Source organism: Schistocerca piceifrons, chromosome 1 (genome assembly GCF_021461385.2).
Source record: "Schistocerca piceifrons isolate TAMUIC-IGC-003096 chromosome 1, iqSchPice1.1, whole genome shotgun sequence".
NCBI classification, from domain to species: domain Eukaryota; kingdom Metazoa; phylum Arthropoda; class Insecta; order Orthoptera; family Acrididae; genus Schistocerca; species Schistocerca piceifrons.
The window spans coordinates 781,628,527-781,916,884 of NC_060138.1; the positions used below are offsets into that span (position 1 = coordinate 781,628,527).

General features: G+C 39.5%; 1 protein-coding gene and 1 non-coding gene across 2 annotated transcripts; one reads left to right on the forward strand and one right to left on the reverse strand.

Moving 5' to 3' along the window:
- Window positions 1–3,220: 3,220 nt before the first annotated feature.
- LOC124712866 (kinesin-like protein KIF11-A) lies at window positions 3,221–230,170 on the forward strand. Its single transcript, XM_047242904.1, has 18 exons — window positions 3,221–3,381; window positions 18,933–19,080; window positions 19,177–19,326; window positions 50,440–50,597; window positions 74,550–74,699; window positions 93,971–94,400; window positions 150,941–151,123; window positions 151,222–151,430; window positions 164,984–165,123; window positions 176,111–176,226; window positions 179,142–179,327; window positions 188,281–188,448; window positions 198,499–198,756; window positions 217,312–217,491; window positions 222,844–223,066; window positions 223,148–223,272; window positions 223,419–223,529; window positions 229,624–230,170. Exons 1-18 carry the CDS (start codon window positions 3,326–3,328, stop codon window positions 229,738–229,740), a joined length of 3,108 nt encoding a protein of 1,035 aa, XP_047098860.1. The 5' UTR covers window positions 3,221–3,325; the 3' UTR covers window positions 229,741–230,170.
- Trnat-ugu lies at window positions 87,703–87,777 on the reverse strand. The gene has a single exon. It is a non-coding gene; the product is annotated as a tRNA-Thr (tRNA).
- Window positions 230,171–288,358: the final 58,188 nt, after the last annotated feature.

Sequence of the window (288,358 nt, forward strand, 5' to 3'; positions counted from 1 at the left end):
ATCCTCACTGTGAATGACGTTATCTTCATTATCTTCCTCTTCCATTACATCACTGCCTTCCTCCTATTCACGACCTGAAGGCAAGTGTTCATCATCATTCAAGTCAGAAATACGTTCGTTATCGACATCAGCATCATCCCACATTTGAAGAAGAATCTAATCAACTTCTTCAGCCCAAACAATTTTGCTAAACAAAAAATTAATCCTATATTTAAATTCTAACATAAGTATAAGAAAATAGTTTTTCCTTCAGTTCCCACAGTTTTTTTATTTGACTTATTTACGTTATAATGAACAGTTATTTCTTCCTTTTTGTGAATAATATCATACATGTACGCAAAACTGTAAGATTTGAAAAAAATACTGTGCTTACCTAATAAAGCCAGCCATCATCCAATTCCCTCACATGACCAATGCCGTCTGAAGCTTAACAACTGAGTAACTTTCATTGTTAATAAGTCCTGCCAACTTCAGCCATTTTCTGGCAACACTGAGTCGGTTAAAGCAGCTGGGATCTTTGAAGATCCCAAGTGCCCATTTTCATTAATTCCTAAACTAAGTAATCATAAACTAAATATTTAATTAATGGTATTTCTGCAAAGTAGTAATTTAGATCATAACTATGAGAGAGATGTTAGGGACCACGAGTGCTGCAGATCCATCAAATAATGAAGTGTACGTCGTGTAAGTGGTATGGGGTCTCAAAAGATCCCACGTCCCCAGCGGAGGGTTAAATTACTAACAGTGAAACGAGCAGCAACAACATTCATATTCTTCCTTGTCACAAGTATTTCGCTGTTTATTTACTTATATGTGGCAATTTCCTAGTGTGTGGTTAACCAGGTACCTAAGAGGACAGCTTAAATTGTTGTGAGTAAATCCAGGAGCAGTAATTTTCATATGTTTCTTTGTCACAAAGTAGATAGCTGATCATGCGGCTGACGATATTGCACATGACGTCAAAATGACGTAACGTTTGCTTCTATTGTTGTCAAACGAGCACTCCCCGCAGTTCGAATTTACAGAGTAACAGTGGGGCCCATAGAATAAAAGGATATGGATGCCAAAACCATCACCACATACCCACCATGTTTCACCCTTGGGGCATAAACTCTCACAGTAGTTGAAAAAACACTTGAGATGAGTCAACAAGAGTTATTCAACAAAACGACGTTCTTCAGTTGTTCCACAGTCCATGTTTTGTGGCTACGACACCACGTTTTCCTGATCCAGCCGTTTACGTCCCTGATGCGTGGTTCAAAAAAATGGTTCAAATGGCTCTGAGCACTATGGGACTTAACTTCTGAGGTCATCAGTCCCCTAGAACTTAGAACTACTTAAACCTAACTAACCTAAGGACATCACACACATCCATGCCCGAGGCAGGATTCGAACCTGCAACCGTAGCGGTAGCTCGGTTACAGACTGTAGCGCCTAGAACCGCTCAGCCACTTCGGTCGGCATTGGGAGTAGTTTTGGAATTCCAGCTCGGCCTGCTATTCCCTGCTTCCGGATGTCCCTTCGTGTTGTCTTGATGCTCACAGTGTTCGAGAGTGTGACATTCAGCTCTGTAGTGACTTCTGAACTTGTCGTCGTCTTATTGTTGTTCACCATCGTATTCGGTCACAGTCAGTCATGATCATTCAAAACACATTTTCGACCGCGTTGTGACTTAGCGGAAGAACATTTTTCTGTTTCCCTGTAAGCTGTATAAATCTTCGATACGATGCCTCTTGAAACATCAAACACTTCACCTACAGTAACTTGATGGTGGAATTACACATCATACGAGTATCAACAAATTGCCCACATTCTAATTCACCTAGCTCCAATATAATGCAAAACTAAACGGAACACTGTTCCGCCTATGAGGGGCAGTTGCATCGTATTGGGAACATTGCATAGATGCTGCTTGTGGTCAGATACAACAACGCAGCCTGCAGGCTCTCCTAGCATGTACATTTTATGTTCAAGTATGAATTTCTCGCTACGTTTCCATATTTTCGTCCAACGCCACAAGGTTAACTTACAACAGCAGAATATGACAGCGTCGCTCCACTAGTGTCAAGGAGAAAGCTATCTTCTCATAAAAACTTTAACTGTTACGGGCTTTTCCTTGTCGTTTGCCATTGACTGCCTACGTGAATGTTGTTATTGGGTATATATTGTAGAATTTTTTCGTGTGTCCTTACACTCCGTTTCCTGATATGTGAATCGCAGTTAAACATTGTGAGCTGAGAGACGATGCACTGTCGAAATTGTAGACTGTATGCAGGAAATAACGCCAGGGTGTGATGTGGCAGATGTGGAGGTAAAAAATAGAATTATTTGAAATTAGATTAACGAATATTGTATAATTTTAAAATTCCCCGAGAGCGGTGTCTCTGCAAATGATTAGATTAGATCGTATTAGATTCAGTTTTCGTTCCATCGACCCAAAAAATGAAATGATAACCATGGTATGGAACGTCTCAGTAAGCATAACATAAAACAATAAAATATTGGAATATAATACTTACTACAATGATCATTTGTCAGGAGATTGTCAAAACACGCGAATACGCAACAGTAAACAGGAGCTGCTAATATTTACAGATTTAAGAATTAATACACTGTCAGAATGAAACATTGTTATGCACTTTTAATAATTTTATCATACACAAAATCTATTCTTGACTGTTGTGATGAAGTGCTGTCAAAACTGAAATCTAACCACATTTTTGCTTGAGCTGGTCTAACAGTCCCTGTTAAGATATTCATCTACAGACTGGAAGGAGTTGCATATCGAAAAGTCTGAAACTCTGTTTAAACCGTGCTTCATCTGAAACCAAGTTTTTAATGGTTGCTGGAAATTTATTGAAAATTGTTGTTCCTGTGTATTGGACCCCTTTTTGGACCAAGGTAAGTGATTTTAGATCTTTATGTAGATTGTTCTTATTTCTAGTATTTATACAATATATTTACGTGCATTTATTTGCTATAGCAGACAGTATTTTCGTCTTCATGTATTATATCTTTTATAAATATGTTTGTCACCTCTAATTGATTGCTGTATGAAATTTGTTCGTGGTTCCAACGTTTGGGTTTCGGTTTCGTTTGCATTTAACTCTTGTTATGGATCTGGTTACATATGTGATTCGATATCTATCGATTTGAGAATCGAATATTTACATCACCCGCCACAGTTTGTGTGATGGTCGTTGTTTGTTGCAGCCAATCGGAGCGCTTGCTGCAGATCGTACACAGTTTGAAAATACGTGCTGAACTGATAGTTGTTTCCGTTGACGGTTGGCCACCTATTGATTGTTTTTGGTTTGTGTACATCATGAATTCCAAGAAGAAAGAAAAAAACCAGAACATTAAAGTTTTTGTTAGAGTTAGGTATGTACTGATTTCGGCGGATAGCTTGATTTGCCGGGTAAATGTCATGTCTACCAATGTGGACCATGGGGGTTTAAAGTTTAGTTTTCTTCCCCTTTGCTATGCTAATCGCTGTTTGCAAGCCAATTTATGCAATTTGCAGTGCGCCGAGTAAATTGGTTGCCAACATTTTGTGCAACTAAAGACTTCGAATTGCAAATCTGAATTTAAACTTTTTGTTTCTCTCTTCCAAAATGTTTGAATTGTTTGTAATGAAATAGTAATGCTGTGGTGCTTTAACAAGCAATGTTTTGTTTAACTGAAACTGGTACAGGGACATGATGCATCATTAGTTATTGTGTAACAGAACTGCCTTTTTATATTTGTTTCGAACTAATTTTATTTATTGTTGTACATCTTTGTGTAATATTGGTAAGTGAAAGTCTATGGAGCTAAGATGTTAGCGGGTGAAATGTTATGTTAGGCCTTGGCATGATGAACCGGTGGTGAGACTTTTGGTTCTCTCTCTTTGTTCATGTTGCAGTTACGCTGTCTGTTTACGTCTTTACTAATGAACACAACTATTATTGCAATTGTATGACGCTGGAAATGTCGGCCTGTACTGAGTTAGTTGAATCCTTTGATGCATCCCCCCCCCCCCCTCTCTCTCTCTCTCTCTCTCTCTCTCTCTCTCTCTCTCTCGTGGGACTGAATATAAAAATTTGATTTCTGTACATCTTATACACCTGTATGGTAGCAAAGCACTGTAAAAATTTGAACACTGATATTGTGACTGTGAACAAGTGCGTGAATTTTTGGAAGTGAGGAAATGATTAAACTAAAATTGATCTTACGAGTGTTGCCAAATTCACATCATATGGGCTAGATGTAATTAACTTTTAGTGAAGTTAAGGCACGGAATTATGTGAATAAACTCGAAAATTTACTTAACCAAACATTTGTATAATCTTGACATTTAAAATAATCGTTTTCTATTAGGCCTAACATCCTTCTCAGATGTGCTTTCTAATCCTAATGGTAATTGTTAAGAACACTTATTTCTTCAGATAGCTTTTGTGACCCAGAATAAGACCTCCCAGGTGCTGTGGTAAGTGCAACACTGAAAACATTCTTAATAAGTTTTATTGGTATCCGAACTTTGCTAGTAGATTTCTTGAATGACATTCTTGAGCCAGCAGGGTGGTAAAAATGCACAAAAATATCATTGTTTTCCATGTCTATTACTTCAAGCTGTGCAAGTCACCATTGTCCATCGTACACACATGCCACTATAATCATTCAGTGTTGAAGACAGAGATGTGATTTGACTGGCACAATGAGCCTTATAAATTGTAGTTTCTGTTGTTACATAACATGAAGTAAGTTTTCTTCAATGCCATGCACACAATGTGGAATTGCCTTGTCCCTTCTATTGCTATACAGTTTTCAAATCTTGTTTGGAGTGTTTTTATGTGAATTACCTCTTCTTTCTTGATGACGAAATAGGTGATGCCTTTAATATTATCTTAGCAAAAGACATACATGTCCCCTAATGTAATAATTAGGTCTTTGTAGACTGGCTTTACTCACCTCATGTTTTATTGTGCCCCTACTACATTGCAAGCATTTTTTCCGTGACAAGAGACAAAAAAGCGCCATTTGGCCTCCAATCCAAGATCTACTTTGTGGTTGCAAAGATTTTTTTTTGTGTTATCTACAACTTCCACCTGAAAAGTATATGAGCTTGTCAACTTCGAGCAACTTTTCTTTTACGTAATTTGTTACATACTTTTGAAACACATGACCAACTGCAGTGTTTTGCTCCACATAGTCTCTTAGAATGCAAATTGAAGAACTGCAAGCTATGTGTCTCATTTTTGAAGTACAGAACAAATAGATGCACTGTTGCCTGGTCATTGACCCAACGGTACCCTTGTATTTCATCCTGTGCCCCTTCTAACTCCTCTTGAAGCTGTGGCTGTCACGATATGGACAACGAAGGAAATAACTGTCTGCAATGTATATCTCCCTCCAGATGGTGCGGTACCCCTGAACGTATTGGCTGCACTGATTGATCAACTCCCCAAACCTTTCCTACTTTTGGGAGATTATAACACCCATAAACCCTGGTGGGGTAGCACCACGCTTACTGGCCGTGGCAGAGATGTCGAAAATTTACTGTCCCAACTCGACCTCTGCCTCTTAAATTCTGGGGCTGCCACACATTTCAGTGTGGCTCATGGTAGTTATTCGGCCATTGATTTATCAGTTCGCATCTCAGGACTTCTCCCATCTATCCACTGGAGAGCACATGACGACCTGTGTGGTAGTGACCACTTCCCCATCTTCCTGCCACTCACCCAGCCTCGTGCCCATGGACTGCCTACCTATATGGGCTTTAAACAAGGCAAACTGGGTAGCCTTCACCTCTGCTGTAACAGTTGAATCTCACCCACGTGGTGCCATCGACATTGTGATAGAGCAGGTCACTATAACGATAATTTCTGCGGCGGAAAATGTGATCCCTCGTTCTGTGTGGTGTCCCTGGCGGAAGACAGTCTCTTGGTGGTCACTGGAAGTTGTTGAGGCAATTAAGAGTGTTGGCGAGCTCTACAGCGACATAAGCGGCACTCTTCCCTAGAACACCTAATAGCCTTTAAGTGGCTCTGTGCCCGTGTTCGTCTGCTTCTAAATCGACGGAAACAGGAGCGTTGGGAGAGGTGCATGTCGATCATTGGGTGCCATATGTCACCTTCCCAAGTCTGGATGAAGATTGGACGTCTTTTTGGGTACCAGACCCCAACAGGTGTCCGTGGCGTTAACATGAATGGCGTGCTCTCTACCGATGCAAACGAGATTGCAGAGCACTTTGCTGAGCACTATGCTTGAGCCTGTGTCGGAGAACTGTCCCCCAGCCTTTCGCACCCTCAAACGGTGGATGGAAAGGAAAGTCCTCTTGTTTGCTACATGCCACAGTGAACCCTATAACACCCCATTTACAGAGGGGGAGCTCCTCAGCACCCTTGCACATTGCCCCGACACAGCTCCTGGGCCGGATTAGATCCACAGTCAGATGATTCTTGTCTGACTGCAAGCAAAATCTTCTCGTCATCTTTAACCGGATGTGGTGTGATGGGGTCTTTCCACCGCTATGGCGGGAGAGCACCATCGTTCTGGTGCTAAAACCTAGTAAAAATCTGCTGTATGTGGATAGCTATCAACCCATCAGCCTTACCAACGTTCTCTGTAAGCTGCTGGAACGTATCGTGTGTTGGCAGTTGGGTTGGGTCCTGGAGTTATGTGGTCTACTGGCTCCATGTCCGGGCGGCTTCCGCCAGGATCGCTCTACCACTGACAATCTTGTGTCCCTAGAGTCTACCATCCGAACAGCCTTTTCCAGATGCCAATGTCTGCTTGCCGTCTTTTTTTACTTATGTAAAGCGTACGACATGACCTGGCGACATATCCTTACCATATTGAATGAGTGGAGCCTCCGGGGCACGCTCCCGACTTTTATTCAAAACTTGCTGTTGCTCCATACTTCGCATGTCCAAGTTGGTGTGTCCCATAGCCCCCCACCCCACTTTATTCAGGAGAATGGCATTCTGCAGGGCTCTGTATTGAGTGTATCTCTATTTTTAGTGTCCACTAACGGCCTAGCAGCAGCTGTAGGACCGTCAGTCTCCTCTTCTCTGTATGCAGGTGACTTCTGCATTTCGTATTGCTCCTCCAGTACTGGTGTTGCTGAGCAGTGCCTACAAGGAGCAATTCACAAGGCGCAGTCACGGGCTCCAGGCCACGGCTTCCAGTTTTCAGCTGCGAAGTCGTGTCTCATGCACTTCTGTCTGCATCGTACCGTTCATCCGGAACCTGAACTTTATCTTAATGATGATCCACTCAGTGTAGTGGAGATGTATTGATTTTTAGGACTGGTTTTCGACGCCCGATAGACTTGGCTACCTCACCTTTGTCAGCTTATAAGCACCTAAATGCTCTCCACTGCCTGAGCAACATTAACTGGGGTTCAGATCGCTCTACACTGCTGCAGCTCTACAGATCCCTTGTTCAATCCTGCCTTGACTGAGAGTCTGGTTTATGGTTCGGCAGCACCCTCAATGTTGCATTTACTCGACCCAGTGCACCACTGTGGCATACACCTAGCGACGGGAGCTTTTAAAAACAGTCCGGTGACCAGTGTCCTGGTGGAGGGAGGAGTCCCCCCTGACGTGCTCAACTGGTTGCCAGTTATGTTGCACACTTTCGTAGTTCTTCTGAGAATCCAAAATACTGTCTCCTTTTCCCTCCTGTGGCAGTTCATCTCTTGCATCAGCGGCCCAGTTCAGGGCTCACGATTGCAATTCACGTGTGATCCCTTCTCTCCGAATTGGAGTCCTTCCTTTTACCACCTCTACTTGAGGTCCATCCATGTTCACCCCATGGAGTAATCCCCGGCCGAGGCTTCGTCTGAACCTTTTGCATTGCCCTAAGGACTCTGTTAACCCCGCCACTCTCCGCTGTCACTTCCTCTCGATTCTTGACGTGTTCTGAGGCTCTGAAGTTGTTTACACCGACGGCTCGTTGGCTGATGGTAATGTTGGCTTTGCCTATGTCCACAGAGGCCACACTGAACAGCATTCCTTGCCCGTTGGCTGCAGTATGTTCACTGCAGAGATGGCCATATCTCGTGCACTTCAGTACATCCGTTCCTGTTCTGGTGAGTCATTTCTTCTCTGTTCTGACTCCCTGAGCGGCTCACAAGCTATCGACCAGTGCTACCCTCGCCATCCTTTGGTAGCGAACATCCAGGAGTCCATCTCTGCCCTGGAATGATCCAGTCATTCAGTGGTGTTTGTGTGGACCCCAGGCAATGAACTTGCTGACAGGCTGGCCAAACAGGATACACGGAAACCTCTCCTGGAAATGGGCATCTCTGTCTTACACCGCAAGGTTTTTAGGCTTTGGGAGACGGAGTGGCATAACAGTATGCACAACAAACTGCATGTCATTTAGGAGACTGCAAATGTGTGGAAGTCTTCCCTGCGGGCTTCTCGCAGGGAATCTGTTATTCTTTGTCACATTGGCAATACATGGCTCACACATTGTTACCTCCTTCATCATGAGGACATGTCTCAGTGTTGCTATGGCTCCCAAATGACCTCTTGCTGGACTGCTCCCTTTTATCTGCTCTGTGGTGGACATTTAACTTTCCCAGCACCATACCTTCAGTGTTGGGTGACAATGCCTCAACAGAAGCTTCAGTTTTACGTTTTATTCGTGAGGGTGGGTTTTATCATTTGATGTAAGTTTTAGTGCATGTCGTTTGTCCCTCTTTGTTGCCCACCCTCGAGCATTTAGGGTGTAAGTTTTAATGTGTTGCAGAGTGGCTGGCTTCTCCTTTCTGTCGTTCTTCTGGTTGTTCCTTGCTCCACTTATTGTGCCGTACATTTTCATTTTCTTCTTTCCCTAGGGTAATTGTTCTACTGGGAACAAGGGACAGATGAGCTCGCAGTTTGGTGCAGCCCCCCCCCCCCCCCCTTCTAAACCAGAAAACCAACCATCCTGAACCGTAAATGTTAAGTTTTCTGTAAAATCGGCTAGGGCTATGCATTCAGTGCCATAAAGTTGCTCTGTTTTGCTCTTCAAAAACTTGCTTTGTGTTTTAGAAAGTTAATGTTAAAGATTCGGAGTAATCTTCCTGAGATTTAACCACTGTTGTTTTGGACCTGTTGTTGTGACCCACCATTTGAAGGTAACATTGTTGGGCATTTCTTCCTCAGATCCGCTAAACAATTCAGGAGCGACTTCTTTACCAGGGCATTTATCAGAGAAACTCATCATTCAATCATAAATTGTTAGTAACAAAGAACATAAAATTTAGTAGGCCCTAACTCTTTGTGGTTGTTAACATCGAGTTTTGCATCTGCAGTCATCAGTTTGACATTTTGATGATACAAACAAACACATACAGCGTGTGATCTTGAGAAGTCGGCCAAAATACACCACTTCGGGCAAAAGTCACAAAATTTTGACCTTCACTTTTGCTTTCAGGATTAGCATTTTTGGAAGCTACTTGAAGTTCATCTCAGTTTTATAGCACTAGTCTTTCTGCTTTGTTAGTTTAACTCCATTTGTAACAACTCTTTTTTTTCTATTTTTGCTACCAGCACACATTCTATTGTTTCCATTGTCATAAAAAAACTGTTGGATCTTTTCAATTACTTTGTCACTAATACCTTCTTGTTTATTCTTTCCTAAAACTGGTGGAATGCTGTGCTCTTTCACTAATTTTCAGGTTAGTCTAAACAAATAATCAGAAATGGTGAACTTGTGAGCTATTTTTACTCTAGACCATGAGTCAGGGAGCAAACTTAAAATTTTAACTTTCTCCTCTTTAGGTGTCTCTGAACACTTATTTGATTCCTCAATTAAGCTCAAGTATTCAGTGATGAATGATTCTGGGGGTAGATTTCTTATTTCTTAGAAATACTGTTGGATCTGCATTATTAAAGCATGATCCTGTGTTTTCTGATTTTGTCTGAAACTCTTATCTTGCTTTCTCTTATTCTGCTACCATAGTGATTTTTTTTATTTTTAAAGAAGGGGGTACCTCTAAATTAGAACAAGCAAAATCCAGTATGCTTGTAGCTTCCTCATTAGGAATATAAATGGTTTCATGACACACATTTTCAAATAACAATTTGGGCACAGGGAATATTTCCAGGAATTACATAAGTTTCATTCTGGAAGCTGTTTTACTAGTGCTAAAGGGCAAATGTTCAAATTTTGTTTCCCTCAATCCCAAGTTTCATATCCTTCAAATCTTTTTAACAACTGGCTTTTTTTATGAACGTTCAGTGGATCAGAGCATTTTTTCTAAAAATGTGATTGTACCTCAGTATATATTTTTTCTCGTGGTACAAACTGATGACATAGAATGACTTACTCATAATGTAAACAAAGTTTGTGTATCTTCTTCAGACTCATTAACATTTTTTAAGTTTTTGGAACTGAACCAGTAACTTTTTTGTGACACTTCACTTACTATCTGTCCCATAGACATTTATTATTGAATTTTGAAATTATTTTAATTAAAAATTGCACTCATGGCAGAAGTGCACAAAATATTCTACACTCTCAATGAAATAGTTACATCCACTCTGACAGAGGTTTCTGAATAGACTGACAACAATGCCACACCCAGCAAATGTAATGGGGTACACAGTTGATGTACATATTTGTCACTGACTTCTGGGCTCCTGTGAAGACTTGTTATTCTACATTCTACCCATTGGGCTCTTGTACACACTTGTCTTGAGGTCTAATCTCGTACACAGAACTGTAGCCTTCTCAACAATAGAGAAATTTCGTGCGTATACTATTTTAGTTTTTTTCATTTTGAACTTGCGAGAATAATGCAATTTTTTTAAATTATTATTTTTTTAACAGAACTAAAGCAAAAACTCCTGTTTAATATTTTGTTATTTAGATTATTAATACCAACTAAATATAGGGTGATGGTGTTAACTAAATATTGTACAACTACACATTATTATAATGAAACAATAAACCATTTAAATAGGCAACAACTGTAAGATAAGTTGTAGTGTAATGTGAATTATTTCCTCAGTTTCAAAAGTTCATATCTTTGTTCAGTCAAATATCAATGTTGAAATTTTTGCAATACTTTATCATATAGATGTAAAAAATGTACTAAAATCAAATTTTTATGGTCAATCCCACCAGAGATAACTAGCTCCAAACTTAACAATAAATAAAGATTTTCAAATTTCAAAAATTAGGGAAACATTTGTCAGTGTTCTTTCTCTATGTAAGGCCAGTAGTTTGTCATCTAACTAGAGAAAAAAAATACTATGGTAAATAATTCCTTGGTTGTTAGTTTTGGGTCTAAAAGGTGAATTTTCTAAATTTCCAATACCCAACTTTGGAGGTAATTTTTGAACTAAGCATATTTTGGGTAATAAACAATGTTGTAGAGGAGACTTTCCTCAAAACAATTTGCTGTGCTGTAACTTAACCCAGTGCAGATATATTCAAACTAACAGTAGTGTCTCCAAATTCGAAAAAAATCATGAGCTTACAAATAAAGTTGGTCACCATATAGTGATGGGGCAACATAATTTTTCTTAAAAACTGTTTCGAATTTCTCAGTTTCATGGTAATCACATATACAAATAAACAAATATTTAAAATGGTCACGCAACTCTCATTATATCACTTTCTTGCACCTATCAGTGTGCATTTCAACTCTGGTTTCTGAGCTGTTTCTTCCGACATGCGCTTGGTCAACTGTTTGCTAAAGTACGCGTATCGCGACGGAAGAACATGTGCTGCATCCTGCTGTAAAAGATCAGGGTTTCTTTAATCATATTTATCCTAACTCTTGAGAAAATTTTTCGTGTATACAGTAATTAGGTTCAAAGTTGTAGTATTTCAGCAAACTGAACTTCATTGTTGGTGATAAACTATTACTGATTAAACTGTGCTTTGGTTGTTTTACTGCTGTCATCACACTATGGGAAAGCTAATTAAATAGGACCTACATTTGCTGTGCATAGAATAATTATTGCATATTGCTTTGTCAGTACTGGATGCAATAGGAAGCAAAACTAATTTTGTTCTGTCAGATACAGCCACAAGAAAATGGAAATAAAAAACATACATACATTCCCACTTGATAAACAAGAACAAAAACAAAACCTTACTAAAGACTCCACTTCAGACACTACAGTTTCTTTTCATTTTAATCTCTCATACCACATTGTTTATGGGCCAATTGCCCCCCCCCCCCTCCCATAACTGGAAAAGTTTCAAATACGGTTAGGAATACTCCTTACCAAATTGTTCAGATAAGCCTGTGGGATATTTCTCAATTCCTCCACAGCAGCCTCTATGTGGTCTCTAGTGGGACAGAAAGATTGCCAACTGCTCATTTTGGCAATGGGAGTATGCTCTGTTGTCAATCAGTGTGAACCTGACTCCAATATGTTCACCAGATGGAGCCACAATGTGTACAGTGATGTCATGATGCTTCACACCAGTCATCTTCCCATGTATTGGCACAAGAGGTGCCCCCAGGCTATACATAATTTCACCCCAAAACATGACAGAATTGCCTTGATAAGGGTGGCGGTCTATGATACAGTTGGAGTATAAATGTTGTCCTCGTTGCCTCCACACATGAATATCAATGTTGTCAGGATGGAGACGGTGGGTATCATCAGAAAAGGGCATGATGTCCCACAGCTGCCTAGTCCATAAAATGTGGTTTTGTGCCTGTGCGACACAAACCCCTCTCCAAAATAATCCCTGCTCATGGAGCCTATTTTGTATCGTTTATGTTGACACTTGCCCTCCTGTAGTTGTTTAGAACTGTGGCCATAGATATGTCACATTGTGTTAGGAGTTCTACTCGCTGTTATATACAGCTATCAGTCCTGCAAACCTGTTGTGCTACTGTGATGATCCTCAACTCGTCCTGTCACTAGAAACCTGTTCCAGATTCTAGAGACATTACTTTGACTCAGGCCAACATTCACTGCGACATCTGCCTGTCTCATTTGTAACCCCCATTGGAGTGAGTATGCAGAGCCTTTGATCGTACATAATCATCCTGACGCAATACATCTCGTGATGATACAAAGCACAAGTAGCGCAATGTTTACAGATGTCGCGATTGCCATGGACTGCACGTACTGCCCCATCACAGTAGAAACGTGGACAGTTTCTGCTAGAATTACATTACAGACAAATCATTGTGTGGAAATTGTAGCTTGTTTCTGGATCACAGTGTGCAGTTTTACAGTTTTGTCAACGTGCAACATTTATTTTGGCCACTGTAGATAAATATTTTTAAGAGCTAGTTCAGTGGTGCGATTCGGATGCAACTTTGAAGGCAAATAAGTGTTTAATTACTTTTATCATACATAATTTTTTCGTACCTCTACATATCCTCTGTGTGTAGTGAAAAGTACTTCGTGTTGCACTCTTGTGTTAGACCTGTCACCTCCAATTTATTTTGCAAATGATGTGTGGAAAGAACTAGTGTCAAAAAGCTGAACTCAAAATTTGAACCCAACAAATTTTTACTTGCCGTGGAAAGTCTCTTGTCTGATGCACCCAAACACTTTCAGCATCTGATCCTGGGGTGTGAGGATCTCCTTCAGGGTCATTCCATGTAAATGGAGATATTTTGGTAGTTACTGAGGTGTCCATTTCAGAATTTAGTCATATTTGGCACATGGCTTAATTGTAAAACTGTGAATCATTTTTTTTTTAATGAATTCAGGTTTTAAGGCTCAAGGGTGTGTACCTCATCATTAGTCTTGTATAAATTCCCTTCCTATTTTCAGAGATTTACTACTTAGTAACGAGTTGACCAACAGACCTCAACTTTTTATTCATCCAGTATGCAGTCCATATAATGTGTAAAAGTAGGGTACATCATTCAGATTGTGTATGAAAAATGTAGTAGAAGAAGAAGAAGAAGAAGAAGAAGAAACGGAAAAAAACACTTCCTCCATGCTGTACTTTAAATTCATCTTGATTTTAAAATAGCATAGCTTTGAACAGGTAAATTGTACAGAACTCAGATTGTGCACTGTAACCATGTAGCCTTGGTATTAAGTATAAATAATAATGAAAAGCATCTGGCATTGAAATTGATAGTTCTTACTTTTGCTTGTAGATGACTCCCTCAGAAAAATATCAAATTTGATAAACATCGTTATGGGAGGGGAAGAGGGGTTATGTAGACAATTTAATCTCCATTTGATTTTTTGCTGAAATGTTTACATGTTGTTGTGGTCTTCAGACCAAAGACTGGTTTGGTGCAGCTCTCCATGCTACACTATCCTGTGCAAGCCTCATCATCTCAGAGTAATTACTGCAACCTACATCCTCTTGAATCTGCTTAGTGTGTTCTTCTCCCGGTCTCACTTTACGACTTTTACCCTCCAAGCTTCCCACCAGTACTGAATTGGTGATCCCTTGATGCCTCAGAATTTGTCCAACATTATAGTCAAGTTTTGCCACAGATTCCTTTTCGTCTCAATTTCATTCAGTACCTCCTCATTTGGTACGCGATCTACCCATCTAATCTTCAGCATTCTTCTGTGGCACCACATTTCAAAAGCTTCTGTTCTCTTCTTGTCTGCACTGTTTATCGTCCATGTTTCACTTCCATACATGACTACACACCATACAAATACCTTCAGAAATCAGAAGAGACTTACTGACACTTAAATCTATACTTGATGTTTACAAGTTTCTCTTCAGAAATGTTTTTCTTGTCATCGTCAGTCTTCTACATTTTATATTGTCTCTACTTCAAGCAACATCAGTTATTTTGCTGCCCAAATAACAAAACTCATCTGCCATGTTAAGTATGTCATATCTTCTAATCTAATTCCCTCAGCATCACCTGATTTAATTCGACTACATTCCATTATCCTTGTTTCGCTTTTGTTGATGTTCATCTTATATACTCCTCTTTTTTCCATTCTTTCAACTGCTCTTCAAAGTCTTTTGCTGTCTCTGATAGAAGTACATCGTCGGCAAGCCTCAATGTTTTTATTTCTTCTCATTGAATAACATAGGGGATATGCTGCAACCTTGTCTCACTCCCTTCTCAAACAATGCTCCCTTTTTGTCCCATCTGGTTTCTGTACAAATTGTAAATAGCCTTTCGTTCCCTGTCTTTTACTGCCACCTTCAGAATTTGAAAGAGAGTATTCCAGTCAACATTGTCAAGAGTTTTCTCTCTTGTGTGCAGAGAAAAATATCATAACTCATTTTATTAATTGGTGGAGAATAAGATGAAAATGCCACTCTCACACAGTGCCTATATGCAGCACTTCAGGATATTGGTAAAAAAAAGTGAGTTCCTTGAAAAAAATTGTAACTAAAATATTTGTGTTTGACCTGTTGTTCAGAACTGTAAACCGATGAGAGCTGAAAACAATTATCAATACATTTTTTTAAATGTATATGTTGTATTTCACTATTAAATGTCTTTTCAGTGTAAAGTTAAGAGACAGCTTGATGCGTAAATATGGTGATGCACCCTTATCCTGTCATCATAAAATGGAGAGAGAACTTCCGTGAAACACACACACACACACACACACACACACACATTCACATGTTAATATTGCAGTAGAGTAATGCTCCAGTGTCATATCATTTTCATCACATCTTCCATTGTAGTGTGGTTTTGCCCCCTAATGACAATGGCTTTGTCTTAGTCTGCTTATATGATAGAAAAACTTTTATGCTCAAAATACCTTATTCTTATGTTTTTAGGTAGGAAAATCCAAATAAGATACTTAAAAAAACTGTATCACCCTACATTTCTTCACATTTTACATTTAAATTTATTAAATTAAACAATCTTTAAAGAATTTAACAGCTTTTATATAGTTAAAATAAGTTTAAAAGGAGGTGTAATAAATGTAGATGACATTGGTAGCACTGCTGAAAAACATTTGCTGGCAAAAAAGGTCAATTCTGTCTTTGTATTAACAGATAGTGTTTTGTTTACTGTCAACTTTAACTTCACTTTCTCGTTTCCTAGTACAATGTCTAATTGTGGTTGTAAAAACTCTGCTGACAGTTTTTGGTGTATTTGTGGTGAATTTGTGATTAAAAAACACCAAAGAAATGTTACAGACTTTGTGAAAAAGGTTTATCTATCATAGTTAGGATCTAAACTCACTGATCAAGATGAATTTTGGGCTCTGCATAAGGTATGTTATGTGTATGTTAAAGATAGGAGAAAATGGCCCAAAAAGGAGAAAAAGCCTTTAGATTTGTTGTTCCTGTGATATGGAGGGACCCAAGAAATTATTCCAGTGATTGATACTTTTGCAGTGTTCATATTACTGGTCATAATCCGAAAAAACAAGGAGGTAATAAGCTACCCTTGTAGTGCCTTGAGAATTTCGGTGTAAATTCTAGACACATACGTATTTCCAGCGTCTCGAACGCACGCCCTTGTAAAGATGGGTGTGTGAAAGTGGAACTGTGTCTACTGCACCACGATTATGTGTGTGCACAGCACAAGGTGTGCAGCATGCCCAGCACAAAGAGCAAATGCGACATACTCCGTGACAGTGCTACTTCAGTCATTATTGAGAACAGTTGAATGTTGTAAAAGAAAAGACACTTATTCACTTATTAGCCTATTGTATTTGTTATAAAGTATGTAAGAGTATCTGTTGGACCAGTAATTGTTGGACTTACAAAAATGAATCATTTATATGGTGTCTTGTTTGTGGGAGTGAACATACAGTGAGATTGGTTTAAAAGTATCCTGAGTGTACGGAGTTCAAAAAGTTCCTCCAAAACAGCATCTTATCTTCAGAGAAGAAGCTGGGCAGACAATCGCAGCCGGCTATCCTGAAAAGAAGATCGGCGAAACAACTCCACGTAAGCTCAATAATAAAGTGGGAGTGTGAGTCAGGCACACCAGCACCACACTGCTCCCTCTAGTCACTGAAAATCGCCAAACCCTAACCTTCTGTCCGCCATCTGACTGGTAGGGTGTGGTTTAGATTTGCTGGTTCCTGAACCACCGGATGATTTAAATTCTGTTCTAACAGAAATATTTTCTGATGTACAATCTGATTGAGATGAACCAGATGATGATGAATTCCATTGTAATACAGAAAGTCTAGAACCCAAATTGTTTACTAAGACTGAGCTTAACAATTTGGTCAGTGATCTGGGCTTAACAAAGGAAAAAGGTGAATTGTTTGGCTCTAGATTAAAAGAAAAGAACTTATTGCAGTTGGAACCAGCATATATGTGTATAGAAAGAGAGAGCAGCAATTTTCCAAGTTTTTCAACAAGACGGTGATTTAGTGTACTGCTCAGACATTTCCAGTCTGATGGGAGTTTGGTATTGAATACAAAAAAGGAAGACTGGAGGCTGCTTATTGATTCATCCAAAACTAGTTTAAAGGGTGTTTTATTACACAATGGTAACATGTTTGCATCTATACCTGATGGGAATTCTATACATATGAAAGAAAGCTATGAAAACCTAGAAATAGTGCTAAATAAAATAGGCTGTTCTGCTCATGGTTGGGTGATATGTGGCGATCTAAAAGTAACATGCATGCTCCTTGGTCAGCAAGGTGGCATTACCAAATTTCCATGTTTCTTGAGTGAATGGGACAGTAGGGCTAGGGATCAACACTGATACAGAAAGGACTTGCCAGTGAGGGAGCCTTTAAAAACTGGTGAGAACAACATTCTACTCAAAAACCTTGTCGAGCCAAAAAACATATTCCTACCAACTCTACATATAAAGTTAGGCCTAATGAAACAGTTTGTAAAGGCTTTGCCTAGAGATGGACTGTGTTTTAAGTATCTCTGCCAAAAGTTTACACACCTTTCACAAGCTAAACTAAAAGGAGGTGTCTTTTTCAGACCTGACATTAGAAAATTGATGTTTGATGTTAACTTTGAATCCACAATTACCTTAAATGAGAGAGAATGATGGGTATCATTCAAGCAAGTCGTTACAAAGTTCTTAGGAGATGAAAAAGACCCAGAATATGTTTCTATTGTAGCTGCAGTGTTAAAGAAGTTTATAACTTTACGATGTTTAATGAGCCTGAAAGTTCACTTTTTGAACAGTCACCTTGATTACTTCCTGGACCATATTGGAGATGTTAGTGAGGAGCAAGGAGAGCGTTTTCACCAGGACTTAAAGTGATGGAAAAAAGCTGCCAAGGCTGCTGGAACACCAACATGATGGGGGCCAGCTGTTGGTCACTTCACCAAGAAGTGCAGCAAGCAACTCATCGTAGAAAAAGTTACACTGAAGCTTCAAAGAAATTAGAAAAAGATAATTCAAACCAATTCCAGCTGAAAAGTGAAACCCCTATTAACATGTATCATTGTTTTAAGTAGCTTACTGTAAATACAAACTATGCTTATGTTGTAACAAAGCGTTTCATTAATTTCCTCATTTACCGTATGGCATAGGATTTGTATACTATATAATAAAAAGCATATTGCTTGAAAACTACGGGTGATACAAAAAACTAAGGGTAGATTTGGATTCGGCTCAAAAATCATTAAAGATAAGCTATCAAATCAAAGTTTTTTTTTTCATTTGCCTGTGATTAATGTAGCACTAATTCATCCTCTCTGTCAGACTTTGTGTTGTACTAAAGGGCGTACCGAACATGAAATTTTGTCACTAGTGTGGAGCAGGACACAAACAACAAACATGGTTGGAAACTTCTTGCACACTTCATAGAAAACAATGTTGCAAATAGATGTTTCTACTCATCATAAATATCACTTTAATTACTTTAGTAGTAGTATTTCTTCTTTAAATTCTCCCGTGTCATAGGAGTTTAACCATACTTATTTGAATGTAATTTTAAACTTTAACAGTTAATATTGTCTGATCACAGGCAGTGCTAAATGATGTCCAGCTTTCTTTGCTTTCTGTCTTTGATTAATACAATCATTTTCAGTAGGCATTTTTGATACAAAATATAACGTGCAGTTGATGAAAAAAAATTGACCCTCTACAGGCCAATGAACAACTTGGAAAAACATCAGAGAACTACTAATGTCGTTGAAATTTCTGGTTCAAAAGAAGTGAAAATCAGCGAAAGGACTTCGGATAAAGTAACAAAAACTTTTACCTTTGACAGTGTTTTTGGACCCAGTTCTAAACAGGTAATAGCTTTTGTTTCTTTGATATTACAGAATGGAGTTATGTTCTATTTCATTGCCTTTCTATCAGTAATTTGTAACTTTTTCTGTTGCTTGTAGATTGATGTTTATAACTGTGTTGTTAGTCCATTGATTGATGAGGTGTTGTCTGGCTACAACTGTACAGTATTTGCTTATGGCCAGACTGGCACAGGAAAGACATTCACTATGTTAGGCGAAAAGGGGAACGCTTTAAGTTCGTGGCAAACTGTAAGTAAAATTAATTTTTGTTATTAACTCTATTTAATGTTAGTTCAAATATTAGATAAGAATTTTTGTAGCAAGTGAAACATCTGGCTTACACCTTCTTAATTGAAGGTACTGGTACTAGATGTTTAAGGCTGATTCCATGTTAAGTGGTCTAGAGACTCCCACATGACGATAATGGATTTTGATGGAATTTTGTGTGAACATTTGTACATGTTCTCAGTAGACACTTGTAATGTTTCATGAACATTATTTTGATACTTAAGGTGATAATCATTTATTTGACCCTATAATACAGCTGGCAGCTAGTACCCATGAGTTTTCAGCAACTTTGAGACATAATATCTGTATGAGTATTTTCTTGAAAGAAAGAAAAAGGCTAGGCCCTATTGTACAACTTTTTTGACTCTTAATGAAATAATTAACAAAAATTTTAATGTTTTTCATGTAGATAGCTTTAAGCAAAATTGACCAAAAAATAGCAGCTTGGAAAAATGTGAGGTGTAGCTTTTTATAACTCTGGCCAAGTAAGTGTGTAATAAACTGAAACTTTGTATGTTACAACTTGCCAACAAAAGGTCTTAGAATATAAAATTTAATTCTCTTACTACTTTCCACTAGTTTACAAGTTGATGGCAAAGTTGACAACTTTAGTAAAAATGACAAAAATTCATATTTTATCCCACTTGTACAAAAAATTATATTCTGCATACTCTTTTTCAACCATACTCATTAGTAAGGCCATGTTCCAAACCACCTAATGCTTGATTTGCTTTTTTAATGCAAACATAAGAGGCCAGAAGTAGATGTTGTCTCTTTTAGGTCTGAAGTTTATGTCCACTCTAAGCTACTTAGTTTAGAAGTCTCATTTGCTGGGCAGATTGTCACCGACTGAGCTATAATAACTGCAATAAAGACAGATCTGGAACACCACACTTGTCACTCCATGATGACCAATAAAACAAATTTGCTGGGCTATGTGGGTGCATATATGCACAGACACAACCGGGAAAAATATCGGAATTTTTTTAGAATTCTAGAAATTTTTCATTTTAGTTTACAGTTAAAATTTGTGGTTTTGACAGCTAGGAACTGATACTGTAACAGAGAATTTTGCTATATCCAACTACTGTGAGTATGCCGCAGCAATGAAACATAAATGACAGGAAAAAAGTAAAAAATAATACTTAAGTTACAAAGGAAATGAGCAGTTGGCAGCAGGTTCATGCTTGTGCGCTTGTACAGCTGAGACACTTATGAGCAGTACTTTCTCCTGTTTCTGGCTGTGTAGCTGAATCAGCAGTAGCAACAAACAGTCAGATGCTACCAGGAGAAGTTTTTCTGGCACCCCCTAGCTGCTGGATTCATGCATGCGCAGACCAGTCTTCAGTTATAGTGGTGAAGGGGGTAGTCTCCATGTGACCTGTGTTTACATGTAGTGATTTTGTTGTTTTCTCTTGGTTTACAGCTCTCACGTCAAATGAAAACTAAATGAATTTCTGTGGCCGGGAGCTGTCAAGTGAATTAAAATACATTCACATAATCACGGAAGGCTAAAATTGTTGTTAGTTTCAGTTTTCTGATCTCGTTCACGTTTTTGGCAGTCATGCATTAATGGTCTTGCAGAACAATGAAGTCATTTTTGTTGATTTTTGAAAGAAATTTGGCTGTTATTAATATTTTCAACAGAAGTAGTCAATTTATTTGAAATGAATTTTTTAATTTCACAATGTAGGCTAGTTTCAACTGTTTACTGAATTTAATGTGCATGTTTTCATCTTCTGGTACATATAAAAGAGCCAAACACTAGACAATACTGTATTGGTACTCCAAGAAAATTTGCCCCAAAAACCGCAATGGGTCATCATTCCATGTCAAATCAACACACCTATTTTACCTCACCCTCTTAGATTTTGCTGAAAGTTTGTGTACTTATAGTGGGCACTGAGACTAAGAAAAATACCAAATTTCAATTTTTTTTATCTCAAACAATTCCTGAAATATGGCTATGTAAACTTTTCAAAAACCAGCCAAAAATGTGTGAATGGACTTTTTTAAATTGTCCTAGGAGCTGCCCTAATTGAGCTAGATAACTGGGAAAGGTGTCTTTTGGCATGCTCTTTCCAGGGATATACAACAAAACTTAGCTTCTAATTAATAACCCTTTTCAAAATGGTAATTAATAAATCACATGGCAAAATATAAATCTGGGATGATGATGGGTTCATTGTTAAAAAAAATTATTCCGGACTCTTGTTTTTCACTAACGGCCCTAGTTTGACCAAATTGACCTTTAACAAACAGGAATTTCTTTAGAATATGCTGAAAGGTAAGTAAAAAAAGTATTATAAATATCAAAACATCACCTTTTTAAACCAAAACAGATCAGCATATTTTATAATTAAGTTGATTGCTTATTTTAATTTCATACAACTTCACTAACAGTATATTAACCGATATAACAAAAACAAGAAAGTGAGCATTTAACTACAAACTGAAATAAAGTATGAATAAGTACAAGTATTTACATAATAGTTCTGGTCCATGATATTTGAAATGGAACTATTAAACAAATTAAATACGTAATGCTTGTTTTTGAGTAACAGGTATCGGTACATAGCTAAATTTAATGCAATAGGTACTAACAATAATTTTGAAACAACTTTCTATAAAATATACATAACACTAACCTGAGACAAAAATTAAGTTTTGAGTTGAAAGTAGTTTCCCAATAAATTGTCTTGGAACTTCACATATTACATTTTAATAAAGCTGACTGGGTTTGGTTTACATTACTTTCATTAAGAATGTATGTTCTCCCTGTCGGAGTAAATGGATTCACTTTTGTGAGAACATCCACAACTGACGCCCACAGGGCATCTGCATGTGCAGGATAAGAGAATGACTTAGCTGGTCCACATGGATGAAGAAAAGTTATTTTCACTTCATCAAGTTCTTTGTTTTTTTTTCTAAAATGTACCCAAACCACCAGTTTCTGCCATATAATGTGGTGACATACTCGATACATCTTGTAACTTCAGTTTGTCTGGTGATGTTACTTCCCTCTCCTAACTCTGCATATCACCTGAGAAGTATTTGACTATTAATTTTGATGTAGTGTTGGGAATGAAAGCGTGAAATTGCTGTGTTCCTTTGATTGACAATGCCTCTTCAAGTCGGCTTTTTAAGAATATTTCTGAAGCAGTGTAGTCTTCTTGAGTGGAATATGCAAAATCACCATTTGTGATATTATCTACTGCCCACTCAAATAGACCTCGTGCGGTTTGGATCTGATTTTGGTATGGCCTTTGCAAACTCGCACGAGCTGCCAGTCTTTACTGAACCCCCTACTCCATCACAAGGCCCTTTCCCTTGTGCTGTGGCTGAAAAATGCCATTCAGCTTTTATGTTGAAGTCTTCCTCGTGAAGGCAAAGGTTCAGGAAGTTTTTCTTATTTTTATACTGAGTGGTATCTTTTGAAATTTATTTGTTAGATATGAAATTAGCTTCTTTTGGAAGGTGTAAACTGCAGTTGTATTGTGCTCCAGGCAATCAGAAACAATGACAAAGCTCATATGCTCAATTTTGTCTTCCTGTTTGTAATATATAACAAAAGGATGAATGGTAATCTGTTGTCTCGTCCAGTGGAAACTCTGAGCTTCATCCTGTAGAACTATACTATAATTTTCTGAAAAATCACATATGACAAGAAATTCAGATTCCATAAGGTTTTCTCTTGTGGAATTAGGAATGTTCGTTGTTGCTTGGCAATGAAGTCATGCTGAATCAAAGTCGACATCTGACTACAAAATAAATCTATGAATTCTTCAGAAGTTTTCTGAACAATTTACGGATTACATCGGTCAACTGACATCCACTGTCGGAACTGAACTTGTTCAATTAAGTTTTCATGAAAAGTCTTTTAAAATTTTACGTATGACAGTTTCTCCTGGGCAGTATTCCCAGTTTCCCATGTTACAATCAACTGATGATGGATTGCAAAGCATTTTTGCAATGCACTGCTTATAATTGTTTAAGCTGCTGTTTGTTACTGTATTTAGTTTGGCATTTTCTATCATTAATTTTATGTTTTGGTGAGTTGTGCACACGCAGACAGTGTGTGTGTGCCACTCTGGCCAGCTAATACACAATGTTTTGGTCTCAACTCAGCAAATTTAGAGAAACCTATTTTTATGTTAGGAAACTTGTCTTTAAAATGCTTGTAAGCTGCTTTAAGGTTACGCAGAATAAATCTTTTTGATATTTTTGTTTTATTTCCTCTTGTTTCTGTAATTGTCACACAATCTTTAATACCTGGCATTGCCCTGCTAACTTCATCATTTTCATAAAATGAATGTATAGTTTTGACAGTTTCTGTTGGTAAACTGGTTTTGGGTTTGGACCTTCCATGAATCCTTTCTCTTTCAAAATTTTTTTGGACTGCCCAACAATGCAATTAGGAGCATTAAATTCCCTCATTATTTTCCTGACACTCCACTTTTCAGGTAAACTTGTAAGAATCATTAGTGTTTTTGCTCTACTTATAGAATTTTTAAAGTTTCTTTTAAGATTTTGAAGAACGGATTCATTAGTATCAGTATCTGACGAAGAAGTTTCAGGAGCAACAAAAAGTTCACGTGTCATTGATGAGATTTTCTTCACTTTTGATTGACCGTAATGCCTAGATGTTAGTTTTCTCTTGTCAATTGGGGACTCACCTAGTTCTTGAAGTGTTGTGTTCAATGTTTTAACTGCTACTGAAGTTGGAGTGAACTCAGGGTCTTGGTCTCGGATGATTATCTCTGATCCAGAAGATTCTTCAACACTTTCATCACTGATGAGCTCTGGTGTATTTTTCAATTTGGTTACATCTCTCCTACATTTATCACAAGTCTTGGCACCACTTGGTATTTGAGGAAATAATTTGGACATCCATGTTGTGACATTTCTCAGTTTTTTTTTCTGTCTCTAATAAAATGATTTGACTTCTTCAGTGGATTACAACACTGCACTCTTACAGCACTGCACTTTTTACTTGGTTCCATATTTATACAAAAACCACTTATAAACTGCCCTTCAGTGTATAGATGTACTTGAAAATGAACTATTAAATATAATAGATACAGACTGGTCAACACAGAGGTAACAATTGATTTGCACTAAAACCACAGTGCACAATAATGCTGTAGGCACACAAAGCCTTAGAAGGTAACAATGCAGATTACATCATCTCAACAATGGCTACAGTCTCTGAATTATTGTACAGACATCAAGCCCTATGTATACGGTCCTCTACTGGCGTACTACCTTACAAGGTCAGTTTGGTCAAACTAGGGCCATTAGTGAAAAACAAGAGTCCAGAATAATTTTTTTTAACAATGAACCCTTCATCATCATCCCACATTTATATTTTGCCATGTGACTTACAACAGTATGAAGTAGCGTGGAAATATTTTGAAAATTTTCAATTATGTGCTTCTTGTAAAAAAATTAAATCGGAATAATAATTACCATTTTGAAAAAGGTTATAAATTAGGAGCTACGTTTTTTTGTCTATCACTGGAAAGAGCATGAAAAATTATGCAAAATGACACCTTTCCCAGTTCTCTAGCTCAATTAGGGCAGCTGCTAGGGCAATTTAAATAAAGTCCGTTCACACATTTTTGGCCAGTTTTTGAAAAGTTTACATGACCATATTTCATGAATGGTTTGAGGTAAAAAATTGAAATTTGGTATTTTTCTTAGTTTCAGCACCCACTATAAGTATACCAACTTTCAGCAAAATCTAAGAAGGTGAGGTAAAATTTTTATTCAAAGTGTGTTGATTTGACATGGAATGACTCCACTGAAAAGCTTAATATCGGGTATGGGCACACTTCATTACGAATCTTGACATATGAATGCGCACTTTAAGCCGAATTACGAATTTAGTACGGTTTACAAAATTCTGATGCTGTTGGAGTATCCTGTGATGTCCTGTTTCTTTTATGACATAATGTAAGAAGATGAATGCTATATACATATGAACATAAGGCCTTCCTGTGTCAAGTGGTAATGACTGTTTTCTGGTGCTCTCTGGCAACAGTGAAACAGGGTGTATACGACCCGGGACAACCGGGAGATCCGGGAAAAACCCGGGAATTTTTTCATCCGGGAGAAAACAGGGAAAAACCCGGGATATTCTTAGAATTCCGGGAATTTTTGTTTTAGTTTACAGTTAAATTTTTGTAATTTTGACTGGTAAGAACCGAATCTCTAACAAAGGATATTACTGTATCCCGCTACTGCAGAATAATACTTCAACAATAAAACATAAACGAGAGAAAAAAACGAAAATAACTTAAATTGCATAGGAAATGAACCATATACAACAACGACACACAGTGCTCATGCAAGCGTCTGCCAATTGAAAATGTGTCAAAGGCTTTAGGGAGACTATGCAGTGCTTCATAACAACAAATTGTCTCCAATGAGCATGAAGTCACAACTGTTTACATTGGATTCGTTTTAGAGTTAAGAGCGGGCTCGCGCGCATGCGCAGTTGAATCACGTTTCAGTAGCAGATTCTCCCGCTTCTGGCTACAGGAATTTGGCTGTTGGCTATGCAAGCTGTCGCAGCAAGCTAGATGCTACCAGGAAAAGGGGGCGCCAAATTCATATTCTTGAGGAAAAAAACTTGTTTCACAAAGCGCCTAGCATCCAGCGCACGTTTGCCTATCGATTATTCATATGATTTTGAAACACTTCCCTGTTGGTTTTTGAACATTTTTGAACCCATTTTAAATTGATTTCTGAATGAATCATAAGTAGACTTTTGAATGCATGCATTGTGTACGTGATGTCCCTGTCAGAAGAATCCTCGTCGTATCTAGAAATAAACTTTCGCAGACAAAAGGGGGCGGCACTATACGAGCTGAGGGAGTAAAGCCGAACGGATGAATGCCAATCACTGTCTGATTATGTGGTTGATTGGGTTTGCGAATGATCAGCATTGTTATAATTACTAGCGAAATCCATAGATTCAGTCTACCAGAATGGAAATAAACGACTGACAGGAATTACAGATGAGAAAGATTACGTATTATCTTCTTGGTGTATCCAAAAAAATGAAATTTTGACAGAAAATTTTTGGCCAGATCGCTACACTAGTAAGGACCAGTAGTACAGTCCCCGGCTAGCAGCCGATAAGTTCTATTCTGGAAGTAACGCGGAAAACATTGTTGGAACACGTAATAACGCCTAACCGGAAAATAATCGCGGGATAACTAAACCTGCGATTCTGGCGGGGTTAGTGAAGTTGATCGGCGAACAAATTTTGACAATGGCACCAATAGCTACAGAATAGGTGATGACAGGATTGTTTGTTAGAACGAGAAAGGAGAACAAACGGGGACATCACACAAATTATGGAAGAATAAGACGATTCCAAATTTATATAAAAATTTCGTAATACCGGTACTACTTTCCGATCTCATGCTCGAGAAGCTGGTGCGTATGAATGAAATGTGAAACTATTTCCTAACATAAACCTTTTTGCTTGTGGTAGGCCTAATAGGCATTTGATATTGGTACTATGTGAACTATATTCTGTCGTTATAAAAATGGCCATTTGTGCCAAAACAGTCTCGTTTATTTGGTGTGTTACAAAATTGCTGCCATATTAGAAAGGCCTATTTTGTTTTATCTAGCAGACAGTGACAAAATAGACATAATCAGATCGAGAAACCACACCAGTCTTAGGTATTATTTGTATTAACAGCTTTTTCAGTATTAGATAACGACATTTTGATTTTTCATGTAGCAAATCGTTTGACAAACTTTGATGAGGTAATAGATTCTTTCGCAGAAAGGAAGGCATGCCATGTGAAGCTGTAGCAAGATTAGAGAGAAAAAAATGCTAGGCACAAAGGTTTGAAGAAATGTGTAATTTCTTGCTTATCTCTTGTCAGTATTAGTTTTATATATCCTATATGTAATTTTTTATTGCACAAAACAGCAAGTTATTAACTAATAGGCAATAAAGAGTTCAGATTTTCTGAAGAGTTGTTGTTCTCTCGATTACAAGTAATCCCATCCGTTATTAATTGCGAGATTTTTTTTAAGAGGAGCAGGCTGTCAAACTGACCGACTGGGAACAGGAGAGGCACCACAGGACATTTAAATTTGCACTGTCCTGAATATAGTTTGGACGTGTTGTAGAAAAATGCTTTATGAACAGGCGTGGCACTGCACTTTGGCATACTGAAGACCAAATAATATGTCTTACTTTTCCTCGAATACATATATTTTATATTTCAGACTTTTCAGAAAGATGTGCGCTACAAGATGAACATATTTTGAAAATTCGATTTTTTTTTAGTGTTGACCCGCTACGCAAATGTCGTAGATCTGGGGCTGATGCGCAGAGCAGTCTGAGTAATAGTGGGTAGTCCCCACGTGACCCGTGTTTACATTTAGTGATTTTGCTGTTTCCCCTTCGCTTACTCTCACGTCAAATGAAAAGAAAACGGATATCTGTGGCCGGGAGCTATCAATTGAATTAAAACACATTCACATAATTACGGAAGGCTGAAATATGTCATTAGTTTCAGATTTTATTTTATTTCCACCTTTCCACCTTTATGCCATAATAAAGAAGCAAACATGATATAATTCAGTACTGGTGCTCCAAGAAAATTTACATCCCGAAAACCACACTGAAAAGCTTAATATCAGATCGAGGTCTACTTCATTGGGAATATGGACATACGAATGTGCCCTTTAGGTATGCACTTTAAATGTGCACATTTTAATATGGTTCACAAAGTTCCGATGCTCTTGCAGTATCCTCTGTATTTTACACGTACGTACATACGGGCTTCCTACATCATGATAGGTACCAAAGTGTGGTGTCTCCTGTTATCTGCGCTCTCTGGCGCCTGCTGAAACGAACCTATTTCTAACATGTCACGAGAAAATATTGCGGCCGGCCGCGGTGGCCGTGCGGTTCTGGCACTGCAGTCCGGAACCGCGGCACTGCTACGGTCGCAGGTTCGAATTCTGCCTTGGGCATGGGTGTGTGTGATATCCTTAGGTTAGTTAGGTTTAAGTAGTTCTCAGTTCTAGGGGACTTATGACCTAAGATGTTGAGTCCCATAGTGCTCAGAGCAAAAATATTGCGAATAGTGGTTTGAAAAGCGTTACTTTCAAAGTAAATATCCTTTTACCAAAGTTGAACTATGTGCAAGAATGTACCATGAATTTATTAAACCACAGAGCGTTTGACTCTCATTTGAAAATCAACTCTTTGATGACGAGCCATTTAGAAGAATTTCAAACCCTGAAGATCAGACATTTATGTCGTAATTGAAAATTTTACCGGAAAATCTGTGCGATATGTCTTAAAGTGTAACACGCGCAAAAAACATCAACAGTATATGAGAAAGATTAGCTTCTCTTGCAGCTTGAGGCCAGTATTATATGTGAAAGCTTTGCTTTTCTTGTAGCAACACTATGTATATTAATTTAAACTATTTACTTTCCCTGTTTGTGTGTTCGTGCTACTTAACAATGATGTTGCTGCTGGCTGACTACATCACGTGTCCTACGGTCTGAATATCCGCTGTCATCGGCTGGCGGGATCCCGTGACATGAGCTAGAACGGCTTACAAAAGCGCATCGCAATCTCGATTTCAATGATTCAGAAAATAACATGCGGTGTTTGGTGGAATTTTCGTAATACGAAAATACGCAGCGTACATGTTGCTGCACATCAAAGATATTTCCAAAACATATCTTTTTCCCTGAGTTTCGTTTTTTAAAGTGCCGGGAAATTGTACACCCATATATAAAACCATAACCATTCAAAGGATTGATAAGGAAAAATATACTGTCACCCGGGAGAACGTGTATTTTTAACCTGGAAATCCGGGAAAAATCCGGGAATGTTTTTTTCCTTGTCCACATATACACCCTGTTTATTGGCACATACACTGTTAATCCAATTGCTCTCCACCAAAATCTGTAGAAAGGAATGAAATCGTTTGGGACCAGCCTCCCTGCATGCTATTGTGGGATCAAAGCAGCTTACAGCTTTTGTCAACCTGAAGTGTAAAGGAGATTTCTCCATCAACTTTGACACAAGCTTGATCATTCTTCTTCTGCATTCGCTCCGGAACTTAGCGATTTCAAGGGCTGTGAGAGACCTGCACATTCTGAATTCATTCTTGACGGTGAACCCAATCTTGACGTGGTTCACACCCAAAAGATTGGATTCTTTGTCCAAATTAACTGACGGCGAGATCTTCGTCCGCTGGACAAATCGTGTCATCGTTGTCTCCATTATCTCTGTCAAAGCAGAGTGGAGGAACGGTGCTAGCGGCCAATCGGATTGGAAATCCCTTAGGAAAGGTGTCAAGTCTCCAGCAAGAGTCTTGAAAAAGGCAATTTTCGGACCAAGTAGCTTGTCCTTGAGGTTATCCTCCACTACTCCGTAGCTAGCACATTTTCGTTTGTTTTTTTCTTCCAGTTTTCCAACAAATATTCGTAGAAGCAGAAGAATTACTAGAGCTCGCTCAGCAACGTCCACATTCTCCAGCCATCGGATCGTGCAAAACTTTAAGGAAAACAGTTCCGATTCCGCTGTCGAAATATGCAGAGCTCTTCTAGCAGGGACATCCTTAAAAAGATTGTACAAGGCACGTAAAAACTGAATTATCATCCACTGTGTTTCTTGAATTGCGGACTTGAAGGCGCCGTGAACAACGTGAAGCCCACACGTTCCAATTTCCAGTAAAACGTTGTCTACTCCTTCAATTTCTTTCAAAAAATTTTTAAGTTCCCTTAAGAACGCGAAGTTGACGTTAGGGCCGTCCATCGATACTTGTAAAAGTTTTTTTATTGCTTTGCCGGGAATTTTTTTTTCTTGAAGGACTCGAGTAGCTTAGCTGCCGTCGAACTGCCTAGAAAAGCCGATGCGTAGTAACGGGTGCACACTAGATTTATTTTTAATGTCCCAATAACGCACTAAAATGTCCATCTGGATTCTTTTGTACACCTTGTTCAAGGATTCGTCAAAACAAACAACAATCCTTGATGCGTTTACGAGGTCAGATTTAATTTCAGACTCAAAGAAGGGAGCTAATCCATATTGCATGATATAACCGATTTTGTCCTTTTGTAAACGCATGCTCTTGGCCACTTCACTGTCGGGGAACATTGCGGGGAAAAGCAACATGTCGTTCGCAGAACCACGCAGTGACTTGTGTGAAACGATGCACTCCAAACACCACGGTATTTCCGCCTTTGTTACTTTGTCCTTTATTGCCATCCGATCAATTCCTCTCAATTTATCCATGGGTTTCGACATTGCAGTGTCATCCTTCTGCGGAGGCGCAACAATTCCAGCGGCCAATGCCACTGTTGTTGACCCAGCTTAATCCGCAAATGTGATAGTGGAAGTAGAATCTGTCTGCTGGGTTGAAGTGGTCGCCGCCAGTCGGGTGTAGAAATACAAACTTGCTGGAAACTGCTTTCGTGACGTGCTTCTTGGGTTTTATCATGTCACTTGTAAGAGCCGATCTTCCCATTGTACGGATGTTAATGAGGGTCCCTGGACATAATCCACATTTAGCACTATAAAGGTCTGTAGGTACTTTCACCAACCAGTCCTTGAATGCTGTATCTGAAAGCCAGCTATCTTGAAAACCAATCGACATGGCGCTCTCGCAGTGGTTGTTGGTGGGCAACCTTTATTGGAGAAAGAAGAACGATGGATGTAAATAAGGCTGCGCCTCGTTATTATGCATAATGAAATATGACACAATGAGTGTTACCTACCTTGTCAGTTTATAAAATTTTGCCCCGAACGTGCGCAGAACTGAATTCAACAGGTGAGCCGAGCACACTGACTACTGACAGACTGTGTGATTTGAAAATCGAGCGAGGCACATTTGACAACACTGTCTCTGCCAAGCAACAATCGGCGTTAATTACGATATTATTAGTAGCGCTGCGTTTGTTGACCCTTTAAGAAAATATGAATGACAGGACGTATCAACTAGTCTTACTCCAGTAACCTGTTGCAAGTTTCTAGCTAATTTTACATGTACAGCACAGCACCTCAATTATAAAGACGAAAGATATTAAGGCCACCTCGCTCATCGACCAAAGTTCTGAAGGGTTCGCCACCTTTTCGTTCTAGCTTATTCTCTCTCTCTCTCTCTCTCTCTCTCTCTCTCTCTCTCTCTCTCTCTATCGACAGCTATTGGTTGCTTGCTCTCGTCTGCCATCCACGATTACTAAGTTATGAAGTCCGCCGGTTACGAACGACTTGGCCTCCCAGTTAGTTTACGTGCTAGCTACACGGCAGTCTATGATCATCTGAAGAACATGCTACTCGGCTCAATAAACTCGTATTTCAAGACTCTTGCTCCAGACTTTTCTTCTTTAATTATTGACCAACTTACGTAATGTTTTCTTTACCACTTATTTGTCAGCTAGTATTTTCCTGTAATACTGTCTCGATGGGTTTTTTTTCTGTTTACATATACCAAGTTATATTTTTAGCCATTGACTGTATAAACGGCAATTGTTTTATTTGTATTTAATCACGGTAACAGTGGCTGTATTATTACGGCGTTTCACGGTATTGGGATTTTGAACAGGCATGTAACGATGTTAGCTGCTGAAAGCGATGGCTCGTCTTTCGTGTGATCGATTGCTGCCTTGGTCATCTCACCTCACCTCCTCAGCTCGCAGCGATGTCTCTTCCCACTTCATCCAGTCACTGGATCGCTTTGCATTGACCAGCTGACGCCATGGTGACTCCTATTCTGTCCCATCCTTCATTGCCACTCCAGTCCCAGTCAGGCAGAATGCTCTCAAAGATCCCTAGACCTTGTTGTGAGTGCTCGCAGCCTTACGTCAGTAGGTGTTTAAATGTTGTACAGTATATGCAGAGTTTCGAATAGAAACAATGTAAAAGTTAATGCATCACTCGTTGAGAAAACATGACACCGACTACAGCTAAGTATAAACTTCACTTTGTAATGGTTCTCCTAAATCGCTGCAGCTATGATCATGAAATAAAAACTAAATAGTGTTATTGGAAAATGGCTTATGGAAAGTTTAGGGGTTTTATACTTCTGAGCACTTAGGAAACTAAATCCAGCAAAAACAACGCGTTTTGGAAAGACCTTTGATTCGCATCGGCATTTGGACTGCATGTTTGCGTAATAGGAAAGTATATATATGAAATACATCAAATACAGCAGTTTAGTTTCCGAAGCATTCTTAGGTTCCTGCCTAACCACGCCCTTCGAGAAAAAGCAGCAAAACATTGTTAATGCCCAGTATTATATGTGAAAGTTCAGCTTTTTGTGAAGATATAGTGTACTTACATTCCTTTAACCCATTAACCTTTCGTCTTTGTATGGTCGTGCTACTTAACAATGATGCTGCTAGTGGTTGAGTACATAACATGTATTATGCACTGATCGAGGCCCATGAGAAAGACAGGCCGCGGCGCGTACGTCACGAAGAACGGCCTGAGCTCGCTCGTTCCCGTAACTGAGCGGGCAAAATGCGTATTTAAATCTGTTAACTCGCAACCGGGTGCGTGCATACTAACGAGAATTTCATCTTGTACTGGAATCCGTTATTATGAAGTCTTACTGATTACTGTTTGTACAACAAAATTTAAAATCAATTCTCGATAGAAATGGTATAACCGCTCGTTTACAGCATTTAGTCTCTTCTTCGTAACAGTTCTCCTTTCATAGATGATGTGGTGCCTTACGCAACTGATAATCATTTTGGTATGATTTTAATTGCCATCAAAAGAGCTTGCAAAAACCCATTCTTTGCTGGGTTTTGTTTTCTAAATGCTGGGAATCTCTACGTATAAAACCTTACCATTCAAAGGATTGATAAGTTTTACAGTTTTGAGGTAAAGTATACTGTCACTTAACACAAAAAGTGTGTTTTTAACTGGGAAATACTGGAATTTTTTCCCTTGTGTATGTGTACACCCTGATGAAGCTTATTAAAGCATATTCCTGCCTGCCGGAAGTCTTAAGTAGGTTTCCAATCCACCTCTCTTTCGTAACCCCCAGGGGGTCCACAACTCTTTTGTGGATATGTGTGTAGTGAGCACGGGACCCCGAGCTAGTGTGGCCCTCTTTCCTTTCCGGGATGCATATATTCCTTTTTCACATCCTTCCCCACCTCCGCCTCTTCCCTTCCCTTTCTCCCCCTCTTGGAGTATGTTTAGTGCCTACGTCTGGAGATGGACGCTTGAAACTGTCACAGTCTCTCCTCTTTGCTTTCTCTGCTGGAAAGTCTCTGTCCTTCCTTTGTCCTTCTCTTTTCCTTACCTCTTCTCTTTACCCTCTTCTCCGCTGCGGCGTTTGAGACCTCTCTTATTTCCTTTCCTTTTCTTTGTTCCTCCCTATCTCTTCCCCCCCCCCCCCCCCCCTTTCTGTGCGTGTCTGAAGGCCTACCCACGCATTCCCACGCGTAGCCGGTAACAAGGTAACACGTAATTCCCCGCCTCGGGTAGACAGGTAGAACACACATGTATTCCCTGGTAACGACCAGGCCCAGGGAGGGGTGATTATCCGAGCTGTTACCTTCCGAAAGTGCTGATTGGTCCCTCCGTCCGTTTCTCGGGAGGTGTGTTCTGAGGTGTGAACAATCACCTAAGGCGGGAATGCCCTCAGAGAGGGTCCCCACAAGGAAGGAGTGCGCCATTGGAGATGCCGGTAATCGTGGGGGGATACTTCCGCAATGGTTTAATCATCATCTACTATGTCTGCTCACAAGCGAAAGTTAAGAGTCTCAGCCACAGACAATTCTTCCATCAGTGCCACAGTTCCTTGTTGTTTCTTGGTCTGGCGAAGGTAAAGACTTCTCCACAGTCAACCCTTTCATTATTCAGAAAGGTGTTGACACAATAGCAGGTCCTGTAAAGTCTTGTTCCCGATTACGAAATGGCATCTTGCGGTTAGAAACAGTCAGTGCCCTCCAGGCACAAAAATTGCTGTGTGCTTCACTGCTACACACCTTCCCTGTCTGGGTGGAAGCGCACCGCACTTTAAATTCATGACATGGGGTGGTTTATGCACACTCCCTCGACGGATTGTCCGACGAGGAAATTCAAAACTACCTCTCTGACCAGGGTGTAACAGCTATTCATCGAGTCATGAAAAGGGTTGACAAAGACTTTGTTCCTACCTGTACTGTCTTCTTGACATTTGACCGACTTCAACTTCCATCGAACATAAAAGTGGGCTATGACATAATTTCCGTTCGCCCTTACATCCCAAACCCTACGTGTTGCTATCGGTGTCAGCGGTTCAATCATACCAGCCAGTCATGTTCCAATCCGGCCAAATGCATTACGTGTGGCAAGGATGCCCATGAGGGTGCTTGTCCACCTCCATCCCCTCCATGGCTCACTCTTCATCGGGGTCTGCTAAATTACGAGCCCCAAAATCAGACACCCGGATTTCCAAAAAAGAGCCTACTCATGAAGATTTTTTACATACCCTGACTTCACAACCATCGATTCCTCCCTCATCTCAACGTCCTGTTTCCAGGAAGGATAATAAGAGACCCAGTTCCTCTCCTCCTCCGCCACGGCGTGTCTCATCTACAGCACCACCTGGCAGTAACCGCCCTTGGCCGTCTTCTGTGTCGCCGAGGCGCACTGCTGGCGGCTGATCGCTGGTGGCAGGAGCTGCTCCCGAACAACCTATGGATAAGGATCTTCTGCCTTTGGCTGAAAGCTGTTCCACGCTGTCGGCCACCGTCTCCGAGCAGCCATTGAGTTGAGGGCACCCTTGGTCACATTCTTCCCTTTTCTGTCCACCCTGTGTCCATTATCCATTGGAATATCTGCGGCATTTGAGCCAATCGGGATGAATTGTCGTCCTCTTACGATCCTACTCGCTGGTCATCTTCTGTCTTCAGGAAACAAAGCTGCGTCCCCACGATCGCTTTGTTTTCCCTCATTTTCAGTCAGTCCAATTTGATCTCCCCTCTGTTGGTGGCACTCCGGCACATGGAGGGCTCATGCTTCTTCTTCATGATACTGTCCATTATCACCCAATTCCCATAAACAGTTCCTTCCAAGCTGTCACTATTCGTCTTTCCCTTTCTGGATACTCCTTCTCTATTTGTAATGCATACATTCCATCGTCCACACCAATGGCAAGAGCTGATCTCCATCTTCTTGGTCAGCTTCTGCCCCCCTATTTGCTGGTCGGGGCTTTGGGGATCTCCGCGTCCTTGTCCGTGCGGCTCACTATTGATAGACGTCTTCCACCAAGTGGATCTTGTTTGCCCCAACACTGGGGACCCTACATTTTTGTCTGCCTCCACTACAAATTTCTCTCATTTGGACTTTCGGTCGGTACTGATCCGCTAGCTCGGTGCTTTGAATGGTTCGCTCTTGCTGATACACATTTGTGTCCTTACATTGCAGCCATATATGCGACCGAGATGCTGGGAGTTTGCCCAAGCCGATTGGACACTTGTTTCTCATTCGATGACCGTCGCTTTCCTAGCGTTGACGATGAGGTCACTCATATTTCAGAAGTTATTCTTACAGCTGCGGAACTTTCTATACCTCCCACCTCCGCTTTTCTCTCAGTAAGACGGTTTTTGTCAATTTTTGGTGTCGTACTGAGTTTCTTCCGCCTTTCTTACATCTAGTCCCTGTTAACCTTCTGTTCGCGGACGTCGCTAAATTCTTGGGTCTTATGTTTCACAAAAAACTGTGCTGGTCCTCCCACGTTTCCTATCTTTCGGCTCGCTGTCTGCGATCCCTCAACACCCTCCGTGTCCTAAATGGTACCTCCTGGGGAGTGGAGTGAGTGGTCCTTCTCCTCCTCTATCGTGCCTAAGTTCCCTCAAAATTGGACTAGGGAAGCATAGTTTACTCCTCTGCTCGGCTGTCTATTCTTCGGTGTCTCGACTCTGTCCACCACTGTGGATTACATTTAGCGACTGGAGCTTTTTACTCCAGCCCCGTGGAAAGACTTTATGCTGAGACTGCTGAACCTCTGCTGTCCAATCGGCGAGCTGTCCTTCTGAGACGTTATGCTAGCCATCTGTCTTCCATGCCTGCTAATCCGGCCCTTGACATTTTTTCAACGTCTCCTTGGATTTAGGGTAAGCTGGCCGCCCTTCCTCTCTACTACCACTGGGAGTCTGCTTCCGTCAACTGCTATGTTCTCTTTTCTTCCACTTTCCTAAAACGTTCTTGACAACTTGGGGTACAGCACCACCTTGGCTCCGGCCCCGCACCTGCCTGCTCTGTGACCTTTGTCAGTTTCCCAAGGATGGTACCCCTGCTCTTGTTAATCGCCGGGCATTTGCTGCTCTATGCGCACAAATGAAGGATGCCACATTTACACTGATGGCTCAAAAACATCATTTGGTGTTGGGAGTGCCTATATTGTTGATGACACCCCAAATCTATTTCGGCTTCCCGACCAGTGTTTGGTTTTTACTGCTGAGCTTTACGCTGTTCTCCAGGCTGTCCAATACATCCATCGCCATCAATGGATAGAGTATATTATATGCTCAGATTCGCTCAGCTCTTTCCTCACTCTCCAAGCTCTCTACCCTGTCCACCCTCTGGTCCACCGGATTCAGGACTGCCTCCACTTGCTCCACTTGGGGGACGTTTGTGGCGTTCCTCTGGATCTCAAGACATGTTGGTATCCGTGGAAACGAGGCGGCCGATGTAGCGGCCAAGGCTGCAGTTTCTCCTCTTCTCTGCTGTTCGCATGGTTCCCTTTGCCCATTTACAGTGTTTTATGTCGTTGTGTTACTCTTCTACTCTTTTATGGCAAGCACATTGGTCTACACTTCCCAATAATAAAGTGCAGGACGTGAAAGCCCTTTCCTGTGCTAGGACCTCTTCCTCCCGAACTCGTTGTCGGGAGGAGGTAATTTTAACTAGACTCTGGATAGGGCACTGTCTTTTTAGCCATCGACATCTTTAAAGTGGCGATCCTTTCCCGCCTTGTCCCCACTGCTCTCAACTGTGGACGGTGAGAAACCTTTTACTTGAGTGCCCCTATTTTACTCCGTTACATGCCCGTCTACAGTTGTCACCTGATATATCTTCCCTTCTAACAGATGGTACGCGCTCAGGTGATTGCATTCTCGAGTTTATTAGTGTCGGTGAGATGATGTCAGTCATTTGAAGCTCTTTTTGGGGACAAACAACTCCCCTTCTATAGTGGTTTTTTATGCTTTCCTTCTGTTTTTAGTTTCTCACTTTTTTGAGTTTCGCTCCCATTGCTGCTGGTTTCCAGTTTGGTTTTTTTACCTTTTCCTAAGTCACAGACCGAGCGCTAATGACCGTAGCAGTTTTGCGCCCTAAAACCATAACAAAGAAAGAAAATAAATAAATAAATCTTTCATAAATAGATACGTGCAGTGTTCAGTTGTCCTGGCTGTAGATCTGATGTTAATATACCTCCTTCAGTGTAACTAATATTTGCCAGAAAAGATGACTTGTTATTTCAAACTCTGCTAACTTGAAGTGTTGTTTCATCAGTTGGAAAAAAATTATTTTTCTCAAGCTGGTACAAGAGTCCTCATGAAGATCTATTTTGTTCACCTTCTTTGCTGGTGAATGCAAATTTAATTACATTAATGCTCTGTGTAGAAGTGACACATCAATAGGTGTAATAATCTGCCCATCAACTGGCCATTGCAAGCTTGCTCTTGACGCTAATAAATTTGTTGTATCTTCTATCTCATTGCAAGGTGACTTTACATGAATTGCAGCATAGAAAATCCTTTCTGTTGTCATTCTAAAGTCTTTTATGACAGCACAAATTGAGGTAGTTTTATCTAGGTCTCGGAGCTATCAGTGGAAATAATGGATGTGGGGGAAATCCGAGCAAGTTTTTTTTTACATAATTTGTCAGTATCAAAAGTAATTGTATTGTTGCAGACAGTCATGGACAGGTTAAAGAACTCTGATTCCACTTCCTTATTTTGGAAAAATAGAAGATGAATGAATGGGTGAATTTTTGCTCAACTGTTTTCACAGTGAAAAACTTGCATTGCTTCCTGAATGGTAAATGAGTAATTTTTGGCAAAATCCGTTAGGATAATAATCTTACCTGTTATTAGATCAAATGTAGTGGTTCAAAGATGCGAACTTTGATGTTTAATGGCGTAATGATGACATGAAAATTGTAAATTTTTGTTCCTACTTGCTAAATAAATTAATCCACTGGCATTTGTTTCGTGCCCTGAGTGTCCGGACTGGCATTGATCCATTGCTTATACACAGTAATGGGTCATCTTGTATGAATCGGCTAGCAATTGCTATAACATCTGGTCCATAGCTCGGTACTTTTCACAGTGGTGTGAGCATTCTTCAAATTGCTGACTTTAAACTGCCATACTGGAAATCTCAGTTGATTAGCTTAAATTATTAGATACACAGAAAAGAGCACTGTGCTTATTGCTGGATTCTTTACACCCTTTCATTTTTAGAAAAAGAATTTTATAGTGCTGAGTGCTTAAGATATGTTTAAAAATCACAACTCTTTTACACTTTATATTTGTTTTTCGGTTGAAATCTCACGTCTCTTCATTGGGACTTCTGATTCTACCTAAATACTACTAAACAATTGAAAAACATAATAAAATGTCAGATTTAGTTTATCAGTGAAGGGACATAGCTTCACACCACCTTCGCTGTTTCATTGTTTTTTTTTTTTTAGCGCCTTATATGCTCGTATTGAAAGACCAAATCTAGCTTTTTTAGATGGCTCAGAATGTAGTCTAATGAAAATAGTTTAACTGTGTTTGCAGGAAATACTTTTCCAAAAATGATGTGCTGAAAATTTCCATTTTTGGGATTTTTACAAAAATTGTTAACTTGACCACTGCTTGTAAACCATTGGAAAGCAAGAGGCAAATGAAATTATATATTCTGAGACCTTGGTTTGGTAATTTATTGCAATCAATGTCAGGTTTATCTCACAATTAGATCTGGAGATTTGATAAGCTAAATTTCACTTTGGCCTAGTTTTCTTTAATTTATGAAAATATTGTTCGAGATACTATCACAAAGTTGCTGATAACTCATCGGTACACTGTTGAAAGGTATGCTATTGGGTCAAGCAAATGACTGTATCTCTGCAACTATTAAACGGTAAAAGTAAAACTTTACCAATGTTAAAATAAATTTTCACACTTTTTCGAAATTAGCCCACTTGGCATGGAACACGTGAAGAAGTGTGAATATACACTAATGAACATTTTGTTTCCTTTCTTGTGAAGAGTGATTGTAACATTGGATCGCTGTAGCTCCAGAAATGAGGTGGTCGTCAGGAAGTTGTCACAACACTACTATTGTGGTAGTCGATGCAGTGTTGCAGTAACTCGAAACAAAAATCTTGGAGATTGATGAATAGTACCTGATACTGACTTACAAGAAAATGAAAATTGTATGGAGTGTTAATATCACAACTAGGACTAAAGAAGCTGCAAAACAATATGCGAAAGTGACACATTGAAAATATTTTTAAATTGAATCTTTCTTGTAAACAATATAGTCATTCCAGATATTTTTAATTGTATGACTGGTTGTTCAAATGAACATAAAGCTGTACTGCCCAGTTCAAATCTCTCTCTGTTGCAAAAAATGTAATATATATGTTACTTACATTGGTGTTCAGAGACAGATCAAATTGTTAAAATTGAAGAAGGCTCCAGAACATAGCAGAATCCCTTTCATGTGCACTTCACAAAATTCAGAATAGCTTTATCCTCACAATTGGGTCTGGTATCTATTAAAAGTACCTGGGTATAACAATCCCTGCAGATGGTTACATCCAGGTATTTGGATTAGTTTATCAAAGTGGAATTAACATGTAGGCTTAATTGTAAATACAATGGGTGAGACTTCAGTTACGTGGTGAGATAATGATAAAGGGCAGTCAGCCTACAGAGAGGATTGCTTAAGAAATCATTTCTCCTGTGCTAAATATGTGAATGGAGCAATAAGAAAATTTGATGTGTGGTACAGTGCACTTCTCAGTATCGTGTGAAGTACGGATGTAGATACAGAATAGGCAGTCTTTGGATCTAAAATTTAGAGATTGTTAGCAGTCAGAAGCGTTGTCTGGTGGGCTTAATGAAAGCTACAAAAAAATAAATCTTTTTGATGCTATTTGTCTATGAAATTACTAAATAGATCATGGTTTCTTCCGGTGACAAAATGCTGCCTATTTTTTAAGTTTCATCCTGCCTGCCTAAAAATTATGCCCATAAAATAGATCATGCAGGATTGGTAGTTCCTGCACTAAGTGCCAATTTAGTAGTAGCCTTACATATGTTCGTGGTGTGTTAAGTATTTTGTACACTGTGAATACATAGCAATTTATGCTCACTGTTACACTGCTAAAAAACGATTTCTAACATAACAAATGCCTGGTCCCACATTTAAATTTTCTAAAATTATTTGAGGATTATTACCAGTACTCACAAGGAGACGTGCCCAGTGATGTGATAGACTTTCTGAAACTATCTATATGGTGATGTAGGTTATGATCCCAAGTATCACACACTGCAGCCATTCATCCTGGTGGGTCCACATTTGCGAGTAATTGACAAAGAAAAATTCGGAATTTTGTGTGACATTTAAGAGCATTAAAAAAGTTGCCTTATATAGTCCGGTTGTCTGATATAATGGATAGGGTAACAGCTTCACATATAGGAGGTTGTGGGTTCGAATCTCGTTAAATATGCAAATTTTTTATTTTATTTTTTAAATATTTATCAAAATTAATTTGCTCGTTATTTTTATTCATTTAATTGGTTTAAATGTAATTTTTTATTTCTATTCTTTTGACACTTTATTTTAATCACTGTATGAACTTCTTCATTTGTTTAATATTCAGTTATTGTGCAATTTTTGTTTGCGTGGTAGTCGTCATACAAACATTCAGAACGTAATAAACCTGAATACCTGTTGCACTATGGACAAAATAACGCAGGTGAAAATTTACATGAAAGACAGTTTTGTAAGTACAACAAAACTTGAGCAAAATGAGAAATATAGTGATTGCAGTAATGCAGACAAAAAAAAAGGCAGGGTGACAAAATAAAAGAAATTAAATCAAAATTAATGCATAAAATTAATTAGAAACATATGATGAATATTCAGAGTGGGGAAAAATGATAGGAAGAAGAATGAGAGCAAATGAAGAAGTTATTATGATTAAAATTATATGGCAAAGGAATGGATTTAAAACATTATATTTAAATCAATTAATTGAATAAAAATGATGATTGAAATTATATTGATGAATATTTAAAAATAAAAATAAAAATGTTACTTCATTTGACAAGATTTGATTCACAACCTCCTGTATGTGAAGCTGTTATCCTGTTCATTGTATCAACAATTAGACTAATTAATTATAATTTTTTAACGCTACTAAGTGTCGCCCAAAATTCAGATTTTTTTCAATTACCCTCAAATGAAGGCCCACCAGGGTGAATGGCTGCAGTGAATGATAGGAGATCTTAACCTGCATCACCGTATAGATAGTTTAAAAAAATCAGTTGCACCTCTGATGTCCCTCTCCTTGTCAGTTACTCAATAAAAAAATACCCGAGTTACATTTCAGATTTCTTAGCTGTTTGTAAGACATTAAAACTACTTTTGTTATTATTTTTGGCTATTGTTAACAGATTTGTGGTGGTGGATTGGTCAGAACTTTAAAGCAATCAGTTTGTATGTCACAATAAAGATGTCATCTGTAAGAATTGTATTACATAGGGTTTGAGTACAATACTTGGCACATCTGTTACATTGGTCAGGGTACAATTGTTCACTGGTTGATACAAAATGGTGAGCATCTTGGATGGTTTGGCCAGCTATAGCTGGTTCCAAACCTGGTACATTTGGTGAGCCAAGATAGTGGGCATGGCAACACACAGTAATTTGAGTTAGCTGCGTGAGAACAACATTGTTGACAAGAAATGAATTCATGAGTTATTCTCATCCTTACTGATACGCTTTTTTTTTTAATTAAAAAAAATAAGTCACAGAATTTAATCTTGTGTTCACATAATAGTAATGGTTAAGGAGTTGGCTGTTTTATGTGCAGAAAGCATGTAGACAAATACATCAACAGTGAAACAGTTAAAAGGACTGGAATAATATGTCCTCGTAGAAACAGGAATATCTGAAAGCCCTGCAGCTTCTTGAGTAAGATAACTTGTTAAAATGCAGACACACTAAAAGGCTGATATACATTTTAGCTTTCTACCAAAAAGCCTTCTAAAGTAGAAAACGCACACATTCCCACAAGCACAACTTGCACATGTGTTTACCACTGTCTTTCGGCACTGCCGGACTGTGCACAGTAGATGCGGTTGATGAGAGAAACAATCTATGGGTAGTGGGGAAGGGAGGATGGTAAGGAAGAGTTTGGGGGAGGGAAGGGAAGGGATGCGAGGGTTAGGTTGGTGGAAGATACAGTGCTGTGTGTAGGAGCATGCAGAGATGTGATGGAGAGAGGGTAGGGCTGCTAGGTGCTGTTTGGAGGTTTGAGGAGTGTGGATGGGGGTGGAAAAGGAGAAAGTAGAGAAAGGGGAAAAGACTCAGGCATGTATTGGTAGAAGGCAGTGTAGTGCTGGAGTGGGAGCAGAGAAGGGGATAGATAAATGTAACACAAGGACTAGCAAAGTTAGAGGCCCGGGCCGGGAGTGGGTTATCAGAATGTAGGGTATACTACACGGGGAATTCCCACATGCACAGTTCAGAAAAGCTTATGTTGATAGGACGTGTTTACCATCTACTCCCACACTGGACTACCACTATTCACTGCCTCTGCAACAACCCCCATATCTCTCCTCTATCCCCTCATAACTGACAAACTCTGCCTCACAGACCTGCTAGACTTATCATGTCCTCAGGAACTCCCTCCCACAACCATACGGAATCCAGAACCTAGACAGACCTTGAAACACAACCATCAACCTCTCCTTCACAAACCTTAATCCCATTGAAGTATCAGTTCTTTCCAAAAGAAATACATAACCCGAACCATCAAAGATGCCCTATTGTGGCTGTTTACTGTGTCCCCAGTAAGAGAATCTCTGCTCTCATAGAACACCTATAGTCTATTACCCATAACCTGCACTCCTATGAAAAAGATACTAACAATTTCCTGCACTAACTCTCCACAGTTACTGATCCTTTACCACACAGCACCCTGCTTGTCATTGTTGATACCACTTCCCTTTGCACTGACGTCCCTAATGCCCATGGCCTTGCTGCTATTGAAGTGCTGACTCAAGACTAAAAACAGGTTCCTGGCCATGATAAGTTACACACTCACCTACAGTTACTTCGCCATTTGAAGGAATCACCTGTCACACATTTGTGTTCCAGCACCGAGCGTCCACATGGCACCATCCTGTGCCAACTTATTCATGAGCCACCTAGAGGAACCCTTGCTAACCACCCAGAAGCTGAAACCCTTTACCTGGTTCAGATTCATTGATGAAATCATCATCTGGACCGAGTGTGAGGACACCGTATCCACATTCCTCCAGAACCTCAACCACTTGTACCCAATTCACTTCACCTGATCATTGTCAACCCTACAAGCCACCTTCCTTGATGTTGACATCCATCTCAAAAATGACCACACTACCATTGTCCATATCATAGCCACCAACACCTCCACTTAGACAGCTGTAACTCATACAATACAAAGAAATACCTTCCATGCAGACTAGCCACCTGTGGCTATTGCCTCAGTAGTGACGAATAGCCTTTCTACAAATATACCAAGGGTAATACTGAACTTGTCACAGACTGAAGGTGCCTCGTCTCCCCAGTGTCTGCCTACATACCACCGTCCTGGCTGTCATTCAGTACCACCGAGGCCTGGAGCAACAGAATCACATTTTCTGCCAAGGTTTTGACTACCTCTCATTGAGCCCTGAAATGAGGAATGCCCTACCCACTATCCTTCCTACCACTCTCACATCAGTATTTTGCTGCCCATTGAACCCTTGCTCCCAACCCCTTGCCTTATGGCTCAAATCCCTGCAGTAGACCTAGATGCTAGACCTGTTCCATACATCCTCCCACCACCACCTACTCCCATTCAGTCACATGCATCACCTATCCCATCGGACAGGTCTACCTGTGAAACCAGTCATGTTATCTACAAGTAAACTGCCACCATTGTGCTGCATTCTATGCTGGCATGGCAACAAACTAACTGTATGTCTGTGTGAATGGCCACTAAAGAATTATGGCCAAGAGGCAGCTGCACCAACCAGTTGCTGAACATGCTGCCCAATACAGTGTGCTTCACTTCAATGACTGCTTCCCAGCGCGTGACCTCTGCCTACTTTCTACCAACACCAGCTTTTCTGCACGGTGCAGGTGGGAACTCTCCTTACAATATGTCCTACGTCCTGGTAACCCCCAATCATCAACTGGTCCTTCACCCACCTACTCCTTTCCCTGCTCTCATTGCGGCACTATGCAGCCTTGTACAGGGTATATGGGCACACAGGGAATTCAAAAAGAAAAAAATAATAATAATAATAATAATAATAAATCCCGTGGAGGCCCGGGAAAAGAATAGGCCTCCGGTATGTTCTGCCAGTCGTAAAAGGCGACGAAAAGAACAAACCACTAATAGGGCTAACCCCCCTTCTAGTGTGATTGTTGGTTCAGGACAGAAATAATGAAGCCTCGGACAAGCGCCGTCATGGTCGGGGACGACGCTTGAACCCTATGCCCGCCCACAATGGTAACGACACTGCTAGCCAACTGGAAAATGATTTAAATCCAAATAGAGGTGTTTTGCAGGATATGCTTCCTGCAACCACCCTAGAAGGAAAACAAAGACAGAGGATGAGATGGTCAGATGAAGTTAATCGACACCTCATGTTCTGTTATTACCAAGCAACAAACCTAGGAACCAACACAACTGGATACAGATCACAAGTATACACAACATTTATTACCAGATACCCAGAATTAAAATTTTTAACAGAACGACGACTAGCTGATCAGATCCGTGGAATAATAAAAAATAACAGGATACCCCAGTCACAATTAGATAACATCAAACAACAAGTACAACAAATACTGGAACAAAATAATGTGCAATCAGAAGAAGAAGAAAATACAGTAATGGACTCAAACATCCAAGAGCAAACAAACAAAGAACAACACACACCAATTAAACAATCAGAGGAAAACAAAATCTTAAGGCAGCCACCAGAACAAGCACAAATAGAACACAAAGTGACACAGATATTAGATACAGAAGAAAAATTTCAGCTAACATATATAGAATACAAAGACACAAATACAGACATTAGACCATTCTTGCGTAGACCACCAAATAACCCACAAGTCGAAACAACAATAAAAACTATCAACACAATCATACACAACAAAATAAATGAAAACACAACTATGGAAGAGTTACAACTACTGGTATATATAGGAGCACTCACTACACTAAATATACACACTAGGCAGAGATCTGAACCAACCAACACACAGAAGAAACCCACAAAACCAGCATGGCAACACAGGCTACAGATCAAAATAGAAAAACTGAGAAAAGACATCGGACAGCTAACACAATTTATAAGAAATGAAATCTCAGAAAAAAAACGAAAAAGGTTAGGTAAAATCTCACAACAAGAAGCGACAGAGCAATTAGACGAAAAGAAGCAGAAATTACAAGCATTCGCCAAACGACTCAGAAGATACAAAAAAAGTGAAAACAAAACCAAACATTCAACACAAACCAAAAGAAATTTTACCAGACAATAGATAACACACACATTGAAATAAACAATCCACCAAACATAACAGACATGGAACACTTCTGGAGCAACATATGGTCAAACCCGGTGCAACATAACAGGCATGCACGGTGGATACAAGCAGAAACAGACACATACAAGATGATACCACAAATGCCTGAAGTGACAATTTTGCAACATGAAGTCACCCAAGCAATTAATTCTACTCACAATTGGAAAGCCCCTGGAAATGATAAAATAGCAAATTTCTGGTTAAAGAAGTTCACCTCAACACATTCACATCTAACTAAATTATTTAACAGTTACATTGCAGACCCATACACATTCCCTGATACACTTACACATGGAATAACTTATCTGAAACCTAAAGATCAAGCAGACGCAGCGAACCCAGCTAAATATCGCCCCATAACATGCCTACCAACAATATACAAAATATTAACTTCAGTCATTAAACAGAAACTAGTGACACATACAACACAGAACAAAATTATAAATGAAGAACAAAAAGGCTGTTGCAAAGGAGCACGAGGATGTAAAGAGCAACTGATAATAGATGCAGAGGTGACATATCAAGCTAAAACTAAACAAAGGTCGCTACACTACGCATACATCGATTACCAAAAAGCTTTTGATAGTGTACCCCACTCATGGTTACTGCAAATATTGGAAATATATAAAGTAGATCCTAAATTGATACAGTTCCTAAACATAGTAATGAAAAACTGGAAAACCACACTTAATATCCAAACAAATTCAAATAATATCACATCACAGCCAATACAGATTAAGCGTGGAATATACCAAGGAGATTCATTAAGTCCTTTCTGGTTCTGCCTTGCTCTGAACCCACTATCCAACATGCTAAATAATACAAATTATGGTTACAATATTACTGGAACATACCCACACAAAATCACACATTTGCTATACATGGATGATCTAAAACTACTGGCAGCAACAAATCAACAACTCAACCAATTACTAAAGATAACAGAAGTATTTAGCAATGATATAAATATGGCTTTTGGAACAGACAAATGTAAGAAAAATAGCATAGTCAAGGGAAAACACACTAAACAAGATGATTACATATTGTATAACAACAGCGACTGCATAGAAGCGATGGAAAAAACAGATGCCTATAAATATCTAGGATACAGACAAAAAATAGGAATAGATGATAGAAATATTAAGGAAGAGCTAAAAGAAAAATATAGACAAAGACTAACAAAAATACTGAAAACAGAATTGACAGCAAGAAACAAGACAAAAGCTATAAATACCTATGCTATACCAATATTGACCTACTCATTTGGAGTAGTGAAATGGAGTAACACAGACCTAGAAGCACTCAATACACTTACACGGTCACAATGCCACAAATATAGAATACATCACATACATTCAGCAACAGAAAGATTCACATTAAGCAGAAAGGAAGGAGGAAGGGGATTTATTGACATAAAAAACCTACATTATGGACAGGTAGACAATTTAAGAAAATTCTTTCTAGAACGAGCAGAAACTAGCAAAATACACAAAGCAATCACCCACATAAATACATTGGCTACACCACTACAATTTCATAACCACCTCTACAACCCTTTAGATCACATAACATCAACAGATACAAAGAAAGTAAATTGGAAAAAGAAAACACTACATGGCAAGCACCCGTATCATCTAACACAGCCACACATCGATCAAGACGCATCCAACACATGGCTAAGAAGAGGCAATATATACAGTGAGACAGAAGGATTCATGATTGCAATACAGGATCAAACAATAAACACCAGATATTACAGCAAGCATATTATTAGAGATCGCAATACCACAACGGATAAATGCAGACTTTGTAAACAACAAATAGAAACAGTAGATCACATCACAAGCGGATGTACAATACTAGCGAATACAGAATACCCCAGAAGACATGACAACGTCGCAAAAATAATACATCAACAGCTTGCCTTACAACATAAACTTTTAAAACAACACGTTCCTACATACAAGTATACACCACAAAATGTACTGGAGAATGATGAATACAAATTATACTGGAACGGAACCATTATAACAGATAAAACAACGCCACATTACAAACCTGACATCATACTCGCCAATAAAAAGAAGAAATTAACACAACTAATTGAAATATCCATACCCAATACAGCAAATATACAGAAGAAAACAGGAGAAAAAATTGAAAAATACATCCAACTGGCTGAGGAAGTCAAGGACATGTGGCATCAGGATAAAGTTGACATTATACCAATTATACTTTCAACTACAGGAGTCATACCACGCAATATCCACCAGTACATCAATGCAATACAGCTACGTCCAAACTTATATATACAACTAGAGAAATCTTTAGTTATTGATAGATGTTCAATTACCTGAAAGTTCCTAAACGCAATGTAACATATACCGTACAGTTAAAAGGAAGTGACGCTTGATCAAGGTCCGCGTCACTTTCATTCCGAACCAGACCTAGGGTCTGAGAAAGGAAAGATGATGATAATAATAATAATAATAATAATAAAGCATGTTTTAGTCACTTTAACATTAATGAATGTTATTTTCAACATGATCTCCATGCTTTTCAATGTGTAATTTGACGAGATTTGCGTGATTTAGGTGAACTCAATGAAATAGGTTTGAATTGCCATCAATTTTAGCACACTGAACGGTAGTTTGTTCTGTCAGGTGGTTTAAATTTGTTATCTTCATAGAGAAAACATTCTCTTTCAGCATACCCCAGAAAAAGAAATAAAGGGGAGAAAGGTCTGGCGAATGAGGCGAACACTCCATATGACCTCCTCTCCCAATCCAATGAGGAAAATTGTCATTCAATCAATCTCTAACAGCTGCAGAAAAATGGGCAGGGCCCTTATCCTGCTGAAACCAGTCTGGAAGTCTGTCACCCTACACCGACACTCAGTTTGAGACGTAAATTTATCTCTCAGCATGTTCCGATAAATGTCATCTGTTACATCTTCTTCAAAGAAGAGCTTTCCACAAAGCACACATCATCTTCTGGCAGTCCTGCTGTTTGTATGTACTCGTCCAGTGTGGATTGCTTTGGGACCAGTATCAAAGATTTTCTATTCACTTCACCATTGACATAAAACACAGCTTCATCACTTCACTACACACAGTCTTCAGTAAAATTGAAATTTTCATCCAATTTATCTGGAAACCATTCACACATCTGTGTCTGTTGGAGCCATCTTCATTTAAGTGATGCAATAGCTGTATCTTTTACAGATGAAACCTCTCCTCTACCAGGATTTTGTAGATGGTTGACCTTGGAACACCCAACTCCATGAATGTCAGATGAAGTGATTTCTTTGGGCTAGCATAAAGTTGGCAAAGACAGCCTCTTTAATTTCGTCTAAAAGTCGTAGGTCATCCAAAATGCAGTTTGTCCATCATACTGCCTATTACTTTAAACGTGGTGATTAATTTCCTGATGGCAGTAAAACAAATAGATTGCTGATGAGGGTGTCAAAGGTTAAATTCTTCTGCAGTTTTGTGGTAGTGCGATCCTTCTCGTCCACTTCGAATACTAACTTTTACTCCTTTTGACAGAGCCATCATTCAATCTGGAAAAAACAAAATGTATTAGAATTTATTTTATTATTATTCATTAATATTTATAGAATGTTTATTAGAATTCTGTATGTACCCAGATTTTTTGGATACCCTGTATTCGACTGACACACCTCCTCTGCTCCTCTCCATTTCTGCTCCCCGTCCTTAAAATCTCCCAAGTGCAGGCCTACCCTGCCTCCATCATGTCCCCACACACTCCTACTGTCTCCATTGTGTCCCTGCATGCTCCTACAATCCAATTTATCAGCAAACCATTCACACGTCTGTGTCTGTTGGGGCCATCTTCTTGCTCCTTTGGCCAATAGTTCAAATGTGTAACAGTCTTTTTGTGCCTGTTTGAAACTTCTCTCTATATGGTAATTATCAATCTAATATTTTTCACTATAATATTCTTGTTATTCCTTTCTGGGTTTTCCATTGTTTAAATTGTTTATTATCCTACTTAATTTTTTATGCCTTACACATCTTAATATCAGTGAGGATAATAACACTTGACTGGACCAAATTGCAGTTGACCTGAACAGGCTGAGACATCAAACATGTATCATATGTAATAAATGCATTTGTCTTGAAATTGAGACATTTACATGGTTAAAGTCTAATAAACCCAAAGAACTGGAAGCTTTGTGTTAAAACAGTGTCATTTTAATTTAGGATCCTCTTGCTGGTGTTATTCCGAGAGCTGTAGGACATCTAATTGATGAACTGCGAATACAAGATGTTGAGTACACCATTAGAGTGTCTTTTCTGGAGTTGTACAACGAAGAGCTGTTTGATTTGCTGTCTCCAATTGATGACAACAGTAAAATACGGTAAGAAAAATACAATGAAAATCATTTAATTGGTTGTGGTAAATTATTAGATGTGCTGTATTATTTAAACTACTCAGATATTACATGTATGAAATTGATACTACTCAAACTGTCAGTTCATAGGCTGCTACCGGAGACAGACTGGAACTGACATTTATGGTGTGTATATGACTGTCTCAAGGAAATCTTAAGTTGCATAGCAAGACATAACAGGGTGATGAAGCCTTTGCTGTGTCCACAGAAGTCTTGAAAATGTCTAAGTTGGATAGACATACAAACAGTTGTTGTAAATTGAATTTCTTGTAATTGAGTATGAACTGTATTTCAGCTTTAAAATATATAGGAAACTGTTTTAAAGAATCATTACATGAAACTTCATCTCCTTCCAAATATGTCCAATTACATAATGAAACAAAAATGTGACCTGCCAGCATAATGAAGCATTTTGACATGCCACTTTTGGGACTTCAGAGGATGAGTCTGGTCCTAATTGATGACTGGTGAGCTGGTTATCCTGGATGTGATTTTTAGGCTGTTTCACATCCCACAAGGTGACCAAATCGACCACCTTGTACTGCATAGGTATACCTTTCTCCCATCTCTTTTTCCTTTTCTCAGCCTTTTCTCATTAGCAAATCTTGCACATTATTGCCCTTTGGCTCCTATGTAACAGCATCCTCCTATGGTCACTCAACCCACTTTAGTCCTTCTTTGTGTTCTTCTACTGTTCCCCTTGGGGAAACCTTTGTAACTGAATGTGACAACTCATTTAGCAGATTTTCAAATTCTCTCACCATATGTATGCATTTTGAATGTCTAGCCCTGCAGTAAGCCTGACAATGCCCGCCCAACTTGTGCATGACCCTTGATGCTGGGTTACTTTGTGAATGATATTTAGAAATTATTACATTGTTCACACCTTCCCATGCCAAAAATTTTTTAAACTTCCTGGCTAAAAACTGTGTTCTGTTATTCAATAGCAAATGTTTTGGTTTACCCACATTTTTGAAATGATATTTTAGATTCATTGTAACATTAAGAGATGCTTTATTAGTTTAACCCAGCATTCCAACACAACCGGGAGAGGATTTCTATTTTATTATGAGCAAGTAGAGTTCGAATAATTATGGTGGGGAAAGGCATTATACCGTGTGTGTGTGTGTGTGTGTGTGTGTGTGTGGGGGGGGGGGGGGGGGGGGGGGTAATGAAATGGTATGGATTGTACGAGTTTGTTTGGTAAGGATAATTGTACTTAGTTACTAAGTTGAATCAATCCCCATTTTACAGAAATGAGCAATTGTATCTGAAACCTTTGAATAAGCAGGTGTAAGATTCAGTACAATAGTCTCATCTTTCATTATTCTCTTCTTTCTCTCTGGAAATCGAACTAGGTAACTGCACTATACTTTCCATTGGCATACCATAGTGAGAGGCATGGTGTGAAGAAGATTCTGTAGAATTGACAAACACCACTACTATCTGGTCCACCAGTGTAAAACCTCCCACAGAAGGGTAGTCTAGGGTGGGAGGGGTACCAGTCTTTGGAGTCTCTCATGTCCTCTCTCTGTCTTTACACTCCAAATTCCTCCTTTTCCTTCCTTTCTTCCCCTGTTGGTGTACAGGTTCTATCCTCTCTCTATCCACATGCAATAGTCCCGTTGCGTGAACCCCTCTTTATATCCAGTCCGTAAAACTTGTTATAACAAGATTAGCCCAAGGTAATGCAGCCTTGAGGGGGTTTCCATCACTAGTAGTTGATAACTATTCAGTTTTACTCAGTACTGTAATAAGATTTGAAAGACATATTTTCATTAAATGTGTGCAATGATGAATTTGAACAGTATATGAAATTGCCATGTTTCATGGGGTAAACAATGTGATCTGTTTTATTAATTACATACCTGCTGTCCAATTTAAACATGTGATGGAAGATGGACTTACAGACTGATGTACATATAGTCATAAGTTGGAACATACATATGAAAAAAGGATTATGTTGAAACTACATAGTAGTCAAATGCTTGTTCATTTATATAAAGGGTGGCCGGTGTGAGGGTAAGAGATTTTCCGGGTATTTTGTAGCCATAGTTTGGAAATAATTTTGTCACGTGGAGGTGAAATAGCGTCTAAGGGAAACACGCGGCATCATCTTGTGCACGGTTATTGCCTCCGAAATAAGTGTTCAGCAATGTCAACATTCTGAGCTAGGTTGAACATTGCTTCAGCTGGCTCATAAATTACTGTGTCTGTTGTGAAACATAAGAATCACACACACATCTGTAGTTCAAAAAAATTAACATAATTTATGTAAACATTATCTTTGTTAAATATTATATCAAATTAATAAACTCTGGCGAACGCTTACCATATGTCATTGCTGCAATATTTGATACAGTAAAAAGTAGTGTATCACCACACCTTGCAACAGTACTTCCCTTTCTGTGCTGCAAGTCTGTTTTTGTACTATGCTTTTTTCCTTACTGCCTTCTTGGTGCCAATTGTGCTGGGATCTGGTTTGTGGGTTTTGATATTAGGTATCTTCCCTGACCATGCACGGATGGCACTGTTGATGCCCGAGTTGGAAGCTCCCCATGCAAATCAATCGTGCCTGGGGCACAGGGGCTGGGTGGCAACAGTTTACTAGTTGGGTGGTGCCAGTGAGGAGAGCCCCCATTAACAGTGGGTTGTGGCATGGCAAAAGATTAATTAAACTTCCTTTCAATGTTGGCTGCAAGGCCTCAGCAGTCTCCTTAGACGGGAAAAATTTTCATAAAGCAGAGGTACAACGCTACTAAGATAGTATGGCCCCACGACAATTCCTTCCCTGGCTACCCGATGGGAAGAGGGACAAGCTTGATGTCTGGATGCTAAACACTTCACACAATACTTGATATGTACTTGGACTGGTGGAAATACTTTTTCTGCAATGAAACCATTACTTTTGTTGAAAACATTGAAGACAAATATGGGGAAGTTACCTCTGGGAAAAAATTGAAATCGTTTGTTATTAATTAAAACCTCATCTGCTGCTCAATCCACAGCTCTTTGAGCATCTAATTCTATAGGTGACATACCTGTGAGTGACCATTGATCCACATGAAACTTTGAGCAGGGCTGAAGGAATCATCTTCCATAGAGATCTTACACTGCAGACAGATGAGTTCCATTATAATTTCTAGTAGTGAGGCATACATTTTATCAGACGTTTACAGAAAGGGCATATGGATATTTGTACAGATACACACACACATTTATATTAGATGTTTACGCTTTAGGCAGATTTTCTCCTACTGGACGGCAGACCCAAAATGTGGCAACTGTGGATGATCACTTCACAAAGGCAGCCCTTGTGAACAACCACCTTCGTGGATCAACTGTATGGAACGTCCCCTCAAAGTTTGCGTTTGGTCAGTTTTCAACAAGGAACAGAAGATCCAGGAATAAAAACCTGCTGAGCACCTGTTGTATACTGAAGTTCAAAAGAATTACAAATGCTTACATTATGCATATATGACAATCTTACACTAACATCATGACCTCCGGTGGCAGAATCACGTGTTGCACAACCAGCAGACCAGGAAGGGGGGGGGGAGAGAGAGAGAGAGAGAGAGAGAGAGAGAGAGAGAGAGAGAGAGAGAGAACCAATGCGATGTTTATGTGGGTACCTGGTCATGTCAGTCTGATGGTAAATGAGGCTGTTGACAAGGCTGCAGTTGTCTTACCTCGGCCACCTAGTTCTCCCATTCCTTCAGATCATCTCCTGGTTGCCATCTGTCAGCAGGTGGTGTCACTTTGGCTTTGCCACTGGTCTTACCTTTGTGGGCCTAAGCTCCAGGGATTGTCTCATATGCCTTAGAACAAAGACTATGCAATACTTCCTAACTACTGACTGCTTACGATTAGCGTGACGTCACAACTCTTTACATTCGGTTAATTTGAGCAATCGCCAGCAGGCACATGCGCAGTTCAGTCGCATACACCTTGCTTTGTACACCACCACACCACACCATCCCACCCCACACCACTTTCCAACCCCTCACCGATGGTGGGTGCTGTCGTGGCTCAAAGACACTGCAATTGCTATTATGGAGCACCCTTCAACGACTCAGACAACATCCTTCACAAATGAAACTTATCACTTTCTAGCAACTTCATGCTAAGGCTTGCTGTCAAATCAGGCACAGTAAGTGGTGCTGCGTGCGCCGTGTCTCCTTTCTGGCTGACTTCCTACTGTAGGAGTGACAAGTTGCAGACATTCCTGTTACATTTCGCTCCCCACTGTCCTGAATCCTATATTGAACCCTTCTGACTTTCAACTACTTCAGGCTCTTGGCTCACCCCACAACACAGCCCTGGGCCCTGATTCAATACAAATCAGTTGATCCAGCACCTGAATGTTCCTTAAAGGCAACATCTCCTGAGGGTCTCCAATTGTAATTGACAGAAAGGTGCCTTCCCCATATGAGATAGCATAGTTGACACAACCCTCTAGCCAGCCAAGAACCCAACTTATCCAAACAGTTACTGGCCGATTAGCCTGACCAACATAATCTGTAAGATGCTTAAAAAGATGGTTGCCTGCTGATTATGCTGTGTTCTCGAATATCAGGGTAGTTTGTCTCGCTGTCTGTGTGGTCTCTGGGATAGACAAGTCACAGTAGACCATCTGCTTAGGTTGTAAGCAGCAATCCAAAAGGCTTTTTGTATGTGCCAACATCTTATTGCAGTTTTTTGACCTGCCTAAGTTGCAAGATATCTCTTGGTGCCCTCACATATTACTTACCCTCCATGACTGAGGCTTTTGAGGCCCCGTACCGATTTTTATTGATCAATTTTCCCACCTGTTGTTCTGGGTTAGTCGGCACTTCTAAGCTCCCCACAGGTCTAAGAGAATGGCATGTGTTGCACACTTACTCATTGCTATCGATGGAACATTGACATCTGTTGGGCTGCTGGTCACCTTTGTGTTGTATGTTGACGAGTTTTGCATTTGGTAAATCTCCCAATAGGTAGCTTATGCAGAATGCCAGCTCAAAGATGCCATCCAGCAGGTGTCTACTGGTTTCAAATCTTTCCATACAAAACACGGCTCATGTGTTTCTGCTGTTGTACAATGGTCCATCCTGACCTGGAACTATATTTAGGTACCAAGCACCTGGATGCTGTAGTACTCTCATTTCTTGGGCGCCTTTTTGATAAAAATTTGTGTTAGCTGTGCCACATTAATCACATGAGGATTAGCTGCATGTGGAAGCTTAACACTGGCTGTTTCCTTGCCGATAGATCTTGGGGGCACAAATGATGTGGTATGAATGACACTACTTCTATCCACTGAACCATGGTTCCCAGGTTTATGGCTCGGTGGCTCTTTCAGTTTGAAACTGTTACAAACATTCCACCAACGTGGCATGTGTCTGGCCACTGGTGCCATTTGGACTAGCCCCTTTCTATAGTCTCCTTCCCAAAATGGGGATCTTTCCTCTTCAAATTCAACAGTACCAGCTCTTGGTCTCCTGAGCAATAGACATGACACACTTATCTGATCATCTCATGCATCTGGTTCCCTTTACATACAACGGGTGTCCAGATACCCACCCTTGGGCGGTATTACCGACTGGAAAGCATCTCGTTTCCCTCTGCTGAGATCTCCATCTCCCCTCCCCCGACTGTGCTCTCCTCATTTTCTCCTGCACTTAACCTTGCAAGGGGCCAGGCCACAGATTAGGACCAGTTTTTTCGAAAGTCATAGTCTGTTGCCCCATGATTTGTCAGTCTCTCTTATGTCCATTTCATCTACATCTAGGGTGCTGCCATCTTTCAACCGATGGCTCTAAAACTGTGGGTCCGATGGGATTTGCTTTTACATCTCCTGCCAGTATGAAATGCTATTGGCTGCTGGGAACATGTAGTGTGTTTACGGCAGAGCTGAGAGAGCCATCTTCTATAGCTTGCTGTATCTCCAGCAATCTTCATCTTGCCCTTCCTAGCCCAGACATGAACTTCAAATCCTGTCACCCTATATTACATTTTCTGTACCACTATCAGTGCAGAAGAGGAGTGAGAGTTGCAGCTCCGCCCAATTCTTCTTCTAGTTGAACCTTTATCTGTGCACTTCTCGCTGCTTTCACTTTAGCTTATCCTGCATCTTTTACCAATGTTCTGTGCAGTGTTCCCCATAAATCATTTCTTGTGACAGTGCCACATAGCTTTTGATCTGATTGCAATTTGTTGGCTTCATGATTATGAGGCTGAAGGTGCTAATAACAATACTGTTGAGTCTCCTGACAGTTAATTTCTCTGAGAATTAGAATGCTTTAATTGCATAGGACTGGCACTTTAAGTGTGGCAGTTATTCACAATAACTCCTGGCAGAGAGTTTGCTTAGTTTTTCCAGTTTGAAATTCAAAAGAAATTATTGTTCCCTTTGAGTAAATCTGGAAGGACAAGTATATGGTATGCAGTAAGCAATGCTTATTAAGTGTTCGAAGAGGTGTTTGTCAGAATGTGCCTTAAAACGTGATTTTTATTTCTTGGAATTTTCAGAGGACTGTGCAACACTTAAATTTCATTTTACACTGATCTATGAGCACAATATGTGCTTCATCAAAGAGCAAAAGCATTTTGCATTGAGGATATGTGGAGGTATCTGGAATGCAGTAGTATGTAATAGTGAAGAAACAGATAAAAATAAAAATATATCAAGAGGCATAGTGAAGTTTCCTCTTTTTAAAGCCGCCAAGAGATTGTACAGAAGTTCTATTATTATTATTATTAAAATTATTATTTTTATTATTATTGTAAAAATTATTCATTACAATATTTACACTGGTCCCTATAACTTTCTTGCACTTTTGTTACCGTGTGTTGAGTAGAATAATTTTCACACATCACAACATTAGCCGTAAGTATTTACAGAATGAGTTCAGCTGCTAGTGCTCTCTTCATTTTGCAGCTTTCTGAAGGAAGGTGTTAACAGTAAGCCTTGTGCAAAGTCTAATAACTATGTAACTACTTTTACAGGAAATGTTCATGGGAGCATAAAACTGCCACTGTCCAAATGTCTGAACTGCTTACCAGTTGTCATAGACTTACAAAGAGTTAAAAAATTTGTGCACTCGGTACAACAAAGTTTCTTAGAATGATTGACAACAGAAACCAGCAATTTCTGGTTAAAGCTGGGATCAGATAAAACATGTTTGAATTCATCATAACGGATGCTGAAATTTAGAAAATGGTCAGAAATGTCATGCACACTGCTGTAGGTACCTTAATCGCTACTCTGAATCTCTGCAATTCTCAGCTTCTTTTGCGGGTACACATTTAGTTCTCAAATACTCCAGAATCTTAACTTTTCAGTTTCCACCAAGTGCCTAAGTGAGATATACCGACATCTTGATTAACATTGAGTGTGCTCCATCAGATCATAATCAAATATATAAATTTGCTATACCATTCCAGTCCTCTGCATTAGTCTTGTCCAATTCAACCACGCTACTTGCAACATAATCACTGAATGCCCAAGTAATCAGTTTAATATTTAGCCATTCACTGACAACCTATAAATATATTTTAGCAGCTTACAGCTTTCTATATTTTATACTTCCCTAACTACAGCAAAAAGATGCATATCTAGCAGTGTCAGGATTAACGAAATGTTTGCCCAAGAATCTTGATTTATCGACTTGTTTTGTATGCACTTAAATATATGAACACTGCCATGCAAAAAAAAAAAAAAAAAAAAAAAAAAAAAAAAAAAAAATCTATTAGAATGCCGGCTTTCTCGGCAAATCTCTGTTATAAAATCTTCTCGGGTTGACAGTTGAGTCAATGTGTTGTTCTCTAGCAACGTTTCAGCAAGTTTCCTACTTGCCATCTTCAGGCGAAGTGTCGGGTTCACATCTTGTCCGGATCTTTATAGCCGCTGGACTACGGGCTTCTCTGCATCCTCGGCGCCGGTCGGGCCAATCAGGCGTGAGTGGAATCGGCGACCACTATTTCCAGCGTGGGGGAAAGTTTTACCAACAGGTGGATGGAGTCGCTATGGGATTCCCACTGGCACCAGGTATCGCTAATCTGTACCTGGAATACTTCGAGGCTATCGCCTTGGAAACCCAAGGTCTTTTATCAGTACGTGTACGATACTTTCGCGGTCTGGCCGCACGGCGAGTACCCTCTAATGGAATTTCTCAACCGCCTGAACAGCATACACGAGAACATCAAATTCACAATTGAATTGGAAGATAATGGGTGCCTACCCTTCCTCGATATCCTAATAAAGAAGAAAACGGATGGCACACCGGGACACTCGGTCTACCGAAAGAAAACACACAGACCTGTACATCAATGCCAACAGCTGCCCTCACCCAGCACAATGGAAATCTGTGCTCACTACTCTTATCTGCAGAGCTCATGACATATTCGACAAGGACAGTTTATCTACTGAGATTCAGCACCTGAAGAAAACCTTCCAGAAGAATGGATACACCAAAACACAGATTAGATGTGCTCTCAAGATGGGCAAGAAGAAGAAGAAGAAGAAGAAGAAGAAGAAGAAGAAGAAGAAAGGTCTGGGCGTTCCTCCCGTATGCAGGGCTGCCCATGGCCAAGATTTCCAGGATACCGGAGAAGAACAAGATAAAAACCATCTTCCATCCTCCAGCAAAAATCAGAAATATGTTGGGCTTAATGAAGGACAACTTGGGTCTAAGAACACCAGGTGTCTACAGTATTTCCTGTGAATGTGGGAAACAATATATAGGGCAGACACAGTGTTGCATAACACAACACATCCCTGAAAATGTGAGAAGCGTCCGCCTCAGACAAAAAGAAAAACTCGCAGTAACAGAGCACAGTCTCAGTGAAGAACACATGTTTCAATTTGGAGAAACCAAGAGACTGTGTAGAGCGAAAGATTTCTGGGACACTATCATTAAAGAGGCAGTGGAGATACAGGTCAGTGATAACCGGGTCAATCGGGATAGTGGCTTCCAACTCAGCAGTACAAGGAACACAACATTATCAATAATGAGAAAAGAGCTCACCGATGGAGGCAGATGGAATAAACAGGCCGCACCGAGATGAGATGCCAGGACCTGGCACCCGCGGCTCCACCACCACCACCACGACCACCACGCGCCACCGCACCGATTCCGCTCGTGCCTGATTGGCCCGACCAGTGCCGAGGATGCAGAGAAGTCCGTGGTCCAGCGGCTATAAAGATACAGACGAGGTGTGAACTTGACACTGTGTCTGGAGATGACAAGTAAGAAACTTGCTGAAACGTTGCTGGAGAACACCAAATTGACTCGGCTGTCAACCCAGAAGATTTTATCATCAAAGACAATGATCTTTCAATATCTATAGGCTACTGGTGAATTTGGAAAATGTGGACAGATTTTCTGTTGGTCGAATTATCATCTACTGAAAGTGTCTGAAAGCCCACAGCTTCTACATGTACTGTTAATGTCCTCATTACATTAAACAAGTTTTCTGCATTTAGTTTCTTCACAGGCAATACATGCACAACCATTTTGAAAGGGGAAAAAAAATACTATTATAACATTATAGGTCAGGATTGACCTATCAAGTGTTGAATATCTTACTTGTATCTGTCAGTTATTATGAAGAAATTGAGATTTAAAGCATTTCTTTATATACTTTTGCGTGATAAAGTCCCGACACTACGCAAAGCTGTCATTTAGTTACTTGCACTTTGCAATCTGTTATGTTTTCTTTTCGAATAATCATATTTTTTCTGATTACCATTAAAATAGAATGACGATAAATGTTTGAGGTCATTTGGAATAATATTTTAATAACTAAGTAGATCACGTGACGTCATTCTTTTACTCTTAGAAATAGTGTGTTAATTGTGCGTTTATGAACGGTCAGTGTCTGGATCTGTGATTACGATTTGAGGAATAATTGATTTGACAAAGTTCAATTGCACACAATCGTGTGGGGCGAATTATGAACTTGGAATTAATTGTGGATTTGTGCAGATCAATTTTGTGACAGGCTAATAAGTGTCGCGAGTGTGACGCGGCATCAAGACTGCTTTCGCGATGCCAGTGGTTTGCTGTAAACTCGCGAAAATAGAATTTACGTGAATTTTTAATTATCGTGAATGGGAAGCATATTTTATGGTTACCCCACTGTCGATGGGCCATTGTGGAGGGCATAAGTTTGGATAGAAGGATCAATTTCAAAATCCAATATAAATCCTGTTGATCGAAGCAGCCTAGCAACCCATAAGCCCATACGTGGTAATCAGCAGTAACAGCCTACTACTTTTCATGCACACATTTACACTCTACATAGAGGTGTGAATGATTTGTTGGTGCGAAATAAACATTTGAAAGCATTTGATTGAATAAAAGGAAAGATATAAAGAAGTTTATTCGTATATTTTGTTGTTTCATGAACAGTGATATTTTCTTATAGAGGTATAGAGCTTACGTATTAATAATATTATGACAGACTGATCATAAGTGCTCTTGTTAAAAGTCGAGTTTTGGGCCTGATTAAGAGTAACTGGTTCTTAGTCTCGGAGATTAAATGAAGAATAAAATCACACCTAAATAACGCTGCATCGAAACCCACTATCTTTATACTATATTAAGCTAGCTATTCTGGAATCAGGTGGTATTGTGGCCATATAGTTGTGTGTTGTCAACAACAAATAGGTAAACACAAACATTTTTCATATTCTAATATTGACGAGGGAAAGAAGAGACGACAATGACGACACACATGTATTGTATTGTAAGGTGCCATGTATACCGTTTGCATATGTATACAACACGATGACGTCGTGGTATACTATGAGTCATGAATATATGTGCACTGGCTACTATATCCCCAGTACTGAAAGTCATTCCAGTAACATTCTTTCCTTTATAATGCATATACAGTTGGATGTGAAACTCATAAAGCAGAAATGTTACAAACAGTTCACGTGATTCCAAACGTAGAACATCATCCTTAAAGTGACTGAAAAAATTGACTATTATTCACGTCCACATTAAGCCTCCTTAATAGATCTGGATAAGTGAGAACGACAAAACTAGATGTTCACAAAAACTTGTGTGTGGGGATGTAGTAAACAACATAGAACTAGGAATCAAAAGCTTTTGGTCAAAATTATGATGAGCCTTGAATTGTAGAGACATTGCAGTTTGACTTCAGAAATGGAAAAAAACTTCCTTAAACTGGTAATATGTCAAGAAGGGAATGAATTAGTCGTATGTGTAAATTATTCATCCTGCCCCTAAGTCTATACATATCTTAAACATAATGTCGATTACACTGTGGAAGTGTAAATGTCCTTTAAATGGTATATAACACTGCAGTTTTTGCAAACTGTTGTGTATGCAATACTGTGGAGGTTTCTGTAAGTTGAAGTACAGAAACAGTACATAACCTTTTTTCACATATTTACTCTGTGGTTCATTCAGTATAACATATTCATTTTTTCTCACAGAGTAATCATAATCATGAAAACTGTATTCTTTCCCTTTGTGCAGAAGTGGTTTCTATGCTTTAGAATATAGCTCTTCTCGAAGCATCTGTTTCCATCCTATGTCGTGTTTGACCTGAGGGTTCTCATTGAACATCTTGTCTTGAACTCAAATAATCAGCAAAGTCTGGTCATAAAAATGGCACTGCACTTCCTTTCAATCTATTTCTTCAAAGGAAATGTTAATATTCTGCCTATTTTGTAGTCAAATACAGTGCTTTAGAGAATCAGCTCACTATGAATAAAGTTTTCTTGAGAAAGTTGGAAAGTAAAGGAAAATTTCAGAAAAAATTGAAATAAAATATTTTTGCTTCCACATCTTTATATAGTGATTTCCCATTATAGTTCAATTCTTTTATCTTGGCAGTTCGCGCATGCCCGCCCAGACGCAGGAGATTGCTGCATTGCCAGTTGTACGTGCCAAGAGAAGCAGCACCATAGTATAGTTCCTAAACTTACGTTTAGGGGGGAGTGCGCAGTTTATGAAGTAAAGCCACCTTGGCTGCATTAACCCTTTCGCTGCTACAGAGACGTGCTCCCCGCATGTGCGCGACTTTGTCATCATTGCATTGCTTGTCTGTGCAGACACATGGTGTTTAGACTGCTTTGACACACTTTATCATTCAATTTCATAAAAACTATTTGGCCCAAAAATTTGATTTTTACACATCTTCTTGACTGATACCTTCCCCCCATAAATGACTTAATTTTGTTTCGATGTTCAACACAGTTATTGTGCAGCATTAGATGTAGTAAACCATTGCATGAAATTTTGAAGAGTTTGCAGAGGTAAAAGTCTATAGCGTATACTTTCCTTATGGTCGATTTTAGTTGCCACTAGAAATTTCAAAAAATTACATTCAAACATATTAAGCGCCGAGTTTGAACTCAGAACCTTTCGTTTAGCAGCCATACACTTTAACCATTACGCTAACGCAGCTCGTCATTCAAAGCATCTTCCGGAAGACTTTAAAACATCACGCAAAATACCGACAAACACAGTTGGTGTGACTATGAATTACTCACGTTTCGTCGAAGTACAGTAGGAAATAACAATTACCGCTGTTCTTTATTGTGAAAAAGCGGTTAGTGAGAACGATACAAACACTTTTCCTTGCTATCGCCTGAATTAGGACGCTTATTGCCTGTTAGGTTTAATTAATTAATAGAGTATGAAGCAATTGGTATAAATAATGCTTTTTTCCAACATTCTATAAAAGAAAGCCTGCTATCAAGACATTGCTTTTGTTCAATTACTTTATTTATGACTGAACATTTCTAAAACTGAAAACACTCATCCGTGCTCTGCACTACAGTCGAGCTCTGGCAACGTCTTTCTCTGTTCATTGGCTGACTGTGTTTTGTGACGTCAGATGCCCAGAACGAATCTAAACTCGGCCGCCGTCATAAATGATGTGCACTTTAGTAAAAGTATGCCATACACATATGATAACAAAGCAAGATCAGTACCTTAAAATATTCATAATGCAGCAAATGTAGTCATCAAATGCAAAAAATCTTGGGACCAGAAATTTTGGTATGCCGGAATTACATTTGTAATTACTGTAGGGAATTTAAATTAAATATGCTGTTCACGTTGTCACATGTAGTTTTATGAAGTTAATGCATTGCATAGTTAACATCTCCTATAATAGAGCCTTTGTAGTTGTAGTTTGTTGCATACCAACATTACACTGAAATTAACTTTGATTTTTTTGGTTAATGTAACTGGATAGTGTTACCACAGAATGTTTCTAAGGGAGTGAAGTTCTCCTATTAAATAGTGTGTGTCTACTTCCTCAGTTCAGAGTCCTTTGTAAATCTGAACACACACATCTTTTTCCCAGTGTGATAATTGCTAGTACAGCCCCGTGCACAGCACTTAATCACTATAGTGTGAGGGAAAGCGAAGTGTTTCCGGTGGTGAGACAGACATGCAGTAATTATGTTCAGCAACTCCCAGCTCAACAGCAATCTACACACAGTAAACTGCTATTGTCATATTGCAAATATAGTCTTTAGTTATGGGCCTTTTGATGTGACATCACAGTGACATAGCCAGCCTCGTTTTCACAGAGATGTTGCTCATGCTATGTCTTCGCCTAAAAGAATAGGTCACGCCAGTATTTTGAAATCTTATTTCCTGTTTGCAAGATTGCAAACTTTTTAGCTTGCAAAAATTCTTCATACTTCCATCAGAATTGTTGAAATGTTGTCTTATTGTTGATATGCAACTTTGGTTGCACTTCTCTGACATAATGCATTGTTCTAATGGGATCAGTCCATATGAACTCAACCAGTGGTCTTGTTCTTGACATATCAGATTTTGATATTAGTTGATTGCATGAAGAAACCCAAATTAAAAAATTTTAGGACTGTTCGTTTCTAAGTTACTAATTCTTGATGTTTCCAAAGGTTTGAGATTTTTGTCAAATTTTGATGCCTCAAAATGGCTGATGTCCAACCATTTGTGTTATTACTAATTGTGTTCATAACATTTGACAAGATACACATGCTCCCTGGTTTGTAGCAAACGGCAAACACTTCAGGGAACTCTGCCTTTGGCTGAGCACAGGTTGAATGAATCCAGGGTTTCCGACTGGGCACTGGTGAGTGCCATTGGTCTTCCAAGTGTAAGCTTTGTACATGCTTCAATGAGCACTGTGCAGCATGACAGTGAAATGTTGGCTGTCGTAGGGAGAGGGTGCTACATTCTGATGAATTTGATGGTTGTTGATGCTCTACAGTTGTTAGTGGGCAACCTTTGAGTCACTTGCTGCACCTCATTTAGCTTAAGGTGTACCCAGAACAGTGCAACTGTCTTAGATTATTGTTCCCCTTTCTGAACCAGGGAAAGCCATGTATCTAATGCCAAAAAATCCACTACACTGGTTTGATGTAGTGTTCGGGCACAATACCCGCCCACCTATAGATCCTCAGAGGATAGCCCTCCAAAAATAGCACTTCAGAAACCAATGATGTATAACAGTTGAGTCCTGTATCACAAATACTTTTCCTGATATTAAAGTGTCATGAGGGATCTTTTCCAGAAGATATAATTTTTTTCATTCAGAATGCCTTGTGATGTACAATTGCACTTGATTAGTGGTTAAGATGTGCAAAACTTGTCATAGAAACACCTATTTCTCTGCAAGCCACCCATTTATGAACAGTGAAATTGTGTAACAAACATCCAATACCTACATATGTTCACAGTAGCCAGAACTTCATAAGTGCTTTTGAAATACATTGAGCAATGTCCTGTGTCAAAATTTAAGAAAAAGTTCTTTAAATGATTCAATTCTAAATGCAACCACACTTTTGGCTGTTTATTGTCTAGGGGATGACTGTGTCTGTTTCTGTCAGTTTGTCACATATAAGCTGCATCTACATAGCTGTAAGTTCACAATGGAACATTAGTTTGGTAATGGGTAATCTACTGTAAATATCTGTAGCTGAGATGAAATTGTTGTTGATTTCCCAGGATTTTTTTAAATAAAAATGTTCATGTTAATACACATTCCTGGTGCATAAGGTGAATTTAAACTATATTTATTTCCTCACTGTTGTTAAAGTGTGCTTCAGAAAAATTTAAATGCATAGACTGACTTGAGAGGTCCCATACAGTGTAGACCTGCTGAATGTTATGATGTCAAATATTCGAAGCCCAAACCAAATAATTTCATTGCACGAAATAAATGCAAGTCCCAGTTGTGGCTAACAGGAAGAAAGTTCACAAGTTGTGACCGGCATTCATCATGGAAAAATAGTAAGAGTTACTGTAACCAGACTCAAGAACACTGAAAATTTTTGTGGGTTTTTTAACTTCCAGTCCAAACTGTGAATCAACACCGAAAAATTGACAAGTGCTGAGGGCACTTGCACACAAAATTACTAAACCTGAGACATGAGGCTGAAAATGCCAACCAAACATACACAGACCTTACATTGTTTGTGGTCCCAAAATGAATGTCATAGGCCATCCTCTCTCCAACTTATATAGCTTAGAACTGGATTTTTGCTAATGCCCAGTATAATTTTCCAAATTCCCCATTCTTATGGCAAGACCAGAAAAGTTTTAAATTTTCAAGCTGATTGAAATTAGCTGTTCCAGGAGGCTATACAATAAATAGTTTGCTCCTAATTAACAAAAAGATAATCACTGATTAGCATGCATGCATTAAATTAAGTGCCTGAAATCGTTAACAATAAAGGTGCTATGTCATCCTTATGTACACTTAGGGACTATACAAGGGAAACAAACTTGAACACAATATTATGGAAAGGGAAGTGGATAGAATTAGAGGAAGATGAGATGGGGAATATGAGTGTGAGAAATAAGGCACCTATAGATGACAGTACCTGCCAGTTATTGAGATGTATGAGACCATGTATTATGACAAAACTATTCAGCCTGAATTGCAAGATGTGAGACAGCAAAATATTCTTGGACTTACTGGCAATTCTGTAGAAGAAAGGGCTAACAGGTAAATATTACCATACAATCAGTTTAATGAGAATGGTTGCAAAATACTGAACATTAATGATTTACAGATGAATGGAAACTCTGGTAGAAGCCGAAACTCTTGAGAAAATATTGACCCTCCTGCTTATGGTAGAGAATAGGTTGAAGAAAGGTAAATCTACCTTGATAAAATATCTAAATTTAGAGAAAGCTTTTGACGGTGTCTACTGGAATACACACTTAGATATTCTGAAGGTAGCAGGGACAAAATAAAGGGAACAAAGGGTTATTTACAACTTCTACAGAAACCTGAAGAGTGTCTTAAGAATCAAAGGAGATGAAAGGGAAGCAATAGTTCAGAAGAAAGTGATATAGGTTTGAACCTATCTCAAATGTTATTCAATCTGTACATTGAGCAAGCTATAAAAGAAGTCGAGCAGTAATGTGTAAAGGAAATTAAAATTGAAGATGAAATAAAAAGTTTCAGGTTTGCCGATAACATTACAATTCTGATGGAATGCGAAGGACTTGAAAGATCAGTTGAACAAAATGGTTAGTGCCTTGAAGAGAGCTTATAAAATGAACACAAACTAATGTAGAACAAGGGTAAAGGCATGTGGTTGTATTAAATCAGAGATGCTGATGGGATTAGATTAGAAAGTGAGATTCTCCAAAGTACATAGTCATTATTTGGTCATCAAAATAACTGGCAGTAGCTGAAGTAGAGATGATATAAGAGACTGACAATGGTAAGAAATCTTTTTGAAAAGAGAGATTAGTTAACATTTTATACAGGATGTCCACCAAAGGACTCCATGATTTCAAAATTAAGTATCTTGAAAACTAAGATTGATGGAACAGTGCAACAAATAGTATGTTTATTGTGAAAGTTGTAAGAATTTTTTAGAGAAGTTTCAGAATGGTTTGAAAAGCTGCTAACAGATGGAACTGTACACTCTGCAGCCCATACAATTTCAGTATGTCCATTTAAACTTATTTTCTGCAAGCAGTCTTTGCAATCACAATATTTTTGAAATGTCCATAACTTGCAGTACTGAGAGATGGTGCAAATGAATAATGAATTCTGCATCTTGTAGTGTCTCAATGGAAATGGATTCAGATGCATTGCTGGTCGCCGATTTGAGCTCGTCCAGCATGGAGCCACGGTTTTGGTAGACAACGTCTCTCAATATCTCCCACAAAAATTTTTCACGAGGGGCCACAGTGGGCAAATACTGAGGCCAAACCACCCCTGAGCCAGTAAATTTGCAATAATCCAATGCACTGACTCTATTCCGGAAGTATTCATCAAGAAAGGAAACACATGTTCAGTGCGAAGTGGTCTGGTCCCATCTTGCAAGAACTACTTTGTGCTTGGTCGATCCCCCAACACTAGCTGTGTGGCGACAAATAGTTCCAAAACTGCAATGTGATCTTCACTGGTGTTGGTTTCTCGCATTAAAAAAAGGGACAATAATGCCTTTGTTGAATATTGCAGCCCAAACAGTAACTTTGGGAGAATGCAGTGGTTTCACTTCACACAAAAGCTGGTTTTTGGAAACACCCCCCCCCCCCCCCAAAATGCCTGTTTTGTTTATACAAGATGTCATTCAGGTGGAAGTGTGCTTCACCTGTGATCCAAATGCAGCCAACTTCAAATCTTTTGATATCGGTAATTACGATAATCGGGTTTGCAATGGCAGCCCTTTGTCGCACAGCTTGTACTGGTATGGACTGGTGGCTTTGTATTTTGAATGGAAACATGTAGGCTCTGGCTTGCCATTTTCTCCTCAAATGCTTCAAACCAATGTCTGCTGAAATTCCTCACATGGATTTCCTTGGATTTTGCTTAATAATTCCTGTGGTGACATTTTCAGGAGTAACAACAGTTTATCTGTGGTCAACATTCCCTGCTAGATCATAAGCCACGCTACCTGTCTGATAGAATTTGGCAAAGAGCTTGTAAGTGGTCTTTGGATTGGGTCCTTTTGGAACATTAAATAGTGTTTGAAAGCTCCACCTTGTTACCATAGAACTGTTTTAACCTGTGGTATTCCAGTACCAGAAAAACATGCTCAGTGCAATACATGATTTCAGTCTTTTCCTTCTTTCACATTTCAGCACTGGAACTGATTGCTCTGAGCAGTGGCGATTGCTCTGAGCAGTGCTGCATTATTTATAGGCACTATGTATTGCAGTTACGGCACCATCTATTAAAAAAGTTTCTAACTACTTTGAAATTTGTGTGTAACCTGTGTAGAAAATTCTTAAGCTTTCGTAAGAAACAAACCATAGTTAATTTTGAGATCAGGAACTCGTTTCACTGTTTTGCAGACTTCTCAGAAGGTATTTGGAGTGTAGCCTTGTACGGAAATGAAATGTGGATGATAAACATAAAGACAAGAAGAAAACAGGAACTTTCAAAATCTGATGGTGCAGATGGAGGCTGAGAGTTAGACGTGTAGATTGGATAACTAATAAAGAGGTAGTGAAATGAAATATTAAGAAAAATTGTGGCACTAAATTACCGCGAGAAGATATTGGTTGATAAGACACATCTGTAAACGTCCATACCTGATAGCAGTGTAAACGGGCCGTGTTAACAGGCACTTGACTTCTCTGCCCATCGCCAGATGTGAGCGTGGGTTCTCTGCTGGGCGTGGGGGGATGTGTCCATGGGTGGTTCCTGGGTGCCCATTGCTGCGTCTGTAGCTGCGCTGGCATAATTGGAATCTGTTGCCTCGACAGCAGTGCTGCGACTTTGCTGGCTTGTACTGTGGTTGCGGGAACCACGGGCTGCAGGCTTCTGTTGTGATGGCACTTTGTGGGGGGGAGCGGGGGGGGGGGGGGGGGGGGGCTGTGGTACGGTTGAGTGCCCTGTCTCAGCAACCATCCCAAGTGGCAGCTGTCTGCTGTCAGTGGCCCATGGTCCCCAGTTCCTGTTCCGGTCACGGCGTTTGTGGCAGCAGCATCCCAGAGAACAATGTCGACAGTGCAGTACCACAATGCACCGTAGGCAATGACTCCCATTATAGGCAGCTGCCAGTATCTGACGATAGTGACAGTGATGACTACAGTGGTGGTGTCACTCTGATGCCCCCCAGGTGATGATGTGCATCACAACAGTGACTATTACGATGATTGAGAATGCAGTGAAAACTCTGAACTGGTGGCGGCACTAAGTGACACAGGCTCTGCATCACTATAGAACCTCACGATGGATGATGTTCACGAGCTAGCTGCTGGTCCTGAAATACTGCTTTCTGCCACTGATGTCTGTAGTTCTTCTTCCCCAGTAGGTGGGTGGAACATCCTGGTGTTGCTCGGCTGCATAACTGACCCGATTACTACCCCTGCTGTTGACACCCTCGCATTTTGTGAGCTGCTTCTTTCATGTCCTCTGCTGGCTGGTGACAGTGTTTTTATTCGTATTGCTTAACCCTCTGAATGTCAAGGTAATGATCTATTGTCACCCTCTACTGTTGATAATACTGTCAAAGTGCCGATTCGTCGGTACTCTGCTTCGTCTTGTTTAGCTTACAGAATCGGGCACTAGATGGTGTTGGCGTGCTAATTACAGATGCTCTTTGCCTTGAGCTACGTGTAGGTCGATAGCTATCAACAATTGAGCATCGTTTCGGTGAAATATTAGCGTTGGATTATTCCGCTTTTGCAAAGTTTGTTTGTTGACTTGTGTTTCGCAGTACATGTTTACCTTCTGTTATTGCATTCTAAGTCCTTGTTTTTGCACAGTACTGTTATTTATCATTCTTTGTGTGTGTTTTTCTTCACATTTACAGTTTATTTATCATTGTTTCTGTGTGTTTTTCTTCACATTTACAGTTTATTTTCTCCGCTTTTTGTGAAAAATGCGACCTACACCAGGCCACAGCAGAGGACTTACCGACGAAGAAATTTGTGGAATTTTAGAATGTACCAATGATAAGAGTGTTTTAGCGAAAGTAGCAACAGTTCAGAAAGTGACAGTGATGTGCTTGATGATATTGTGAACGAAAGTGAAGATGAAATGGAATATGTACAATACACTGAAGTAATTGCACCTGAAACACTACAGCCATTACCACATCCATTTCGAGAGCTGCCAGGACCAAAGCATATGCCGCCAGCAGGATCTTCTGTGATAGAATACTTCAATTTGTTCTTTACTACAATGTTGCTGCAGCTTGTTGTAACTGAAACAAATTGCTCAGCTAAACAGTTTATAACTAAATATGCTACATTGTCCAAACCGTGTAAGAAATGGAAGAATATGAAAAGTACCAAGATAAGAGGTTTTATTGCTTGCTTACTAAATATGGGACTCAATGAAAGGCCCACAATGCTCTCATACTGGAGCACAAAACCGTCACAGGCATTTCCGTGGTTTGGTAATATGTTTTCTGCATATCAATTTAGACATCTTACGAAATTCTTTCATCTTGTGGATCGTGAGAAATGTCCAGCACTAGGCCATCCTGATTATGACCCATGTATCAGGTACCAGCCATTGGTAGATCATGCTAATAATATATTTAGACATCATTACACACCTCTTCAACAACTTAGTATTGATGAGAGTCTAGTTGGCACTAAATGTCACACTTCCCTATTACAGTATTTGCCAAACAAACACCACCACCGATGGGGAATCAAATTCTGGATGCTGTGTGACTCTATAACGCACTATTGTCTTGGTTTTTATACTTACAGAGGTGCCAAAACCCAAGAAGATGAGGCTGAGATTGCAAGACCTGGCTTAGGTTACTGTGTTGTCCAGAAGTTACTGCATTTGGGCAATTATTCGAACAAGAGATATCATATCTTTGTGGACAACTTTTTCATGTCAGTACCACTTGTAAAAAGTCTTTATAAATTAGGTACATACATTACTGGCACTGTAAGAAAAAACAGGAAATATTTGCCAGACCAATTTAGAAAGAAATTTGGAATTGGGGAATAGATGTATTGTAAGTCAGCTCCGGTACTGGCATGTGCGTATCGAGAGAAAAAAATCCCAGCATACCCCCATTCTCTTATTGTCAAGTAAAGTTGGTGACATTGAAGTCCAAAATAAAAATAAAACAATAAAAAAGCCAGAAATAATACACCAGTACAACCAGTATCTGGGTGGAACAGACACATCAGACACGATGCTGTATGCGTATTTGGAAGAGAGGTGAACTCTTCGTTACTGGAAGAAGGTAGCTTTCAACATAATGTCAAGAATGATGCTGAACTCTTACATATTATACAAAGAGCATAATAAAGGAAGGAAAGTTGTTTCCAGATATGTAGGGTCTATATACTGTGATGATAATTGAAGACTTGTCAGATGAATGGCTGCAAGAAAAAAATGCAACTGATGATCCTCGTGGTTCTCTGGGTTTGAGCAAACTTCCAGAGAAGAAAGTAAGATGCTGTGTGTGTACTAGTGGGGGAAGGAAAAGGAGGTCAAGAACTGTTTTTAATAGATGCAATAAGGGATTGCATGGTGACTGTTTTCCTAAATCTTTCTAAATAACAACACAAATTTCATATTTCTCATGTCATTTTACTCGGAAATGTGTGTAGATTCTATGGACTGTAGTTGGCCTTCTTAAATTGAAGCACAGTGTTGGTTATATGGAATCAGTCAAATTTATAATATTAAAAATATATATTTTATTTGGACTGTCACAATCAAATTCATTAGAAACATTATAATCTGTGTAAACCATAATATTCTACATACTTTTATGGATAAGTGGTAATTTCTTCATATTTTTAAAGTGAATACTGTGTAATATATGGCAATTTCAATAGATTGTAGCATAACGGTATAAATACGCACAACATTTTTAGCACACACCACTCCAAATCGGCTGACTGCAAAAGGATTAACTCTGTGCTCTGCCAACCCAAATATGCCAAAGTGTCATAGCACAGAACTGCGCAACCGAATGTAACACACATTTGACTTCAGGCTCCCAAAACTCCTTCAAATTTCAACAAACTTCATTACTATAAAACTTCTTCTCTGGCTAACTTAATCGCTCTAATAATTTGATGCTCTACTTGTCCTTAGCTATCAAAAAATTAAGAGATTGGTAAAGAAGGGAAGTATGGATTGGGAGTGAGATCAGAATTGTAGAGGGGAAACCAAGGTTTGACTTTGGTAGGACGGTGGGTGTAGGTTGCAGTAATTTGCTGAGATGAAGTGGCTTGGACAGGATAGACTTTGGGGGGGAGAACTCCATCAAACGAGTCTTTGGACACGTGACCACATTTGTTCTGGAGCATAATAGAGGAAAAACTTTAAATATTCACAATTTAAACTCCCCCCCCCCCCCCCCAGTTAATATATTGTTTATACTAGTTTCCTCCACTGTAAGGAATTTTGTCTGGTTTTAAGTGTTTCAATTTCGTTTGCACTTTCGAACCAGGACTAATCTTAGTGTTTTACTTGCTAGTTGTAATATGAAACATGACCGTTACTTAGTTGCTGCTTAGAATAATTTCCTCTTATTGTGATCGGAAGCTTTGAAAACTGTTAGGAAACTTAATAATAGCCATAATAATCTATTTTGTTCCATCTTCTAATTGTGATTCTCCTTTTGGAAGGAGATTTTTTTCTATTTAACACCACTCAAAGAGTATCTTATAGAAATATGAGAGCTTTATACACGGGCAGTTATTTGTCAGCCATTTTATTTTCTCTGGAGATAGCTTATCCTTGATAAGCTACTATCATTACTCTTGACACTAGTAGAGTATTTGCATTAAACATCATTTTTTTAAGCTTTAAAACTGAATATATTGGTAAGAGATCATGCATTTATCTTCCAGTTTTTTTAGAGACAATGTTTTTAGGACTACCAACAAGATTTTTACTTTGGACATTGTCCTTCACTGACCTACGGCTGTTCTATGAAGATATGTCCGATTCCAATGTTACATAGCCTACCACACTATTTTGTGTGCCATTTTCTTTTATGTTCTTGGTGTAGATGACGATCAGTAATAAAGAATATTATCAATGCTTTACATGGGTGTTTTTCTAATTTCTTCAAATCATATCATTCATTGGTGAAACTCGTCTTTTGTGTTGCTGACCACAAGTCGTACATAGACATCAGTAATGGAAGTATTAGATTACCAGGTAAAATGACTTTGTACATTGTGTTTAGGTCTGCCTTCATCCCCCTCTGCATGTTTACGGAAGCATGTTGAACTTTATAGGAATGCTAAGATCCTGTCGAACACAGTTTGGAATGTGCTTTTTATGGTACTCATAATGATTTTAAACAGTATTTGAGAGGCTGCTGCAGTTTATTTCCATTTGCTATGTTCTTAGATTTAAACTTCATACGGAGTACATTCATTAACTCATAAATTTTTGGATGTTTGCAAATCCAGGAAAAAAAGGATTGTTTTAATGCAATTGAGAATTTGTCTTGGAAGTTTGTAGCTGTTATGAGAAGAGTTTACTGTGGTACCCGTTTTATCAGAAATAACTTAATACTTCCTTAGTGAGACAGTAGGACCATCTGTGCTGTTGAAACTAATTCCTAAATGCTTATTTATAGTTCACTTGCATTTTTCTGTAATACATACAGACTATTGGATGTCAATACCTTAGTCACAACTTATTTAATTTGCTAACAGTAGTTATGAAACACAAATGGAAAGTTTCAAAATGCCAGACTAAGACTTACATCTAGCAGCTGTTCAGTGTTTTAGATTGTAAAAATTGTGAAACAGAACTGCTGTTACATATTACTGACCTGTCTTTTGAGTTGAGTATTTTCTATACCTCTATTCTCAAACCAGCTACCACAAAACTTCATACCTGGTGCAGGGTAAATTGATCTGGTTTTATTATTGTAGAGGGAATTTGCCTTGTATGTTGGAGATTTGATTAATGGTAAAATCTTTTTGGTATTAACTTACACGTTATTACATATTGTAAATATGTCAATTTATTTTGCAGGCTGTTTGAAGATTCAACTAAGAAAGGTTCCGTTATTATTAATGGGCTGGAGGAGGTGACAGTACACAGCAAAAATGAAGTTTTCAATATAATGGATCGTGGTACGACCAAACGGCAGACAGCAGCCACTCTTATGAATGCAAATTCCAGGTAATGTTTGAGCTATGAATAAGATAGTACTTATTGGACAGCAGAAACTGTATGTAGTGTAACAATTAAAGACGTGTGCGTCACAAAATCTTTTTAATGTGATATTAGCTGAACCAGTCATTGTGTTAAATAATGAACTAGTAAAATTGTTGAGTGGAAAAATTCTCTTTAAATAGCTAATAAGTTGCTGAACTTCGTCAGAATGAAGATCTCAAGTAAACTAATGAGTATTGTGGTGTTTGGCTGATAAAGACCAAGTCCTGTAAGTAAAATAACGTAGCAACTCCCAAATATTAGAACTGCAGCAGGAGAAACGGGAAAAAAAAACATTCACTATTTGATATTGGCCTTCATCCTTATGCACACACCAGAAGTTTCATGTTTACTTATCACCTAAAGCCTTTTATATTGAACTGTTGCAGAACATTTGACGTATTTTGGGAAGTCAGGGAGACAGCTAATGTTGGTAACTTCATTCCATTTGTGAAATAGAAGGCACTCATCTTTCACAGAATGAGAGTGACATGAAATAGGGTGCAACTGACATGTAGTGGGGTGATACCAAAGAAGATAAAATTTGCGATTGTGAAGGAGTGCTGCGACCATGTCACAGGTTGAGACACTAGATTCACACTCACAAAATACAGAGCTTAAATCCTTCCTTGGGCTTCCTAATTTTGATGGTTTTTGTCAGTCACTTTGGAAAAATGAGCTAAACGAGGCTGGGATGATATTATTCCTCATCTTTGTCAGCTTAGCATGTACTCAGTCTAAAATAAACTTGAAGTCAATGGGCTATCATATTTTAATTTTTCTATCTGAAACCGAAGTCAGAACTAGTTAATCTGTCTAAATACTATACAGAGTAAGTTTTCAACCTGTATCAGGAAAATGTGGTTACTGTATGCACACATCACCTCCAAGACACTCACTTAATTCTTGATTATACTATTAAAAAAATTGGTTAATTTAGCCTGCAGTCAGTAAGCAGATTGATAGATCAGTGTTTGGAGCACAGGGTAATGGGAACTTGATGAATCACGGTATGTTCCGTCCCCATACTTCACTAATCCAATGGGACCAATGACCTCAGTGTTTGGTCCTCTCCTCAACTCAACCAACCAATGAACCTTGAGTTAAAAAAAGAAAATCAATTGTGAATGTAGTATATTTTTACTTGTTAGCTGGCTTCCAGCATAAAAGAAACTGTCGTAATGAGATGATAATATGCTGGTAAATAATATATATTTCTAACTGTGTTGGAAAAGTAGTTGGGTAAATTTTCCTGCAGTTGTACTGTGTTTCAGTTTGTACCTGAAATTAGGTACAAGCACATAGAAGGGTGGTGAAATGTGTATTATTTAGACCAGGAGTGGCCAACCTTTTTGGCAGGCGATCCAAATTTTTGAGATGGGGATTTCCCCACAGGGCGCATTACCAATTTTTGTTTTGTGAACCAAACCAGGTAAGAAATATTAAATTATTTTTTAAAGAAAATAAAGGATACCTGAGAAAAAAATATTATACAATTTAGTGAAAAACAATGTAAGTGGGATATCTGACTTTGTTTGAACTGAGTCGGTGTTTATGTCAACTGAAATTGTTGCTACATGCAACGAGTTTTCCGGACGAACATCAGTAATTCGTGTTCGCATTTGTTATTTGATGTAACTCAGCTGACTAAAAAGCTATTCACACATGTTAGTGTTTCCAAATAATGAAATCATTTTTAAAGCACATTCGTAAAATATTGGATATTTCTTTTTGTCCAAATACCTGTGTGACGGCGAATTTATATGTTCATAACTGTTGTTTCCAAAGGCCAAGTTTTATATGAAAAGCGGAAATATCATGCATGATGTTAATCAGATGATATTTTCCTTGGCGTTGGGTATTAACATATTTAAAAGGCTTGTTGTATCGACCAAGAACAGGTTGGAAAGTCATTCTTTCTCCTTGAACTTCGAGAGTCTCTTTGACTTGCTTTCAAAGAATGATGGCATTTCTTGCTTCAGATCACTCTTCAACATTTTTGCACGGGTTAGCCATCTTACTTCTGTATAATACAAAAAATATGTTATCATGCACTGAATCTGAAGACTTCATAAATTGCAACTGACAGTGATTCAGCCCTTCAGACTTAACAAAGTTTGCTGTTTTGACAACTACCTTTGTGACATAGTCCATTTTGAGGGGCTTTGCACATAAGTTCTCTTGATGCATAATGCAATGAAAGTTTAGCATCGATATATTGCCAACTTTGCTGGCCTCGTTTTCAATCAACTGGACTAAACCTTTGTGTCTGTCTGTTAGCTGCAGTAGGTTGTTATGTTTTAATGAAACATGACTCGACCCTTAGCTACATGCTTAGCGGCACTCCGTGCCGCAAACTGCGCATTTCTGAGTTTTGGCAGCTATTATGGGAGGCTTGAAGTTGAGCTTCCAGGTATTCTCCCACCAGAAGTCTCCACGTGATTCCCGCATCACTCCATGCCTGCGTGATTTACAGCTAGTTGTCTGCAAGACCTTAACCGAGTCACTTCCTCGTTGCGGCACCCTGTACTGATTGCGTGTGTTGGTGTTCTACAATTATATTTATAATACATGATAATGTAAGTATTTTTTTTACTACTTCGTTGCCTTTTTAGTACTATACATTTATTAATGAATAATAATTATTACTTCTTTTACAAAAATAAGCTACATTTTGCTTCATTCATATAATTATTCTATTGACTTATGTCGTTTATTTGCTTTGCTTTTCCTTTCATTATTCCCTCATTTCTCATCTTTCAGGTCTAGACGTTATAATAAGACGGAAAAGATTGTGGAGCTACTAAGAGAGCTCTCTGATCAAGAGCGTGAAGGCAGATTAGAACAAGAAGATACTTTAGATTTTTGAGACGAAAGTGCCAAAGAAGAGAGAATGACTGAAGATGACCATTCCAACGAGATTGAACAGTCAGAGTACGAAGGCCAAGAAACTCTGGAACTGCCAAGTGAATTTAAAGTATTTTTGGGGCAGGGGAAAAGGTCTGAAGCATTTCGGCCTAGCAATCCAGTGACCAAAACCTCGAAAACGTCTGCAAGTAATTTGTTGAAAATGTTTCCTGAACCCACACGTCTCACGGGATGCTAAAACTGAAATTGATGCATTTTTTAAGTATTTTACAATTGATATAGATAAAATTGTAAATTACACTAATCTATATATAGATAAAAAGAAAAGTAGTTGCGTTTATTCCAGAGATAAAGAGTGTAAGGACGCCTCTCAGTCTGTAATCATGGGTCTTTTAGGGCTTTTATATATTTTAGCTGTCAACAAGAGTTGCAGAGCTGATGCTTCGCAGGCGTGGAAAACGAATGGTGCCAGTCTTACAGTGGCCAGGGCTGCTTTTGGAGTAAACAGATTTAGATTTTTACTACACTGCTGGCCATTAAAATTGGTACACCAAGAAGAAATGCAGACGATAAACGGGTATTCATTGGACAAATATATTATACCAGAACTGACATGTGATTATGTTTTCACGCAATTTGGGTGCATAGATCCTGAGAAATCAGTACCCAGAACAACCACCTCTGGTCGTAATAACAGCCTTGATACGCCTGGGCATTGAGTCAAACAGAGCTTGGATGGCGTGTACAGGTACAGCTGCCCACGCATCTTCAACACGATACCACAGTTCATCAAGAGTAGTGACTGGCGTATTGTGACAAGCCAGTTGCTCGGTCACCATTGACCAGACGTTTTCAATTGGTGAGAGATCTGGAGAATGTGCTGGCCAGGGCAGCAGTTGAACATTTTCTGTATCCAGAAAGGCCCATACAGGACCTGCAACATGCGGTCATGCATTATCCTCCTGAAATGTAGGGTTTTGCAGGGATCTGAAATGTAGGATTTCGCAGGGATGGAATGAAGGGTAGAGCCACGGGTTGTAACACATCTGAAATGGAATGTCCACTGTTCAAAGGGCCGTCAATGCGAACAAGAGGTGACTGAGACGTGTAACCAATTGCACCCCATACCATCATGCTGGGTGATAAGCCAGAATGGCAATGACGAATACACGCTTCCAATGTGCGTTCACTGCGATGTCGCCAAACACGGATGTGACCATCATGATACTGTAAACAGAACCTGGATTCATCCGAAAAAATGACGTTTTGCCATTCGTGCACCCAGGTTCATCGTTGAGTACACCATCGCAGGTGCTCCTGTCTGTGATGCAATGTCAAGGGTAACCGCAGCCATGGTTTCAGAGCTGATAGTCCGTGCTGCTGCAAACGTCGTCAAACTGTTTGTGGAGATGGTTGTTGTGTTGCAAACGTCCCCATCTGTTGACTCAGGAATCGAGATGTATCTACACGATCCGTTACAGCCATGCAGATAAGATGCCTGTCATCTCAACTGCTAGTGATACGAGGCCGTTGGGATCCAGCATGGAGTTCCGTGTTACCCTCCTGAACCCACCTCTTCCATATTCTGCTAACAGTCATTGGATCTCGACCAACGCGAGCAGCAATGTCGCGATACGATAAACCGCAATCGCGATAGGCTACAATACGCCCGTTATGAAAGTCGGAAATGTGATGGTACGCATTTCTGCTCCATACATGAGGCATCACAATGATGTTTCACCAGGCAACACTGGTCAACTGCTGTTTGTGTATGAGAAATCAGTTGGAAACTTTCCTAATGTCAGCACGTTGTAGGTCTCGCCACTGGTGCCAGCCTTGTGTGAATGCTCTGAAAAGCTAATCATTTGCAGATCACAGTATCTTCTTCGTGTCTGTTAAATTTCGCATCTGTAGCTAGTCATCTTCGTGGTGTAGCAATTTTAATGGCCAATAGTGTACATTCCCTACGCTTTGATGACTACTGCAGTTGATCACAGAAATGTATGGTACGTAAATTAGCTCCAATTAGAGAGGTTTATTCAGAAATAAATGAAAATTTTCAGAAAAGTTATTGTTTATCTGCATTTGTCACCATTGATGAAATGCTCCACCCATTTCGAGGCCGATGTGGCTTCGTCATCTGTATGCCAGATAAGCCAGCCAAATATGGCATAAAAATGTATGCCTTATGTGATGCGAAAACGTATTAGTATCATATTTTGAGATTTATTGTGGCGACCAGGACAGTATGTACTATCGAATAAGCCGATGGGCATCATAAAGAGATTAGTAGAACCATTGAAAGGTTCAAAGAGAAATTTAACAACTGATAATTATTATTCAGGTTATGAGCTTGCTATACACTCTTCTCGAAAATGGTGTTACCTTTCTAGCTACCATGAAGAAGAACAAGCCAGACATGCCTCGTTTGAGTTCCTTCCTAACCAAAATCGCCCATTAGGATCAACTTTATTTGGCTTTCAAGATTGTTGCCCTCTGGTGTCTCACGTTCCTAAAAAAAATGTCATTTTACTGTCCACAATGCACGGTAAACCAGCTGTATGCAAGGAAATAAAAACCAGACATTATTCTTGATTATAACGCAACTAAAGGTGGCGTTGATTCACATGACCAAAAATGTGCCGATTATTCCAAGAGACGAAGGACATGGAGGTGGCCACTAGCATTATTTTTCAGATTTTTAGATATGGCAGTTGTAAATGCCCATATTATTTTTGTTGCCAACGACATATCAATGTTGGAAAGAAAGAGGCCAAGGCGAGGAGAGTTTATTGAGAACTTGGGATTTAGCCTACTTGAAGGTTATCTGAAAGAGAGGGCTCACATACAATCACTACCCCTAGATATAAAAGCATATTCGGTCAAATACAAGGAGCCTTCTGATTTACCAGTAATCCCTCAAGCCTCAGGAGAGCGACCAAGATCTGGTCCATGCCATGAGCGTGGTAAACATCACAAGAATAAAACTACAATAACATGCTCAGAGTGTACGCGATTTGTATGCAAAAAGCATTCCACCTGCAGAACTATTTGCAATGCTTGCAACATTCCATTTGACGAAGCGTGACATCTTAGTACTTATTATTTCTAAATATTTGTTCATTGCTATGTTTTTTATGTAACCTTGTTCCTAATTGTCATAAGTAATGAGTTATATTTAAAATATTTACTAAAGTATTATATTTGCCATCATGACTCATTTGTAACAGTTGTACTACTTAAATTTTATTGCTCAATAAATATTTTAAAAATACTATGTGGTATGATTTCTGGAAAATGGAACTGCGGCATGGAGTGCCGCGCGCTTGTACTGGCGTAACTCGCAGCGACGCGTGTAGCTAAGGGTTAATGTCATATAATTGCTTCCAACAAATCTTTCGTCTTCTGGTATCCTTAAAGTGGATACAGCACTACTAATTTGTCTCTCTCATTAAAATGGGCATCAACACCTCTGACATAAATCGCCACTTCAGTGGTATCCGCCATATCTGTCCATTGGTCCAAAGCTGGAGAATAAAATATACTCAGATTCACGACTTTTTAAATTATCTTCAATTTGTCTTTTAATTTCGTCCACATGTCTAGTAATAGTCTGACGAGACAGGCTTACTTTTGAGAAATCATTTTTTGTTTCTGGACACACAATTTCAACAACTCTCTACACATTCCTTAACCATTTCACCATCCGAATATTGTAAAAAAAAAAAATGTTGAGCACAAAGTTTTTTTTTAAGTCGTTTACCTGATCTTGTCAAAATTGTCCCTTGTACTTATCAAACATAACTGCATTTTTGGTCTTGTAATGCTGTTTGATGTTATATTCTTTTGGAACTGAGGCAGATTCATTGCATATCAGACACTTGGGTTTTGTTTTATATTCCACAAAAAAAAAGTTTGTAGTTCACTTATCTTGAAAAGTTTTGAACTCTATCTAACTTTCTCCTCCTTACATCCTATTTGTTGACGATAGACAGTCACGTGAATATTTCGATCTTTATGTATTTCACACTTACCAGAAATGCTTGTAGAGCATGCGACTGTGTTTAAAAATATATATCAGCCATTCACTTACGTTTAAAAACACAATCCACCTGGCAGTCGAACCCTTGTCCTCCACAGGGATAGCTAGCTTCGTACGACAGTGTTACACTACTCGTCGAGTTATCTGTCTTTCACTTGAGTATTATATGCACTTGAGAAACTTCATAGTCTGTTCTCTTGAAAATTTTTGATAGTTGTGAGTAGTATTAAACTGCTTTAGGAAACTGATATTTTAGTTCTCCACAGCTTGCATTATAAATATAAAAAATTATGTATGTTTCAAGTAACTTATCAACCTTACTTTAAAATTTTGACTTCCATGTTGACTTCTTTCGTCACAATTGTTCCTTAAAAGATTTCTACATTTTAAGTTGATAACATTCTTAAATGCTGTAAATAAGAAAGAGAGTTGGATGAAGTTACACTAGGAGAGTCCCTTTTCTACCGTTATTGTGAGGAGTCTTAAACCTCATCAGCAAAGACACATTATTAATTTTAAGTATGTATTTACTTTGTACTACTAAAATGAAAAGAAGGCACTTAGGCAGAAACTATTGCTAATGTCGTTCGGTGTACCTACTCACCAAATTGAATACATAATACAACTCTACTAAAACTAAAGACAAGCATCAGAGATTAATTGTAAAAACATAAAAGCTGGCAAACTTGCCTGAAGTGATGGTAGGTCTATCACAATCGAATCTGCACCAAATATACACCCGAAGGGCCTTAACTTTACAGTCGATCGTGTTTTGAGTTTGTAGTAAAATTGAATATGGGATATATTGGCTATGTTTGGCACTCGTCTGACTCTTGCAGTGCAACAAATGTATCCAGTTGCATGATCCATACTACTACTACTACTGCTGATTATTGATTGCATATCGTCAAGGCGAACTATATTTTCTTCAAGATGGTGTGTGGGATTATTTTCAAAATAAATCCAGTATAGTGATTCCACCCCCCCTTCCTTTTCAAACAGGAAACAGCTCTGCAGGCCAAAAATTAGCACCCTGCGGGCCGCAGGTCGGCCACCCCTCACATAGACATTGTTCTTCTGCTGCACTACATTCTAGTTGTACATATGACACAAAGTAACTGGCTTTTCTTTGCATTTGGTTAAGCATGTTCATTACCAAGTAAACTTTCCACAATTCATTTGTAGAAGCTACTTCTGCAAGACATTAGGAGTGGAAATTCACCCAACAAGTCTACTTCCACAAGCTAGTGGAAACAGTTTCTTGTCATTTTTGCGGTTACTTGCCAAACATGCCGATTGCCAAAAGTTTTTCTCAGACTTCCAAAAGTTTCGTGTGTTCAATACTGGTACAAAAATGTTGGTGTCAAAACTAGGGAGGAGGAGGAGCAGCATCAGTAGCAGAAGGAGAAGGAGAAGTTAACCAGTGACATGATACAGTTGTTAACAGTAAGTAGTGTGTTTCTGTGTATTATGTGATGAGAAAAATTTGGATTTTTAGAATAGGATTAGAAAGTGGGACATAACAGGAAAATATTGTAGCAGATGTTGAGACAACAGATGCATCAATATGCAAAAGCATTCACAGATTATGGTCTCGGTGCAGAAAAGAAACTAACTACATGTTCCTTCAAAACTTGAAAATAATGATAATAATACAATAATAATCATTCAGTAGTGGTGCTAGCTGCTTTGAGAAATCTCATGAAGCAAAACATGTCTGCAAGTACTTGCAGGTTCCTGAAATTAACTTTCCCAAACAACTTGTAGAAGTTTTTGTTAAAGTGTGAACAGTTCAGCATAAACTTGTGGAAATTACTTGCTAGTGGGTACATGCCTTTCGGTGCTTTCTTGTGTGCCATAATTCTTCGGTTGCAGAATTCTTGTTATTTTGACATAAGAATGAGATAGTGGTCTTTAATGTGATGCAGTACCCCACTTATTGCTCAGAGAAATTGCAGATAAGGGTTGTTTTTATTTCTTTGCTAAATTATTTTTAGCAAAATATAAAGCCATCCTGAATTTTGTATATAATTTGAATTCAGCTACCTTTGATGTATGAATAATTATTGGCTATATGGACACTGATCAGCTTTTCCAACAGTCCTCAGACTAATTTGATGTAGCCCATCAAGATGTGTGTATACCTTACAGTGTGTGCTCTGTAACATTGCAGGCACACTGCACAGTTTGAGGTCCACATAAGGATTAATGAAAAACGTAACAGTGATTGAAAGTGGTATTTGAGGTATTGAATTAAGATACAAACCAACAAAATGGGCCATTTTTGTAGCATTTTTTCTTTTAAGAATAGCACTTACATCAAATGTCGCACTTACATCCATTGTCCGTAATTATTCATGGGGTATATTCCAGTATCTGTCTTTCCACACAGTTACTCAGTCTGCAGCTCCTTCTGGTGCTGTAAGTTATTTCCTGATGTCTTAACATGTTTCATAATTCTGTCATTGCTTTTAGTTGGTTATTATATTATCTGTTGTTGATTCTTCGTAAAAAGCACCTCTTGTCTTGCCAGTACACTTAATTTTCAGCGTCGTTCTGTAGTGCCACAGCCCAAATGCATTAACTTCTTTTCTGGTTTTCCCCCAGTCTGTAATTTACTGCCATTCAGTGTTGTTTGCCAGATGTACTCTCTTTGACATAAATCTTGCTGGTAGCTGTCGACCACTGAATGTAAGCCTGTGCTGATCATGACATGGGTCGAATAATATGACCATGCTGAAAGTCTGACTATTTGCACAGTCTGGCGACACTGCAGGCTGTTGCAGTCAGTGGAGGAAGTCTGTCTTCTGTTTGAGTTGTTAAGATTGGTCTTTGCCTTTGGTCTAGTGGTAAATAGCACATTGTCTGAATGCAATGTCACGCTGTTGAAACTGCTTGTTTCCTAAATTTTTATGACGACTTTCGTCCGAATGCTGGAGCACTGAGTGTAATTGTAGCACAGCTACAGTGTATTTCACTTTTTGACACACCAGTAATAACAGTTCTGTCCAATAACATTTTTGCAGCAGATTTCTTGGAATACTGTCTGCCTGTGAATGCCGCATGCATCAGAGCTCTCTGGAGCCCACTTGCTGGCACCTGCCAGCTGCTGCTGTGGTGGAGCTGTGCGCTCTCGTCCTGTGTAATGTCAACTACAGCTCATCTCTTTGGAGAGTATAAAATGCTTTACTGGTGTTAGTGATGCTCTGCAAAAAATGTTTAATTTGCATTTTATATTCAATAGAAATGGTGGCAGATGACCTGTTTTTATATGATTATTGTATTACATGCAGAACATGAGAATGGTTCAAAATAAATTTTATATCATGTGACCTAAACAGAAAACCTCCCTATGTTGTTCAATGTTAGCACCTTATATCTCATTCCTTTTCTCTTTAAAAGTGATTCTTTATGAAGTTTTTCACCTGGAATTTGAATGTTTTCATCAAGCCACAATGAGTAACTGTGGTGTAAAGAGGTTTTCTGTCGTTTGATCTTTTTCGTAAATGTGTGCAATAAACTGTAGTGCATGATCTATAGCAATGCTGGCCACAGCACATTTTGACGTCCACATATGGAACCACGAAGAAATTAACACTGATCGAAAGTGCTATTTGTGGTATTGAGTTAAATTCAAACTAACAAAGTTCCCATTTTTTGAAGCTAGCCAGAGTGAGGCAAATTGCTAACGTTGGTTTAAGCAAATGTGTAGGGTTGTGCCAAATTGCTGTTACACAGATTTAGCACAAGGGAACTATATTAATTTCATGACTATACCCTGATATGCAGGACTTGCGCGATAAACAGAACTAATTCATATCATTGACAAACAAGTATAAGTTATTAACTCAGCTTACTGAGTTGAGCATGTGAGAAGACTTTGTGTAAAGAGTTAAAGGTTTGGTAAAGAATATCTTCTAATGGTTTATAGCTCCATTAAATAAAACAGGGAAATAGGAACCTAAAGTGGACTGGCCTGCAGGAAATAAACTGAAGTGAATACACATTGGCAGTCAGAGGTAGGAACCAATAACTGCACTTGGCTCAGATCACGAGACAAGCATGGTGCAACGAATCAAACATGAAACTGCTTTGTTTAACTTTCTGCTATTTCTCTGGTGTTAATTAACCCTTTCACGGCTGTGAACATATATGCAGTCTTGCTCCACCATGTGCCAGATGCTGTGGACTTACATCCACATGCTACTTAAGTTTTCCTACAGTGATATTAATGTCTGTATGTGTCCTGAGCCTCCGACCTGTTGCTGCTGGGTGCAGCTTCCTTCCATATCTTAGTGATTAAAAAAGTTTAAGAGTATTTGTTGTACAATATAGTGCCTTTTTGTGTGCTGTCATTTGCAAAACACTTAGTTTCATTATCTTGAATCATTCATTAAATAAGACGATCGTTACGAGCATGATTTGCGGTGCGTAAGTACAGAAATCGACGTATTGTGCGAGACGGTTCCTTCGGATACAAAAGTATCTCGATAAAGAAATGTTATCGTTCTGCTCTCAGTTTTAAATAAAATTTAGACATCTATGGTATGAGCGTTTTTAGGTAACTTATTTCATAGCAAATCAGCATTTGCGATTTACATTTACTGCGAAGAATAGATCACCCTGAATTTCATTGTATATCAGCGCAAATAAATGTGCATATTTGAGTATTTTCAGAAGTTACCATTGTCCAGTGCATCAGTTAATTTTTACTAAATCGGCATTTGTCATTGTTACTATAGCAAATATTCTAACGTACATACTGTTTACTTCCAGTTTTCCGTTAAAGAGGAGTATATAATATACATTTATCATAGAATTCTGTTTTCAATTTTTCTAGTAATTAACCTCAAATTTTAGGACTTAGTAATTTTTACCATAGGTTTTGTGATATCTTAATAGATACCTCATTTTGTGTATTTGCCTTAATTCTTACAGGGAATTAGTAACTTTCTTAACTCAGCAGATATATAAGATTATCAGCAGGCTTTGTTTAAAGTTATTTGTATCACTGTCCTTTAATATGTTGCACCAGCCAAAATGCAGCCCACTATGAGTGCTGGTCTCAGTTGGGATGAGTTGGTTGATGTTTTTAAGCAGCTGGAAATCACCCTGGCTAGTGTCAGACAATTGGCAGCTGCTGCAAATTAGTGTGTTTGAAGAGCTCCCAAGAGTCGTGTGCCTGTGGTACCGGTACCAGATGTGCTTCAAATACTATAATCTCCTGTGGATCCTGTCTCCCCTGCAGAAAGTGTGGTATCTGTCATTACTTGTCCACTCACATGACTACAAGTGGTGTTTCGATGGTAGATCTAGGTGTCCTGTACACCGTTGGTGGGAAGCAGAGAGGATACAGGATGTTATACCAATCCCCTTAACCAACAAGTTTGAGGTGCTGTTTTTCTCTGGTACTGAAACTGAACCAGCGGGACTCACTTCATCTGTTTTGGGGAACCTATTTTTTCTGGTGTGAAAAGGAAGCAAACTCAAAAGGGTAGCGGTCTAATATAATCGGCAGTCAAATGTGTGGTGAATGATGGTACACTGTAGGGAAATGGGAACAATGGGCAGGAAAGGACACCAGATGCACTCGGTGTGCATGCCTGGCCTCATTCACCATGTTGAAGAGGCTATTCCAGCAGCCATTGAGGGAACATGGTGCAACCAGCTGCAGATTGTGGTGCACCTTGGAACAAATGATACCTGTCATCTGGGCTGTGAGGTTATACTTGAATCATCCCAGGAACTGGCAGAGAGGGTTGGGAAGACCAGCCTTAGTTGAGTGGAAGGACTGAATCAGAGACTTCAGAGGTTCTATGACAAGCTAAGCTGCCACTTCCTGGACTTGCGCCATAGGGCTGAGAACAGTTGGGTGCTCCTGAACTGGTCAGGTGTGCACTGCACACCAGAGACTGCTACTCAGGTAGCTGACACTGTATGGGGTGCACACAAAGGTTTTTTTCTTACATTTGGCAACTCTCTATCGAAATTGGAATTATATCAATACCTTCAGCTGTTGACGGGTGTTGATATATATCAACAGGGACAAGTAAAAATGTGTGCCCCGACCGGGACTCGAACCCGCGATCTCCTGCTTACATGGCAGACGCTCTATCCATCTGAGCCACCGAGGGCACAGAGGATAGCGTGACTGCAGGGACTATCTCGCACATGCCTCCCACGAGACCCACATTCTCACCTTGTATGTCCACACACTACATTCGTAGTGTCCCACCGCATATAAGTATAACTATCTATCAAGTCCAGATAAATGATAGCTGTAGGAAAGCTGGAAGTATCGGTGTAAGATTGAAAGAAATGCCTAACACAGGCGAGAGTAGTAAACTCGTAATGGTAAACTGCTAAAGCATTTGCAACAAAGTGCCAGAGATTTGAGGTGCTTATGAAAAGCAGTGAAACCCACATAATACTAAGTGCAGAGAGCTGGTTGAAATGGTGAGATTTTGGGGGGAAAATTTGAGTGTATATTGAAAGGATAGGCTAATGCAAAATGGAGGTGGCATATTTGTCGCAGTGGTATCATGGTTGTGCTTAAAATGGTTACTGGATCCCTTAATTGCCCACCATACTCATCTCCTTATGTAACCGAAAACATCGTAGAAAACCCCAGTTTGCCCAAGTTCCCCAATCATACTGTAATCATCAGTGGAGACTTTAATCATTCAACAATTAATTGGAAAAATAACAGCTTCGTTACCGGTTTGCATGATAACATGCCCTGTGCACTATTATTAAATGCCTCCTGTGAAAACTACGTAGAGCAAATAGTTCACAACCCCACTCTTGATGGAAATACAGGGTTATTACAAATGATTGAAGCGATTTCACAGCTCTACAATAACTTTATTATTTGAGATATTTTCACAATGCTTTGCACACACATACAAAAACTCAAAAAGTTTTTTTAGGCATTCGCAAATGTTCGATATGTGCCCCTTTAGTGATTCGGCAGACATCAAGTGGATAATCAAGTTCCTCCCACACTCGGCGCAGCACGTCCCCATCAATGAGTTCGAAAGTATCGTTGATGCAAGCTCGCAGTTCTGGCACGTTTCTTGGTAGAGGAGGTTTAAACACTGAATCTTTCACATAACCCCACAGAAAGAAATCGCATGGGGTTAAGTCGGGAGAGCATGGAGGCCATGACATGAATTGCTGATCATGATCTCCACCATGACCGATCCATCAGTTTTCCAATCTCCTGTTTAAGAAATGCCGAACATCATGATGGAAGTGTGGTGGAGCACCATCCTGTTGAAAGATGAAGTCGGTGCTGTCGGTCTCCAGTTGTGGCATGAGCCAATTTTCCAGCATGTCCAGATACACGTGTCCTGTAACGTTTTTTTTCGCAGAAGAAAAAGGGGCCGTAAACTTTAAACCGTGAGATTGCACAAAACACGTTAACTTTTCCTGAATTGCGAAGATGCTGCACGAATGCGTGAGGCTTCTCTACCGCCCAGATTCGCACATTGTGTCTGTTCACTTCACCATTACGAAAAAATGTTGCTTCATCACTGAAAACAAGTTTCGCACTGAACGCATCCTCTTCCATGAGCTGTTGCAACCGCGCCGAAAATTAAAAGCGTTTGACTTTGTCCCCTGGTGTCAGGGCTTGTAGCAATTGTAAACGGTAAGTCTTCTGCTTTAGCCTTTTCCGTAAGATTTTCCAAACCGGTGGCTGTGGTACGTTTAGCTCCTTGCTTGCTTTATTCGTCGACTTCCGCGGGCTACGCGTGAAACTTGCCCGCACGCGTTCAACCATTTCTTCGCTCACTGCAGGCCGACCCGTTGATTTCCCCTTACAGAGGCATCCAGAAGCTTTAAACTGCGCCTACCATCGCCGAATGGAGTTAGCAGTTGGTGGATCTTTGTTGAACTTCGTCCTGAAGTGTCGTTGCACTGTTATGACTGACTGATGTGAGTGCATTTCAAGCACGACATACGCTTTCTCGGCTCCTATCGCCATTTTGTCTCACTGCGCTCTCGCGCGCTCTGGTGGCAGAAACCTGAAGTACGGCTTCAGCCGAACAAAACTTTGAGTTTTTCTACGTATCTGTAGTGTGTCGTGACCATATGTCAATGAATGGAGCTACAGTGAATTTATGAAATCGCTTGAATCATTTGTAATAGCCCTGTATACTGGATATAATGGCAATAAATAGACCTGACATCTGTGAGGTCGTCCGCGCGAAACGGGTATCAGTGATCATGACGTGGTTGTGGCAACAATGATTACCAAAGTACAGAGGGCAACTAAAACAAGCAGAAAGATACATATGTTAATCAAGCTATATAAAAATCACTAGTGTTGTATCACAATGAGGAACTTGCAGCACAAGGTGGGAACATGTAAGCAAACTATGGCTCAAATTTAAAAATAGCAGTTGATGATGCACTGGATAGATATGTACCCAGTGGAACTGATCATAATGGAAGGGAAACTCCATGGTATACAGTCATTGTAAAGAAGCATATAAAGAAAGATATTACTGCATAATAGGTGTAAAACAAAGCGTGGGGCTGTAAATAGAGAGATGCTCTATGAAACGCGTTTGACTGTCGAGAGCAATGTGTGGTGGCTTCAATGACTACTGTAGTAGAATGTTGTCAAATGAATTTTCACAGAACCCAGAGAAATTCTGGTCATATGTAAAGACTGTTAGTGGTACCAAAGGTAGTGTCCAGTACCTAGTGAATGAGACAGGACCGAAATTGAGGGTAGCAATGTAAAAGCTGAGATGCTTATCTGTTTTCTAATGTTCGTGTACAAAGGAAGACCCATGAGAATTGCTCCAATTTAGTCCTCGTACCAAAGAAAATAAATGAATGAAATAAGTATTACCGTCAGTGGTGTTGAGAAACATCTGAAATTGTTAAAACTGTAAAAAGCTCCAGGTCCATATGGAATGCCTGTCAGATTCGGTACTGAATTTGCGGCACAGTTAGCCTATCTTCTAACTATAATCTATTGTATATACCTTGTACAAAAAACCATGCCCAATTCTTGGAAAAAGGCACAAGTTGCACCTGTCCATGAGAAGGGCAGTAGAAGCAATCCACAAAAACACCGTCCAATATCCTTGACATAGATTTGTTGTGGAATATTAGAACATATTCTGAGCTCAAACATACTGAAGTATCTCCAACAGATGCCAGCCAGCATGAATTTCGAAAATATCAATCACGTGAAACCTAACTCGCATTTTCATCAAATAACATACAGAAAGATTTGGATCAAGACAGTCGGGTAAATGCTGTAATTCCTGATTTGCGAGAAGCATTTGGCTTGTTACCACACCGATGTTTATTGTCAAAAGTACGATCATAAGGGAATCGAGTGAAATTTGTGACTGGACTGAGAACTTTTTTGTAGGGAGGGTGCAGTATGTCATCTTGGATATAGACTTGTCATCAGATGTGAAAATAACTTCGATTGCGCCCCAGGGAAGTCTATTTAGACTCTTGCTGTTAATGTTGTGTATTAATGACCTCGTGGACAATATTAACAGTAATCCCTAGACTTTCTGCAGATGGTACAGTTTTCTGTAATGAAGTAATGTCTGAAAGAAGCTGCATAAATGTTCAGGTAGATCTTGATAAGATTTCAAAGTGGTGCAAAGATTGGCAACTTGCTTTAAATGGTCAGGAATGTAAATTGTGCACTTTACAAAATGAAAAAATGTAGCAATCCAATCCCTGCAATGGAAGCACTCCATTGCCGCCATCCCTCCAACCAGAACCACCCAAATTCCAACATTGAACCCTGTCTCTTCCATTTGATACCACCGTTCAACTGTGATCCTCCCCCACTCCCACCTATCTACATTCCAGGAATTCCTTACCTCCAACTTGGCCCCACCATCCTTCCCCAGGTACCTTCCTCAGAACACCAATCTTTCAGTAGAAGAAAGAACAGAAATATACAACCTCAAAGCAAATCCTGACCTATTCATCCTAACTGCAGACAAAGGTTCCACCACTGTTGTTATGAATTGCTGTGACCACCTGGCAGAAGGTCTCTACCTATTACTGACTTTTCCAGCTTCAAATTCCGCTACAGTGATCCCCTCACATCCCAGAAGTCCAACACACTACAGTCACTGCTTAAAGCCTTAGGCCCTTCCCAGAACATTTCCCCTGAATCCATTATCTCTTCACCCCTATAAAACCCCGCACACTCAACTTCTACTTGTTCCCCAAAAGGCACAAACTCGGCAACAGTCTTGGACACTCCATTTTGGCTGGTTATTGTGCTCCCACTGAAATAATTTCAGCCCACCGAATCCCTACTCGTCACTGATGTCGCCAACTCCCTAAACACCAACATTCCTCATGCCCATTGCTTTACTGCAATTGAACACTACCTTTCCCAACATCCTTCAGACTCCAAACCCACTACCTCATTCTTCATACACCCTACTGACGTTATCTTCAGTAACACAGTGTTCCTGTAAAGTTATTACATACTAATTAATGCCAGGTCAGGGAATTGTTGGATCTCTTTGCTCCTGAGAGCCTGTGCTTCTGAATAGTATGCCAAAATAATATAAATCTGGTTTACAAAATTTGATAGTTTCTTGAAGAACCCAAGGTGGAAGACAAATCAGTATTTGACACAACCAACGTGTATGTTAGTGTACTGGCTGTTTAAAACTTGACCAGTTGTTCTTAGATGGTATTTATGCCCTTTGCAGTTGCATGCAATAGTCACTGCAATTGTGATGCATGAAACATAGCCCTTATTGTTTTCAGTATTGGCAACGTAAGCTACACAGACACGAATACATCACCACTTGGCAGTGTATGACAACGTAAAATGTGAACTTCTGCATATTTGTGTGTCAACTTCCAAAAACAAAATTCATTTCTACCGAGTGTTCGTATTTTATCTCCAGTATGAAAAGTATAAGTTGCTACTCACTACATAGTAGTGTTAAGTGCCAGGCAGGTGCATTGAAAAAGACTGCTACAAACATCAACTTTCCTAAATTGCATAGATGGCGACTGACTGCAACAGTTCTTAGTTCTGTAACCCTCTTGTCTATGTTTGCTAGTTCCTGAACTCGACCTATACATCTCCCTCCCTGTTACCATTCTAGCTCTACACATGGCTTCTATCCCATCAGTCCACCTGCATAGTCCTTTTATCTTCGCTACTTCTGCCTCGCCAAACCTGTCCACCCCCCACCCCCCGGCTGCCACCCCACCCCACTTCAGTGCAGCACACTAGCTTGTGTCCACCATGTTACCTCAAGCTTCTACAGGCAAGACTAACTTCTTCCACCACTTCTACCATGCTATCCCCTCAACTCCATGCCTCACACCTCTTCCCTAAACCCACTACCCACGCCAGCAAAGATAACTCTTCACCTCGGACACAGTTGGGCCTTACTGACTGGAGATGAAAGTGGGCATGTATCTGTGAGATGCGCATTTGTGGGTGTTTAGATTTGTCTACATCTGATGGACTATCGTCTGATGGATGAATAATACGTAACAGTCTTTCAATGTGCCTGTCTGCCACTCTGCACCTACTTTTATGTCATGAACAGGAATCTGTCCTCCTCATACTGTTGTTCCATCCTGGATTTCCTTTATTTTATTGTTTTTCTTTTTTATTATTAAAGTTTGGCATTGTGTGTGCATTGGATTTTGTACCTTATCATAATATACCTGTTGCAGCTGTTAGAACTGAGTTACTGTGTATTATAATGCCATTTTTCTTAAAATTAATTCTATCAATATTTATAAACCAGTTTAGAAATACTTAACATTGCATATTTAATTAGCAAATAATAATTGATACTTTTTAACATTTTTATGCAGTGACAGCAACTGATATTGTTTATATAAGAATATACAGCCTACAGTTGCAGGTTAACTTTATCGTTTACCTAGGTTTCAACATTAGTAATAATGTCTTCTTCAGAACATAAAATATTATTTAAATGTTTGCCTAAAACAGGCTATGTCCTTAGTCAACGGGCTAAAAGTGAAGTTGCTACAGCTTGTTTAATAGAGGTGAAAAAACCTTATGGTTATGCATCAAGTTTTATAAAGTTGACTTAGGACATAGCCTGTCTTAGGCAAACGTTTAAATAATATTTTATGTTCTGAAGAAGACGTTATTACTAACGTTGAAACCTAGGTAAATGATAAAGTTAACCTGCAACTGTAGGCTGTATATTCTTATATAAATAATTGATACATTTATTCCAGTAAAAAAAAAAAAAAAAAAAAAAACCCTCAATCTGTTTGTCTTAATTGTGATGTCAGTATTGGTTCACTTGTTTTTCTTTTGTTGCAGCCGCTCACATACAGTGTTCTCTATAACAGTCCATATGAGAGAGAAAGCTGTTGACAGTGAGGAACTACTGAAAACGGGCAAATTAAATCTTGTTGATCTTGCTGGGAGTGAGAACATAGGCCGCTCAGGAGCAGTTGAGAAACGTGCCCGTGAGGCAGGCAATATCAACCAGTCTCTCTTAACTTTGGGACGAGTTATAACTGCACTTGTTGAGAAAGCTCCACATATACCGTATCGAGAATCTAAGCTTACACGTTTGCTTCAGGATTCTCTTGGAGGCAGAACAAAAACATCGATAATAGCCACCATATCACCAGCTTCGTGCAACATTGAAGAAACATTGAGCACACTTGAATATGCCAACCGTGCAAAGAATATTCAGAACAGACCTGAAGTGAATGAAAAACTGTCTAAAGCACAGCTCATAAAGGTAAGGAATAAATTAAATTTTTCATGTAATATTCTGTCATTATAAATGCACTTGCTTGAAAATGACATTTCTCATGCTGTTTGTGTGTCCTGTGTAAAAATATTTAGAACAGAAACTGTTTAAAGAAGATAAAACTGACTAATCAAAGTGTAGGTGGCAGAGATAGCAGTTGATCTGTACCTCATAGTCCTCTACTTGGTAATTGTGTCCACTGCTTTGTTACCTAACAAAGGTATTCTTCTTTTAATCTTGATCCTCCCCTTTCATTATCGATTTTAAAAGCATATATTAGGCAGGGTTGCCACAAATTCTGGAATTGTGGAATACCAGGGAATTTCAAATGTGTCAGGGAAATATCAAGGAAATAGGGATATAAACACAGGAAAAATATCGTGTTTGTCTCAGTAGATGAAAGGGTTTGTTTACTGAGATGTAGTGCATTGTCGCTGTTTAACAAAGCGCCTAGCATCCAGCGCACGTTGGTCTATAGATTACAGTACCCATATGATTTTTAACGCATACCTGTTGATTTTTGATCAAATTCTAAGTTGATTTCTGAATGAATCGTAAGCTGATTTGAATGCATGCATAGTCTATACGAGCTGAGCGAATAAAGCCGAAAGAGTGAATGACAATCGCTGTTTGTGTGGTTGACTGGGTTCGCAAATAATCAGCATTGTTATAATTACTAGCGAATTCCATAGATTCAGACTACCAGAGTGGAAATAAACGACTAACAGCAATACCAGGCAACAAAGATTACGTATTGTCTTCTCCGTGAATCCAAGAAAATGAAATTTTGACAGAAAATTTTTGACCAGACCGCTACTCTACTAAGGGCCCATTATACAACCCCTGGCTACCAGTTCTATTTTGGGAGTAGCGGGGAAAACGCATTCTACGAACATGTAATAACGTCTTACCGGAGAGTAAATGCGGGATAACTAAACAGGCGATTGTGGCAGAGTTAGTGAAGTTAACCAGAGAATAAATGTTGACATTGGCAGGAATAGTTACAGAAGTAGTGATGACAATATTGTTTGTTAGAGCGATGAAGGAGAAGGAACGGGGATTCACACAAATTACGGAAGAATATGACGATTTCAAATTCGTATAAAAATTTCGTGTTACTTCTTTTCGATCTCATGCTTCAGAAACTAGAGTGTATGAATGAAATGTGAAACTATTTCCTAACATAAAACTTTTTGCTTGTAGTAGGCCTAATAAGCATTTGATATTGGTACTTCGTGAATTATATTCTGTCGTGTTATAAAAATAACCATTTGTGCCAAAACAGTCCCGTTTATTTGGTGCGTATAACAATTACTGCAATATTAGGCAGGCCTATTACGTTTTATCTAGCAGACAGTGACAAAGTAGATGTAATCAGAACGAGAAACCACAGCAGAATTGGGTACTATTTGTATTAACAGCTTTTCTAGTATTAGACAACGACATTTCGTTTTTTCATATGGCAAAACGTTGACGAACTTTGATCAGGTAATAGATTCTTTCCCAGAAAAGAAAGTACACCATATAAAGCTGTGGCAAGATTAGAGAGAAAAAAGCTAGGAGTTAAGGGATGAAGAAATGTGTACTGTCTTGCTTGTCTCTACTCGTTTTATGTATCCTATATTTAATTTTATGGCACACAATACAGTAAGTTATTAGCTAATAGGCAGCAAAGACTGCAAATTATCTAAAGAGTTCTTGTTCTGCCGGTTACAAATAATCAAATCCAGTATTAATTGCGAGATTTTTTTAAGAGGGGCAGGATGTCAAACCGACCGACTGGGAGCAGGAGAGGCACCACAGAACATTTTACTTTCCACTGGCCGGAATATAGTTTGATAGCACCAATTACAATATATTACACGTTTGAGTTCCACAGAGCGAAACAGAGAGACATGTGATGGAAGAATGCTGTGTGAAGAGGGTTGGCACTGCACTTCGGCACACTTTAAGACCAAGTAACATGTCTAATGTTCCCTCGAACATACATGTTTTATGTATCAGACTCTTCAGAAAGATGTGCGCTACAAAATGAAGATATTTTTGAAAAGTCAATTTTTTTAAATTTTTGGCGTCCTATCTCAAACGCTCGAGAGAGGGGGAGCCCCACTACCTAATATTGTCCCGGTTCCGAAATATCGTAGATCCGGACCTGATGCACAGAGCAGTCTGAGTGGTGGTGGGGAGATGGTAATCTACACATGACCCCTGTTTACGTTAAGTGATTTTGTTGTTTCCTCTTCGTTTATTGCTCTCACGTCAAATGAAAACAAAACGGATTTCTGGTGCTGCGAGCCATCAAGTGAATTAAATACATTCACATAATTACAGAAGACTAAAATATAATATTAGTTTCTGATTTTATTTTGTTCCACCTTTCTGACAGTCGAGTGTTAATCGCCTTGCAGAACAGTAAAGTTATTTTTGTCGGCTTGTTAAAGAAAATAACTTTTATTAATCTTTTCTGCTATTTGAAACGAAGTGTTTAATTCCACACTATTGGCTAGTTTCAACTGTTCACTATTGACTAGTTTCAACTGTTTGCTGCATTTCAAGTTCATGTTTTCATCTTCTAGCACGTATTGTATTATGCCATAATAAAGAACCAAACAGGAGATAGTACGGTACTGGTACTCCAAGAAAATTTTAATCTGTATCTGGAGATACGAATGTGCACTTTAAGCAGAATTATGCATTTTAGTATGGTTCACAAATTTCTCATGCTCTTGGAGTATGTCTTGTTTCTTTTACGGCATAATGTAAGAGCTTTTAATCTTTTACACGTACGAACGTACAGGCTTCCCACGTCATCGTAGCTGCGCAAGTGCGGTGATGCCTGTCACCTGGTGCAACTGCTGAAACGAATCTATTTCTAACAGGTCGCAGGAAAATATTCCGAATGGTTGTTTGAAAACCGTTATTTTCAAGTAAAGTAAATTTCCTTTTACGCAAGATGAATGTCTTAAATCACAAAGCGTTTGACTCTCATTCAAAAATCATATCTTTGAGGATGACCATTTAGAATATTTTCGATCCCAGAAGATCAGACACTTATATCGTTAAAAATTTTACTGGCACACTTGTGTGATGTATCTTAAAGTGTAACACTCGCGAAAAAGATCAACATTATGTGTGAAAGCTTAGCTTCTCTTGCAACTTATTAATCTTAGAGACCGATATTATACGTGAAAGCTTTTCTTTTCTTGTAGCAACACCATGTATGTTAATTTAAACCATTACCTTTTCCTATTTGTGTGTTCTCGCTACTTAACAGTGATGATGCAATTGGCTGACATCATCACGTGTCCTATGCTCTGAATATCCGCTGTCATCGGTTGGCGAGATCGCTTGACACGAGCTACGACTGGCTTACAAAAGCACATCGCAATCTCGATTTCAATCCTTCTGAAAGTAACAAGCGGTGTTTGGTGGAATTCGAATTTATACTTTCGTAATACATAAATATGCAGTGTACATGTTGCTGCACATCACACATCTTTCCAAAACGTGTTTTTTCCACGGAGTTTAGTTTTCTGAAGTGCCGGGAATTTCTACGCCGATGTATAAAACCACAGCCATTGTAAAGGTTGATACGTTTTACAGTTCCGAGGAAAAGTATACTATTATACTTACCACGGAAAAAGTGTATATTCATCCGGGAGAGAGTGTATTTTTAACTGGGAAATCCCAGAAAAATCCGGGATTTTTTTCCCTCGTCCACGTATACACCCTGTGATGAAAAGAGAGTTCTTTTAAGAAGCGATGTTTCCATGGGAATCGGCATACAACTGGATCTGGATCCAGAGCTGGTCCTGAAATAGATGTTTCACAGACACATGAAAAGGACACACCTACTAGTGCTTCGAGGAGGAAACTTGGAAACCTCGAGGCCGTATTTATTGACAAAGGAGGTCATGTAACAGATGTTTTATTAGATTTAAGTGTGTTAGGACAAGTTTTACTAGATGCTGTATCGTGTAAGGTTTGTGGTGGGCAAATTATCATCTTTGAGGACACATGTGCAAGAACTTGACTAGCTAACAAACTTGTTCAATGTAAAGTTGACTGGCTCTCTACGTTATTTTGGACTTCTTGTAAGTGCAAGAACGACTTGTTTGAGAGCAATGTTAGATTCTGTATGGAATGAGGTTCATAGGTAAAGGATTGACTGCAGCTCAAGTATTATGTGCGACACTGAACTTGTCAAACGCACTAACCAGATCAAGTAAATACACTTAAGTAATTGGTGAATTTGTCAGATCTGTTGCTGTTGCTTCTATGAAAGCTGCTTCTAGAGAAGCAGTAGAATTATATGACAGACTTGTCTGTGGCAGTTAATGGTACATGGCAGAAAAGAGGCCACACATCTTAAAGTGCAGTTGCAACAGTCACTAGTATAGACACAGGTAAAATTGTAGCCATTGAGGTGCTAACTAAATACTGACACAATGTAAATCAGTTAACAATGAAACAAGTGAAAATCATACAACAAATTGTGCCAAGAATTATGAGGAACTAGTGGGGGGTATGGAGGCTACCGCAGTTGTTTCTATCTTCTGACGCTCACAGCAGGAAAGAGGTGTGTGCTACACTGATTACTTGGAGGGGATGATTTGAAGGCCTTCAAATCAGTCATGGAAAGTCAACCTTATGGTGAAAAGAATATTTTGAAGATCGAATGTGTGGACCACATTCAAAAATTGATGGGATCATGCCTTTGAAAATTGAAGCTGATGAAAGGAAAAGAGAAGTTATTGGATGGAAAAACTCTAAATTTTAAAGAAAGACTTACAGACGAAAACAGTGATGAACTCCAGCACTATTATGGAATGGCAATAAGGAACACACATGACCTTCAAGGAATGAAAAGAGCATTGTGGGCTACATTCTTCCACAAATCATCCACTGTCGATGCATGGTCCTTGCCCATCTGGTGCTGATTCATGGTGCGAGTACCGCAAAGCTCAGGCAGCAGGTCCAGAGGAACAATTTAGGCACAAAAACAACATGCCATCTGCAGTGATGGAGGTAATTAAGCCAATATATAGTGTGTTACCTCATTCTGATCTTCTCTCCAATTGTCTCCATGGTTGAATGCAAAACCCGAATGAGTCTTTCAATAATGTCATTTGGACCCACATGCCAAAAAATGTTTTTGTAGATGTTAAACCTCTATGCTTGGGTGTTTTTGATGCTGTGACAACATTTAATGATGGCAATAAGGGATGAATTGGGGTACTAGAGCAACTAGGTATCACTCCAGGAGCCAACACACTCCAAGCCTTCCAGCAAATGGATCGACTCTGGATCATGAAAGTGCAGTGTGCAGCAGAGGAAATCACTAAAGAAGCAAGAAACAGGAAAAGAAGGAAGCTTCTAGGTTTGCAGGATGATAAAATACACGATCCAGATAATGCTCATTATGGGCCTGGCTGTTTCTAGGAGCTGGCATGGCTCCATATGTGAGTTAATATTAAATAAAACATTTTTAAAATGTTTGACCCATTGTCTTGGGAACTATTACAGATAATATGTCTTACTTTACACTATGTTCCCTCTTAGTACTGTGCATCTGCTGAGCCACATCTCAACTTGTAACGGTTTTTCCTTAGAGAAGGAGCAGGGGACATTTTAAAAAAATTGAACTTAATTTTTGAAAAATCATAACTAACTAATTATTTGTCTGTATATTCTGATCCTGGTTCAGTAATAGGAAAAGGAGTGGAACTATATACTTCCGAAAAATTTCAGATCTCTAACTCTTGAAGGTCCTGAGTTAGTGGGTCATCAATATTGCAAGTTTAAAACTGTAGGTATAGAACGTACGTACTCTCCTGAAGTCCAGTAAATGAGGTCGTCTGATTTCCATTTACATAGATCACATGATTTGAAAGTAAGCATGAATGTTGTTGTTGATTTTTCGTGCTGTGTGTGAAGTTGCTCCATCTTGTTTAAAAATGATGTCTCCTTGTTTACTTTGTACTGAGGAAGTTATATAGTAAATGTTTCTCAATGTGTCTGCATGTGTCTGTGACTTCCTAGCACAACTTTCGGAAGGGAGTGTCCTATTATCCCTGATGAAAACACAGTGCAGTAGCTTTTGTGGAATGGAGATGTTGCTGAGTGCTGATGTCCAGTATTCATGTCACTCCAGAACCTAAATTTTCACTTATTGATGTAACCTGACAAATGAAAATGGGCCTGGTCAATAATCCATTACTGTGTCTGTTTTTTAGTCTTCTTTATTGTCACTGACCATTTCACTACAATGTTGTTAACTTACTTTTTAATCGCACAGGCGGACACCAGTTGATATCGACTAATTTGAAAATGGGAGTGAAAAGCACAACATGTCTGCACATAAGAACTACCATTAGGGTGGAACGCTTTGACAGCGTACATGCAATGTGTTCACTGTTCCATTGCTATTTAATGCCAATGTGGCAGGCAGATGGCCAGCTGCATCCCCACCACCTTCTGTCAGCTAAGGAATATTCCCATACCTTTGGAAAACACTCTTTACTCTTCCACAGTTACTTGTCATACAGGATACCGGAAAAATATTTCAGAACTCATTACTGTCAGAAGAGGTGATGATGCTTCTCCCATCAATGGTATTTTCGATAAAGTCTTGTGAGACCCACCTAAATGGTGAGCACGTCAAGGAGCTCAGTGTTAGATTGCTGGGTTCGAGCTTGGTGTCACCATTCCCTGTAACTAGAAATTTTGGACCTGCCACAGTGACCATCACATACTATGGCGGTGGAATGTTGTGTGTTACAGGGAACAGGAATCTTGGCTTAACCACCTAGATTGCAAAGATGATACAAACCTCTATTAAAAAAGAAAAGAAAACTCAATGTGCTGTGAGCTGAGATGATGGTCATGCTGTTGAGGTGGAACAGAACAGACATGTGGGGAACCTGCTGCACCTCAGTTGTGTAACACTTGCTTTGGATGTATGGCACTGTCTGGGTGGTCCCTTGTTTTCCTAGCTGCTCTTGGGACTGAGACAGAACCGTCAAACATCTCTCTTTTCAAGTCCCAATAGAATCGGTGTACCGCTGGAGGATATAAACACCCAGCCTGACAAAGCAGTTTGTAGTAACTGAACACATGCTGCGAGACAGAAAGTGTGTTTAATAATTAACAGGAAGGAGGGCAGCTTTGAGAAAGTTTTGTCTTCTTACACTCAAAAGGGTGTAGAAGGCATTGCTGACACTTTAAAACTCTTAGGTTATTGAGAATTGGGACGCTCAGTGGAATCTTCAAGTCCCCAACAGCAATAAATCTCCAGAAAATTAAATGCCTTGCGAAAATGCAGTTGAAATTGAGCTGTCAACACCGTGAACTACAGCAAAGGTGGTGTCGTGCAGAGATATTATTGATATTCCCAAAGAGGAACTGAACAATTAGTGGTCTCAATAAAACCGCATTGACATGCAGAATATAATGAAATGAGTAGATGTACATATACATGACTGCCCTGCAATTCACACTTAAGTTTCTGGAAGAGGGTTCATCGAACCTCTCTACTGGTCCATTCTCGAAGAAGTTGTAAGGAAAATGTACACTTAAATCTTTCCGTGCGAACTCTGATTTCTCTTATTGTATTTTGGTTATCATTTCTTACTGTGTAGGAGAAAGTTGGTGATCGAAAGTTTGTGAGATGTTGTGGTAGCAACGAAAAATACCTTAGTTTTAATGATGATTATCCCAACTGGCATATCATATTTGTGACACTCTCTCTTCTATTTCGTGATAATGAGACGAGTGCCCTTCTTTGCACCTTCTCGATGGCTGTCGTCAATCCTGTCTGAAAGAGATCCCATACCGTACAGCGGTAGTCCAGAAGACGAGAGATGAGCATAGTGGTTTTGTTGCATCTTAAAATGTTCTGTCACTAAGACACAGTCTGTGCTTTACTTTCCTTGCAGCATTATCTATGTGACCATTCCAAGTTATTTGTAATTGTAATCACTGAGTATTTTATTGAATTGACATCCTTTATATTTGTGTGATTTATTGTGTAAGTGAAATTTGATTCCATTTAGTACTTAGTGGATGACACATTTCATTGTTCAGAGTAAGTTGTCACGTTTCGCACCATGCAGATATCATGTCTAAAAAAGTTTGCAGTTGGTTTTGTTCTTCAAATGAAGATACTAAACAGTAAATAACAGCATCACCTGCAAACATTCTAAGAGAGTGGCTCAGATTGTTCTTAAATCATTTAAATAGATTACGAACAGCAGAACTCCTATAACACTTCCTTGGTAATGCCAGATGCCACTTTTGACTTTCCATCAGTTACTACAAACTATGACCGTTCTGACAGGATAACCATATCCAGTTGCACGACTGATACCCCATAGCGATGTAATTTGATTAGAAGTATCTTATGTGGTGTGAAGTCAAAACCCATCTGGAAATCTACAAATACGGAATAGATTTGAGATTTCCTGCCGATAGCACTCATTAATTCATGTTGATGAAGAGCTAGCTGTGGTTCACAAGAACAATACTTTCTGAATATGTGCTGTTTGTTTGTCAGTACATCATTTTCTTAGATGTAATTCATGATGTTCAAACACGGTATATGTTCCACAGGGTGTATACACCACAGAACAACTGGAAAATTTGGGAATTTTTTTCATCTTGGACTGTTTTAGGATTCCGGGAACTTTTCGTTGTTTTAGTTAAGTTAAATTCCTGTAATTTTGACTGGTAAGAACTGATATTCTAACAGGTAATTTGACTTCAGCCTGCTACTGTAGAATAATACTGCAGCAATAAAAAATAAATGAGAAATTAACACAAAAATAAATATTTAGTTCCAAAGAAAATACGCTATTCACAACAACAAAGCAGTGTACATACAAGCATGTGCCAACAGCAAAATGTGTCAAAGGGGTAAGGATGAAGACTATGTAATATATCACAGCATCAAACTGCATTCGATGAGTGTGAAGTCCCAACTGTTCCCACTTATGATAAGTAGCATGAAAATATTGCAAATGGTGGTTTGAGAAGTGTTACTTTCAAAGTAAATTCCTTTTTTGCGCAAGACGAAGTATGTTACATTTCAGAATATGTGATGAATTTCCTAAATCGTGCAGCGTTTGACTCTTTCAGAACTTAACACTGAGGGCCACCCACTTAGAAAAATTTCAGGCCCAGAAGACCAGCCAAATGTGGCTTCATTTAGAATTTTACTGGTGCATTTGTGTTTCGTTCATCTTAAAAGGGAACACAAGCTAAAAAAGACCAATCTTCAATGTTAGTTTTTCGTATTTATTGTAGTTCTTACATAGATTACAAATTATGCAACAACAATGGCAAAAAGTTTATTTATCCTTCAAAAAAGAGCAAGATGAGTTGTTTAGCAATTACACATGTAATCGGATTTTGTATGGAGTAATTGAACATGCATTCAGCCACATATTTCGCGAAGCAAGAATACATATTATCGCGTCATATTTTTTCGAATTTGTAGTTCACTACCAGTTCTTCGGAGCGCTACTAAGGCCTCTGTTTCTGTATCGTAGCATGGATGTCACACTTCTTATGTGTTGGTGTTCTGTGTTCAGAAGCTACTATGCTGTATTTGCTGAAATCGTATTCATACTTTTGTAATACCAAAATGTGCAGTGTACATGTTGCCACACGTTAAAGATCTTTCCAAAATGTGTTTTTTGCTGGGAGTGTCACGAAGCTCTACACTAGTGTATAAAAACTTTACCATTCAAAAGACTGATATATTTTACAGCTCCGAAGTATATTGTCAATTAACACGGATAAAATGTACTTTCTCCCAAAGTATAGTGTATTTTCACCTGGAAAAAGTGCATTGTCACCCAGAAAGAAAAGAAACTATTTTTAACTGGGAAATTCAGGAATTTCTTTTCTTGCTCACATATACACTTTGGTTTCAAAATCCTACTGCAGATGGTGAACTGGTCAAATCAGATTCTTTCATTCTTACCTTCAGTAGCCCAACATTTCCAGAGCATATCAAGGCAGGTTTCCTTTGCTTAAGTGTGTGGTTTTATTTTGCCCAACCCAGTGTGATGTTTCAATTGCCAGTGCTTGGGAATGACATGTCCAGACAGGTAAGAAAGACCACCCAGCTCCCATTTTTCACTACTTACTTCAAAAGTCTATTCCGAAAGCCAGTGCCTCTACACAGACTGAAGCTGCTAATGGTGGTTCTACTACCTGCGTTTGTCAGTGCCGCTATTCTGGAGTCCATAGCTCCTCAAAGAAAATCAGTAAAGGACACAGCTGCTGATGCTGCAGAGTTTCTGGCATCTCAAAATGTAAGACTACAGCAAACAGCCCCCCTCCCCCCCCCCCCTGCAGATCTTGATACTAATTATGGCCTGTCACCTTCCTTGTCCTTAATGTTACCAGATGACCACTGCATGGTTATGTCTGCCCTTGGTTTTCTTCCTGAAAATTGGCTGAAGTCCTTCAATTTCCCTGGGGACCTGGAGCTGTCAGTTAGCACTGGCCTTCCTTCTCAGCAGCCAGATTCTCCCTCTTTTCCAAACCTTTTGCCTTGTGTGTGTGTGTGTGTGTGTGTGTGTGTGTGTGTGTGTGTGTGTGTGTGAGAGAGAGAGAGAGAGATTGCGTTCGCGCGCGTGCGTTTTTAATTTTCTATTTCGCTTCCTCTTTTCTTCTCTCTTTCGCTGGTGTTGTTCCCGTTCTGTCGTGATCATATTATCGTGTGGGTGTCGGGAAGAGTCGGTGGCGGTGCTGGTACCCAATGCACACCAACCAATTCATCTCAGTACTGGCAAGTTGTTTGTGTACCACTGAAAATGAGAGAATCTTAGGAAATTGTGAGAAAACTAACTCTGAAGTTCATGATGCGCAGTCAACTCAGAATTGATGGAATCAAGAAATAACTGAAATTTGAGCTATTTTTCTTAATCATATACAGGTTTTGCAAACACTTTTTTTTAAAAATCCAGGAAAAAAAATTTCCGACTGCCATTCACAATGTTGGCCTGGTGACTAAGGCATCTGGCTACAGAGCAGAGAACCTGCGTTAGATTTCCAAATGGATTCTGCAGTTTCTTCCATTTGTATTTTTTTCTGTTTTGAAGTTGGTAGGGATTTCTATCCCTTAATAAGGTAGCTAAATCAGTGAGAAATGAACAACTTGGAGTAATAAAGAACTAAAAATTTAATCATGGTCATTTTGCAGTAGCTCTTTCACTCTGTTACGTGTTCTCAGTTTGCTTTGAATTACTAGATACATGGTACTTGTTGTATAAACATTCTAAGCAGATTTATTGACAGCGCCAAGAACATCTAATGAATGATGCTGTCCTTGTGTAACTACATCATTCCTTCAAAGGGTTGTGCAGAAAACAAGCTTGGTTTAAATTTTTATATTTATTTATTGGTGAATTAATTTTGATGCATTCCATGCATACAGTTTCACTGCCTGGAAAATTGGTGCTGCAATTTGATGATGAGTTATGCTGTGAGTTGTTATTAAATCTCCACAGTTGCAAGATTCCCATTGGGTTTTCCAGAAGCAGGTTCCAGTTTTTAACCCTCAGAATAATGTTTTTTAACTTGGTGTTGAATATACTCATCACATAGCTGCCAAACAGGTGTGCAGTATTCCTTCTATCATGTAAGTCAGTTGACCCTAGTGATCGCCGGCCACTGTGGTCGAGCAGTTTTAGGTGCTTCAGTCCGCGCCCCGAGGCTGCTATGGTCGCAGGTTTGAATCCTGCCTCGGACATGGGTGTGTGTGATGGCCTTAGGTTAGTTAAGTTTAAGTAGTTCTAAGTCCAGGGGACTTATAACCTCAGATGTTAAGTCCCATAGTGATTACAGTCATTTGAACCATTTTCTGACCGTAGTCATCAATAAAGTGCTGTCATATGTGGTGATGTAAGTTTGTCGACCCCAGCAGTCCAGTACCAGACAAAACTTACCAGCAACATATGGTTTTACAATATTCTCAAGATAAGTTTTGTAAATTAAATTTGTCAATTTCCCAGATCTGGAGCAAGTAACGTTAATTGCCTTTGACAATTTTAATCTTCCAGGAAGATTCATTTTTTGACAATTGTCTGCTTCTATACCCCAAGGACAAATTAATCATTTGTTTCTTGTAAGCACAGGAAAACTGTGCAAAGGCAATAATTCTGTAGGCGTTGTGATAAAATGTGGCACCATGTATGAATACATTATTTTATGTATAATACCAACAGCAGACTTCAAGAAGAATATAATAATTCCAATCCCAAAGAAAGCAGGTGTTGACAGATGTGAAAATTACCGAACAATCAGTTTAATAAGTCACAGCTGCAAAATACTAACTCGAATTCTTTACAGACGAATGGAAAAACTAGTAGAAGCCGACCTTGGGGAAGATCAGTTTGGATTCCGTAGAAATACTGGAACACGTGAGGCAATACTGACCTTACGACTCATCTTAGAAGAAAGATTAAGGAAAGGCAAACCTATGTTTCTAGCATTTGTAGACTTAGAGAAAGCTTTTGACAATGTTGACTGGAATACTCTCTTTCAAATTCTAAAGGTGGCAGGGGTAAAATACAGGGAGCGAAAGGCTATTTACAATTTGTACAGAAACCAGATGGCAGTTAGAGTCGAGGGGCATGAAAGGGAAGCAGTGGTTGGGAAAGGAGTGAGACAGGGTTGTAGCCTCTCCCCGATGTTATTCAATCTGTATATTGAGCAAGCAGTAAAGGAAACAAAAGAAAAATTCGGAGTAGGTATTAAAATCCATGGAGAAGAAATAAAAATGTTGAGGTTCGCCGATGACATTGTAATTCTGTCAGAGACAGCAAAGGACTTGGAAGACCAGTTGAACGGAATGGATGGTGTCTTGAAGGGAGGATATAAGATGAACATCAACAAAAGCAAAACGAGGATAATGGAATGTAGTCGAATTAAGTCGGGTGATGTTGAGGGTATTAGATTAGGAAATGAGACACTTAAAGTAGTAAAAAAGTTTTGCTATTTGGGAAGCAAAATAACTGATGATTGTCGAAGTAGAGAGGATATCAAATGTAGACTGGCAATGGCAAGGAAAGAGTTTCTGAAGAAGAGAAATTTGTTAACATCGAGTATAGATTTAAGTGTCAGGAAGTCATTTCTGAAAGTATTTGTATGGAGTGTAGCCATGTATGGAAGTGAAACATGGACGGTAAATAGTCTGGACAAGAAGAGAATAGAAGCTTTCGAAATGTGGTGCTACAGAAGAATGCTGAAGATTAGATGGGTAGATCACATAACTAATGAGGAAGTATTGAATAGGATTGGGGAGAAGAGAAGTTTGTGGCACAACTTGACCAGAAGAAGGGATCGGTTGGTAGGACATGTTCTGAGACATCAAGGGATCACCAATTTAGTATTGGAGGGCAGCGTGGAGGGTAAAAATCGTAGGGGGAGACCAAGAGATGTGTACACTAAGCAGATTCAGAAGGATGTAGGTTGCAGTAGGTACTGGGAGATGGAGAAGCTTGCACAGGATAGAGTAGCATGGAGAGTTGCATCAAACCAGTCTCAGGACTGAAGACCACAACAACAACAACCAACAGCAACAATGGTTCCTTTTATTTCCTTAACCGATAATGTGTGTCAAATGCTCATCATCGCAGCAGTCTTACTCGGAATTGTTATCATATGGGTCTTAAAATTTTTATTCCTTACTAATTCAAGTCATTTGAGAAATTTATTTCCATATCTTATCAACCCTTTTATTCATACTAATTTCGATATACAAAAGGAGAAAACTGCAGAATGCATCTGAGAATTGAACAAATTCTCCGTTTCACTATCAGATGCCTCGATCACTAAGCCAGCAGTACTGCCATTAAACTGTTTATCTTACGGGTACATAAGTGGCAGCCAAATAAGTTTCTTTCCTCAGTTTCTACGAAAATATATGTTCACTGACCCTATATAGGCTGATGAAAAATGCTTAGTTTCAAATTATCTTCGGATTATGTTAGTTTTTAATGGATAATGCATCATGAACTTAAGATGTTGTTTCTTCAAAAACAGAGAGCTGTTGAACCAAAATATGCTGAAGTCTTTCACTTTAGGTTGTAAACAAGTGGCGTGGGAAATAAGGCACGGATCAGTTGAATATGCCTGAGGCTTTCCTGTTGTGATGGGATATTTTTACAACCCCATTATGTATTCCCCATTCTGTGCAAGAACTAGCCTAATGAATAACTAAAGTATTTTTTCATTTATATGCAGTTTTAAATATGATATAGAAAAGTATGTTTAATTTCAGCTTTAGTCTGAAGCTGTCATGTTAGTGGTGAGCAGTGATTCCAATACAGTACGCTTTATTTAGTCACAGAACATATCTTACAAGGAATTTACAATAAGTCAGATCACATAACAACATTATACACATAAAAAAAAAGATTTGCATCACTCCAGTTCCCAGAACTCCTGAAGGCAGACATTGACTGGATATTGTATCACAGACACAGTGCCTTTGACTGTTCAGAGATGTCATGGCCATCCACCCTCTTGAATCAAAGCCAGGTCATAAGGCCAGTAGGCAACACATCTTGCAGATGTGCCTCTTCATGAAAGCTGAAAGCTGTGAGATAGAAGTTGTTTGTTAGCTCCTGATGTAGTTTGAATTCTTTGGGCAGATTGTCTGAGACAGTAGGTTCAGGTCCAATGGGCAAATTTAGTAACCAGTTATCAACCAAAAAGTGGGCCAGTATCATTTCCAGGAGAGAGAGAGAGAGAGAGAGAGAGAGAGAGAGAGAGAGAGAGAGAGAAAGTGGTAGAAAGTTGTTCTGCAGTTAATCTTGATCATCCCAACACTTTTCGTAAGCACCTCTTGATGGTGCCCTGCATCCCAGTAGAATGAAGAATATTATTTTGTTTCTTAGGAAGACCAACCGATGGTGGTGGTGATGATGCAGCACAAGAGGCGATGCTTGAAATTTTTCGAGGACAGAATATTTATTGGTCTTAACTGTATCATGATGTGCAATTATGCTAATTGTGTCTATGATTCAAATTAATCTCAATCATTTGTGGGCATATGTGTCTGAGGTTTAAGGATAACAACAGCTAAATTCACACAGACAGCAGTCCGCCCCCACTGAGGATCCAACCAATATTGATGGGAAACAGAACAATGGACTCTGAAGTGCTTATTGGTAAACTATGGGCTATAATTTTCCTTTAATAATCTCTACCAATTAAATGCTCATGTGGATTTCTTCTTGGGAATCTGTCTGTGGATCAGTTAATTGCATTGTGCAAACGTGTATCATATTCGTAATATCTTGTGAAACTCTGGTGTGAAGCAGTGGTAACTTTCATGTGTGTTTAAAGAAATCATAGAATTAGTCAACAGTACTCTAATTTTGAAATTGATGAGGCTGTGCCACCATGAGGAGTTAGCATGAGATTAAAATGTAGAGGAGTTAGCATGAGATTAAAATGTAGAGGAGTTAGCGTGAGATTAAAATGTAGAGGGGTTAGCATGAGATTAAAATGTAGAGGGGTTAGCATGAGATTAACATGTAAAAATACTAAGGTGTCGCAGGTTGGAGACATAAGTTCTGTTTTCATTCAGTGGTGTCAGTAATTTTAGGACATTCTTGGGCCAAATGGGCACATTCTTCGCAAAAGATGTAAAATAGACCGTAATTTTTATTGCCTTTGTGTAATGTTTGTTTCTGATTAGCACCAACCTGGAGGGCAGTTGTTGCTGTGGGAGCCAAAGTTGATGTTTCGCTTTTGCAGAGGATCTTCCCCAAATGTCAGTATTCACCTTTTCACCAATGCTTATACGACTGAGTGCCTTTTGGCCCAGCATTGGCATCATTTTTGTGAAATGAGAACAATGGTCTGTTATGGTCAGCACAAAACTTGTATCTGCTGGTGGTGGGTCGAATTGTCCTAATCATCCAACTCTCGGGGGCTCATTCATTTGCTGGCTATGGGCTTGGTAAATTCAGGGTTCCTTAGCTGGGGCTGTTTGTTGCCACCAGTCATTTGTCACCATAAGCTCTGGGCATGATTCAGTGATCGCTGTATGGCACAGCAGTGGAATGTTGTCTGACACAGTGAACAGGGATCTTGGCTTGATCACCTGCTTGTGAAGATACCGTATTTACTCGAATCTAAGCCGCACCTGAAAAATGAGACTCGAAATAAAGGAAAAAAAATTTCCCGAATCTAAGCCGCACCTGAAATTTGAGACTCGAAATTCAAGGGGAGAGAAAAGTTTTAGGCCGTACCTCCAAATCGAATCAAAGTTGGTCCATTGTAATATGAGACACAATTTAGGTCTAATGAATGACGATACAGCTACAGTAGTTTGGTTCGAGTCGTAAGCTTAGCAGTTAAGCTTTACCAGGTAGCCATTGCTATGCGTCAGGCACTCCGTCCGTGTTTATACGGGTACCCTTCCTTTTTCACGTGCTTCATCTGGTTTGAATCTATTGCTTATTTTGCTTCGATCTGATAAGTGCCGTTTTCTTTGTTATAGGTGTTTACGTCACTCTAAGCTGAAAATGCATTACTGTACTGTCATGCATTGTTTGTCGCATTCTGATAGTGTGTATTTATGGACTGTCGCCGCTCGCGGCATGGCTTGCTTTTGTGCGCGCTACTGCCGCTAACAATAAAAAAAGAGAGAGGGGAATCGTCTCATTAGTGAAACAATGGCAAGAGACTGCTATTTGTTGTTACTTACACTGCTGCTTTCTTTGATAATGATCAACAAGAACCGAATAATAGACTGCGTATGATGGAACATGTTCTGAATGAGAGTTAGGCGAAAATTTTTCTCCGTTTGAAAATCTTTGCGGTCACTTCTTTAGTACATCAAATTCTGCACAGAAATTAGAATTAGATTTGAAAATCAAGTCAGTTGCCGTGCTTCATTTCTGACTGTATCACTTAATACGAATATAAACATGACACGATACATATATTCTTCCGCGTTCGCTGTTGTCTCACTCTAGTTTCGTAGTCTATTAGGCAGGCAGGATTTAAATGAGATAGCAGCAAACACGAAAGAAAACATGGCAAAATGTTTATATTTGTATTATTCTTATGGTGAAGAGAATACTGCATGTGATTCACAATTCATAAAAGTTCCTATTTGCAACCATCTCTTGTGACAGGTAGGAAAAATTTCAGAACGTAGAGTTGGCCATATTGACAAACATCCCAAACAGTCTTGCCAGTCGGATTTTCTTAGTACCTTGAAATTCTGCTACATTCGAAGATGAACAATACGGAGTTTGTATTTACTTCGTTGGATAATGTATGAAAATGCAGTGGTCGAAACTCGGGGTGGAGAAAAAAAGCTCGTCTTCCACCTTTTTTTTTTAAATTTATTTACTGACGCAGAGGTTTTGGCGCCAGTATTTATCTTTGTGCCTACAAACCATGCCTGTGTAGCGCTACATATATTCGACGGCAGAAGTTCGTTGTGGCGGCACCTACCAACATTTTTCAGAATTCCCGCATGCTTTGCACTCGATTCTAAGCCGCAGGCGGTTTTTTGGATTACAAAAACCGGAAAAAAAGTGCGGCTTAGATTCGAGGAAATACGGTAGTAAAACCTCTATAAATAAGTCCCTAATCTCAAGGTCTGCTGTTTGCTGATGGTACGCTGGGCAGAGGAGATGGAACAATCATTAGCAGGCAACCCCTGGGGAAATTGCTGCACCTAGGCATGTGAGTCTGCCTGACTGGACCCGTATTTCCCTTGCTGCATGTGGGATCGAGCTGGAACCTGTGAAATTAAAGTCTTGAACCCACTTACCTTTATGCTCTGTAAATTACATGACATTGAAGATAAGGATTTGAAGGAATCAGATTTGTATAAGATCTCCAGCCACCCTTTTCAGTATATTTTGTACATCAGTGATCCCTTCTCAAACTTGCACACCTTTGAATTCCTCTTTGGGCAAAAACAAGCGGTAGATGATCAGACCCTGTTGATGTCTTTCGACGTGACTGTTCTGCTACTTCTGCTTCAGAGCCAGTGGAATACGAAATCTGCCCTGGGCAACCATCTTGCCACAAGTCTTAACATCAACGTGTTTCGGGCCACTGCCGTGGCGGAAAGACGTGAAAGTGCAGTCCCCATGATAAATTTCTTCCACACTGCAGTGGATCGTGAATTGGTTCAGGACTCACGTGGAGAAATTGGTACTCATGGCACAGACACACACAACCTATGCTTGTGTTCACAAGAAACACATTTTAAAGCCAGTGACGTCGCTGTGCTACGGGTCTGTAACCTCAATCGAAAGGATGACCCGACTGGGGAAAGAGCTGAGGGAGGGATTGCTGCCTTTGTCAGTAACACACAGCATTCCTCTGCTGTCTCCTTGGTTACTGATCTACAAGCAGTAACTGTTGCAATTCATTTGGGTCAGTTCACAGGACTTACCTCCGTAAGATGCGATAGACTTTGAAGCTCTCAAAGGCCTTATTAAACATCTCCTCTGCCCATTTATCATAAAGGGTGATCCCAGTGCCTATAATGTATTAAGGGTCTTGAATTATACTTGCCCTAAGAGTCGAGGCTTGGAAAACCTCCTAGTGTCTCAGGAGCTGTGCATCCTCAATACAGGTGGTTGCTGTCATTTCTCGGCTGCTGTTGGGTCATCCTCAGCCATCAACCAAGCTTTCTACTTTCCGGCCTTTGCAGACTCAGCTCTGTAAGAAGCAACTGAAAACCTTCATTCCAGTGACCACTGCCAGCTTTGGATCCACCTATCTGATAGAGCATTATTTAAACAGAAGACACCGAAATGGTCAGCAGGGCTAACTGGATGCTGTTCAGCCATCTGGCTCTGTTTTGAACACTGCAACAGCATTCAGAAATAAGTGGACCACATCACATGAGTAATCCATCGTGCAGCCGACTCATCCGTCCCCAAGTCCTCAGGTCTTTGTAGGAGGCAGCCTGTACATTGGTGGACTGATGAGTGCTGCTCAGCAATCTGGGACAAGGGTGTAGCTCTTCAATGGTTTGAATATACTGCCCAATAGCGGACAACCTCACAACTTTGAGTCATGAGAGTTAAGGCTCGCCACGAAATTAAAGAGAGCAAGTGATCCTGGACTCTATCAACCATTCTACCTGTTGTACAAAAGTATGAGAAGCCATCAGAAGTATATCCAGTAGACACAGTTGTTCACCAATAGCAGCAGTGCTGTTGATCAATAGCAGCAGTGTTGAAACAGAAGTGTCTCCAAACAATGTCTGGAGACATCGCTCAATGGCAGAGCATTTTGCAAGAACTGTTGCTAGTCAGGATCCAGCATTTCACTGCTATTGTGAGACTGTAGAGAAGGAAGGAAGTTGGACTTCAGGTCCCACAGTTCTGAGTCTTACAACTGCTCTTTCTCCATGTGGGAGCTGGAATCGACACTTTGAGACTAGTGATACTGCTTCCAGTCATGACCAAATCTGCTGATGCTTGCTCCGACATTTGCTAACAGCGTCTAAGGAAATCCTCTCTAATGGTTTTAGTTTGGCATGGCAGGCAAGTCACCTCTCCGACATGTGGAGAGGCAGTTTTGATACCTCTCCATAAACCAAAAAAGGACTACTCTTGTCTCAGAAGTTATTGGAATATCGCATTAACGAGATGTCAGAAAGACGTTGGAGCAAATTTTTAATCTTCGTCTCATCTGATTGTTAGTCCACGCAGCTCCTTACCATTCTGTGGGGATTCTGGAGATTTCGGTCCACTGTCAACAACCTGACCCTGCTAGAGGCTGCTATTCAGCAGGCTTTCCTATGTAAACATTACTGTCTCAGTATACTCTTTGACATCAATAAGAAGTGCAAGACACAGTATTCTAGAGCAACTCCATTAGAGGACCTTTTGTGCCCATCTTTGTACTGTCCTTCCTGTCAAAGCAGGTTTTTGGATCCCGAGTTGGTGACAAGCTGTCAGATTGTTTTTTTAACAGCAGAATGGTGTCCCTCAGGGCAGTGTTTTAAGTGTTACCCTGTTTTTCATACTCATAAACAGTATCATGTCTATAGTAAGCAGTCCTGTACAATGCTCCTTATTTGTGAAAAAATTAGTTTTCTGTTCCTCCCCCCGTGCTGCAACAGTGACTTGTCAGTTAAACTTACAGTGTAGAGGATTTGGGTAAAAAGGTGGGTTTTCAGTTTTCTGCAGATAAATATGTGTGTGTTCATTTTAACCGTTCTCACTGTATTTTTATTTTACCTGGCTTGCATACCAGGGATACCATTCTACATTTTAAAAACTCAGTGAGGTTTTTGGGCCTAATTTTTTGCTCCAAATTGTCAAGGTCACCACACCTGGACACCTGAAAGCCAGAACCCAGAAGGCACTAAACGTCATGAGGTACCTTAGCCACAGGTCTTGGGAGCAGACAAGGGCGCATCTACTCTGTTTTATAGGGCTGTTGTGTGTTTGCGGCTAGGCTGTGGATGCACAGTGTATGCATATGAGATAGGCGTTCTTACTGGAAGATCATTGACATTATCCACTATGAGGGGATTATCCTGGCCACAAGCGATTATATGACCAGCCCCATACCCAGTGTCAGCACTGAGACTGGGGAACCGCCACTCACCATCTGGTGGTAGCTCCACATAGTGTGCCAGGCGTGTAAGTTCATAGCAGCTTTGAATTCGCGTGCATGCTGTACTGTTGCTCATTTGTCTCTGGAACACCTTTTCTCCAATTATTGAAGGGCAACAAGACCATTTGAAAACTGCATGCAGCATGTGCTTGAAGTCACTTCATGTGGAGCAAGTACACCACCATATCAAGGGTTTTAACTGTCTGCCACACTGGTTACTGCGGAGGCTGAGAGTAATTTTAGAGTTTGTGTAGTACTGGAGAGGTTGCACACCTGCTTATGTTTTTGATACATTATTTTAAGATATTTTAACTGAGCACTGCAACTTCACAGCTGTCTTCATCGATGGGTCGAAACGGGGACTACGTTGGTTGCTTTGTTGTTTCCTAGATCGTGTACTCAATGTCCAACTGCTTTGAGACCTTACTATCTTGGATGCAGAATTATATACAATCTTGCATGCACTGGAGCAGATGAGACATGCTAAATTCCGTGGCTGTACAGCTTCTGGGTGCCCTTCACTCTCTACAGCCAAGCAGATAAAGTAGTTCAGAACGTCTAGGACGCCCTCCTTCAACTAAAGCAGTGGGGGAAGAACGTGCCTTTCTGCTGTGTACCAGGGTACATGGCTATTGCAGGGAACAAAAGGGTGGATTTACCAGCAAGAAGGTGTGTTGGTATCCTCATTTAGTTCAGTGTGTCATCTGCCTGCATGCTATCACCTCGCTGTTGAGGTATAAAATTATGTGTCTGTGAGAAGATGAGTGACTAGCCCATGACAGAGAATAAGCTGCAGTAAAGCCCACAGCGCAGCCGTGACTTACCTCCTTTCTCATGGAGATGAGATTATGTCCTCCTTAATTGTCTTTGCATAGGTCACAGCACTCTGTCGCACGGATTCTTGGTGCAGTGAGTGCGAGTGAGTAAAGTTTTGTAGGTTTACGCCTCATTGTGTGCCAAAATTTTACCTTTTTCATCTGCACTGATAACCTCGTTACTGATCACCCGTAAACCGCCCACTGCCCCCCCCACCCCCCACCCAACGCGCGCACACACACACACACACACACACACACACACACACACACACACGAACCAATACATCCACTCAAATGAAAGTGAATGGTTTCATACCCTCTGGCAACCTTTGCAGCAATTCCTATTTCCGGTTCAAATCTGCCTGCTGCACACACTCTATGCATCTTATAGACACCACCCTGATTTGTTGCCCTGCATGCAGTCGGTGATTTCCACCTTTTTGGCAAAGATGATCGATCAGCAGTTCTCGAAGGGCCATGTGGCCAAGAGCAAATTTCTCTTGTCACAGAAGTGAAAGATAGGTAGAATGCATCGACCATTATTTCAAGAAACTTGGTGACTATGTTTGAAAATAGTGTCGTGTCTCTGTCACTTTGTAGTGTAATGCAACATTCATAAGTTACTCATCCTGTCATAATAACAACAACTTTCTTTTCAGAGTCACAATTCCTGCATATTGATATAATATTGTAGGACAGTTGGGGCTAGTTTTTGCAATTTTTAAAGAATTCTTATCCTGTTGGATCCTTAGAAATTTTACACAGTGTGCTTCATTTCGTGTGTGGCCATTAATGTGTACTTCCAGTGCTAAAAGGTCATTATCGCATTTTAAAAATTGCAAAATATCACTCTGCAAGATAAAAGCTTGAACTGTTACCTGAATATGCCTATAATTGGTTCACGGCTATCATCTAAGCTGTGTCTGCTAATACTGGGTTTGAGGGTTTGATTTTTATGTTTGCCATCGGCAAACATTAGTTTTTGAACTACCATTTAAAGATATTGGAAGATCATTTGTGTAGATTACAATCAAGAGTAGGCCTGTTATCAGTCATAGTGGCACACGTTATGGTCCCTCATTTTGAGATTATTTTCATCCCAGTGGCAATCTATTAATGAGATAATCAGATCTCTTGTGAACAAAGGATACCATCCATACCGAAATTGCTCTCATCAATGCCGTAACACAATAGTTTGCGAAGTACAATTTTGGGATCAATGCAGTGACTTTGCCAAGGTTGCTGAATATACCAGCACATTAATTTTTCTTGTTTAGCTTCGATAGTACTTCTTTTGTGAAGTGTCGAATTGTTTTCTGTGGAGAAGCATCTACCAAGTCTGATGATAATGGTTTCAGCTCTCTTAAATGAGACAGTATTTTATTGTATGGCATTGTTACACTTTCTAAAAGACTGGAGGGAGTAATATAGTTCGTAATGAGAAGTGGTTTGCTGATCTCCAGAACTGTAAATGGGCTTCTTACACCAGATTTACTTCTGTCAACAAATATGCCTGTGCCATTGACTGATTACAAAAATGCGTTAAGGGTAATCCTGTAGTCAGCACAAGATTTTTAACATCCTGCTAGAAACATCATCATAGCCAGCCAAATTGCTACTTTTTAGCAAGTAGATGAATCTGTAATTTGCTTAGGGGTTATATTTTTGAAACTGTCTGTTTGGTGGTGCAAACAGTGTCTGTCCAAGTAAATGTAACACATCTTTATTTGGTTGTTTAGAAATAGCTGCAATTTTGCAGACACTGTGAGGAAATAATCATTGAATTTGGTGGCCACTGATTTGAAACTGTCACCATTTCTGGTAGAGTTATTTTCTGAGGTCGCAGTTTCGTTTTGCCTTAAATTTTTTATAATGTTTCAGATTGGTTCTGCATTATTTATTAAAAATTATATAGCTGAAGTAGGGCACAGAAACATTTCGTCGTAGATTCTCTGATGCTGATCTCATTCCTTCCATTGTCCGTACTGCTGGTAACAACTATATGTTGAAAGCAGTGATGGCTTTTACCAATGGTTAAATTACAAATTCCAGTCTAACAAGTTATTCTGCACAACAATTTGTCCCCATTGTACATGCCAAATTACACAGTCCAAGCAACATTTGGGATTTGTGTGGTAATTAAAGAGCATGTGGAGTGCTGTTGTTAAAAGGAACAAATCTTCATAAACTTGACAGTCCCTGCCACCAGTTGGTATGTGGACGTTGTAGGCTGGAACAAGCACAGCTTATGATATGCAGAAGAAAAATCTGTTGGAGTTGCATCCAGCCTGTTTCCAGTCCAATAATAATTGTCATGCATCTGGTTGATGTCACATATCTGAAGGTGATCTTTTTCTTACCGAAACTGCTTGTTTAATAAGTTGACGGAACGCCTATGTGCAAACTATGATTTTCCAAAAATTTCTGCTTTAAATAATTGCCTCCACAGAATAATCTACATTAATTACCCTTCCCCCGATGATGTAGAGAGGATATAAAATGTAGACTGGCAATGGCAAGGAAAGTGTTTCTGAAGAAGAGAAATTTGTCAACATCGAGTATAGATGTAAGTGTGAGGAAGTCATTTCTGAAAGTATTTGTATGGATTGTAGCCATGTATGGAAGTGAAACATGGACGATAAATAGTTTGGACAAGATGAGAATAGAAGCTTTCGAAGTGTGGTGCTACAGAAGAATGCTGAAGATTAGATGGGTAGATCATATAACTAATGAGGAGGTATTGAATAGGATTGAGGAGAAGAGGAATTAGTGGCACAACTTGACAAGAAGAAGGGATCGGTTGGTAGGACATGTTCTGAGGCATCAAGGGATCACAAATTTAGTATTGGAGGGAAGCGTAGAGGGTAAAAATCGTAGGGGAGACCAAGAGATGAATACACTAAACAGATTCAGAAGGATGTAGGTTGCAGTAGGTACTGGGAGATGAAGCAGCTTGCACAGGATAGAGTAGCATGGAGAGCTACATCAAACCAGTCTCAAAGACTGAAGACAACAACAACAACAACAACAACAACAGTTATTGTTTGGCTGATGGGTCACTGCATTATATCTGTCACCAGAATGGGAGCTATGTTGTTTACTTCATAAATTATATTCTTTCTTTCTTTTGGCTGGTCTGCAACCAGAGGTACAGTGTTATCATTTAAGGTTGCCCCTGTGAAACTGCTAGATTCCACAACATAACTAATGAACTTGATGTACTAAATCAGCAGAACAGACCACTTTTACCAACCAGATGCGGTTGTGTTTAGTAGTATCCACGAGTGAAGAAGAGTGATGGTTTTAACTGGAAATATTTCAAATGTGAGAGTTAACAGAATTACACCTCACAAGTAGGGAAATACAGGTACTGTTCAATTTACTTGATCAGATAGGTAACAAATTATACACATTTGCTTAATTCAAACTTCATCAAACAGTGTACAAGAATATTGTTTTATCTGACCCTAGCAATAAAATACTATTCCAGCCATCAGACAGAACTTTGGTTTATAAGATTAGGAGAGCAATAAATGGCAAATGTGCACCAATATTTTTTCGTTAAATATTTATCTTTGGCAGTCCTGCTGTAGATATCTATGGGAGAAGCAAGAGCACACTTAACATGTGCCACACACACATCTGTCCAATTTGAATTTCTCTACAGAGATAATTTTTGTTGTAGCATGTACTGGCTATATCAGGTTCTACCCACTGCTCTCGTAGAGCAAATTAAAGAATGGCTGTGACGTGATTAATAGAGGATGACATTTTATGTAGGAGCTGAATTTGCTAATACAGGGATGATAATAAGTTACGTAGAAAAAATGTGCAGGGGGTGGCATAGAACTGAGTGTGGAACAAGCAGAAAATTCTCTCCAGCTGCCAATCTCTGTTAAGATAGAGTTCTTCTGTATTTTACTAAATGTGGTAGATATTTCTGGCAGCCCTTTTGGCAACAGTATGGCAGATGCTTTCTATGCTCTGTCGTCAATATTAAGCTTGTGCTATGTCTCTAAGTTCCAAATAACCAAAATAGGGAAATAAAGAAAAACATGAAAGGAGCAACATGAAAGGAGCAATATGAGAGGGAGAAAGAATGTTGTTAAAGGATGGGGAGAGAGGGAGGTAGAAGTGAAACATGAAATATGTTACTAAGAAAACTAGTGAGAGGTATAGTCTGTGTTAACACCAAATGAAGAATAGTGAGAATTTTATGGTGGGTTGCTCTGTGGGAACCGTTTGTTACCTGTATGTTGGAGGAACTAAGTAATATAGCTATTGTAATACTCAGTCTTCCGAAAGTGGCATGTACATCTGTCGTGAGTAATGCAGTTGTGAATTGCTAGAAACATTTGTCCTGCAAATGAAAGTGGAAGTGGTTTGGTGATAGCTGTGTCGTATTTAACGGAAAATTCCACAGTTTGGAGAAGACAGCAGTAGTGAGCATCGGAAATTTTTCTTGTACATGCGTACTCGTACATTTCTACCATAAATTTTGCACACATCTTAGCTGCTGTGAAATCAACCCTTTTTTAAGTGGCTATCATTCAACGTTCATACGTTTGATTGCACTCCATATTTTTCATTGATAATTTTTGGACGTTATTCAAAAATTTTAGCATACGTTAATGTAGAAGGGGGCTCGTAAATCTGATACTTTTGGTGTGCTGCGTGTGTTTAAAAAATGAAATGCACCACAAGAACGCCGATAAAATATTTTAAAAAATTAATTTTTCTCAGACATGTGTTCGAAAATACTTTGTAGTCTCGAAAATTGGTACTTCAGGTGGCGACAGAAATGTTGACAAATTGCCTGTCGGAGGGTTTTTCTGTGAATGAACTAGAAGCGTCTTCTTACTTTCGGCAGCGAGATACTTCACAGGTAACATCATCTCCCTTCGTACCGGAGCTTTTCGCAGCCAGAGCGATGTACACGCTTGGGTCATCGAACTCATTGTTTCTGCGAAAAGTGTGCTAAATTTAGTCGTAGACATTACCCAGCTGGTTCACTGTTTATAAATAAAACGACTGACTAAGCATGGGTTTGTTTTCACTAAGTCGCGGAAGCGTAATTTGTTTGCAGCGTCCGCTGACAAGTACCGCTGCTTTGGTCTTTGAGCTAAACATAACTGCAGTTCATGGGAGCGGGCAACCATTAATATTTTGTGGGGTGATCAAAGACCTTCCGAAATAACTAGGTTCATGTGGAATTCCTTACTTCAGTTTAGCTCACCTGTTCATCACAGAGTCGCAAATTACTGAGTCGCACCATCGTATCATTTTCACAATGTGTAGTGTAACATTGATAGCTTGTTAGTAAGCATAATAGACATCTTTTTGAGAATAAAGCAGTTGGTAAGTTCCTGATCATTAAATGTGATTTCTCTGATTAAATAGACCTGATATAAAAATCGCTCATAAGTGTCCAGTTTGCATATTAACAGAATCGTTAGTACATATTATATCGAACACGACGTACCGAACAGCTAAAAAGAAAACTACATGGCATGCTATTCATATTACATCGTATTCTGCAGTGATGATTTGCTGTGGATTGTCTGCTGGGCATATTTCAATGTCATATCAAATTTAAAATCATTATTTCTTCTCATAAGAATGACACAAGACTAGTTAAAATAAATGTTTGACTTTGCTGAGAAGAATTTCGTACTCGGTTTTTAATATTTACGGACGAAGCTCGTAACTAACATCTCGAGAGATACGATCGCGAAGACCAATCATGACTACATTTTAATGCAATGTAGCCTGCCATATTCTCGATAAGTTCCGCAAATTCTAACACTTCCCTGATTACTGGAAAAGGTTTTGTGAAATTTTCACTGTCGCGGGAAGAAAAATAGTTGGTAAATCACCGTGTGAGATCGAATCTGTCTAATTTTATCTTCACGGTTTTGAGCGTGATTTACAAGTGATGCAACGCCTCATAACGTCTGTCACTGAAGTTGGGTGAAAATCTTCCTAACGATTTCGCTCTTGCTGAAAGAACTGGTGCCGAAACGCGCTGCTCTTTGGATATTCTCTGTTTCTTTCATTAGTCCCGTCTGCTAAAGGTCGTAGGCCAACTAAGAGTACTAAAGTACCCTTAGAGGGTTTTATAAGCTGCCTCCTTCGTGGTTGGCCCACATATAGGATTCTTCCATTGAATTTATTTGACGTCTACCTTTCCTGGGATGAGTTTTATGTGCTCATCCTGCTTTGAATGGCTTCGTACGCATACACATTTATGTAATGGATTTTACTGCTTCCACTGATTGATCGGCAATCATATAAACATACAATAAGAGGTCTTTCCTCCTGCTCATGTGCGACATAACATTTATGTTTAAAGCCGACAGAAAATCCTTCCACCAAGCCACGATCCTCAACGGGTCTTCCTTCATTTTACAACAACATTGCAGCACAATAGTCGTCCCACTGCGGCGTGAATAAAGCATTCCTGCGGCCCGCGTTTTTCAGCCGTATTTTGTAAGAATATTCGTCTCTAAAAGCCGCGTTCGAAAAAATCAACTAACCTTAAGAGATCTTAAAGAGTGTAATTTTCCTGCTTAGCAATAAACAGAAATACCGGTACTTAAAGTAATGTTTTAATGTTCGCAATTTCAGTTGAAGTTCCTGAACAACAACTTATGTATGCTCGAAGAGATACGTATTTGCTACGTTAGCGGTACCTAACACCTCCGTAGAATTGTCTTCCTGTGCTGATAGCTCTAATCTTAAATTACGATACCATCAGTGGCCAGCTTCCAGTTCACAGATGTTGGCCACTGATGTGATTTTGTATAAGATTGACGCTCTCCCTTCAGCGTCAGTTAAGACCTGAAGATGATGGCGTACTCAGTCACCGAAACTGGTTGCAATGTAATAAAATAAGATCAAAGCCTTTTATCCAGATACATAAGTGAACAGTTGAAGTGTCGCAGAATATCAATCACAAGAATGGACATAAAAGAAATCGAGAGCAGTCGGCGCTAAGTGTTCCGAATGGTGCCGACTTACGGATCAGGACTTGGGAACCAGTAGCCAACTTAAGTGCATCGTACTGTATCTAGTCTGTTGGCGGAGCTCCCCACATACTAATTTATGTAAATTACCACCTAATAATAAGCGCTATTCCATTTTATTTCTGATGCAGATATTTCGTGATCATGCGATTTAGTACATAAGTGTGCGGCCAGTGTAACTGAAAGCATATTTTAATCTGTAATAGCACAGAAATAGTAAAAAAAATTCAAAAGTATTTAATGTCGTGAAAATATCACAAAAACCGCTATTAATATTTTTTCCGCGAAACACAGTTCGGGAAACCTTGATTTAGAGAGACAGTAATGGACAAATGACGTCGACGTTCGTGTATTTCTGGCTTCTACGGAAAACGTTGGGAAGAATTTGCGTCGCCGGGGTTTTATAGTGTGTTTGAAGTCACAAGTCACAGCCAAATGCTTCGGTGCTACAATGCAATTCATAAATATTAATTATCTGTATATAGACCCCTTTCGTATCGCTAATTACTTCCTTTCATTGCTGTCTCCTGGTGCTCAATATAGTCTGAAATCCAGTCATATCTTGTTTGTATTGCCATCTGCGACGTTTGTGTGTTTTAATATCAGATTACAGGATGTAATCGAACAGGACCTTTTTTTTTTTTTTTTTTTTTTTTTTTTTTTTTTTTTTTTTTACATGGAGACTGAGTTGTAATACATTAATGACAATCAACAACAGGGTGCCTTGAGTTGCAAATACACAAAAAGTGGCATAGCTCGATTTAGTGACCATATCTTCTAAGCAAATATTTTACGCACTTCAGAAAGAGCGTGGTATTTGGAACTGAAGAATTACATCGAAAACTGCGAGAAGGTATTTGTTACGTGAGTGATTTGATACTTTTGAACATGGTATGTTCATGCGTATGATCAGAGTTCTCACAATTTTTTCGAGTTTATGTAAATAAGTCTTGGAAAATTGCTTGATCAGAGTGTAAGATTTCGATACGTTTAGTTCTCGTCTTGCTGTCGAGACGAATGATTGTGCTCCTTCAGTTACCCGGTGAGCTAGTCTAAGCATTTCATCTATTATCTTGACAAAGGCACGAAACAAGCAACGTACTGACATTCGTTTAAGGGGACAAGACAGATATTTCACTTACATAATAAAAATCTCTGCGAGACACTGTGAGCACTGCGTTGTAGTCCAGAGGCACTCAAGTCACAGTAAATAAATAAAATAGTTCTTAGACACATTAATTATTCTGGAAACAGTTACGGTAATTCCCATTCACCAGTAGCCCTAGTTTCCTTCATTGATCGTTTACGGGCTGCTGAAATGATGGGTGGTATGGATCATTCGGAATTGTCCGTAGGTGTTCGGTCGCAGGTAACTGAACCTGACCCGCGTGCACGCAACTTTTATTTTAAAATTTCCGGAACTGAATAACGGAAGATTTCTCTGTTAAAAGTTATTGATTTGTACTTATGACAATTTTGTGATTAGTTTCTTTTTCATGATTGGTCTGTTCATCGAAAAGTAGACTGGGGTGGATTGTGGAATAAGTCATTATGGCACATGAGCGCGTGTATTGTCAAGTTCTGCATTACACACATCGTCCGCTTTCATCTTTACTAAATGAAACATGCAGCTATAGTTATGCACTAGGGATCTTGCATCTTCCTTTACCCAGACATTCTCTGCGCTGAACAAAAGTTCAGCCGCCCGATTTGACCTCGAAGTTAACAGCCATTTATTGCCGATACAGTCCCGCGCATCAGCCTTGCACGAGGGCTCCGAAAAATAAGCAAAGTGACAGATTGGAGGTCGTTATGGAATAGTAAATTGGAGCGCAGTCTGCATCAGCTGTTACTTTCTCGGAAATGGTTGTATGCAAAAACATTTTGACGCGTAAGACTGCGATAAAGGTTTGGGGCGGTGTGGTCATCTCCGTCGTAGCGTTGTCGCTGGAGAGGGAGCTGAGCGCGTGGCAGCTTCCATCGTAACCTTGGTCTGCCTCCAGGGATCGTAAAAGTGCTGCGTTGCGCCGGGCCGCGCCACGCCATGCCCTGCCCTGTACTACTTGACGTCGCCGCTCGGAAGCCAAACTTCACAACGAATGTTGCCTCAGCGGGGTAAGGCATTGGAGGGAGGGGGGTTTACAGCATCTGATTTAATGGAACACTCATATGTCCACTGTAAATTGGATGTGACACGAGCTCATACATTTAAGGTAGTTTAACGAAAACAATTGACAGCGACCAGCTGTAAACAGTGACCTAGAAATTAACACATTTCCAATTACTGTATTAACTTCAGTTTATATAAGTTTCTCCACAGAGGCAGCAGTCTGGAGTTGCATCGCTCTCGATTTAATGTTACGAAGTTATTCAGTTTCGGTGATATTTGTTGCAATAGTAAGTTAAATTGTCAAGTAGCGTGGTATTAACATAGACAGCCTTACGAGCAAAAGAAACATGGACAATAAACAGTTCTAAGAAGAGAAAATAAAAACTTTTTAAATGTGGTGCTACAGAAGAATTGTTGATTTGGTGGGTATATCGGATAACTAAAGAAGGGTCATTGAAACGCATCAAGGATTCAAGGCGGGCTTGGCTGCAAGGTTGCACGCACGCAAACACACAGGTTCGCTACGTCAACCTTATCAAATTCGGTGATTACAAATACTGTAAACAAGAATAATTATTTTACTGGCATCCTGGGATAAACTTCTTCCTATCACGCGGCGGAAACCCATTCTGTTGAATGAAATTGTGGATCTATTTATCCACGGACGTTAGATCGAATGTACCAAGTTTTCTAGAATTATCCATCAAAATGCTTGGAATCAATATTAATACCTTGCTAAGTTTTTTGTGCAACTTGCAGCCAAGAACCGTTGAACACAGTTGGGTCATGAAGTGTGACAACACAAAAATCTTGAAGTCATGTTAATACGCGAAAGCCGAGTAGTAATGCAGTTTTTGTATACCAGAAAAGGATAGATAGCTACTCATCATATAGCAGAGATAAGTCGCAGACAAGCACTACAAAATACCTCCGACTCATCTCTGCTATATGGTGGTTAGCAATCTATCCTGGATTTTCCACTGAGTTCTTGTATACCGATGAACCTGTTACTACCTCTTGTTCCGTAGTTTTAAATTTCACTGTTATACTGAAATAGCTTGTACCAAGGCTAGATCTTCAAACTGGAGCATGTTTGTTTTGACTGTGAAGTTCCTGAATGCGCAGTGGTCTTGTTAGCGAGACAGGCAGCAATGATTTAATGGCCTGCATATCGCTGGACCCTGGTGCGCGGAGCCAGTTTTTGCAGCTCTGCCGTCCTTCTTAGCCTCACGAACTACGGAGCTCGCCCGACGTCCCAACTTACAAAACCGCATCTGACAGTGCATATTATGCACGGAGCGCATTCTGTAAATGTAAAGTACTTATTCTTTCACTTAAGCATTCGCAATGTTGTAATTATGGGGTGATGACATCTGTAAGTCGGTGGTAGTTCGCTGCTGTTTCGCATTAGTGCTGTGTTGAAATCTGATTAATTTTATAGTTAATCTCATTGAATTTTTGAAACGTACGTTCAAAACGGGCGACATCTATATCTGGAATTATAGATGAAACTTAATCGTCTTGCAATGTTAGTATTTACAGCTTTAATCACTCTTACACAAGTCTTCGTAATTTTCAAAACCCACTTGAGATAGACTCGTAAGAAAACTGCGATATATTTGCATAATGACATCTCGACTAGTCGTGACTTACATTATCATGGATTGCATGGGTGTCACTGTGGTGTAATGGGTGCTTACCAGATTGGGACCTGTGGTAAACTTTTGTACAGAAATGGATGGAAAGGCGTTGCAGTATGAAGCCTGGTCTCTCTCTCTGTAAATAAAAATTAACTGTTTCTTGAGACTGTAGGATATGTCCTATCAACCTATCTTTTCTTTTAGACATGGTGTGATATAAAGCTTTCCTCCCAGTTCAATTCACAAGCTCTTGGTAAGATCTAGTAACTATCTGTGTAATCTTCATCTTTCTTACTACAATTAAAAATTATCAATCCTGTAATTGTATGCACATTTTTTCGCAACTTTATAACATTACATTCCGGATATAAATAGGTAAGTCGTTGTAACACTTTTAGTTTTATTCGGCGAGGACATATAGAGTGTTGTTCAAAAAAGCTATTCGTAAGATTGCTAGTCTGCCCTTTACCTCTGCCATCGCCAATTACTTTACTGCCCAAACAGCAAGATGTACCTGCTAAAGCTTCAACTCTTTGCGACCTCCTTCACAACAACGGTATTATTTTCCCTTTATTTCTGTGACTTTTCTGCCCTCTGTACTAGTCGCATATAACTTTCTGTTCACTGTACTACTTAACTCTTCACCTACCATCGGGCCTCAGAGGCCTGTCCGTGATATTTTAGTATCCTCTGTATTTTTTATTTTAATGAATTTTTATGGATTTTTCCCAGTTTGTGCGGTTTGTCATACTTTTGGAAGAAAATTATAAAAATTTTTACGTATGGCTTTGTGTTAGTGTTGGTGGATGTTTCCTCCCGAACGTGCCTCACAGGCCCATGCGGTTAGAAACAGTTTTTCAACAACCGAAGTGTCTGTGCGGCATCTGTTGCGTCGTTTGCCATTGTTGACTGGCGCTGTTATTCTTTGTGTTAAACAGCACATGTTTATTTTGGTGCATTATGTCATGACAGTTATGTTCTACAAACTGGAAGTGTTACGGAGAACGAGGACTATCAGATGAGGAGATACGGGAATTGATGGAGCAGTCTTCTGATTCTGAAAACCTACCTAGTGATTGGGAATCTTCTAGTGACGACGTCGAGGTAGAGGTCGGTGAAAACTCAGAACTACACGAAGATGATGATAATGAAGAATACCTTTACGAAGACAGAGAACAACAATTTAGTGCAAGTTCTATTGAGTGTGTTTTATTGTCTTTTTGTAATGAGAATGAATGAAATGAGTTTCTTGGTGTTCATAAACTGGCTGGAGATTACAAGTCAAAAAATGAAGATATGTCAGCTTAGGAATGTTGAGAATGGCCGACCACAATTCAGTGAAATTCTCACAACAGCTTCTATCCAATTCTGTGGGTGTTGCGCTTTGACAGTGCAGCAGCCCGACGTGAACATAGTCAACAAATAAATTAGAATCAATCACAAGTTTTTGAAATGTGGGGAATTACCCTTAGGGGTGCCTACGTTCCAGGATGGTTCATGACCGTGGATGAACAGTCGCTCACATTCCAAAGTCGCTGCCCATTTCGACAATACGTCGCATCAAAACCTGGTAGATAGGGGATAAAGTTCTGGGCAATTTGTGACAGTGCAACAAGCTATTTCCGGAAGATGAAAGTGTATTTGAGGAAGGAGGAAGAAACCACAGCCGTGCGACTTGGAGAGAATGTTGTGAAAACCCTGGTGATTGAACTTGAAAAGTCTTGACGTAATATCACCTTTGATAATTTTTTTTACATCTCTTGATTTAGCTTATTATTCGTGTTTAAAAGATCTGACACTGGCCGGTATTCGGTGAGCTTTCTGCCGATTTTATTATACCTAATGGACGTGAAGTATACCCTACATTATTTGGTTTTCAACAAGATGTGATGATAGTCTCTTCTATTCTTAAGAAAGTCGAAGGCGTTACCGTCCATTGCTCTGTTCAGTACCAATCAACGGTGTCATCATCACAAGTAAAGAAGCCTGTAGTTGTAATGGTATACGATACCACCAAGTGCGGCGTGACACCATGGACAAAAATACGCGATGATACATTTTAAGAGTAAAATAAGGCACTGGTCATTGATAGTTTTCTTCAGCACGATCGGTGTGAGTGGAATGAATGCATACATAATTTGGACGGATCAATAAAAAGACACATCAGACTTTCATCATCGATTTGTGAAAGCAACTACCAGGGGTAAAGAAGTCAGTGAATTAGTTAGTAGCATAGGATCCAGGAAGGGTAGTGAAACCACTAGCTAAGAAAAGGAAATTATGTGCATTTGTGCAGAGAAGAAAAATTAAGTCAAATTACATGTTATAAGCACACCAAACCTGTATGCTTGGAACTTTCTGCTATTGTCTGTGCATCAGTTTGCAATGAGAATAAAAGCTACCAAGCATAAATATTGTGTTGTAAAAGAATTTATACGTCAGAAATAGGTCACGTCATAGGTAGTTAAAACAGTGTCAGTGTATGTCAATTTAAACAACGCTAGACTGAGGGGCCCGACTGGTAGGCAACGCTGTACAGATTTTCTGGTAAGCAGAAGGTTAAGACTTTCACTGACCGACTCCAGTCAACTCTGTCAAATGCCTTTTCTCTATCTACAAATGCTATAAACGTAGATTTGCTTGCCACGATCAATCTCTCATGAAGTTTTAAGGGCAGTGTTGCCTCGCCTGTTTGCTATGTTTTCCCGGAAGAAAAACTGAACTTCACCTGGTTCTGCTTCTACGTGCGAGGCAAATTAAATACTTTGGTTCATTCTCATATGGGAACACATTTTGCGTATAAATTATTAGTGCAGTACGTAAATTCTGCGTCCATTCGTATGATGATGAAGTTCCAAAAGTGTATCGTACCCACCCCGCCGATGGCTTGCCCATTCGCTTTTTGTTTGGGTATTCTGCGTTCAGCGCAGCATGCTAACGTAAAGGGACTGACGTCACCCGTTGATACGCGTGTCAGGAAGACTGCCCAAACCGGATTCAATGGCCGCTTTTCGGCGCGCCGCTCGCTTGTAACTCACAGGACCCGTTGTGCAAAAACTGTCAGCAGATTTTTTAGTTTATGAAGACCGCCAAACAACGGGACGTTTAACAAAATATCTGACTACTCTTGTGCAGATCATAAGCATCCTTAATTTCTGTGTATCATCATCGCGAAGGGTAGTTACTTTTTCCGTACATTTTAGCAAAGTCGATGTTTCCTTTCCGCATTAGAAAAAAAAAAGTTCAGTGCAGATACCATAATCATCCCAATTTCCCCCACCGCCCTGAGAATTGAAAACGCTGTTGCTTGCAGCTGCGGGTCCACGCAAACGAGTGTTTGGAGAAAGTTAAGGAAATTCGTACTTCTACTTTTAAACTTAATTTGCACCGACTGTTACCAACGATATTCAGGGAGAGTCGCATTGTCACACCAATTATTTTATTTTTCATTAAATGGAACCATATACTTTGTGTATTTGAAAGCTTCTTGGAAAGATGAATGCGGTACTTCTTATAACGCTTATAATCTTGCTATTGAAATTCCCGCAAAACTGAAATGCAAGGCAATGTAAATTCCAAGTAGGGCAACGGGCCAAGCCTATCTTAGTATGATAATATCGCACCCTAGCAAGAATAGTGACACAACTAAAAAATGCGCTACTTGTGATAACACGACTTACGAACTCTGTAACACTTGTATTAAAGTAGTATAAGCACTCTTATATTTAAAGTTAGTAATTTTCCCAGTAAATTCCATTATAGTCTATACAACAGCAATATGGGCATGTCGTTCTGTTCTCGTCGAATGATAGTTTTCAGGTAATTATTAATTCTTTGAAATGTCACTTCTTGAGTTTCTAAAAAGTTGTTTTTTTGACCCTTCATGTAATACTTTGTCACTTCTCCAACCCAAAAAATCAAATTTCGAATCACCAGAAACAAAAGCAAAACACAGATTTACGTTAAAATAAACAAGCTCTGAACTCAAAAATGACTTGTACGTATGTACATTGTTCTCTACAGTAAAAATTGCAATAAATAGCACGAAATCTGTTAATACATATTGAAAAAGAGCAATACTATACAGTATGCATTTACTGTGCTCTACATACAGTGCATATGTACAAAACTGTAAAAATTGAAGGTAGCGTACACACTAGTAAAAAATTACTTGGGAATAGTCAGTCATAGAGCTTTGTTTAGCAGATAAAATTATAAACCTATTTGCAGTGTTTCTCCATTTCTTGGTCCACAAAATGTCCACAGATGTTGTGGTTGAGTTACACTCTATGTACGGAAGGGCAGTATCAAAAGCTTTCTTGGCGTCGGTGTGTGAAATGTTCGTAGGGGGTTGATCATCACCGTCAGTTCTCGTTCAGTTTTGTCACCAATTTTTTTCTTTTTTCCAAAACAGCGCCAATGATCTAGCTGTCATTGAACTCTTCACCGGCTTATCACATTAGGCAATCCACTTCTCAATCTTACCGGCAGGGACATCAGGTTATATGGTTTGTAGATCTTTAACGATTTCCTTCGTGTTGTCGTTTTGCTTGCTTTCGATTTGGTCACGTTCGGTCATAACTCCCGGCCAAAGCGTACGCCAAAATTTTCGCAGCGTGTCATGTTTCAGTTCCTCTAATAACTCAGCGGTTGTATAGATAGGGTCTTTGACGCTGAGGGTTTTCATAGCTGCAAGTACGTTACAACTTACTTGGGACTTCCATAAAATTAAGCTGATGTATTTCTACGATATCGCCTCTTTAACCATTCTGTCGCTGTCTGATCCATTGTTTGGATAAGTGATGTGACATTTGATAGAAGGAAGATAGCTCTTACGTCTCCTTTAACTAAATCATCCTCGGATGGATGGGCGTGATAGTGCGTTATCCAATAGCAACAGAGCAAGAACAGGGAACTTTTACAGTCCATCCAAGCATATTTTTTATTGCGGTAATAAAGTACCAAGGAAGATAAAGTTAGCGCCCTTGGCTTCCTAAATTTGCCAATACAAGCTGGGGAAGCTTGGGTGTAGCGTGAGCGTTGCTGCGAAGAGCCGCGGTTATCCTATCTTCAAAATTTCGTTCCTGCTACGGTTTTACTTGATGCAGCGAGCGTTTTGTTTGGCAGCATATTTTGTAGTTTAGGCCTATCTTGTTATAGTGGCAAAGTAACAGTTAAATTGCTTCGACAATTTCTTGAAACTTCACAGAAAATTCTTTTGCCTCCTCGGCATCAGTAGATAGTTTTTCACCAGAAACTGAAACAAACTGAACGCCATGACGGGTTTAACAGCATAACGCCAGCCTTCACTAGCTGCGACCTCGCATCGGAGTTCTACTCTTAACCCTTAACTCGCGAGATGACTTCTGTAACGTATACCACGAGGGGGAGGCTCTGATACCCCAATGTTTAAAGCGAGGTTTAAGACAAAAATCGCATGAAATTTTTAATTTATGCTATATAACATTCATTTTCACGATTATTTAAGTGTTGTTAAAATGTGTCCAGTTTATTTTATTGCACTAAACAAAGCCTGCAGCATTTTACTATTTATCACACAAAAGCACATAATTTTGTTGGAGTACTGAATTTTACATTCTGAAAAATCATACAATCTCTGTAGCAAAAAAATTTCCATGTAAAGCTACAGTGAGTCCAAAAAGTATTCGTCTAGCTGCATGTCTTTTAGAAAACAGTCTGTGTAACATGAAAAGAAATGTCTACAAAATCTAAAGAGCCAGTCATGTAAGAAGTACCTCGGTATGTCAGATTTGTTGAAAAGCAAGGAAAGAAATACATCCAAATCGACAGCAAGGTTAACAAAATAGAAAATGTAATAAAAGAGCTAGGTCATAAAGTATTCGTCCATCAGATCATGCCGAAATTCTGCGCGCAGTGAGTTTCAACGCTGACCCACGGCACACACTAGAGTCAACCGTGCGCGGCCCCACTCTAACCGCTGTTGTGGTTCTGAACGGCGCCGATACAGTGCAATTAGCGCCATGGGCTGTAACGGTAGTGAGACGACGCTGATAGAAAGGAAACTTGTTCTGCGCTTACATAATAAGTGCAAATCGTCTTACGAGATTGCTAAAGTAGTTGGTAGACCTAGATCGACGGTTCAGTCGATAATAGATCGATTTTGCGCAACAAAATCATTAAGAAACCAACCACGTACTGGACGCCTTCACACTTTGACTGATGCAGACGTGAGATTTATCATGAGGAAAATCAAGAAGAAACCTAAAATCAGCGCTCCTAAGTCGGCTGGGGAGTAAGAGTCTAGGAGGAAAGAAGGCATGTGGCAACACAATCAGAAATACCTTCAAAACATGTGAGTATCACGGCCGGGTAGCGCGCAAGAAATTTTGGGTCCCTTGTCCATCAATAAAAATGACTTACCAAGGTTCGTTGCATATGACTGGGTGTTCACATTTTATGTTCCCTTCCTTTCACGTGACACATACTTAGTTTAAAAAAAAAATTACAACCACACGAATACTTTTTGGACTCACTGTAAATTCCACCCGATAGCTGCAAAAAGATACTGTCAAACTCACGGGGATTGCTGGGAACTACATTCCTCTTATCACCACTCAGAACACATTCGATTTTAACACACTATAACTATTTCATTGAAGAAACAGACAGATCCCCACCACAACTTTACATCTACATCCATACTCCGCAAGCCACCTGACGGTGTGTGGCGGAGGGTACCCGGAGTACCTCTATCCGTTCTCCCTTCTATTCCAGTCTCGTATTGTTCGTGGAAAGGAGGATTGTCGGTATGCTTCTGTGTGGGCTCTAATCTCTCTGATTTTATCCTCATGGTCTCTTCGCGAGATATACGTAGGAGGGAGCAATATACTGCTTGACTCCTCGGTGAAGGTATGTTCTCGAAACTTCAACAAAAGCCCGTACCGAGCTACTGAGCGTCTCTCCTGCAGTCTTCCACTGGAGTTTTATCTATCATCTCCATAACGCTTTCGTGATTACTAAATGATCCTGTAACGAAGTGCGCTGCTCTCCGTTGGATCTTCTCTCTCTCTTCTATCAACCCTATCTGGTACTGCTGAGCAGTATTCAAGCAGTGGGCGAACAAGCGTACTGTAACCTACTTCCTTTGTTTTCAGATTTCATTTCCTTAGGATTCTTCCAATGAATCTGTCTGGCATCTGCTTTACCGACGATCAACTTTATATGGTCATTCCATTTTAAATCACTCCTAATGCGTACTCCCAGATTAACTGCTTCCAGTTGCTGACCTGCTATTTTATAGCTAAACGATAAGGGATCTATCTTTCTATGTATTCGCAGCACATTACACTTGTCTACATTGAGATTGAATTGCCATTCCTTGCACCATGCGTCAATTCGCTGCAGATCCTCCTGCATTTCAGTACAATTTTCCAATTTACAACAGCTGCAGTCGTCAAAACAGTGTCTGTTCCTTCAGATAAGCATGCATGTGTGGAGGAGATTATTATGTAAGACACAGTATATGGACACTGGCGTTGTAATAATCAATATTATTAACTATTACATTCAACTTAAGTTACACATGAAAAGTTTCACATCTCAGAAGGTTCGCTCTTCGTGAATGACTCATGCACAACTGCCAGTAGCAATCCTGATATAGACACTGTTGGCTGTTCTTATCATGGCGTATCCTGTAGTAACCTGCAACAAAGCTGACACATCTGTCCTGAAGCAGACGAACTGCGAGATAGAGGTGTGACTTTTTCTCGCACGTTGGGTAACTTCACACATATATTGCGGTGACAGAAACCTAAAATTGCCGTTTCTTGGTTTGGTAGCACTTTCCTTGCCGGTGTGCGACATGCCTGTCGTCATTCTTACGACATATACTGGGGTGAGAGCCCAACATGTCGGAGTTCACATAACAGCCGATTCTGATCCCCTTGCATAAATTTTAGCATATTTCACGGATACTTTTGCGAAATGTTTCGGCACCGGCACAAGAGATTGATTCCGTTTAAAAAGTAAACTGTTCCGTTTAAAAATCGTGTACTTGTTCGGTTCACAGAAAAGTTACGAGGGCATTTATTTCATTAGTCGTCTTTTCAATTTCGTTGGATGAGTATCAGGGAATATTCAGGCGCATGATTGTCGCATCGTCTACCATTAAACAGAAATCCCACTTTGATCCTGCGTTGTCTGAGGTAGTGCGACCATCGCAATGGTAATGACCAAATGTAAGACCGCAGAAGGCGGCGTCTTCAGTTATTCTCAAAACGTGAAACTAGTTTTCTTCGGATGTGCCTGTTGATGAGCACCCAATACACTTCAGTCTTGGAGAGAGTCCTGTGTTAATTCTTTGAACCGTAACAACTGGTGGTGGAAATGAGAAGCGCTTATAGCAGTCGTTCATTGCTCGTATTTTAAATCTGGTTGGCCAGGTGGAAATTTGAATGCTCCCCCCCTCCCATGTAAGTCTAGTGCCTTCAGAACGGTTGTTTCTCGCTCAGTATAAAGGCAAAGTTGTTCTCAGTGCAAAGAGATAGTTTGAACACGTCGGTGCTGGACTAAATTTGGCATATTGAAGGTTATACGCCATTGTCTTACACCAGTCTCATAACTGATGCACCGAGTCCCAGTTATGGAGGGACAAGAGTTTAGCTGCGACTCTTAAATGTCACAACTTAGCATTATTTCGTGTATACATACTACATCCGGAAAAGACATAAGTTTTAATGACAGAAGACTATGTGAGGATGGAACTGCAGGCATTAGGAGTTGTATGTAGTCGGACACCCATTTAGCCATCTCAGATCTTTAAAAATACCCTTGTGACAGGAATTAGATTGCATATACCAGCGTTCAACTGCCGTGTCGCGACACATTTGTATCTTGGAATAAATGTAAGTTGTGTGGTGAGATTTTTAATGTCGTCTAATCTTCCGCTGATACAATATTTAGGAGATAAAAAAATTATTGCCAAATCGTTTCTTGGAATAGCCCAACTGGCAACAAATTGGCTACCGTTGCAAGCAGTATTTGGGTCGGGTTGGTAGTGACCGATAGTTGCTGGAAGACCTCCTGAGGAATATCGTGCCTAATGCTGTCCAATTGGCGCGTCAGAATCCCGAGGTTGGAGGTGCAGCCCATTAATACTTCAAACGCTGTCAATTGGCGAGAGGTACAGCGACCTTGCTGGCCAATGTAAAGTTTGGGAAGCACGCAGACAAGTAAAACAAACTCCCGCCTTGTGCGGGAGGACATTATCTTGTTGGAATGTGTGCCGAAGATGGCTTGTGGAATGAACGGGGCGTGGAATATCGTCGATGTACCGCTGTCCTGTAAGGGTGCTGCGAATGACAGCCGAAAGCGTCCTGGTGTGAAAAGAAATGAGACCCCACGCCATCACTCATGGTTGTCGGGCAATATGACGGGGCGGCAGTCAGATGGTATCCCACCGTTGTCCGTTGCATCTCCAAACAAGTCCCCACCGATTATCGGCGCTAACGTCGAAGTGGTACTGAAGACAATACTATACCAGTCAGTGGAATTCCAAGCCTCGAGTATCTTAAACTTGGTAATTCTTCCATTCAGACATTGTCTTGATCGAAAAACTAATTAAGATCTCAGATAAAGCCCTCCTGACCACATTCAAATTTTATGTAATGATTGTTAAGAAACAGAAACCTCGCAACATGGTCGAAGAGCTTGTGTTACTGGCATGTAAAGAAATCGCTGAGACTGGAAGAATGTGAACAGATTTCAAAAGTATCATCGTCAAAAGATGGGCGCGTCAGTTGATATTCGAAGTTGTGTTATAGAAAACAAACACTCAGTTTGCTCTAACAGTTAGGTGAAAGCACTGTCATTTCCGGAAAACCTCGATTACTATCTTTTGTAAGATTTGTTTGTAGATCAGAAATTATTTAACAGTACCCGTTTTGTCGAGAACTGAAAACCACCATCACTGTAACTGATTTGCCGCTGTTGTGGGTTTCTTTCAAGATAACTGGGCCAAGTGGACGGATTGCATTGCTGTATGTACTGATAGCACCGCTGCAATGACAGAATATATAAATGGTTTTCTACAGTGCATGTAAAATTGGTTGTGACTTTAGCCAGTTCAGTACGTAGCCATGGTGGGTAGTTTAGTTGCCGGCGTGTACTGAATGCGGAACAGCAAGCTGGCAATCCTTCTCAAAGGATTTTAAAGGAACTGTTCGGGAATAAACTCCGATTCTCGCACATCTTATAGGTCTATTCGTCAGCTTCATGATTAACTGCTTATCATTTCGTTCATGGTCATAGTTAATGCGATATTTGGTTATTAGGGGAAACTACTGCGCGAAATTCTTTGGTACAAGTTTTTGGCATTGATACCACGCAAAGAGAGTATTTTGCTATATGATTGATATGCGAAACTTCCATATCTAACGCGATATTCAAGCAACTACAGTTTTTTTTAGATGAAATAATGTAAGATTTAAGGACCATCAATAGTTGGTGAAACGAGATTCGCTGTGGGTTTTATAACAATATAAGTGAAGAAGTTAAGTTTATTTTACTACTGAGAGTGGACTTTCTCATAACTATTGACCGGTCTTCCCCTCAGTTGATAGTTTGACACACTGATTTAAGATTGTCACAATCTCAACTGCTTTAGAACGGTAGTGAGATCGACATCTGTCAACTCTGCTGTGTTTAAACATGGCACAAGAGAAGTTAGGTATTACTCAAAACTTTCGCAATCCTTCATGAATTCATGTCTCTTCAACCACATTAATTTTCACGTAGGCCCAAATATTTTCAGTCGGATTTAAATGATGATATGGAGGAAGCCTGATTAAACTATGCCTTTCAGCGTCAGCATCGACCTGGCAGCTTGGAGTTTTTGGCGTGTACAGAAGTTCCGTCAACTCCGCCGTAGTGCCCACAGCAAAATATTCTGTTTCCTCCGTACATTGTTGAAGCGTTATCCATCACATCGGAGTGATGTGGCGTATTGACCATTGCTATTGTTCAATTCAGAGGAATATTATGCAGCACAACATTACCTTCGCACCCGGTGAACGTGTTCTTTGACGACCACTTTTATTGAGAATCTCGATTCCAGATGTGGTGCACTGTTTTTATTAATGCGACGCCAACACAAAACACTAGTTCAATACGTGATTTCTGCAGAACACTTGCAGCAACAGAAAATATCACTTAACAACGAGAGCTAATGTGCGTAGATCCATGTAATGCGCGGCACAAGGTAGTGTTCAACCACGGCGTGCCAACAGGGGCGCTTTACCAACCGAACTGCTGCCGGTGTGGTAGGGAAAGCCGGCTCGCCATTGATGTTACCTGGGCAACGGCGTCATGCGCCCTCTTGTGAGCCAAACGTCTGAAGCAGCAACTAATTTTAGACCCACTAGAACTTCCGCGTGGCATAAAACCGATCAGTAATAATTACTCTTCGCCTTTTACTTACAAGGGGAGGCCGCCAATTGTGAAATTCAGATTCATACTACGCATAATAAAAGCTCATGGCCAGAGGTGTAATGTGGCAAAGCACCAAGATGCACCTCTCAGCCGTTGTCGAGAAAATCGACAGTTAAAAGAAACCGTTGCGGTTAAATACTCTCTACGATTAACAATCTTGCACAGCGTCGTGGCGCAGCGGTAAGCGCTCAGGTTGGTAACCCGAAGGTCGCCGGATCGAATCTCGCTTGTTTTTTGTAAAATTCCCGGCAATCAGTTGCAACAATTATGCATATAATAAGTTGTTGAAAGTCGTTTGTCGTGGAAAAACTGGCGACTTCGAACATCATTATGTTTTCCGCAAACAAAGTTGTATTTCACAAATGTTATCTTCATAATGTTATCCACGTATAGTTTACGGAAGACGTAGAAACGATATTCCGAAACGAATACGTATAGCGTAAGTCAAACGTTCGAATTAGAATAGAGACACCACGAACACAAATTTGTTGTGGCAGGTATGAAATATAAACTCCGTTGCTCGCTCATTACACTTGAAGGACAGATGTTGAATGGGCCGAAACGAGCCGCCGCATAACAGCGTAGTTGCGTGCTAACTTCGAAAGAAGGTAGATGCGGTCCCTAGCGCAACTTATAACATCGTCGAAAATCAGTGCGGACGGGAGAGCTTTGGTACACCCTGTTAAAAAAAAGGGAAAAATGGAGGCGGTACAATTGGAGAGCGATCCGCCTTCACCAACATGCATAAGCAATTCATTTATATTTGAATTACAAAAAACTAATAATAATAAAAAAAAGTTGCATGGCGCGAGATTCGATCCGGTGACCTTCGGATTACGAACCCGAGCGCTTACCGCTGCGCCACGACGCTGTAGAAAATTATTAATCGTAGAGAGTATTTCACCGCAACGGTTTTTTTTAACCGTCAATTTTCTCGACAACGGCTGAGAAGTGCATCTTGGTGCTTTGCCACATTACACCTTTTGCCATGAGCTTCTATTATGCGCAGTATGAATCGAATCTGAATTTCACAATTGGCGGCCTCCCCTTGTTAGAGAGGATTTAATGGTGAACACTGCAGGCGAAAATAGTTTGATTGGCGTCATTCAAATGGTTGTTACGATGATCAACTATGTAATAAACTCATCCTGTAAAATCCTAAGCGTTTGAGAAACTCTGTAAAGAAATTGGTGCAGATCGTAGTGTTATTCCACAGCCAACCTTAAAATAATTCTAGAACATTACGAACTACTTCCATGTTTTATAATTAATAGGAAGTTACCTTACTGTGAATGTCTTAAAAATCCCATTTGGTGCGCTGAGCTGACGTACCTCTGATATTTTCAACTAACTTTCAATTCAGTTATGCAGGACTGCATAAAACGATCATATCAAGTGATAAAATTAGCGCATTTTCGTAAAAACCCACCCTTTGGACTAACTCTACAGGAGAGAACGATCTACGAGTAACAGAGTTTTCGGCTACGGTTACCGCATCAGGTGAGTGAAAGGACAAGGGGAAAAAAAATCCCCGTAAGTACCAATAGAATTCGCGCAACGAGAATTATCTGTATATACAGGGTGATTCACGAAGATATGCTGATACTTTAATGTTATTCTACAAGTAAAACTAAAGAAAAATAAGTTCATATAAACGTAGGTCCGCAAACGTCTAATAAAAGATTTTGCCTGAAATTTAACAACTTCGCTAATATGAAGCCATTGCAAAATTGTAAGAGTTTAAAGCAAAGCACGATTTCCATTTATTTTCTTTTTATTGATCTGGTGAATCTAATAAAACGTGTCCCAGGCGTGTATCTGCAGTAGTTTTCCAGAACATCAAGAGAAGCAAAGATCATTATACAAGCAAATTTGTTTACTTTCCATTAAGAATGTAGAAACGTTTATGTCGTTGGTGGCCACCGTTAGCGAGTTGTTTCAGTCGTCCGCGCGGGATTAGCCGAGCAGTCCTGGGATGGGCTATGATCGCGCTCGAGAAACGCATGATGCGAAGGCAATTTCTCGAGAATTTCTCGGGTACGCTCTAGAAGTTGGCTGCGCTCTCTGAGAAATTGCGCAAACCTTCAGTACAAGAAGCACTGAGCCGCAGCGGTCGTACTCGTCGTACGTACGTGCTCGGGAAACTTTGAAATTCTATGATTGATATCAACTGTACTACCGTTATTAGTGTGTACTAAAGTATTAGTATATGTCTCATAAGACAAAAATCATAGAATTGTTGTTTAAAACAAAGCACAGAATTCGCATAAAACAGAAGCTTTATTCTTAAAAAATAAATTACCTTGTACATTCTGCATGTATGCATGCATGCTTAACCTTAAAAGAGAAGTGCTATAGCCTTTTTTTATAGACAGGAACTGCGTACATGCGTTTACTTACTGAAGAAAGAAAGGAAACAAAAGTTGTTCAGCAGAAGGCATTATGACATCCCATTGCTACAGTGCCGTCGATTTTTGTTAAGAAATGTGATTTTACTAACCAATTGGCCTTTTAGTCTACTTCTTTGTTTGGTTATAAGTAGTCCTGTTTTCGAAACTATTCTTTCACTGGGAACATAAGTTGCAGGTATTGCAAGATATTTTTTTGCCCGACGGCTAGACCTGGGTAACTGTTCTCATTTTTTTTCCAGTAGTGTAAAGGATTATCCGTGCGTTGTAGGTACGGTTCTTCCAAATATCGTTGTACCTCCAGGTCTATTTTATCACAGTCGCTTTTCAATAGATTTTTATTGGAAACCTCTTCATCGAAAGAAGCCCATAAGGAACTACTGGCGTTTTGTACGATATGGTATTCGTGGCTAGTGTCGTTAGCAGCCGAATGAGTAGATCGTGTGGTTTCTACCACGTTTGTGCACTCTGCAATTAGGCTTGCAACGGCATGTTTTGAATGAATGGGATTCGTAAATGGTAACGTTTTGAATCTTGGGTCGAGAACTGTGGCAACGGCATGTACTTTGTTTCTATTAATCCTAGCCGGGCAATTAGTGAGTTGTGCAGATGTTGCTGTAGCTCTTGCGCTGTCGTGGTAGCCCACTTCCCATTTCGTACGGTTAGGATTAGCTGTCTGATTATTGGAATAGCTTTCGAAAGAGAGGTATATGGAGTAGCTTTCGAAAGAGAGGTATAGTTTTCAGTTGAGATTTCACTTGTTACCACTTCGAATGGCTCCAGTACACACAAACATTCGCTCAAAATTAGCCACTCGTCAGCTGAGAGGTTCTCTACACCTGAATACAAAGATGATAAACAGGCTGCAATGCATTCCTTTTACTCCACTAGACGTTGTAGCATATAAAACGTACTGTTCCATCGGGTTTAGGTTTCCTGAATCAATTTATGAACAGGTTTTTCATTAGATCCTGGATCTCATGGAGTTTTGCATTAGCATTACAACTTGTTTTAAAATAGATAACAATTTTTCTGGCCTTTTCCCGCATTATGCAGAGCTCACTGTTACTGTTCAAAGAAGTTTTCACAACTAAATTGATGGTGTGTGCTAAATAAGGCACATGTTGCATATCTATGTTGCCACTATGAATAAGTTGTACGGGTGCCGTCATGTTACTGGCGTTGTCAGTTGTGATGCTTACAACTTTGTTTGCAATGTTCCATTTTGAAATCACGTTATCTAACGCCTCACTAATATTTAGCGCTGTATGCTTTTCTGGGAAACGGAATGTCTCGAGAGCTTTCAGGCACCAATTAGTGTTAATGAAATGACCAGTTACAGCAATATATGCCTCACTATTGAGTGAGCTCCAGATATCGGTCGTTAAAGAAACACAAGTAGTCTTCCACGGCCAAGTTTACAGCCTCTTTCTGTTTATGGTAATCGCCCTCAATCATGAGGCGCAACTTTTTTCGGTTTGGTATCGAGTATTGTGGGTCCAACAGTGAAAGAAAACGTCGAAAACCAGTGTCCTCGACGATTGAAAGCGGTTGAAAATCGTCCGTTATCATGGCCACTAGTGCTTCTTCTAGCTGTTGCCGTTTACTTCCCTCTATGAAGAGAAACGTAAGATTTAGATCAGTGCTCCTGCGAGGGGATACGCTATGCTCGACAACTAGTCCAATAAAATTACATATCGTATCGTGCAAAAGCTAGGATAGTATAGGTTTGGTTTTGGGGTATGTTGTATGTTATCGGAGTACGATTAAAACAAGTGTTTTTTAAGCATCCGAACTTTTGAACGGAATTCACCTTTTGTACTATACTTACCTGGATATTTTGTCTGCCTCGCACTATTGGAAGAATGAGCCTCTGTATCCACGGACGTCGCTGTTTTATTGCTCGATAAATTGTGCAGTTTAAGATGCCTAATCATGCCCGTTTCATTTTTTGATACATTACGGAGATCTTTACGACAAATGTTGCAAGTAACGTTGTCTCCATTCTCCGTAAAGTATTGCCAGCACCATGACGTTAGTTTTCGAGTGTCCATATTGATTTGAATAACAACTTTATTCGAATGAAACCTGAGACATACTAGTTTCGAGCACAGCGAGCGTGTTTGTCTAGCGGCGGCATTTAATTCATAAAACAGCGGCGCGGCGTATGCTGTCGACGCCAACTGGCGCGCAGCGGCACACGCCGCCGAACCATTTCTCGTGAGCTTCTCGAGAATTGCTTGAGAACTAGAGGCTCGCTCGAGAAATACTCGGTACGCTCGAGTCGCCGCGCCTCGCCACCACATCCCTGGAGCAGTCTAGGGCGCTGCAGTCATGGACTGTGCGGATGGTCCCGGCGGAGGTTCGAGTCCTCCCACGGGCACGGGTGTTTGTGTTTGTCCTTAGGATAATTTAATTTAAGCAGTGTGTAAGCTTAGGAACTGATGACCTTTGCAGTTAAGTCTCATAAGATTTCACACACAGAACATTTTTTGTTTCAGTCGTTTGCTGATCTTGAAACGAGTTAGTTTTCTGTATTATTCAGTGAAAGAACGAAAGTGTATTTTCCGGCTTAACAGGAATTCACATTTGCTATGGTATTAATAAAAGCAGGTTATGTGGCAATCATACAGTTTCAATTAACGTTGTTACCATCATTTTTCCAAAATTAAATTCTCTACAACTTCTGTTGAAAACTTTGTGCAATTGTCTGGAATTTAAAAAAAAAGGCTAACTAGTTAATTAAAAATTTTGCGAAATTACTTGTTTGCTTCTCTGTATGTTCTGGAAAACTACTGCAGGTACACGTCTGGGACATGTTTTATTAGATTCACCAGAGCAATAACAACATAATAATGGAAATGGTGCTTTACTTTAACCTTGTACAGTTTTGCGATGGCTTCATATTAGCGAAATTGTTAAATTTCGGGCAAATTCTTTTATTAGCCGTAACTCCGTACCCCAACACATGCTTATCATATGTTTATATGAGCTCTTTTCTTTAATTTTACTTGTAGAATAACATATAGTTCATCCTTCGGCGGAATAGAGGATTTAGACAGACTTTTTGTCTGTTATCGATATCGATACTGGTAAAATACAAAACCGTGACACTATAGTACGTTGAAAATTAGTTGGTACTTCTGACATTTGGCTGACCGAAGAGGGACGTGACGCCATTGCCCAGGTGGCACCAATGGCGAGCCGACTTTCCCTACCACGCCGTCAGTGCATCGGCTGTCAGACCATGAATAAACAGCAGGCGTTAGATGTACCAACGTTCGTCAACTCTCGTTGCAGCGTCGTATTTTCTGGCATTGAAGTGTTCTGTAGTCGTCAGGTACTGAGAGAAAGTGTTTTTGAGTTGGTGTTGCATTAGTTGCTATGCAGTACACCTGAATACGACGTATTCAATAACAGTGTCGTCCGAGAACGACCTGCCGCAAAATATTCCTCGGAATTCGGCGGTAGTAATGAACAAAACGCATTAAAACTCGGTCGCTCTGTTGTGATGAATAAAGCTCCAACAATGCAGTGAAGGAAAGCGGATAGTTTGCTGGTGCAAAGATATGTTCCGTGAGATAAAATTTAACCTAGTATGTATAAGGCGAAGGTAATGGAACTTTAGTGCTGTACAAGCCAAAACTTCACGCTACGTTATCGACGAACTGGCTAACGGTAAAGGAAATAGTTTAATCAGGCTTCCTCCGTATCATGCTCATTTAAACCCGATGAGTATATGGGCCTAGCTGAAAACTAATGGGGCAAAAAACAAGCAGCTTACGCTGAGTGAGGTTGAAATGCTGACCAAAGAAGCCATTGAAAATGTTGCACAACAGGACTGGTCTTGATTTGTCAGCCATACAAAGAAGGCAGTTCAGGAGACATCGGTTCATGAAGGATTGTGACGAGTTTTGACAAGTACGTAACTTCCCTTGTTGCGATGTTAAAATCTGCTTCTTTTGTCAAAACACAGCAGAGTTCAAAAATATTCATCTCACTAACATTCTAATGCAGTTGTAACTGCGACAGAATCCTGAAATAGTGTCTTATTAAACTAACAACTGAGTAATAGGTCAATAGTTTATGAAACAGGCCATTCATAGCATGAATATAAACTTTTAGCTTCTTCACTTAAATTGTTACAGCAGTTCTCGTTTGACCAGCTATCGGTGACTCAATATTTACATTATTCCACTGCAAAAACCCTTTAGTCGTTTGAATACCACGATAGATATTGAAGTTGCGCATATTAATCGTATGGCAAAACACTCCCTTCTTTGCGCGCTATCATCTGCCAAAATCTTATTTGGATATATCAAACCATTTATGAGATACGAGGAATTTATAAATATTTTATTCTAGTTTTTTCACTGACGCACGAGTTCGTCATGGAGCGCATTAAATACATTGAATTTTCCCGAAATTGGAAACAGTTTCCTTAAAAGTTTAAAGAATAATTAAATATATCATCTACATTTAATACACAGCAACATGTAACCTAGTTGTTGTGGTCTTCAGTCCTGAGACTGGTTTGATGCTACTCTATCCTGTGCAAGCTTCTTCATCTCCCAGTACTTACTGCAACCGACATCCTTCTGAATCTGCTTAGTGTATTTATCTCTTGGTCTCCCTCTAAAATTTTTACCCTGCATGCTGCCCTCCAATGCTAAATTTTTGATCCCTTGATGCCTCAGAACATGTCCTACCAATCGGTCCCTCCTTCTTGTCAAGTTGTGCCACAAATTCCTCTTCTCCCTAATTCTGTTAAACACCTCCTCATTAGTTATGTGATCTACCCATCTAATCTTCAGCATTCTTCTGTAGCACCACACTTCGAAAGCTTCTATTCTCATCTTGTCCAAACTATTTATCGTCCATGTTTCACTTCCATACATGGTTACACTCCATACCAGTACTTTCAGAAAAGACGCCCTGACACTTAAATGTATACTCGATGTTAACAAATTTCTTTTCTTCAGAAACGCTTTCCTTGCCATTGCCAGTCTACATTTTATATCCTCTCTACTTCGACCATAATCAGTCATTTTGCTCCCCAAATAACAAAACTCCTTTACTACTTTAAGTGTCTCATTTCCCAATCTAATTCCCTCAGCATCACCCAACTTAATTAGACTACATTCCATTATCCTCGTTTTGCTTTTCTTGATGTTCATCTTGTATCGTCCTTTCAAGACACTGTCCATTCCGTTCAACTGCTCTTCCAAGTCCTTTGCTGTCTCTGACACAATTTCAAGGTCATCGACTAACCTCAGAGTTTTTATTTCTTCTCCATGGATTTTAATACATACTCTGAATTTTTCTTTTGTTTCCTGTACTGCTTGCTCAATATACAGATTGAATAACATCGGGGAGAGGCTACAACCCTGTCTCACTCCCTTCCCAACAACTGCTTCCCTTTGATGTCCCTCGACTCTTATAACTGCCATCTGGTTTCTGTACAAATTGTAAATAGCCTTCCGCTCCCTGTACTTTACGTCTGCCACCTTTAGAATTTGAATTTGAACGCACCAAACACAGATTCATAGCGGTGCCAATTTTTTCACTGCAAACTAAGAATGTCTTGCGGTAGTTTACCTACTATCGAAATATCACAATAACTATGACCATTAACGAAATTATAGCCTGTTCATCATGAAACTGACGAATTAAACTAAAAGATGCGGGAGAATTAGTTTATTACCGTATAGTTTCCTTAAAAACGTTCGAGAAAGAATGGCCGTATATTTTGAGTGCTTTGACTTATACAGGCTTAAATAGTACGTGACATAAATTTCAACTCGATACGCTTATCTGTACATAACAGAAAGGGGTTTTAACAGGCGGACGACAAAGTGATGCTTCTATGTGGGTTTCACCGATTGAGGTACAGAACCCTAGAAGTCAGATGAAGGTAGTATAAAAGGATGCGTACCTGAGTTGCAAGAAGGGATATCCAAACACTTTCTATCGCATATCAACTACCGGCTGGGAGTGGATGACTGCACCTGACGAGGAAAGCTTATCCAAAGCAGAATGATAGCTCCGACAAAGAGTAACATATCGTAATATCATCCTGAAATCGAAATTTAAGAAAATTGTCCAGATGTTTCTGGGATCTGTCAAAAGTGAACATCCGGATATCGTGAATAAAGCAATATCTCGTTTCTTTCTCATCGTCCTACTAGTGCGAGTCTGGATTCTCTACGTTGAAGAGTATAAAATCTCGCTTCAGGTCTCGTCTCCTTAATGTGAACTGCGAGATGAGTGTGTCTGTCAAGGGTTCTTCCACAGAGCGAACGACTTTGCAAAAAAAAATCGCCAGGGGAAGTATCTCGCTACTTTTATGTCTTTATGTCTTTATATTCTATGTTCCCGCTTAAGAATAATAAATTTCATACATTCCTATTCAAGAGTCTTACGGAATAAATTTAACATTTATATATCATAGTTGTCCCATTTATATATATATATATATATATATATATATATATATATATATATATATATATATATATATATATGGGTGCCACGATAGTTTGAATTCGTCTTTACTGTGTTCCAAAGGCGAGATGGTTGAGAACCGCGGGCCTATACCATTGGTTGGATTCTTAAGTCAGAGAGAGAGAGAGAGAGAGAGAGAGAGAGAGAGAGAGAGAGAGAACATGACGGCACTGTCCAAGAAGGCAAACGTAATTGGTAACCTGTCGTGAAAGTTGCTTCCACCTGTGGGTTCTTCATGAAACACTCTCGGCTGATGGCCTGTGACTAAAAAGCGTGACTCTTCGTTTAGACCTGTAAATATAATATGGAACGAATCATAGAGTTTTTATTTGAAAATAGCGACAAAGTTATAAAGCTACCGTTCAAATCTGCAACGCTCACTTATAGCGACAAGCGGAGCTTTGGTTGCTTCCCTGTTTCTCTAATATTCTCTGCCGATAAATTTATAGACGAATGGCTATTGAAATTGTGGATTTTTCACCGTTAAACCTTGGTAAATTATTGTGATGGGCAAATTTTTCACCTTCAGTGTGCACTTAAACCTCTCCAACCTACAGTAAGTTGTAACAAAAAATATCAAAAGTACTGTTAGGTATTGGGCTAACACGGCGTCCTGGAGCTGAGACAAAAATGCATTCTTCAGTCTCTGGAAACAGGTATTATTATGGTGTAGTTCAGACTAAAGGTTTCTTTTTTTTAGATAATTGTGCAAGATAAATCCTCAGACGATGTCACGGCAGGTACTTCGATTAAAATACAATGTCGTATACCCACAAGTTTCGTGTATTAAATGTTCACCTGAGGTTCCATGACAGTGAGACAATTTTACTGTAGTCCTGTGGAATAAAAAATTTTTTTATTGTTGGTGGCTGTGAATCTCTGTATCTCTTTTCGCGAACGAAGCTGTTGTATACAGGAAAGATTTCGTAATGTTCGCAACATCTGCACGTGAGGAACACATGTTGGTAAGATCGTCCGCGCACCACACACAAACCTATATATGTTGTGCATAAGTCGCCATGTATCTAGCACGCTCAATTTGAAGTGGAACAGCCGTGTAAACTTCATGTACGCAAATGCCATGCCACATTGATTTCAATTGCAAAGTCAGCGCGCGATTGAATTTTATTAGTCACCCTAGAACTCGTAGCAAGATGAATTAACGGAAGGAGAGTTCATAAGTTTTCTTATCGATCCGACAATATCGCTGGAATATGAAAGTTCGCAGTGGAAGTCCAAAGAATGATTTACTCACGAAATTCCAAGGTGGGTCAAGAAAGATTTAATTTCTCGCATTCAGAGCGGCACTGGCATTCATTTTTTTTTTATCGCACAGTCACGAATGTGTGAGGAAAGAGAGAAGAGGACATAGTAATGTTACTCTGTAACTTCCTTCACACACTGTACGATGACTTGTAAAAGTACAGTTTAGATGAGATAAAAACCGTTTAGATCATTTTGCTGAAGAGGCGGCCCGTTTCCAGAGTAAAATCTCTCATTTTATTGACGAAGCGTACTTTAGTGTATAGTTATATGAAAGAGAGAACTTTCTATACTGCACCACAAGTAACACACGTGAACCGGGTGATTGTCCGCTGAACAGTTTCCATAAAACTATGTGGTGCACTGCAGCCGAAAGAGGCTTAAAACGCGATAGGTACGCCGAAAGAGGCTTAAACCGCGGTAGGTACTTACTCCGTGTGCAGTGGTCAGTGATGGTTTATTGGTGCGGAAGTTATATTGTTTCACGTCACAACTTTATATGGTGTCGTTTGTAGCGATCTTAGTTTAGGTAAAATGAATTTAGTCCACATTGTTGTCACTCACTTTTGATTCTGAGAAACGTTCGATGGTTTTCGATCTGTTGGCGTGGCTTTACCGTTCGCACACAATGTCACCTGATACTTGCCTGGTGTGAATGACTTGAAACTTGTATGCTTTTCCTTGTGAAACCACTGAACAATTAAAACCAACAAAATGGGAAGTTCCCCCAATTAGCCCGTAAAGATTTGTATTTGTACACATACTTCCCGATGAAGTGTCAGTAGCTGCATATTTGGATGCTGTACAACCCATGAAAGTAATCATTAGATACTGTTTTAAGTTGTCAGATTCCTTTTATTTCTTGTCGTATACGGACAAAAAACATTTTACATACAACCATAAGAAACACAGCGCTATCTGGTAAAGATCTGTTTCATCCCTTAACAAGAGAATAGAATGATAATCTCGCATAAAATAAAACTGATTTAAGTAACTTTATTTCTGGTGCTGAAGAAGAAATGGTACTTGCGAACCATTCAGAAACACAGCGGTGAAACGCATAATAAAACTGTTTCATGCTTTATAACACTGCTTTTTGTCTTCAATCAGGCTTTAGACGTTCTGCTGATGATTCTGAAAAGTCACCCTTAACGATACTTTCGTTGCTTCACTGTGATTCATGTCATTTGCCCCAAAAATGTGATCACTCTTGTAAGATGAGTCACTTCCAAGCGGGCTAAGTGTATTGTTTTTTGTGAAAGTCATTTAACAAGGCTTCGTGGGTACATAAAGTGGAATGGCGAAAAGTTCGCGTCTCCGGATTTGTATTTGGGAACAGCGGAATTGAATTTGTGTTTCCTGTAAACACGATGAGTACCAGGATGCTTCTATTGAATAGGCAGCTTCCAATTTTCTCCCCTAACTTCATCCATTAGTACAAGAGCTCAGTTTCTTACGACCATGCAAGGGGAACACAACACCCCCCCTCCACTCTCTCTCTCTCTCTCTCTCTCTCTCTCTCTCTCTCTCTCTCTCTCTCTCTCTCTCTCTCTCTTCCTGTAACCTAAAGCTTCTGAATATAAGTAGTTATCAAGAACAGAGCATATTAGCGAAGACATTAGAAAATTCATTTTTTAATTAGGGCGACGATTAAAGAGGCGACGGCGCATGGCAGGCTCCGCGAAATTCACTGCCACTGCTCGGGAGTGACCGCGGGAGGGGCAGGAGGGGCGGGCGTAGTTGTGTGGGACTGCCACTCGGTAAGCGCATAACGGCGTTGGCTGCCGGTTCGCAGCGAACCAGCTGAGCTATGGGGCCGCGCCTAGATGGGCTCTGGGGCTGTGGCGATTTGGGCCCTCACCACGCTGGTGCTCCTCGCCTCCGCCGTGCTCACGGTCGTCATAAACTACGTTGCACACAAGGTGAAACCGCTGCGCTAGGGGCGGTGCGACGATGGCGTCGCTGGAATCATAGCGGCGCGCCGCTGGGCTGCGGTGTAGCGCGCGATATACCTCGTTCTTTAACTCCAGTGCATTGTGAAAGTGATGAACAGTGAGGCTGCATGAGTTTCTGCAGGAATGGTTTTTGAAAATGTAAATACGGTCAGCTCGGAATGTTAATAAAGAGCTAGATTCGCTCCCCACTACCCTTACTATAACTAGGGACTAAAGACTGCATGGCCTGAAATCCCTAGCATCCGAATCAGAGAAGGAATTTATCTCGCGGCGTGTGATTGTGCCTAATTTTTTTTTTCTATTTATACGCCACCTGTGGCTGTTGGCAGGATACAGGTCCTCTTAATATTGCAAGTAGAAAAATCTTCGTGTAGAACTACACATTTTCAGTTTCTTTTTGTGTGTGTTTTGCAAGTAATTTTTACTAGGTGGAGGATTATTTGTGAAGCTGAGATGTTATAGAAACAAATTTACTTTGATGGATTTCAATTTTTGTGCTCATTTTTCACAGATTTTATGCTTGTATAATTGTGCGAGTCCAAGAGCAGTATTTACAAATGTGAATTGAATTGTTTGAAATTGGCTTAATAAACAATACAATGTATCTGACAGTTGCAGCTATACCGTTTTTCCTGAGCATGTACATGAAAATTCTTTATGAGGAATGCTCTTAGGCTATTTGCTCATACACCGCATAATTTGCTACAGGAATACACTGAGGAAATTGATCGCCTGAGACGTGACCTGTTGGCAGCTCGTGAACGAAATGGTGTATATATTGCATTGGAAAATTACAATGAGATGACACGACAGCTGGAATTGAATCGTCAAGAAATAAATGAAAAGCTGCAACTTGTTAAAGTTCTGGAGAAGGAGAAGGCTGATAAAGAGGCAAGTTTATGTTAGGTATAGCTAAAAAAATTGCTTCTTGTAATTTTTTCCCCCAAACAAATTTTGTTACCTATGAGTTAAGTTGTAAATGATTACAGGCTTTGTGCAACCAACTTCGCATGTCTTTGGAAGAAACAGAAGGTGAACTAGTGGATTCCAAGAATACTTTGAAGTTAGCTGCAGAAACAGTTCAAGAGCAACTTGACAAAGAGAAGCAGCTAATGGAACAAGCACAGAGTATACTTGCCGTTGCAAATACTTCTACTGTTGATACACACAAGCTCCATGATAAACTTGACAGGAAAAGGTAAATTTTCTCTTTCCCCCAAATAAATACTAAAGTGTGCATGTGTTGACTCAGAAATCAATGATGAGTACAGATTTTTTCTTCCGCCCCGTTGATGTTACAATACTCTAGCTGTGAGATTTTCCCCTCTCTCCAACCACAAAGGACTGGTCAAATTGTCAAATTGAATGGTAATGTTAACTATTATTGGGACACTGAGGTGTGTTGAAGTAGCCTCTTAGTAAATAACTGTAGAGGAATATAAACGTAGACTTCCGTGGCTATTTCACATTCAATAAAATTTTTCTGGATTTGTGACTGCATTGTAAATATATGAAACTACTGATGTTTCAGTCCCTGTTGCAAGTGACTTCCTTTTTTAAGCAAAAAACACCCTGAAGAATGTCACTTGCAATAGCGATTGAAGCATTGGTAGTTTTATATATTAAAAATGTGGTCGTAAACCCAGAAAAATTTTAGTGAAACTGTAGAGGAAGATTTTGATTAATTTTCGAAGGTCACTTCATTCCTTCTGGCAAGTGTGAATTTTGTTCACCAACATTTGAAACCGTGTAGGATAACAGACCAGTAAGTTTCTTGTGAACCCCATTCTGGTACACGAGACAAAATTTGTGTGTATTTCGTTAATTTTGCTGCTCAAGAGTGCACAAGCCCTTTATTAATGAAGCTTCCTTCATGCCAAAAAATTGCATTAGTGCTCCTGCAACAGTTCAAATTAAATTGGAAACAAAGCTAGATGACTGAAGCAGATAACTGGACCTTTTCATGACTACAACACAAGTGTAATTTCAGCAGTCTCTGTTGATCTGATGGGTAAACCTTTCAGTGACTTGAGTTCTTTGTTACAGTTACTGAAGAAAGACTTGGTTGCCTTCAGAAATGCCCTTTTTGTGTGTATATGTGGGGCGAGGGGGGGGGGGGGGGAACTTGAACTACTTAATGCCATTCATCACAAAAACTAGATATTTTGATTAAGCCATCTTGTATCATCCTATAGCCCCTCGACAATGAATCCTTCCTGTACACCACAGTATCATCAGCAAACAGCCTCAGATTGTTGCTTGCCCTGTCCGTCAGATCATTTGCGTGTATACAGAATTATAACAGAATGAGATTTTCACTTTGCAGCGGAGTGTGCACTGAGAAACTTCCTGACAGATTAAAACTGTGTACCAGACTGAGACTCGAACTCGGGACCTTTGCCTTTCGCGGGCAAGTGCTATACCAACTGAGTTACCCAAGCACGACTCATGATCCGGCCTCACAGCTTCAATTCTGCCAGAACCTCGTCTCCTACCTTCCAAACTTCAAGAAGCTCTTCTGCGAACTATGCAGAATTAGCACTCCTGGAAGAAAGGATATTGTGGAGTTTGTCTTAGCCACAGTCTAGGGAATGTTTCCAGAAGGAGATTTTCACTCTGCAGCGAAATGAAAAGGTCCCGAGTTCGATTCTCTATCCAGCACACAGTTTTAATGAGTCAGGAAGTTTCATATCAGCGTACACACTGCTGCAGAGTGAAAGCCCTCTGGCTGTGGCTAAGCCATGTCTATGCAATATCCTTTCTTCCAGGAATGGTAGTTCTTCAGGGTTTGCAGAAGAGATTCTCTGAAGTTTGGAAGGTAGGACAAGGTACTGGCAGAATTGAAGCTGTGAGGACGGGTCTCGAGTCTTGCTTGGGTAGCTCAGTTGGTAGAGCACTTGCCGGCGAAAGGCAAAAGTCCCAAGTTCGGGTCTAGGTCCGGCACACAGTTTTAATCTGTCGGGAAGTTTCAGAATTATAACAGTCCAATCACACTTCCCCAGGGCACTGCTGCCAGTACCCTTGTCTAATGAATACCTACCATAGAGGTCAAGGGTACTGTGTCCTATTACTTACGAAGTTTTCAAGCCAGTCACAGATCTGGGAACCTAGTCCGTACGCTAGTACCTTCGTTGAGTGTCTGCAGTGGGGCAGCATGTCGCATGCTTTTTGGAAATCTAGGAATTTGAAATCTGGCTTTTTGCTCCTCATCCATAGTTTGCAGGATGTTGTGTGAGAAGTGGGAAATTGTTTTGTGTGTTAGTGATGCTTTCTAAATGTGTGCTGATTTTTGGACAGAAGCTTTCCTGTCTCCAGGAAATTTAGTACATTTGAGCTGAGAATATGTTAAAAAAATTCTACAGGAAACTGATGGTAGGGATATTGGTCTGCAATGTTGAGGGCCCGTTCCTTTACATTTCTTATACACAGGAGTCACCTGCTGCTTTCTCCAATCACTTTGGACTCTGCACTGGGTTGAGAGATTTGCAATAAATGCAAGCTAAGTAAGGGGCCAGTGCCGTAGAGTACTCTTTGTGAAACCAAATTGGGATTCCATTCGGATTTGGCACTTTATTTGTGCTAAACCATTTTAGTTGCTTCTGTAATCCAAGGGCACCAATTACTATGTCCTCCATACAGTAGTCTGTGCGATGGTCAAACGACAGTATGTTGATACAATCTTCCTGTGTGAATGATTTCTTAAAAGCAGAATTTAAAAATTCAGCTTTCCTTTTGTTATCTTCGAATTGCCACACTACATTGGTAAAAGAGTGACTGGATAGAAGCCTTTGACCTGCTTAGAAATTTTGGGAGCTACCAGAATTTTCTGGGAATCTTCGCTAGATCCTTTGCTAAGTTATGACGGTGATGGTCGTAAGCTTCGTGCATCGATCTTTTAACACACATAACCAAGAATGCAGCAGTCTTTGCTTCCTCAGCATTTTCCAAACTTAGCCAGTCCTGACAAAACTCTACCATCTGGTGAGCAAGATGTATGAAACAGGCGAAATACCCTCAGACTTCAAGAAGAATATAATAATTCCAATCCCAAAGAAAGCAGGTGTTGACAGATGTGAAAATTACCGAACTATTAGCTTAATAAGTCACAGCTGCAAAATACTAACACGAATTCTTTACAGACGAATGGAAAAACTAGTAGAAGCCAACCTCGGGGAAGATCAGTTTGGATTCCGTAGAAACACTGGAACACGTGAGGCAATACTGACCTTACGACTTATATTAGAAGAAAGATTAAGGAAAGGCAAACCTACGTTTCTAGCATTTGTAGACTTAGAGAAAGCTTTTGACAATGTTGACTGGAATACTCTCTTTCAAATTCTAAAGGTGGCAGGGGTAAAATACAGGGAGCGAAAGGCTATTTACAATTTGTACAGAAACCAGATGGCAGTTATAAGAGTCGAGGGACATGAAAAGGAAGCAGTGGTTGGGAAGGGAGTAAGACAGGGTTGTAGCCTCTCCCCGATGTTGTTCAATCTGTATATTGAGCAAGCAGTAAAGGAAACAAAAGAAAAATTCGGAGTAGGTATTAAAATTCATGGAGAAGAAATAAAAACTTTGAGGTTCGCCGAAGACATTGTAATTCTGTCAGAGACAGCAAAGGACTTGGAAGAGCAGTTGAACGGAATGGATAGGGTCTTGAAACGAGGATATAAGATGAACATCAACAAAAGCAAAACGAGGATAATGGAATGTAGTCGAATTAAGTCGGGTGATGCTGAGGGAATTAGATTAGGAAATGAGACACTTAAAGTAGTAAAGGAGTTTTGCTATTTGGGGAGCAAAATAACTGATGATGGTCGAAGTAGAGAGGATATAAAATGTAGGCTGGCTATGGCAAGGAAAGCGTTTCTGAAGAAGAGAAATTTGTTAACATCCAGTATTGATTTAAGTGTCAGGAAGTCATTTCTGAAAGTATTCGTATGGAGTGTAGCCACGTATGGAAGTGAAACATGGACGATAAATAGTTTGGACAAGAAGAGAAAGAAGCTTTTGAAATGTGGTGCTACAGAAGAATGCTGAAGATTAGATGGGTAGATCACATAACTAATGAGGAAGTATTGAATAGGATTGGGGAGAAGAGAAGTTTGTGGCACAACTTGACCAGAAGAAGGGATCGGTTGGTAGGACATGTTCTGAGGCATCAAGGGATCACCAATTTAGAATTGGAGGGCAGCGTGGAGGGTAAAAATCGTAGAGGGAGACCAAGAGATGAATACACTAAGCAGATTCAGAAGGATGTGGGTTGCAGTAGGTACTGGGAGATGAAGAAGCTTGCACAGGATAGAGTAGCATGGAGAGCTGCATCAAACCAGTCTCAGGACTGAAGACCACAACAACAACAACAGCTATTTAGCCACAATGGGTCCTTTCTGTTGTTAATCCACTTACTCAGTATATACTTCTCCAGAGCATGATTTACAGTCTGTTTAAACTTTGCCCATAGTTCCAACATTCTACTATGTATGATTGGAAAGTTTTCAGAATGGGCTTTTAATTGTACAATGAATGCGCTTATATGATACTGTGATGCATCTCCTACAAAATAGTCCCCTTCTGACTGAACACACCGACTCCAACAGTGTTTCCACTTTTGGAAACATTCCTGGAAATTTTTTTCCTGGCGTGTGCTAAGGACGCTCTCAGTATTTGCCTAGATGTCTTCAATCAAGTCAAATCACTTCCATTTCAGTGAAAATTTCAGGGGCCAAATCAGGGGAATATGGTGGTTGTGGAAGCACAGGAATTTTGAATTCGGTCAAAAATTCAACGATGGAGAAAGCAAGATGAGCTGGAGCATTGTCATGGTGTAGCACCAAACTCTGTCTTTCCACAATGCAGGCGTTTTTTTCCGCACCTTTTCGCGCAAATGCTCAAGGACACAGTTGTAGTATTTCTGGTTAATTGTCTGTCCTCCAGTGGTAAATTCATTATACACTATACTGATAGAATAAAAAACAAAATCACCAACATTGTCTTCACCTTCGACCGACTTTGCCATCCTTTTTTCGGCCATGGTGAACCTGGAGTCTTCCACTTCGAAGACTGCACTTTGGTATCAGGATCATATCCGTATGCCCACAATTTGTCACCTGTAATTATCCTATTCAACGAATCTGGGTCATTTTTAGTACAATTAATCAGTTCTTGGCACACTTAAAGTTGGCATTGTCTCTGGTCACTTGACAACAGTTTTGGAATGAATTTTCCGGACACTCTACGCATGTTCAGATCTTCAGTTAAAATTGACTGAACTGCATGGAAATTTAAATTAAGTTCACCAGCCATCTCCCTAATTGTAAGTGTACGATCAGAGCACAGTTGTATGTGAACTTTCACAACATTCTCATTTGTTTTTGAGGTGGAAGGACAGTTGGACCGTCGTTGGTCTTCAAATGAAAGCTGTTTTTAATAGTACGTAAGTCTCAGAAGCTGATTTAGTGGTTTTCAAACAAAATTTCACACAAACTCGTTGCTCCGTTTTTATATCAGTTTACATGCAGACAGAATCCAGCAACAAGCCTTAACAGACCCACACTCAACAAGCTGTCACAACGAACTGAATAAAGGGAACGCAGTTTCCTGTCAGAAGGTGTTCAGGGACAAGGCAATGACTCACTACCCACCCTCCGTCTTCCTGCCTGTCAATCCAGTAAGCCATAGCGAATCCATTTTTAAAACTTTCCAATCACACTTCGTAAAATTAAATGATGATCGCTCATTTTCTAAGTGAGATGCTAATACCTGCTTATATCTACATCTAAATCTACATACATACTTCGCAATCCACCATAGGGTGTGTGGTGGAGGGTACCTCATACCACAACTAGCATCTTCTCTGCCTGTTCCATTCCCAAACAGAACAAGGGAAAAATGACTGCCTATATGCCTCTGTACGTGCCCTAATCTCTCTTATCTTATCTTTGTGGTCTTTTCGCGAAATGTGAGTTGGCGGCAGTAAAATTGTACTGCAGTCAGCTTCAAATGCTGGTTCTCTAAATTTTCTCAGTAGTGATTCACGAAAAGAGCGCCTCCTTTCCTCTAGATACTCCCACCCGAGTTCCTGAAGCATTTCCGTAACACTCGCGTGATGATCAAACCTACCAGTAACAAATCTAGCAGCCCGCCTGTGAATTGCTTCTATATCCTCCCTTAATCCGACCTGTTAGGGATCCCAAACACTTGAGCAGTACTCAAGAATAGGCCGTATTAGTGTTTTATAAGTGGTCTCCTTTACAGATGAACCACATCTTCCCAAAATTCTACAAATGAACCGAAGACGACTATCCGCCTTCCCCACAACTGACATTACATGCTTGTCCCACTTCATATCGCTCTGCAATCTTACGCCCAAATATTTAATTGACGTGACTGTGTCAAGCGCTCCACTACTAATGGATTATTCGAACATTATGGGATTCTTTTTCCTATTCATCTGCATTAATTTACATTTATCTATATTTAGAGTTAGCTGTGATTCTTTACACCAATCACAAATCATGTCCAAGTCATCTTGTATCCTCCTACAGTCACTCAACGACGACACCTTCCCGTACACCACAGCATCACCAGCAAACAGCCGCACATTGCTATCCACCCTATCCAAAAGATCATTTATGTAGATAGAAAACAGTAGACCTACCACACTTCCCTGGGGCACTCCAGATGATATCCTCACCTCTGATGAACACTCACCATTGAGGACAATGTACTGGGTTCTATTACTTAAGAAGTCTTCGAGCCACTCACATACTTGGGAACCAATCCCATATGATCATACCTTAGTTAGGAGTCTGCAGTGGGGCACCGAGTCAAACGGTTTCCGGAAGTCAAGGAATAATCGTGTGAAAAAAGGGCAAGTTGCATTTCACAGGAGCGATGCTTTCTAAAGCCGTGCTGATGCATGGACAGCAACTTCTGTCTCAAGGAAATTCATTATATTTGAACTGAGAATATGTTATAGAATCCTGCAACGAACTGATGTTAAGGATATTGGTCTGTAATTTTGAGGATTCGTCCTTTTACCCTTCTTATATACAGGCGTCACCTGCGCTTTTTTCCAGTCACTCGGGACTTTACATTGGGCAAGAAATTCGCGATAAATGCAAGCTAAGTAAGGAGCCAATGCAATAGAGTATACTCTGTAAAACCGAATTTGAATCCCATCAGAACTTGGCAATTTATTTATTTTCGACCCATTCAGCTGCTTCACAACCCCAGGGATGTCTATCACTATGTCCTCCATACAGGAATCTGTACGAGACTCAAACAGCGGTATGTTTGTAAGATCCTCCTAGCCCTGTTAAACGTGTCCAGATAACTTCACAATCACACTCTACTTCGACCTCAATAGACACAATATTTTTGTCAACTGCAATGAAGACACCACCTCCTACGGTGTCTAATCTGTCTTTCCGATACACATGCTATTTTTAGCAAAAGTACTCTTCTAGCATTCACGTTTGATTCATTAACTTCAGTAACCATCATTACTATAACAGCATGATCACTAATCCCTGCTCTATACTGACACCTTGATAACGTCACATCTGTATGTAGGTACGACATCTGTTTCCAGTGTGTGTGGGCTGTCGAACTAACTGGAAACGTCAGTGTGGATGGGTGTCATATATTTTCACAATCATCAGTAGGTAATTAAGTCTGTCCTTTTTAATCATTTTCATTATGGTCTTCCATTGTGATGATTTCTTCTTAGTGAAAAGATACTAGAATGTCCACAAACTTACAGCAAATAATAATACTAATAATAACCCACACATTAGCAAACATAAATGGAACAACAGTTCCTGAATTTGTTTTTGCTGAAATATATTCGACTTTTGGCCTCACTTTTTAAATGTTACCCAGTGTGTCTCCACAACAAACAAAAACTTCTCTAGTATGCAAATACATGCTCTTTTTAATGACATAGGTTATAGGGAGTAAAACGTTATTTAGCAATAGAACATCAAATTATGCACAAATTCTATAGAAATAAATTCGGTCTCATAGCCATAATGTCTAGAAAATTAAGTAACAGCATGTCTACAAAACTGCTAAAGATCACTCAGTGTACTTGTTTGTTTACGAATTATTGCACTGATGGAGTCATTGGAAAAATAGCTTCAATGATTCCACCCCACCCCTCCCCAAATGTGAGCTTACACAGCACAAAAAATGATAAATGGCTCATTCTTTAAATTTTAACACTGTGAAGAGCACAAAAAGTTGTATGTATATCCTGTCAAAATATTGTGCTCACATCACCGCTAGTTTCAATTTTAATCCATCTTAAATTTGGCCAAAACTGTAAATAAAGATCACTTGGCATTAAGCTCAAATTTTTTTGTAGTAGTTTTATTCTGTAAAGGATATTTGTGTAAAATTTTGTAGGCATGACTTTTTAAATTGCACCACTTGATAAAGAATGATCCTATAGACAAATGGTGGCCAAGGGGCTTATGAGCTATATGTAGTTGTTGCCTTGGTCTAGTGCTGCTTTGTTTGACTTTAGAATGCACTGCACAGAGAAGTATCTTGTTGCCTTGATAAAGCAGTACAAGGCAGTTAGTTACTCTTGAACAAAGTAATGAAATTTTCAGCTCTGGATACATTGTTCAAGTGAAATTCTGATAATTGCTATTACCATAACAGATACAGTATTTTCTAAAACGAGTAAACATAGGCAGTGAGAAAGGAGATGTTTTGTTTTTGTGGAGTGACTGTATCCTCCCTAAAAGGGCAAAACTTGTATGCCCTCTAACAATTAATTTCTTGTCTACAGTAATGAACTATTTTTGAACAATCAGATTTGGAGAAATCTAAATTGTCTGCCAACTGTTGTTCTGTCCAGTGCAAAGGTTAGAGCAAATAACCTTATTCATAGACTGGCCGTAACTGGGCAGAATGAAATGTTTCAGACCGTACTTCAGAATGTATAAAGATATCTCTGCTGCGATTCTCTTGTCGATGCTTGCATGACAACAGCACATGAAAGCATTGTTATAATCTATATTGCATATTGCCAGGTTGTAACAGGAGTACTGCTTGTTAAAAGGACAGAATGATTAAACTGTTAGCAGAAAAGTACCTAGTGAAGATAGGCACAGTCATATTAGTAGCTGCTATTTTGCATTTCCAGTATCAGCAACTAGCATTTTGTATGCTGCTTCAGCATTTACATGGCAAATTTTGCTTTGTTTCAACTGTTTTAGTTCCCTCTACCGCCTGCATAAAAAGTTTGTTGCAGAATGAACACACATCGAAGCTTGGCATACCAAATGTAATTTAAAATCACTTTTGATAATATCTCTTAGATATAATTTCGACAGTATTTAGTTGGTGTACTTCTCCTGATAAGGACATAAATTTGTTGCATGTTCAGATCTAAAATATGGTCTTAACTTTTATACATGGAGTATTCACTTTCTTGCAATGGAAATGATCCATTGTTTCTTTCTCACTGTCGTGAACTGTGTGTTGTGTGGTCTATTGGAATGTTTTCCTCTTGTATCTTTATCAATCTTAAGTTGTAATAATCAGAACATCACATATTGTTTTTTGACACTACACTTAATTCTAAAGACAAATTGTACGAGGGCAGTTCAATAAGTAATGCAACACATTTTTTCTGAAACAGGGGTTGTTTTATTCAGCATTGAAATACACGAGGTTATTCCCCAATCTTTTAGCTACCCAACACTATTTTTCAACGTAATCTCCATTCAATGCTACGGCCTTACGCCACCTTGAAATGAGGGCCTGTATGCCTGCACGGTACCATTCCACTGGTCGATGTCGGAGCCAACGTTGTACTGCATCAATAACTTCTTCATCATCCACGTAGTGCCTCCCACGGATTGCGTCCTTCATTGGGCCAAACATATGGAAATCCGACAGTGCGAGATCGGGGCTGTAGGGTGCATGAGGAAGAACAGTCCACTGAAGTTTTGTGAGCTCCTCTCGGGTGCGAAGACTTGTGTGAGGTCTTGCGTTGTCATGAAGAAGGAGAAGTTCGTTCAGATTTTTGTGCCTACGAACACGCTGAAGTCGTTTCTTCAATTTCTGAAGAGTATCACAATACACTTCAGAGTTGATCGTTTGACCATGGGGAAGGACATCGAACAGAATAACCCCTTCAGCGTCCCAGAAGACTGTAACCATGACTTTACCGGCTGAGGGTATGGCTTTAAACTTTTTCTTGGTAGGGGAGTGGGTGTGGCGCCACTCCATTGATTGCAGTTTTGTTTCAGGTTCGAAGTGATGAACCCATGTTTCATCGCCTGTAACAATCTTTGACAAGAAATTGTCACCCTCAACCACATGACGAGCAAGCAATTCCGCACAGATGGTTCTCCTTTGTTCTTTATGGTGTTCGGTTAGACAACGAGGGACCCAGCGGGAACAAACCTTTGAACATCCCAACTGGTGAACAATTGTGACAGCACAACCAACAGAGATGTCAAGTTGAGCACTGAGTTGTTTGATGGTGATCCGTCGATCATCTCGAACGAGTGTGTTCGCACGCTCCGCCATTGCAGGAGAGACAGCTGTGCACGGCCGGCCCGCACGCGGGAGATCAGACAGTCTTGCTTGACCTTGCGGCGATGATGACACACGCTTTGCCCAACGACTCACCGTGCTTTTGTCCACTACCAGATCACCGTAGACATTCTGCAAGCGCCTATGAATATCTGAGATGCCCTGGTTTTCCGCCAAAAGAAACTCGATCACTGCCCGTTGTTTACAACGCACATCCGTTACAGACGCCATTTTAACAGCTCCCTGCAGCGCTGCCACCTGTCAGAAGTCAATGAAACTATACGAGACGAAGTGGGAATGTTTGAAAATATTCCACAAGAAATTTCCGCTTTTTTCAACCAAAATTGGCCGAGAAAAAAAATGTGTTGCATTACTTATTGAACTGCCCTCGTATATAAATGAACAATGACAGTAAGAGACACCCTATTCTGTAGTACATCTCTTCACATAAGCCATCTCAGTGCACTGAGAAGCCAGAATTGTCATGCTTGTCATAATAATGAGAGTAAAATCTCTGAAATAAGTGTTCATCATCATTTGCCTGCAATTCTCTTCATGTAAACTAACATTAGGAAATTCAGTTCTAGAAAAGAATGAAATTGCGTTCCAAATATTTTGACCATTTCAGTAAATATGTGGTGTAAAGGTTTTTGTTTGAATGAAAATCTTGTGCAACTTTATGGTTGTGTAAAATTTGAGAAACATTTCTTCATAATGAGTAATGGTGTTTTTCCACTCACCCCTTGAGGTGGCAATTTTCCAAAAACAGGGCTCTGTGTCCTCAGTACATTAGGCCATGCACTATTCTTCAGTGCCTTGCTTTAATTATTAACTGAAGTTTCCGTTTTTTAATAATTTATTGTGTTATCTTTGCATGCCCTGGATGAGGTTTTCCTGATCATACATGCAGTGTTTGTCAATTTTAACTGCTTTGATCGCAGATCATATGTGTAGTAGTGGGTGGAGTGTCCTCTTTATGATGCCTAGCCTTTGCTCGCTAGTTAGCACTTGATAAGTAGCTGTTGGTATTCACAGCAGCTCCGTGTACAATGTCTTCACATCATCTGGTAACATGTTATTTTATTTTATAACTGTTGCTTTTGTGTTAGTTTTTACGGTGAATAAATATTGTTATAAGAGGGTCAATTCAAAAGAAATGCACACTATTCCATAATATGAATTTGAATTCATGCACACTACCCCAGCAGAAATAATGTCCACAATAAAATTTTTAAAAACAAAAACTTCTAGTGGGTATGATGAAATATCAACAAAGCTAATTAAAGCATGTGATTCTGAGTTAAGTAGCATATTAAGCTATCTGTGTAATCAGTCGTTGATCAGTGGAATGTTTCCTGAACGGTTGAAATATGCTGAATTTAAGCATAAAAGGGAGATAAAGAAATAGCATCAAATTTCCATCCAATTTCACTTTTGCCAGCATTCTCAAAAATTTTATATCCGTCTTATCATAAATAACATACTGTCAAAGTTGCAGTTTGGATTTCTAAGGGATTCTTATATTGAGATGGCTATCTACACTTACAGTGAAAATGTGCTTAATTCATTAGACACAAAATTGCAGGCAACGGGTATATTTTGTGATCTGTTAAAGGCATTTGTCTGTGTAAATTACAATATCCTTTTAAGTATATTAGAGTATTATAGTGTAATGGGAAATGCTGCAAAATGATTCAAAACTTATATCTCTGGCAAGAAACAGGGTGTTACCAGGAAAGAGACATGTATTAAGCTGTCAGGCATCATCCACCTGGGAAGTAATTACATGTGGGGTCCCACAAGGTTCCATATCAGGCCCTTACTTTTTCTCGTGTATATAAATGACCTTTCTTTAGTAACATTACCTGATGCCAAGTTCTTTTTGTTTGCTGATGATACAAACATTGCAATAAATAGCAAATCAAGTGTAGTCTTAGAAAGATAGGTTAATAAAATATTTATTGACATTAATCACTGGTTCCTAGCCAATTCTTTGTCACTAAACTTTGGAAAAACACACTACATGCAGTTCAGAACTTGTAAGGGGTGTCTCACGAGTATATGCCCAACATATGATGACAAGCAGATAGAAGAAGTGGACAGTGTTAAATTCTTGGGATTACAGCTTATTAATAAATTCAACTGGGAGGAGCACACCACAGAACTTCTGAAGTGTCTTAACAAATCTCTATTTGCAATGTGAATTGTCAGACATAGGTGATATAAAAATGAAAAAGCTGGCATTCTATGCTTACTTTCATTCCACAATGTTATATGGGATTATTTTTTGGGGTAATTCATCAGCCAAGCTAAAGTTTTCCGGGCACAAAAACGTGCAGTAAGAATTATATGTGGTGTGACCTCAAGAACATCCTGCAGAAGCCTGTTTAGGGAACTAGGGATACTAACTACTACCTACTAATATATTTATTCCTTAATGAAATTTGTCATTAAAAGTATTTTGCTTTTTCAAACCAACAGCTCAATTTATGGAATCGGTACTAGAAGAAGATGAATCTTCACAAGGATTTAAAATCACTTACTCTTTTACAAAAAGGTGTGCATTATTCAGGAGCACACATTTCAATAACTTGCCAACAGCCATAAAAATCTTAACGACCAATGAAATTCAGTTTAAGAGAAGCTTAAAGGATTTATTGGTGGCCAACTCTTTCTACTCCATTGATGAATTTCTCAGTAGGACCAACTGTTTTTTTGTTTGTGTGTGTGGGTACAATTTAACTAAGTACAATCTAACTTCTGCGTCGTTTCAGTGCACTAATGTGTACTATTACATGTTAATTACCTTACAAGTGAAAAGGATTTCTAAGTTTAAATTCAGTGCATTAATGCAATCCTAGTAAATGAGTGTTTGTAAAATGTTTCTTTCATATAGTGTTAATTTAAAAAAAGACAGTCATTCCACTTGGGACCTGTGGAAGGTACATTAGCTTATTTGTTTAAGTTGTAAATATTTGTCTTGTAGTACTGTTTTTCTGGTATGTTCTACATCCTGGAGGACTGCCTCACTACGGATAAATTGGAATGAAAGTAAATCTAATCTAAAAAGTATTAGTTTCTAAACACAGTGGTTTTCGACCACTGCTGCAATAGACAGTCGGGCATTGTATCATTTAGTAACTGCACACTTCGAATTTGCTTCGTTCATTATTTGTTTTTGTTATTTTCTAGGTCTGTTGAACAGGAGAATTCCCGAATCAGTCATGATTTTCGCTTAGAGTTCCACAAAAAAATTACTGAGATACAGGGTGACATCACAAATTTTTTAAGTGGGCATATAACGGCTTTAAATGAAATAAGAAAAACACTTGGTAAGATTTTCAGCAATTCAAATTTGCAATGAATTTAAATTTTATAAGTTTAAATTTTATTTCTGCTTTCAAGATTTTTTAAAATTAATCTTGTACTATAATTTTCTGTTTTAAAACAATGTGAAATACAAGATGGAATAGTGATGATCATATGAAAAGGTTACCTGCTTGATCCCACAAGCAGCACTACCCACTACCCTGCTATCCCTCCCCAGTCCTCCTCATCCCCATCACCCAGATTTCGTCTCCATTGGATGCAGTTTCTCGCGGTCGTGCCTCAGTGGTTGTGCGAGTTGTGCTTGCGTGTGTGTTTTCTGCATTAGCCAAGTGGCTTTTTAACCAAAAAGCTCACAAGTTTAGCAACCTTTTTTTATGCCTTTAGCCACTCAGCATTGCCTCTATGCTGGTAGCAATCTATAATTTTCATAATATTGTCATTTTCTATTTTACGTTGTGTATTTAATTTGTTCAATTACAGTAAACTTAATTTTGTTTTGGATAACTGCATAATTAAGGCATGTATTAATTATTTATTTCATAACTGACTAAAACAGAGTTGACCACAGTAAATTATTTTTGTGATGGCAACCTGTTTGTCAGAATGTGACCATCTTCAGACCATTTATATCATGATGGTAAGTGGTGGCAGTGAATGGAGTAGAAGTTGTGGCTCCATGGACTGTTGACTGCAGTTACCATTCTGGGAACCATAACACCTATTTCATTCACTGCCACCACCTACCATTGTGATGTTCTGCAGATACTCACATTCTGACCAAAACCAATTATTAAAAATGAATATTTTGTTGCAACCAAGACTGTTTTTAATCCATTTTAATGTATTTTTGCTAGAACGCTGCTTTTATCAAGGAGAATGTTCAGAAAAATTATTTATTTATTCTGGCAAGAGTATCTCATAACCAACCAGGCAGTCATATTTTATCAGTACATTCGTAAAGACACGTGATGCTAGATATTATGTTCAGTGTGCAATCTAAACACACAAAATTGATTATCAGCTTTTTATTGGGGGGGGGGGGGGTGGCAGAGTTTATATTAGTTTGTGAAAATTCTGAACAGAGGTAATTAAAGACAGGCATATGTAGTTTTGAGCTGAGGCAGTGAGGGGTGTTGCTGAAAAAAATTGTAATGCTGGCAAAAAGAAACATTTTACCATTTAATTAGATGCAACAGGGTATTGTAGTGTGTTTAGTGCAATCTATCTTGTTCAAGGAGTGCCATCAGTAAAGGAATAGTTAGAAAATGTTCTTTGTTTAACAATTGGATACAATTTGGATACTTGATAAGTAAGATATGTTCGCATTTATAAGTACATGATCTGTGATCCAAGATAGTGGGGCACATAAACATTGAGGAACCAGTGAAACACTAGCCCTGTGCCGGGACATGTCTCGAGATCTTGAAGGTGTCAGCTGGTCCCGACTCTACAATCTGAACTGCCAACATTGCCTATCACACTAACAATGAGGTGGCTGATGTTTTTCACTATGACTCCTCTTGTGCATGCGTAAACCACTTTCACTTACCAATAATGCTCAACCGTTCCATGGAGTAGTCTTGGTGCAACTGTGGTAGCCATTCTTTCAGCAGGGGCACATATGACACCAAAGTATTAAAAGTTTATTCTGGTTTATAGCTTTTACTAACAGCTGTTGGTCCCAAATGGAGACTCCATGGATTTCCATGTAATGGCTGGCTGCATCAGTGGATGCTGGAACTGAGTTGGTGGCTAAAGTTTGCAATGGGCCACCCAATGTGCAGATGTTCGCAACACCTATAAGTTTATGATATGGAAAACTGATTCACAATTCAGCTATTCCACCATCTTACATTTAACTGACAGCCCTTTGTCAAGTTTTACTGAGTTGGAAGCATTAGAAACCAGTAGTTCACCATCTTGGGTGGTTTAGAATTGGGACGGAAAGTGGTAGTCTGGTTGCAGGGTGACATGTCATCAAGGAAAAAAAATCATTGATTAAGTATACATTTTATTAGTGAACATACAACAACAATCATAAAGAGGCTCTGAGGTGGCATGACATTCCAGGGTGTTACAGTGCGTGTGGAAACGCTGAGGTAAGCAGATGGCCTCCAATAGCTTGCAGTGAGTCAGCAGCTATGCTGACACACGAGGTTGAGGTTGTGGGTGTGTGTGTGTGTGCGCGCGCGCGCGTGCCGGAAGGCACAGAATCCCGCCTTGGACCCCGAAGAGGAAGACAGCTCTCAATTGCAGGGCCTGCCCTTGTAGTGACACACACATACAACAGTATGTCCACACTTTGAAGGTGGCTGGGCGGCTGCACCGCCATGCTCTTGAACAATAGCTCTCCACGATAAGAGGCAGGCGGTGACAGGAAGTAGGCCCAGAGGTGGCCTATATTGGACTCAGGCTCAGTGTGTCTGCAGTTAGCGATGTCTGTCTTGTGGTGGCAAGTCGTAGATTCAGATCAACTTGTAGATCAACGTGGCTCTCCTTTCGGTGCTTGCTCTTGCCAGACTACAGCTTTATAGATAAAAATGATAGGCACGGTGCATATTTGTTATGCCAAGTCATCAGTTCCTGTCACATAGCCGAACAAAGCCTATGGTTCGGACCTTAAGTAAACTAGCCACCACCTGACAATGGCTCTCGTCTTTTTGCAGTATCATTATTACGATGCAGATCCCTCGGTCGTGCCATCAATGTGCCAATCTCCTGATAGGTGTCAGTGTGTCACACAGTGGGTACTTGTTGGTGCAACTATGCTTGTTTGGCTCTAGCCTGCTCCCAAGGCCCCTTGCATTAGTCACAGCAGTGTGAGTAGCACCGAAAAATAATCATGGCTGTACATCCCGTTCACAGTCTGAGGAAATATTTTCTGAAATTTTTAAGTGTCATTCAGACAATGCGGAAGTCTCCCTGTGCTTGGGACTGTTTTTTGTGCATGGTAGAAGTGCTCATCCATTGTTACATCTGGATTCGTCAGTTTTAAATGAATTATTAAGGCCACCTAAGAGACAAGTGGTAAGAGTATGCAGTCTTCCAGATTGCTCAACTTTGGATGAGATTCTGAAATAACTTGGTGCGTAAAATCAAGTTTTGTGCTCATCCGAACGGGAACTTGAGTTGAGCATTACTTTTTGTTTTTACAGACAGTGTGCTGTAGTCTTTTTCAGTGTGTTTCATACTGACTCATCACACTGTCTGAAAATTTCAAATGTTCAAATTTTTTTGGGTGTGTATCATATATGACTTTAAAATTCATAGCTGAAATCTGGACATTTCAATGTTGTTGCCTCATGGTTATCTGTAGTATATTACAGCTCATCCATTACTATAGAGAATTGTTAGGATGTACATTGTGGACAATGTATTCCAAGGTTTGAACAAAGCTGGTAAAATGCTGATCAGCTGGTATAAAAGTCCCTATAATATTTCCTTTCTATTGATGGTTTAGGCAGTGCTTTTTCTCTTGTGTGGGACTGGTACCTTATTTGTCTTCAAAGAGCTGAAAAATAGTTCTGGGCTTTTGACTTTGCTACACCTATATTTAGGAAAGAGAGAATAACACGATAATGAAAACACAAAAAATAAGTTTTTAGGGACTACTATGAAACTGATTGACTGTAACAAATTGCCTCAACGAGCATTTTCACAGTTTCTGTACAAAAATCTTTTACATCTGAGGGCTGGAGTGTGTTAATGTTGGTAACCGATACCATCACACCCTTACTTGTGGCATCAATCACTAGATGACACTCCATTCAGTGAAATTTGTGTGAACCTTGCCTAGCGACAAGCAATCCCTCTTTCCACTGTTCATGGCTGCGAAGTTCAGTTGTTTCTGAGAGAGCCTTGCTAATGGATTGAGTCATCTTGCTAGTTGCCTTTGAGAAAATCATCTGTAGAAGGAACAGACGGACAAGTCATGGACTAAAAATGCTCAGATTTCCTGTTAAAGGTGGTGAAAGATTATAGAAGTGTATTTTGAATTCAAATGAATGAATGCATTAGTTACAAGTAATAACTAATAAAAGAGCTCTAACCACTCAATACTGCTGAAATTTACACGATGGTGTAATGCAGCAACTGCGCATCATGCAAACTGGGGTATATGCCCCGGGCGGCAGTTTCTGGTGGGGGAGGAAAGACATTATTTCACAAAGCGCCTAGCATCCAGCGCACATCAGTCTATCGATTATTCATATGACTTTGAAATGCATCCCTGCTGAATAACAGGTAAGAAAGATTACGTATTATCTTCTCGATGTATCCAAGAAAATGAAATTTTGGCAGAAATTTTTTTTTCCTCTCCAGAAAGCTACACTGGTAAGGGCCAGTTGTACAGTCCCCGGCTAGCAGCCACTAAACTTCTATTCTGGGAGTAGTGCGGAAAACATGTTGTATGAACACGTAATAATGCTTAACCCGAAAATAAATGCGGGGTAACTAAACCGGTGATGGTGGCAGGGTTAGTCAAGTTAACCGGAGAATAATTTTTAACCCTGGCAGGAATAGTTACAATATTAGTGATTGCAGGATTGTTAGAACGAGGAAGGAGGAGAAAAATTATGGAAGAATATGACGAATCCAAGTTTATATAAAATTTTGTACTACTACTTTTTGATTTCATGCTTCAGAAGCTAGAGCATTTGAATGAAATGTGAAACTATTTCCTAACATGAAGCTTTTTGCTTGTAGTAGGCCTAATAGGCATTTGATATTGGTGCCTCGTGATTATATTCTATTATTATAAAAATGACCTTTTGTGCCAAAACAGTGTTGTTTATTCGTTGTGTTAAAATTGCTGCAGTATTAGGCAGACCTATTTCATGGTATCTAGCAGACAGTGACAAAATACATGTAATCAGATCGAGAAAGCACACCAGTATTGGGTACTATTTGATTTTTTCATGTGGCAAAACCTTTGACGAACTTTGATGAGCTAATGGATTCTTTCCCAAAAGGAAAGCACACCATGTAAAGCTGTACTAAGGTTAGTGAGAAAAGCAGTTCTAGGAGCTAAGAATTGAAGAAATGTATACTGTCTTGCTTGTCTATTGTCTTTAATGGTTTTATGTTTCCTATATTTAATTTTATGTCACACAAAACATAAAATTATTAGCTAATAGGCAATAAAAGAGTGCAAATTTTGTGAAGAGTTCCTGTTCTCCCGGTTACAAATACTCCCATCCAGTATATATTAAGTTTTTTTAAATCAGGGGTAGGTTGTCAAACTGGCCGACTGGGAGCAAGAGAGGTACCACAGGACATTTTAATTTCCACTGTCCAGAATACAGTTCGATGGCACTCATTACAAATGTTACACATTTGAGTTCCACCGAGCGAAATACAGTGACGTGCGATGGAAGAATGCTGTGTGAAGAGGTGTGGCACTACACTTCGGCACATTTGAGATCAAATGTTTCCTCAAACACGTTCATTTTATGTATCAGACTCTCCAGAAAGATGTGCGCTACAAAATGGACTTATTTTTTAAAGTCTATTTTTAAAATTTTTGGCGTCCTACCTCAAACGCTCGAGGTAGGAGGGGTGCCACTATCTAGTGTTGTCCCGGTTTGGAAATATCGTAGATCCGGGCCTGATCCACAGAGCAGTATTAAGTTGTGATGGGGAAGTGGGTAGTCCCATGTGAGGTGTGTTCGCATTTAGTGAGTTTGCTGTTTCCTTTTCGTTTATTGCTCTCACATCAAATGAAAACAAAACTGATTTCTGTGGCCGGGAGTTATCGAGTCCATTAAAATACATTTACATAATTACAGAAGGCTAAAATATGTTATTAGTTTGATTTTATTTTATGTCCCCTTTCTGACAGTCAAGCAGTTATCGCCTTGGAGAACAATGAAGTTATTTTTGTCGATTTGATGAAGAAATGTGGCTTTGTTTAATCTTTTCCACTGAGCCAATCAATTTATTTGAAATGGAGTGTTTAATTCCACACTTTTGGCTAGTTTCAACTGTTCGCTGCATTTCAAGTCCACATTTTCATCTTCTAGCATATTTGGCATTATGCCACAATAAAGAACCAAACATGAGATAATACAGTACTGGTACTCGAAGAAAATCCACATCCAAATCTGGACACCCGAATGTGCACTTTCAGCCAAATTATGCATTTTAGTATGGTTCACGAAATTACCGTGCTCTTGGAGTATCCTCTAATGTCTTGTTACTTTTATACAATTATGTAAGATCTTTTAATGTTTTACACATACGAACATACGGGCTTCCTGTGTCGTCGTAGCTGGGCAAGCGAGGTGATGCTTGTTATCTGGCGCTCTCTAGCAGCTGCTGAAATGAACCTATTTTTAATAGGTCACAGGAAAATGTTGCGAATAGTGGTTTGAAGAGCGTTAATTTCAAAGTAAATTTCCTTTTACGCAAGATGAACTGTGTTTGAGAATGTATGATGAATTTCTTAAATCACAGAGCGTTCAACTCTCGTTTAAAAATCAGCCCTTCAAGTACGATGATTTAGAATAATTTCGAGCCCAAAAGATCTGACATTTATGTTGTTCTTAAAAATTTTGCTGGCACATTTGTGTCATGTATCTTAAAGTGTAACACATGCAAGAAGGGTCATCATTATATGTGAAAGCTTTTCTTTTTTTGTAGCAAGCACTACGTTTATTAATTTAGACGTTTAAGTTTTCTTATTTGTGTGTTCGCGCTACTTAAATGATGTTGCTATTGGCTGACTACATCATGTGTCCTAGGTTCTGAATATCCACTGTTGTCGGCTGGCGAGATCACGTGACTTGAGCTATGACTGGCTTACAAAAGCGCATCGCCATCTTGATTTCAATGCTTCGGAAAGAAACATGCGGTGTTTGGTGGAATTCGAATTTATACTTTCGTTATATAAAAAAAACAATGTACATGTTGCTGCACAACAGACATCTTCCCAAATCCTGTTTTGTTCCCTGAGTTTCTTTTGCCAAAGTGCTGGGAAATTCTACGCCGATGTATAAAACCATAACCATTTAAACTTTTACAGTTCCGAGGAAAAGTATGCTCTCACTTAAAACGGAAAAAGTGTATTTTCACCCGGGAGGAAGTTTACTGTTAACTGGGAATTCCGGGACTAATCCGGGAATTTTTTTTCCTCATCTACATACACACCCTGTTTGTGCCTGTGAGCAAGTGGTTACACAGGAGAGAACATGAGAGAATAAGCATATCTTGCTGGCTCTACTAACACTACAATTCTTTTTAAATCAGTCACATAGCTTTCGCACGATCACAGCCCTAATTATAGCTATGATGTAAATCTTTGGTATTGGGGTACAATTATTTTCCCTGCTGTTTCTGATGAAGGAAGCAAAACTGAGTAAGGAAATAAGTGTGTAGGTGTCTGAACTTTTACATAATTGTGAATTACGTCGAGGTGGTGCACTTAAAACTCAGTTGCAGCTCCAGCATTATAGCAGTATAAGTTGGTTGACATCCTTCACTGGGTCCCATTTATACTTAAAGGAGAAAATTTAAAAGAGCATTAAGTACCCATGATCATCACAAAGTTGTTTGCACATGAAGCAGTGGATAGTGCAAGACTCGAAGCAGCAAAGTTATGACTTCCTTTGATGTTTCGCTAAAAGACTAACTACTACTCAACACGACCAAACACCAGCGAATGCATACCGAACATAACAGAATGTTTTCTTGTGCTTGCCCACTGTTTACACATCACTCTGATAGAAAGCTGGGGCTCAAGTGAGCAGTTTGTTAGTGCTCTCTGCCATTCTGGTGTCTGTTTCATGAACATTTATAGGATAGCGAATGGAAGGGAACACAACAGAATGATGATTCCATCATGCAAATGTTTTCAAATACTGAGATTATGCATTTGGTAGTAAGTTGTTTCTCTCTGTGAAAAAGGCTAAGCATGAAAGGGAAAATTACATTATAGACAGGATTTGTTTCACATACGAAGAAAACAATGTAATGTGAAAGAAGAGATTTGAATCGCATGTTTCTGAACATTTTCAAAAACATCTGAGGCATGGTGCATAGTGAGTGACCTACGAATCAAACTTAATTGAATGTCATTTGCTCGCACCTGCCTACCGTTTGCACACGAGAGAATGCAGTTTGCGCTGATGTTCGTTTGCTTAGTGTTAACCAAGCTTAAGATATCCTTGGAATAAAGACCTCATTCCCAAAATTTAAGGACTGAAATGTAAGGTAGAACAGTCTCTTGAATGGATGCACACACAAATTGTGTAATGATCTGGAAATAAAGGTATTTAAATTAGTGCATGAAAGCTTGAAAATAAAGAGTTATGTTTGCAAACACTCGATGGAAAAATTTCTTTTTATCAGGTCGTATCAAAAGGAATCATCCAATTAAAAATCATATCTATTATTATGTTTGAGATACGTGTGTGAACAACATACTGTTGGAAAGAGCAAACACTCGGGTTTTACATGGTTTCCACTTACGTAGCGGCAGTGTGTGCCCACTTCCATTCTAGTAAAGAGCATTAGATGATGGCATGAAACAGGTTGTTTATGTAAAGGCAAATCGCTGGGCCATCCCTGAATATCTAACACAAGGAGTTCTAAGAAATTCAGGAGTTATCAGAAATTCATTCGCTGTGCAGCTCAACATGCCCCCAATGTGTGCTACATTGACGTTTACACACAAAACCATACGAAATTCAGCTACTGCAAGCTTTTAGTGAAGTTGACAAACAACAAAGTGTGGAGTTCTGTAATTTTGCTCTTAGCAAGATGGAGGATGACGGTTTTCTTCCACACTTAGTGTTTAGTGACGAGGCAACATTCCATTTAAATAGAAAGGTGAACTGTCGTAATGTGAGAATATGGGGTATGGAACAACCACGTGGAGTTGTACAACATGAGAGGAATTCCAGAATTTATTGTGTTTTGTGCAGTTTCACAGAAAAGGTGTATGGTCCATTTTTCTTTGCCAAGAACACTGTTATGGGAAGCACCTGTCTCGATATGCTTGAAAACTTTCTTTTCCCATAGTTGGAAACTGATACGAATGACTTCATTTACCAACAGAATGGGGAACCGCCACACTGGCAGCTGGAAGTGCGGGAATTTTTACATCAAAGGATTACTGAACAATGGATTGGTTGCACTGGACCAAATGATTCAGCCTTAGTTTACTGGTCTCCGAGGTCACTGGATCTGGGTGTATGTGATTACTTCTTGTGTGGGGGGGGTCTATAAAAATGCATCTTGTGTGGGGTATATAGAACATCTATGAAAAGGTATGGGGGGGGGGGGGACAACAAAACTTTGGAGTTTCTCTTTCATATAAAAACAAAATTCATTGTATATGTTGATCAGTTTCAGAAATATAGACATGCCAGATTTGATGATTCTTTTCAATACACCCTATATTTCGCATTTTTGTGAGGGAGAATTACGAGGATAGTGTGATATGTGCGGTAAATTTCCACGTGTGAATGGCTGGTAATCTTGATTGTACAAAGTAAAGTGTGAAGAATTTCAACACTGTAGAGTGTAAAGCTGTCTGAATTGTTCAGTACATCAACTGGGATTAAAAGTCAAGACAACAGTATTTGTGCTGTTATTAATTTTCATTTGTAGGGTTGGTCTGCCACACAAATCAAAACAGAACTAAATTAAGTTTACACTGACTCTGGACCATTATTGAAGACTATTTACTTTTGGATTAATGAATTTAAATATTGTTGAGGTAGCACTGAAAACGAAGCGTGCTCCAGCCATCCAAATGAGGTCACCACAAAGGAAACCATTGACAAAATCACCGTATAAGAATGCATGACATTGCTGAGACTGTAGGCATCTTAACTTTGTGATAATGTGATGTCCTGCTAGGAGAATTGGCTACGAAGGGGTTGTGAGAGAGGTGGATGCCGCAATTCCTCACAGTCGACCAAAAGCTCATGTGGTACAACATTTCAGCACAATGTCTGGTAATGTTTAATCACAATCCGCATCACTTTTTGTGCTGATTTGTGATTGTTGATGAAACCTGGATCCACCATTACACACCAGAGTCAAAATGACTATCAAAACAATGGACAGACTGGAAAAAGTGCACCAAAGAAGGCAAAGGCTATTTTATCAATTGGTAAAGTGATGGCCACTGGTTTTTGGGATTTGCAAGGAATAATAGTCATAGATTATTTGGAAAAAATCACAACCATAATTGGACCCTTTCAAGATTGTTGTATTGTTTGAAACTTGCCTAGGCTGAAAAATCAAGATTGTCATGCAAAAAGTGCTCTTTCTCCAGGATAATGCACCATCCCATACATCAGTGATAACATTGGCATAAGTCCATGACTTGTGCTTTGAATTGATTCCCCATTCACCCTGTTCACCACGCTTAGACCCAAGTGGCTACTTCCTGTTCCCTGTCTGTATTGGAGCATCTTCACATAAACAGCTTGTTTGGATTGTTACTTATTTTATAGTAATCCATGGCTTGTTGACAGTAAAAACTTACTGCAAAATGTCCTCCATGTTGCACTCAAATTGTTCCATGCAGCGTTTGAAAGTTAAAAGGTATAACCGCTTGTCGACTGTCAGCATCCGTCACACCAACAGTTTTATGACCATTTTATCACGTTCTCATCAACACACCAATGGTTTCTGTTACTTGAGCGCGCTTGTTTGATGACATTATCAGAATCATGTCGTCAACCTTCTCACTAAGCCTGCAAAAATACCAGAACTTGTACCAGAGCCATATATACAAAGGTATCACTGCTTCATAATAAATATGTTTCTTCTCCAGACGTGTGCTACACAGACCATGCACCACAGTTCCTGAGTACCTCAGTATCTATCCCAAGTTGATAACTCAAAATTTATGGTTCTACTAACAACTAAAAGACCATTCTTAACATATTATATTTGAGCAAACAAAACGTGCATGACAACATTACAATGCTTATTATGTGAATTACATTTTCAGGAAAAATTTATTTTAAATTTCAGATGGAAGTGTACAGAAGAAAAATGAAGATCTATCCATATTAAGTGATGATCTGGCTTCCTTAGTAAATATGCTAACAACTACCTTGCAGACGTGGAGCAAAAAATCTTCTGAGAAGGTAATTTGTCAGGAAATTCAGGTGACTATTAATAATTTAGTGTGACCTGACTGGGAGAGCATACGACTTCAGCAGCAAAGACACACTACGCTCCATGTAATGTTCAAAATTTTCTGATTAATTATACATGCTGAGGCTACAGTGGAATGACAGTTTGCATAAATATTCTGCATGTGAAGCTCGACATTTATGCAAGTACTAAAACACAGAAACTGTGAAGAACTGAATTGGGTATTCTGTTTCATGAGAGTACAGTATCAGATTTAATTCCATGTGACACTGTTGAAACTGGAGTGTGAAAGACTGGAGATTCAGTGTAACTGAATGTTCAGGCACTATCTATAAAAATGTGCTGATTACCTGAAAGAGAATAACTTTGCACATCTTTTTTTAATAGCAGAAAATACTTATGCATATATATATATATATTGTACCCTGCTTTGTGGAAGTGTTTATTCTACACACAGTGAGAAATGTAAATGTTATGTCCTTACTGAAGGAACGTATTATGTGTGGATAAGAATAACAGTGATTGACCGCAAAGCGCAGTTGAGCATGAATAGGGATGTGTTGTAGGCTTGCCATTGCATGCATGTACAATTTGACTGTAGTAACAACAGGTGTACAGTTCGGTACTGAACATCCGCTCACACTCTCTGTTAATATGCAATATTGAGTTCACTTTACAGGGTCACAATATCCTTGTTGCTTAACGAATGTACTACTGTGTATAAAATAAATGTTTTCCTATTACTTATATACCTCAACAAAAGTGAAGGGATGAGCACTGTCTTTATAATAATCAAAATGATTCACATTTAAATGGTGAATTTTATACAAAGGGGATGCTCAAGGTTACTGCTTGTGAATACAATAACTAAAAACATTAAAATAGTAGCAACTGCTTAAGTACATGCCAATCTGTGTATTGTCCACGTAATATGTCATACTTAATGCAGAGGCATATTCATTAAGAATGATAAGAGATTTATTATGGAAGTGTGGCAGATGCCACTCAACGATGTCTGCAGACAGTAAAGGAAGACAAATTTCAACAAAGGATAAATCCCACTTCCTACCTCGACATGTTAACTATGCTGTTATGGTCCATGGAAGAGTCACTGAAGTTGGTGAAGGATGTAATTATATTACTTTCTATAGTCACTTCATTGTTTGTGTGTGGCATACAGCACTACTCCACTACAATGGTATTATTTATTCCACTGCTTCCACTAACAATTTCTTAATTTCTGCCACAGAGATGCTATTACTGTTTGTTATTGGAGAACCCAAACCGTTTAGTGTATGCTGCACAATATCATCACTTTCTTAATTATAATATTGTGATACGTAATTTTTTTGTATCTGAAACCGAAGGTTATGATAACAGTTAACAAAGAATTCTTTCTGACACTGAATAATTGTATCTTGTGAACAGTAACACACAGTTTTCTCTTGTAATATCCATATATGTGATGACTAGTAGCATCATATTGGAATAAATCAGAGTTTTTCTCATTGTTCTCTCTCTTTTTTATGCTGGTTGCCTATACAAGGTGATTCAAGAAGAAAACTCCCTTACTAAACGTTTGTGGACTTCTGTTTATATGAACTTTTTTCTTTAGTTTTACTTGTACAATAACATATTAAAATATTTGGATATTTTCGTGAATCACCCTGTAGATTAAATGAACCAGGCCGTTCCTGGTCCACACAGTATTTTCCCGTAGAAACTTTGACAAGATCTTTGTGACCCTTTAGAATGTCTGCAGTTCTTAAGACCACTTTTGTTAGAGGCAATAGTTACACTATTCTCTCTCTTCTTCTCGAAATATTCCCACACTGATCCCACAAACCCAAATTTCTCACCACACAAGGCGTGAGCAGATTGCTGAACTTTCCATTAAACGCCCACACTTGTCTGCACACTCCTGCTGCAAGTTTCAGACATTCTGTAGTGTAAATACAAAGAAATAGAGCACACAAAAGCGGATCACAACTCTTAGGCTACTGGTGAAAAGCATTGTCTGCAACTAGCTGCTAACTGCTACCTGCAGTAGCAGTGTGATTTGACAATGGCGAATGGAAGTATCAACTAAGTGCATTCTCTGATCAGTAAAAAGCTAGACATCAATCACTTTGTTGTTCTCATCCACATATAATTTGTTCCCTCTCATGTTGGTGAAATGCTGCTAATGGGTAATTCTTCATTTAATCTAATCTGCTATATGTTCATACAAATTGCATGAAACAAACTAAACAGAAATACATGAAACAAAATCCATTTTTCTATAAAATTGAATCAATGACTAATTTTTTAAGATTCTGCTATTTGTTTTTATTAATAAATAGTTAATGCAGTAGAGCTAAAATATTCTGTCACACATTCAGAAATCAATGAAGTGGATTAGTGATTGCTAAGGATTGTATACTATTTCCCAAGGGTTAAAAATAAAATAAAAAATAAAGCAACAATGTAGGATTGGGGCTTGAATCAATATTCTGCCTTTCTTGGAGAATTTTTTCCCAACATAGAAAAACAAGTGTTTGTTACTAAAAGACGTTGAGGAACAGTCATATAATGAAGATGAGAAACATCCAGGATGTTCAAATTTTGGCATTTATTTCTAATTGATCTCAAAGACCACTGTTTAACTAGGTGTATTTAAACATTGAACCAGGTTCTGTTAACATCAAAGGTGGATCATTATTTTTTATTTGACGAGAGTTGATTAATATCGTAAAAGGATCAATCTTTTCTCATGCAAACTTCAAAACATTACAGCTTGCTGTATCATGTTGTGTGTAATTGTAGACTGTAAGGTGTCACTTGCACAGAATAAAGGCAGCACTGCCTTACAAAATTCAGGCCACTTTAACTACCTGTCATAAGTGAAAAATATGTTCTGCTTCAGATAGGTGCAGCACAACAAAATACACAAAATCTTCTTCAAGATGCGAGAAGCATAACAGATACAGAAATAAACTCGGTACACAGTTTCTTGACCGAAAGATTTTTACCCATAACCCAAAATCTTCAACATCAAATTCTTCGCTCAAAAGCCGAAAATGATGGTTTTGCACGCCTTGTGAATGAGCAGGTGAGTAATTACTGTGTAAAACATAATTTTTGGTGTTTCTTTACTGTTGTTGAAATATAGCCTAAGCGTGTTTCATGTGATGAGAATATAGTTAAAAAACAAGAATTATTTGTGATCGGAATAGAAAATGAGTAAACAGGTTTAATTCTAACAAAGATGTTATCCATTTTCTCAAATGTGTTAGAATGTGTGTCCTTACATTATGATACCGTAGAAGATATGTAGTTGTTTAATTTGACCTGCTAAACTAACATCTGTGCAATTACTCGTCTGTTGGTATATCTTCTCGGCAGCAGACACTGTTAATAGATTCTAAGCTTTACAGGCTATTTGCCAGCCATTCACATTTCATTTTCAGTATCCTGAAAGTAGTGCAGTCAATGGTGTTACCCCATTTACTTGTGATGTTGTTCATCCAGTAATTATCCATAATGACAACGCTGTTTGACATTGCTCTTTTATGATGTAGGTTTGTAAAACTATTCACAAATTCGATGTGTACCCATCATTGACCATTTCTAACAAGAACAAAGTTACAGTTTGGCAGATTAAATCCCAACAAATTTGGGGAGGGGACAATCATATATGGTGTAGGTAGGCTGCTAGTCCCGTATGATGCACACATTTCAAGTTTTTGCAACGCTAAATGGTGCTGTTGAGGTATGATGTTAGTGTGGTTTTAAAATCTGTTGTTAAACAAATAATGCCAGCACTCAAATTGGCAGAGCAGTTTATTTACAGTGAATGTTTAAAGTAATGGTGTTGTAGAAAGATGGCAATTTCACTAGATGGTTTCATTTGGATGATTCTTTGGATGCACATAGAGGTGCAATTGACAACAGTGTGTCAAATAATTTTCTTCAACACTTGGTAGTCTGCAACCTCAAAAGAAAGAAAGTTAACAATTGCATGGAATGCATTTGTACTTGAGAATACGAACAGCCATCAGCTGTACAAGGGAATGACAACAATCAAAATTTGTACTAGATCACGACTCGAACCAAGATTTCCTGCTGTAACAGCTGCAGTGCCTGTTCCTTCAGACTTGCATGCTTGTCCAAAGGGTCACTGCATTGTTCTTTTTAACAACACATGCACTGCAATATCTTATTGTGTACAGATTGTGTTGCATGAGTGGCAACATATGTAAGTTTGGGTATGCCCATGGCTCATGCATGGATAGCTGAAGTGGTTAAGGCAACCACATGTGTAAAGTGGGAGATCCGTATTTGAGTCCCAGTCCAGCACAGATTTTCATTGTCATCATTCTCTTATACAGCTTGTGGTTGTTCATATTCACATCTGTGAATACATTAAGGGTGCACTATTCTTATTGACAACTGGTTGCAGAATTTGACTGTGATCTGCGTCATATGTTGCCTATTTTGTGACAATCAGCCAAAATAGACTGTTCCTAAACACAGGGATGCTGTGTGCAACGTGACCGAAGAGTATCAGCATGGGGCTCACAGTAAAACACAAGCATAAGGGCATCCTGCATGGAAGGGTAACTAAGTCCCGCATAAAGATTACCCTTCCTTAGAAACTGAATAAGGCCTAAATTAATAAAATGTAGTCTGGCTTTTCTGAGCTGTGGTTGTACAGACACCCATACTTGTATAGTGCAATGTAACATTTACTTTAATATCTGTAATACTTCAGTATTGCCTGTTCCTTAAGCTACCTCCACCTAATAGTATTTCATATTTACGTAACAAGCAGGGACCTGAAAAATTTGCAGTTTCCAGTAGATGTAAACATGCAAGCGAATTCTGTCTCAAGTGCAGAAACACAAAATTACGCATAAATGCTATTTTGTAGTGAATTGTATTTTATCAGAGCAAGTTTGAAATAGCTTTGTTTTCTGCAGGTAAATACTGAAAATGTACTCAGTTTGTAGCTATTGGTATGGTAAATCTAGTGAAGCCCAGTTTCTGTAGATAATGTATGTAAGAACTTGTTTGCAAAGCAACAAATGTATGAATGCAATGACATATCTGCTCTTGATGCTTTGTTGAAAGGCTAGTTCTATTATTCAGAATGGTCTGTGTAAGCTGTATATCACGTAATGCAATGTAGGGCTCTGCTAGCTAAAGTTCAAAATTTGGCATAATGTGGACACTTAAACAGGTTTTAGGAGGTTACTGTTTAGAGCTGTGGTTATGTAAAGTACTGCTTGAGTTCGGGCTTGAACTACCTTGTTCATGACATTGCCAACATCAGCAAGCAGTTTTGTGGTAGCTATTACTGAATGCTTTGCATTGCGCATTGCTCTTGTTTTCTTTTCTTTTTAAATGAGTATAGAAGCTAATAACACCAGAAGGGATCTGAGATCCCAGTAACTGTGTATAAAGTTCTGTTCTTCCAGAAACGCAGAATGCAGTTGTACAGTGGTTGCACTGCAAGGGAATTGCTTCCCTGCACTGCTACTATTATCTATGGCAGTCAAAATTCTACTTGGTTTATGGTCGTGAGCAACTGCCAGTTTATAGTGTCAGCACTCTCCACTTTAAAGTGACCACAAAGCAGTACATGTTAATGTATTTTGGTCATGCTGATGGCCTTAGTGTAACGTGTGAAAGTGGTTTGGGTGTGGCTTCGTCATTGGCACCTACATTTTTCGATATCAGCTTCTGGAACAAAGCTCGGTATTTACAGCAGAACTCTTTGCCCTGTATCAGGCCATGCAGTACATCTGGAGACACAGGCTCTTCAATTGCATCATCTGCTCCAACTCTCTGTGCCCTTCAGAACTTCTATGTGCTGTACTTTGTCCATCCCTTCGTGAAACAGTTCCAGGAAAGCTGTCACTTGCTCACTCTTGATAGATCCACTGTGTCATTGTGGGTTCCTGGTCACATCAATCTGACGGGAAATGCAGCTGCTGCTGCTGCTGCTGCCAAGGCTGCAGCCCTGGTACCTCGGCCCATTAGTTCTTCCATTCCCTCCGAGGATCTCTGTTGCCGTCCGTCAGCAGGTGACGTCACTTTGTCAACACCACTGGTCCTCTCTTCGTGGGAACAAGCTCTGGGAAATTAAACCTTTCCCAGTGGCTTGGACAACCTCCTGGTCCTATCTATCTGAGATCATTTTAGTTAGGTTGCATATTGGGCCTTATCTTCTTAGCCATTACTGTTTGTCTAGTGGTGCTCCCCACCACTTTCTGCTTATTGCCCTCAACCTTTGACGGTTCGTCATTTCCTGATGGAATGCCCTTTTTCAACCACTCATGTTCCAACATACGTTTCCCATATGAATTATTGGTCGTTTTAGCGAACAATGTGCAGGCAGTCAAGTGTGTTTTATTTTTTACCCTTTACAACAATATGGCAAAGGAGATTTAATCTTTAGTTCAGCACCTCTGTTTCTCTACAGCATATTTTATGGACTTTTCTCAAAGTACCTGTATCTACCTTGGTTCTATCTGTAACGTTGTCAAGTATGTGTTGCATGGCTATGAATGCCCACTGACATCAGTCAGTATTACGATATTATGAAAGGATAGTTGCTACACACCATGGGGCGGAGATGGAGAATTGCAGATAGACAGAACAAAGAGACGGTTAGAAAGTGAGCTTCTGGTCAATAAGGCATTCATTCAGAAATCTGACTGCCAAGTTTGGTTTTAGCAGCCAGAGAGTGTAGCCTTGTTTTTTTGTGTGTGTGTGTGTGTGTGTGTGTGTGTGTGTGTGTGTGTGTGTGTTTCCAAATGAAGGCCTCTTTGGCCAAAAGCTCACTTTCTTACAGCCTCTTTGGCCAAAAGCTCACTTTCTTACAGCCTCTTTGGCCAAAAGCTCACTTTCTTACAGCCTCTTTGGCCAAAAGCTCACTTTCTTACAGCCTCTTTGGCCAAAAGCTCACTTTCTTACAGCCTCTTTGGCCAAAAGCTCACTTTCTTATAGCCTCTTTGTTGTACGTATCTGTGACACAGCATTTCCACTGTATGGTGAGTAGCAACTATCCTTTTCGTAATATTGTTATATTCCATTCTGGATTTGCCATTGTTTGATTTTGCCAAAAGTAAATACCATGTGAATTTCTGAATTTTTGAAATGGGTGGGAAAATCATTCCTTTTCTCAACAGAAGGTATCATTTGTTGAAAAACTTAAGTAGACCCAAAAGAAGAAAATTAGCCAAAATCGTTTAGGAGAAAAGCAAATGTTCCAGTCAGAAAGTTCCCAAATCATCAATTTTTTAGTCTGTTTCAAAATGCTAAGGCTTCATCCTCAGGCAGATAGTATGACAACCTTTCAAATTTAAACACACAATCATTTATAAACAAAAATATGCTAAATTTTCATGTTCTTAACAATAAGCAATACAGAGATCCAAATTTATGCTTCATGTATAAAGTTGTTACATTTCAGTTAAATGCCCTTGCAATACTGCAGTATTGCAAACCCAGTAAATAAAATTTTGAGTAGCCACAGTCTCAAAGCTCTCAAGGTAACTTATTGTCTGTAATATAAAAGTAGTTTACCAATCCAAAGAGTGGTTTTGGCAAACATCCACTATGGGCAAAAATGGTTTCGATGAGGAAAAAAAGGTGACTTGGATTAGGCACGAAAATATTTTGTTTTAATTACTTCCACATAAGCAGTGTGCTATGCGTCATTGGTGCCCACTTCTACTATCTTATAATAATTGTACTTCTGTTAATTAAATTTATGAAAGGTGCAAATTTGAAATAAAATGAGATTTGCATTAACTTTATAATTATTATTATTCCAAAATAACGAAAGTTCTACCTATTTCAAAGCCATTAAGGTTACTCAAGACATGTACGACTTTCTCCAGTCAGTGACATAAATTTTAAAAAGCATAGAAAATATTAAACCTATTTGGTGAGTGCAAGACTGACTTGCTAAACCCAATCACAAATCGAACAATACGTAAACAAAATGGCATCTGCCCTGCATCGATCATAACTGTGAGTGCCATTATGCCACTTGTAAAGCAAATAATAACATTACTGGGTGTTGCAGGATAGGAGCATGTAAAGCAGCTGTATATTATTGTTATTACTTCATCAGTACAAGCCGTTGCTGATTTCGTGCATATCTCCTTCCTATCCTCTCGGTGTGTGTTAATGCAGTCACTGTCACCACACAGTATCATTCATGAGCAAAATATACCTTCCCTTCCAAACAGCCCAAATGGAATAGATCGAAGCTTTGTTTTCCTTAATAGCAACTAAGCCACGTGCGCCAACAACACCCTTAGTAGAAATTAGCCATAGCCGCGCATTCATCATAACACCTCAGCGAAACACTTGTGTACCCAAAACAGGTGTAAATATTCGGATGTTGGTGGAAGTGCCACAGTTATAACAGCAAGGATTGCTTGCGAGACAAAGTTGTGTAAAAACATAATAGTAGATAGATGGCCAATTATAGTGGACACTTTTCATCAGATTCCACTGTCCGCCTCCGTAGCATTACCGCCTACGACGCAGGGGGCCCGGGTTCGATTCCCGGCAGAGGACTGGGTGTTGTGTGTCCTTCATAATCAGTTTCATCATCATTGACTCGCAAGTCGCCGATGTGGCATCACCTAAAGAGGACTTGCAATACAGCGGCCGAACTCCCCTGAATGGGGCCTCCCGGCCAACAGTGCCATTTGTTTATTTCCATTTCCATCAGATTCCACTGGAATTTGAGGGCAGACTTGGAATGTTTCCTGTAAGATAGTTAGCATTACACATTCAACGCTGATCTTCAAAATTGCCCTAACTGGAAAAATGGTACTCATTCACCAATTCAAATATGAATAACTCGGCACATAAAACAAGAAACCCTACACGGCTTCTATACCTTAGGTCGAAAAGTTATTTTACTCACTAAAATACAGGGATAAAAGGTAGAAGTTTCAGCATACTCACTCACATTATGCTTGCGGTATCTTACTATTTTTTGTCTCAAGTCCATTTTGAAATTATTTCTGTGGTGGCTGCACTCCATCCTTCAAATACTTCCTCTTTGTTTGTTCTGAACAAATCTAGTGTGGCTTTACTGTTGGTTGCATCGTAGGGAACAAAAACTGAGTTACTCAGTTACTTCTGAAACCTCAACCATCTTATAATACAGAACATAGTAGGCAAACAGCTGTAAATACTTCATCACAACAGGACTCCAAGTCAAAACACTGCTCTCCACTCTCTGCTCTCTACATATTTCCACATTGCAGAGACAAAGGGCTCCCTGGCTTTTCCTGCTCTTTAGTCTCCACCTCGAATGTATTTTCATGTACAACACACCTCACTCAGTATGGTCTTAAATATGCAGGGAAAAACACAGTCTGTATCAGTGAATATCATTTACTGGGTAATTGGTTATTTTATCCCAGGACTATTGACTTGGCTACTCTCTTGCAGTTATTTTTCCTGGCAGCCCTTCTGATATCCCTTCTGATATTCCATAAAGCCAGCTGCCCATAATCACTGTCTCAAACCCCTATCCCTTGCGCAGAGCTTGAATTTGTGATGGGCATTTTGAATTACTTTGTAATTCATTAAGGACTTCCTCAAATTATTGAATATAGGAATGCTATGATTTGTGGCATCTTTAACAATAAAAGTTTGCGCAATTTTCCTATTTCTTTCATCACACTATCGTAAGGATTGGATGCCTGATGATATAGTGTAATGGAAATAGTTCTAATCTTCTGATGTTGTGGAGCATGTTTTCAGACTTTTGATCTGAATTATGAACTGTTGTCCAATTCCATCTTCTTCACCTGTCTAACTTCATGCAAGAAACTACTTAAGGAAGTGCAAATGGGCCCCTTATTAGTTATCCCAAGAGGACAAACAAGGCTATTGCTGCTAGCTCTTCTAATCTTTGTGGAATAATTGTAAGTAATGGTGCATAATGAAGTATTACCGGTGGTTTCACCTTCTATTTGAAGCACTGGACTCGCTAGAGAATTTAAATTTTCCTGTTTCTAATCAAGCAAAAGCTCCCCCACATCTTCAAAATTACACACATTCAATTGTTTGTGGCTACTACACATTATTCCACAGTTCAGGTGATCGTACGGCCCCAATGTGCAAGACTGAATGTGTCTCATTTCTGTAACCATCTTTGCCATTACGTCTGCTATCTCTTTAATTCCTAAAATGTCTAGCATTCCAATTGTTCCTGCCTCTCCTGTAATCACTATTCAAATTGTGATCTGGTCTTTTATATTGATGCCTCCATGTGCCACCGCCATTCCTGTGACATCACAAATTACATCGCTGACAGTCATAAATCACATTTCAAACAATGGAAAATACAGGATGGAAAGTAACAATATTGTGGAAACGAAAGTTGCTACTCATGGTACAGCGGAGATGCTGTTGCAGATAGGCACAACAAAAAGACTGTCACAAATATACCTTTTGGCCAGTAATACCGTCGTCAAACTTGGACATATCATGAGTGAGTTGCGTTTGCGTGAGTGTGTATTTGCAATCGAGGCGGATTCTTTATAACCATTGACTTGAGTTAATTTTTATGCTTAAATTAAATTCCACATCTAAAGATTATTTTTGCATATATTTGATAACCAATAACACTGTTATTCTGATAATACAACTTTATTTTTCATATCACTCCATTTAGCAACATCAATCATGAACCATGAAAATTAGTAATCACTATTGTTAACTTAAATGAGGCAAAAACCATTTTACAGTAAAACCAATAATAATATTATGCTTTAGCTTCCATTCCTCGTGGAAGATGTTAGTTTCTTTTCCACAGTTTTATGACAGAAAGCCTAGATAGAAATGTATTTTTCTTTGTCATTGCCCGTGTTAATGCAAGAATATAAATGATCTAACAAACAATCGATGTGCGCCACTGCAAGCAAAATATCTCTAACATTCACATAGAGATACCATAAAAACTGTTTTAATTTTGATATACGAGCAATTTTTTTTTTTTTAAATGCTATAAACTGCAATGACCTTGTGGCTAGATATAGAATTTGTTTGCTCTAAACTTTTATAACTCTGGTGCATTATAAAGGTTTAGAGAAAGATATGAAACATAAATTATATATTATGTGTGTATAAAATAAAATTTACTTTTAAAATACATATTTTAATGTGTCACACCTTTTAATTGGTTTTGCTAATTAAAAAAATTATGTGGGGCTAGTAAATATCTTACCTTAAATTCGCAGCTTCTTCTTTAGTTTCCTCTTTAGAACGCGAGTGTTCACAGGCTCTAATTTTCAGATCAGGAAAAGAGTGGGAACTTTGTCCTTTGACTCATGCACATAATTCTCTTATGTTAGTTTCCATTAAGACCCTTCTTAAGTCTTAAATAATGATCTTACTTTCTCTCTCTGATCCTGGCAGGGACTGTGCTATGGGGACTAGGCTCAGCATTAGCCACTAATTGAGCAACTGGAAAACCTTGTGTCAACCTTCTTTATTATTTGTTTAAACTTTTACTCAGTACAAAGCTTTAACTCTTTAAAATTCTTTTCTAAACCTTCCAAGAATGTGGCATGACTTAAAATGTGTTCCTGAATTTGAGCAACTGCTTCCCCTGGTCAGGTACCTTCTCAAATTTGACAATTCTGTTTTGTTATGTAAGTTTGACAAGAAATCCATGCTATTGTACTTTTGTTGCTATCTACTATATCCTCAGTAGGAGAGAAGACTATGCTTCATTGGACATATCTTCAGGAATATTTAATCTGCCTGTGATATGGAGAGATCACTTTCCTGGTCAACATTTTATGACTGCAGAGAATTTGGAGTAGTTCGCTGATCATGACCCTTATTGTTATGTTGTTAATGATAAAATCGTGAACGTTGGCAACAAGGAAACAATAAATTATCCAGTGGCTGAAAAGATTGCATGTCAATCTTGAAATATTTCAACGAGACTCGCAGAATAACTTAGCTCAGGTGAGTTACAGTAATGCTACCTTTTTATTTTTTTAAATTAATTTCAGGCCCAGAGAAGCTCTGAGACAGTTGCAACATTCACTAGAATGCAGTTGGAAGCTCTGTCGCAATTACGACATAGTTTTAGCATTCCTATTCAGATAGTTCAAGAGACAACAGAGCAAATGCAGAAGGATCATAAAAAGAGGCAAGAAGCTAAACAGAAATATAATGAGGTAATGCTACAGTCAAATTTTCCCTTTATTTATATTCTAAGTTTTTGAGACCCTAAAAACGAATAGAGATTATATTTGCTACAGCAGTAACGTGCCAAACTGTGTAGTGCATAGAAGAAAGCAAGATTGTTTCTTAATTATGTATTTAATTTTACACATTAAATCTGGAGCTTACTTTCCATTAAGTTTTGATAACAGCTGCGAAAGAAGATTGAATAAGGGAGGTGCATGTTTTCAGTGATGTTAATCTTTATGAAATTGAAATTATATGCCCATAAACAGTGGAAAACACAGCGCTGTGATTAAATAAAATGTTTCAAAAATATATAACAAAGTACCTTCAGCAAAAATTGGTTGCTTTCCAGCACAGTTTTGTCAATTTGTTAAAATGTCACTTTCAAACTCCAAAGTACATTTACTATTTTGAGGATGGTTGTGCTGCCCAATACACAGATAGAAAGAATTTCACGAATCTGGCCTATGACCAGAAAGGTTTTGAATCTCTCTCCCCCTTCCCCACCCACCCACTATTTTTTTTCTTTTTTTGCCCCAGTGATTGGTATGCTGTATCTGTATTACAAACATACAAGGAAACAGGTGAAGTTCAGGCCAACTTCTCACATCCGAATCGACGTAGACCATCTTCATCATGTGTGTTTCTTGTTATAGCAGACACTTGGGTTATCAAATGATTTTCAAAAAATTTTGTGAAACGAGATGAACCACTTTTTGTCACCTTTTCATTAAACCTAAACAGTAAATGCTTCATAATACCACTTCAATAATATAAACCACATTTTTGTGAAATGGTAATTATGAATTCTATTTTTTTTATAATTTGTTTCATATTTATGGGCTACCTTAAGCATTTTGATAGGTACTGATGGTGACAAATTTTTGGGCATAATGCCTTTGGTGTGCCCACGTGATATTTATGGTGTTCACAATAGCATATTAAAGGCTCAATAAAACTGACCTAAACTCTACCTGAACAGGCCTGAAGGCCCAACAGTGCCAACCGGACACCATGTCATCCTCAACCCACAGGCATCACTGGATGGAGGCGCAGATGGTCAGCACATCGCTCTTCTCGCCATATTTCAGTTCACGAGACGGGAGCCGCTACTTCTCAGTCAAGTAACTTGTCTGTTTGCCTCATAAGGGCTGAGTGCACCCTGCTTGCCAAGAGCACTCGGCAGACAGGATGCTCACCCATCCCAAGTGCTAGCCCTGTGTAGTAGCACTCAGTGTTGGGGATCTGGTGGTATGTGCTCGCTCTCTCTCTCTCTCTCTCTCTCTCTCTCTCTCTCTCTCTCTCTCTCTCTTTCTCCCCTTTATTAACAGTTCTCATATACCTCTACAAATTGGTAGTCTTCCACCTCTAATGTGAATCATTGAATGCATCAAATTGAAAAGAAATCTGAGATGATCATGTTGAAAAATCCCCCCTGCATGGAATTGACATGGAATTACCTATAATGCTCTTAGGCTTAAGCCTTAACATCGATCTCTCAGACCCCTCATTTATTTTAAATGTCTAGTGTGGCAGCAGTGCAAAAGAGCACAGCTTCACTTGCTCAGTACCTTCGCCGCAGTGCTTGCCGCGTGTAAAGCAGCAGTCAACAATCAGTTTTACTTCATCAGTGAAGACATACAGAGTATTGCTTAAAGGAGTGCGCGAAGTTGTGTGCCTGAGATACCACGTTTCATATTATGTGCAAGAATTTGGTAGGTTCAGTGAACTGCATGTTTCTAATTACGGTATATTCTGCTTTCAGTGGCTGGTTTTTTTTTTTTTTTTTTTTTTGGTCATATTTCAGGTATAACATGGATAAACTTTCTAAGAAGACTAACATATCTGCAGCTAATCCAGATTTGGAAGCTTGGGTGCAAGCACAGTTACTGGATTTAGATGAAGAGGAAAGTGGGATCGATGATGACACGTTTGACGATTCTGATGATACAGATTTCGTGGTAGGTGATAGTCACCATGAAACAGAGAGTGATAATAGTGAAGAAAATGTTTTATTGGAAGAAGAGCCTGGAGCAGTGTATACTGCAGATAATACCTCACAGCAAACACAGTACTTTTATGGTAAAAATAATTTCCAGTGGGCTGTTAGAATGAGAACACCACCAGAGCACAATATTCTGAAAGGAGGAATGCCTGGCCTAACAGTCAAAAGTCGAAGTTTGGGACAAAGTCCTACTAAATCTCAAATATGGGAGAATTTATTTGATAATGACATGATAGATGAAATAGTTTTACGCACAAATGTGAAACTGAATACAATAAGGGTAAAGTTGCAGGAAACAACTAATCCTTCCAATTACAGAGATACTGACAAGTGTCTTCGCGAAAAGGATCTGACCTGTTGTCCTATATTTGTGGTGACAATGTCGGCAAAGCACTTTGAAATACTTCTACGTAGTCCGAGACTTGACGATGCGACTACCAGAAACAAAAGAAAGAAGTCAGGTCGTGCTGTTGCAATATCAAAAATTTTTGAGAAATTCATTTTCAATTCTCAGCAATTATACTGCGTAAAAGGCAATGTTACAGTGGATGAAATGTTTGTACCGTTCAGGAGAAAATGTCCTTTTCGTGTTTATATGCCTAGCAAACCAGTCAAATACAGCATAAAAATTATGTGCCTGGCAGACTCTGGAAGCGCTTACCTCTTCAATGTCTACATATATTCAGGGAAAGATAGTGATGGATGTGGCCTGACAGAAGAAGAGAAAAGGCTTGCCAAACCAACTCGGGCTGTTTTACGTCTGTGCAATAGAAGGAAGTAACAGAAATATTATTGCTGACAACTGCTTTACATCTCTAGAACTAATTTGTCAGCTAAGAAAGAGAGGACTAACATATGTAGGAACGGTCAGAAATTCTCAGAGCTTTTGGCTGATAAAAGTAGGCCAGTTGGGTCAGCATTATATGGATTCTCTGAAAAACAAAGCAGTAATTCTTGTGTTTTCAGTGCATCGTTCCATTGAAAATGATACCATAAAACATAAGCCAGAAATTATTTGTTGCGTTGTAGTAACGAAATATGGAGTAGATTTGCTAGGCATGAAATGTGCCAATTATTCGTCAGACATACAAGGTGCTGCCCAGTGGCAGTCTTGTACACACTTGTAAACATCAGTTGCATGGACAGTTTTGTTCTGTATTTGTGCTACAGAGGAAACCCCATGCTAACTCGTCCTAGGAATGTCAAGGAAATGATCCACAAAGTTCTAGGAGACACTCAGCGATCAAGTGAAGGCATTCCAAATGATTGAATGGACAAAAGGAAGACGTGTATGAAGTGCCCTGCGTCCAAGAAGAGGAAAACGGCGTGTAAGTGCTGCCTGGAATGCAGCAGAAAGACGTGTGTTGACTGTGCAAAAGAGATGTGATTTAATATTTCAGTTCAATTGATGATCTTCTTCTTCTTCCTTTTTCTTTTTTTTCTTTCTTTTTTTTTCTTCTTTTCTGTCTCTCTCTCTCTCTCTCTCTCTCTCTCTCTCTCTCTCTCTCTCTCTCTCTCTCTCTCTGCAATATTTTATTTATATTTGGGAATATATTGTCTGGTATAACAGTGGTGAAAATCATATGAAATCTGACACTGAATGACTGCAAGTACTTGTGATATTTCATGTTTATTTTATATAATTTAAACAACAAAGTGTTTATATGGGCTGAAAAGTACTAAATTTACTTATGACATGAATTAACTGACTATTTACTGGATTTCTGTCATCTTATGTGAAGTTCAGTTACGCATATTTCAGAGATGTTAAGGGTTAAGTAAGAACACTGTGTGCCAGTACATATTGTCAAGGTTACAAAGTTAATTGCCTCTGATTACCACTTTATATATAAAACATTGAAATTCATGTGCCTTAATTATGCATTACACATTAGTTGCACAAATATCGTAGCATAAACTCTTGGTACCTGCTGTGGAACTGTGTTGCCTTTGGAGGAAATATCACTGTGTCTGTGCCTCATCCATCCACCTCTTACACTTATTATCTGTAAAGCAGTTTCACTAACTGATGTTACTTCAGCTGCCAAACTTCGCACTAAAAACAGGATGTTGTGTCCATTGCCTTAGTTGTAGTTAAAATTGTTCACCTGAATTACATAGTCCATCTGGAAAATAACTAAACAAATTTGCATTTGGTCCATTTCTCTCTCTCTCTCTCTCTCTCTCTCTCTCCCCCTCCCCCTCCCCCTCCCCCTCTCCCTGCTGCTACATTCATCAAATACCTAAGTTGCCTTCTAAAAATGCAGATATAAAACAGCCTTTCCGATAGTGTCCCGATTTACCGTTATGGTTACAGTACAGTGATCTGAATTGGTGCACTTCATGTGTATGTTAAATATTTAGACATAAAAGGAATAAAATATTTAGATTAACCAGTTTTACTGCAATAGCTACCATATTATGTATAACTTATTGATGTGTAGCTTGATGACATCATTTGTGCAATGGAACCTGATCTTGTGTGCATATATTTGGCTTTTAGAGTCATTTAACTGCAAGAGTGAGTTTATTTAGTTTCTGTTATTATTCATGCTTATTCACTTCCATTTCATTCTAAACAGTGATCTATACAATGAATGGTACAAGCCACACACATGAGGGAGAAATATGTGCTATACATCCATGTGGCAAAAGAGTGCTTTGGAACAGAAAAGATAACTTGTGAGCTATTAGTCAGGTCTTAAGAGGACCACAACAGCTTTGGGAAATAAGCAAAAGCACATTGGTGTTGATAGCAAAATAATGGTGAAATTATAATGAAACTGTCACAACAAATTGGCATTCCCCAGGTTGAAACTGTCGGAGTAAGAAGTAAATGACAGCTTTGGATTATTATAAGATAGATAACATTTGTTGTCTTTCTAGGAGAAGGGAAAAGACGACACTAAAAAGCTTCTTTTGTTACTTCAGGAAGGTTGTGTATCTTCTCAAAGGCAGTAAATTTTCATTACGTCCAATGCTGAGAAACGTAAACCTTAGTTGCTCATTTATTAATGGTTCAGAACTGTGGGATGGAGAGATAATAGCTGATATTTTTGTGGAATGTGGTGGGTGAGACCTTAGATAATATTGTGTAGCTTGATCAGACTTGGTTTAATCTTGATCATTCATTACACATACGAAAATTGATTTCATACATTGGTGGAAGTTGGAAGGTTGGTACACCCAAGGGGAGAATGACAGTCCCTGATGGAAAAAGAAGACAGATAATTATCTATCATGCAGTTACTTCAGACAGTTATATACTAAACTTCCAGTCACTATTGTTTGAAAAAAGAATGAGTAATTATCGTTAATCCTTTCATTGTTACGAACATGCTCTCTGCCATCCATGCTGACTGTACCTTTGTTGTGGCTATACTACTCATCAAATGCTGCTACTTGTGCTGAGATGGCTTTCAGGCCTCTGTGAAGTAATTATCATCAGATTTTAAGAAAATTATTCAATGAAACAAATTGCTTTTGCACGTGTTACAGTCTGATATTTTCGCTTGATAAAGGACCAATTTCCTTTTGTTATGCGTCATTTACTGCACTCCATCAAAATAAGGAAAACATTGCACACGATTTTGAAGAATTTGCAGAGGTAAAAACATGTTAGATAAACTTTATGGTCGATTTTAGATCGTATATTGAGCATATGAAATGCAGATAAGCTATAGAAATTTTATTTCAGATTGAGATCAGAACAATATCAGCTTCCATTCTGAAGTAATTGGTTTTTATATCCAGTGGACACTTGCACAAGACACACCCATTTCTGTCCTCGCACATTAGGAATTTAGTGGTCATAACTAAAGTCGTGTTTCATAAATGTAGGAGAAGACAGATCGCTACTTACTGTAAAAAAGATATACTAAGTTGCAGACACTTACATAAAGCTTTCGGCCACAGCCTCCACCAGTAAAAGACACACACACTCCAGCATCTTGGGCCACAATGCATCTATCACATGGGATGCAAGCAGCAATCTGGAGGCGGCAGGAAAGGGGAAGGGATAGTACTGTACAGGTGGCGAGAGAGACAAACACTGTCTAGTGGAGTATGCAGGAACTAGAATGCCAACAGTCGCAGAATCAGAAGATTGTGTAGCAGGAAGGTTGGAGAAAATGGAGGAGAGGAGCAGGGAAAGACTGGCAGATGTGTTGGCAGAGGACTGAAAATAAACAGGGTGAGATATGAAAGTGGGAGGAGATTATAGGACAGGGGTGGAAACTGTTGGGTGGACAGTATGTTACTGTAGGTTGAGGCTGGGATTGTTACATCTTGTAAGGATAACTCCCATCCGTGCAGTTCAGAAAAGGGGAGGATCTAGATGGCTCGGGCATTGAAGGAGCCATTGAAATAAAGTGTGTTATTTGTCTGCTGCATGTTGGGCCACAGAGTGGTCTACTTTAGTTTTGGCCGCAGTTTGTTGGTGGCCGTTCATTCTGGTGGTCATCTGGTTGGTACTCATACCAATATACAGTGAAGTGCCAAAGAAACTGGTATAGGCATGCATATTCAAATACAGAGCTATGTAAACATACAGAATATGGCGCTGCGGTCAGCAACGCCTATATAAGACAAGTGTCTTGTGCAGCAATTAGATTGGTTACTGCTGCTGCAATGGCAGGTTATCAAGATTTAAGTGGGTTTAAACAATGTTATAGCCAGCACACAAGCAATGGGCCACAGCATCTTGGAAGTAGCGATGAAGTGGAGATTTTCCTGTAAGGACATTTCACGAGTGTACCATGAATATCAGAAATCTGATAAAACATAAAATGTCTGAAATCGCTGCATCTGCAAAACATCCTACAAGAACGGGGAGAGAATCGTTCAGTGTGAAAGAAGTGCAATCCTTCAGCAGATAGCTGCGGATTTTAATGCTGGGCCCTCAGGAAATGTCAGCATGCGAACCATTCAATGAAACGTCGTCAATATTGGCTTTCGTAGCTGAAGGCCCACTCGTGTACCCTTTGACAACTGCACGACACAAGCTTTATGCTTCGCCTGGGCCCGTCAACACCGACATTTGACTGTTGATGACTGGGAACAAGTCTCATTTCAAATTGTATCGAGCAGATGGACATGAACAGGTGTGGAGACAACCTCATGAATCTATGGACCCTGCACAGGGGACTGTTCAAGCTGCTGGAGGCTCTGTAAAGGTGAGAGGCATGTGCAGTTGAAGTTAAATGGGACCCTCGATTCACGTAGACACAACTATGACTGGTGACATGTACATAAGCATCCTGTCTGATCACTTGTATTCATTTGTGTACGTCGTGCATTCCGACAGACTTGGGGAAATTCCAGCAGGACAATGCGTCACCCCACATGTCCAGAATTGCTACAGACTGGCTCCAGGAACTGAGTTTTAATCATTTCCTCTGGCCACCAAACTCCCCATACATGAACATTATTGAGAATATCTGGGATGCCTTGCAATGTTCTGTTCAGAAGAGATCTCCACCCTCTCGTACTCTTGCTGATTTATGGACAGTTCTGCTGGATTCATGGTGTCAGTTCCCTCCAGTGATATTTCAGACATTAGTCGAATCCATGCTGTGTCCATGCCATGTCCTGTTGCAGCACTTCTGCATGCTCGCAGGGTCCCTGCATGATATTAAGGACTTGTACCAGTTTCTGTGTCTTTTCATTGTAAAAAGCTGTGCAGTGATTGCAGCAGAGCTGATAAATGACGTGGCTGCTTTCACAGGTGGCCCAGCCCCTGATTGGGTAGGATAAACCTGTGACAGGACTGGAATAGAATGTGCTGGGTGGGTGGATTGGGCAGATTTTGCACCTGGGTCTTCCACAGGGATATGATCCTTATGTGTGGAGGTTGGGTGGTTAATGAAACACCCTTTTAGGAAGGGTGGGAAGTATCTCAGCAAGGATGTCCCTCATTTCAGGGCATGATAGTAGGTAATCAAAGCCTTGGCGATGGATGTAGTTCAGTTTTTCCAGTCCGGGGTGGTGAAGGGGACACTTCTTTGTGGCTGGTTCTTGAGGGCTGTGGAAAGATTGGGGGTGTGAAGAGAAATGGCACAGGAGATCTGTTTGTGGACTAGGTCTGGGGAATAGTACCTGCCTGTGACGGCCCTAGTAAATCCCTCAGCTTACTGAGCAAGGGCCAGGCTGTATAAGAGGGATATTTTTGCTGTGAGAGGGATGACAGCTGCCAAAATGCAGGTACTGTTGGTGGATGGTGGGTTTAATGTGGACAGAGGTGCAGATGCAGCCATCAAAGAGAACGGGGAGGTCAATACCTAGGAAGGTGGCACGCTGCGTTGGGGAGGACCACACAAAGCAGATGGGTGGGAAAGTGTTAGAGGTTGTGAAGGAACAAAGATACAGTGTCTTGGCCCTCAGTCCAGATCATGAAGATATCATCAATGAGCCAGAATCAGACGAGGGGTTTGGTGTTTGGGAGGCTAGAAAGGTCTCCTCTAGACATAGTATAAAAATGTTAGCATATGATGGTACTGCGTGGGTGCCCATGGCTGTGCCTCGGATTTATGTACCTTCTCTTCAAATGGTGGGTTGGGATAAAGTTGATAAGGTGTATGAGGAATGAGGTAGTCAGTTTGGAATTGAAGATGCTGGAAAAAGTAGTGTTCAATAATGGTCATACAGTGGGCATGAAAGATTGTGCATAGGGAGGTGGTGTCAACAGTGAGAAGTAAGGATTCAGGAGGTAAAGGGGTGGTAATGGTGGAAGGTCTGTGTCTTTGACGTGGAAGGCTAGATTATGGGCAATCGGTTGAAGGTGTTGGTCAATGAGGGCCGAAATTCTTTCAGTGGGGGCACAATAATCAGCTATAATAGGACGTCCAGGATTGTTGGGGTTGTGAATTTTGGGGAGTGTGTAGAAGGTGTGCGGATGTCATAAGGTGTGTGGATGTCATAAGGTGAGGACGGAAATGGGTTCAGAGGAGATTTTCTGGAAATTGGTTACGGTCTTAAGCAGGGATTGGAGATTGGGTTGGATTTCTGGGATGGGATCACGCTGGCAGAGTTTATAGATGGAGTAGTTAGATAACTGGTGGAGACCTTCTGCAAGTTAATCACTGTGATTCATGACAACAGTGGTGGAAACTTTGTCTGCAGGTTGAATGGTCAGGTCAGGATTTGTTTTGAGTTTGTGTATGGCTGTTATTTCTTCCACTGAAAGATGGTGAATGCTAAGTTGGAGGTAAGGAATTCCTGGAAGATGACTGGTGAGGGTTAAGTGGGAGGAGGAGGGGGGGGGGGGGGGGGAGTGTGAGGATCACAGTTCTATGGTGGTATGAACTGGAAGATGCAGTGTTCAGTGTTGGAATTAAGGTGGCACAACAGGCAGCTGAACATAACACGCTTTATTTGAATGGCTGCTTCACTGCTCGAGCCATCTGGATCCTCCCCTCCACTACCAGTTTTTCTGAACTGCATAGATGGGGAGTTATCCTTACAACAAATTCTCTGCTCCTGTAAGGATCCCACCCTCAACCTATGGTAACATACTTTTCGCACAACCTCCATCCAACAGGTTCCACCCCTGTCCTATCATCTCTCACCCTGTTTATTTCCAGTCCTCTGCCAATGCAACTGTCAGTCTTTCCCTGTTCCTCTCCTTATTTGGTCCATTTTTCCCCCACCTTGCTGCCCCACAACCCCCTGGCACTATGCGTGTTGGCATTCTAGTCTCTGCACACTCCATCAGACAGCGTTTCTCTCTCCCCACCCATGCACTACTATCCCTTTCCCTTTCCAGCCGCCTCCAGATTGCGGCTTGCACCTCATGTTGCGTTCTGGCCCTAGATGGAGTTGGCAGACATGTGTGTGAGGCGCGCTTGCTTTTATTGGTTCCAGTTTCGCCAAAAATGGATGTTATCTTTCCAGGCCCTTAATCATTACACTATTTCAGAAGACTCCATTCGACTTTTGTTTCAAAATTGTTTGAGGGTTATCTAATAGATAAGAGCTTAGAAGGTAGCAATTATCATCACACCTGCTCATTAAAGCATTACTCTTTTTACTACAGGAACTTTTCTCCAGTTTACGAAAATTGATAGAAAATGCTAGAAATATTGAAAGAAGGCATCAAGAATTTCTTACAGAAGAAAATGATGAGTCGGAAACAGATGAAGATTTTAAGCTAATCCAGCAAAATACAGAGAAAGCTAATCTTGTGGTATCATCTGCTTTGGAAACAGAAGAAAGACGGTGCCGCGATCTTCATACTAGCATAGAGGTGCATGGCGAAGAAACTTCGGAAATGGTAAAAGGATTTCTTGAAAGGGTGAGTATGGAAAATGAAAATAAGTGTTCAATTTCTAGTGCAGTAACTGAACTGAATATTCTAAATAATTATTATAGAGAAAAGAATTGCCCTCAGAAGTGGGAATTGAGGTCTCAGTAGATATTGTTCAGGTACATCTTTAATAGTTTTACTCCCAAAAATTGTAATCTCTTGACAGTAGTGCCATAGAGAATAAAGTGGTACCAGGATATAAACTGATTTACTGTAGAACAGTGCACTAAAACACTTGATGAGCCAAAACATTATGACCCCCTGCTTAATAGCTTATTTGTCTGTCTTTGGAATGAAATACATCACGGATTCTGCATATCAGGGATCTGATAGTTTGTCCGTAAGTTTGTGGAGGTATGTGGCATTAGATGTTTATGCACAGGTCATGTAATTCGCATAAATAATGGCTGTCAATTTGCAGATGTGGTGATGGCACCTGAAATTGACCCAGGCGGGTTCCATAGGATTTACGTCGAGCAAATTTGATTACCGAGACGTGAGTTCCCTATAATGCCGCTCAAACCACTGCAGCATGGTTCTGGCTCAGAGATATGAACAATTATACTGCTGAATGATGACATTGCTGTCAGGGAACACATTGAGCATGAAAGAAAGCAGGTGGTTTGCATCTGTCAGCGTGTCTTCTATTACTGCGTCCATGACGCGCTGCATGTTTTGAGCTGCCGTTCATCTCAGTGATGGTATAAGTGGAGACAACCATCAACCTAGTTTCAACAAAAATGTGATTCAACTAAAGAGCCAACACGTTTCCATTGATCAATGATTGAATCTTGATGGCTCTGGGTCAACGTGTGAACACACAGGGGTGGTCTGCTGCATAGTTGTTCAACAATGTACGACGAACTGTGTGCTCCAAAATATTTGCGTATGCACCAGCATTGTGCTCTTTCAGCAGAGTGGCCACAGATCACATTCTCTCCTACTTTATAGATCTCACAAGCTTCCGAACCCCACAGTTTGTGTGAAGAGTCATCGACGTCCAACCATTTAGTGCCTATTGATAGTTTCACTGCCCTTCTACCTCTTTCCATAGATGCCCAAGACAGTGGCTCTTCTTCTTTGTTTTAACTTACTCGCTTCCAGACTCTGCGTAATAATAATCTGCCTATTGTCAAAGTTGCTTATCTCAATGTATTTCCCCATTTGTAGCCCATATCTTTACTCAGGTGCTCCTCTGTTTGTATCTGCTCTGCATATATTTGTTACCACATCATAGGCCTGCAGCGCCACAAGGCAGTATCAAACATCACGGTGGGCAGTGGTCATAATGTTTTGGATTATCATTGTAGATTCACCATTGTCACAGGAATTTGATATTATGGAACGCTTCACAGGAAATTGATATTTTTAAAAATAAAGAAATTAATGTGTTAAATTTGTAGAAGGCGGTGATAGACTGGAGACTAAGGTCCTAAACATAATATTTCTTCATTCTTTTCTGTCGTTTTAGTATACTGTTGTTCCTGAAATATATGAGGTACAGAAATTGAGTCCCATTAAGAAATTTGAGAGATATTATTTACAATTGCATAATATTGTCCTAAATGGTAATTTGAAGTATGGATGTTAAATAGTCGTCAATATTTACAGAATGTCAATCTTGATACTGGAGAATTTGAAACATAATTACATCAGTGTAAAACCAGTCTACTTGTTACCACTGTCAATGATTTCTTGTCAGTAGGGCTTGCAGGGTGAACTGAACAGGAATACCACATTTTATACAAAGTCAGTTCGAGTAACTGCAGTGTAAGCTTTATATGCTTGTGTTTAGAGATTTCTGCACAAAAAGCTTCCCTGTTTCAGCCTACAATGCCATTTTAAAGTGCATTTGTGGTTAATATAGATACTCTTATTTCTATATTACTTACGATCAGCATGCCATGCTAGTGCACCACTTGCACTGTCAGTTACTGATATTTTAGATATTTAAGATGGTTGTGACATTTTGCGGTCTACACTGGTAATTTGTGTAGAAAAGTATGTTGTAAGCAGTGAATTTATCTCAAAACCAGTATGTTGAACATAAAAACATCTGGTATACAATCAACACTGGCTGTTGAAGAGAATGTAAAGAATAATATCATAACAGAAGCCAAAAAACACTTACTACCAGCTGAACATGTTAATACATTAACCATATCAACATTGCTGGCACCTGTATTCAAGAACATAAATTTTCAAGATGAAGGCAATCAAAACCACCAAAGATTTACTTTCTGCTGTTGAAATGAATGGCTCTAAAGATGGGCAAAACATGCATACATATAAAATAGCACAAGAAAAGAATAATTTGCAAAAAATGAACTGGAACTACTGTAACACTCCAGTTACTATCTGGAAAATAGCCTTAAATTTGCTCAACAAGATCTATTAGAAGTATGGAATCATATCATCAGTACTACCTATCAAAAAAAGAAAAAAGTGCTGAAGGGCTGTGTAACCACAATGTCAGTTTTCTAAAAGACTGTTGTCAGAAGTAGGATATTGCTCTCTGTCAATAATGCTGTGGATTGAAGAAGAAACTCCTCAAAAATTGTATTTCTAGTCCAAAAGGTTGTGGTTTATGTAAAATTATTTATTTCTCTATTTATTGACTGATAAATATGGTATTAGGTGTATTTGCATGTTGCTTTTCACAACATTCAATAATTAGCATCAATGTCTCAGGGTTAAAGCTTTGCCAATATCCCAGTTCCCTAGTTTCAAGCAAGGAATAGCAGCTTCCACTGTGTGCAAATTTTTTCAAACTTCAGTCCCTGCTTCGCCAGCATATTTCTCTTGACTTATCCCCATGAACTCCATCTGTGCACAAAGCAAGCCATTCTCATTCATTTATCCTCAGAAAATGCAGTTTGTGCCAATTCTTTTTAATCTGGGTATTAAGAAGTTACCGATTAAAGAAATAAATTAATAATAAAAATAATTTAAGCCCAGAAATTCATAGTGGAATGATTTTTGAAATGCATTTTTATACACAGTTAGTTAGTGATGTCGACTGCTGTTGAGCTGTGTGTCAACTAATCAGCTAATGTAATTATCCCCCAACCCCCCCTCCCAAAAAAAATTCTGGCTGCTTTTCTCCCAAGCAGATGACTGCCTGCCTTTGTTACTATTCTGGCTAGTATTGTGACACATCTAGATAAATGGATACCCTGTATTTATACCTTTCTTGTGAAGTGATTTTGGCATTCTATTGGATACAACTGTGACTGAAATTCAATTTAAGTTATCATTCAGTACAAATATTATTTCAATGACAAATTAAGGACAGATTAAGTAAAAAAAATGGTCCAGTTTAGGTTGTAATTTGTCAGTTGACGTGGAAGACATTGTTACAGTGTTGAAGCACTCTAACAAATATGTATTAAAAGGCCACATGCCGATTCACGGTTGGGTCTTGGTACTCAGTTCCTACGTGTAAAAAGTTTTTAGTTTAGCCAGGACCAACACTCATTTGTGTAACCCATCTGTGTTACTGTACATTAAGTAAAGTTTGAACAACAAACCAGAACCGGCACCCAGGCAAATTGTGTGAATTGTTTAATGCCTTTTGCAAAAGTTTTTAATTGAGCTGAAATCAATTGCACCATTTGTATGTGCGCTGTTCAGATTTTATTTACAAAAAGAGTCGCCCTTCAGTAACTCCGTATTGGAGAGAGACTGGTGGTTCAAATTTGGTCCACCATTGCATCAGTCCTTGGTCCAAGGTGAGTTTTAACTGTTAAAAAATCTTAATTCATTTGAATTTTACATCCATAAAACATGTTTTTCTGGGAGGTTTTTGGACCGCGCCACTTGTGTACTTCAAGATTTTGCGACACTGTTCAAACAATATAGGAAGGTAACTAAAAGGGTAAAGTAAAATTGAAATTTTTTTTATCCTATATTCCTTATCCGTTCTTCAGATACGATAATTTAAAGTTCAGCTAAATGTAGCACATAAGTCATTCTTATGTGAATTGAATGTGCAGAAATGGTTTAAAGTGAATCAAATTTAAAAAAGGATTCTTACAATGAAATTGGAAAGTCACTTAGTCTAGCTTCATTTGGATTTTACATGCAATGTAAAATGTGCCACCTGTGTGTTTCAAACTTATGCGAATCGGCTCGAATTTTGAAAGATGCTAGAAAAACTTGTAATTATTGGTCAGCCTGTTGTTTTGTGAAAGATTGTTCCTGTGCTATGCTGTAGCAGTCTAGAAGTTGACTATCACTTCATTGTTCATACAGTGAAGATTCTATGAACCAGTGGCTTAAAATCGTCGAAAAATCTTTGTATGTGCAAAACAATGCATGTACGGAACCAGATTATGCCCATTCCTCTCCTGAACCTATCTCGTGTTAAATGTGTGTAAGAACAAACAGAGAGAAATTGATGTGCTTCTGGAGAGTGAGATGCATCTTCAATATGAAGTATCCTAGAATGAGGGTGCATGCAGCCTAAACTTTAATGAAACTGTGTGTCAAATTGCATGACATGACAAATGCCATGTTGGATGATACGATGTCATGTATGATGTTATTGGCATAATCTGTATCACTTCAGGCAGGTTGAGTTACCTTCATAGCCTCAGATGTTATTGAATTTAGCATTTGTTAAAATTCAGGAGTAAATAAGAAACTTTATTTAAAAAAAAATAATCCTGCCTCAAGATACAGGCCTCCAAAGATAAATGCTTTATGAGTACAATGGTATCCTCTGTTTGGACAAATGTCAGTGCTCTCTTAATGTCACCTTTTGAATTTTTTTTTTTTTTATAATATAGTTTTTTAAATCCAGAAAAGTTACACTTTTCTGTTGGTTAGTACCATGTAGTACTATTTTTGCTGTGAAGGAGAGCTTCCACTTTCATGTTGGATAGGTTTTATTTTAAAAAATGACCCCTTTTTTTTTTATAGGGATAAAGTATGTCTCCACTGATGTTGTTTCTTACTGATTTCTTTGTTGCAGTTATTTCTTACACTTTGTTGTAGTTTCTTGTCAGTTTCCTTGTTGTGGTTGTTCATTTCAGGTTTCTGTATCGTAGTTGTTCAGTGTTAATTTGTTTACCGAAGAGGCTTCCAAGAAGTCTGACACCGTCCAGTGAGATCTGTGTTTTCGCGATGAATTTGCCACTAGACACAGGTGCAGTGTGTTTTGTGAAAAGTACTGTTTTAAATGTCTTCTGACAGGAGCCACAGGAAAGTGCAGAGGAATTACTACAGCTATGGATGAATACACTACAGCAAACTGACCACACTATTCAAAGTAGAAAGTCCATCTTCAGAAGAAAATGAACCAAAGCACTGTTGTACCTCTTGCCAGGAATTTTTCACAAATATCAATTCAGCTGTTGAATATTGTGCACCCAACAGTGAAAATGTGCAAGTTCTAACTAATATTCCAGAGACATTTTTCAAAGAAAACAATTTTGAACCACGTTCCACCAGTATCAAAGTACATGGTAGACAAATCAAGAAATGTGAGTTCTGTAAAAGGAGTCATAGAAAGACCAGATCCCTATTATGATCATCCTGTGGAAGCAGCTCAAGTTCAAATAGTGCAGTCATTTTATCTGGAAGGTAAATGGGACTTATCGGCAAAGCGCTGACAAAAAATACACTATAACTGTAACAGTTGAAGGTCAAAAAGTTGTGGAAGTGAAGAGGTACATAACTTGCAGTATTAAAGAAACTTTTTCAATTTATAAGAGCACCTATACAACTTCACATGTTGGAAGATCAAAATTTTATGCGCTATGACCTAAGTAGGTAGTTCCACATCCACCTAGAGATGTCTGTTTATGTGTGTACTGTGCGAATTTGAACTTTGCGTGGTAACTTTGAAGAACTTACTGGAGCACGTGACATATGACACCATGGTTGGGCATGTGAAGTCGTAAGTAGTCTGTGGCGTAAAGCAAGAGACTTATTTATTTCAAGAATGTGATCACTCCCCTGGAAAGGGAGGACTGTCTTTACAGACATAGCCGATAACTGTGCAGAAATTACATATGCGATATGGGAGGTAAATACACTAATTAAGAAAACTGTTGCCTTTGACAGTTTCATTGATGAACTTGGTAAATGGTCAGTGAAAGCAGTAACACATCAGCATCTGAAGAAATTGCAACAACAACACATTGCAGAAGTGTAAGGGTGTGTACAGGCTGAAGAACTACATGCAGTGCTTCACTGGTCCATAATTCTACCATGAGAAGTACAAGGGTACCATTGGAGTAAAGACCAAGTTTCAATTTTTACAGGAGTGACGTATTTTCAAAATAAGAGCACAAGTGTTGCAGTTATACGTGATGACACAGGACATGACTCAGCACATGCTTTGCTAGCAATGCGCAAAATTCTTCAACTGCAAACAGGGGAGAGATGATCATCATTATTTCTGATTATGCTCCTAGTCATTTTAAAAATCGTTACCAGCTATTTGAATTGAGTAAGTCATTGTGCCAACCGACTGGGTATACAGTGCTAGTGGTCATGGGAAGAGGCCTTGTGATGGTGTATGAGGCCTGCTGAAGCACCATGTTACAAAACATAATCTTTCCAGACCAAATACAGCTGCGATTCAGAATGCTGAGGATTTTATGAGGATTGTGAAATCCTACACATCCTCAGCTCTCCTCCTTTTGTCCAAAGGGGAAATCAAAGAATTCCATGAGCAGAAAAAGAAGAATGGTCCAAACAAACCTGCTCCTGTGAAAGGAACTTAGAAGACTACATTTTTGGACCTAAAGTGTAGGTCAGATTCATATTGCATGCACTTTAAAGAGCAAGAAAGAAGAAATTTCGTTCGTTCGGCCAACACCTCGGAAACAGCAGGATAATATTGAGATTCACAACCTGAGAAGGGGGATGTTTGTGGCATGTGTGTATTACTGGGACTGGTGGATTGCAGACACTGTAGGCACTGGTTACGAGTTAAACGAAATTGTAGTGAACTTTATGCTACCACATGGACCAGCTGCTGGATATAGGTTTCCAGGTGATGGACAAAAACAATGCCATCAGTGCTCAGTTCCTGTTCACAATATTATGAAGATTGTAAGTGCTCAAGTTCCTATTGGTTCAACAGGAAGGCATCTCACTATATCAAAGGAAGATACTGAAGCAGTCGAACACGTTTTTAGGTCATTGGCTGGCTAATTTCAGCACAAAACAGTGTGCACAGAAGTTGTATAAATTGAAACCTTTGTCTTTGGACCTATCACATACATTTTGGAACTATTTAAAATGCTTTAATAATGAGTATCTTACTTATCGTTCAAAACTAAAATTGTTAAATAAGGCTAGGTTTTGATTTTTATGAGCCTGTTATGTGATAATGTGGTAATTAAACAGGTTTTATGTATGGCAAAAAATTTCCATTGTTTATAAAACGTGTTCAAAAAAATCCACAAATAATAAAAAAAAGTTCTGAACTCTATAAGAACTTTGATAGATAATGAACGATTTCTTTGTAACCATGAAGCCATTATCTTTCACATAAAAAACCAACAGAGTGTGTAGAACTGTTTAAGAGATACAGCATTTTAAATTTTTTTTCCAAAATTCACATCTTCAGAATGGGATGCTCAATGTCTTCTGAGCAGAATTTTTTTTTGAGAAAACAAAAAAATGTGTTATTTCTTTAGTCCTTTATTTTAACGTATGCTAAATTCAATAACATCAGAAACTATGAAGGTAAGGGGTTTTCCTAGCCTGCCTGAACCAATATGGAATATGCCTACTTTACTTGATACTATGCATTATATGACATGGGCACTTATACCAACAAGTAAAAAAGCATGAATATGTTGAGATTAAAATGTATTTGAAAGCAGTCAGATAAATTGAATGGCTGGTTCCCTTCTTTCACATCTCTAACTCTGTCCAGGGTTTGTTTGCCTTTTTAGTACTATGATAAGAGCATTTTTCATTATGCTTGTTTATTACTGAATAAGGGTTCAGTACAGCAACCTATAGATTCATTTCACTATTTCTGAAAAATCTGCTGTTCATATTACTCTGTAGGGAGGAAAACTGCAACACCAAAGAATAAAGAATGCAAAGTAATGAAATTCCAGGAATCTGTATGTCTAGGTAACATATGTACGTGATTAACATTGCAAGATTGCAGGTCAATGTAAGTGCAAGATAAACGTTTGCAAATGTGATGTGGTAATACATAATAACCGGTGTAACTGCCAGAATGTTGAATGCAAGCATGCAAATGTGCACGAGTTGTGTTGTACAGGTGTCGGCTTGTGGAATGGTCAGTTAATAAAGGGACAATTAATGCAGTTTGTGGATGATGCTGGAGTTGTCATCCAATGATGTTCTGTATGTGCTTGATTGGCAACAGGTCTGATGATCAAGCAGGCCAAAACAACATGCCGACAATCTGTGGAGCATGTTGGATTACAACAGTGGTATGTAGGTGAGTGTTATGCTGCTGGAAAACCTTCTGGAATGCTGTTCATGAATTACAGCACAATAGGTCAAATCACCAGATTGTTGTACAGATTTGCAGTCAGGGTGCATGGGATAACCACAAGAGTGCTCCTGCTGTCATACAAATTCACACCCTTGACCGTAACTCCAGCCATATGTCCAGTGTATCTAGGATTTAGAGAGATTGGTTGCAGGCCCTCAAGTTGGCCTCCTAACACATGTGTAGCCATCACTGGCACCAAGGCAGAACCCTATTTCATTAGAAAGCACAACAAACCTCCACCGTGCCCTCCTGTGGGCTCTCAATTGACACCAATGATGTTGGTGGTTTGGAGTCTGTGGAATGCATGCTACAGGGCATCTCCTTGGTGTTGCGATTCATGTGGGTGTGCATGTTTATCCCTTGAGCTTTCACATTTGTGTCACAGTATCGACTTTGATTCTTAACAAATGAGAATTGTCAAGGTCAAACACTGGCCTTTGTCATGCTAAGGCACTGTTCTCAAACACAATTTTAGTTTCTCTGGAAGTTTTGTATCTGTGTTTCACTCAACTTCAGAGTGAAAAATTAATTCTGTATGATCTTCATTAATCCCAACGACCAAATAAGGATGGATTGTGGAATTGTGACCATGAACAAAAGCTGAAAATAACACCAGCTTTGACAAGTTGTCCTGGCTGAGTGTTGCTCCTTGACCGATGAATTCCATTTTCAGCATGATGAGACACCAGTGTACAATGCTTGTTGCATGTAAGTTTCACTACACCACATTGATACATTACACACTTCTCTAAGAGAGGGACAGCCATTTGTTTGAATGGGAACTTGTGGTGCATTTTGAACTGTGACAATACTTGGTGTATATCTTATTAATTTCCTGTTCGTGTTGTCTTCCATCCTGTCCAACTTCAGAGATAAAAGTATAGCTTTTTTTCTAATTCCAATGAACTGAACATGTGTTATCAACTTATTTATTACCTCCCCCCTAATCCCCACTTAGATATCTGTATTATTTTTTGCAGATATTTACTGCATCCTGTTTTATTGATTACATTTTATTAACTGGATCCCTAATCAAAATCTTCTCCATTTCATACAACACTTGACTTCATACCCCAACTTACATACATCTGGTCCTCTTCCAAGTCATTAAAAATCATATTCAAACCTCAGTATGTATAAAACCAGCTATTAAGCAAAAATACCTCAATATTGACAGGTCTCACAACTATATGAAATTCTACGTGGCCTACAACTTAGGTGTCAGTGCTAAACTGATCTGCCCTACCATTGAACCCCCCAATACCACAATTTGTAAACTCAAAATTGGTTTCTTCCATTTCTATCTAGTTACATCCGGGGACTTTTTCAAGCTAAGTCCTAAAGTAAGACAATATCTTCCGAATATCATTCCCACTCTGCCCACTGTGTTACCCTGTTAAACTCCATAACAAGACTTTATTTTTATTTACAAGTATCAAAATATTCATGCTGCTGCAAGACACAGAATTTTTTTTTAGTGTTGGGTCCCAAAGCTGGAACCATTCTGTAGTTGTAATCCTCCTCATGACAGATACATTCATAACAAAATCTTGACCCAACTGTTGCGTTCTCTGAGGAACTTCACATCCGTTTCAATATTGTAGTCGTTTCTTCAGAATCTTCCCCATCCTGTGGACATCATTGTTGATATATATTTGTATGGTCCATTCTGTGTTTGTCAAGTGTTAGTGCTCTTGGGTTTTGTAGTGGCTGGTAGTTTATCCTTGATTAGTTTTTCTGTAGTCCATTAAATTTTGGGCATGCAGCCGCACAAATAAAATTTCCTTCACTGATATTTCGGCCGCGTGTTGTCCAGCCATTCTCAGAGTGAGTCACAAGACTGACAAGATGCCAAGCGCGGCCTTAGATGCTCCACCATGGCGGTACTGCGCATACGGGTCACAGATGCTGGTCGGAGGTAGAGAAATAAGTTTACGCACGTGCCGCCTGTGGCAAAGGTGTACAGACATTCGATTCAATTATCGATGTATGATCAGCTGCGGTGACACCATGACGACTTCTCTGCAGTTTAATCTTTCTAGCTTCCTTGAAGACAGATTCTCAAAAAGAAGTAGTGGATGTTAAAATCTTCACATCACTGTAATTCATAGAATGCCCTGTACCAATACAGTGTTTGGACACAGCTGACTTGTCTGGCTGTAATAATCATGTGTGTATCTTCAATGCTCAACACACCTCTCATGAACGGTGCGTGTTGTTTGACCTATGTACGACTTCTCACAATTTCTGCAAGTAATCTGATACACACCAGCTTTACGAAGCTGTAAATCGTCCTTGCTAGAGCCGAGTAAAGCTGCAATCTTCGTGGGGGGCCGGAAGATCACCTTAACACAGTGTTTTTCAAGAATACAGCTTATCTTCGAGGAAAGAGCACCCACATAGGGCAAAACCACACTAGATCTGAAGGAGTTACTATCTTCTTCCCCATCACATACATGCATTTTAGGTTTTCCATGGAATGCTCTACGAATTTGCTCTGGAGAAAATCCATTCGATTTAAAAATGCTCTTGAGGTGTGCGAGCTCTTCTTGCAAATTGTCTTTATCGGGTATACAGTGCGCCCGATGCACTAAGGTCTTAAGGACACCTATGGTCTGTGAAGGGTGATGGCAGCTACTGGCATGAAGATACATGTTGGTTTCCGATATACAGCATGTCCTATAAATTAGCTACCAGAGGGGAGAGGGGACTTCCCATGGCAACACCATAATTCAGCTGCTACCTTCAAATGCAGATGATATAGGTGTTCAGAAACAATGTCCAACTTCCAACTAGTAAAACGAATTAGTTCTCTGACAATACAGAACGAGCCCTATGTGAAATTTTATTTACTGTAGCATTCTTAACAAAGTGAACCAACCTTGCAAATTTTGGGACAACTCCATGGTTGTGGCACTTCAGTAAGAAACTCAAGGAGCTCAATAGTCTTGTTCTCTTGTGTCGTAATTTGTCTGAACTATGGACCCATGAAACCATCTCCTCCCCAAGGAGGTACTTGATGTGCATTTTCACCTTCTCGCGGCGTAATGAATAGTCCATTAAATTTCGGGCATGCAGCCACGCAAAATTTCCTCCTCTGATATTTCGGCTGCGTATTGTCCGGCCATCTTCAGAGTCAGTCACAGGACTGACGACTTTTTCTGTAATTTGCTTTTTTTATTTGTTGTTCAGTTTTCTTATTGTTTGTGCATTGTACCCATGCTCTCTAGCTATCTGATTCATTGTGGACATTTCATGTGTATAGTTGAGTTTGTCCTATGGAGTGTAGCATGTACGTGAAACTTTGTGCACTTCAGTGAGTGGACTGGCTGTTAACAGTTGTACTCACGGCTGTATGTGTCGTTTGTATTGTGTTTACTGTTGATTGTGTGTATGGTGACGTACAGAAAATTTAATTTCACGATTGCTTTTGTCTTAACGGTGAATTCTATTTTAGGATGGACTGCATTTGTCCCTGGGTAGTTGTTTTATTCAGATGTCTGTTTCTTCTACCATGCAAATCTCATCCAGTGTGTGCTCTGTCATGGCCAATTTCTCCACCTCCCCTAACCTGCAATGTTGATTATGTTCTTTGATCCTGGTGTTGATCATCCAGTGATTCCGACATAAGGTTTTCCACATGTGCATGCATGGCATGTGGTGTAACAGAGCCAAAACACTCAGAAAAGTGACAAATCAGAAAAATAAATATCAAGTTTGGCCTTTCTGCCATACATTCCCAGAGTGACAGACAGAATTGGCCGCATAATGTGCAAACGTGGGGTAAAGACTATTGTCAAACCAACAAGAGAGATCAAAAAGTGTCTTAGATCGGCAAATGAGAAAATACCCACTTACAGTGTCAAGAATATACAGCATACCATGCACATGTGGAAAGTTTGTCAGAATGACTGGACGATCAATCAACACCAGGATCACAGAACATAAGGAACATTGCTGATTGGGGCAGGTGGAGAAATAGGCCGTGGCAGAGCACGCACTATAAGAGACAGACTACGTGGTAAAATTTTCCAACACTGAAGTTATGGCTGGAGAGGAGAACTATCACACACACTTGTTCAGAGAACCTATAGAAATACAAAAACATGGGAATAGCTTCAACAAGAAACAAGAAAGCTTCAAGGTAAATGGATCCTTGCTTCCTTTGCTGCAGTGAACGACCATAGCAAGAGGAGAACCACGACGGAAATGACTGCATAGAAGCCCTTGGACATCGGCGCACCAGGTACATACAGTTCGCGACCGCGAGCTCGGCTCACGTCCACCACCAGCACTGGAGTGTGAAACTTTGACAATGCCAGCCACTTGTGCTGGCGAACATCAGAAAAATCGTCAGACGAATGTCAGCTGAAGAACCCGAGACAGAAGCCAATAGGCAGTTCGTTAGCAAGTGACCTCGAAAGCCTTATTAATTTTATAATTATATGTCAGTCAAATTGACTCCCCCTGTGAAGGGCTTATGGCCAAACTGCAGTGAGCAGTGAACATTGAGCATGTCAGGGGGGAGGGGTGGGAATGGGAGTACAGAAGAGGTGTGAGGTGTGGTGCAGGGAAGGGGAGGGATAGCAGTGTTGTGGTGGAGGAAGAGACACCAGGGTCATTCCACATCAAATCGCCCAATAAAAAATAAATTTTACACCCACCTCCTTAGATTTTCATGAAATTTGGCTCAAATGGTTCTAATACTATCCTGACAACACCTGCAAAATTTTTTTGCTGTATCTCTTATAGTTTTTTTTATATATAAATTTTTTAAGTTTTTATGTTTTGTGTTTTCCGAACCTTCTGAAGTGGTAAATTTAATTTGTATTCAAAACTTTAAAATTGCTTATCTTAAAAACTCTTCTAGGTAACATCATGAATTTTTGCAGCAAGTTTATTTATTATACATATTTGAAGATAAAAATGATACTATTAAAATATATTAATATTTTCCATGAAAAAAAATATATATATGTATTTTTTTTTCTTTTTTAACGGATGTTTTGTTTTATAAGAATTGCAATATCTAGAGTCTCAGACCTGATAGAATGCGCAAATTAAACATATAGGCTACTTGATAATGATGGCTTTTTAACATGTTTATTAATTATAGTAGATTGCATTAGAATTATGTACAAAGATAGTGTACTTATGACACTTATGTATAACCCACCTGATTGCTTGAAACATTGAATTTTTTGAGTAATTTTGTCTTTTTAATAAACATTAATGCTGATTCAACTTGTTTTTCCACTTCATCCAAGAGCTTTCAGTTCTTTTGATACAGTCTTTATTGAAGTAATACATTCTTCCAGTGCCGCTTGATTGAGGTGCGTCTACTACACAGAGTATGTGCTCCAAAGGCACTATGCAAGAATCTTCTCTTTCAGGCCAATAAAATGATGCAGCTGGTCCTGAAGGATGTAGAAATAGAATTTCTGCATCTTCTTCATCATTGAATATTGTTTTTACCAGTCCAAAGTACCAGTTGCCATCATAATTTACAGCCACATAGCTATTTATGGATGGTTCAACACGAACCCAATCAGAAGATGAATGGAAAGAAAAGAGTAAGGAGGGTTTTACACTATCTGCAGTCCTTCTAATTTCAAGGTTTTTTGTTGGAAGTGGTTTGAAGTTATGAAAACTTGTTGTTCCAGGAATGGTTCGGGTTTCTGAAAAACGGTTTTCTAGTTTTAACCGTAACAAATCAGCTTCTTTTTTGTCAATAAAGTGAAAATGAACACACATCGATTACTGCCATTATTTGTTCTTTGTCTGAAAGCTGTAGACCAGCTTTCCTTAAAATTCTTTTAATAGTTCCTCCTAGGCCATCACAAATTGACTTCCCATGAATTGTTGCAAGAAAAGTGTGTTGGGCCTTCAAATTAAAGTCTCTCAAGTGTTCAGTCAAATTTTTAAAACTGTTTCTATTTTTGTACTGCCCAGCACAACCATCTGTAAAGTAGTGAACTGAGTCAATGTCAGTATGATGTGATGACAGCCACTTTGTAATTTCTTTTTGAACAAAGTTAACAAAACCAGTATCACGTTCTTGGTCATCACTAATAAAACATTGGTTGGAAAGAAAAACATTTTTTTCCTCATTTCTTAGAAAAACTCCAACTGGGTGTAGAGTACAACCACCTCTATTCCAGTGGTAACTTTGGATCTCATTTTGTATAACAAAGGAATAATTTTCACTGAAACCCATCACAATAATTGCTGTTTTGGGTGGTGGGTCTTCTTTCAATCTTTTAAAGGCTGCTGATTGGGATTTTGCTATAAACGAGTGCGGGGTGAGCTTTTCCAATGACCTAACCAATAAAGAAATGTAGTCTTCAACACTGATAGACTGTTTGATCATTTCTGCCCTGTCTGTGTTAACCCACTGACTGATTACAATTTCTTCTTCTAAATCATAATCTTCACTTAGTTTTATCAATATAATGGAAGGAAACATTCCACGTGGGAAAAATTATATATAAAAACAAAGATGAGGTGACTTACCGAACAAAAGCGCTGGCAGGTCGATAGACACACAAACAAACACAAACATACACACAAAATTCAAGCTTTCGCAACAAACTGTTGCCTCATCAGGAAAGAGGGAAGGAGAGGGGAAGACGAAAGGAAGTGGGTTTTAAGGGAGAGGGTAAGGAGTCATTCCAATCCCGGGAGCGGAAAGACTTACCTTAGGATGGATATGTGCGTGTGTGCGAGTGTATACCTGTCCTTTTTTCCCCCTAAGGTAAGTCTTTCTGCTCCCGGGATTGGAATGACTCCTTACCCTCTCCCTTAAAACCCACTTCCTTTCGTCTTCCCCTCTCCTTCCCTCTTTCCTGATGAGGCAACAGTTTGTTGTGAAAGCTTGAATTTTGTGTGTATGTTTGTGTTTGTTTGTGTGTCTATCGACCTGCCAGCGCTTTTGTTCGGTAAGTCACCTCATCTTTGTTTTTGTATATAATTCTTCACTTAGTTTTTCAGATAAGTACTCAGTTAGTGCAGTATTTGCAGTACAGCTGTCACAATGACGTAGCATGCAGTTTTGGTTTTCCGTGTTGCACACAAGCATCTTAATTAGGTCTTTATAAGATTCTTCAATTTTCACAGCATCCAGTAATAGTTTAACATTCTGGTGGATACTGCATACACATACAGTGTGTGTGCCTGCAGCACCAGCAAGGATACACCATTTAGGTCTCAAGAAACAAAATTTTGAAAATCCTACTTCTACCTCGGGATTCTCCCATTAGAAAGAATAATAGAGTTCTCTCAAGTTACACAAAATGAGTCTTTTTTGCATGTACACATTTTTTTAAACACTTACTTTGTCTTTTGTTCCAGGTAGCACTCTGGAACTTTCATCCTTTTCATAAAAATCTGTTACAAGTCTTACTGTATTTTCAGAAAGAGTTTTACCTTTTTTTGGACCAGGAGTTTCCAAAATACCCTTTTCAGATTTTAGCTTTCTAGCTTGTCGCACCATATACTCACTTACATTAAATTGTTTCATCACTTTATTTTGACTCCGAGAATCTGGAGCCAAGGTCAGAATCTGGATTTTTCTAGACCTCCCAACGGATGAAATCTTCTCTTTCAAAATCCTTTGCTTTCTCAACCACACTTGTATCTTCTTCGGCATCATCAGAACTTGGTGCATCATATTTTAATGCTTTTGAAACCGCCTTTTTTGCAGTCTTTTCAATACTGCTAACCTTCCTTTTAAAATAAGACCCTTTACTTTGTTCTGACAAGCCATGAAGCTCTATCGGTGTTAAACCTAAATTATCAAGAGCAATGTTTGTTTGTACGAGGGATTCATTTCTGGATTCCTGTGATTCTAATTCAACCATGACTTCATCTGTTTCACTTTCATTGACTTCAACTCTTAATTTTTCCTCACAAAAGTTACGGCATGTTGAGCAAAACTTTTGTCCAGGTTTTATGCTAATATTTTTTGTCAGTAATTGTTTAGAAAGATCCAAGCCTACACTTCTCAATGATTTTTTGATGGGCTTTTTGTGTTTTTTTAGTGGGTCTACACATGTTGTTTGATACTTTTCAAAAACGTTTAAAAAGTAGTAGCTGTGGTATGAACATATATTCTTAAATTTACACAGATTAATTCCAGATCGTAAGTGAATCAAATCTTTTTCTTCCTCGCTCAATTCAGATACCGGCTGTAACTTTTTTGAAGGTGTGTAGGTTGTTTGGAAACAGTCAGATTTTTTAAATAACCCTACACTACAGGTTTGAATATCTGACATACTGATTTCACTTTTGGTCTGGTTACTGTTCTGGTTACTTTTATAGGATATTGGAAAAGAATCTCTGTAAACTAAGTAACAGTACTTACTGAAAGTTCGAATAAACTTAATAAAATACTATCCAAGCACTATTTAACACTGTAATAATTTTTTACTTCAAAACACAGGAGTAACAAAACAAAATCCAAGCGTACATTGTTACTTGAAGAAGACAAAAACTTATTTTCGGTGTCTAAGTCACTTGGTACTTTTTATTTTTAAAATATAATTAATATTATTTTAAAAATTAGATAACTATTAAACAGGTTAAAAAGCCAATATAATTTTTCTTTTATCTAATAGCCTATACAATTAAGAGTATTTTAAAACAAATTTGAGCTTTCTATCAGGTCTGAGACTCTAGATATTGCAGTTTTTGTAAAACTGAACATCCGTTAGCTACAAAAAAAAACTTGTAAATTTTTATTCATTTGAAAGGTTTTAATATATCTTTATGGTAATTTTTTTAACATTTAGATATAATACACAAACTTATTCCAAAATTTCATACTGATATCTTGAGTATTCTTTAATATACAAATTTTTTTAGTTGTGAGGACACGTTTAAGTTAAGATTTCCGACTGCTGAAACAACGCCAAATCTAAAAACTTTAAAAATTTATAAAAAAACTATCAGAGAAAGAGCAAAAAAATTTTACAAGTGCTTTCAGGATGATAAAAGAAGTAATTGTACCAAGTTTCATCAAAATCTGACATGGTTGGTGTCAAGGCCTGGGTGACTTGACATGGAATGACCCACCAGTGGTTGTGTGTGTGTGTGTGTGTGTGGGGGGGGGGGGGGGGGGGGGGTCTTCATTTCTGCATATGAAGTGTTGCAGTCTTTTTTAAACATGCCTGCCTGCCAGTTACTAAATGCTTCCTTTATGTGGTGAGTATTGATCTATCATGTTTCATATTGTTGCTTTGCATCCCATATTTTCCAATGCTTACAGATTTTCCAATGGTTACCAAGCAAGGTGGCGCAGTGGTTAGTACACTGGACTTTCATTTGGAAAGCTAACAGTTCAAACCCGCGTCCGGCCATCCTGCTTTAGATTTTCTGTGATTTCCCTAAATCACTTCAGGCAAATGCCAGGATGGGTCCTGACTTGCTTCCGCATCCTTCCCGAATTCCATGAGACTGTTTGATTCCCTCCCATGAATCGACCAATTTTCCAATATATCGGAACAGGTTTGTGGTGCTGTAGTTTTATCTCTGTTAAGGGCATTTTTTGCAAGTCTGTCACTTCTAATTGCATTTCCAGAAGTACATTATTGGGTGTAACTGAAAATGAGGTGCTAAATAATTTTAATCATTTTCTTATTTACACTGACCCTGAAATATTGTCTCAAAAATCTGACAAATTTGCATATTTCACTGACAAACCAATTGTAGTAATGTAATAATGTTTATCAGAATAATAGTAAAAGTGGATTGCAGTGAAGTATCCTTGAATCTTGTCTACATGTTTTATTGAGTTGTTGCTGAGGTTACCGATGTGTTCTTAGTAACTAAAAGTACATTCAATTAAGTAGTGTCTTATGTACAGATCAGTGTGTACTGTGCAAACTACATAACATCATGCAACAATTTAAAATGGTTAAAAAGAATTCTCTTACTTGATAATATCATTGCTTTTTGCATAAGTAGCAAATAGCAGACATAATTATTTTATACATAATGTTATATTTGTTTGATATTTATCTTAAAATTAAATTGTTTTCTTTTTTCAGATTTCAACTGTTAAAAGTGGGATTGAAGAATGTAATGGTGAACTGGAAACTGTTGTAAGGAAAGCTGTTTCAGATACAGAAGGAGCATGGTCAAAACAATACAGTTTCATTGAGCAACAACTTCGTCATATATCAGAAAATATTAGAGAAGCTGAGAAACAGCATCAAGATCATACTCAAGTAAGTTAGTAACAAGTAATAAAACCTAATCTGTTGGTTGGCAATTGTTTTCATCCTGCATTTGTTATTGAAAGCTAATACTGTGACAGTTGTGTACTTTCAGAACAATGTAAAACGTCATTGACACAAAGTTACTCTAGTTTTCCTTCCCACTTCAGTCTCAAGTATTTTCATCCCTTTGCTTGTAAATAAACAATAATAATATTTATTTATTTATTTATTTAAAATCATACATTAGCTTTTTGCACAAAACATCAGCTATCCAGATTTAGTGGCTATACTGCAACCTTATTACCCATGTTTTATTATTTATTTATTTGACTTCAACCTTCACAATAATAAAATACTTCAGGCTCATTCAGATCATGATGATATCTCAGGAGTCCTATTATCAAGCCTTTCACTGCTCAGCAAAGAAAGTAACAGTAAAAAATACTCAACAATGTACAGAGGGAGGTGGCAAAACCTGAATAAGTACACCTCTATCTCCTAGATAACTCTGTGCGTGCAGTAATTACACTAATCTTAACATCTCGATTCCTATGTGAGTGATATATGGAGGGTTGTTGTATATTCCTAGAATAATCATTTAAAGCTGGTTTTAGAAACTTTGTTATTAGACTTTCTCGAGATAGTCATAAGCTATCTTAAAGAGTCCTTCAATACCTTCAGTATCTCTGTTACACTCTTCCACAGATCAGACAAACCTCTGACCACTTGTGCTACCTTTCTCAGTATACGTCATTGTTCCTTGTCAGTCCTATCTAGTACGGGTCCCACACACCAGAGTAACATTCTAGAACTGGTCGCACGAGTGATTTGTAAGCAATCTTCTTTGTAGACTGATTGCACTTCCCCAGTATTCTATCAATAAACAAGATTCCACCACTTGCTTTACCCATGACTGAACCTGTGTGATCATTCCATTTCATATCCCTACAAAGTGTTACATCTGGCTATTTGTATGAGTTGGCATTTTCCAACTGTGACTCATTGATATTATAGTCATAGGATACTACATTTTACGATTTTGTTAAGTGCACAATTTTACATTTCTGAACATTTAATGTAAGCTGACTGACAGTCTCTGCACCACTTTGAAATCTTATCAAGATCTGAGTGAGTATTTATGCAGCTTATTTCAGATACTATTTCACTATAGAGAACTGCATCATTTGCAAAAAGCCTGGGGTCCCCACCCATTTCGCTGGGGTACACCCAAAGGTAGTTCCAACTCTGACGATGACTCTCCATCCAACATAACATACTGCATCCTCTCCACCAAAAAGTTCTCAGTCCAGTCACAAATTTCATTTGATACCCCATATGATCGATCTTTTGACAATAAGTATAGATGTTGTACTGAGTCAAATGCTTTTCGGAAACCAAGAAATATTGCATCTGCCTGACTGCCTTGATCCAAAGCTTTCTGTATGTCGTGTGAAAAGTGAGAGTTGTGTTTCACACAATTAAAGTTTTCGAAATCCATGCTGGTTGGCATTGAGGAGGTCATTCTGCTCAAGGTACCTCATTATGTTTGAGCTCGGAATGTGTTCTAAAATTCTACAACAAATCTGTATCAAGGATATTAGGCGGTAATTTTGGGGATCACTTCTACTACCCTTCATGTAGATGGATGTGAGCTGTGCATTTTTCCGAGAACTGGACATTGTTTTTTGTTTGAGGGATCTAAGATGGATTATAGTTAGAAGAGGGTCTAACTTGGCCACAAATTTTGCATAAAATTTGACAGGGATCCATCGGGCCCAGGAACTGTGTTCACTTTTAACTATTTCAGCTTTTTCTCAATACGACTGACACTACTTAGCTCATTCATCTTTTCTATGGTTTGAGGATTAATTTGGGGCATTTCTCCTGGGTTTTGCTTTGTAAAGGAACATTTGAAAATGGAGTTGAGCATTTCACCTTTTGCTTTGTTACTGTCAATTATAGTTCCTGTCTCATTTGCTAGGCATTGTACACTAACTTTGGTGCCACTAATACCCTTTACATATGACCAGAACTTCTTTGGGTTCTGTGAAAGATCCCTTGATCTTATTATACACCAGTGGTTAATTGCTGAATGGATGCATATGACTTGTGCTTAGTTGTCCTAGGAATTTTTTACTAGTTGTCCTGCAATGAATCATTTTGCTATCATGTTTTTTGAAGAAAATCTATTCTGTTATTTATATGTGTATTATACAGCAGTATTATCATAGGAGGTCAGTAACATTAGCAAGGACACCGAAAAAGGAGGAAAGCTGTGAGCAGAGAAAGCAGTGGACAGTACGGTTATGTAAGACAATCTTTTGTTAGAGGACTATTGATTTCCTTAAACTGCATTTGGTAAGCCAAAAACGTCACAAAAATAGTGGCTATTATTCATTCATGAGGAATTTCTGTAACACAAACATAACTGATACAGTAACAGAATGGGTTCATATTGCACACAGCAGGCACCATTCGTGTTCCTAATTTGTGTTTGGTGATAGGTGGAAAAGCCTATCAATCAGTGGTAAATGTTCCTTGTTAACCTGGCCACAGCAGTAAAAACTTAGGAGACAGTGATTTAGCTCTAACACCAGCAGAGTTGCACATCCCACACAGAAAACATGCATAATCTTAAGTGTCATTAAAATCTTAATCTGGTCAGTGGACCAAGAAGGAACTGGCATCACTTCTCTACGAGATATGCTTTCATTAGTTTTATTTATGACAGCAAATTTTGATGACAACATTTAAAAGTTAACTAAAATAAATTTACTGATGATACTAAGTTTTTGACGTACAGGAAACTTTGTTACTGAATTTGGGTAAACATAGGTGAATGAATTCTTATGAATAAATCGTTTTCATTCACTGCGAAGAGGATCTGTGTTGGGGATCTCAAAAACACATGATCATTTCAGTTAAGATATCCATGAAGCTGCGTTCACACATTAACACCTTGACAGTCAGCAGTTCATTACAAGAAGCAGAGCACTAGGATTACATTTAATTAATTCTTGCATTTTCTGCTCAAACTTTCTACTTCTGTAAAAATTGAAAGGGTTCTTGTTGCTTGTGAAGCAAATTATGTTCAGAGGAAAGAATAATAGTGATGACGAAGGGCTCCACCTCAGTACTGCGTACAGTTATAATGCAGACAGTAACAGTGTCACTTCAGTTGCATATCACATAAGAGTAATATAAATAGATTTTTCCATTGGCATCATAAAAAGATACAAAGGTGGATTCAGCTAAATGTGAACAGTACCTGCATAGCAGAATAGTATTTTTTAAAGTTCTGACCATTAGTAGAAAGGCTGTTACCAGCAACTGAGTAAATAACTTTCACATATTATTGAGGATTAAAATTTTAATTCCTGTTTGTATGAATGTTGTATGAAATAAAATTGGATTATTTCCTGTCGTTATTACCTATGGTGATATCTCTTATGTGTTCATTACTTGGCTGGATGTTTTCCACAATTTGCTTTTTCATTCCTCAGTTGATCTGTTCTGCACATGTTTACCAAAGTTTGTGTGTTTTTCTCCGGGTCCCCAAGAAAATGTCCCAATGACTATATAGCATACCATATTTTAAATGACAAGAACACACAATTAGTACATAAATGTTAGATGTGAGGCCGGAAGCATGACATTGACACAGTCCTAATGATTATTTTAATGCAGATGAATTATTATTTTTTGCGCCTTCTGCCTGGAAAACACTTCTGAGTTCACAGGAGAAAAATTCCAGGTGGAAAATTTAGTAAAGGGAGGCTAATGGTTTCACTATGTTGTAATTAAAGTAGAACATGTTCTGACTCAGTTTTCATGATGATGCTCAAGGTGGTGATAAATTTGTGATTGACTTATCTATTAATTGGAATTTACAAAACTAAAATAAAAATATTTCAATTTAAAGCAAATTAAAAATGTATAGTATTCTGACTAAGTTAAGAGTTTCCATTGACCATTTTGATTTAAATGTTGCGAGGCTGATTGAACTGTTCGTTCCAGATAGTTTATAAATGACTAGTATAGTAGAAAAGTGTAGATCTTAAGAAGCCAATAATCGTATACAACAACGTTGTTTCCATGTGATGAAATAGCTACAAATTTTCACAAAAATGACATGTCAGTCGGCTTAAATAAAAACAATTTGTCACAATCTCTTAAAATACCTTAGAGCTGCTTCATCCTGAAACATGTAGCCTGTCAGCAGAAGTTATGTTGGACATCTCTGCTTTGCTGTGTGTAAAATCAGTTTCCAAATTTCTCTATGCCAATGCGGTCTACCTCTGTCTTGCTGCGATGCACAATGGTAAACATGCTCGTGCGCACACACTCCCTACATCACTCGCTCTTCACCTAACGTTGTGGCATCTTCGCTCTACAGCTGTCCTATATTTCTATAATGTTTACCACCCTGGCAGATCTGATAAGGTTCTCTTTAAATCAAATGTGTAAAAGTTTCCAAATGTATTTACTGCTGTATCCAAAAAGTCATTGTCTGAAGTGCTGTATACACTCAAGTTCTTTCTCTCACTGAAGGCACTGTTATTCTTGTAAGAAGCTTCATTATATATACATTTATGCTTTGGAAAGAAAATTGAATAAAAGATAATTACAGTTAGGTGAAATATACTACAAAGTTTGCACTGGAAGAGTTAAATATAAATATAATTGCAACTCTTCAGGCTTTCCCGGCGATCTAATGACATCTTGGGTTGTCGAGTGTTCTGCCGGATATCAGCGTCGTAATTGCACAATATTTCGGTCATGTAGCTCGTGGCTTTCATCAGGTGCGACCTGAGACTACTCCTCGAGTGGACCTGGTCCAGTATTTATGCCTATGGCCTTCCCCCTCCACCAACGGCTGCAGGTGCTTCCTCTGTGGTCCGCGCCCATTCCGTGCGACCTGCTGGAGCGTTGCCGCTCCGTTTTTCGTCCGCTGCGGCTCTGGATGTTCCCTCTGCGGTCCGCGCCCACCAGTCCCACATCTGGGTGTTCCATCTTCGGTCTGGTGCGCCTGGCAGTCCGTCAGGGGCTCGTTTTCCATCTCCATCTCCTCTCACAGAGGAAGCGCCTGCAGCCGTTGGTGGAGGGGGAAGGCCATAGGCATAAATACTGGACCAGGTCCACTCGAGTAGTAGTCTCAGGTCGCACCTGATGAAGGCCACGAGCTACGTGACCGAAATATCGTGCAAGTACAACGCTGAAATCCGGCAGAACACCCGACAACCCAAGATGTCATTAATATAATTCTTTACATAAACAGTGTTAGTTAGTTTTACACATACTCCGTTTAACGTGTTAAATAACAAATTTTCAAGCCTATTTTTGTATGTGTCTCTTCTACAGCTGTTAACTGGGAGTCTCCACAAGTCAGCACATGCTCAAGAAGTACATATAGAAGAACAACGCGTGGCATATGCCAGTTTTATTCGTGACCGTGTCCTTTCTCTCGAACAGCAGTGTGCACATATATCTGACTGGCAGTACAGTATTGATGGTCATGTGCAAGAACGGGATAAAGATGTTGAACAGTTCATTGTGGAATTGCTACGTCAAGATATCCCTACTGGTAATTTCACTTTACTACTTCCAGAATTTGTTATAACTGCTGCAGAGCCATTTGCTCTTAATTGTGTCCCTTGATTTGTAGGCACCACTCCGCAGAGAAGGCAGTTCAACTACCCGACAACCTTAATAAATTCAACACCTACAAAAATATTGGAAAAGTTACAAAAAATTCATGAAGCTGCGCAACTCAAAAATAAGCTGGATCAGGTGAGCTACATATTTTTGATGTGGGCTGTAGGAGAAAGTAAATGCACCATCCTGTCCATTGTTAACCTGTACATGCTGCTTGGAGAAAACAAAGCTTGAAATCATTATATATGTAATGCTTTCTCTATTGTAATCTTGTTTTCCAGGTTATTTCAGAAGATGTAGAAGCAGAGAGCACAGACTCCTCCATCAGTAATCAAGATGCAGAAAATATATTAAGGACACCCATTAGCTTACATAAAGCTAAGAGTAATGAGGTATATATTGTTTAGAGTTATATTTCTGCAATGTACAAGGGTTGCCCAGAAAGTAACGCGCTACATTTTTTTTCTCAGCCAAAAACAATGCTGTAAATGTGAAACATTACTTACGTATTATGTGAAGCCACCTCAGTGACTGCACAAAGTTTCTGCCACTTACGACAGGTGGTGTAGCTGCAGGGCAGCTTCAAAATGGCGCATTACAAGTGACGTGCCTGCATTGAATTTCTCACCACAGAGAAAGAAACTGTGGGGAATATTCACACACACTTGTGCAAAGTCTATGGAGCAACTGCTATCGGCAAAAGTACGGTTAGTCGCTGGGCACATAGAGTGAGGTCATCAGAAGGCGGTTCAGCGGAGCGTTAAGATTTGCAGCAGTCGGGAAGACCGTCCATGGCTGTCACAACTGACCTAGCCCCCTCTGACTTCTACTTGTTTGGGCCATTAAAGGATGCCATTTGTGGAAGACATTTAGAGGACGAACAGATGATGACTCATACAGTGAAGCAATGGCTCTGCCACCAAGACAAGGATTGGTACCAGCAGGGCATACAAGCCCTTGCTTTGTGCTGAATGAAGAACATAGAATGAGATGGAGATAAAGTGGAAAAATAGGGTGTGTAAAAAAACACAATTCTTTCGTGTGTGTAAATCTCATTATGTTCAATAAAGGATTGTTAAAGGAAACAAACGTGGTGCATTACTTTCTGGGCAACCCTAATTTATTTTATTACTAAGTGCTTTCTAGAATCACAATGTGTGCAGTTACCACTGATGGGAAGTGGCAATGGCATAGTCCCTATCTCAGTAAGATTTATTGTATTTAAAATATTTTTCAACCTTTTGTTTTACGTGCATACATAAAATCCCAATTTACTCTGGTTTTATTATTTTGACAAGCTAAAAAATCCCAAATATTCTCGGGCAACTTCAGAACAGATCTTTGAAAAAATTAAATCCTACATTCTTAGTGTGGCTGTCATGTTTTGGCCGAGGTGGTTACCTCTAGATATTGTCTACACTGTGCGCTGCTTGGGATATTTGACAATAAAACACACACTTTCAACTTCTGTTCCATATTGTTGTTTCGGCAGTACTTTTGAAAGAGGATACTACAGTAATCCTGTGATTGACATTGAATTTAGCAGCTCAGAAGGTGAAGGAAAATGCGATGTGTTCATTAGAAATTGGAAGTCACAACAGTTCGTCAGTTAAGTGCTCGCCAATGGTAAGAGAAAATACATCCACTGTGCTCCAGCAAGCTCCTCCAATGTTAGTGTTCACAGGAAACCTTTGTGAACGACTTCATAGCTACACAAACTAAAAAATGACTTAAAGTTTTTTGATATTTTAGTTGATGTCCAGTACATGAGTACACTCGGGAATTTATTACTGGAAATGTTCAGAAAGCTATAACTCATTATTTTGAGCTTTAAAAGCTATCTTTGTAAGTATATAAGTAATGTCATTCATTGTAGGACGTTTTTTATTAATAAAAATATAAGTTTTTTGAAGATAATTTCTTGAAACAAGCGTTTTGTTGCTTTTGTTGAAAATGTCTGGCTAAAAATTTCATGATCTGAGGTGACAGGGTAGGAAGGACAATATGTTGCAGTCTGAAGGATTAGGGAATTGATAATATCCAATATATTTCTTCAAAATGAATTAATCTATCCACAGGGAAGATGACTCAATGCTTTTGTTGGAGGAATTGTGTGTGTTCACTTGTGTGCTGACAGAGCAAGTGTCAAAGCATTCTCAAACTTCACTGATAAGTTATTGTTAGTGCATATCTGTGACTTCCACAATTTCCTTCTGCAAGTGTGCAAGGAGATTTTATTGACACTGTTATAGATGAGACATCCCTTTTGATTTGGTTGTGTAACTTTTAAAGTTAGTTAGATATTTCACATATCATGTGAATAAAATATGTTCTTAAAACTAATGTTAAGAATCCTAAACATTTGGTTTTAGTGTTATAAATGTCTTGAAATGAACAAATTCGTGAGCCAATCACTTAAAGGGTGGTTGTACAAAGATATTTACAACTGTCATACTAGCAGGTCTGCACCTCACACTCCAGTATGTTCTTGGGCTATTTCAAGGCATTTTTGTAGTCACTCGGTCGCAAACCTCGTATTGTCCCATAATGATCTATTAACAGGGTGAGGGCCATCTTAGTTAGACACTCCCCCCCTTTTTTTTACCTGATTGTCTTCAGCATAATGCAGTCTCCATTTTATGCACAAAAAATGGCTTCCTCTCATGTTAAATCAGTGTCCGGAGGTAAAATAGTCTCCCATTCGGATCTCCGGGGGGGGGGGGGGGGGGGGGGGGGGGGACAACTTGAAAGGAGGCAAAAAATCAAAACGAGAATTGGTACCTGGAATGTCAGAACTCTGCTACAAGCAGGAAAACTAGAAAACCTTAAAAGAGAGATGGAAAAGAATCATATGGACCTCGTAGGAGTTGCTGAAGTAAGATGGAATGGACATGGAGAGTTGCAGTCAGATGAATATGTATTCTACTACTCAGGAGGAGAAGTAAAAGGAATTAATGGAGTAGGAATGATTATGACAAAGGAATTGGCTAAATGTGTGGAATATGTAGACTATGCAAATGACCGGGTTATTGGTGTAAAGCTGAAAGGAGCACAAAAAGATTTACTGATTGTCCAGGTGTATATGCCAACTTCAGAACATGATGACCAAATTGTATAGGAAACGTACAATGTAATAGAGAGAATAATGGACGAAAATAAAAAAATACTGCAAAATAGTAATGGGAGACTGGAACGCCATTGTGGGAGAAGGGAAAGAGGGATACATAGTAGGCAGTCATGGTCTTGGAAAGAGAAATGACAGAGGTGAATGGTTAATTGACTTCTGCAGGGAAAGGCAGCTGATAGTGGCAAACACGTGGTTCAAGAACCATAAGAGGAGGCTCTACACTTGGAAATCACCAGGGGATAAATATAGAAACCAAATCGATTTTATACTGGTAGAAGAAAGATACAGGAATGGAATCAAGAAGGTGCACACATTACCAGGTGCAGATATTAATAGTGACCACAACTTACTTATGGCAGAAATAGAAATAAGAATGAAAAAACTGAAAAAGGCGACAATGGTGAAGAAATGGGATCTAGAGAAGATAAGGTCCAACAAAGAACAAATTACAGAAATGCTGTCTCGGGACTTTCTAAACACATTACGAGACAAAGAAGCACCTGATAATGCCAACGAGTACTGGAATATGCTGAAAGAAGGAATCATTAAAGCAGGACAGCAAAATATAGGATATGTAAAAGGGAAAAGGTCAAAAAAACCATGGGTCACACAAGAAATGATTTCCAAGATGGAGGAGAGAAGAAAATTGAAAAACAAGAACACTGAAGATGCAAGAAAGATATACCGAAGGTTAAATAATGAACTGCGAAGAGAAACAGAGCAGGCTAGGAAAAAATGGCTAAAAGAGGAATGTGATGAAATTGAAGAATTGGACAGGAAAGGAAGATACGACTTACTATACAACAGAGTAAAGACTATGACATGGGAACAAAACAGAGCAGGAAGTGCTACTATGGAAATTTTGAGTAAAGACGAAGAGGTAGTGTATAAAGATCGTGACGATGTCCTCCAGAGATGGGAAGAATATATAAAAGAGCTATATGACACAAATAGCAAACCAGAAACTCTGGAACTTGAATCACACAACAGTGTAAGTGATGAAGAGAAAGGACCGACCATCATAATGGAAGAAGTAAAGTCTGCTATTGCTGCAATGAAAAATGGCAAAGCAGTAGGTACAGATACAATACCGGGAGAAATACTAAAATGCTTGAACCACAATGGAATAAGAGAAATATTGAGGTTATGTAATAAAATATGACAGTGGTGAATGGCCTGAGGACTTTTTGACAACAGTAATGATTCCATTGCCGAAAAAACAAGGAACCAAGAAATGCAGCGAGCACAGGACAATCAGCCTCATTTCACATGCAGCCAAAGTGATGTTAAGAATAATTAATAAAAGACTTGAAAAAGTAATAGAGGAGAATCTCGGCGAGGAGCAGTTTGGCTTTAGACCGAATACGGGCACCAGAGATGCAATAGGGCTCCTACGAATCTTAGGAGAAAGGTTTATTGAAAAAGGAAGAGACCTATATATGTGCTTCATCGATTTAGAAAAGGCATTTGACAATGTGGTTTGGGACAAGCTGGCGACTATTATGAGGGAAAAGAGAGTGGACTGGAAAACCAGAAGACTTATAAACTCATTGTACCTTAATCAAAAAGTTTCAGTTAAAGTGAGAGGAGAAAGTACGAACTGGATCAGACTAGGGAAAGGAGTAAGACAAGGATGCTGTTTATCACCTACTCTTTTCAACCTGTACTTGGAAAATATGATTGACCAATGCTCATTAGATGACAAAGGAGTAGAAATTGGAGGAAGAAGAGTAGGGTGCTTGAGATTTGCTGATGACATGGTCCTTCTAGCCACAGGGGAAAAAGAATTACAGGATTTGGTGGACACCATTGCAACTAACGGAAAAAAATATGGAATGAAAATTAACACAAATAAAACAAAAGTATTGACAATAGGAGGAAATAAGGAACTAAAAATTGTGCTGAATGGAGAAAAACTAGAACAGGTGCAAAATTTTAAGTATCTTGGAAGCAGGATAGACACCGACTGGAAGTGCACCACAGAAATTAAAACAAGGATAGCAATGGCAAAAGAGGTGTTTTATAAGAAAAGGAGAATCTTCTGCAGCGGTATGGACAGAGAACTCAGAAAGAGACTCATAAAATGCCTTGTATGGAGTGTTCTTCTATATGGCGCTGAAACATGGACTATGAGGAAAAAAGACAGAGAAAGGCTGGAGGCTTTTGAGATCTGGACATGGCGGAAGATGGAAGGAATAAGTTGGATGGACAGAGTAAAAAATGAAGAGGTACTGAGAAGAGTGGGAGAGAAAAGGCAGTTACTAGATGTAATAAAGAGAAGAAAAAGAAATTGGATTGGGCATATATTAAGAAAGAATGACGGACTGATAAAAACAGTTTTAGAAGGTTATGTAGAAGGGAAAAGAAAGCGAGGAAGGAAGAGATTCCAGATACTGGATGACATGATGGACGGTACAACATACAGCAGCCTTAAGAAGGAAGCAATGGATCGCAGAAAATGGAGAGGCAAAGGACCTGCTAATATAGCAGATAACTGATGATGATGATGATGATGATGATGATGATGATGATGTCTTCAGCTCGGCTATCCACCTTTGTGGATGTTTGCATTCACCTACTGACTGCCCCATAAGAATGTGTGTTCACACCAAACCTACCAGTGACCAGCAACAACTCAGCTTCAACAGCTGTCAACTGGTTAACACCAAAAAGTGTCTCCTGCAGTGTGGCCACCTGTAGACCCTGCATTTTACTCGATATCTCTTGCTGTTCAGACAATGATGGCACATCCTCTTGTCACTCAATAATACACAGGGCTGTAACGAAATCATATTGTTAAGACTTCTACCTCCCAATGTGCCTATCCATCCAACTTGCAACACATTGTTTTCGATGCTTACAATGTCCCATCCCCCAATTACACATTTCCATAACCCCCCCCCCCACCACACACACACACACACACACACACACACACACACACACACACACACACACACACACCTTCCACGTACTAAATTTCTAGCTGTTTGACTATATCCAGTTACTAATATGCCCTACTTGGATCAACTGTATTTTTTGGGGTTGCTGGTTCTGACATTCAACTTAATACTGTAGTACTTAAGCACTCAAAACAGATTAGTTTAATTTGAACTGAAACTTCTTGATATGAAAATTGTTTGCATACAACAGATATTTATTACAGAAAATTCATTATCAGTTGTGAAATTTAAGCAAATTACATTGCGTGACTGGGAATTACAATTTTCTAGCCCTTTCATTCAAACTTCAATGGTGTAAGCAACAACTTATTGGAATAAGTTTAGGTGGCACTAGATAACTTTTACCATATTTTTCCAAATGTTCCGTTTCTGAATCACACTTCTATTTTGTTACAGGATGTTAATAAAGAGAATTCACGGCCTGGTGACAAAGAAACAAACAAGTTACTAAAGTCTGCAAGTTTAAATGATATGAAAGTCACACCACGTAAACCTCTGAATGCTAAAAACTGAATGCTTTTATATCATGACGTTACTTGAATTTCTTTTGTACATTCCTGTAAGAGGAAACAAAGTTTAGTGAACCTCAGTTTTATCTTGCAATTAAATGTAAATTAAACATATATTGTAGCTGTGCGAAGCTGTCTGTAAATATTATGACAAAGTTTTTACAGCTTGTTTTAAGAGAAGTTAATGTCAGTAGGGTTAGGTTTCCACTGCCGTTTTTACCATCATACATGTGAATATTTATAGAAATATAATAAATTGTGTGTTAGTGTGCTAATGTTCTTTTGTAACTAGGCATTTATTTTAATTTTTTGTACATTCCTGTAACAAAAACTGGACTTGACAGCTTTGTCTCGAGTCTTACTGTAAATTGAGGAAACAGTGACATTATGACGCCAAAGTTGAAGTATTACAATAAATTGACTCCAGTTTGTAATGCTTTTATTACACATCATTTTTTTGTATTCCTGTAAAAGAGTAGTCCCTGTGTCAGTCCATTTGGTACACTTGTAGTAAGTCGGCCACAATCTGAAGGTGCTGCTTTACGGTGTACATGCTCTTGAGCTTCTTAGTGGAATATTCTGCATCCTTTCTGTTAGCAGCCAGATCTCAATACCTTACTATTGGACTTCCTGTAGTAGGAAAATGGAGTGAGCTGCACAAGAAGACACTTTGGACAAATCACAGAATACACCAGTTGGCAATATTTTGTTGTTTAAATTTTCTATAATTTGATACATGAATAGAAAAATTGTAAATTTTATGGAGAGATGTATTTGAAAATCAAATTTGAGAAGTATTGTACTTTGCAATAGGTGTGTTTTTCTTGTGTACATATTATTTTCCAGCACCTCCATGATAGAAAAAAACAGTGAGACTGGCCAGTGCAACTGAAATTTGACTGTACATATGTAGCATTGGCATTGCTTCATCCTTTGCAGTATCATTGCCAGTCTTTTGAGCTTGTTTAATACATGGGTGCCTGACTGTGCTTAAAAAAAGAGCTGAACAATAATGGACATTCACATTGCTCAACTTCTCTTTTAAGTATTGCCTGAATTATTATTGTATAGTATTTCATGTGATGTGAAAATTTTCGTGATTCAAGACACTATTTTTTTTAGTACCATACTGTATTAGCAACAGAAAATTCTGAAAGAAATAATGTCAATGGCAGGGGCATTTTTTGCTGTAGAAATGTTTCTCATTGACTAAATGTGTTACATATTAATGCACTGCTCGCGTGTGTAATTCTGGTGGGAACATTAAGAGTGGAACACTGTTGTAAGTGATAAAGTAATAGTTTCAATTTATGTTTATCATAATCCTTCAGAACATTAATATTAAAATCTCTTCGAATATTATTTGGTTTCTTGTGTCTGCTAGGTGGCACAATGGAGATTTTTCCTCCCAAAGACATATGAAAATATCCCTGTGGTATGTGCATACTTCGTAATTTTTAACTTAATGCTATTTTTAACGTGCATAACAACTTCTCCTTACTAAGTAAGGTAGCACAGCAATCAGCACACTGGAATCACATTCATGAGACAGTGGTCTAAATCCCTGTTCGGCCATCTAGACTTAGGTTTTCCATAATTTCCCTAGATTGCTCCAGCCAAATGTGGGGAAGGTTTCTGTGATAAGGACATTACTGATTTCCTTCCCAAACTTTCTGTAATCAGAGCTTGTGCTTGGTCACCCATGGCTGCCCTGTTGTTGAGATGTTAGACTCTTTAATCTTCCTTTCTTCCTCCCTCCCATCCCTCCATCCATGCTTTCCATACAGAAATATCCAGCTACTATACAGTCCTCTAGGTTCAATATACAGACTCTTTGTTCAAACAAATTTTGGGCTTGCAGCCAATCGTTGTCTATTTCATTGCATGATATTTCGGCAGGGCACCTGTCAGTCATCTTCAGGTGAACCAATGAATGCTTGCTCCATTCCATTGTATATCGCGTGCTCAGAGTATTCCATTCAAGTGTAAAGATTGAAGTTGACAGATGGCCCACACTTCAAAGTGGCAGTGCCCTCTCTGGTGTAACTGCAAAATTCAGCTGCTGTTTTACCACTCACTGCAGCGGTTGGTGCACTCTGTTGTCTTTGATTAGAACAAATCGCGGAGATTATGGTGTTCCACACACTGTCCGCCACTGTCACAGTTCATCAGATTTTCCACCAGATGTATACCCACAGATTGCTTAAGATTCGTAGATTTCTGTACTTTAATTATGTTTGGGCAGTCTTATATATAACCTGCTTTTTTAAATTAAAGAACCACACCCACACAGACAGAGTGAGTTAATAATAATAATAATAATAATTATTATTATTATTGAAGGAGGTGCTAACATTGCCAAAGGTGATAGCTTTTGCTTCCGGGGTGCTCCGAGTTAGAGGTAATCTCTCTCTCTCTCTCTCTCTCTCTCTCTCTCTCTCTCTCTCTCTCTGTGTGTGTGTGTGTGTGTGTGTGTGTGTGTGTGTGTGTGTGTGTGTCTTGCTGACTGACAAGAGTGTCTTTCAGGGGTAACCATTTGGCAGAAATCTGTCATTGCTGCATGAAGTGACACTTACACTGGTATTTAAGCACATGTGGCCTAAGGAGGTGCGACTAATATGAAATATTTCGAGGTGTGTGGCTGGTGGATACCTTCACCAGAAGCACTTAATGCATCTGAGTTTGCACCTCTACAGTCTCTCGCTAAGATTGCCACTGAAACAGTCTAAATTGATTGACATATTAACCCTCCTTTAAACAGAGTTATATTTACTACTTCATTCTTGAAGGAAAGGAAGCGCCATGATAAAGACTGCAGTATAATCAGGGTGTATACAACCCAAGAGATCCGGGTAAAACCCAGAAATTTTTTCATCTGGGAGAAAACCGGGAAAACCCCGGGAATTTTTTAGAATTCCGGGAATTTTTCATTGTTTTAGTTTTCAGTTAAATTTTTGTGATTTTGACTGTAAGAACCAATGCTCTAACAAAGGATATTACTGTACCCCGCTTCTGCAGAATAATACTGCAGCAACAAAACATGAACGATAGGAAAAAAAAAAAAAAAAAAAAAAACGAAAATAAGACTGAAGTCGCAAACAAAATATGCCATATACAACAATAAAACACAGTGCTCATACAAGCGTCTGCCAACAGCAAAGTTTGTCAAAGGCTTAAGGAAGACTATGCAATGCTTCCTAACAGCAGATTGCCTCCGATGAGCGTGAAGTGACAGCTGTTTGCATTAGATTCGTTTGAGCAGTTGCGGGCGAGCTCTTGTGCATACGCAGTTGAGTCGCATATGAGTAGTACCTTCTCCCACTTCTGGCTACGGATGTGTGTCTGGGCATCACTATCTAGTATTGCCCCAGTTCCGAAATATTGTAGATCACCGGATGATGCACAGAGCAGTCTGAGTTGTTGGGAGATGGGGAGTCTCCACGTGACCTGTGTCTACATTTAGTGATTTTGCTGTTTCCTCTTCATTTATTGCTCTCACATTAAATGAAAACGAATTGGATTTCTGTGGCCGAGAGCTATCAAATGAATTAAAATACATTCGCATAATTACTGAAGGCTAAAATATGTTATTAGTTTCAGGTTTTATTTCCACCTTTCTGACAGTCAAGCATTAATTGCCTTGCAGAACAATGAAGTTATTTTTGTCAGCTTGCTAAAGAGATTTGACTTTTATTAATCTTTTGCTCAGAGGCAGTCAATTTATTTGAAACGAAGTGTTTAATTTCACACTGTTGGCTAGTTTCAACTGTTTGCTGCATTTCAAGTGCACGTTTTCCATCGTCTAGTTCGTATGGCATTATGCCATAATAAAGAACCAAACTTGAGATAATACAGTACTGGTACTCAATAAAATGTACATCCGATTCTGGATATACGAATGTACACTTTAAGCCGAATTATGCATTTTAGCATGGTTCAAGAAGTTCCGATGCTCTTGAAGTATCCTCTGATGTCTTGTGTCTTTTATGACATAATGCAAGATCTTTTAATGTTTTACACGTATGGACATGAGGGCTTCCTGCATCATCGTAGCTGTGCAAGCGCATTGACGCATGTTACCTGCCACTCTCTGGCAACTGCTGAAACGAACCAATTTCTAACAGGTCACGGGAAAATATTGCAAATGGTGGTTTGAAAAGGGTTACTTTAAAAGTAAATTTCCTTTTACGCAAGGTGAACTATGTGCAAGAATTTATGATGAATTTCTTAAATCACAGAGTGTTAGACTCTCATTTAAAAATATACTCTTTGAGGACGACTATCTAGAAGAATTTCAAGCCCAGAAGAGCAGACATTTACGTCGTTATAAAAAATTTTACTGGCGCATTTGTGTGATGTATCTTAAAATGTTAACACGCGCAAAAAAGATCAACATTATTTGTGGAAGCTTAGCTTCTCTTGCAGCTTATTAATCTTAGAGACTAATATTATATGTGAAAGCTTTGTTTTTCTTGTAGCAACACTATGTGTATTAATTTAAACCATTAGCTTTTCTGATTTGTGTGTTCGTGCTACTTAAAAGAGTGATCTTGCTATTGGCCGACATCATCACGTGTCCTATGCTGTCATCAGCTGGCGATATCACGTGGCATGAGCTCTGACTGGATTACAAAAGCGCGTCGCAATCTCGATTTCTATGCTTCGGAAAGTAACATGTGGTATTTGGTGGAATTCAAATTTATACCTTCGTAACACGAAAATATGTAGTGTACATGTTGCTGCACATCAAAGATCTTTCCAAACTTTTTTTCCCCCGAGTTTCGTTTTCTAAAGTGCCAGGAAGTTATATGTCAGTGTATAAATCCATAAACATTCAAAGGATTGATACGTTCTACAGTGCCAAGGAAAAGTATAGTGTCACTTAACACGAGAAAAGTGTTTTTCCACCCGGGAGAAAGTATATTTTCAACCGGGAAATCCAGGAATTTTTTTTCCTTGTCTATGTATACAACCTGATAATACAATCTGAAATAATGTCGCCGATATCCAAAGATTGCTGGCTACAGTATATGTAGGTACCATTTTCAGGATGAGTAATTTAGAAATGAAAGAAACAGCCTCCCTTTCCACAAGACACATTGTAAAAAACACACATACACAGAACTGTGTAACACACACAACACGTCCAACCAGAATCATGGATGCGAAGAGACAGATAGTTGAAGTGAAAAATTTGATATTGCCCTAAGGAAAAATATAACATTTATTTTCAGTTTTCTTTTCATACATATCTCTTTTTGGTAAGGGCATGTTTATGTTCGTGCCCTGCACAGTGTTCTGATGCTTATTAAATGACACTTACTTTATAGCTAAAACAACATAAGATCTATCACAACTGCTTCCAACTGTATACTTGTGTTGTCAGATTACTGAGTGACAGTATACAGTAGTTGTGTATTTTACAAACACACATACATACAGGGTTATTACAAATGATTGAAGCGATTTCACAGCTCTACAATAACTTTATTATTTGAGATATTTTCACAATGCTTTGCACACACATACAAAAACTCAAAAAGTTTTTTTAGGCATTCACAAATGTTCGATATGTACCCCTTTAGTGATTCGGCAGACATCAAGCCGATAATCAAGTTCCTCCCACACTCGGCGCAGCATGTCCCCATCAATGAGTTCGAAAGCATCATTGATGCGAGCTCGCAGTTCTGGCACGTTTCTTGGTAGAGGAGGTTTAAACACTGAATCTTTCACATAACCCCACAGAAAGAAATTGCATGGGGTTAAGTCGGGAGAGCGTGGAGGCCATGACATGAATTGCTGATCATGATCTCCACCACGACCGATCCATCAGTTTTCCAATCTCCTGTTTAAGAAATGCCGAACATCATGATGGAAGTGCGGTGGAGCACCATCCTATGGTACGTTTAGCTCCCTGCTTGCTTTATTCATCGACTTCCGCGGGCTACGCGTGAAACTTGCCCGCACGCGTTCAACCGTTTCTTCGCTCACTGCAAGCCGACCCGTTGATTTCCCCTTACAGAGGCATCCAGAAGCTTTAAACTGCGCAAACCATCGCCGAATGGAGTTAGCAGTTGGTGGATCTTTGTTGAACTTCGTCCTGAAGTGTCGTTGCACTGTTATGACTGACTGATGTGAGTGCATTTCAAGCACGACATACGCTTTCTCGGCTCCTGTCGCCATTTTGTCTCACTGCGCTCTCGAGCACTCTGGCGGCAGAAACCTGAAGTGCGGCTTCAGCCGATCAAAACTTTATGAGTTTTTCTACATATCTGTAGTGTGTCGTTACCATGTGTCAATGAATGGAGCTACAGTGAATTTATGAAATAGCTTCAATCATTTGTAATAGCCCTGTATAATCAATCAGATTTCATATGAAAGTACCAATAAAACTAAGGTTTGGTCCAGCTGAGGTTCAAATCCATTTATTTGCGGCTAAGTTTATATCTCATTTATGCCCTGCACCTGTCAGCTTTATACTGCAATTAATTTACATGAAATGTACGAAACTTCAATGTTTCCATTCCTGAGAATCTTGACGCAAAAAAAGGGTGTGTTTGAATTCAGGCATGAGTATATCCCTAGAATTAGTCATTCTTTCATGCTATATACAGATTTCCTTTTGTAACACACTTTGACTAGAAGAAGGGATCGGTTGGTAGGACATGTTCTGAGGCATCAAGGGATCACCAGTTTAGTATTGGAGGGCAGTGTGGAGGGTAAAAATCGTAGAGGGAGACCAAGGGAGGAATACACTAAGCAGATTCAGAAGGATGTAGGTTGCAGTAGGTACTGGGATATGAAGGAGCTTGCACGGGATAGAGTTGCTTGGAGAGCTGCATCAAACTAGTCTCTGAACTGAAGACAACAACAACAGATTTCCTATTGCAGTGCTTAGTTTATTTTGTATATAGCCATAATGTAGATTTTTGTGTATATTGTAAATATAAGGGGCATTTAAAAGAAAAACGAGCCGAAGGCATAATTACAGAAACCAGTACCTGTATGTCAGAAGTATTGATCCTGGTTGTTGACACACTTGTCCCACTGTGTGACAAGGTTGTGAATGGCTATCTCATAAAATTCCTGGGCCTGCGATGTAAACCAGTTCCACACGTATAGCTGGACGTCTTTGTCAGAGGTGAATTGTTTGCTCCTTGGAGCCTTTTTAAGGGGACCAAAAATGGCATAATCACAGGGAGAGAGGTCTGGACTGTGTGGAGGGTGGCTGAGAACCTCCCATTTGAATTTCTGCAGGAGTGCCACGACTGTGTTGGCCTTATGAGGCTGTGCATTGTTGTGAAGCAGAATGAACTCGCGGGTGAGATTGCCTGGTTGTTTTGATTTGATCGCTTCGTGGAGGGTGGTCAAGGTTTGCGTGTAATGCTGGACATTCCTGTTGTCCCGTGCTGCAGGTAGGGAATCAGAAGTGGGCCGGCCATATTGGTCAAAAAACATCATGAGCATACCGTATTTACTCGAATCTAAGCCGCACTTTTTTTCCGGTTTTTGTAATCCAAAAAACCGCCTGCGGCTTAGAATCGAGTGCAAAGTAAGCGGAAGTTCTGAAAAATGTTGGTAGGTGCCGCCACAACTAACTTCTGCCATCGAATATATGTAGCGCTACAACAGGCATGTCTTTCAGGCACAAAGATAAAAACTGGCGCCAAAACCTCTTCGTCAGTAAATAAATTTTTTAAAAAAGTGGAAAACGAGCTTTTTTCTCCGCCCCGAGTTTCGACCACTGCTCTTTCATACACTATCCAACAAAGTAAATAGAAATTTCGTATTGTTCATCTTCTAGCAGCATTTCAATGTACTACGAAAATTCGACTGGCAAGACTGGAGTGTTTGTCAATATGGGAAACTTTACGTCCTGAATTTTTTCCTACCTATGAGAAGAGATGGTTGCTACGAGGAACTTTTATGAATTGTGAATCACATGCAGTATTCTCTTCACCATAAGGATAATACGAATATAAACATTTTGCCATGTATTCTTTCGTGTTTGCTGCTGTCTCATTTAAATCCTGTCTGCCTAATAAACTACGAAACTATAGCGAGAGCACAGCAAACGCGGAAGAATACACAAATCATGTCATGTTTATATTCGTATTATTCTTATGCCTAATAGTGATACAGTCAGAAATGAAGCATGGCAATTGACTAGATTTTTAAATCTAAGATGACTCTAATTTCTGTGCAGAATATAATGTACTAAAGAGGCGTCTGCAAAGATTTTCAAACGGAGAAAAATGTTCGCTAAACTCTCGTTCAGAACATCTTCCATCATATGCAGTCTATTATTTGGTTCTTGTTGATCATTATCAAAGAAAGCAGCAGTGCAAGTAACCGCGCACAAGAGCAAGCCAATATCAGAATGCGACAAACAATGCGTGACACAGTACAGTAATGCATTTTCAGCTTAGAGTGACGTAAACACATAACGGCACTTATCAGATCAAAGAAAAATAAGCAATCCATTCAAACCAGACGAAGCACGTGAAAAAGGAAGGGTACCCGTATAAATACGGACGGAGCGCCTGACACATAGCAATGGCTTCCTGGTGAAGCTTAACTGCTAAGCTTACGACTCGAACCAAACTACTGTAGCTGTATCGTCATTCGTTCGACCTCAATTGTGTCTCGTATCATAATGGACCAACTTAGTTTCGATTTGGAGGTGCGGCCCAAAACTTTTATCTCCCCTTGAATTTCGAGTCTCAAATTTCAGGTGCGGCTTAGAATCGGGAAAATTTTTTTCCTTGGTTTCGAGTCTCATTTTTCAGGTGCGGCTTAGATTCGAGTGCGGCTTAGATTCGAGTAAATACGGTAACCTTTCCTACACTTGTGTGGACGACGACGTCCAGCTGTACATGCGGAACTAGTTAACATCGCAGCGCCAGGAATTTTGTGAGACAGCCATTCACCACCTTGTGTCACAGTGGGATATGTGTTTTGGGTCAATTATTTTTGAACACCTCCTATAGTAACCTAGTGGATAGATATCTCCTCGTAGTTAGTTCGTCTTCTTCCCTTCCATGTAAATATTTCCTTATCTTAGTTCTCTTTTCTTATTTTAGTTTTATTTCTATAATGTAGACCTCAGTATTTATTTTAGTAATCAATTTATACTCATAATATTTCGGGTATGTTCTACTTGGTGGACAGATACTAATGTTAGCTGAGCAATTGATGTGTTAAGCAGCGTGCTGGACACATTTTGTATTTTCGCGTGCACCGAGGTCAATGTCCTGTGACAAAAATTTCTACTGTGCTTGCTTGTTGCCTCTCGTCGTAGTGCTTCATCATTTATTTCTCCTCGCCACATTTATCAATTTGCATTAGGGAGGTGTATGTATTTTAGTTGCAAATTCGAACCATGGCAATTAAATTCAGCTTATTGCTTATTTCACTACGTCCTTTTGCGAATGAACAAAATCTTAAATAACTAATGACTTACCTTATTTCTGTTTACTCACATATAAATAACAAGGGAGAAACTTATCCTAAAACTAAGTGAACATCTTTCATAATTTGTAGTGATATATTTTCACAACACTTAAAGCACAATAACTTCATGACCTGTTGTCAAACCCATTCAGTGTACAAATTCCTTTAGATCCTTGTGTGGATAAGGGCCCTTGTCCTTTCCACTATATGATCCTGGATGAGGGGCGTAATTACAAATGGGCCAGTGTGAAAGTGTTTCCATTTGCAGCTAAGTTTTCCATGTTTGGTTCGCTTTGGATGCATTTGCAGCAATCCTTCTTGTCCTTTGTGGAATTGTACAGTGCGCCCTATTCTTTTGCATTAACAATTTACTTTGCAGGTCAACGAAATGTGGCCCGCGCGTCGTCGTACCAGCAGCGTTAAGATCTGAAGCTTTGCAACAGGCGCATGACCATTTTCTTTCAGGACATGGCGAGAGACGAGCTACGGATAGGTGGATAGGGGAGAAGTTTTGGTAGAGGACACGACGTCAAGACATGGATGAGTACGTCAGGAATTGTGTGCCATGCACACAGCGTGCGGACTAGAGCCATCATCGGAATCGATGTATTAGGCTCATTTAATAGGAGTGCAGCAGGGAATAAGTATGTGTTAACAGTGATTGACCACTTTTCTAGGAATTTAGTCATGGTCGCATTACCATATCAGAAAGTAAGTCAGTGGCACAAGCTTTAGTTAATAATTAGTTACTCAGGTATGGGATACCTCAGTCCTTAATCTCGGATCACAGTACTAATTTCACACTGATCTGATGAAGCAACTGTGTAAGTTGCTGAAGGTAAAGAAATTACGGACTAGTCCATTCCATCTGCAAGCAAACGAACGAACGGAGAGAGTGCATTGCACGATTGCTAAGATGTTGAGTCACTATTTAAATAGTCAACACACTGACTGGGATATGTACTTGCAATTCATAACCAGTGCATAAAATAGTAAGGTACATACGTCAACAGGATTGTCGCCGTACGAAGTGGTGTATGGGCGGAAGATGCCATCACCTTTTGATATGCTTCGTCCAAGGCTGGGAGTGGATGGCGAGCATGAAAGGCAATTTGTGAAAACCATTAAGGAAGTATGGCAGAGAGTTAGATGAGCTAACACGAAAGTGTTGGAACGACAAGAACGAATGGGAGGTACAACGAAGAAGTTGTCACAGTACAGAATAGGCCAATAGGTGCTACTAGCTAACCCGCATGTTCCAAAAGGGAGAACCAAGTAGTTCACAAACAAGTTCCAGGGACCGTACCAGATAGTGGAAATGGCATCACCTGTTAATGTAAAATTACAATTGCCTACCAAGACAACGGTGGTTCACGTTTGTAGAGTTAAGCCGTTCCAGGGGTTAGTAGATCCGTGTATATGTACTTCTCCTTCTGGCAGAAAGCGAAAAGAAGCCCCAGAAGCAGACAATAAACCGGGTATTTAGTATAAGTTGTGTTCGAGGGATGTGTCGTTAGCAGTAATTATCACGTGTGTATTATTTTTGTGCACAGACTAGGGTTATTTTATTGGTATTAAGGGGTAGTGATGGAGTTTTTCCCTTCTCTCTCCATTCTGTAGGTGACGTGGGATGGGGTACAAGTGGATAGTATGGGGCGTAGTCCTCTGGCAGCTGATACAATCTGGCCAGGTACAGGATATGCCATGGCGAAGTGGGTTGTTGTTCGGGAAACAACCGGATGTGGTCCTCACATGTCACGAGTGGACGCTTCGGCTGGCACTCAATATCCTACAGGTAAGGAACGAGATGCGGCAGCTACAGGAGGTGGTATCAAGTGTGGAAACGGTTGCATCTAAGAACGGAATATTACGGGACGTAAGGAGAGTACGAGGCTTTGGATAGGTCATGTAAGGAAATAAGGGAACAACTGCGCCAACTCATGAGCATGATTCCAGAGGAGAAAGAGAATAAAGAGGGGTTGGTTGAATGCAGGTGGGAAGTTACTGAAAACAATTTTTGGAACAGCGGATAGAGACAATATTGAGGGTTTGAACAATTCTTTAACAGTTACTAGCGACAGGGAGGAAAGCATAGGGAAGTTAGTGGATATACACACAACAGAGATACGGGGGTTGGGTACAGAGTTGTTGAATGTGACACCCGTGGTGCGTGGGATGGCTACAGGGTTACGAGCATATATAGAACAAACACAGAAATTATTGAATGCGGATCTGGAACAGGTACAAAAGCGATTGGATATAGTGGAAAGGAAGCTGGAAATAGCTAAATTACTGCGGGAACTGGTTAACAGCATTGGTGATGCACGAGTGAGGATGGGTGAATTGCAAGAGGCAGTACATCATTCATTGCACGGGCAGGTGAGTGTGACATTGATGACACCAGAAAAATTCAGACAGAATCTGAAGCAGGCAGGAGAGTTTCCAGAGGGGGTAGAGCACGTAGTGCCGATAATTGAAGTGAGTGTGTCACTTTTTTATCATATGTCTAGGATTAAGGTAACAACGGATCTAGTTAAGATGTATATAGAGATTAGATTTCGTGTAACTAGTGTGGGGAAACAGTATCACTGTTGCACAGTGCGTCCTTATCCGGTCAGATGGGAGCGCATGGGGAAGGGCATACAGTTCAGGACACGGGAGGTTTTATTAATTTCTAAGGAGGGGGCTACTCGTGCTACTATGTCGAGTTTAGAGTTAAGTAGATGTCTAACGAAGTTAGTTTCCATTTGTCCTTCATGGGTTGTTTTCACAGGCAAGGGGTCGTGTGAGATCCAGTTATTTAGGACAGAAGCAGAAGCGTCGGAGAATAATTGTGAAGCCTACGCCACATTTTTCAGCAAGTTGGGAGGCATTGGTTGTATTCAGTATTAGCTACGGAGAGGATGTCAGCCAAGTGTTATGACAATGGGAATTGGACAGCAAACACAGAAATGGAATTACGGGACAGTGGTTTGCTAATCAACGGGACAAATTGTGAGGGGGATTGTTTCAGCTTACCAGCGACAGTCACGGGGATCACCAAGGTTACAGATACTCATCTGACGTTGTACTGGCCAGATGCGTCATTCAGCATCGCTCCAGGAGAAAATTTGACCTTGGATGCTACACTATTGCAAACGACAGATAAACTAGTAGATTTGGAGAAAAGTTAAATTTCCATGCAGCAATTATTAAGGCATGTGGAGGGGTACGATACCAGGCGGAAACGTAGCATAGTGACCGTTGGTATTTCAACCAGTACTATTACTGTGTTGATTGTATTTATCGGTGTGGTATATGTCTTATTAAAACGGAGGATTCAGCATGTTAATGCAAGACCGCTCCGTGAGATTCCCGTAGAATGGATTACCAGTAGGGCACGAGTCGGGGCAACGTGGATGTATATAGGGAAGAAGTAGAATATAGGGTAGAACCAGAGTTAACGTATAGGGTGCATTCGGGGACAAATTTAATTTTTAGGAGGAGGCAGTGTGGCGGCCACATGTAGTAAGCGTTGCTTCATGCAGTGGAGAATGGTAAAACAGAGGCTCGCCGGCGACCTAGGCGTTGCGAAATAAGCAGGCACAGATAGCCTTGCTGACAGCAGCAGTCTACCAACAGACTGACGCAATGACGCACACAGAACGAGCGCCGAGCGAAGCCCGGAGAGTGCTGAGTAAGGGGAAGTGAGGCCAGCATGCTAAGTTACACTGCTCTATATAAATAGAGGAGCACAGGCAGCAACAGACAGAAGCCATTAGGAAGCAGTTCGGATCTGAGGACAGATGTGGTCCGTGTCCGAATGTTCAATCTCTGTAGGTAACAATTCCGGAAGTCTGTTCCAGCTCGCAGGAGTCATCCGTTCGCTGCCAGATTTTAACTTCAGCTCCGGAGGTCAGCCCGAGTTCGGTCGGCACCATGGCTGACTAGCTACAGCGAGAACTTCCAGCCGGAGCGGCCGCAGCGTGGTCTTGGCCACAGGTGCCGCCGGGGACTGACACCCGGACTTCATGGCAACCTGGCCCCACGACGCGTGGTCCGTCCATGACGGGACATCGCGACTGACAGGTTCCCAGCTGCCGGTGCAGCATGCGTCGGCAGCTGACCTCACGGCGACGCGGCTCCGTGGGCGTGCCGTACTGAGGTACCGAGCGGCAACGAGTTCATCTCAACCACAGGGCATCTTGGCTTCAGCGGAGCACTGGTGGCCTGAAGCTTCCGAGTGCGATCAGCATTCTCGGAGAATCTACACAGGAGCAGCCAGGCGGACGGATTCGAAGGGCTGGGCAGTGATGACGAGGGAGAAATTGTAAAGAAAGTTTGATAAATAATTGTAAAACCCCACGCCGTCTCGGTCTTTGGCGCAGCCACTGTGTCTGCTGCTAACAAGTGGTGCAGAAGTCATAACAAGTAAGATTTCTGCTTGTAAAACTAATTATCTTGGGAATTTGTTGTCCGTTTGTCGTGGTGAGTTGGAATAGGCATTCCCCAGACCCTGCAAAGGCGCATCAGTACCTAAACAAAACAAGTCTGGATAATGCAATATATTTGTGTTGAGTAGAGCATAATTTGTGTTTCCAAAGTTGGTTTGACATTAATTGGTTCATACCCTTGAGTTATTCTTCTGTAACAAGTTTAAAAGGACTTTGTTATTCAACAACTGATCACTAGTAAATTTTCTAAACAAACACTAAACCCGGATAAGCTTTAAGTTGTTTTTTGTTCTGACGTGGGGGAAGATAACCGATTGCATCTAGTTTCTCCAGAGCTGGCTAAGTACGTGGGAGTGATGTGATGTGTCCCAGGAATTTGTCCTTCTCATACCAAAATTCAGACTTCATTAAATTTGCTGTAACATATCCTGAGAATCGATGTAGTACTTGTTCCAAAAGTCTCATATGCTCTTCCCAGGTAGGCATTGCTATGTGTACCTGTCATTTCATCCTGTACCTATCTTCTCTGTTTCCTGAGACCCGATCTATGAATAGATCTACTTTTAATTCTTTTCCCATTTCGGACAAATTACATGTTAAATCATTTCACAGGTCAGTGCACAACATTTTACTTAGGTCGTCAAATTTTTGGATTTGTTCATTTGAAAGTTCTTCATATTTTTGTGTTGCACAATTACTAAAATTATTGCGTGTTTGTGTGTGTTGTTTTGAGAATCTTAGACTTTTGAGTTAAATTATTAAAGTCTTGTGTTTGTTCATTCCTAAAATCATTAAGTGTTTTCATCACCCTTGTGTAAGTTGTATCTGGTTACATTCAGGTCCATTTCGCCTTATGTGGACATCAAAAGATCTACTCGACTCTGCCCCCTGCTGCATCTTTCACTAGTCTCATATGAAAAACTGCTTCCCAGTGATATACCTGAATTTATTTTGTCTACTGTAAGTACAGTCATATCATTAATCGCAACATTGCTGTCCTCAATCATAGTTGAACATAAATAATACTCGCATTTGTTGTGTCACTCATTGACATGTTCACACTCATTACCATTTTGTGCTTGTACATTAATTACTGAATTGTGAACAATGGGTTTATCTGCTGTATCCATTCCTGTCCTTGTGATTTACTAAACGCTAAATTTTAAAATGAATATCCCGTTCTTAATTACTCTGAGAAAATTTTGTAAATTATCCTGTGACATGTTGTGTATATATATTGTAACTCATTGTTGTTGCCCTTACATGTACTCAAAATTATCAACAAGAAAATGATTTTTTTTAATATATACACTACTTACTCCTGTTTTTAGGATGGGAGGGGAGAGGGTACTACTGATATTAGATACAAGGGTGGCACTATCAAGTGCAGCCATGCAAGCTAAATGTCAGAATTTTCCCATCTTCTCAATGAGTTTCACAATGTATTCTCTGTACATGTATATCCTTTTGTGATCCTTCTTCTCTTTCTCTTGGCAATATTATTCGTTTCATATAACAAAAAAAAAAGATAATTAATACAATGGAAAATTTTTACATATTTTAATTACTTCAAGTATACCTGGCACCATCTTTTTTACCGTTTCCAGTTATACTGGTATTTAAGTACTGGTGCTGAAAGGATGCGACTACTGTGGATTACTTTGGTGTGTGTTGCTGGTGGATACTTTCACCTGCAGCACTTCATGTGTCATAAGTTTACACCTCTACAGTCTATCGCTACGATCACCACTGAAACAGTCTAAATTGATTGATATATTAACTCTCCTTTGAACAGAGTGATGTTTACTTCTTCACTGTCCATCGCTGTGATAAAGAATGCAGTATAATACAATCACAAATAATGTCATTGTTATATCCGAAGACTGTAGGCTACAGTGTTTCCGGGTCTCATTTTCAGGATGAGTAGAAGGAAACAGTAGAATACAGATATATGTTTATTTTTTCTTTTTCTTCACCCCCACCCCTCCACCCCGGACATATCCCTGCATAGCGTGGGCATGTTTATATTGCATTTTGCCACTGCCGCTCCCCCCGCCCCCCAGTGTTAGGAAACTTAATGACTTCGCACAGGTAAGCTACTATGACCAACATAGTGAACGCATTATTGTAGCCAAGATAGACGCGAAGCCGAGCCTACCACAGTAGTACAAGTTTATATGCCAACTAGCTCCGCAGATGATGAAGAGATGTATGATGTGATAAAAGAAATTATTCAGATAGTTAAAGGAGACGAAAATTTAATAGTCATGGGAGACTGGAATTAAATAGTAGGAAAAGGAAGACAAGGGAAAGTAGTAGGTGAATATGGACGGGAGTAAGGAATGAAAGAATAAGCCATCTGATAGAATGTTGCACAGAGCATAACCTAATCATAGCTAACACTTTGTTTAAGAATCATGAAAGGAGGTTGTATACGTGGAAGAGGCCTGGAGACACGAAGGTGTCAGGTAGATTATATAATGATAAGACAGAGATTTAGGAAACAGATTTTAAATTGTAAGACATTTTCGTCCAGCTGCACATGTGGAACTGATTAATATTGCAGCCCTGGGAATTTTATGAGACAGCCATTCACCACCTTGTGGCACAGTTGGAAAATTGTCTCAACAGCCAGGGTCAGTACTTCTAATTACAGGAACTGGCTTCGGTAATTAGGCCCCCGGCTCATTTCTTTTTGAACACCAATTATACACTGCACACACATGAAGACAGACTGTGGTCGGCCAGCGCTCAACCCAGGACCCATACAAGCAACGTCTCTCAGTGACAAGTGCACCAGGAGTTGCCCCAAATATGCTAATGTACACCCTCTTGCAATAAGCATCAGATGGAATGTTCCAACAACGTGGTGAGCACTATAAAAAGGGAAATCGCCCTGTGGCGGACATCGCCAGGCTGGGGACTTGGAATATTTAGACCTGTGTTGGGAACGAGATAGTACTGAGAAGGTAGGCTGAGGACCGAGAGACAAGAAGCAAGCAGTTGACTGTTAAGAGTCAAGTGAGCCACATACAGTTTGAGTTAAATTATTAAAGTCTTGTGTTTGTTCATTCCTAAAATCATTAAGAGTTTTCAACACCCTTGTGTAATTTGTATCTGGTTACATTCAGGTCCATTTCGCCTGATGTGGACGTTAAAAGATCTGTACAACTGTATAACAGATGAGTTAAAAGTCAGTAGTTACAGAAGTGAACTGTCATTGAACTTTGTTATTTGGAGTTTAATTGAAAATACGATTCCTTGGTATTTACACAGAGTTCTGTGTCTCTGAACACCCTCTTAGCTTGTAGATTCTTTACAGGGTGCGGTTCTGCCAGCAACCCATGCAAAAGTCATCCTTGATGCCATCAGTCGAGGTAAGCCCTTGTAATTATAATGTCTCCCCCTCTCTGGACACGACAAGGATTGTGAACTCATTTTGGTGCCAGATATGGAGTGGGTGTGTTTTGATGTAGGTGGATTTAGTAAAATCAGGGCACTGGAACAGGTGTAGGGGAGCTCAGTTAAATTAAGTCCATGCCAACGGGGAACGTCTCAAGCGAACAATTTCGAGATGGGGAGGTCCCCACCACATTTGTATTCATGCCACAGTGAGCGAGAGGCTCACCATACAGAAGGGGACACCGATGCAGATGCTACCTCCACAGTGAGCAACAGCCTCACCGACACAGCTGCTGCCATGCAGACCATGAGCAACAGGCCCATCTGACTTCGAAGGTAACAATGCAGTAACTAGCCTGACTACAATAGTAAGAGGAGGTTAGTGACTATGACTTCACTCTCTGAGGCAGGTAATCCACTCTCAAATAGCAGGGTTCGAGATTTTTTGAGTCACAGTGATGCAACCAAATTAGTGCAATGGAAGTTTGATGGTGATCGTAAACAGTGGTCTGAATTCATAAACAATTGCGATAAAGCATACGAGTGAGTCGATCCTAGTTCTTTAAAGTTTATCATAGGACAAATCACTGGGTCAGCTAAAAGCAAATTATTACTCTGTGGTCATACGAAATCCTGGTCCGCAGTGTGAGATTTTAATTGAAAATTATGAGAAAAAGCGACCACTAGACTAATACACTTGCAAATTATTTGGCAGCAGAGGTGAAAGTGTGGATCACCGGGGCACAAGAATAGACGTAATGAAATTTCATTTCAGGGAACCAATTAAAAGTGTAATGAACAGAGATGATTTTGGAAATAACACACTGATTGGAAAACTTGGACGGGCAGTTTATGAGAACAGCATAAAGACAGTCATTAGAGCTCACGGGGAGCATCCAACTTTGTCTGAAGCCATAGATTTAGTGGCAATTAAAGAAAGTGCCATGACTTCAGACAGAGAAAACAGTGTGGCCCCTCCCCTAGACAAAGCCATGGCGTATGTACAAAGTGTTTTACGTGTGGTCACAGACACTTGGTGCGCAGTTGTAATTAATTCAACCTTCGATTCCTTGAAGATTACCGGTCACAGAGATCGAAGTGTGTCACTTGTGAGGAAACAGGTCCCAATCGTAATGCCCAACTCCAGTGAGATGCAGTCAGTGTAACCTGATGGGATGTACTCATTCATGTACACAAGGGAAACCAGGGACATGCTTTACCTATCACTGCCCGGGACACTACGCCATGGACAGTACAGGGACCCGATGGCTGAATGTGCATAAGAAGAATGCACAGGGAAAGAAACGCAAAGGATAATGGAGCAGTCACATTACTCTGGAACCGGCGTTATACGTACCACAGATTGCAGCAGCAAGAAAGATTTTATTCAGTTGAGATGCCCAGTTTTAATAGACAGTGGGGTGCATATAAGTTTAATAAAGGTGGAAGGATAGAAGCCTGGGAGATAGTGGGATGAAAGGAAAGCTGTCAGCATTCGAAGTACTGCAAATGAGATCTGAACAGAAGGAAGAGCAAAATTAGTCTTGTATACTCCACAGCGGACAAGATGTGTACAGAATTTCCAGGTCATTGGAGCAAGTATTGGATTACACTTTGACGGTTTAGTTTCCGGGACTTCCTGGATCAGGACCGCATGATTATTGGCTATGTAAGCCAATGACTTAAGACATGGAACGACTGAGTTGAGTTGTAAGAGACAGGTGAATATGCAACAGTAGCCAAATTGGGAATGGCACTAAACAGAAGTGCTGATGCACGACACAAGAAGAGAACTGAGGAAGTGAGATCTAGTGCAAAAGCAATACTAGGTGTTGCAAGACACCAGTGGTACACAAAAAGGGAAGCAATAGCACAGAAACTGGCAACCGTCTATTCAAGAATGAGTGGTTTACCCAGGCAAGTAAACACAAGCAGGACTAGAGTAAGAGCCTCAGACAAGCAGCTGAATAGGACATTAGCACAAGCTTCACTTGGCCAACCTAAGGCTGTCAGCATCACAGAAAAATGGGAGTCGTGGAGGGAATTTTGCCAGAACAGTGTGTTGACAGACCCTAAGAGATAAACAGTAATCAACCAGCAGCAACGGTAATCAGAGTTCAAAACAGAAATGTGGATAGAACCTTAAGAAAAGCATTTTGTTCAAGTAAATCTAACAAGAGTTAAAGGGACTGAAGCTGTAATTACAATAAACTCTCATGAGGAAGGTGTGCAAGTACCAATACCTCCACCAAACCACTGCAAGCTCAGACAAGTATGAAAAGATATGCACACTATTGTGAAGTCTATAAAGAGCCTTCTGCTAGAGAAAATGTGAGTAGACCATTTGAATGAGAGAGAGAAACAATCAATTTCAGAATTGTGCATCGCCTACAAAACGTATTCCATTTACTGGGCGATCTATTAATGCATACAACAGTCGAGATACACCACATACCACTACTACCAGAAGTAGCCGGAAAGATGTTGACAATATGTTAGTGATGGAATAATATTGCCTTGGAATAGTCCTTGGAATTTCCCGTTAATTATGTTAAATAAGAAAGTAGATGCAAGTGGACCATAGAAATGGAGAGTGGTAGCTGCCTACAGAAAATTAAATTAGATATCATTCAACATGGTGTATCCTCTCCTCATATACACAAGATACTAAACAGTTTAGGAAAAGCAAAATATTTTTCAATGTCGGACATGGTAAAGGGATACTACCAAGTGCTTACAGATGAAAGAGATCACAAGAAAACTGCATTTAACATGCCCAGAGGTCACTTTGAGTACAATAAGATGGCCATGGGGTTGGCGGCATCCACATTCCAAGGACCACAGGGTAACCCAGTCATCATACTTTAAATCATCAGATAGATAGTGCGAATTCCTGTGGAAAGAAGTCAGTTTTTTGGGTCTTGTGTTGATGGCAATGGGATTTCAGCTGGATCCATCCAAAGCGGAAGCCATCAGGAAATACCTGCAACGGACAACACAGTTGAAAAGAGTATTTAGGCCTCGCGGAATACAACAGGCATTTTTGAAGCAACTTCAGTAAGACAGCCAAACCACTGTATGATGCATTGAAAAAGGGAGTTCCATATAGCTGGGGGACTCAACAGGAAGCAGCTGTCCAACAATTAATAGACAGAATAATTAGTCTGCCAATTTTACACTACCGAGACTTTGAACAAGAGTTTATAGTGACGATGGACATGAGCCAGCATGTCACTTGTTCAGTTCTAAGTAAAGAATCAGTTGGCAAAGATCTACCAGTAGCCTTTATACGAGAGTGGTTTGAAAAGTTTTCGGTACGGAATAGGAAAGAAGTACTTACATCTCCGAAACTTTTTTTTATTTCTCAATGTAGTCTCCTTGTAGATTAATGCACTTAGTCCAGTGATGTTCCAGTGCCTTGATCCCATCTTGAAAATGAGTTTCCTCCAGGCCTGCGAAATAGTTGTCTACTCTGGCTAGCAGTTCTTTGTTTGAAGTGAATCTTTGGCCACTAAGAAAGATTTTCAGTTCTCGGAAGAGATGGAAGTCTGACGGAGCCATATCAGTTGAATAAGGCCGGTGTGGCAACAATTCACACCTTAGTTCATGTAATTTTGCAGATAATTTTTTCATTTCTAATTCTTCAGTTAAAATGTGATATACCCTTTCAGATGACAACTGGCTAGCTTGAACAATTTCATGCACTTTCAATTGGTGAGACTCCATGACCATTTTGTGAACTTTTACAATGATTTCTGGAATAATGACACATCTTGGCCGACCAATGCGCGGATCATTATCTAAGCTCTCCCGACCAAATTTAAATTCATTTGTCATCTTGGCAACAGTTGAATATGAAGGAGAAGAGTCCTCCAGTGTATTCTGGAAATCAGCATGAATGTCCTTTGGTTTCATACCTTTTTTTACGAAGTACTTAATCACTGCTCGAATCTATTTTTTATTTATTTATTTATTCATTTTTTTTCCATCTTCGCAAATCACTACTACAACAGAGCCACATCACTGCCACAGCTATCTTCCAAGAGCACTGACAGCACATGTTTACAGGCAACAGTCCAGTGAGTATCAAGTGCACAACTCATTGCTCTAGCACTGACATCTCATGGTGATTCTGAGAACTTTTCAAACCACCCTCATATATCAGACAGTCAACAAGTCTGTAAAAAATTACAGCACCATAAAAAATTACAGCACCACGGAGAGAAAGGTACTCACAACAGCATGGGTTGTGAGGTACTTCAGACCTTATCTGTTCAGAAGACATTTCAAGATAGTGACAAATCACAAGCCACTCACGGGGATCGGTAGTGTTTCTTATCTGTCGTCCTGCCTGGTGAAGTTCAAGTTGAAATTAGAATAGGATTACCAGATTTTGTACTAAGGATGCAAAAAAAAAAAAATAAAGGCAGAGGTGTTGTCTCACATTTGGAATGGAAGAGAGATTGGAAGTGACCCAGCACCTACAGTAGTGAGTGGAGACAATAACACTGTAGATACAGTACTGGGAAAATAAGGGATCGAGAAGGAAGCCTACAAAATAAGTGTTTCAAATAGAGATTTTTTTCTCAAAAAACAGTAGGAATACATTTATAATGTGCATGTATGTTTTATTTTACAATACTGCTTGTATTTATTAACAGTCTTTGCTTCTTTTTGCAAAGATTCATTTGATTTTCCGTATGTAAAGCATTATATACAATTAAAATTCACTACTACGTGCAATTCTGCTTTTATAAGCTAGGGGGTACATTTGTTGCAGAATTTGATCTACTTTTTGTCTCAGCATTTGAACTAGGAATAATTCTTAATACAAACCCAACTACTTTTAGCTAATTTGGAACCTGAACATTTTTGGCTCTCAAAGGGCAGAACACATTAAGCCACTTTCTGTTTGCATTTCCTTCCATGCACAACCATTGATTCAAAATATCTTCTGTATTATAATGTTCAACATGCAAACAATCTTCAACTACATCATCGAACCAAAATGAGTCAATTACTTCTTGAAAATGCTCAAATTTTAGCTTGGACTACAAAGAGGCATCCAAGATTGTTATGCCATTGGCAAATGATCTTCGAATTTGAAATTCTTGACTAAATATGTTCTCTGTTACACTTAAAAGTCCGTAAGATTATCCTCAAGGTGTTTTATGAAACAGTTAACTTATTAAAAACTTTATTTGCAGTCTTTCAGTGTTGTCATAATCATTTAAAAATAACTTCAGATCTTTGGGACAACCATCATACTTATCATGTAACTTTCAATGGGTTAATTTGTAATGATTCTGACAGCTGTTCATGTTAAAGAAAGCCATCTAGTTGGTAAATACAAGAAAATTTCACTTCATTTTACACCCACAACTTCAAAAAAGGAGTTTAAAACTTCACTTTGTAGAAATGGAGAAGTTACCATACAGTTTTAGGAACTGTTTACTTGTTCACCACAGGGGTAGAGGTAGTAGGGAAAGCTGTGTCACATCAGGCAAAATAAAGTCTTTTAACGACCATTGCAAAAGTTAGAAAAATACGGGTTGAATTCGAAATAATACAGGACACAGGATCTGACCAAAAAAGTAGCCAAACATGGGATTTCCCAAGAAAAATTGGGATAGTTGGCAGCTCTAATCAGTGCAGATGAGGCAGTAGCCAAGGCCATCTGTGACGACCTACAGATAACGGGAGCAGGTAATAATACGCTCTGAGTATCAGAGGAAAGCTGCCGAAGGAAATAAACAAGCTCAAATTCAGTGACTAGCATAAGTAATAATGAAGCAAATGCACGTCTCTGATTGGAAGAACATCAGGGTATTGATAGAATGTACAAGAGGGAGTAGAGCAGAATTTTATGAGACAGCCATTCACCACCTTGTGGCACAGTTGGAAAATTGTCTCAACAGCCAGGGTCAGTACTTCTAATATACAGGTACTGGTTTCTGTAATTAGGCCCCTGGCTCATTTCTTTTTGAATGCCCGTTATACACTGTACACACATGGAGACAGACTGTGGTCGGCCAGCGCTCGACCCAGGACCCATACAAGCAACGTCTCTCAGTGACAAGTGCACCAGGAGTTGCCCCAAATATGCTAATGTACACCCTCTTGCAATAAGCATCAGATGGAATGTTCCAGCAATGTGGTGAGCACTATAAAAAGGGAAATCGCCCTGTGGCGGACATCGCCAGGCTGAGGACTTGGAATATTTAGACCTGTGTTGGGAACGAGATAGTACTGAGAAGGTAGTCTGAGGACCGAGAGACAAGAAGCAAGCAGTTGACTGTTAAGAGTCAAGTGAGCCACATACAGTAGCATGATGCATTGAACAGATGAGTTAAAAGTCAGTAGTCCTAGAAGTGAACTGTCATTGAACTTTGTTATTTGGAGTTTAATTCAAAATACGATTCCTTGGTATTTACCCACCCTCTTAGCTTGGACGTTCTTTACAGGGTGCAGTTCTATCAGCTGCCCATGCAAAAGTGTTGGGGATATGTGAACAAACATTTTCCAGCGTGCATAATGGCGCACAAGATATGATGTGCAGAGTGCATTAGACTCTATGGAATATACATTTTCCGTGTCTGTTGTTGGGACAACGTAATATAATTTGGTAGTCAGATGTATTAATATGTGTTGTGCGAATAAAGCATAAGTTTATTTTGCCCCTTAAATTGTGTTACCTGTAATTTAGCTGTGTTAACCTGCATAAACTACAACAGGTTATGGGCCCAGGTACTGGATTAAAGAAATAATAAGCTTTAAGGTGTATTTGCGCAAAAGGTGCGCGGAAGTTCGTATAAACTTGGATGGTGTACGCTATACGAGGAAGAAAATAACTGTAAAATGAGTACAACACAGATACCGCAAATAGAGCGGCTTGTAGGGCGCGAAAATTACGAGACCTGGAAATTTGCCGTTGAGGCGTATTTGCACCTGGATGACTTACGGGACGACGTAAATGATAAATTGGTACCTACGGAATCAAGTTTTGCTACTAAGGATCGGAAGGCGAAATGAAAACTAATCCTTTTGATTGATCTAGTGAATTATGTTCACATAGAAAAGGCTACGTCAGCAAAGGAGGTATGGAACAAACTGAAAAACGCATTTGAAGATGGTGGTTTAACCAGAAAAAGTAGGATTACTTCATGAGCTGATAACCACAAGACTGAATAAGTGTAAAAGTGTCGATGAATGTGTTCATAAAATAATTGCAATCTCCAATCGTCTGAGGAATATTGGTTTTGAATTTGCAGAAGAATGGATTGGAACTTTATTGTTAGCTGGACTATCTGAGAAATATTCGCCAATGATTATGGGTGTGGAAAGTTCGGGAATATCCATTACAGCGGATAGTGTTAAGGTAAAGATTCTACAGGACGTGAAGAATGAACCAGATTCTAATGCTTCAGAAAAGGAAACAGCGTCGGCTTTATACTCTAAGCACAACAAGAAGAAGCCAATAAGATGTTTCAGATGCCAGAAAATTGGACATATTGCTTCAAAGTGTAACAAAAAGTTAAGTATAAAAGAAAAGAAGCATGTTAATTCTAGTAGTCCTAAGAGAAAGACTACCGACAAAGGTAAGGAATTTTCTGTTTTTTGCTCTTTTAATGAAGCGAGTGACGATCGTGCAGAATGGTTCCTAGATTCAGGAGCATCTGTGCACATTGTCAAAACTCTGTCTGGTTTGTATGATGTTCAGTCAAGGACTGACATTGGAATTTCTACAGTTGACGGATCTAAGTTAAGGTGTGAAATCGCAGGAAAAGAGGATCTTAATTTGCTTGTGAATGGGGAAAAGGAAATTGTTACTGCTCATGATGTACATTATGTAAAGAATATCGCAACTAATTTGTTGTCAGTAAGCGAAATAGTAAAGAAGGGTAATAAAGTTATCTTCGATATAGAGGGAGCCAAAGTGATAAGACTCTTGTGGTGACATTGTAGCTACTGCAAGTAATGTAAGAGGTATTTACAAAGTGAATACAGTTCTAAATACTGCTGAAACAGGAAATCACTCTGTTTATGCTGCAAAAGGTTTTTTGTGGCATAGGAGTCTTGGACATTTGAATAGGAAAAGTATGACTTTACTGAAGAATATGGCAACTGGGGTGGAAAATTATGGAATGAATACTGTTCAATGTGAGGTGTGTTTGCAAGGGAAGCAGGCTAGATTGTCATTTAAATCGAGTCAGAGCAGATCTACTGAAGTCTTGCAACTCCGACATTCAGATCTCTGTGGACCTATGGAGAATGAATTCTTAGGAGGTAGCTTCTATTTCCTGACGTTCATAGTTATTTTATAATTAGCAAGGATCAAGTGAATGATGTATTTGTTGTTTATTGCAAAATGGTCGAAAGACAGACTGGGAAGAAAATTAAAATCATTAGATCAGACAATGGATCAGAATATGTAAACAGACGGTTTAAGGAACAGTTGAATGGAATGGGTATTAGGCATCAGACTACCATTCGCTACAGTCCTCCTCATAATGGAGTTGCAGAACGAGCCAACAGAACCATTGTAGAAAAGGCAAGAAGTATGTTAAGCGATGCTGAACTACCTAAGTGTTTTTGGACAGAGGCTGTGTCAACAGCAGTGTATTTAATTAACAGATCACCTACCAAAGCTGTGAGACACAAGACACCTTATGAAGTATGGACTGGGAAGAAACCGGATCTAAAGCACTTAAAAGTCTTTGGATGTGAAGCCATGGTTCAGATTCCAAAACCATTATGAGGAAAGTGGGATGCAAAATCTCAAAAATATATTTTTGTTGGCTACTGTCAGGATTCAAAAGGCTACAGATTTTATAATCCTGTGAATAAGAAGATAATAAGTAGTAGAGATGTAGTATTTTTGGAGGATTACAGACCTAAAATAAAGTAGTCAAAATGACACAGTAATGCAGCCAAGCATAATGTGTGATAGTGCTGAAACAGAGGAAGACGATAATAAAGAGGAAGCTGATGTGCTACCCGAGAATCAAATTGAAGAAGAAGATTCAACAGAGGAAGTCAGTTTAAGGTGGTCTTCACGTATAGCAAAACCGAAAGAATATCCAGATCATGAAATGTATGCTGCCCGAACAATCAACAATGAACCAGTCACAGTTGAGGAAGCTTTAGCAAGTTCAAATGCTCAAGATTGCAGTTCCTTTTCAATAGCTTTTTTCCAATCTTTTGTGGATAATGATACATATGAATGGGTTGACATGCCCAAAAATAAAAAGCCACTAGGAACAAGATGGGTGGTAAGTATTAAAAATCCTGAGAGTGCAATACCAAAATTCAAAGCCCGATTGGTAGTTAAACGATGTTCCCAGAAAGAAGGAATAGAGTGCAATGAAACTTTCTCACCAGTGGTGAAGTATTCATCATTAAGATACCTTTTAGCTCTGGATGACTGCAGTACAGTTTTACTGTCACCAACATACATTTCGCAGAAAGGCCACAAAGATAAGAAAAGAGAGATTAGGTCTCGTACAGAGGCCTATAGGCAGTCATTTTTCCCTCGAACTGTTTGGGAGTGGGACAGGGAGAGATGATGCTAGTTGTGGTATGAGGTACCCTCCGCAACACACCGTGTGGTGGATTGTGGATCGTATTTTTGTAGATGTAGATGTAATTCATCAAATGGATGTGAAAACAGCCTACCTGAATGGAAGACTGGAAGAGGAAATATATGTGATTCCACCTGATGAAGTTAAGTGACCTTATCAAGGGAAAAGGAGAATTTGGCGTTTGAAGAAAGGCATATATGGATTAAAACAAAGTGGCCATTGCTGGAATAAATGTTTGCATAAAAGTTTGATATACACTCCTGGAAATTGAAATAAGAACACCGTTAATTCATTGTCCCAGGAAGGGGAAACTTTATTGACACATTCCTGGGGTCAGATACATCACATGATCACACTGACAGAACCACAGGCACATAGACACAGGCAACAGAGCATGCACAATGTCGGCTTTAGTACAGTGTATATCCACCTTTCGCAGCAATGCAGGCTGCTATTCTCCCATGGAGACGATCGTAGAGATGCTGGATGTAGTCCTGTGGAACGGCTTGCCATGCCATTTCCACCTGGCGCCTCAGTTGGACCAGCGTTCGTGCTGGACGTGCAGACCGCGTGAGACGACGCTTCATCCAGTCCCAAACATGCTCAATGCGGGACAGATCCGGAGATCTTGCTGGCCAGGGTAGTTGACTTACACCTTCTAGAGCACGTTGGGTGGCACGGGATACATGCGGACGTGCATTGTCCTGTTGGAACAGCAAGTTCCCTTGCCGGTCTAGGAATGGTAGAACGATGGGTTCGATGACGGTTTGGATGTACGGTGCACTATTCAGTGTCCCCTCGACGATCACCAGTGGTGTACGGCCAGTGTAGGAGATCGCTCCCCACAACATGATGCCGGGTGTTGGCCCTGTGTGCCTCGGTCGTATGCAGTCCCGATTGTGGCGCTCACCTGCACGGCGCCAAACACGCATACGACCATCATTGGCACCAAGGCAGAAGCGACTCTCATCGCTGAAGACGACACGTCTCCATTCGTCCCTCCATTCACGCCTGTCGCGACACCACTGGAGGCGGGCTGCACGATGTTGGGGCGTGAGCGGAAGACGGCCTAACGGTGTGCGGGACCGTAGCCCAGCTTCATGGAGACGGTTGCGAATGGTCCTCGCCGATACCCCAGGAGCAACAGTGTCCCTAATTTGCTGGGAAGTGGCGGTGCGGTCCCCTACGGTACTGCGTAGGATCCTACGGTCTTGGCGTGCATCCGTGCGTTGCTGCGGTCCGGTCCCAGGTCGACGGGCACGTGCACCTTCTGCCGACCACTGGCAACAACATCAATGTACTGTGGAGATCTCACGCCCCACGTGTTGAGCAATTCGGCGGTACGTCCACCCGGCCTCCCGCATGCCCACTATACGCCCTCGCTCAAAGTCCATCAACTGCACATACGGTTCACGTCCACGCTGTCGCGGCATGCTACCAGTGTTAAAGACTGCGATGGAGCTCTGTATGCCACGGCAAACTGGCTGACACTGACGGCGGCGGTGCACAAATGCTGCGCAGCTAGCGCCATTCAACGGCCAACACCGCGGTTCCTGGTGTGTCCGCTGTGCCGTGCGTGTGATCATTGTTTGTACAGCCCTCTCGCAGTGTCCGGAGCAAGTATGGTGGGTCTGACACACCGGTGTCAATGTGTTCTTTTTTCCATTTCCAGGAGTGTATCTAGGCATGTTACTGTCAAAGGCAGATCCCAGTATACAGGGTGAGTCACCTAACATTACCGCTGGATATATTTCGTGAACCACATCAAATACTGACGAATCGATTCCACAGACCGAACGTGAGGAGAGGGGCTAGTGTAATTGGTTAATACAAACCATAAAAAAATGCACAGAAGTATGTTTTTAACACAAACCTACGTTTTTTTAAATGGAACCCCATTAGTTTTGTTAGCACATCTGAACATATAAACAAATACGTAATCAGTGCCGTTTGTTGCATTATAAAATGTTAATTACATCTGGAGATATTGTAACCTAAAGTTGGCACTTGAGTAACACTCCTCCGCTGTTCGATCGTGTGTATCGGAGAGCACCGAATTACGTAGAGGTCCAAAGGGAACGGTGATGGAACTTAGGTACAGAAGAGACTGGAACAGCACATTACGTCCACATGCTAACACCTTTTTATAGGTCTTTTTCACTGACGCACATGTACATTACCATGAGGGGTGTGATACACGTACACACTTGGTTTCCGTTTTCAATTACGGAGTGTGTCCCAACATGTCAGGCCAATAGATGTTCAATGTGGTGGCCATCATTTGCTGCACACAATTGCAATCTCTGGCATAATGAATGTAGTACACGCCGCAGTACATCTGGCGTAATGTCGCCGCAGGCTGCCACAATACGTTGTTTCATATCCTCTGGGGTTGTAGGCACATCGGCGACTGATGACCATAGATGTTAAGTCCCATAGGCGTAAGACCAGGAGAATGGGCTGGCCAATTTATGCGTCCTCCACGTCCTATGAAACGCCCATCGAACATCCTGTCAAGGGTCAGCCTAGTGTTAATTGCGGAATGTGCAGGTGCACCATCATGCTGATACTACATATGTCGACGCGTTTCCAGTGGGACATTATCGAGCAACGTTGGCAGATCATTCTGTAGAAACGAGATGTATGTTGCAGCTGTTTGGGCCCCTGCAATGAAGTGAGGACCAATGAGGTGGTCGCCAATGATTCCGCACCATACATTTACAGTCCACGGTCACTGCCGCTCTACCTGTCTGAGCCAGCGAGGTTTGTCCATGGACCGGTAATGCATGTTCCGTAGATTCACAGCCCCCTGGTTTGTGAAACCCGCTTCATCGGTAAACAGGTAGAACTGCAACGCATTCTCTGTTAATGCCCATTGACAGAATTGCACTCGATTATTAAAGTCATCACCATGTAATTGCTGATGTAGCAACACATGAAACGGGTGAAAGCAGTGACGATGCAGTATGCGCATGACACTACTTTGACTCAGTCCACCGGCTCTCGCAATGTCCTGTGTACTCATGTGTGGGTTCATGGCAACAGCAGCTAACACACCAACTGCACCCGCTTCTCCTGTGATGGGCCTGTTATGGACCCGTTTGCGTGCTACGACCATACCTGTTGCATACAGTTGGCGGTAGATGTTTTGCAATGTGCGGCACGTTGGATGCTCTCTGTCCGGGTACCGTTCTGCATACACCCTGCAGGCTTTAGCTGCATTTCGTTGACACTCCCCATAGATGAGTATCATCTCTGCCTTTTCAGAGTTCGAATACACCATGGTCACTACACTGTCACAGACGTCCGGTAACACGGTGTACTACAGTTGGTCTGCGTGCGGAGACGAAAGCAGAATAACAATAGCAGCAAGCGCTACATGCGGACACTGTGACAGCTAGACCAAACTACAACAGTGCACTACAGCCACACTCGTAAACACAGTCGTCATCGTAAACATGTCCCTGCAGATGCTGCTCGCCAACCGTGGCCCGTGTTTGTTACAACATGCAACTGAACGTCGGAGGTTTCAAGCGTCAACTTTAGGTTACAATATCTCCGGATGTAATTAACATTTTACAATGCAACAAACAGCACTGTTTACGTATTTGTTTATATGTTCATATGTGCCAACAAAACTAACGTGGTTCCATTTAAAAAAACGTAGGTTTGTGTTAAAAAATATACTTCCGTGCATTTTTGTATGGTTTATATTAAGCAATTACACTAGCCCCTCTCCTCACGTTCGGTCTGTGGAATCGGGTCGTCAGTATTTGATGTGGTTTACGAAATATATCCAGTGGTGACGTTAGGTGACTCATCCTGTATATCATAAAAGGAGCAATGAAGAAATTGCAATCATGGCCATATGGGTAGATGATTTTTTTTTTTATTTTAACCAATAGTGAAAGCCAGATGGACTTTTTTAAATACCAGTTGCGGTCAGAATTTAATATGCATGATTTAGGGGAAATTAATCTATACTTAGGCATGAAGATTCTAAGAAGTGTCAACAGAGAAGAATTATGGATTGATCAGTCTCTGTACACAAGGAAGATCTTAGAAAAGTTCAATATGGAAAATTGTAAACATATTTCTACTCCTACGGAAAACAATGCAAAACTGCTAATAACTGATGATGACAAGAAATGTAAGGGAAGTGTACCCTATTTGGAAGCTGTAGGAAGTCTACTGTACTTGGCACAGACTTCCAGACCAGATATTGGAGTTGGCACAAATGCAATAAGCAAGTTTTGCAGTGATCCGAGAGAAAAGCACTGAATGGCAGTCAAGAGAATATTCAGATATTTAAATGGAACTGCTGATTATAAGTTTAAATATTCTAAAACTGGAAACATAAATTTGGAAGGATACAGTGATGCAGAGTGGGGAAATGAGTTGGAAAGCAGACACTCCAGCACTGGAAGTTATTTTAGACTAATGGGAGGATTGATATCATGGACATGTAAGAGACAAAGAACTGTTGCTTTGAGTACTGTAGAAGCTGAATATATGGCCTTGTCCTCTACTATTCAAGAACCTCTTTGGATCCGTACACTGATGACTGAAATAGATTCTCCTCCTACATTGAAGCCAACTGTGATATTTTGTGACAATATGGGAGCTATTAAACTAGCAAAAAATAATGTCACCAGTGTAAGATCCAAACATATTGACATAAGGCATCACTTTATAAGACATCATGTGGAACAGGGGAATATAATCCTAAGTTATCTATGCACGGAAGAAATGTTATCTGATCTCCGAACCAAGCCTCTCAGTAAGGCAAATTTCAGAAGCTGGTGAAACATTATGGTTTAACCTGGGATGTATAGTGTTGAGTAGCTGAAAAATATTTGTTCAAGGGGGAGTATTGGGGATGTGAACAAACATTTTCCAGTGTGCTTAGTGGCATTCAAGATATGATGTGCAGAGTGCATTAGACTCTATGGAATATACATGATTTTGTTGGGGCAACGTAATATAATTTGGTAGTCAGATGTATTAATATGCGTTGTGCGAATAAAGCATAAGTTTATTTTGCCCCTTAAATTGTGTTACCTGTCATTTAGCTGCATTGACCTGCATAAACTACAACAAAAAGCGACTCTTTGATGCCATCTACATCTACATCCACATCCATACTCCGCAAGCCATCTGACGGTGTGTGGCGGAGGGTACCCTGAGTACCTCTATCGGTTCTCCCTTCTATTCCAGTCTCGTATTGTTCATGGAAAGAAGGATTGTCGGTATGCTTCTGTGTGGGCTCTAATCTCTCTGATTTTATCCTCATGGTCTCTTCGCGAGATATACGTAGGAGGGAGCAATATACTGCTTGACTCTTCAGTGAAGGTATGTTCTCGAAACTTTAACAAATGCCCGTACCGAGCTACTGAGCGTCTCTCCTGCAGAGTCTTCCACTGGAGTTTATCTATCATCTCCGTAATGCTTTCGCGATTACTAAATGATCCTGTAACGAAGTGCGCTGCTCTCCGTTGGATCTTCTCTATCTCTTCTATGAACCCTATCTGGTACGGATCCCACACTGCTGAGCAGTATTCAAGCAGTGGGCGAACAAGCGTACTGTAACCTACTTCCTTTGTTTTCGGATTGCATTTCCTTAGGATTCTTCCAATGAATCTCAGTCTGCCATCTGCTTTACCGACGGTCAACTTTATATGATCATTCCATTTTAAATCACTCCTAATGCGTACTCCCAGATAATTTATGTAATTAACTGCTTCCAGTTGCTGACCTGCTATTTTGTAGCTAAATTATAAGGGATCTATCTTTCTATGTATTCACAGCACATTACAATTGTCTGCATTGAGATTCAATTGCCATTCCCTGCACCACGCGTCAATTTGCTGCAGATCCTCCTGCATTTCAGTACAATTTTCCATTGTTACAACCTCTCGATATACCACAGCATCATCCGCAAAAAGCCTCAGTAAACTTCCGATGTCATCCGCAAGGTCATTTATGTATATTGTGAATAACAATGGTCCTACGACACTCCCCTGCGGCACACCTGAAATCACTCTTACTTCGGAAGACTTCTCTCCATTGAGAATGACATGCTGCGTTCTGTTATCTAGGAACTCTTCAATCCAATCACACAATTGGTCTAATAGTCCATATGCTCTTACTTTGTTCATTAAACGACTGTGGGTAACTGTATCGAACGCCTTGCGGAAGTCAAGAAACACGGCATCTACCTGTGAACCCGTGTCTATGGCCCTCTGAGTCTCGTGGACGAATAGCGCGAGCTGGGTTTCACATGACCGTCTTTTTCGAAACCCATGCTGATTCCTACAGAGTAGATTTCTAGTCTCCAGAAAAGTCATTATACTCGAACATAATACGTGTTCCAAAATTCTACAACTGATCGACGTTAGAGATATAGGTCTATAGTTCTGCACATCTGTTCGACGTCCCTTCTTGAAAACGGGGATGACCTGTGCCCTTTTCCAATCCTTTGGAATGCTACGCTCTTCTAGAGACCTACGGTACACTGCTGCAAGAAGGGGGGCAAGTTCCTTCGTGTACTCTGTGTAAAATCGAACTGGTATCCCATCAGGTCCAGCGGCCTTTCCTCTTTTGAGCGATTTTAATTGTTTCTCTATCCCTCTGTCATCTATTTCGATATCTACCATTTTGTCATCTGTGCGACAATCTAGAGAAGGAACTACAGTGCAGTCTTCCTCTGTGAAACAGCTTTGGAAAAAGACATTTAGTATTTCGGCCTTTAGTCTGTCATCCTCTGTTTCAGTACCATTTTCGTCACAGAGTGTCTGGACATTTTGTTTTGATCCACCTACCGCTTTGACGTAAGACCAAAATTTCTTAGGATTTTCTGCCAAGTCAGTTCACAGAACTTTACTTTCGAATTCATTGAACGCCTCTTGCATAGCCCTCCTCACACTCCTTACTTCATCTCAGTACATGACACAGCACAGCCTCCTATTGCGATGCCTCTGCCAAGACATGCCACGATTATGTGACAATATTGTTCCATTTTGTGGGAGTAATACTGCCTAATGATTTCACCTGAGCCCACACGAGTTTTGTTACACTGAAATGGCAGTGATATAGTGGAAGATGCAACACTCTATGACAATTAATGGTGTGCTTCCAGGTTTCCTGCCAAGTTGTTTCCATTTTATGTATTTTTAGATGACCAACTCAGCCGTACTCTTCAGGTGCTCTTTTGCCATTGTGTACTCTGCCTGGACTCCAACAAAGCTATAAACTATTGTTAGTCTTGTGCCTGAAGAAGACATCTGAGTCAGTCATAGAAATATTGTGCATAAAATAGAAACAACACGCTGTGGAACTGCCACAAGTACACCATTACTCAGTCGTGATGACAAAATTCTTTAACAACTTTCCTCTACAATTTTGCCAATGCTGTAAATGATATTATGTGCTGTGCTGTTGTGCTGTTTCATAGTTTTCAGCAGTTGCTTCTTTTTCATTTCTCTATCACACGAATCTATGCTGTTCTTCTCTAGCCAGTGTGCAATGTCACTCTTCCTGTTGATGGATGTTGCAGCTTTGTTTGACTCAGTGGACAGATATGGCGCATTATCAAATATTATAGTGGAGTTCTTTTCAATGTTTAGAACCAAAGAGTGTATGAACAGTTCTTAAATTTTATTTCCGCATGTTAGTCTCCAGATTCCTTCACTGTAAACAACTTAGATTTGGAACAAACTCGCTGGTTATTCTAGTGTGTAGAACAATGATTCGACTGCCTTTTCCAACAGTTCCTCATGCAGTGTTATTGGTCCATGCTGTTGGTCTGCAATGATTAGTGTATACCCTTGCTTTGTGCAAATTTTCTGGAGGTTTGCATTTACTTCCCTCAAGAAAGGGTAAAACCCTATCTTCTATTTGCATCCTTGAAAGCTCATTTTTCTCAGGAAAAAAAAACTATCTTGTGAGAGAAGCAGTTTCTTCCAAGTGTGGCATTCTTTTCACATATAATGGTCATTTATATATATTGCCAAATTGTATCCTCCTGAAAATTATTCAGTTTCATCATTTGACAACACACCCTTTGGCTTTTCCTGGAGTCGAAGTTGTTCCAAAAATAGCATAATCACAGGGAAAGAGGTCCAGTCTGTATGGAGAGTGGCCGAGAACCTCCCATTTGAATTTCTGCAGGAGTGCCGCAACTGTGTTGGCCGTAAGAGGCTTTGCATTGTTGTGGAGCAGAATAACCCCATGGGTAAGATTGCCTGGTTGTTTTGATTTGATTGCTTGACGAAGGCTGGTCAAGGTTTGCGAGTAATGCTTGGCATTCACTGTTGTCCCATGTTGCAGGAAGTGAATCAGAAGCAATGAATTTTTGGGTCCCTTAAAAAAGTTCTGAGGGTCAAATGATTCATCTCAGACAATGACATACGTGTGGAACTGGTTAACATCGCAGCCATGGTAATTTTATGAGACAGCTATTCACCACCTTGTGTCACAGTGGGACACGTATCTTAACAGCCAGGGTCAATACCTCTAACATCCAGGTACTGGATTCTGTAATTATGCCTCCGGCTCGTTTCTTTTTGGACGCCTCTTATACGTAAATTCCTGTGAACAGACACAAAATATGGCCTTTTAAATGAAATAGTAACATAAATACAGACAAAGTTTATCCTGCTGACACAGATCTAAATCTGAGTATGGGATATCCCTTCATTACAAACTTTTAATAAATACCGTCAACCGTGGTCACTTTGGGCCAATTTTTCATGTTTTCGCTTGCATATTAATTAATAAAAAATATAATACATGAATTTTCAATGTCAAAATTGAGTTTCAACCAATTAACAAATTATAAAGAAGTAAACTGTATCAACATTTTTTAAAGAAATTATATTTTTTTTTTACTTTTCAACTATTTTTTAAATCCAGAATGAGATTTTCACTCTGCAGCAGAGTGTGCACTGATATGAAACTTCCTGTCAGATTAAAACTGTGTGCCCGACCGAGACTCGAACTCGGGACCTTTGCCTTTCGTGGGCAAGTGCTCTACTATCTGAGCTACCGAAGCACGACTTACGCCCAGTACTCACAGCTTTACTTCTGCCAGTATCTCATCTCCTACCTTCCAAACTTTACAGAAGCTCTCCTGCAGGTGTGAGCCAGAAGCACTGTCATCATGAAGACTGTAAGAACTAGAGTTATCTGATTCACCAGCTAGTTATTGCTTTTCCAGCTTAGGTGCAGAAGTTGATGCGGCTTCAAAGTCCATTTCATTTTCACTCGATTCATCAAACAACTCTGAACAAAAACTGAGCATCCAACTTCTTATGCTTCTGAGTTGGCCTAGTACTTTTTGTCACATCCTTCCTTTTTTCTGCAAGGTATTGCATGAAATTTTTTTCCAGTTAGACTTTTCATAGGGCTCTTGAAGTTACCATGTTGAGGCAAGTACTCCCGTACTTTTTTTCATCAAAAGGTATGATACCTGATTTTTTTAAATCCAGATACCACATTTTCCTCCTCCTCTGCATACAATCTGCTAGCTGTTTTAGCAGTTTAGGAAATGTATCCTTGGACAAGCCTGTCGGTGACTTGTTTGTTTCCTTCCATGACATCCATATCTTACGCCACTCCTTTTACATTGGGCCATTGTAGGGGATGTCTAATGGTTGGGTGATATATGTTGAGTTCGGTGGCAGACACACAAACTTTACATCATTATCTTCACAAGCTTTTACAATTTTACTTGAGTCGTTCTTAATCACAACTCTGACACCAGGCAGCTTTTTCAACTCAGGAAATATGGTGGTCGTAAACTAATCTTCGAATGTCTCCGAATGAAACCACCCACTTTTTGTTCTGCATCCCGCAGGACCACCTTCGGTCCTTGTAGACCATAAATGTTCACACATATACACCACGTAGGGTGGTAACATCTCTCCACAGTCACTTCCACAAACTTTAAACAAATAGAATACTCCAGTATGCGTTCAATGAACTTCTGCCCCTTTTTGCAAATGATCTTGCTTGCTCCAGGGTCATTGATTTGTATTGTCATAATTCCATATGTTCTCATCTGGAACGTTACTGAGGACAGTTTGTTTGTTGTCAAAATAATCACTGACTGCTGTTTCATCAATAGCAGCCCATATTCATTTAATGTTGCTAGCTGTACACACCATTAACTTAGGGTGATGTTTTCTGAATGACGCTGCCCAATTAGGACCTGGAAAGTTGTTTTTAAAACTCTTTACTGTATCCCTCTGTTTGTCAAGATAGTACGGGGCTATTACAAATGATTGAAGCGATTTCATAAATTCACTGTAGCTCCATTCATTGACATATGGTCATGACACACTACAGATACGTAGAAAAACTCATAAAGTTTTGTTCGGCTGAAGCCGCACTTCAGGTTTCTGCCGCCAGAGCACTCGAGAGCGCAGTGAGACAAAATGGCGACAGGAGCCGAGAAAGCGTATGTCGTGCTTGAAATGCACTCACATCAGTCAATCATAACAGTGCAACGACACTTCAGGACGAAGGTCAACAATGATCCACCAACTGCTAACTCCATTCAGCGATGGTATGCGCAGTTTAAAGCTTCTGGATGCCTCTGTAAGGGGAAATCAACGGGTCGGCCTGCAGCGAGTGAAGAAACAGTTGAACGCGTGCGGGCAAGTTTCATGCGTAGCCTGCGGAAGTCGATGAATAAAGCAAGCAGGGAGCTAAACGTACCACAGCCGACGGTTTGGAAAATCTTACGGAAAAGGCTAAAGGAGAAGCATTTCTTAAACAGGAGATTGGAAAACCGATGGATCAGTCGTGGTGGAGATCATGATCAACAATTCATGTCATGGCCTCCACGCTCTCCCGACTTTACCCCATGAGATTTCTTTCTGTGGGGTTATGTGAAAGATTCAGTGTTTAAACCTCCTCTACCAAGAAACAAGCCAGAACTGCGAGCTCGAATCAACGATGCTTTCGAACTCATTGATGGGGACATGCTGCGCCGAGTGTGGGAGGAACTTAATTATCAGCTTGATGTCTGCCGAATCACTAAAGGGGCACATATCGAACATTTGTGAATGCTTAAAAAAACTTTTTGAGTTTTTGTATGTGTGTGCAAAGCATTGTGAAAATATCTCAAATAATAAAGTTATTGTAGAACTGTGAAATCGCTTCAGTCATTTGTAATAACCCTGTATTTTGTGGAGTATCTTACATCAAGATCAATGATAGAAAATCCAAATGTAGCTAACTCGTCAATGTGCCTCAAGGGCTTGTTCTTCTCCTTGATTGAGGAGAATGGCCGTATTTTTTTTGCAGGTCAGCCTACCAGTACCGGTAACCCATAGGTTTTAAGCTCATTTATTATTGTGCTTCTAAGCACTGACTAGCACTTTGCTGTATTCTTACTCCACTTTGTACATCCTTCAAACAAGCTTCCAGTGTCTCAGCATTATAATAAGTATACTTTCTTGGACCTGGCTTTCTCTTGTAGATCCTTGTCATTCTGCGGTCAGCAACAGGTACAAAAACAACCAAAATAATATTGTACAGCAGTCACTTATACAACAATGTCAGTAAAAATATTTTTGTTTCAATTTGGAAGCAAAAAACGTATTTCTAAGATGATGGGGCTACTTTAGTCCAAATTAGGCCTGGTACAAAGTAGCCCCAAAAAACTAGTTTTTAGGTGAAGTTTAAAAAAAGAATAATGAAAAACAATTATCACACATTGGTAACAGATATTTTGCCACTTACCTTACGGTACTTTTATTGTGTTACTGAATTTGTCCATGGTGAAAAGTTTGGAAGTAAACAAATCACACACCAAAACAAAGGTTTACAAAAGCTCCAGTGTTGTCAACGGTAAAAATTTTAAATTACCCAAAACTATTAAAATACCATCAATTATGGTATAAATTATATTTTACAACGGTGGTTTGAAAAGTTCTCGGAACGGAATACAAAAAAGTACTTACATCACTGTAACGTTTTTTATTTTTCAATGTAATCTCCTTGTAGATTAATGCACTTGGTCCAACGATGTTGCAGTGCCTTGATCCCATGTCGAAAATGGGTTTCCTCCAGGCCTGCAAAACAGTTGTCAACTCCAGCTACTAATTCTTCCTTTAACGCGAATCTTCGTACACCAAGAAAAATTTTCAGTTTTGGGTAGAGATGTAAGTCTGATGATGTAGCCATATCAGGTGAATAAGGTATGTGTGGCAACAGTTCATACCTTAGTTCGTGTAATTTTGCCATGGCGACAGCACATGTATGCAGGCGTGCGCTGTCTTGATGGAAGATGACTTTCTTCCTTGCTAAACCTGGCCTTTTTTCACGTATCTTTTGTTGCAATTCATCCAGGAGGTTAACACAGTATTCTCCAGTAATTGTTTGTCCGGTGGGGAGACGATCTACAAACAGAATCCTCTTCGCATCCCAGAAAACTGATGCCATGACCCTTCTCGCCGAAGGAATTGTCTTTGCTTTCTTTGGTGGAGGAGAATGAACATGTTTCCACTGATTTGGTTGTTGTTTCGTCTCTTGGGGTATAGTAGTGCACCCAAGTTTCAAATGTGGTCACAAACAGGCGCAAAAAATCTTGTTCATTTCTCCTAAAACGGGCCAAACATTGTACCGATATGTCCATTCTAGAGTGTTTTTGATCCAGCGTCAAGAGTCGCGGCACCCGCCTTGCAGATAATTTTTTCATTTCTAATTCTTCAGTTAAAATGATATACCCTTTCAGATGACATCTGACAAGGGTGAGCAATTTCATGCACTTTCAATTGGCGATTCTCCATGACCATTTTGTGCACTTTTGCAATGATTTATGGAGTAGTTACACATCTTGTCCTACCACTTCCCGACCAAATTTAAATTCGTTTGTCCACTTGGCAACAGTTGAATATGAAGGAGAAGAATCCTCCAGTGTATTCTGTTCGAATCTCGATTTTTTTCCATCTTCGCAAATCACTACGCAGGAAGAACAACAGAATCATGTCACCGCCACAGCTCTCTTCCAAGAGCACTGATGTGGCACGTGTTTGCAGGCAACAGTAAAATGAATGTCATGTGAACAACTTGTTGCGCTACCACTGACCTCTCGTGGTGATTTCGAGAACTTTTCAAACCACCCTAGTAAACCCAAAAATACCAATATATCTGGCTTTGTTTGTTCAGCATAAAAATTAAACCTCTTCTTTTTTGGTGTTGGACCAAAGTAACCCTGCAAGGACCGAAGTAACCCTGGTTGATGGCAATAGCCTAAAAATGAACTGGAACAAGGAATAATACACTTAATACTTTGTGAAATATGAGATTAGCAGATCATATGTTACAGAACTTATGTTTCCACGTTAGAAATATTTAAATTTATTGTTACGTTTTCACTATACTTAGACATTTTTACGCTACTTTCCTAGAAAAGTATCTGAATCTATCATAAAAGCTGAAGACAAAAAGCACATTATTCTTTAAAATCACATTCTATACAGTGCAATAAAGGTTGGTTAATCACAGTTTGAGTCTGATTACGAAAGACATGCTTCTGCTTAATTTTCTGAGATTTTGTTGATAGCAAAGCAAATACTATAGTGTGTGTAGTATTGTACTGGCTTTATATTGTATTGTAAAGGGCTCAGTGTTCTTTAGAGATTGGCAGCTGAGAAGGCAAAATACTATGAGCATGATGTTTTCAGACCACAAGCAACATGGACCGATTCAGAACTACAGTCATTCATCATAAGAATAAACCTGATGTAAACAAACATAAACGCAATGACTATAATCCATTTATGAGAAGAATAAACCAGATGTAAACAAACACGAACGCTATGATTGGTCAGAAGCCGTAGCACAAGTACTCTGGGTTGGTTTGATTTGGGGGAAGAGACCAAACAGTGATGTCATCGGTCTCATCGGATTAGGGAAGGATGGGGAAGGAAGTCGGCCGTGCCCTGTCAAAGGAACCATTCCGGCATTTGCCTGAAGCGATTGAGGAAAATCACGGAAAACCTCAATCGGATGGCCGGACGCAGGATTGAACCGTCGTTCTCCCGTATGCGAGTCCAGTGTGCTAACCATTGCGCCAGCTCGCTCGGTCACATACACTGGTGTTGTTACGCTCTTGGAAGTTTGTCATACTTATGTATTAGATATCTTATTACTAAGTTACGTTAAATGAAACTTTAAGATATTCAACCCTACTAACAGCCATCAGCGTTTTTCTTAATCATCCTTTAGTTACGTAGTTTTTATTTCAAAAATCGTGTAGTCACAGTCTCTGCAGTGCTGTGCTCTGATATCGCGCTGTTGATGCGCAGTATGAAAATGGCTGAGGCTGTTTTCTATTCTGTAGTGAAACACGCGCATGGAACACCGTTAAAAAGTGCCGAAAAATAGGTTGTTCTTTATGTTTTTCATAAATTTATGGAGATAATCGGCTTTGAAGTTTTCCCAGCGTTGCATATACTACAGATGATAAGTAAGCCTATTATTGAACGTGTAGCACAGTCGGCAGCGTAGTGGAATGTCACCCTAATGGGGATATTCGTGCGTTGGTTGAAATGTCCCCAATATAATTTTTTTCCTCGTTTACTTTGAAATACCTACATCTCGTAATTATAAAACTCGTCATCATTTTCTTGTTTCTAACTACATATTGGACGCGAATTTCCTGTTTCCACTTCAAATACAGTCTTAATTATAGACGTTTTATGAAAGACTGTTCATAAGAGTTGTTTAAATTAAGAAAAAGTAACAATTTAATTTTTAAGGCAATAATGAAAAACCAAATCCTCTTTATTTGGAATATGTTCATAGTTTTATACCATAGAGGTAGTTAAATATTGTAGAAACATAAAAAACAATCATTTTCACAGCATCGAACACATCATAGAAATGCTACATTTTTACATTTCCTGCTGTATCATTACAATTTGAACCCAACAGAACTGATCAGGAGCCAAGCTGCGGGATTTGGCCTCAGAAAGTAACAAGGCTGTTAAGCTGCGAGACGTACTGGAACTAGCCCACGCACCTTTTTACACGTCACTGCCAAACGCTGGCGGGATATATAGAACGGCTCGTCATAAAAGAAGAATAGAAAATGCTGCACCTGGTTGGCTTCGTGGATTCTGTCGTTACGTTATCGACGTAGCAGGTGACACTTCCAGAACTGAAATGTATTTCTCGGATTCGGATAAGGAAGGAGCTAAGAGATTACCAGACGACTAGAAATAGCTTCACTGGCTTCAATACATAACTATACAGTGAAATCCTTCAATACTCTCTTAAGTTACCCACAGCTTATGCAGAAAAATTACCCTGTGGTTAAGTCAGGAATTTTCATCGTTCTTAATTTTAATTACAATAGTACGTTAGCTAAAAACGATGACGTGTTGCGGTTTTTGTCTAAGGAGCGCATTGTGGGAGATTTGCGGTATATTATTTCATTCTGCTTAAAAATTAAATGACATTCGAATCTGTTTTGCTCCTCTGCTCGTCTCTTTTTGCGTGTGAACTGCAGCTGTCCACGGCACTGCAGGCTAGCTGTACCAGCTGACCGGCTAGTGCTATCCATGCGCCGGTAAAGTTGTCCCGCATTATCACGCGTAGAGTCAGCCTGGCTTCAGTCCCACGTGAAACGGAAATCCAATGAGGTTCCAGCAAACGCGGAAGTATACATAGGGCAATGTTTACATCAGGTTTACTCTTAACACCACGTCCTACGTGAGCGGTCAAATGCGGACGCGGCCTTTTTCCGATTTTCCTACAGTAAAAAATACTGTCTGTTAATGACGCAAAGCTACATCAACTCCTGTAGTTAGTTTTTCGGTAGAGACTCTCCTCTTCCTTTAATAAATTACAAACCGCTTCTTTCCGTTTTGGGAATACTTCTTATTTGATTATAAGAAAACTAATTATTGCAAAGAACTGATTTTTCCGTATCTTACAGTATCATATCGCAGCTTGATGATGAAGTGTCAATTTTTTCGATATTTGTCATAGTCATTGTGATAATTTCTAAAAAGTTATCTCATCAAATTTAGAGTGTTTACAGTGAAAAATGTGGTCGCAGGCTACTTTACGTTTGGTTAATTTTAGATGATATGTTCCTGCGTATAAAATGTAGCTGACATACCGAAATTGTTTTTAAAGCTGAAATAAAAGCAATATCTAACTGCAGAATGGAGAAAGATGCTGAAGTATTTTTATTCGAGGGCGCAGGTGCCGAACGCGCTGCCTGCAAGTAGCCTGCAGCTCAGTCGTCAATAGTTATGGAAGCAATCGCGTTACTCTGGTGTCGGCACACCCTCCCTTTCAGTACACCACATTCATTATGGACAGAAGGAAGATATTTTTAATGGAAAACTCGTATCTACGGTACCAAATACTGAAGAAATATTGTCTATAACAAAGGAGTGAAACTAATATATTTGGAAAGGCATATTCATGGAGAACTTCACCATTTGTATGAAGAATTGAAATGACAACCTTTGCTATTCAAGGAGTAAGCTCGAATGTTGCCTACAACGTTCGATTATATCGTGGACGCTATAAAACCTGTTCTGCCATTGAATTCAACTAATTTCCAGCGACCTATTTCAGTTGAAGAACGGTCGATTGTGACTTTAAGATAAGAACACAAACAAATAATAAATCAGCCCTTTCACTTCTTTATTCACATAACTGTATGTACTTAATATTTTACATTTCTCACACACTAGTAAGATATGAATGATCAACTTGTGGCACCTGTAGCGTATTTGACTTCGACAACTCCTTTAATAACAACTCCTGCATTTGTGTTCTAAAATGTAATTTATTTAATGATGGCAACTGTTTAATATATGGCAATATTGTCTTGAGCCACAGAAGGTCTTCATCATTGTTATCTTCTTGGTCCTGACGCATTATTTTAATTTTCTCTCTCTCTAATTGGAGAAATGTATACAGCTCATCTTTTTGCTTGCGTTTATTTCTCGCTGCAGCCGGTGGATTTATCGAACCTGAAGGGATGCTAACATTGCGGGTAGTTTCTGTTGTTTGGGGGATGGCCTGCTCTGGCTGTTCAACTACAGGAACCTGAAGTTCAGGTTCATCGTTGTCGTCAACACTACTGTCATTGAGAGTCTCATAACTGATGCTGACAGTAGCACTTTCAAAGGCATTTTCTGTGTCCCTCACATCCATTTCGTCTTCCAGAGTAGTAGCACATGTAGAGATCAAAAAATCCGAAGACGTGCTCGCTGCCGAGTGTTCTGGCTGAAAGTTCCCTTCTGTTTTTCGCTGTGTCAAAATATCTTTTAAAAATAGCATGGACTCAAAATATGGCCAAGTGCCTCTATATACCGGTTCACTGTCGGCGTCAGCCCAGAACGAGGCTTCGGTATTTTTTTCTCAATTCTTTTGCAAACGTGTCCCATATATTTTTCCATTTTTTCTTTGCCGCATCACCTGAAGTAAAAATTTAAAAAGAAAAAGAATTCAAAGCATAACAGTACTAAAGGGTTGTTATCCTGTCCCTTTAACAACTGCCGTTTCAGTGGGGAACGCTACGGATTGTTGACTTGATTGCTTAGAATTAATGGCGAGCGGTATATTCTCTCTCGGTGAAAATGGAACTTTCCGTACGCTATATGAGTTGAGCGAACATGAGACAAATTTAGTATCAAACTCTCCATACTACTGATTCATCCTTGTACATAGAAGCGTAGGAAATTAATGCGATTGTTTAATGACATAATAACTGATGAGATGCTGCAGACGTTTACTCCACAGTTGTTGAACTCTTCTGGCAAATTTGACCTACGTGATTTATAATTGCTTTTCTACTGAATCGCTCTATATCATAACAACTGACTGCTTGTTGACGATCTATTCAGAACTATTTAAACCTAACTAACCTAAGAACATCACACACATCCATGCCCGAGGCAGGATTCGAACCTGCGACGGCAGTATTCGCGCTGTTCCGGACTGAAGCGTCTAGAACAGCACGGTCACGTCGGCCGACGATCTATTGCAAAAGATGTTAAGGGCACATTACGGCAGGAGCTCACTCTGAATACTATTGTGCGTATAATCTCGAGCTCGTTAGCGTGTAAACAAAGACTAGCTCACCATTCTGTTGTCAGCAATTGCGAAAGCGACAGATTATACAAATAATTATGTTATTTGTTAAGTTCGATATATTGCATTACATACGTAAAAAGGAAGCCGTCTGGTACAATTTTACACAGAGCACAACTTAATCATAGCTAACACTTGGTTCAAGAATCATAAAAGAAGGTTGTATACATGGAAGAATTCTGGAGATACTAGAAGGTATCAGATAGATTATGTAATGGTAAGACAGAGATTTAGGAACCAGGTTTTAAATTTTAAGACATTTCCATGGGCAGATGTGGACTCTGACCACAATCTATTGGTTATGAACTGTAGATTAAAACTGAAGAAACTGCAAAAAGGAGGGAATTTAAGGAGATGGGACCTGAATAAACTGACTGAACCAGAGGTTGTACAGAGTTTCAGGAAGAGCATAAGGGAACAATTGACAGGAATGGGGGAAAGAAATGCAGTAGAAGAAGAATGGGTAGCTCTGAGGGATGAAGTAGTGAAGGCAGCAGAGGATCAAGTACATAAAAAGACGAGGGCTAGTAGAAATCCTTGGGTAACAGAACAGATATTGAATTTAATTGATGAAAGGAGAAAATATAAAAATGCAGTAAATGAAGCACGCAAAAAGGAATAGAAACGTCTCAAAAGTGAGATCGACAGGAAGTGCAAAATGGCTAAGCAGGGATGGCTAGAGGACAAATGTAACGATGTAGAGGCTTATCTCACTAGGGGTAGGATAGATACTGCCTACAGGAAAATTAAAGACACCTTTGGAGAAAAGAGAGCCACTTGTATGAATATCAAGAGCTCAGATGGAAACCCAGTTCTAAACAAAGAAGGGAAACCAGAAAGGTGGAAGGAGTATATACAGGGTCTATACAAGGGCGATGTTCTTGAGGACAATATTATGAAAATGGAAGAGGGTGTAGATGAAGATGAAATGAGAGATGCGATACTGCGTGAAGAGTTTGACAGAGCACTGAAAGATCTGAGTCGAAACAAGGCCCCGGGAGTAGACAACATTCCATTAGAACTACTGACGGCCTTGGGAGAGCCAGTCCTGACACAACTCTACCATCTGGTGAGCAAGATGTATGAATATAATAGTTCAAATTCCAAAGAAAGCAGGTGTTGACAGATGTGAAAATTACCGAACTATCAGTTTAATAAGCCACAGCTTCAAAATACTAACGCGAATTCTTTACAGACGAATGGAAAAACTGGTAAAACCGACCTCAGGGAAGATCAGTTTGGATTCTGTAGAAATGTTGGAACACGTGAGGTAATACTGACCTTACGACTTATCTTAGAAGAAAGATTATGGAAAGGCAAACCTACGTTTCTAGCATTTGTAGACTTAGAGAAAGCTTTTGACAATGTTGACTGGAATACTTTCTTTCAAATTCTAAAGGTGTCAGGGGTAAAATACAGGGAGCAAAGGCTATTTACAATTTGTACAGAAACCAGATGGCAGTTATAAGAGTGGAGGGGCATGAAAGGGAAGCAGTGGTTGGGGAGGGAGTGAGACAGGGTTGTAGCCTCTCCCCAAAGTTATTCAATCTGTATATAGAGCAAGCAGTAAAGGAAACAAAAGGAAAATTCGGAGTAGGTATTAAAATCCATGCAGAAGAAATAAAAACTTTGAGGTTCGCCGATGACATTGTAATTCTGTCAGAGACAGCAAAGGACTTGGGAGAGCAGTTGAACGGAATGGATAGTGTCTTGAAGTGAGGATATAAGATGAACATCAACAAAAGCAAAACGAGGATAATGGAATGTAGTCGAGTTAAGTCGGGTGATGCTGAGGGAATTAGATTAGGAAATAAGACACTTAAAGTAGTAAAGGAGTTTTGCTATTTGGGGAGCAAAATAACTGATGATGGTCGAAGTAAAGAGGATATAAAATGGAGACTGGCAATGGCAAGGAAAGCGTTTCTGAAGAAGAGAAATTTGTTAACATCGAGTATAGATTAAAGTGCCAGGAAGTCGTTTCTGAAAGTATTTGTATGGAGTGTAGCCTTGTATGGAAGTGAAACATGAACGATAAATAGTTTGGACAAGAAGAGAATAGAAGCTTTCGAAATGTGATGCTACAGAAGAATGCTGAAGATTAGATGGGTAGATCACATAACTAATGAGGAGGTATTGAATAGAATTGGAGAGAAGGGGAGTTTGTGGCACAATTTAACAAGAAGAAGGGACCGGTTGGTAGGACATGTTCTGAGGCATCAAGGGATCACAAATTTAGCCTTGGAGGGCAGCGTTGAAGGTAAAAATCGTAGAGAGAGACCAAGAGATGAATACAGTAAGCAGATTCAGAAGGATATAGGTTGCAGTAAGTACTGGGAGATGAAGAAGCTTGCACAGGATAGAGAGGCATGGAAAGCTGCATCTAACGAGTCTCAGGACTGAAGACCACAACAACAACGTAAAAAGGAAAAAAATACTATTGTCCAATTTAGTACCTACCCCATCTATAAACAAATTCAAAACATTTAAGAAAGTAACACAGATTTTTCATCATCCCAGGTACTTAGCCTCGGGCATACCGTTCCGCCAACTCGCTTTTTCATTCAGAATTTCTAAAACGGTTACAATCGTTGCAGAGGCTGTAAAGCTATCTGGACAACACTCTTAATGAAGCACATGCCTGAGCCAACAGAAGATGACTAAAAAAATAGCACAATGTTTTTGGGACAGATGGTAATTCCCTAACTGTCTTGGAAGCGTAGGTGCGAAACACATTCGCATATTAAGAAAAAAAAAGTAAATCTGGTTCCATTTATTACTGCTACTAATCCTTCTTTTCCATTGGATTATTAGCCGTCACCGACGCAAAGTACAGGTTTGTCATGGTGAATGTAGGCTCCTACGGCAAAGAAAATGACGCAGGTGTGTTTGTTGAATGCCCCTTCCGACATGCAATAGAAAAGGGAAGACTAAAACTTCCTGAAGAAGAATTTTTGCCAGGATCCAGTAACGAGTATCCTTATGTTTTTCTAGGTGATGCACGATTTCCACTAAAGGAATATTTAATGAGGCCTTTCCCAGAAAGAAAGACGACTGCAGGTGACGGTAAAGAGATATACAACTATCGATTATCTCGGGAAAGAATGGTGGTTCTATAACACCTAAATTTAGAATTTTGCATAAACCTATCGACACTGTGTGGACAAAGCAGTACATATTGTTAAAGCTATAACTTTATTACACAACATCTTCCGTGATCTTGAATCAATAAACGAGCCAGAGGTGACATTTTTCCAAGATATATACCGAAATATACCAAATGCAGCACAGGACAATTTACAAAAGAGATACAATCCTTAATCACGAGCAGCTGTGCTACTGAGAGATGATTTTAAATTGTATTTTGAACAAAATCCTGTACTAAGAATGTATAGTACACTGCTTAAAAATGTGTTATGTGCTCTTACTTGTAGTATCTTTTATATTAGCAATGAAGAAAAGTTTTAAATTGTGTGTTGAACAAAATCCTGCGCACAGAAAGTAAACAATACTGCTTAATAAATGTACGTTACACATGTACTTACTTGTAGTACCAATTATTTTCGCAGCTTCCTCCCATTCACGGCACGATATTAAATGGTTATGATAATTTTTATTTCTTTTGTCCCACAATACACGCCGTTCCTGAACAGCACTGATCAAAATTTCAGCCATTTTAAGATGAGAAACATACTGCAAACCGAGTCCACTTCGCGCGGAAATATCAAACAATTCGATCGCGTCCGCTTCGCCACAACTCGCGTCGCACACTGCCTCGCACGTGCGCGCTCACGTAGGACAATTTGACCGTTGGCCATTGTTCGATATTTCCACGCGGTCGCCGCACCGCAGAGCGTTCGCAACAGTGCGTTCACGTAGGACGCCGCCTTATGATGAAGGGATTATAGCCAGTCATCATAATCAGTTATCTGCTATATTAGCAGGTCCTTTGCCTCTCCATTTTCTGCGATCCATTGCTTCCTTCTTAAGGCTGCTGTATGTTGTACCGTCAATCATGTCATTCAGTATCTGGAATCTCTTCCTTCCTCGCTTCCTTTTCCCTTCTACATAACCTTCTAAAACTGTTTTTATCAGACCGTCATTCTTTCTTAATATATGCCCAATCCAATTTCTTTTTCTTCTCTTTATTACATCTAGTAACTGTCTTTTCTCTCCCACTCTTCTCAGTACGTCTTCATTTTTTACTCTGTCCATCCAACTTATTCTTTCCATCTTCCGCCATGTCCAGATCTCAAAAGCCTCCGGCCTTTCTCTGTCTTTTTTCCTCATAGTCCATGTTTCAGCGCCATATAGAAGAACAATCCATACAAGACATTTTATGAGTCTCTTTCTGGGTTCTCTGTCCAGACCGCTGCAGAAGATTCTCCTTTTCTTATAAAACGCCTCTTTTGCCATTGCTATCCTTGTTTTAATTTCTGTGGTGCACTTCCAGTCGGTGTCTATCCTGCTTCCAAGATACTTAAAATTTTGCACCTGTTCTAGTGTTTCTCCACTCAGCACAATTTTTATTTCCTTATTTCCTCCTATTGCCAATACTTTTGTTTTATTTGTGTTAGTTTTCATTCCATATTTTTTTCCGTTAGTTGCAATGGTGTCCACCAAATCCTGTAATTCTTTTCCCCCTGTGGCTAGAAGGACCAGGTCATCAGCAAATCTCAAGCACCCTACTCTTCTTCCTCCAATTTCTACTCCTTTGTCATCTAATGAGCATTGGTCAATCATATTTTCCAAGTACAGGTTGAAAAGAGTAGGTGATAAACAGCATCCTTGTCTTACTCCTTTCCCTAGTCTGATCCAGTTTGTACTTTCTCCTCTCACTTTAACTGAAACTTTTTGATTACGGTATAATGAGTTTATAAGTCTTCTGGTTTTCCAGTCCACTCTCTTTTCCCTCATAATAGTCGCCAGCTTGTCCCAAACCACATTGTCAAATACCTTTTCTAAATCGATGAAGCACATATATAGGTCTCTTCCTTTTTCAATAAACCTTTCTCCCAAGATTCGTAGGAGCCCTATTGCATCTCTGGTGCCCTTATTCCGTCTAAGGCCAAGCCAAACTGCTCCTCGCCGAGATTCTCCTCTATTACTTTTTCAAGTCTTTTATTAATTATTCTTAACATCACTTTGGCTGCATGTGAAATGAGGCTGATTGTCCTGTGCTCGCTGCATTTCTTGGTTCCTTGTTTTTTCGGTGATGGTAGCCGTAGCTATCGTACACGGATGGTGTTCTGCTCATGGAAACAGATCCCACTTATGTATTATATATCTTATTACTATGTCACTGTAAATGAAAGTTGAGGCATTCTGATACATAAACAGTCATTAACGTTTTTCTTAATCATACTATAGCTATGTAATTTTTATTTCAAAAATCGTGTACAGTCACAGTCTCTGTAAACACTACTTGTGCTCTGATTGTCTCGCTGTTCATACATACTGTGAAAATGGATGACACTTGACACTGCTTTCTGCTTCGTAGTGAAAACAGGCGCGAAGAACACCATTAATGGCAAGAAACAAGTTGTTGTTAATGTTTTTCACAAGTATACAGAGAAAAATCAGCTTTGACGTTTTTAAATAATAAAAGTAAGAAAATTGTTGTGACTTGTAGGTGTGGCATAATTTGTATCGTCGTAGATCAATAATTGAGTGTGGTGGCGGGCGGGAATTCGAAGCTCGTTGTACTCTGTCATTCTTCTCTTGTTCGGTTTGAATACCTAAATCGTTAAAATTAGACATTCATCAAATACCATATTGCAAACTCATACTTAACCATCATTTTTCAAGAAAAATGCACGCCTCCTAGTTTCTAATTACATATCGCACGCAAAATTCTGGTTTTCATTGTAAATACACATTCTTGATTAGCGATATATAATAAAAAAATATTGAAGTTAAGAAACCATTACACAATGAAATTTTTAAGCGAAAAATGAGAAACCAAATACTCTTTGTTTGAATATGCCCACTGTTTTGTAGGACAAATGTGGTGTCACACGAGCCAGAAGTAGTAAGTGTCGTAGAATCATGGAAAACAATTTTCACGGTATCTAGCACACTACAAAAGCTGCAACTGAACTCAACAGAATTGATTTGGAGTCAAGTTAAGGGATTTGTGACGAGAAACAACAATACATTTAACTCTTTGAACGGCAGGCAAAATTGTAACTAACCACATACGTAGACGGTCACTGTGGCTAATTACATAATATTTTCTCCATTTATCACTCAGGGGCCAGTAGACACTCTACCAACCACCTAATTGTAGCCTAAAATGCTGCTAGATGGCAGTACAGGTCTTCTGCGCGAATTTTTGCCGCGATTTCAGAACAATAGTTGATACTTCTTCATTATTAGTACTGTTCTTGGAAGCGGCGTACAGTATTCCCAGTAGCTCTTCTTTATACGGCTATTTTTGGTAAGTAATTGCTTATATTTATGTGTTGAACACATATAAGTCTACGTGTAATGTAATTTTAAATTTAAATAGAATTTTCCATGTTTTACAGACAAATTTCTGTGTTGTTAGTGCTGCTAACGACCGCCCTTCTGCTCCACCCAGTATATTTTCTTCGTCTCCATCGAATATGTCTAACGGAAAAGGAATAACCGAGGACGAATGTTACCGAATTTTATTTGAAGAAATATCTTCTAGTGACAGCAGTGTTGACAGTGATGGTAGTGATGGAAATGACCCCACATTCACGACAGGCTGTGCTAGTTCTAGTCTTGTGTGCAGTCGTGTGGTTCTAAATTTAACCAGTTGTCTTCATGGAAATAATCATATTGTTTTCATTGACAATTATTTTACATCATATCATCTGTTCAAGAACCTAAAATCCAATGGTGTGTACGCCTGTGGAACAATAAATCCCAGAAGGAAAAACATACCAAAACCCAAGGAGGAAAAGGAACTTGAAAGAGGGGAATTCGATTACAAAATAAGCAATGATGGCATAGTAATCTATAGATGGAAAGACAACAGGGCAGTCAACTTGATTTCAACATGTCATTCACCATCAGATGTGTCCACAATAACTCGAAAAATGAAAGATCGAACAATAACCAATATCACTTGTCCAGTTGTATTGAAAGACTATGCTATTGACAGAAAAAGCAAGAAATGGTGGACGAGATTGTTTCTTCACTTTTTAGACTGCAGTGTGACAAACGCGTTCTTTATCCACAAAGAAATCGAAATGGAGCAGTTCTCCTATAAAGACTTCCGTCGAGAGGTGTACAAAATCTTGTTGGCTCCAAACATAGTTTCAGTTGCAGCTAATTTTGCTTCTGTATCCCAAAGTAGTATAGCAACCCAGATCAAATCACACAAACCATACGTAGACGAAAGTATTCGCCACGAAAGCAGTAAACAACAACCAATTCACTCATCATCTAGAAGATGTGCAGTTTGCAGTTCAAAGAAAAATCCAGTGCGAAAAATGTGGATGTGTTCAGTGTGCAAAGTACCTTTATGTCTGAGAGCAGGCAAGAACTGTTTCAAGAGATACCAAGAAAATTAAAAACTAGACATTTCAAAGTTCAACCACCAAATATCGAATTTGTATACTGTAATGGGGTGGTGGTTACCTGTAGTGACCACATTTAATGTTAATATTTTGTTGTTGTTTAAGCGAATTTTTTCAAACTCAATGTATAAAACATGTCAAGACAATAATACAAATGTGTTACAAGTAAAAGAAATTTGAAATTTGCAAATAATTTTTCTTGCCCCACTAGGGCAAATTTTAGTGGTGTTTACCTGCCCCGCAAAGAGTTAAGCTTCCAAACGTACTGGAACTAATGCATGAAGCTTTGTGGCACTTCAGTGCCGAACGATGGCGAAATGCAGAACAGCATGTCATAAAAGAGGAAGTGCGGATTTTGTTGCTGATCGTCTCATTACCAGCATAATCTGCCCAATTTTAAAATCAGTTCAAATAGATTGAGGGAAACTGCAATTTAAATGTGACAGAAATTCACGAAAAGGCAAAGTACGCGGAATATGTTTCCGTGGTTGGTAGCACAACATAATTTTCTGCCTGCACTCATTCAATAGTCTGTACTAAATTACTTTGTGATTGACAGCGAGGAAGTCCCCATACTTTTACCCCAAACAACAATACCTTCTTGGCAGTGGACATTATTTGCATTTTGCAGCCCATCTGCTGTCCTTTACGATCGTTGCGCTCTGTGACTTTCGATGTGTTCTTTTTTGCGGGTTTAGAAGTTGCTACCGTTATTCGTTTTTAATGTTATCCATTGTTACTGTTATCAATGCCAAGAGATTTGCGATGCGAGCGCAGTCAAGAGAAATAGTTTGAGCATTACATGCCTACTTTTAGAATGAAAAACTTAATGTTGGCCCACTGCTCTCCGTTACCAAAGCAATCGACAGAATTGCTGCAGCTTTGAATATAAACAAAAACGCTGTTGTGAAGATGGGAAAAGAAATGTATCACAAAGAAAAGGAAGCTGAAGAACCATGAAACTTGGGGAAAAACGTCACATGGACAAGCAGATTACCAATATCAATTTGTATGCAGAGGATGAGATTCGTCATCATTTTTATGGTTAATATCACAGGAAGGGACATCCAATGCTCAGAAAGTTACTAGTCACACTTACAGAATCAGCACTTTTTCAAGGCAGTCGTAGATCCTTGTCCACAGTTGTACACAACCTTGGCTTTCACTATGGTCATTTCTGTGACGTCAGCTGTTGATGGAGAGGAAGGATATAGCTGCACGATGATGCCGATTTTTAAAGGCAATTTGTAGCATGAATATCGATGAAGTAGTGTAGGTAGATGAAACGTGGGTCCATTCAGGTTACATTGTCAAGCAGGGCTCGACAGACGACACGGCTAAACGAACAATGGCGATGCCTTATGGCAAGGGTGACAGACTTATTCTTCTTCGTGCAGGCACCTCACGGGGTTTTTGACCAAACAATCTCCCGCTTTTTCAATTAAACAGGAGATTATCATGAAGAAATGAATCACGTTACATTTACAAGGTGGTTTGAAGATTCACTTATACCAAGCCTTGGAAAACAGTCAACAGCTGTTCTAGATAATGCGCCTTACCATTTAGTTGTTGTTGACAAGGCACCTACCATGGCAAACCTAAAGGAGATTAGATTAGATTGGATTTACTTTCATTCCAATTAATCCGTAGTGAGGAGGTCCTCCAGAAGGTAGAACATATCAGAAAAACAATAATACGTGACAAATATTTACAACTCAAACAAATAAGCTAATGTACCATTCCACAGGTCCCAAGTGGAATGATCGTCATTTTTTAAAAATGAACACTATATGAAAGAATCAGCTTATAAACACTAATGCACCAAATTTAAAATAAAAACAAGATTTTATTTATTTATAAGGTAATAAACATGTAATACAACTACTATAATACTGATTTACAATGAACACATTACTGTATTGAAATAGTGCAGAAGTTAAGTTGGTTCTACTGAGAAATTCATCAATGGAGATGAAGGAGTTGGAAGCAGCACTTTTAACATGCTCTGCTATCCTCAGGGCTATTATCAACTATTTCTAATGATTTCTATAAAGGCAACTTGATAGAATCTAATTGTGTAATTCCACTGGTGAAGAAGCTTAATTCACTATGGATTTATGCCAAAGCATTTTTGTTTTTGTTTCAGTGAAACCATTTTGTGCCTCTCATACAGAAACTGAAGATTCTCTCAGAAATTCATCAATAATGGTTTCCCTTCTTTAATTTGCAGGCAACACTATAGAAACACAAGATGACATAGATGAAGATGAGGTGGAAGACACAATACCGTGAGAAGAATTTGACAGAGCACTGCAAGACCTAAGTTGAAACAAGGGTCCCTGCAAATAGATGACATTCCATTAGAACTACTGTTAGCCTCGGGAGAACCAGCCGTGACAAAACTCTTCAGATGTGTTTCTATAGTGTTGCCTGCAAGTTAAAGATGGGAAACCTGAGAGAATCTTCAGTTTCTGTCGAGAGGCACAAAATGGTTTCACTGAAACAAATACAAAAATGCCCTGGCATAAATCCGTAGTGAATTAAGCTTCTTTTCCAGTGGAATTAAAGAATTAGATTCTATCAAGTTGCCTTTATAGAAATCATTAGAAATAGTTGATAATAGCCATGTGGATAGTAGAGCATGTTAAAAGTGTTGCTTCCAGAATGGGGAGGTGTGCCAGCCTTGAATTGAATCTGCCTGGCAATTCAACCTTGAAGTTCAGTGTACTGGTCAGCCTGGATGAGTTTTTAAGTGGTTTCCCACATCCTACTAGGAGAATACCAGACTGGTATCCATTCCTGCCTCAGTTACATGATTCACAAACATTTAGAAAACTTTTGGTCACTTTCACATGGATAACACTACATGAAGACGGTTGAGGAACACACATTCTGTCTTGGGGAGTAACTTTGTGGCGACAGGAAGGGCGTCTGGTCACCTCTTAAATTAACCATGCTGACCCTATGCCCATGTGGGACAAATGCACAAGAAAAAGAAATTTAGAAATTGTTGATAATGTCAAATGTAAGCTAACAGATATTAGAGGTGTTATTGAGCAGAAGATAGTGAACAAATTTGACTATGTTTTGACAAGCTCTCCAGGCTACTCAGCTTTTGCTACTCCCTACAAAATCGTCAGTACTAGACATGAGGATGCTTCAGTTGACCTAGGAATACCTCAATCCTTAAAAGGTGCAGCATCATTGTCCTGTCATGTAGAGAGATCATTTTCCCAAAACAGTCTTTCTGATTAGCAACATATCATGACTGCAGAGAATTTGGAGAAGTACCTGGTTGTTCATTGTATTTAAAAATGGAAGGTGAAGTAGTTTACCGTCAGAACGTTGTATATAGATGTGACCAAAGATAGACTTTCAAAATAAAAACCTTGACATAAAATGCACCTTCTTAAAGTAAATTTTAGCATTTCTGGTGCATGTAAATGCATACTACAATAGGTCATAATGTAATTCAGAAGTTGATTTCAGTTGAAATTATTGTCTTATGTAAAATATTTAATATAATATTTTCTTGATATTATGTATTTTATCAATTTTCATTACATAAGGAAGCACATATTTTACATGTCATTACCTAGTAATCCATGCTCTATTTAGAACTTGATTTTAAAACAGCACGAAATGACAGCATCTTGTCTGGTGGAAGGATGAACTGGGAGTAACTCATTAATGTAGTAGACTTTCTGTTGGTTTTAAATGAAGCAGTAGTTTATACATATTCAGAGTGTAAAAATGCCTGACACTGTATTAGTAAATACACTTTTTGGACTATCCTTGGGTGACAACTGTTGCACCTACTGATCATTTTCGCTCACAACTAGTGCCGTGATATTAAGAAAACAAAAATAGAATAACTGCCATAATTTAATGCTGGCACTGTATATGCGTGCATAATATTCACAAACGAAATGTGGATCACAGATATTAAAGAAACTTAAAACTAGTACATGAGAAACATGTATGAAGAATCAGAATGTGTGTTTGTATTCATTTTTATGATTATCTCATCCTGTCCATGTGCGATAGGAACAATAATTAAGTCACTACACAATATAACATTTTGACCTTGACAGGTGCGTTTCTGGGTGTCCCAGTTCCAATCTTGAGCACAGTATTTAGGTGACTGACTTGGTAGTCTTCATCAACCTTACTGGTACTAGTTGCTGAGAGGAAATTACAGTCAATAACTTCCTTTTAGGGCCTCTAGCAGCTTGAAGTGCTGAAAATCCAAAATTGAAAGATTTCAAACAATCCAAAAACCATGAAGCAAGAAAAGCTTAAATATTGCTTAATTATTTCGAGAAGAAAACTGGTGAGTGTTATATTACAACTACACTTTATGCACTCGTGACAAAATTTAAGCATATTGGGATGACAGGCTGTTGTAAATATCACAAACTGTTTGACAATCAACAGTATCCCAAACCTGTTTTCCAGTTTTGAATTTTCCTAATTACATTTTTTAACAAAAGTAGCAAAACTGAAAACATACAATTGGAAGTGATTTGTCTACCTGCAGGCGCAAAACAAGGTTGACAGGCAATACCTCTAGCAAGGAGAAATGCTGAGATTTAGAAGAGTCCCTGGTGACAGCTGATAAGCTGCAGTCTTCCAGTGCATCCCTTTAAGCTCTCTGTTGCCACCTAAATTTAGATTTTCTGCAGGCAGCTGCATGCATGCCTCCTCAAACAAGAATTCAGCAGATTTGTTTCCCAAAGCTTCCCCTATTCAAGCTTGTGATTCATATCTGATCTCATTGTTGGCTGACCTACATACCTTCTTCCTTACCATGAACACCAAATATGGGCTATCGACTCAATTGTGAAGAGAATTATGGCCCATCCTTGCAGTAGATACTTTTGTCTGTGAGATAACTGTTCACTGCTGTCATGCATTATGTTGCATAAGGAGGAAGTCTAGGTTATGTTTTGGAAGTCAGCATCTGTAGTTTTAGTACCTCAGCTCTGCACTACTGAGCACTATCACTGTTTTCCTAACCATTAACAAATAGTTAGTTTCCATATGCTTATCCACTAGGAGAATGGAGGAAAAATGACAAAGCCTACCAGAGGAAGAATGATAAAATCTCTTGTCTTGATGCATCAACCAACAATGCTACAGAAGCTGGTGAGCAAAATAATCTAGTGTGTGGGCCCTGTAGCACATACACCAGAAGAAAGGCAGAAGAAAGAACTTGAGGGGAAACCAAGCACTAGATGCCCCACAGGCTGACCATGGCAGCACTGGATGTATGCTCTAGCAAAGGACATGGTAGCCCTGGGGACTGAAGACACCTGGAGCAACTAGCACAAAATCGGAAGGAATGGGGACGGTTTGTGAAAGCAACACATAGTCTTTAAGGTCTGTGATCATACTGTACTGTCTACTACAGCACTGCAATACTTGAAAATTGACTTCTTTCCACAATGTCCCTGTGATGGTATGCCTTTCTCTCAGTCAAGGATACACCTATACCAAATAATGGAATTTCTGCTTCCAATTTCAGAAAGAAAGGAAATACAAGTCGATCACTTAACATATTGTTTATTTGCATTACTGTAACAACAAGACCATCAATAATATTGTAGAAACATACAAAGATAAAGTGTTCAGGACAACAATGCACAATGTGTCTCATCTTCCAGATCCTCTCACCCCAGTCGACATCCAGAGAGATAACCAGTGACTGGTTTGGTAACATCTCTTCCATCTAGGGCAACGAAGATTACAGGTTGAGGTAGCGCGTCTGGATCTGTTCACAGTTCTTTCATTTTAGCTCTCCTCCACTTGTAACAGAGAAGTACATCCTGCTGTAGCTTAAATTACCTTAACAAATCTATTGTTTTTGGTGACTCAGTCTCTGTTGGTAGTGTGGTAAGACATCCTCACATGAGAAAATGAGTTTGGGGTAGGCATTTTGTCCTCAGTTTGTGTGATAGGTCTTGAAATGAGTGAAAGTTCCATGAGGGGCTTTCAGTAAACAATTAAACACATTTTTCTCATGAAAGCAGGTTGATTTTATTCTGGATTCCAATACACCACATCATTCCCCACAC

Bases quoted from the DNA above. Each gene is read 5' to 3' on its own strand.
- LOC124712866 (XM_047242904.1), top strand. From the start codon at position 3,326: ATGAATTCCAAGAAGAAAGAAAAAAACCAGAACATTAAAGTTTTTGTT. The intron at 151,124-151,221 runs GCAAGTTTATGT...AAATGATTACAG, and splicing joins AGGAGAAGGCTGATAAAGAG to GCTTTGTGCAACCAACTTCG. The intron at 223,273-223,418 runs GTGAGCTACATA...CTTGTTTTCCAG, and splicing joins TCAAAAATAAGCTGGATCAG to GTTATTTCAGAAGATGTAGA.